Raw genomic sequence first — 254466 nt, forward strand, 5'->3', positions numbered from 1 at the left:
AGTCTCCTTATTTTCTTTTCTTTCTTTTTTTCTTTTTTTCTCATCCTATTGCGAGAAATAAAAATACCCTATTGAGAAACTTAAAAGTTCTTTTTTCATCCTATTGAGAGAAATAAATATGACCAAGTCCCCAGGCAAGAGAAAAGGAAACGGCCATGGAGTACACCGTCACCCATATCTTCAGGGAAAATGTTAAAGACACAACACAAACCCAATTCAGGACCAACTTCTCTCCTACGTGGCATTTTTCTTTTAAAAAATAAAAGTTTGAATTTTAAACCATACACATAGTCTATCTCTCACCTTTTAGATCCAAAAATCCTCTCTCAGTCTCTCGCTCCCCCTCCTGCACTCATCCTCTTCCTCCGGCGAGTTCTTCGGCCACCGGCGAAGCTGTCCATACGTCGCTCCTGTCTCTCTCACTCCAGCACAAGGTTCCGTCTCTATCTCTCTCACTCCGGCGACGTCTACGGCCATCGGCGAAACTCCTGTCTCTCTCACTTGAATTTACAATTTTGTTGCCAAGAAAAGATTACAATGATATCTTCTACTATCTCTATTGTTGCATTTACAGGCTTCTTGCACGTGAGGGAATAAATGCAGAGCAGCTTGCACGGGAAGAGGAAGAGCCCACCAACTAAACGGTGCGTTTCGATCCTATCTTAACTGTGGTCTTCATTCTTCTTATTCTTTGCGTACCCAGCAGCCATTATATTGGATGCGATTACTGTGGAATCTTTGTTCAATTACATGTAACACACGCGTTTGTTGATTCAGACAATCACATATTGCCTTCTTTTCATCTAGGCTTTTGTTCAATTCTTGCGAATTTTGTTTTTGTTTTTGTTTTTGATGCATACATATATTTACGCGCTGTCAAATATCTGATTAATTATATGTTATTTGATTTTGCTTTCCTCCATTTTTTTTGTCAATTTGATTTTTTGCTTTCATTTTTTTTTTTAAATCTGGGTATTGCTTATTTTTGTGCGTGTTTGTTCTTATTGGGTTTTGATGAATGATGGAGCTTTACATTTCTTGATTCATGTATTTCTAGATTTTCTATTGTTGCTTATGGGTATATTTGTTTCTTTGTATTGTTAATTTGTATATATTTGTGTGTTCTTGCTGGGTTTTGATTAGTGATGGAGCTTCTTGTTTCTTGATTCGTGTACTTCCGGATTTTTGATTGTTGCTTTTAGGGGTAAAATTGGTTCTTTCTATTGTCAAATATTGTTATGTGAAAAAATGAAAGATCTTTAGTTTTTAATTTTTTGATCCCTTTTGCTTTAATTTGCTTAGGAACCAATTGGAGGCACAATCTCAGTCAGATTCATGCTTTGTCTTTCATTTGGGAAAAATTGCATTTTTAGGGTAAAACTTTGCTGGTGGTGGTGGTTGTAGATTGCTACAGCTTGAAGCGATTTTGTTAGAAAAAATAGAAAAGAAATAAGAAAGAAAGGAAAATGCATCCTCCTTTAACACTACACAAGCACCCGATGTGCGCCGAAGTGAGTCCATCTTCATCTTCTAGCTTTTTTCATGATTTACTATCCACAATTTCTTTAGGCTTATAAATCTCTTCTTTTTATTTTGTGGAGGCTGACTTTAAATGGATAGCTTTGACAGGATATATCTATTAATTTTCTTGGTTCATATTATGAGATACATGGTCCTAGGATTTTGAGCCAAATCCGAGTAGTTGGGATATGTCTAGATTGAGTAGCAATAAGTAAGAGGAAAGGTGATTTTGGCATGGTAACCCTCCTATCATCTATGAGCAAGAGAAGTTGGAATAGTTTTATGGCAATCAATGTAAAGTGAACTGTGTTTTGCTTCACAAACTATAAATGTCCATGTCATAATTTTGATTCTTATGTCCAGTTCAGTGGAAGCATTTCATTCTTTTTTCTTTTTTTTTTTCTTCAAATCAAATGTTGGAAGATGGCGAATAAGTGGATAGATGTTGGTATGATTGTTCTATCTGATTTTGTGCAGATTATTGAGGAGTTCCAAAAGTGTCATATAGACCATCCCATTGGGAAATTCTTTGGTGAATGTACAGATCTCAAAATAAAGCTTGATCGTTGTTTCAGGGAGGAGGTGAGTTTTCATTATATGGGTCATGGTTTTTTCTCTGGTTGGGATCTTTATTTTATTATTCCCATAACAAGATCTTCAACTTTTTTTGACAGAAAGCTCTGAAGCGGAAAGCAAACTTTGAGCAGAGTAAGAAATTGAAGGAAAGACTACAAGCTTTTAGGAAGGAAACTGCTGAAGAGAACAACCTTGTTCAAAGTTAATGGGGAAGTGAGAGATCAACATCTTCATGGTAAACAGAAGTTTGATGATTACTCCAAGAGCACTCATCCATGAACTGTTGCTGGTGCAAATAACATAAAGAAACTGTTGTTCTAGGAAACATGACTTGATATTTTGTTGCACATGATGTTTTCATGGTGCTTATTTGTTCTGTTGAATTCGTGGGAATTAATCACATTTGTATTTCCTATTTAAGCTATTCACTTTTTAGTTGCTGGAGAGGGATATTTGATAATTATGCATGAAATGTTTTTTATCCACTTCTAGCTTTGCAACAAGATTGTCACCTAATCACATTTCATTGATAGATTCCTCGGTAAACATAAATAAATATATACATGTCTTAAAAGCTAAATCAATTTTGGAGACAAAGAGAATATGAGGTGATATTTAGCATAGCTAGGAAAAATGGTTATTGCCTTTTAACTTATTGCTACATCATGTTGAAAGGCATCTAAGCTTAAGTGGCCTGATTGTTTTTTGTTTTTTTTGGGTTTAATAATCAGCTAAGTATCGGTACGAATTGAAAAGTTGCAATTCAACATGAGATGTTGTCATCTTAACCACTTATTGCCTTTTGGTTAAAAGAACCAGTTTGCAGCATATCTGAACTTCTAATACGTCATACTGTCAAGTTATATTGCCTTTTTCTTTCATTGTACTTTCAATCTTAGTTTTTTTTTAACTTGAAGTTGGTTTTTGTTGGAAAAACATATAGAGGCGATCGCCTAGGACCTGCAAATGCGTCCATCTACATTTTCTTATAAAATACGCCATTTTCTTAGGTTGCAAATGCGTCCATCTACATTTTCTTATAAAATACGTCATTTTGTTACAACCTAATTCTCAAGGACATACACGCAGTTTTTTAGCAAGATAAAATTTAACTTAATACTTGAGACAACTCTAACCTTTCCCGCATATGCAAAACAAACATAAAATAGAGAACTAGAAATAATAGATACATTAGATGTCACATTAAGATACACATTAATTGTGAAGAGGAAAAAAATATAGACACTAAAACAACAATAACCCTACTAAAACCCACTGCCCCAAATTCACTATTTTTCCTAAAGCTACCATCATTTGCACGTTATAACTACAAATTAACAAACACTTTCACTATCTTTATTTCTTCAAATTTTTCATCTCCATCCAACTCTTCATCCGAACAAGTGATCCTTAAGACATTTGATTCTTCAACTTCTTCATCCACATCTATAAAAAAGGGATACAAAGTTAAAAGCCATCATGGTGTGTCAAAGCAAAATTATAACCCAAACAAAAGATGAAACATTGGCCATCATCCCAGAAATACCCAGAAATACATTACCGTTAAAACTATAAAACACTTATAAGGAGTTTTTATTATAGGTACAAACATACAATTAGAGAAGTTTAATTGTTTGATATCATATACAAAAACTTTTATATTTTGACAAAGTAGAGCAACCAAATTGCGCTAGTTTGTACCTATACTAAAACTAGGTTACTGTCTAGTAAAGAAGCATTAATGGTTAGTCTGCTACCAAGTTGCACTAGCTATTGTTCATACACTCATATGCCTCGGTAAGCAAATAGATGGTTTCTTAAGCTACTGTAGAATGAAAAACTAGAAATACTAATCCTTTCGACTACATTATCCCATTTTGCAACAACCATAAATTTCCAGAACAGAACACACAACAATCAAGTATGCACTTTCAACCATTCCTTTTCTTTTCGATGAATAAGCTGATTTTATATCAAACACTCAAACCATTACAAGACTCCAGAAAAAAAAAAACCGGTACACAATTGCACAGATCCAATGGCAGCAGATTTGGAACAGAAAATTGACAAATAAGAGGAAGAAATTGAAAAGAACACGAGTGAGAGAGAGAGAGAGAGAGAGAGAGCGATGAGAGTGGAGGGAGAGGAGAATTACCTCACTCTTCCTCTTCCTGCTGAGCGGCAGGCTGAATGATTTGCAGAGAACTTATAGCCAAATGAATTTTGTGTGAAAACTTAACCTAATTTTGGAGCTTTGAAGAATAAGATGCAGAGGGCTATTTTTTTGTCTGAGATGAAGCCATTAGAGCAACAATGGAGATGGTCTGTAGAGAAAGATACCATATGTATATTTATTAAAGGCTTAATGAGTAGTATCCAAGATACCATCATGATTGATAAGGTTTCAGTTTCTTATGCAGTAAATGATCAAGAGGAAGAACTGAAACAAGAAAAAGAAGATGCAAATTTGCAAACCTTGATCATAGAGGAGACCTATGTTACCCTTCTCAAAGGTTTTATGAAAGAATTTTTCATTGAATTATGTGATTATGATTTGGAGTGCCTGATAGGTCCATAAAGGGTTTTTCAGGGAAACAATTATACAGTGGAATGAGAACTTTGAAAGCAGCAAAATTGAAGCCCAGATCAGGGAAGAGATATATTCCTTTGTCTTTGGTGAGAGCATCAAAAGTATTGTTGACACCGCAAGTACTTCTGCATCAAGTCAAAGTCAAGAGTTCAAACTTCCAGATGATTTTCTCCATGACTTCCCAATTAGTAGGGAGTTTTTCCAAGTTGGAGAAGGTCTAGGAAGGGAGGATGCTTGTATGCTTTTACTTAGGGAGATGGTGAAGAAATTGAAGATGGACATAGATGCTCATAATATGGAGAATCTGATCAGGAAAGATATATATATGTTTGTCATTGTTGAGGCAGTCAAAGATGCCTTTATCTTGCTTAGAGAAGCTGAACCTGGAATCCAAGACAATATCATGGGAGACAAGTCATATAATGGTGATCAATCAAAGGACCAAACAGAAAACCTTAACCTTGTGGGCTTGAAGAGTGAAGAGATGGAAGAGCAGGAGATTCTTGAAGAGCAGAATATTGATGAGGAACATGCTTTCAGCTCAGTAAGTAACAAGCTAGAGAAGGCCTTGCACCAGCTGGTGAGGAGTAAGGTAATATTAGGGGAGTTTCGGGGTAGTTTAGGCATCACAGTTGGTGATTTAGAAAAGGTTCATGCACATGTTGGAGGCCATGAAGAGGGGGAATTAGATTAATCTGATTCTGTCTTTAAATAGACTATAATGAATAACATAAAAAATGATAAGATTTCAAATATTCAAATAAACCCTAATTCTACTAAACCTATTTCATCTTGATTTTATCCCTATTACTACATACCTATGATGGGTCATTACGAGACAAATAGTTCGAAGCAGGGACAGAACAAACACCCCTTTATAAAACTTTTCCTTAAAATATATAAATAATTTGGCCTCTCGTTCATGCTTTGATCCACCGATGAGAAATTTTGGTTTCGTCCCGGTTCAAAATTCATTATGCCATGCTTAAACCTTACTTGTGTTTCTTCTACTCCATTTCATACTGGTTTTCAAATCCATACCCAATAATATTCAAAAAACAGAAATCTAAACCCTAAAGACATATAAATCTAATACACTATTCTAGCACCCACTACACATAAATCAAAAAGCCCTAGATTTTGAATGTAGAGGAGAGAGAGGGATTACTTACCACCGGTGGAGGAGAGAGAGAGCCTTTGGCTTCGCCGGAGTGAGAGAGAGACAGGAGCTTTGCCGGTGGCTGTAGACGTCGCCGGAGTGAGAGAGACAGTGGACGGAACCTTTCGACGGACGGACAGTTTCGCCAGTGCCGAAGAACTTGCTGGGGGAGAGAGAGGGTGAGCGCGGGAGGGAGAGCGAGGGAGTGAGAGGATTTCTTGTGGCCGAAGAACTCGCCGGAGGAGAGAGAGGGTGAGCACGGGAGGGAGAGTGAGGGACTGAGAGGGGATTTCCGATGGCCGATGAACTCGCCGGAGGAGATAGAGAGGGTGAGCGCGAGGGAGTGAGAGAGGACTTTTAGATTTCTGAAAATTTGATTTTTAGAGAGCTTTGATTTGGTTTAAAAAAAAAAAAGAAAAAATTTAAATTAAATGACACGTAGGAGAGAAGTTGGCTTTGAGTTGGGTATATGTTGTGTCCCTATCAAACCTCTGCTGCGACTTCGACACATTTCGATCTAATTTCTTTTTCTTTTCTTTCTTTTTTTTATGATTATTTTTTTAATCTCAAGAATCGTAAGATCAACTCGAGATCTCCCACCTGCTCATTATATATTTCAAGTAAAGAATTTCTCGTTACTTTTAGAGATGGAAGAGGAAAATTATTTCGAGTCCGGCCAGTTTGAAGTTGGCGACTATAAATGGTGCATTATGAGGATCCCCTTCCTCTTTTCATAAACTGTTTTTTGGTTTTCTTTTGGGATAAAAGAAAATATCAGCACTCTCATTTCCATGTCTAGGAAATTAGTACTCTATCCAAATGGGAAAGTGAGGAGCCATGGGACCGCTTACATTTCTCTATACTTGGGAATAGCAGCTACCGAGGATCTTCCACCTGGGTGGGAGGTTAACGTGAACACAAGATTCTTTGTGTTTGATCAAATCCAAAACAAGTACCTTAGTATTCAAGGTACCTTCACCCAAAACTTGTTTTCTCTTGCAGTTTGTCCATTTGGATGTATCTCGCTAATATATTTATGTTGGGATTTGATATGTGATTTTACAATTGCTTGTGAACCTCAACAACTTAGATGTGAGTGGGAGAGTAAGACGCTTTCACAACTTGAAGACTGAATGGGGATTCAATCAGTTTCTTTCCTATGATACTCTCAATGATCCATTAAACAGTTATCTTGTTGACGACAGTTGTGTCTTTGGGGTGGAAGTTCTTATTATTAAATATACTGGTAACGAAGAGTGTTTGTCAATGATAAATGAACCTCAGAGTAACTATTTCACTTGGAGGATTGACAACCATACAGACATGAAAGATCAAATTTATTACTCTGAGCATTTCATTGTTGAAGGGTGAAGATGGTAATTGGCGTTTTACTCTATGTCAATCTCAAATAGCTTTGCTCATTCTGTTAGTTCACAACCTTTTATCTTTATATTTTGGATATAGGAAGTTGAGTGCTCTATCCGAAGGGAAATAGAACAGGAGCAGGCACATGCTTGTCTCTCTATCTCTGCTTAGGTGATTCAGAAACTCTTCCTCCCAACAAAAAATTGTGTGCAAAATACAAGCTGCGAGTAAAAGACCAAATCCATGGCAATCCCCATGAGAAGACAGGTATGTTCTCTTGATTTTCACAAAAATATGCTCCTGATAAGTTACATGAAAAACCAATCTAACAAAATCTAATAATATGACCAACTCTTACTTTACAGTTGAGCGCTGGTTCTCTAATCCTAGTATCGGTTATGGTATCCACGAGTTTTTTCCATTGAGAGATCTCCTGGACGCATCAAAGGGCTACTTGGTGCTTGATGGTTTGCACATTGAATGTATAATTGATGCCATATCCATTCTCTTTTAAGGATTTTTCCTCAAATTAACACTATGTTTAAAATTAGAGAAGCTTTGTCTCGTTGAATTGTAACAATAATAGATTGTCAATTCTGTCCTCTCCTTTTTCTTTTCTTCAAAAGGGTATGTAAAAACTTTTGGTTATATTTCATAAACACACTACACATGCGTGATCATAGGGTTATTTGTCTATATTATTTAATTAGGATTAATAAAGTAAGATCAAAGAAAAAGGTCCATAAATTTCGACCAAAAGAAACTGTTTCTAAAACTAAAAATTGTGATTGAAAGCTTTCATATCTTGCTTAGATTTGTGTTTTTTTTTTTTTTTTTTTTTTTTTTTTTCTTTATGATATGATATATGCAAAATTAACTTAGATTTAATATAGATTTTTTTTACAAAAGAAAATGCAAGAAAATGTTGTTTCATAGAAATACACTTGCTTAATTGAAATTTTCGACCAAGAAGGATTTTGTTTCTTAAAAAAAATTGATTTTCATAAACTAGATTTAAAGTTAAAAGCTTTCATATATTGGTTAGATTTGAATTTTTTATGAAATGATACATGCAAAATTAACTTAGATTTAATTTAACAAGAAAAGATTGTGTTTATAGAAATATCTGTGCATGAAATTTCCGACCAAGAAGGATTTTGTTTCTAAAAAAAATGCTTTTTATATGCTCGATTTAAAGTTAAACATGAGATTTACATGAGATTTACATGAACTTAATATATATTTAGTCTAAATAGTAGAAAGAAAGAATTAGTTTCTTTAGACATAAAGAGCATAGAATTTTGGGTTTCTTCTTTAGGTTTAATTAGGCCTGGGTATCGGTTAAAACGGTCTAATTTTGGCTCTTTTCGGTTATTAACCGATAATTTTCGGTTAAACGGTTTATTAATCGATACCTAACCAATAAGAATTTTAACCGAAATTATCGGTTATAACGGTTCGGTTAAACCGGTTAACCGATTTAACCGTGGCTTTATATTGATTTATTTTGTTGGGTCAAAAATGAGTTTTTTTTACTTTTGAGAGCCCAAATACTTTTTGTTGGGCTAAAATAACTAATTAAAAATGAGTTATTTTAGGGCCCAAATACTTTTTGTTGGGACCCAAATATTTATTTTTAAGGCTAAAAATTGAAGTTTTTTTATATTGATCCACTACAATTTTTTTTTATATTATAAAATACATTTTTCCAAAGCAAATGGACTAATTAACATAATGAATGCTAATTAGACTAACAAAACTAGTTAATGAAAAATGTTTTCACCAAAGGCAAAGAAATCACATCCAATGCCATCACTAAAAACAAATCAAACCTACCCAAACTAAAATTAAGATAAGATTACATAGGTATATATATAATCTCAAAACTATGTCGTTTTGGCATTCATACTTAACGGTTTATATCGGTTAAACGGTTAACCGATATAAAATTTCTAACCGAACCGAACCGAACTGATAAGCATATCGGTATAAAAAATTTAACCATAAGGATATCGGTATATCGATTACGGTTAATATCGGTTCGGTCGAAACCGGTACACGGCCGGTAATCGGTTAATCTGCCCACCCCTAGGTTTAATGCTAGTATTAAGAAATTCATAACCGAATAGGCCATAGGAAGCGTCCTTAGGGTTTTGGGACATAATTGGGTGGTTTTGGGCCTATTTGGAAGCTATTTGAATCAAAAAAATTCCTTTTTTTTTTTTTTAAAAAAAAAAAAAAAAATTATTACTTTATTATATAAATTTTGAGTGTTTTAGTAATTTTGATACAATTCTAATGAGAGTAAATATAGTATCACCAAACTAAGGGGTCTGTTTGAGTGTGCGTTTGAGGGGTCTAAAGCACGTTTAACACTAAAAAAGTCCATTTGAAGAAAAAAACACTTGTTTGGTAAAAAAAAATTGAAAGCACTTTTAAGGGTTTAAAAGGCCTAGAAATAGCCAAAAAAACACTTTTGACAAAAGCTTAAAAATGAAGCTTTTGTCAAAAAGTATTTTTTGACTTAAAACATCTATTTCTCAAACGAAATCCCAAATATGCTCTAAGAATGACAAAGTTTTTCTCCAAATTAAGTTGGATGAATTTCTTCAAACTCTATCTATAAAAATGACTTTTTTTAAAATATATATATATATATATATATATATATATATATAGCATGTGAAATGCATGTGATTTTTTAAAAAAATTTAAAAGACGTGTTTTTTATATGTTCAAGTGACATATGTCATTTTTATAGACTAAGTTTAAGGAAATTCCTCCAACTCAATTTAAAGGAATACTCTATCCAACTATGAAATAAGATTAGCTATTCTATTTCACATTTTATAATCTCAATAATAGCTATTCATTTTCCTAACATAATAATCATTCTGTTATTTTTTACTAAAGAACTCAATTTCTCAAATTTGAAATTACGCTGCAACAGTCTAATTCACAAGAATTTCAAAAATAACAAAAGTAAAAGAAATTCACATGGGCAATTATATATATATGGTATTTAATCAGCTTCTCAATTTAAAATTAAACTGCAATAGTAATCCTCAAGAATTTTCTAGTTCAACAAATTTACAAAAAGTAAAAGAAATTATCATGGGCAATTACCATCAAGCCCACACATTCACAAACACACACAAGAGCGAAAAAAAAAAGAAAGAAAAAAAAGGGTTTACCTTAGCCATTAAGCTTATTTTTCTTTATGACAAAGCCGAACGCACTTTAAAAGCAAATAGGTATCAATCGAACTCTACTTTTGGCTCCAATAAAGAGAAGTATGCTGTGAGGCTTTTGAGTTTCCTTAAAGCATCAGAAGCAGAAGCAGGTCTCCCTTACAATACATATATAGCCCATCCATCAGGAGAATCAAGAGTTCAAAAGAAAGACATGGAAGATAAAACTTGCCATCCTCACTCTGCTCACAATGATGAAACTGGTAAATCTCTCTCTATCTCTTATGCTCTCTCTGATTTAGTATCAATTGTCAAAAAGTATCGAAAGTAGTTTATTAATTAGTATTGGGTTTGGAAATTTTAGATAACTATTAACAAAAAAGTATCACAATGTATGTAATGTTATTGAAATTATTTTTATTTTTATTCTTAAAAATTTTAATTTAAATTATTTTTATTTTTATTCTTCTTTGACAAATTTTAATAATTTGGGAAGGTATTGATGCAAATTAAAGTGTGGGGAGATATAATGAGAATCCCTTCTAGTTTGAGAGACGTGATTTTTTTTGAAGAAAACAAAAAGATTCGCCTTAGCCGTCAAGAAAGCCAAACGCATGCACTTCAAAAGCAAAAAGCTTTGGGCTCCTCTAAACAGAGTTACGCTGTGAGTCTTTAGTTGAGGAAGGTGAAGACCGAGGCTTTCAGGATCGGAGATTTCATCCAATTTAATCGCCGTTAAAGCTGAGGTTAAAAAATAAATAAATTATTATTTCATTCTTTTTGTTTTTTTCTTGTGCCTTTTTTGTGTTGTGTTTTGTATGTAGAAATAAATCATAGGCGTCACAGGTCTTGAAAAAGTGATATATATAACTTTTTGTATTTCTTTAATTGACAAGTTAAAATAGAAAGCAAAAGCGGCATATCATCCAAAATGTTTCTCTAATTCTCCACCGACCTACCTCTGAAATATCTTTTATTGTCGGCTTAATTTCTCCTCTCCAAATCGTGTTATAAAGTGTTGTGGCTGGGGAAGAGTGTGTTTATGTTTATTTGAGGAGGGAGTTCATGTCTGGTTTAGCGTGAGAGGCGGTAGTGTCGGTGTGTGGTAAATGGCCGAAAAGCCTTTCGACTGGCTCTAGTTGTGAAATGAATGGCAAGAGAGTTACATCCATACGCCTCGTTTGGTTTGTTGAATTAGTATTTTATTAAGAAAATGAATAGGTATTATTAGGAATAGAAGATGCTAGAATTGAATAATTGTTCCAATTTTTTTGTTTGGTAGCAACACATATTTCATAATTGAAATTCAACCAAAATTATTGAAAAAATAGTCATATGATTTCTAATTTTTCGAAAACTCGAATTAAAAAAAAAAAAAAAAAAAAAAACTGTTGAATGTGTGAGGGTCTAGTGTGGGCGGATGACTTTTTTTTACATGAAAAGTTACACATATCATAGAATAGATTTGACAAATTTCTTTCAACCCAATTTGGAGGAAAACTCTGTCCATATTAGAACAGATGAATTAAACGGATTTTGTTCTTTGAGGTGACTCGTTGAGATTTTACCAAATTTTCCTATATCTAAGGATTGTGTGTTAGATTGAGTCTTTGATCATCTCATCTGAAAATTAATTGGCTTCCACTAAGAGAAGCCAAAGTTTTTTATGGCATTCGAAATCGCATATCACAAGGCATGTTCTAATTAAGAGCCTCCATGTGAGCAGAGCAACACCGTTGTACGTACATCAATAGTGTACTTCAATCATTTTCTTCTTTCCCTTCCTCTTGAGTTGTGTGGCTGAATCCCTTGAGAGCTATTCACTAAGTAACAAAGTCGTTTAGGAAAAAAAAAAAAAAAAATGTAACAGAAGTGACCATGCAGGAGAATGAAACGACCGTGGAGTAGCCCAGATATATTGAAACTCCTTCCTTAATGCATGCAGGGCCGTAGTTCTTTGAGCAATTCCTCAGAATATCAGAAGCAGGAGAAAGAAGAGTTCAAAAGAAAGACATGGAAGTGGTACACCCTCTTTCGGCTGACAATGATGGAACTGGTATACCTTCTCTCTCTGATTTTTGGTGACTTGCTTTATGTTCTTAGTGTATTTATGAAAAAGCTGCTTGGTCGATTCTTCCTTGCATCTCAAACATGTATTTGAGTTAAAGTTTAGTAATGTTGAAAAATAAACTTAAAACCAGCAAGATGGAGCAACTTAGTCAAGTACTCTCACTCTAAGCTGCATTTCAGTCATATCTATTATAAACTTTTATTTATTTCGTAGTATATTTTTGAAGAGGGTAACATTCAACTCCGGGCTAGCTATTCACAATCTACTTTAGGTCAATTATGTAAGGTAAATAGATATACTAAATTATGGGATTGAATACGCTATCCTAATACTTCTGTCAAAATTATTTCAAATACAATGGATAGAACCCAAAATTCCCCTCTTTAGAGGGAGAGAGCTACCAATTGGTTAAATAAATTAGGCAAATTAAGGTTTGATATAATAAATTTGGAAATTTAAGAACCACTCTACTGTCCAACCCAATGTCTTCTGATTGAATATATAACTATCAACAAAAAAAAGTTATCACAATAATTAGCTTCATATTTTTTTAATCTGATTATTTTTTTTCAAAATATATATATATATATATATATATATATATATATTTTGAACAGGAATCATACAATCAACTAGAGATCTTCCACCAGCTCATTATACATTTCAAATCAAGAATTTCCCAAAACTGTTAGGGATGGAGGAGGAAAAATGTAACTCGGGCGAGTTTGAAGTTGGCGGCTACCAATGGTGCATCTTGAGGACTCTCTTTCAAATTGGGACCCCTTGAAGTTAGGTTGTCCGAATTTCATTGAACTAAGCAACCTAAGGAACGGGACTATGGGGTCCACTTACCTTGGGTAGGTTGGCTGACACCTTAGGCTGACTAGAGTAGGTGGGGTTCGTAGTCTCCTTTCATAGGCTCAGAAATTCAGGCAGTCTAATTTCAGGAAATTCCCATTCCCCCCTTCTCCTTTCAGTTTATTTTTCTTTCTTTTTTTTGGGATAAAAAAATATGAGCATTTTCATTTCTATGTCTAGGAGATTGGTACTTTACCCAAATGGGAAAAAGAATAGCAATGTGAACGGTCATATCTCTCTATACTTGGCAATAGTAGCTACCAATGACCTTCCACTTGGGTGGGAGGTTAACGTGCACATAAGATTCTTTGTGTTTGATCAAATCCAAGACAAGTATATGAGTATTCAAGGTACCTTCGCCAAAAACTTAGTTTCATATTGTACTCAATCTTAGAGTACTTGAGCTTAAGTTTAATGCTTCGCTTGCAGTTTGTCCATCGCTAATATATTTATGTTGGGATTTGATATGTAACTTTACAATTGCCTGTTAACCTAACAACTTAGATGCGAGTGGGAAGGTAAGACGCTTCCATAAATTAAAGACCCAATGGGGATTCGATCAATTGCTTTCCCATGATACTCTCAATGATTCATCAAATGGTTATCTTGTTGACGACACTTGTGTCTTTGGGGTGGAAGTTTTTGTTATTAAATGTATGGGTAAAGGGGAGAGTTTGTCAATAATAAATGAACCTCAGAGTAACTATTTCACTTGGAGGATTGACAACTATACGGACATGAAAGCTGAAGTTCATTACTCTGAGCATTTCACTGTTGAAGGGCGAAGATGGTATGATTGGAGTTTTGCTCTTCTATATCAATCTTAAATAACTTTACTTATTATGTTTGTTCACAACCTTTTATCTTTATATTTTGTATACAGGAAGTTGAGACTCTATCCGAAAGGATCTGGAACAGGAGCAGGCACATACTTGTCACTTTATCTCGCCTTAGGTGATTCAGAAACTCTTCCTCCCAACAAAACATTGTGTGCAAAATACAAGCTGCGAATAAGGGACCAAATCCATGGCAATCACCATGAAAAGACAGGTTTGTTCTCTTGATTTTTAGAAAAATATGCTCTAAACCTTCATTTCTTTTCCACCTGAACAGAAGAAAATTCTCCTGAAAAGTTACACGAAAAACCAATCTAAGAAAATCTCATAATATAATCAACTTTTACCTTACAGTTGACCATTGGTTCTCTGATCCTCGCATCGGTCATGGTCTCCACGAGTTTTTGTCATTGAGAGATCTCAAGGACGCATCAAAGGGCTACTTGGTGCGTGATGGTTTGTTCATTGAATGTAAAATTTATGCCATATCCATTCCTTTTTAATTAAGGATTTCTCCTCAAATTAACACTATGTTTAAATTGGAGAAGCATTGTCTCATTGAATTGTAACAATAATAGATTGCCAATTCTGTCTTCTCGATCCTTTTTCTTTTCTTCAAAAGGGTATGTCAAACTTTTGGTTATATTTCATAAACACATGCGTCATCATATGGTTATTTGTCTATATTATTTAATTAGGATTAATAAAGTAAAATCAAAGAAAAAGGTCTATAAATTTTGACCAAAAGAAACTGTTTCTAAAACTAAAATTGTGATTGAAAGCTTTCATATCTTGATTAGATTTTTTTTTTTTTTTTTTTAATGATATGATTCATGCAAAATTAACTTAGATTTAATCTATAATTTTTTTAAAGAAAGCAAGAAAATAATGTTTTCGTATAAGTACATTTGCTTTGAAATTTGCTTTGAATTTTTGATGAAATGATACATGCAAAATCAACTTAAATTTAATTTAACAAGAAAAGATTGTTTTCATAGAAATATCTATGCATGAAATTTTCGACCAAGAATGATTTTGTTTCTAAAAAAATGATTTTTATATACTCGATTTAAAGTTAAACATGAGCTTTACATGAACTTAATAGTGATTTAATCTAAAAAGTAGAAAGAGTTAAGTTTTTTTAGACATAAAGAGCATATAATTTTGGGCCTAAATTTGGGTTTCCTCTTAGGAGTTTAAGCCTAGCGTTAAGAAATTCAAAACCTTCTCCCGTTATTATTCAATTAGGAAAAAAAAAAAAAAACTAAAAGGGCCATAGGAAGTGTCCTTAGGGTTTTGGGCCATAATTGGGGGGGAGGGTTTGGGCCTATTGAGAAGCTATTTGAATCCAAATTATTTATTAAAAAATTAATTATTACTTTATTATATATATTGTGAGTGTTTTAGTAATTTTGGTACAATTAATATGTTATCACCAAACTAGAAAATAAGATTAATTATTTTATTCCACATTTTCTCATCACAATAATAACTATTTATTTTTCTAATATAATAATTATTTCACGTAACAAAGGAGACATAAATGTTTTCGTTCTGAATTGCACCTTTAATTAATCAGGTGCAATATATGGGATTTAATTAGCTTCTCAATTTGAAATTACGCTGCAAAAGTCTAATTCATACGAATTTCAAAAATAACAAAAGTAAAAGAAATTCACATGGGCAATTACCATCGAGCCCACTTATTCACAAACACGATAAAGAAAAGGACATAATTTTTCTTAGCCCATTCATTCACGATGCTCTACTAAAAAAGCAAAAGAAAAATCGATCAGTGTGTTTGATGTTGCGATTTTGTTAAAAATAATAATAATAAATTGCAAAAAATAAGTTGTTTGAAATTATATTTTTACAAAATTATGATTTAAAAACGTAAAAAATCTGTATTTTTAAATTTTAGGTAAAATTATGCTTTATTTATTTTTATTTTTTTTAAATACATAATTTTAAAGAGGTTTGATACGGACACAACCCAAATCTAACTTATGGCCAACTTCTCTCTTACGTGTAACAAATATTTGAGTTTTAAACCAAACAAATTGTTTTTTTTCCCAAATTTTCAGAATCTCAAAATTCTCTCTATCAATTTTTTTGATTTAAAAATGACACGTAAGAGAAAAGTTGGCCATAAGTTAAATTTATGTTGTGACCTTAACATTTTTCAATTTTAAAAGATAAACTGTAATTTTAAAGGTCAAATTCTAATTTTGTCAAACGCTTAAAATAGTAATTTAGCTTAAAATCATAAAATCACAATGCCAAACCTTACTATTTTTCCTTGAGCCAAACGCGCTTCAAAAGCAAAAAAATATCTCACTCTCACTTCAAAAGAAAAGCGAGCAACGCTGTGAGCCTGTGAGGCTTAACCGGAAAAGGAACGTGAAGATTGAGGCTTTCAGGATCGGGGATCTAACCGGAGGTGGCACTCTGAAGTCTGAATGAACCCCCAGACTTGGCGTCCGTACTGATTAGCTTCATCCAATTTCATCGCCGTTAATGCTGAGGTAAATTTCTTTTTCTTTTTCTTGAAAAAGTGATATATATAACTTGTTGTATTTCTATGACAAGTTAAAATAGAAAGCAAAAGTCGATAAATAAAAAAATAATAATTCCAACGAAATTCGGCATATAATCCAAACTGTTTCTCTAATTCTCTACCCACCCCCATCTGAAATTCCTTTGATTCTTGGTTTAATTTCTCCTCTCCATTAATGCGAATCGTGTTGAAGTAAGGCCTCTAAAAGTGTTAGTCGAAGCGAGAATCAAAGGGGCTAGTAATTTTTGGGTGGTGATGTGATATACATCCCTAGAGAGCTATTAACTATTCTGTAATTTGTTTGGGATTGTAATTTCAAAGCAAACAATTTAAAAATAATAATTTTAAAACATGGGATTTTAAAAACATAATTAAGCGTTTAGTATAATCGCAGCTTACAAATTTTTTTACATCACGCTCATGCTTTTAGTATACGAAATCGCAATGCGAAACTCACTCGGAAGAAGTCGTTTAGTAAAAAAAAAAAAAAAATTAACGAAAGTGTCCATGCAGAAGGAAACGGCCATGGAGTACCCATGATATATTAAAACTCCTTTGTTAATGCATGCAGGGTTATAGCAGAAGCAGAAAGAAGAGTTCAAAAGAAAGACATGGAAGATAAAACTTGCTATCCTCTCCCTGCTGACAATGATGAAACTGGTATACTCTCTCTCTGTCTCTCTTCTTCGCTCTCTGATTTTTGGTGACTTTGTGTTATGTTATTTAGTATTAATTGTCAAAAAGTATCGAAATTAGTTGCATTTGCTCAATCTGCGTCAGATTCTGATGCTGCGACTTGGACACATTTGGAGTTGGCATTGGACTGAATCTGATCCACCAACAGATTTTCTTGCTTACATCTCAAACATGTATTTGAGTTAAAATTTAGTATTGTTGAAAAATGAACTTAAAAACCAGCTTGATGGAATACTTAGTGAAGTACTCCAAGCTGCAATTAATTCTGTCATATCTAATTTGAAGTTTTATTTATTTCATAGTATATTTTTGAAGAGGGTAACATTCAACTCTAGGCTAGCTATCAACAATCTACTCTAGGTCAATGTTGTACGGTAAATAGATGTAATAAATTATGGGATTGAATACGCTATCCTAATACTTTTGTCAAGACTCAAAACTATTTCAACTGTAATGAATTGAACCCAAAACTCCCCTCTGTAGAGGGGGAGAGCTACCAATTGGTTAAATAAATTAGTTAAAGGTTTGATATAACAGATTTGGAACTTTAAAAACCACTCTACTGTCCAACCCAATGACCTATGATTGAATATATAACTATTAACAAAAAAAGTATCACAATAATTAGCTTTATATTTATTGAATCTGGTTTTTTTCTTTATTTTTATCTCAGGAATCATACAATCAACTAGAGATCTCCCACCAGCTCATTATACATTTCAAGTCAAGAATTTCTCATTACTGTTAGGGATGGAGGAGGAAAAATGTCACTCTGGCCAGTTTGAAGTTGGCGGCTATCAATGGTGCATCTTCAGGACTCCCCTTCTCCTTACAGCTATTGGTTTCTTTTTCTTCTTTTAATAAAAAAATATGAGCATTTTTGTTTCCATCTTTAGGAGATTGGTACTCTACCCAAATGGGAAAAAAAATAGCAATGGGAACGGTCACATCTCGCTATACTTGGCAATAGCAGCTACCGATGACCTTCCACTTGGCTGGGAGGTTAATGCGAACATAAGATTCTTTGTGTTTGATCAAATCCGAGACAAGTACCTGAGTATTCAAGGTACCTTCACCCAAAATTTAGATTTTATAGTGTACTCTTTTAATGTGAGAATATTAGATTTGAGCTTAAGTTTAAAGCTTTGCTTGCCAATTTGGCCATCGGGATGTACCTCGATAAGATGTTTATTGGAATTTGATATGTGACTTTACAATTGCTTGTAAACCTCAACAACTCAGATGCAAATGGGAGAGTAAGACGCTTCCATAACTTGAAGACTGAATGGGGAATCGCCCAATTGCTTTCCCATGATACTCTCAATGATTCATCAAATGGTTATCTTCTTGATGATACTTGTGCCTTTGGGGTGGAAGTTTTTATTATTGAAGGTACTGGTAGAGGGGAAAGTTTGTCAATGATAAATCAACCTCAACATAATTATTTCACTTGGAGGATTGACAACTTTACTGACTTGAAAGATGAATTTTATATCTCTGAGCATTTCACCGTTGAAGGGCGAAGATGGTATGATTGGAGTTTTGCTATTCTATATCAGTCTCAAGTAGTTTACTTATCCTATTAGTTCACAACCTAAATCTTTATATTTTGGATATAGGAAGTTGAGGCTCGAGCTAGAAGAAAGTGAAAGTGAAACAGGACCAGACACATGCTTGTCTCTCTATCTCTGCTTAGGTGATTCAGAAACTCTTCCTTCCAACAGAAAATTGTATGCAAAATTCAAGCTGCGAATAAGGGACCAAATCCATAGCAATCACCTTGAAAAGACATGTATGCTCTCTTGATTTTCCCAAACTATGCTGCAAACTTTCATTTCTTTTCAACCTAAACAGAAGAAAATTTTCCAAAAAATTTACACAAAAAACCAATCTAAAAAAATCTAATAATGTGACCAACTCTTACCTTACAGTTGAGTACTGGTTTTCTGATCCCCACGACTCTTATGGTGTCCAAGAGCTTTTGTTAATGAGAGATCTCCAAGACGTATCAAAGGGCTACTTGGTACGTGATGGTTTGCTCATTGAATGCAAAATTGATGTCATATCCATAGTTAAGGATTTCTCCTCAAATTAACACTGTTTAAATTGGAGAAACATTGTCTCTGAAGTACTTGTGTTTGACAATATGTAGCATTCCTAACTTGATCGACTTTGTTAGTGTTCTGGCCTGTTTTAGCATCGTGCTAATGTTCAAAATAACGCTATGCCTGTTGGTGAACATTAAATTTTCTGCTATACCACTGAAGTGGCCAAGGAAATAGACCTATCTAATGGCTATGTATATAATGTTTTGTTGCCTTGAAAGTGAATTATTTCGTGGATATATATATTTTGTGTTGGAGAGGGGGGGTTTGTATAGCTCCGATGCCTTCCTAGAGCCTGAATATAATAGAAAGTGGTATTTTTATATTCCCCCAAGTACTCTCTCATTCACAAATCATGAGTGCTCTGGGATGTCTTCTAGACTAAGGGTGACAATTTGTGTTCTCGTGTTGAGTTTATGTCATGTTGATGCATGGGTATAAGACTATATAGGTTAACTTTAATTCGACTTGTTTAATTAAATAAGTCAAACACTTTAACTCACTAATTTCATGTTGGGTTCGTGGATTGTATTAAAAATTGTTAGCCCTATATTGTGTGTTGGGTCATGTTGAGTTATGCGTATAAGATTATATAGGTTAATTATAATTAGCCTATTTAATTAAACATGTTAGACATCTCAATTCTAATTTGTTAATTTCATATTAAATTCTTGTTGAATTCACCAGCAGTATAAAAAATTGTTTATAAGTGAGCTTTGTTGAGTGTTCCAAACGTACCCTTCTAAGAAGTTGGAGACCCATAGGCTGGTCATGCGCCTTATCTTTTATGAAGGGAAGACACTGCCTGCATCTAAGTGATTTTGTCGGTGGAGTTCGGCTGTTGTTTTCTGGGGCTTAGAGTGTTTTATCCAACCACGTAAGTCTATTTAAACTAAGAATTATGAGTAATTCTAAATGGCTTATTTGTGTCCTACTAAGAATAATGTGACTATTAAAATTACTCTTGAATCAAAATTTAATAATAATCAATTATAAGCTTAATGGTGATTTTAATAGCCACATCATTTTTAGTAGGACACAAATAGGCCTACTAGAATTACTCAAGAATTATCATTTATTTTAAATTATTTAAAAATTGATAACTATTTCCTCTAATAAGTAGATGGAGTTGGAAGAAAGAGGGTGAGAATGGGAGTGGCGGTGTGAGGAAAATAGGGGGAGATAGGTGCCAAAAAAAATTAAAAAACTTTTTTATTTTATTTTATTTTAAATGTGTAAATGATAATAATAATTTAAAAAGTATATTTCATTTCTCTTTTAATAATATCTAATGACCAACTTAATGATTTAATAATATTTGAGAGTTCCTTTAATTAGGAACTGAAAAGTTCGTATTTACATATAGTTGGTTTTTTGTTTTTTGTTTTTTGTTTTTTGTTTTTTGGTTTTTTAATGACAAGAGCTTCATGTATCTCTGTAGATAAGGGAAACTTTCTTTTAGATTTGGACACATAGGCAAAAATTTAGATTTAAACTTCTTACGGGTGCTGATTATTAGGAATTAATAGGGATAAATAAATAAATAATGCACAAAAGAGCAGCAACACAACAAAGGACAACAACTTCTAGGTAACTTTTGACGGTTCTTAAACAAGGGTTAGGATCGGATCTGGATTCTTAATAAATACGAGAGAAATCTTTCGTAAGGTTCATTCTCTAAGCATAAACGCGGATTGTTCAAGATCTGTTTGAACATATGAGTTTTATAAAAACTCTTTTATATTTGTTTTTCAAATTATTATAATCAAATTGTAGGGATCCCTCAGTCAAATATTTTTGGTGATTGTTTTAGCTTTGAAGTCCAAAATCTTTTTCCTTTGTTAATGAATTACACCTTATTTTTAAAGAATTATTTCACAAATTAAAAATCAAATATCAGAGCACTAATAGTAGAGCAATAGACTCCCTAAACCCCCCTTTCCCTACATGTATGAAAAATCTCCAAAAATTCACGAACGGAAGATTCCCTTGCCTCACTAAACAAAGAAAAATTTAATTACAGTATTATTCAAAAGAGAAAAATACATTTTACCCATTATCTATCCACCTATTTACACTTTGACCTTCAATGTTTAAAAAGTGACATTTGATCCCCCAAACTTCCAAATTGTTGCAATTCGACCATTCTGATTTTTTTTTTTTCCAAAATGCCTCCATCCCAAGTTAAAAAAATAAAAAATAAAAAATTAAGGGGTGTCCGGTCTACGGTGGCCGAAGCCACCCCTAGGCCCAACTGGGGTGGCCGGCCACCCCTTAATTTTTAAATTTTTTTTAAAATATTTTATTTTATTTTTAACTTGGGATTGGAGTATTTTGGGGGGAAAAAAAAAAGTTAGAATTGTCGAATTACAATAATTTGAAAGTTTGAGGGGTCAAGTGTCACTTTTTAAACATTGGAGGTCAAAGTGCAAATGAGTGGATAGTTCAAGGATAATTTCCCCTATCCAAAATTTAGGGAAACATTTTAACTGCCCTTATCCTTATTTTATCCAATCTTTTCTTCTTTTTTCTTAGCATTGATTTGAAATAATATTTAGATCATATAAAGAGATGAAGAGGGAAGCTATTATCAAGTATATTTGAATAAAAATTTGGTTCTCTATTTGTATTTTGAAAAATCTAAGAAATATGTTGCTAATGCTTTATCGTCTTGATTACCATAAACTCTAGATTGTTTTTCTATCAGTAATAAAATAATTATAATTAATTGTGTTTTCTTCTCTCATGAGTCTGATCTCTCTTCAACAGACTCAAATCAGACAAAAAGCAACGTGTCCCAAAACCAAGCCACTTCGTCTACATGCAACCCCTGCATGAAAACTTCCTAACACGTGCCACCCCTTTTTTAACACGCACCACCCAGCCTCCTTCTATATAAAACCCCCACCTCTCACAGCTACGCTCACGGCCTCACCAATATTATCATCAGCATCACACAATACGCTAAGTCCTGATCAACTCTGAGCCGTCCGATCTTCATAAAATGGCTGAGCACCCACGGCAATTGCAGGACCCGGCCCACCAACCCCGGTCCCACCAAGTTGTCAAGGCGGCCACCGCTGTCACCGCCGGTGGGTCCCTCCTGGTCCTCTCCGGTTTGATCCTAGCCGGCACGGTCATTGCGTTGACCGTAGCCACCCCGCTGTTTGTGATATTCAGTCCCGTTCTCGTCCCTGCGTTCATCACAGTATCGCTTATTATCATGGGGTTCTTGGCCTCCGGCGGGTTCGGCGTGGCGGCGGTGACCGTTTTGTCGTGGATCTACAGGTACGTGACGGGGAGGCACCCGCCTGGAGCGGATCAACTTGACCACGCGCGCATGAAGCTGGCGAGTAAGGCTCGGGAGATGAAGGACAGGGCTGAGCAGTTTGGTCAGCAGCATGTCACCGGTTCTCAGGGCTCTTAAGCTACCTCGATCCACTGCCATGTGTCCGATCATCTGTGTTTCTTTGTGATGGAAGCTGTACGTACGGGTTCATGGGTTGTCTGTGCTTCGTTATTCTCTGTTAGTGTTGTTTTTATGCTTTTATGGGGTATGTTATGGTCTTTGTAATGAATTGAACCCTACGTGGACTTAAATTTCTATTTTCGTTTTTTTTTTCTTTTCTTTTCTTTTCCTTTCCCAGTTTCCCTGCATGCATAATAATTGAGAAGCTTGATTTTCTTAAATGTACTTGCAAATTTTCTAAGCCATTTTGAGTTTTAGTACAAGGCAGGTTACTTAAAACGGTGCATGGATCAACTTCTTGCTTTTTTTCTCATGGATGCTTATTAGAAATTGAATTATAATTAATGGATTAGGTGAAATTAGCTGGTTATGATTCATGATTTTAATTTATTTAATTAAATAAATTGAATTACAATCAATCTCTTTAGTTTTATTTTTATATTTTGACACAGAAACATTGATTTTTTACTCTTTACTCCCTCCTCCATCTCGAGGAATGAGATGAGATAAATGGTCATCTCTAAAGAGAGAATAGGAGATATACAGGTTTATCAATTAGGAAAAAAAAATATAAGGTTAATTACTTTTTTTAATTTTTTCACCTATGTTTTAAATACTAGTTGCCATGGCCTCTGGAGGGTTTTAGGGTGATTTCGATCGGTCATTGGAAATGCTTTTGCCATCCCAAAGCCTTAGCCTTAGGAGTGGTTTGGCCGAAATCACCCCATAGCAGATAACTAATCAACCAAAAAATTATTGCTGGGATATTTTGAAAAACGTGAAACTCACGTTGACCTACACATATTAATTGTTGTTTGAAAATCCAACCATGCATCCAATAAAAGGGAACAAAAATAGGGCTCAAGAAAGTTCACAACCTAGCCCTCCGGTGAGAGGCTCATCCACAAAAACGATTATGAGTTCTCTCTCTCTGCGTTGCCGAGTTGCAACAAGGGAACGGGGGTGTGTCGAAGAGAGAAAAGGGAGTGGGGTTTCGCGGGGAGAGAAGAACGAACTAATTAAGCTTAAATACCTTTTACTTTACATCATTACGCTTGTTAGAATAATGGAGAGATATAGAAGCAGAAGAAAGAGAGAGAGAAGAGAGGGAGAGAGCGGAAGCATATAGGACTACATTGTATTGAGTCTTGTATGATAATGAATACAAAGGCCTCTATTTATAGAGAGGAGATTATGAATGAGCCTTCTATGTTAGCAATGTGGGACAAGAGGATGTGAGCCACCGCCTGACACGGTCTCCTCACTTGGGCAATGTGGGACAACCCACATATTATCTCTAACATCCCCCCTCAAACTCAATGTGTAAAATTGAGTTTGGATAAACGAAAAGGGAAAGAAAAAGGAATTCGCCGGAAAAGGTGCTTGTGCCGAAACAATTGCTGAAGTAACGCCATAAAAGTTGTTAGAGACCGGTGGATTCTGCCTGAATTTGAGCAATGCATTTAAGCTGGAGCTTGGTTGAAGAGGCTAATCATGCCTGAAACCCTTGGACCGTCTCGCCTTGTCGGCTGAGATAAGCAGGGCCGGTTGAAGAGGCTAATCATGCCTGAAACCCTTGGACCGTCTCGCCTTGTCGGCTGAACTAAAGTCTGACCCATCTAACTAGTAGATCGTCTCGCCTGATCGGCTGAGATAAGCAGGGCCGGTTGAAGAGGCTATTCAATGACCGGTGATGGCGGCATTTGACAAGGCAGTAGTGGGCCGGTTGAAAGGGGCTTCTTTGGCCCGAAAACCCATGGACCTAAGGAAAGATTGGTCTGACCCGAGAGTGCCATCCGCTAGAAGAATGAACCGGATTGAGATGCGCCAAAGAACAGGCTATAAAACCGAATTGAACAAGCATAAACCAACTTGAACCGCATAAAACAAACGCCTAAATTTGAAGAAGAGTCTTGTTTTCTGCCATCTAGAGATGCCAAAAGTAAAAATAGACCACAAATTTGAAATAAGGACGAAAAATTGGGTAGGAAACACCTGGTCAACTTTTTCAGTGGTCAAAGTCAACGGTCAAAGTCAACGGTCAACAGTCAAAGTCAACGCTGACGTGGCAGTGATGACGTGGCAAGGTCAGACTGATACTGATTACGTGGCACTGATGACGTGGCACTGATGACGTGGCACTGATGACGTGGTACTGATGGCGTGGCATGCTGACGTGGCACGTGGACTGACGTGGCACCACTGACGTGGCAAATTCGCTGGCGTGGCACTGGATGACACGGCTTAGGGTTGACATGGACTAGGGCTGACGTGGCAGTATGAGGGATTGACACGTGGCTGCCAAAGAAGGAAAATCATCTGGCGCGTGAGGTACACGCGTCTCACCGGTGGCCGCACTATGGCGCGTGAGGCCCACGCGCAGAGAATTCCTGCGGCGCGTGGGGGCGCGTGAAGATGCGTATGGAGGATCTGAGACCTGTTCTGGAATCCTGGGGAGCAGATCTATCCAACGGTGGCCTGAAGGAAGCAATCTGACCACCGTGCCAGGCGGTGGCTGGACGGCGGCGCGACCTGGCGCGTGGATCTCACGCGCGGAACTTCTGGTGGCGCGTGGAGGCGGGTGAAGGCTCGTATGGAGGATCTGAGACCTGTTCTGGAATCCTGGGGAGCAGATCTATCCAACGGTGGCCTGAGGGAAGCAATCAGACCACCGTGTCAGGCGGTCGCTGGACGTCGGCACGACCTGGCGCGTGGAACTCACGCGCGGAGCTTCTGGTTGCGCGTGGAGGCGCGTGAGGGCTCCGATATGGCTGTGTGCGGCGGCTCTGGGACGGTTGTCTTCCGGGCTTTCAAGCGTTATAGTGATACGCTGAAAACCTCGAGGAGAAGATAGAGAACCGTGAGGATCAGAGAGAAGGATTCGCCGGATAACACTGGCGGCGCCGGAGGAAGACGCGAAAAATTTTGAGGTGAGGTGATTCAGAACCTGTGCTCTGATACCATGTTAGAATAATGGAGAGATATAGAAGCAGAAGAAAGAGAGAGAGAAGAGAGGGAGAGAGCGGAAGCATATAGGACTACATTGTATTGAGTCTTGTATGATAATGAATACAAAGGCCTCTATTTATAGAGAGGAGATTATGAATGAGCCTTCTATGTTAGCAATGTGGGACAAGAGGATGTGAGCCACCGCCTGACACGGTCTCCTCACTTGGGCAATGTGGGACAACCCACATATTATCTCTAACAACGCTTTTGAGAAAATCGAAAGAAATAAATAAGCTAAGTACTTTTTTCTTTTTCTTTTTTTTTTTTCTTTTTTTTTATAATTTAGGATTGGGGGGCAGAATTTTTTTCAGGATTGGGGGCATTTACCCCTTGACAGAATAGTATCTTCTCTTTCAAGGGGGTGATTTTATTTCATAAATTTATCGGTCATATGTTGTTGTCATGTTATTTAAAAGTATTTTCTAAATTATTAGATGCAACAAGATAAGAACAGTAAACACCGTTCTACCAGATTCGAGCAAAGCGCTTCCTTTAAGAATTTCCTATAGGAATCAGGTTATAGCTAAATTTGAGTTTGTCATGGACATGACCCAAAAAAAAATTGTTTGCACCTAAGAGAATTTGCCTTCTACACTTGGGCTTTGCCTTTGGCGTCGTCTGCGGTATCATCTCCTTTATTGTTGTCGAATCCAAGTTCCATATAATTAAAAGTTCATAGAAAAGAATGGGTTCACTAATTAGTCAAAAAACTTGCTAAAATATGCTTTATTCAAGGTGATCATGAGGCCGAAACGACATGAACATTGCAGCATACTGTCTCAGCATATTCTCATCACCAGTTCCTCTATTTTGAACCAAAGGAACCAATGAACCCATAGTTCTCATCCGGTACCGCCGCCAAGCAAATTGTATAATGATGGCTCCCCATGTCCGCCAATTGGACGAGTAATATCTCATCGTCCGCTTAAGGCTATCACTGCCAAATCTATAACGGAAATTATCAGTAATATATCGGAGATGATATGCATCGAGCCCATACGCTTCAATGGACTCTACGCAAATAAACGTTGCAGGCGATGACGGAAGCCGATCTGTGCGTGGGCAGCGGAGGCACCATGACAGGAGCTCGTCGCCGAAAAACCCGCCAGGTTCGAGCGCGCTCGTGGCTATGAAGCCTTTGCTGAGGGCTTGGCTTCGTTTTACTCGTCCATGAACAATAAACACCATCCTCTGCACAGGGTCTCCTTCTCTGAAAATCTGGCTCGTGGGAACACCATGAAGTTAAAAACAAATTGATTTCTAATATTCTGTGAGTCTATATATGAATATGATGGTGGTGTAATTGTAAAGTTTCACACCTTTTCTCCCTTGGAGTAGATAAGGGGTTCGACCATATCACAGATGTTGTCAAGAATGAGGTCGTCCAACATGTGGAATAGAGGAACCTAAGAAATAGAAAACACAATATTCAACATAAATCAAGAAGATATATATCAGTTTCAAAATGGGATGTGTAGAGTATATATAAGCCATAATTAATTGAGAAATGAAAGCCCCATTCTCCTAACATCTTTTTTTTTTTTTTTTTTTTTCAAATAAATTCAAATCTACCATTAATCGATTTGTAAGTTTACATATAGGTCTTACATATTCAATAATAGATTTAATATATATATATATATATGTGGAGATAGTTGAGAGAATGAGGCATAACATTTCTCTAACTAATTATAGGAAAAATTCACTTCCCTTTCTAAATCATAAACAATTTTGTAATTACAACCTTGAATCATCAATTTTTGAAATGTTGGTATCCCAAATGTTAGCCTCTTTTAATTTTATCATATTGTTAGAGTTTAGGGTTAAATCAAACGGTAAACAAGTAAAATATTCCTTATGTTCTTGTAAAATTTATAAAAATACAAATTTACTCTAATTAAAAAATTATTTAAAAAAAAAAAAAAAAACACCTAAAATTTACCCCATTAGGCGAGGGAATTTTTAACCTTTTTTTTAAAAAATAATTTTTAAAATATGGATATTTTAGACATTTTGCCATCCTTCGTTAGGAAAGAAAATCATAACTAAGGGGCTAAATTAAAAAATGGCTAAAACTTAGAAATACCAGCATTGCAAAAATTGATAAATTGAGGTTATGATTAAAAATTGTTAATACTTCGGGGAATAAGTGAAATTTTCTCTCTACTGCTCATTGATCTTATTACCCTTTGATCCTAGTTGTTAACCAATATCAACTTATTTGTAAAACTAGCTATAAAGTGCACACATATAGTGTGTACTGTGTTGCTAGGTCATTTCTTATTTAACATGCCATCTATTATATAAAGGAAATGTTACACACTCTCGATGACTCTCATATTTTAAAGTGCACACTTTCTAATATATCATTAAAAATTATCATTAAATCTAAAATTTAATAGTTTAATAGTGATTAATCCAAAATTTAATGCTAGTTTTTAATGCCAATTCATAAAGTGTGTATTTAAGAATGTGAGAGTAAGAGTATGTAGCATTTCTCTATATATATAACAATGGCAGATGGTTCTGTTGTTACGTACCTTCTTGACAAGATCTATGCAAAGATAACGCTTAATATCCCTACGGAGGCCATCGGGCAAATCTCTGATAAGTTCCATCTCATCTTGTCCTCCCATGGCTGCCCATCTTTGGCGCTCAAAATGGCGAACTCTCCGTTTCAAATGAGATGGCAGCTGCCTTCGTTTCATCCACCACTCTATGTCTCGGTATCTCAGCTGCATACTTTTCTTCGTTCCCAGGACCGTATGCAAAAATATCTTCATCATCATTACAACCAGTGAAAATTCCCTTATCGTTAGCAAAATTAATTTCATTATTTAATTTATATTTTAAAAAGACACAATAACACTTCTCTTATGAGAAATACCTGGATATTGCCAACCAAAGTAACGAAGAGTGCCAAGCCCCCCAGCGTGATGCATATACAAAACGCCAACTCCAACGAGTTACTTGTAGGCTCAAGTACGTTCCCGAAAGTACTGTAAACATGATAATTAATTAAGCATGATATAAACAAATAAATACCAAATTAATATATTTTGCGCAAAATATATTAATTTGAATCTTTGGTTGATTACCTAAGGTTCAAAAATCCCCAGTATATTGGATAAAGGATTCCAACGGCTAGAGAGTTGCTAGAAACTACTTCAAGTGCTGGCGTATATATCCCATATTTGAAAGGTCCATCAGCGGCCAAGCACAGTGACTTTATTGCTGTCAAGTTAGCACCACCAGATGGATTGCAGCTACCCTCCGAGCAAAATAAAGAGAGATTACACTTGTTTCTTTTATCGCACTGTTGCTGGAGACATGATACTAGCCGTTGTATAGAAAGGGCATACCACCATCCACCTGCAACCTGTAGATACCATATTGATAAATTAAATTACAATCAGAAATTATAGCTAGCAATTTTTGACACGATTGACAAACTTTAGTAGATTAGAATTTTGTCTAATCAGGTTCGAGTCAATCCTAATTAACCAATACTTTAATTAACGGGTTGATCTTGGGTCAACTTGATTGCTTGACACATGGGTAACCAGCATTACCCATATAATTTATATTAGAATTTTTTTACAATTAAAAAACAAATTTTTGCCTCTAAAATTCTTATAAATTAACTTCAAAAAAAAAAAAAGTTAATATATGGGCCGAAATAGGGCAAACAGGTCATGCATATATGTTTTGGTTAACCTAAACACGACCTGTTTATTAAACGGGTTAACAAGTTGTGTCATATTACCCGCTAATTTAAATGGGTCATGTCAAGATTGAGGAGTTTGATCTGTTTAACTAAATGGATTGGATTGACCCATGTCAAATTGACCCGTGAGTTGACCTGATACGCCAACACAAATTGCCAGCGGCCTTTATAAAAAATTGGAGTAAAATAATGTATGTAACCTTAATTAATATAAATTTGGCGATAACTTGGCCGGCTTACATGAGAAGCAACATAGAAGGCAAAGAGGCTAAGGCTGAAACGGGACCAAACACCGCCAAAGATATAACCAGTGACCTTTTGCAGTTTTTTCAACAAGTAAACCGTATGGTAGAGCTTGGGAATGAACTGCAACAAGTAGGTTACTAGCAGTATCGTCATTATCAGCTTAACCCGTTCTTCTTTCAGCAATTTTGGAACAACCAGCCATGTTACCATCTGCCAAATTAAGGAGAAATTAATCTGAACCAAATTAAAATGGAATCGGTGCTCTTTTGTGTGAATTAACTCACTAATTAAAGCCATTAATGAAACAATAATTGAGGAAGATTAATAGCTTCCAAACCGGAAACAGATTTGGACTGGAGAGTATCCAGTTAAAAGCTAAGATTTCTTTTCAAAAATCTTAAAGCCACAAATGGGACACTTGTCCCACTACTAAAATAATAATAAATATTATTTATAATTTTAAAAATAAAATAATAATAATAATAATAATAATAATAATAAAAGAGGTGGCTAGCCCATCCCATTTTTGACCTACAGGATGGCCGGCCACCCCTGGAGTGGAAGCCACCCCAGGCCGGCCGGTCTGGGGTGGCCGAAATCACCCCATGGCTCTTGAGGGTGGTTCAGCCACACCGAAGGGCCAAAAAAAAAAAAAAAATTGATCTAGGGTGGCTGGCCATCCCCATGGCCCTTGGGGGTGGCCGAACCACCCCCAAGGGCCAAAAAAAAAAGTGGCCGGCCACCCCAAGTGCAAACCCATAATTTTTTTAATTTTTGTTGGCCCTTGGGGGTGGTTCATAGGGCAAAAATGGGGTGGCAGATTTTTTTATTATTTTGTTTTTTAATTTTTTTTTTTAACTATAAATAATATTTTATTATTATTTTAGTAGTGGGACAGGTGTCTCATTTGAGACTTTGGAATTTCTAGAAGGAAATCTTAGTCTTTAACGAGATACTCTTCACTCCATTTAGGACTGGAGAGGATCTGTTTCCTTCCAAACCCTCTTGAAGTTTGACATCAACAAGCTGCCTATTTTTTCCATCATTGATCAATTTTCTTAAAAGTATGACAAGATTTATTCTCAAGTCCTAGCCTAAGGACTGTTTTTATTTATTTATTTATTTATTTATTTTTGAGCAGGCAAAAAATAAATACTTACAATTAATTATTAAGACAAAAACATTAATGTAGGTTTCATTGCAAAGGAATGAGGATCCTCTCCATTTCATTGCGAAGATGGTTTGCACTTAAATTAATCCTGGAAGCTCTAACAGTAAGTATTAGAGAATTAATTGCATGAATAAATTTTGAATAATTTATGCCTGAAACAACAGATCATAATGGTCACCAACTTTAAATGGCTACTTAATTTCATAGAAGTTACTTCCAATATCTAGTTATAGCTTTCGACCATTCTTTTGTTTCATGCTTTTCATTTTTTTTTCCCTCGACTTTACCCAAAGAATCCAAGTTTTGAAACTCTTTCTGCATTTTATTTTTGTAACTTTGTTTTTTTATTTATCTTCTTCATTCTTTTGAGGGAGGTTATCTTGTAGTTTTTTTTTTTAATTGAGTTGGGAAATTGAACCGTTACAAGAAAAGATCCTTCCTATTCTAATTAATCCAAAAGAAAGAGAAATGAAGATCCTTAAAAAAAATACTTTATCTTATAGTTTACTCGTTTCATTATGTGAGTCGTTTCTTGTATGCATTATATATATAACACTGACAAAAAGTAACACGAGACAAAGCACAAAGAATATTTTGTTTATTTGTTGCATGTTTACTGTCCCAATAAATAAATTACTATTTACTCTAAAAATTTAAACTAATTATAAGAAAAAAAAATTATATATCTTTGATCCTAAAAATTTAATTAATATTTTAACAATAACATATTTGTAACAGTTGGAGTGTGTTAACTACATTTAGATGAAAATAGCTTGAAAAAAAAAGTGAGACGATATTAAATCTAGTTTTTCCCCTTAAAAAAAGAATGTTAATTAAAGAAGTACAAAAATTAGGAATATGGGCCCTGTTTGCCAATGGCCCTGGGCTAGTACTGTACCAGGGCCGGCCTCAATTCCCAAAAAATAAAAAAATTTCACCTCAAAATTAATCTCAACATCTCTACTTTTTATACTACATTAATTATTTTTTTTATTATTATTATTCAAATAAAAAAATCACTATAAAACAAATTTTTTACGTTTTTCTATATAAAATATATTTTTTTACTTTTCCCCACAAAATATTTTCACAAACACATATACCCACAAAAAAAAAAAAAAAAAAAAAAAACTACAGTACCAGCTCTGTACAGTCCCAGCCCAGGGCATGAAGACAAGTCTTACCTGGGGGACCGGAATTATAACGAAAGCATCCAACCAGAACGCCTTAAGGGATTGCAGGTTGTGAGCAGCAATCGCACGTGCATCCCACACGAGCTTTCCACACCCAACAACCAATGACTCGCTCGACACGTACGCCAACCTGAACTGAAGCAACAAGTGGCACAGATGCACCAAGTCCACACACGTGCGAACAACGGTGAGGATAGTCGCCAAAGCAACATTGACATAGAAACACGGAGCCCCGCTCCCACACAACGAGATCACGTTGTAGAAGAGAGGATCAACGGCCAAAGCCATGCCACGTGCCAGCAAGACCGCGCGGTTCCACCTCTTCACATACCTGCTGCGCGGGTCTAAAACGAGGCGGAATGGGCCGCAGGACCGCCGCGGGACCGGGACGAGTGTGGTTTTGCCGGACATGAAGTGTGGTCGGTCACAGCGGGTGGAATGGAAAACCGGTACACCCACCTGCTTGCAAGCGTAGCATTCGGTGAAGTTGGCAATAGGGTACTCATCGTCATCGCTGCTGCTACTCTTCTCAGGCTTACTTGAGAGGGAGGACATTGTTGGAAGTGAATTCGGTGATGAAACATGAAGAAAGAGAGAGATAGATGGAGAGGTTTTGGAGGGATTATAATGGAGGACTCAGGATTGTCTGTCAAATAGGCACGTAGCGCATGGATGAGTGTTATGGTTGTGAGAAACAGTGAAATAGTCTTACGTGGGAGGTGGTCGAAGGTGGTTTAAGTTTGGTGGGGTTTCGGGTTTCTATCCCAGTGAGCCTGGGTCCACGTCGGTCCAAACATTAACTTGCCTACCATGTCAGTAAATTTGTTTTTTTCTTTTCGTTCCTTCTTCTTGGATTTATATGTGCTGTTATATCATATATATTTGAGCTAGGATTTGTCTTGCAAAAGAAAGCTTAGACTTCTGTATTACAAATAGAAGCTTCTTTCTTTTGATTTACACGTACAATATATACACCAAATGTACATTAAAGGAAAAAATTAGAATAAAGGGTACTTAAGTTAAGGATTTAAAAATTGAATAGACACCAATTCTTTCATAGAATAGTTTCCTTTGTTGTCTGCATTGAATCACACCGTACTTGCTTTCCTTTTTCCACGTGTTTTAAATCTAGACAAGGCTTGCTCATACATGTGTCTTGAGATTCTGTCAGCTATACTTTCTTAACACAATTTATTCTCTTGGCTGTCATTGTTATTTCTTCGTACTTATCATCATGATTCACGGTTTTGGGAGAGTTGGAGTGCTGATAGATATGTCTCTACAAGCGGGGCGATTATGATTGCTCAATAATTGTTAATCGCTTATAATCACTAATTGCGTAACTGTTTTTATAGGTGGTTATAAAAAATGGCACTAATTGCTTACCTTTATATATATATATATATATATATATATATATATATATATATATATATATATATATATATATATTTAATGTTTTTTAAAAAATCAAAACTGCGTCATTTTATGTAAGTTTTTAGTTAAACCTTGCGGCTATAGCTTTGTCTATATATTCCAAGATTAAAAAAGAAAGAAAAAAAAAAATCTTCTTTCTTTCATAATATGATGATGTTTTAACAAGTGTGCATGTTTCAACCAAGCCTTTGAATTTAATGAAACAAAACATTATTTTAGATTTTTGTCATAGTGGAAACGTCCAAGAAACGCAAGAAAAGTCATTAATAAACACAACATAAATTTTGCAACCACCCACAAATACAATTGGCAAAGTCCAAATACTGGAATGAATTTATTATAACGGTGCATGAGACATATAGCCATATAGGAAGAAGTAGAATGTGGAAGTTTTATATACTTTTGGAAGCTAGACAAGATTCACATAATTGAGGAACTTTATTGGAACCCAATACATTTAAAACTAAAAGTTAACCAACTGCATGATGAGTTTGGATCCCAATGAACAGAAGTGGATCCAATTAGTTTTATTTAAAGAGTAAAATTGTCAAAAAAATATAAAAGGGCAATTTGCCTTTGTAAATATAACCAACTAAATCTTCTCCGGTTCATTTGAATTAGAGAGAATCATTGCCCTTGCATGATGACATATTCAAAACGATGGCCCAACCTCATGTGCATTCCAGACTTTCAAATTGGTAGTGACACCTAAAAAAGTTGTGAAGGATGCACGACTACAAGATTGACTGGATGCCTTATTGGTGAGAAAAAGTTGCAGAAAAATGGGATAAAGTCATGCTTCATGACTCGATCATTGTAGAAGAGTTTCCCTTATCAATATGCATGTCCTTAATACAAAAATAAGAAGTTGTGAGAATTAAAAAGCAATTATTGTCTTTACAAAATTTTTGAATGAACAAAAGGTTAGAGGAGGCAGCATAACAATGTAAAATATCACTAAGCAAAAAATTAGTTTTAAGAGTGATAAGAAGATATGAACCAATATTAGCTATTTGCAAGCCACTGCCAAATTCAATCATAACACTCTCATCGCCTTGGTAAGGTTGCTGCAAAGACAAGTTTTATGTTGTCACATGATTACTTGCTCTGCTATCAAGATACCAATGTTGATCTCCTTCAGTTGCAACTTGTGTGTAAGCAGCCATTGCAGGAAGTTGTGAGAATGGATGTCTTACTTGATAGGAGAAATTCATATGGTAAAAGCAATCTAGAGCCTAATGACTGGTCTTACCACAGGGCCTATATATGGTTTCTTGTAAGATTTAGGCTATTTCAACTCTCAGAATTGGAATCTTCAATCTTATCGTTATTAATCGCCTTAAGTTCTACTGATGCCTTGATAAGGCTGGGCAGCTTAAGCTATGACTTAGTCGATCTTAAGTAAGCACTTAGGGTTTTTACTGTTTAGACTCCTCCTATGCGGTTCCTATTAGGCAAGTGCTACTATGGTCATGATTATGTCAAATAGGTACAATTGATCTCTCATGCTTGCCTTTTTGAAGAGATAGAGAGAGAAAAAAAAAAAAAGAAAAGAAAAGAAAGTATGATGGTTCTATGCTTAGTTGCTAACCATGCTTGTTTGGGCTAGAAGCTATTATATTAGGGGTGTGCAAACGGTTATAATCGGCAGTTATTGGCTATAAGCGCTAACCACAACCGCCTTGGGCAGTTATCGATTTTTAATAACCGTAACCGCCTAGGCAGTTAGCGGTTATTCAATCCAATAACCGTTTTTTTTTTTTTTTTAATGGGCTTTTTAAGTGTTTTTGGCCTTTAATCAGCCTATTTTTTGGACTTATTTTAAGGGTTTAAAGCCAAAATGTTCCAAAAATGATGAAAAAAAACTTGATTTTTTTGGGCCAGCCAATGTTTTTGAATAATGCTTGGCCCAAAAAATCACATACCACATTATATATTTCAATGATTTGATATACATAGTCATAAATAGCCCAAATCCATTAATTCAAAATATTTAATATTATTATATATAAAGGTAAGAGGTTAGCGGTTATTAACCGCCTTACCCTACCACTAAAACCGCTAACCACAACCGCCCTAAGCGGTTAGCGGCTGACGGGTCAGTTATAATCACATCGTTTGCACACTCTATGTTATATAATTTGAATTGGACCCTTCATGGTTTGAATGTGGGTGTATTTCTTATTGGCCAAATTAAGGTTCCATTTACTTCGACGTAAAAGGGTTTCCGTCGGAAAATATTTTCAAGGAAACCATTTTTCCTGTTGAAAACATTTTAGGGCTTTTACTGCGCACACGGAAAATAATTTTTTTTAATATTTTTTTTTTATATATATTTTTTCCAATAAGGTCCCAACAGGGACCTGAATGGGACTTGTTCGGGACCCCGCAAGGACATGCCCGGGACCTCGCTGGGACTTGACCAGAACTTGTTCGGGACCTCGTCTGGACCTGCTTGGGACTTGATCGAGACTCGCCCAGGAATTGACCAGGACTTGATCAGGACCTAACCAGGACCAGCCCAGGACCCTGCCAGGACTTGACTAGGACCCACCCGGGACCCCACCAGACCTGCCTAGGACCCACCCGAGACCCCGCTCAGACCTGCTTGGGACTTGACTGGGACCCGCTTGGGACCTTGCTGCGACTTGACCAGGACCTGCTCGAGACTTGACCGAGACCCGCTGGGGACCTAGACGAGACTTGACTGGGACCCGACCGGGCAAGTCCCGAACAGGTTCGGTTAGGTCCCAAGCGGGTCCCGGTGGGGTCATGGGCAAGTCCCAAGCGGGTCCTAACGGGGTCCTAGGCAAGTCCCGGGCGGGTCCCGGGTAGGTCCTGGTTAGGTCTCGATCAAGTCCCGGTCAAGTTCAAGGCAAGTTCGGTCAAGTCCCTAGCGAGTCCTAGTCAGGTCCCGGGTGGGTCCCAGGCAAGTCTAGGTCAGGTCCCGGGCAAGTCCCGGTTAGGTCCCGGGCGGGTCTTGGTCAAGTTCCAGGCAAGTCCCGGGCAGGTCCCGGTCAAGTCCCAGCGGGGTCCCGGCGGTGTCTTTGGCAAGTCCCGAGCGGGTCCCTGTAAAGTCCCGATTAGGTCTCGGGTGGTCCCAGTCAGGTCCCAGGCGGGTTCTGGTCAAGTCTCAATGGGGGTCGCGGTTAAGTCTCAGGCAGGTCTCGGGCAAGTCACGGGCGAGTTCCAGTCACGTCCCGGGTGGGTCCTGGTCAGGTCTCGGGCGAGTCTCGTTCAAGTTCTGTCAGGTCCCAAGCAGGTCCTAACGCGGTCCCGAGCGGGTCCTGGGTGAGTCCTGGTCAAGTCTCGGTGAGGTTCTGGGCAGGTCTTGATAAGGTCCATCGATTTAAGAATGAGATGCTCACAGTCAAAAAATGGTTTACAGTTTTCAATTAAAGAATAATTTTCAGTCAAAAAGAAAATATTGTTTGTTGACCACTATTTTACGTCGAAGTAAATACCGTAAAATACAAAAATCATTTTCTGGAAACCATTTTATGTCGAACTAAATGTAAAAAAAAAAAAAAAAAAAATTAAAAAAAAGAGCCTACACAATTATTATTAGTATTATTATTATTATTTGATTTTTTATTTTCATAAAAAACCTCGAGTCGTACAATTGCCATGGGCCCAACACGTGCCAGCCCAATCTGCTTACCAAAGGTCAGACCTTACTTCAAATTCAGCCAACGCATTAATTATACCCTTTCTGATTGCTTCCTAAGCTAATCAAATGAATCACTTGTGAATTTTCGATTTCCGTCCGGTAACGCTATCTCTTTTGAATTTCCCAATCTCCGAGCCCCCTGAGAGTTATGGTGATATAAACGGCAAATTCTTGGTAGCAATTGCAGCGGCCATCGTGAGCATGTGTCGACAAGATTCCCGTGTACGTATGTCCGCCGAAGAGGAAATCGCCGCCGAAGAGAGCCTCTCCATTTACTGCAAGCCCGTCGAGCTCTACAACATTCTTCAGCGCCGTGCTATAAGAAACGTAGTTCCGCCTAATTCATTTCAATTTTCGCTGCTTTTTTGTCTCCATTTCCGTCTGTAAATTGCTAGCTGAACACATTTCTTTTCTCTCTTTTTGCTTCTGTAGCCATCTTTTCTTCAAAGATGTTTGCGCTACAAAATAGAGGCTAAGCATAAAAGGAGGTACTTCTTTTTCCAATCCGAAGTTCATTTTCTGTGCCTACTTGGATGCTAACGTTTTTCTTTCAGTAGCGCCTTTTATCTGATTGTTGTGGTTATTAAGCTTCTTTTCGGTTCTTGTTGGATCTTGGTTCTTCAAGATACTCGTCATAAAGACGTTCTAGTGTAGAAGTTGAATTGAGCTTCGGATTAGCGCCTGTTATATACAGAATTTGAATAGTAGTGTCTTGTAGGGCAAATTGAGTTATATTTCTGTGAAGTTTTTAACGTACAATGGTTGAAATTCACTTTGTATGAAGGTTTCGAGTATTTAAGGCGGGGAATTTTTTATTTATTTATTTTCTATTTTGGATGAACTTGATGTTGAATTCTGTTTCAGTTGGTGCATTTCTTGCTAAATTTATTGGGCTTGAGCAACTTTTGACGAGACTTTCCATTTGTGCTATTGTTGTAGTAAATTGAAATTGGGATCAGTTCCATTTACGTTTTGCTATTTGAGCATAATTGAATCTTTTTCTTCACATGGTTATTTGAATTCGTCAATTTTCATGACACTGATCTGATACTTACTTGGTTCCTGTTGGTTGGTAATGTAGAATACAAATGATGATTTCTCTACCAGGGACTGCGAATGAAGGTTTACAAACTCAGAATCTGTTTCCTTTGTGCATCTTTTTGGCGAGACTAGTTTCTGAAGTTGCAGTTGTCGAGGTAAGAATGAATATGCTTATTTCTTACCTAAAGTGATTAATCAATTTATATGTTGTATTGCACATTATTCTGACTTCGCTAGCATTTGTTGGCAATAATTTGCGGTTTATTCAACTTTCTAAATTGATTTGTTTTATTCATTTTCAACCCCACTACCAAACAACAAAAGTACTCAGCTGTGTACCGCTTTAGTCGAGCATGCATTTTCACCAATCCTACTGGAGTTGAGGGGAGTACTCAAATTCAAGCTAATATTATTCTTCCTGAGATTAATAAGCTAGCATTGGAGGCCAAATCTGGCTCACTTGCCATCTTGCTTGTCAGCTGGGGTATGCAAGAATAATGTCTAGTTTGAATTGTGATTCTCATTGCAACATTTGGTCACATTATTATTTTCTTGCAGCTGGAGCGGAAAATTCCTTGCTTGGAACTAATTTATCTAAAGATCCTTTGGATGCAACTCCTTTTCCATGTAAGATATGCTTTAGTTGATTGACCCTGTTGTGCATAAAGCACCTGAACATGTTTTATCTTAGCTATTCAACTGCTTTACAGTTTATGACTTATTGGCTCTTCTTTTTAATCAATTCTCTCACAAGTCAGACGTGTTTCTGTAATTTCAAATTGTTATATTTACTCTACTTATGCTAAATGTGTTTAAGATCGGCATGGGGTTGAATTATAATACTCCAATGTTAAACTTTTTAAATAGAAGTAAATACTGATCTCTGAAATTAGGCTTTGGATTGAGATAATTTCAGGGACAAACTTATAAATGTAACCTAGGATCATCTGAAGGTTGCTAAGAAAGTAAAGAGAACAATCTTTTGTTAAAGCTAACGTATAGCATGAAAATCCTAGATATGATACTTGTTCAATAGGTTAAGAATGTGTCATAAGATAAGGTAATAGATTGAGAGACTAAATTATTCTTTTTTCAAAAAAAAAAAAAAAAAAAAAAATGGTCTCTCAATCTATTGAAAATGCATTTTTCTGTCCCGATACATAAATGTATGGAACATTATTAGTTTCTCTTTAGTGTAAGGTTTCCTTTTTTCTGGATTGACTTCATTTTTAATTTTTCTTTTTTTACCCGACAGCAAATGGTCGAGGATACTGCTTATGGGGCAAGATACCATTGGAATCACTTTATGTGTCATGGGAGAATTCTCCAAACTTTAGTTTGGGACAGAGGGCTGAGATAATGTCAACAGTAAGCATGCATTCTTGCTTCTTGAAGGTATGGTATTATAGATGCACACTAATCATTTCTTTCTTCTTATTTCTTGCCTAGATGTACTAATTAGCTGCTTAACACCTTAGGAGATTGTCATGTCTAACAAGTTTACTTTCACTTTTACTCAGTTGAGTTGTTTGAATGAGGAAAAATGCATCGCAATTCAACTTCCCTATAATCCTGAAACTGTGGTATTTTTTCTGCCCTCTATGTTTACTTGTTCAGTTAAAGAAAGGAGTTAATTTCCTTTTTTTTTTTTTTGTTCTTTTTTTTTCCTCACATTGCTCTGCTAGGTCACTGTTATTGATAATATCTGCTACTTTTTTTATTGTTTTGGTTTCCAAAGAGTACATCGCAGCAAGTGCAAGTTACCATTTCTGCAGAAGAGATAGGGGCCAAGGAGAAATCTCCTTATAATTCATACATATGTAGTGATGTTCCTTCTTCATCGCTGTCCCATATTATTCGGTAATCTACATTCTCTCTTACATATATATATATCCAAATGCTTCACACACAGACACGCGAAACACATAGAAATTGATAAGTAATACAACACAGCCACACATATATTGGATTGTCTATGATCGGCATTGTCCTATTAAGATTAACAGTCTTTCCTATTTTCACATACCATGTCTGAATCATATGGACTGTATGTGGATCCCTATCGTTCAAATTAACCTACAAACCATAAAGGTGGAAACTTTCCAGATTTTGATTGAATTGTGGAGCACATCAATTTATACATTTCTTATATTATAACATCAAAATTTGTTGGTATTAATGAGTCAAATATTTCTCAATTTCTTTTTTCTTTCGTTCTTTCTTTTTTTTTGGGAAGAAAGAGCCACTTCATACATACTTTCACCTTTTATCTCTAATATGGAGGATCTTAATCTGTTGAATGACTTCAAATTTTAATAAGGCAAATTGCCCCAAAGTCCTTGAGTCTTGACATTGTGATTAATTTTGATAGTTAAATATCTGAGTTATGGCCAAGTAACAAATAGGTTCTTCTACTATGGTTTTTGTCCAATTTTTAACAAAAGAAGGGACAGCTGGTATTTTTCCACGTAAGTCAAATAAGAATTTGCCACACGTATGAACAGCATTGTCACCATGTTACATATGCACACCAAAAAAGTTTTAAAAAAGACACGAAACGAGAAAGAATAATAATAATAAATAAATGAACAAAAGGGTAATAGAGGTGGAGCCACTCCCCGCAGGGTTAAGTTTAAGTTTTATGTGCAACTTGTATATTATTAAATTTAATTCTTGTACACCTTCACCGAAGATGTGTATTGCTGTTTATTAGGAAGATTAGAATCTGCGCATTTGGCATGCTTATCATTTAGTATCTTCCACTCCAACGTTGGACCAACATATTGTTTGTTTTTCCACAAGGATGCATATAAAATAAAATTTCTGGCTGTGTTATCCAGGTTAAGGGCAGGAAATGTCATTTTTAATTATCGATACTACAACAATAAGTTGCAGAGGACAGAAGGTGATATAGATTTCTTCTTTCTTTTTATTCTGGTTAATCTGTGCAAGTATTCAAGTACGCACCCCTAGTGAGTCTTGAACTCACAATCTCTTGCTCCATTTCGTTTTTATTGGAGGAGGTGGCATTTGAGTTAGTGCTCATTGGCTGTCCTCTTCTCATCTTCCTGAACCTTTATTGATGCATTGCTGATTTGTTATTACTTTGGCAACACGCATTAAAAAAAAAAAAATTAGTGAGCATGAATGTAAAAAAAATATTTTGTTAGTTTTTTTCTCTAGAATTAGGGATGCCCAACTTACTTATTTGTAGAATCACAAATTTTACCGTTTTAAGTGCCTATATACTCGACAGATCTAGCTTAATGCATTAATTCTTGTAGGGCCATTCGATAAAGAATAGTAAGAGTGTAGCCACTTCGGATTGATTTGATCCTAGTCCTCCAAAATTTGGAAGTGGTATCAATTTGTATCTTATCTTTGCTAATGAACATGTCATGTATAATTGCCTACGAAAGCTATTCGTATTGTTGGTTTATCTAGTTATTTGAAAAGCTTAAGCTATTAGAAAGTGAGCCAATGATGTTAAAAAACTAAGCACACATTTACATCTCCGTTTTGACTTGATAAAATGGATATAGATGTATATGGGGGATTCCCTTTCATGCTTTTCTACCATGTTTTCAAAACATCTCAAAATCTGAAGCTAATAGGAAACAAAACAAAATTTTTTATCGAGCTCACACCAACTCATATAAACTAATTGGTTATGGGTGTCGTTCTTGTATATGGTCTTTTACATGTACTTCTCTGAATTTAATTTTTTTAATTATCGATAAATCAACATATCTTAAGTTTTTATTTAGAAGTGTAAAATTTTCCTCTTATATGCCGTGTAGAACTCTAAAATACCAAAAGGGGGTCTTTCATGCTTAAACTTAACACATAAGTGCATAAAGACACACTCGCATAGGAACGTCAACATAAAGGTATATTACATGCATGTTTGTGGTTTTATAAACAATTTGTTATTTAGAGCAAGGATATCTCCACAGAATCTTTGTGGCTTTCATAGCCATCTTGAAGAGCTTACTGGACATATTTGAGCTATCATTCGCAGGAAGCACTCAAAGCAACTCTCCAGTAACTGCTATTTTCCATTATATTTTATTAATGGGAAAAAAAACCTGTTGGCGAAATTCTGGGATCATATTAAATGGAGGAAAAGATAAGTTGTTGGAGGTGGAATGTGGTGTTGGAGCTAAAAATAGTGCAGGCAAAATTTCTTTTCAAATGCAAGATTTGTCCAAGATCAACTATCTCATCAGAAGGGAAATTTCTGATTCTACTTGCTTAAGTACAATATTACATATACAAGAAAAATACTGTGATGATAGAAGTGTTGATTTCAGGGTCAGGAATATATTAGCTTCTAATGCGTTAGGGTTGGCCACTTGGGCCACTGGAAAACGTCCTTCCTCTTTCTCCATATTCAGCTAATTTGCTAGACCTAGTTAGTATCTTGATAAGGTGGAGTGTGGATATAAAATTTGGTGACATCAAAGTTCTAGATGAAATATTGGAGGAAAGGGAGAGGAAGAACCGGCTGTGTGGTCTAGATGAGCATGCATAATTAATTTTTCTGTAGGCAACTAAGAAACAAAAGGGAGTTTTCCTCTTAGTTGTTAATTTATTGAATTTTTTTTTTTTTTTTGATAAATAAGTAATTCATTGAACAACGCAAAGGGGGCGCAATCCTAGTACACATGATGTATATAAAGAAAGGCCCCACTAAAGGCGAAAAGAAGAACAAAAAGCCATAAATTGAAGCATAGTAGAAAATTGAAAAACATTAAATGCTCCCGCCCAATGGAAAAGGGTCTTGAGAAACATCTTTTTGAGCTCATCCAACATCTTTTCTTGGTCTTCAAAACATCATGCATTACGCTCTCCAAACAATCCACATTAGACACGATGGAGCTATGTTCCACACCTCCTTTACTGAACGATTACCTCTTTGACCTTGCCATCATGCTAACAAATTTGCCACCCGTCTATTCATGACCCATGTTAATTTATTGAAATATGAAGTAAGAAGTTTTTCTAATTGCAAATGTATCCAGGTAATAGCAAGCTAAGTCCCTGCTAGCAGATGGAGAATTGATAACATAACAATTGGACATTCCTGCAAAGATGGAGAAGTGGGTTTGCACTTGTTCAACCCTTAGGGCTGTTATATGGTAGAACATAGAAATGTATGTGTCATTTTTCAAAGTGGTGTATTCATGTCATCTGAAAAGAATTTTTTTTTTTTTTTTTTTTGGCAATGTGAAGAAAAAATAAAGAAAGAAAGAAAATGTAAAAGTGTAAATCAAGGCACTCTTTGGTGCTTCAGAAACACCCATGAAGTTTATGGTTCCCCTTGATTGCTGTCAACTTTATATGTGTGGTTCATCTTCCTGTCAATTTCTGGGGTTTTTGATTTGTACCAGTCAGGGCACTTGTTTGGTGATTCTTGGAGACTTCAATATAATATTTTGGTTTTGGTGAAGATTACCAGTTTAACCTATATAAAAATAAAAAAGGCATTCTTGTGTTGTATTTCCATTTACTTGTTGGATATGATAGATGTTGGTCCCTATGATTGATGATGGCTGACTGGCTCTTGGAAATTCCTTTTCTTCCTTTCTTTCTTTCTCTCCTCTTTTTTTTTTTTTTTTTTTTTTTTTTTTTTTTTTTCACCCTTCCTAATAGTTTTGTATAATGTATGCTTTTTTTTCCGTATCTTGTTCTAATGCATGTGTTGGCCATCTATGAGATATAACCTGGTTAATTCTTTGACTTGCAGTAACTGAAGACTTTTCCTGCCCATTCTGCTTGGTAAAATGTGCTAGCTTTAAGGTGAAATATTTTCTAACTTGTTATCTTTTTATAGTGTATTTCATATGAAAACAAACAGATAGGAAGTATGGCTCTTCACATTGATGCTTATAAATTTTGAACCTTTTCTGTAGGGTTTAAGATTTCACTTATCTTCATCACATGATCTCTTCAACTTTGAGTTTTGGGTTGGTAATCTTCAGAAATCTTGTGCCATTTTGATGATTAAGCTTTGGTGAAGAATAACTACTAAAGCATGGATGTATTGTAGGTGACCGAAGAGTATCAAGCTGTAAATGTGTCTGTGAAAACTGATACGTGGAGATCTGAGGTGACGATAATTTCACCTTAAAAGTTACTTTGGGGTGATCATTGGTTATACTTTGTTAATTGATAACAATCTAGTTTGATTGGGTTGTATATATGTATGTGCATGTGCATACATACAATATTCATTTGTGCACATGTCTGGTGCTTAAATCCAGTTGTATGTATGTATGTTTATATCATTGCTGTTACCATCAATACCATCTCACCACCATTGCTGTTGTGCCATCTGCAACTACTACTATTACCATCAATACCTCTCCAACTACTCGCCAAACTGTATCATCTCTGCCACTTCTGTCATGGCTGCTATAACCATTTCTAGTGCTCATACTGCAATGCCCACAGTTATGGCTTCTGTGATCATCATCAACTCACCATTATCATTGGACCTTCTGTGCTGAATACAATTAAGATTGGAAGTGTTCAAACGTTGTGTTAATTAATGATTTATCATCTAGTTAAGGAATAAATTCTACAATGTGTATACTGACCTCAATGAGTTTTAGACTGATCACCTCCTGTTTCAAATGAGAGAGACTAAATTGGGCAGGGGGGGGGGGGAGGGGCGGGGGGAGAGGAATTCAGTGTTTTTGAGGAGGGACATTCTTAGATGCTACCATTATTTTTAGCTTTGAATATGAGTTGGAATGTAAAGAGGAGTTTGGATGCTATAGATGGCAGGTACCCTGTTTTCTTCTTTTAATACATTGGCTAATATATATGCTGTCAATTTTGAGAATTTAAAATATGTTTGTTCGGCAAGATGTAAGCAAATTTTTAAAATTTTAGATGTGAAATATGAAATTCTTCATATTTATTCCTGTTTGGAATTTATATCCAGATTTGTTTTCTTCAGGTTGTTGCAGATGGTGTTGATCCTAAGCAGCAAACATTCTTCTTTTGGTAAGTCATCTAAACTTTTTCCATAGTATGAGCTAACAAATTTCTTTGGTTTTGTGCCATTTAAGTTAATAGACATCAATGCCTTTAAAAGTGGGTACTCATTTGTGCATGCAGCACAAAGCCACTTAAACGGAGAAGACCGAAGAGCCTAGTTCAAAATGCAAAGCATGTACATCCACTGGCCTTAGAGTCAGATTTGCCATCTGGGGCTTGTGAGCTTCTAGACAAGGCTGATGGTATGTGTTCTTTTATTGTTTCTATATCAACAGCTTGAATTGGCCTTCTAATCAGTTCTTTTGAATGGGTTTCCTGCATAGCTTCTTCTTCTTCCCTTATTTTTAATGGGTAAACAAAAGACCATTGATGGGTTCATGCATTGTTTGTAGCATGACATTTCTTAGTGTTTTAGGTTTAAATTATATCTCCCTATAAAACAGAAGGTAGTGCGATTGTACAGTACTATGTGCCAAGGAATCAAAAATAGAAACAAAAGGAATCGGTCTTTTAGCTAAAAATAATCATCTATGACTTATTACAGGACATACCTCCAGAGTCTGCCTAAAAAGTACTAGTACGAAAGTCTTCAAAAGTTGTTTCATTTCCTTCTTTCAGTCTCTACAGGATGGCAGATAGAGCAGGATTTCAAAGCTTCTATTTGTTGGGGCTGGAAAAGTAGGACAAACCTAGGCGTTCACCTGAAAAACAAGTGACAGCTAACTACAGAGAAAAATAATATCATTGTGCTGAAGCAAATTAGCAACGGATATAGTGATGGTCTACCAATTCATTAGGGTTAGTGCATGACATGTCTCTAACAAATCACCAGTCTTCTATGATAAAATGGGTGACCTGAGTGTGGAGCTGCAATGAGAGGGGTTACATCGGTTTATTAGTAAACCTTGAGAGTGAGAGCATCTTTAGAGGGCCCAAACACCTAATTTGAATTGGGTATGGCCTTAATTGTGGTTTTGGGATTTATGAAACCAATATGGTGGGATCTCTGAAAAATGCTGTGGCTGGTCAAGAGGAGTGGAAGGTAGAAGAAGGGGAGGGATGGGTTTTCCACTACATACATGGGATGCAGGTGGTGATGAGAACGTGACCTCTAGTTAAAACCTGAAGCAGGTTTGGGGTGGAGATGGGGAATGAGTACCCTGTAGCAAACCACCACCTCCCCAAGCAGAAAAGAAAAACTTAACCTAGATGCTGTAAGAAATAAAGAAATATGTTTCCCTTGGTAAGTAATAGTTTTGTTAGAATAAAAGAAAAGAAAAGAAAGGGTTTAACTTAAGGAAAGTATACGAAAGGAGCCCCCAACTAGTTACTGCCCAAGTTTGAATGTGAATTTTTATTATCATGTGCTATCTATGCATGTAAATTCCCCTTTTCCTTGGAAGATTATTTGGAAAGTTAAGGTTCTTTTGAGAGTGGGATTCTTTGTGTGGATGACTTGAATAATATATATATTTTTTTGATTAATTGAAATATCATTGAAAAGTAAAGGCGCAACCAGGTGCACAAGAAGTATAAAAGAGAGAACGTCTAGCCAGAAGGAGAAAAAAAGAATAAGAAAATGAGGAAGAGAAACGTAATTGTGGTGGATTGATGATGTATGTGTAAGAAAAATAGGGAATCTATTGATCACTTCCTTCTTCATTGTGCAATTGCAAGAGGATTATGGAGTTCCACTTTCTAGTTGTTTGGGTTATGCCTAGAAGGGTGAAAAAGATGTTGGGGAGTTGGAGAGAACAAATGGGAAATCGAAATGCCCTTGAAGCTTGGAGGTTGGCTTCTTTGTGTCTAATGTGGTGTATTTGGAGAGAGCAGAATGCAATGAGCTTTGAAGATTGAGAGGCTTTGATGTTAGAGTTGAGAAATATGTTGCTCCAATCACTCTACACATGGATAACATCGTTCAATAGTTTGCCCATTGCCAGTTTTTATGAGTTCTTGGATTTTTGTTCCTCTTTCCCTCTATAGTAGGAGATTTCTTTTGTATACTTCATATATACTAGGGTTGCGCCCCTATGCGATTTTAATGAAATTGAATTACTTATTAAAAAAAAAAGATTGGTGCAGAGAAATGGCTCTCAAGTATTCATTCGTAGAACTTTATTCAATAGCTCTTGACAAAGAGGCCTTGGTGTCAGATTACTTGGAATCTGAGTTTCATCAAGGCAGTCCAGGATTGGGAGCTAGAATCTCAACTCTTTCTTCAATCTACTATACTACTCGAATACCTATCAAGGGGAGGCAGATAGAATGTTGTGGACCCCAACTAGCAATCACGGCTTTGAATTGAAGAGCTATTATAACACTTTTTAGTTTGGAGAGCCTTGTGAGTTGCCCTGGAGAAGTGTTTGGAAGGATGAGGCCCCGCCCCGAATAGCTTTATTCACATGGATGACAACTTTGGGTAGAATCCTCACATTTGATAATCTTAGAAAACAAGGTTTTACTCTTGTAAATCACCTTCTCATCCATTGTGAGTATGCTAGTGATCTTTGGCACTTGGTTCTTAACTTATTCGGAGTTTCGTGGGCTATGCCTAGCAATATCCAAGAGTTGATTTGAAGACTCAACAGCAGGGGCATTCCAAAGAGGCTATTTGGAAAGTTATTTTGGCGTTTTTAACGTGGAGCATTTGGAGAGAAAGAAACCGGTGCCTCTTTGAGGACTAGGAGTCCATCGTGCTCTATTTAAAATTCTCTTTTTTTGAGATATCTCTTAGACTGGGTTGTAGTTTTTGTTCCTAATTTCTAAATCTTCTAGATTTTGTGAACTTTTTAAATTTAAGATGCCTTTAGGGTGTATGTCTCTCTTGTATACTTTTAATGTACGAGGGCTTTGGCTTTGTCTTTTATCTATGCTACAAGGAACAATTGGGGAACACATTTCTAATGCAGGGTCCCAATCATTAAAGTGCTGAAAACAAGTAGTCCCAACCATCAATATACTTGATCCATGAGTGCCCATGACCATAGAATTCCATTCACTCATGAGTGCCTATGACCATAGAACTGCATTCACCCCCAACATTGCTGCCTAGGGAGGGAGGGATGAAGAATGTTCTGCAGCATGTAAGCTGCAGATTGCATTTTTGTGAAATGATCTCGTAGATTCTATTCGAAACTTGTGAAATGACCTCCGTCAGTTGCCCTACCACACTTTGTCATGATAATCATCTCAAAATAGGACTGAATTGTTGATAAATTATCTATCCTTGTGTCACACTTGTTGAGTCTGGACATATGTGGAAAAGGTGGGGCAAACCTATTGTTTCAGGCTTTCTAAGACATTATATTTTGAAATAAGCCTATGGGATATCTCCACCGGACACTTTAATCTTAGATATCTGCTAATACTGAAGGATTCTTGGAGTGGAGTATTTATTTTAAGCAGACTCTTCTATACCTTTTTCCTCACATACTCGTATGGATTTTGTCAAATGGACAATGAACTTTTTTTTCAGATGCTCATTCTAGCAAAGGTGATAAGGCTCGTTTCTCAGGTGTGAATGATTTTCAGAATGATATAGTTGGTGCTGAATAGCGTGTAAAGTTTTGTTCATCCGGATTTAATGTTACAGGGGTTTCAAGTGCCACACCACAATCATATGCTGATGGCGATTGCATTCAATCAATACCCGGGAACAATCTTGCACCCACTACCATGCTACAGTTTGCAAAGACCAGAAAGTTATCTATTGAACGTTCTGATCCTAGAAAGTATGTCTGCTACTCTCTCTCTCTCTCATTGTAGCATATTATTATTTATTTTAAAAGATCTTGAATTCCTTTTTCCACGAAGATATCATACGATTAATTCTGATAGAGCTTGTTCAGTGGAGTGAAAAGTATCAGCCAACGGTCTATATCTGCATTAGGCTCTATGTTGTTTGCAGTAACTAGTTATTAAAGATCCATAATTGTTACTTCGCATATGGGTTTTAGTACTGTTTTTTATAAAATAATAATAATAATAAGTAACTATTCAAAGGCGAAGGCCCCTCTGTTCCACACGCCTCTGCCCTCCCGCCTTCCTTACTCCTATCATCAACAATGACTTCACCCCCACAACTCTTAGCTACCACCACCTAACCAGCCTCTCGAGACTCAACCAAACCTGAACACCAGAATCCAATATTTGAAGGATCATCATCGTCCCAAACATGCAGCCCACCAGTATACCTTTGTTCCTGCACTTGACCCAATCCCCCACTAGCCTGACCGTCAACCTGGAACACTTCACCACCATACCATGGTACCAAATCACTGCCCTCTCACACTGTACCTGGCATCACCGGCATCTTCTGGTGGGGACACTGTTTCGCACCAGAAGATGCCTTATTAGGTAAGGCTGGTCATTATAAATGGCATCAGAACTACTTAGTAACACCATTTAGTGGGTGAATCATGAAAGTGTTCATGGGTATTAAGTCTCACATTGATTCCTTATTAGGTAAGGCTGGACTTTATAATTGATTATAAGGAGTTCAAATTGTAACTTTACTTGTCCTTTTGGAATAATAATACAAATGTGACCAGCTCTTTTCCTAGACTGTTAAACGGTTGTGAACTATCGGTCTGTAAAGCTTAGGTTGATGGGAGTTAGGCCAACAACTTATATAAAGTTTGACACATAATCAATGGCATATAGATGATTGCCTTTCATGTTCTCTTAAAGCAAGTATAATTGTCTGAAATGCAATATCATTTATTTACCTAATTACCATGTTAGCTTCTCTAATTTTATCTACGCGCATAATTATTTGCTAGAAATATAAGAAGATATGGATGTAGATGGCTTTTATCCCTTAGCCATTTGCCACACTATTCCTTGCTTTGAGGCCCATTGACTTGCCTAGTTTTACAACCTTGGAACTTCCCAAATTATCACACTGTGCTAGTCGCATGTCTTGTCATTGGCTCAAGCAAGTAAATCTGTCTTCAAAAGGAGAAACATTAGAACGCTAGAGAAATACGTTGAAAGTAATAAGTAGGGGTGGCAAAATTTAGTTCCAAGTGGTAGAACCCCTTTGGATAACATATTTTAGCTTAACCATAAACAACTCGGGCTTGGGTTTTTGATAGTTGGTTTATCTGCATTGGGTTCGATAGTAATTTGGGTTCGATAATATAAATTACTTTATTAGTCAAAGTATACATTTGATCATCTAACATGCTGTAAAATGTGTATACATATTGATTACATAGAAAATCCAAATGATTATAATATTCTTTTGTAACCATTTCAGCTGTGCCCTCCTGCGGAAGCGACAGTTCTTTCACTCACATAGAGCTCAGGTGACAAGTGCATACCATATATGCTAGATGAATTTTTGTCCTCATTTGTTTTTTTTTTTTTTTTTTTCCTTTGGAATTATTGGATATATCCTTTATGTTTTGCAATTATTTGTCATATTAGCTTTTATTCAAATTGATAGGCGCTTGAGTTTGCAAGTTTCCTTGCCGAAATGTATGACCTAGATAAATTTGCTGTCTTTTGAACTTTTATTTTCTTAGAACTTGTCCTAGTTTTAGTACATAGTTACAATTTCAGGATGTCATTTCTTGAAGCATTCTAGTATCTGTATTTGATGAGATTATTTTTTAACTTTATTCTGGAGAGTGGATAAATCTTCAATTTGGTGTGATAGCACTGCCCATGGCATTTCTAAAGATCATAATGTAATTGAAATTCAATTCATAGTTAAGGTCTTGAGATTGGAGATGTTTTTATAACCAAGGAGAATTAGTGCCTCTTAAAAGGTACTGAGTTAGAATGGCATGAAATTATCAAAGGCATGGTGTAGATGCACAAGTTATGATTGAAGGCAACTTTATTGAAAGTGATAAATAATTCTGTTCTTGGCTTTTGATGCTATATCCCTGAAAGATGGTAACCTCATGGGTGAATCGTTTTAAGGATAAAGGTATTTTGTATTATTTTGAATGGGGACAGTAGTTTCCTGATGTGGAGTGTGAGATTGTTACTTGCTTTGGGGGTTTTAGCATAGAGAAGGAAGGTGCACCTAGAAAAGTTGAATGGAATTTTTTAGAGACATGGCTTGAGGATGAAGGGAGGTACTCCCATAGAGAACATGATGTAGGTATTTCATGCTTTCTATGAAGTGTGGTTCTTTTAATAAAAGTTTAAATGCATCCTCCTTGTTCTTATTCTGTTTAAATGGTGAGCATATCTCAGGGACTTAAAAACCTATCCATTTGGCGGTAGTGTCTATGAGCTATTAGCCAAGGTCTTGACCAATGGGCTGAAGATAGTGCTTGTTGGGATGTCTATTTCTGACAGGAGACAGAACTTGGGTTTAGTCCATATAGCACGAGATTTTGGAGAGGAGATTGAACTAGGTGTTTTGAGAATGTTATGCAAGCTGGATTTTAAGAGTGCTTGTTAGTTAGTCGTTTCCCTTGTATACTTCCTGTGTACTAGGGTTGCGCCCCTTTGCGCTTTTGATATAAAATATTACTTATCAAAAAAAAAAAAAAAAAAAAAGCGCTTGTGCTCATGCTTATTGGTTTTGAAGTATATATCGAAATTCTGGGGGTTTGGGGTAGAATGAAGAAGTTGGATTTGAGGAGCTTCTCTATTCTTTGTCAAGGGATGATTAATTCTCCTTTTCTTCAGCGGTTCTGGAGAATGAAGATCTCCTATCCAATTTTCTCCTTGTACTGCTTATTAGCTGTCTAGAAGGATGGCTATGAGAGCTACAGAGGGAGGTTTGCGGTCAAGCTTTAATGTTGGTGACATGGTGCAGAAGTGATCATGATCTGACTCCTGTTTCCCGATGACACCTTAATTTGCTCTAGGCTAGAACCCGGATCAGTTTGACACCCAGAGTTTCTTCTTCTTTGCCTCAAGACAGTTTCTGGTTTGAGAGTCAACTTGAGCAGGAGCGAAATGGTGTTTCCAGAAGGTGCATAGAGAGGATGGATGAACTGCTGGTTTTACTAGGTCTTAAGGCGGGCATTGCATTTGAAATTGTCTCTTGGTTTCTCAATTAATGCTAGGGTGGTTTGGGATTGTTTGACAGTGTGGACGAAGAAAACTTAGTGAAGATAGTAGTCTGGTCTTAAGGTGACAAATGAATTATATGGATATGATTTTTGGTTGGGAATCAATAAGCATTATTATGTTATTAAAAAAAACTTATAAATCTATTTCTAGAATTTAGTTAGGACAACAAATTTATCATTGATATTAAGATGGCAGCTGAAATTATTTTTGAAAGGTCAGGAAAGCAATGAATTCTCAAGAGAATACAAATTTAATAGAAATTCCTAATTTTCTATTTTCATTCAGTTTGGAATGCTATTTCTAGTCATTTTAAACATTACATGTTTATGATCTTTTCAATTTTGCAGAGTGTTATATTTGTTCAGAGTTGCTGGCAAACTATGTCAACTATTTTTTATTTATAGTTATGAGAGGCCCTACATCATGAATTCAATATCCTATATGCTGCTCTTGCATGGTTTCTGCCAAGAGCTATTGTGGCTTCTATTGGGACATAACTAACCTCTTCTTATTTGACAACATCCTCTTCTGTTTTTGATGTTTTTACTCAAAATATATGCATCAAAACATCTGAAAATAGATTATCTTGTGCTTGAAGCCTATGGCACTGGAGCAAGTATTAGCAGATCGGGATAGTGAGGATGAAGTTGATGATGATGTTGCAGATTTTGAAGATCGAAGGGTATGCTTAATAACACTAATTTGATTGCTATTATTATTTTTTTTTTTTTTTTTTTTCCGCAATTGCTTCTTTTGTTTGAACAGCAAAGTTCTGTTGACCTAACAAAAAGATAATGGCTAGCTGAGTCATTGAAGATTAACTTTTTAGGATACAAAATAGTTAATAGCTGGCTGAGACATTGAAAAGTAATTTTAGGTAACCTTCAAAAAACATCAATTGCAACGACTATAATTAGGACAACAATAAAATTGGAATCGATATAATCTTCTCTATGTTGCAGGGATTTTGTTTTGTGGAATAGTTCAGGATAGTTTATAAAAAAGTCATTTTGGGGGTGACCATGTATTTATTATCAAGAACGTTGTAAAACTAAACCAAATGGCAAATTTTAGCACTTTCCTGGTTGTGGGTTGAATGGTTCAGTTGATTGGTCTGATTTTAGGAGTTGGAATGCACAAAATCAGTGAGTTGAAATCAAAGAAAAGAAAACAGTATGAAAAGCAAATAAAATGAAAATTGTAAAGATTCAGGCATATATTTTTTTGTAAAAAACATATTTGCAATATTTTTGCAACATCTTTGCAATTTTTTTTTAATAATAAAATAAAAAAAAAAATTTAAAAATGAAGAAGGTATTTTGGGCATTTTGAAAAAAATTAATGGAAAATCCTAACAAAATAGGGTAATTAAGAGAAATTGAAAGTTCGATACCTTTAATTGAGAGTTTTTAAACTTTGAAGGCATAGTGTCAAAGCGAGTGGAAGTTAAAGGGAGTTTTTTTAAGTTTCTTCTTTAAAGTATCTTACAGTGTCATTTTTAAGGCTCAGTACTTAAAAAAATATTTTGGCTTATACGTGAAATCTATGTTAGAGCAATTGAAAAGTCCCACCATGTTGCACACTTCAGATGTCTCAACCATGTGGTATGATCTGGGTTTCAGAAGTTGATTTTTAGTGGTTGTAATAATTGGGTATTGCTGGCTTTTTAAATATATGTGTACACGTGTGCACATCTTTGCTTTTATTAGTGGTTCTTCCTTCTATGTGGTCATTAATGAGATTAAAATGATACAACAAATGCTTGGTCCCGTCTTTTTTGAGTCAATGGTCTGTTTTCTGAACATAGTTGGGCCTTGTGTTGGGTAATATGGGTAAGCTCCTTCAATTTAATAAGCACCCCTGTCCATCTTTTACTAGGAGACATTTTTTTAGTGTCCTTGTTAGTGGTTCAGAAGATGAGATGGCATTGATAAACTCTACCATGTTGCAGATGCTTGATGATTTTGTTGATGTAACCAAGGATGAGAAGCTAATGATGCATATGTGGAACTCCTTTGTGAGGAAGCAACGGTAATCTTCTCCCTCCATCTTGCTTTGAATTCTTATTTTGTTGCTTCACATGGGACTTTCTCTCATTTGATGCCCATTGTCAGAAGACAGTCTAAACTGCCTCATAGGGTAATATTTTTCTGCAGTGGTCCCTAGTTGTTTGAAAAGACCAAACTGAATGAAGCCATCAGTGCCATTAGGGAGTGTTTGGATAATTATGAATCTGGTTCAGTTTGTTTCTGAATCAATGATTGCTGACATAAGTTCAACTTTTGAGCTAGTTTTGATTTATGGGCATCTCGCCTAAACCATGCATTAATCACATGTAAATTTTTATGGAAACATTTATGCACTAATATTGAATTTAAAATTGATAAATTAAGAACCAATTCCATATTCTGTAAAATTTGAGTAACATAAAAATCTAAAACTGATTGTGCTGTTTAGAGCTAGCCTGCTTTTATGGTTTGTCAAACACCTGTTAAATATTGTTCTATAATTTAGCTCTCCAGGGCAATATCCTTGGCAATCATATATTTCCTAGCTGCCTCACAGGTGCTCATTTTGGCCTTCCTCTTGTCTATTTGGCATGTTACCACCCCTTCAAATTGGTGTCCAGTGCAAGTCTGAATCACAACCTATTTTCAAGACTTCCATTTTGTGGAAGAGTTGCTTAAAAGTCATTGTCACTATGATACAAACTAGAACTGGATGTATGCTAGAATGCCTGTCTTCAATATTGGTGTTATTCATTTGAGGTTTTTGCTTGAAATATCCTATATTTTGGTAATGTCAGGGTTCTAGCAGATGGTCATATTCCTTGGGCATGTGAGGCCTTTTCGAGATTGCATGGACCTGACCTTGTCTGTAACCCTTCCCTTGTCTGGTAAGCTTTTTTCATTTGATTTTGAACGTGGTTATGCACATTTTAATTCGTCACTGAGAGTTTTATTTTCCCCACTTCTGCTGGACTCTGCCCTTTTCCATATTAATAAGCTGGCACATTACTTTGATGAAACATAAAATGTAGTCAACACTTTTGGCACGTCAAATCTTGAAAATATGGGAAAGGACATGGTAAGGATATATGTGTGGAGGGTGTGGATATGTGTACTTATGCTGTACGTACTTAATATACATTTAATATCGTGCTTTTTAACTTCATCTTTGTTTTCTTTTTGATCAATAAGATTTGACCCAATTGATAAAAATGATTTGTGTCCCTTGAAGATGTGAGAAGCACGTGCATTTTAAATAGCAGGGACATAGTTGAAAGAAATTTACTAAAAAAGCATATGTGACTTGACTATAATCAGATTCTATTTTTATGGTTTCTAAGTGATAAATTGAAATATCACATTTATGAACTTTTATATGTACCCTTATTTCAGTCTTTCAGAGAGACTCAACTATAATCAGATTCTATTTTTATGATTTCTGAGTTGATAAATTGAAATATCACATTTAGGATGGAAATTTGAGGTCTAAATATGCTTATGGTTTGGCAGGTGTTGGAGATTATTTATGATCAAGCTGTGGAATCATGGTCTCCTTGATGCACGCACCATGAACAATTGTAATGTTATTCTTGAACAATGCCAGGATTCATATCCTAAAAGCTAAGGAGATGATGTATTTTGAGCCAGCAAAGGATTACAGGCAAAAATGAATTACTTCCTTCCTTATGTACTAATCTTGATCTCTACTTGTAGCAAAGGATTAGGCCTACCCTTCTGTGAGTTAGCATACCTTCATTAACTTTGTGTAATTCAACGAAAGAAAAAAAAAATGTAACAATGTAACTTTGTTCTCACTTTCTTGGGTTTTTGCCCAAGATGCAAAGAAGGATCAGGCCATTTTTTTGGCCCATTTCCTAATTCTTATTTGTATTATTTTCAAGCATTATATTTCTGTTTGGGCCTCTTGTTGGGAGCCCATCCCTCCTGAATTTTTTTTCCTTGTAACCCGCTTACCATATTGCTTGGAGAAACAAAAACAAAAGAAAAATATAAGTTTTGTTCCATTATGTTAGATTGTGACTGGCCTATAGTGCCATGGGACACGGTCCTTTTAAGATTGATGTCTTAGCAAGATATTTGAAATCATATAAGTTCCTTTATATGAGAAATAACCAAGTGATGGTAAGAAATAAACGTTTCTTTTTCTTCAAAGAAAATACCTCACTTCTTAGGAAACAAAGAAATTTTTTTTCATTAAAAGTCAAGTGTAATTTGTTAGATTTTTGCTTTTTTAATCCATAAATTCCCAAAAGTTTTGATGTGTGGAGCACATAAAAGTTTGAAAATACCTATTACTCAGGAGTTTCAGAGTTCCCTTATTGGTCAAAACTCTTCTGTTTAACATTTTCTTTTTTTTCTTTTTTTGAACAAGAAACCATCTTGAATATCATATAGAAACAGAGTTTTAAAAACTCTTATGAGACAAGAGCAAGTTGCTCTAAAGATACAATAGAAAAAATACAATCTGGGCTCTCCTCCAGCCATATCCTATCATTTACATTAAGAAGAGATTGCTTCGCCAATAAATGAGCAGCCATGTTAGCTTCTCTCTTCACGTGACTCGCCACCCAACTCCTCCGTGTGAATAAGACACTACGTATATCTTCAACAATCTGTCCATAGGAGCTCCTTCTGTTTAACATTTTCACTAACGCCTATTCGTCAATATTTGTCAATATCTGGTAGATTCAATAAACAATTTGAGTTCCAACAAAACTATAGGGCATGAATATTTCCCCTTTTTCCCCTGAAGAGTTGGTCATGAGGCACTCGTGAGGATAGTTGAAACAATAATCAAAGCTAACGTAAGTATAATTGGCGCAATTGAATTTGTCGGGGTCTACTTCTATGTTGCTGTAGACATGTATAGAATAGACCACAATCAAAGGCCGAGAAGGAAGCCAAGAAACCTACCCTAGCCGTAAAAGCGCCTTGTCCTTCATGACTGACCGCTTTCGCTTTCCAATCATCAACAAACACTAGTAGTAAGATTAAGGGTCTGTTTGGTTTAGCAATTTTAAAACGTGCGGTTTTAAAAGTTAGCGTTTTCAAAATGCAATAATTTTTAGTAAAATTTTGGTTTGGCCTGTAAAATTAGAGTTTGACATTTAAAATCTTACGTTTTTAAAATACAAAGTGATTTAAAAATGTAATTTTTTTTCCACCTTTTCAAATTGCTATATATATTAAAAAAATGGCACTTTATGCGATTTTGTTTAAAACACTTGAAAAAGTTGAAATCGTAAGGTCAAACGGACTCAAGTACAAGAGAGTAGGCAGAGAAACGACCTAGATAAATACTGTAGAATTCTTACATAACAACAGTAGGACAGAAATTTCATTAAAAAGATTTAGCACTAATTACTGAACTAATCCCGTTACATATATAGTATATATAGGTCTTCATTTCACATAGATCCACGGAAAATTACATAAATACACCAGGTGGTTCTTTTCTTTAATTTGGAGAAACAAAAAGTGATTAATATTTGTAATTAAGTGATATTTCCTCTCCTTTTAAGAGGAGATCTGATTGATTTTGCCCCACAAGTGAGATGAGAAAGAAGGACACCAATATATAGATAGCTTATTAATTGCTACAAAATGAAATTTAAATACATATATGAAACCGTACAAAATATTATAGAAGGCAACATAGAACAATAATAATCATTACATAAAACGCAAGAAATTAATTAATTAAGCATATTTACTCCAAACATGGCCTCCTCTCACATGCATTTACTGCACCAACTCCGAAATCCAATCGATATGAGGCAAATCTGAATCCAATAACCCCCAATTACTAGAACTCCTCTCCCCCTCTTCAACATCCCTTATCTTCAAGGCGCTCAAACTCTTCCAAAACTCCGAAACCCCATCAAAACAATTACTCTGCTCATTCTTCTTCTTCTTCGTTGTCAGCTCCGGCACCGGCGACGACGACGACGACGACGCGGATTCCTCCCCGCCATTCCCACGTGGCCTGTACGCGGAATGACACTTGTTTTTGGTCTCCGACCGCAGCTGCTCCGGCGTGTGAGCGAAAAAACACACCTTACGCTGGCAATAGCGCCCAGCATTGCACGCGCGCGTGCGGTACCTCGCCGGGTGCAGCCAATACTCAAACACCCCGTGCGCAAACTCGCAGGCGTCCCCCTTGTGGCATTTGCCGTGCATGCGGAAGGCCGGGCAGGCGACCGCCGAGTAGCTGAATTTGCGGGGGTCGCGGCGCTGCGCCTTTTCGCCGCGGTGGGCGTAGGGGCACTCCGTCCAGTCGTGGCTGCGCATTCTCGGGCACCGCTTGATCTTATAGGCGTACATGCGGAACTCGTCGGCGCAGAAGATAGCTTCGTCGATACTGTAATCGGCCGGAGTGAAAACAATATTGGAAAATTGGCGCTCGGATAAAAAACCCGGATTCACGCCTTTCAACATGTTGGGTTTCAGGGGAAGAAAAAAAAAAGGAAAGAAAGTGCACAAATTTTTTATATATGTGAAAGCTATATGATATTTGTATATATATATATAGATATACAAGTCACAAATTTAAGATGGAATGGAGGAAAGAGCGGGAGGATAATAATCTGCTAATTAAGCTTTAGTCTCTTCATAATACCTCGGATTATGTGTTGTTCTGGTTGCAATGTGGCTGAAGAAATAAGGAAATGGGATGAAGAAGGAAAAGAGATAGAGAGAGAGAGAGAGGGATCCATTAGAGGGAGCATTGAATTGAAGGAAGGTGAGGGAAAGGGAGCATTAATTTATAGTGATCAGAGGAACTGAACTGTGCTTGGTTGAGTTAAAATCTAACCATTATGCGGTTACTTTTGAGATCCTGCACGTACGTATGAATGGACCTTTGATATAACGGTAACGGACGTCGTCGGCTGGGGTTCCCGGTGATGGGCGCATGCTCGCTTGGTTTGCCACTGGGAAGACGTTGGTTAACAGAGTCTGCCAGTTGTGAGGCGGTGGAGAGGTAGGTTGGCCATGTCATGCATGTTTGGCCATTGCTGCAATTACTGTTAAAGTCTTCATCATCGCTGCTTAACCTTTCACTAAACTTGGACTCTTTCAACACTTTCAACATTCATCTGATCAGGATCTCACCCTGCTTTCTTGAAACATCAACGCTATAAAAGATAACAGTCTCTCTCCACAATCCATGCATGAATTCCCCCCTATTTTTTAAGAAAATCTTATTTATTTGTCATAATACTAATATATATATATACTTACTCTTTATTATACATATTTTATAGTATAATACTTAACGTGACATGTTTTAAGTAATTTTTTTATGTCAATTATTTAAAAGGAAAAAAAAATGGAAAATCATTGGGAATAACGGAAAATGAAATGGAATAATTGTTCATATTCCTTAGTTTGGTAACAATAGATATGATCCAACTGGAATTAAATCAAAATTACAAAAACCTTACACTATTTTTTTTTTCAACTCATATTTAAAAAATAATAATAAAAAAAAAAGCCTAAAAAATAAATTGGGTGGCCGAGACCAGCCCCAAAGCCCTCGAGGGTGGCTACGACCACCCTAGAGGAGCTCTGGCGGTGGCCTTGGCTACCCTAGAGGCTAGAGGAGCTCCTCAAAATGCCACAAGGGTGGTGCGACCACCTGCCTCTTTTGTGGGTGGCCGACCAACCACTTTATTTTTCAAGTTATTTTATTTTTGTTTTTTGTTTTTGAGTTTAAAATAAAATAAAAAATAATATGGGTTTTTATTGGAAGATGCATTCTATTTCTTAAGGAATTATTCCTCTCATTTTTTAGAGGTATAAATATTCATCTTCATAATGAAGATGGAATTGTTATTTTCATGGGAATAACCATTCATAGGAATAGGTCCTTACCAAACAAAGGAATGATTAATCCGGCCATAAGAATAATCATTCAATAGTAGGAGTTTATTCCGCGAATCAAATAGAACCTTAAAATATACTATGTTAATGAATGTGACATGGGTCCTAGGTGAATATATGACTACTAATTACTAAACCACGGTCACTGGTGATAATTAGGTGACAATTAGATTAAAAGAAAATAAAAAATGTTAGGTATTTTTTTTTATGTTCTCCTGATCTTAAGTAAATATTATTTTTTTAAATCAAGTAATAAAAATAAGGGTTTTCTTTTTTTTTAAGAAAATAATATTTACCTAAAATTAAGAAACAGAATAACACCTAGCATTATAAAAATATATATATATATATATATATATATGTGTGTGTGTGTGTGTGTGTGTGTGTGGGGGTGTGGTCCATAAGCAATTATATTATATATATGATGATTCTAAAGGTGCCCAACAACAGTCGGACAGTAATAAGCAGTTATAAAGAGTCCAAAGAGGAAGAAAGAAATGTACGTAGGCAGAGAAGGCCAGGTGACCTCACAGTTTCAAAACTTTAACGGACGTTTCCGACGACGGTGTAAGAAGCAAAACGACAGCGTCGACTCCCCACAGAAAAAAACAAAGTTTGATAAATATGGCAAACGCAAGGCGATGCACACGTGTAAATGATAAGTGACCTGACCTATATTTACGACAAATATATTAAAAGATTCTCACATGCACGTGTCGGAGGATCAAATACAGAACCTGGAACAGTTTTAGGTGTCCTTCGATTTCGCAGGCGTTTCTTTTGTGGTTCGGTAACAAAAGAACAAAAGCACATAAACCTTTTAACAAAATCGAGGTTGTTTAATTAATTAAACGTTGATTATGATCAGTTAATTGTATAATGCAAATAGGGTTGATCATTGCGTTTTGCTGTATTTGTATTATAATATTTTATGGTATGCCAAAATACCGAAGGGCCCTTGAGGCCCGCCTACCCAAAGGCCTCTAAGTCCACTTACCGAAGTACTCGTCACCGAAGGGGACCCGGGGGCTCACTCACCTAAATTTTCATGGATCGACTTGTGATCAAGTCGTTCAAGAAAATTGGGGGGCTATTAGTATGCCAATATGCCGATATGGGCCCTTGAAGTGCGGCTACCAAAGGGCATTGGAGCCTACCCACCAAAGAACATCAAGACCAATGGGCTGAGAATAAATCTGTCGACCTAACCCAATGAACAACTTGGTTCCTGGACTCAAGTGCACCGATTTTATGATTGGGCAGTCCACACTCAACTCCCGTTTCTTGCACATCACATAACCGCATGCCAATGCCAAATGAATTTCAAGTGAAAACAATGAGAGTTGGGTCTCCTCACCGGGTACACATATTTTCCCTCTACTTATACTCTCAATTTAGATTCTCTCTCAAAGAGCCATCTCTGTGTACTTAAGTATGAGAGGCTCTCATGGTCCAGTAGAACCGGCAGTTTTCATTTACCTTTTGTCTTTATTTTTGCAAGAGTCGAACAGAAAAAAAAAAAAAAAAAAAAAAAAAAAGAAGAAGAAGAAGAAGAAGAAGAGGAAGAATGAATTATAGGCTAGGAAATGAAATGGTGATTTGTTTTTCTTTAATTTGATACTAGAAGGCTTTTATTAACAAAAAAAAAAATCATGGTCATTGATAGTAGAGTGCTTTAACTTTAATTGTGTTAATTAGTAAAATTATTTTTATCTTGGATGAAATTCCAATCTACTCCACCTCAATTAATTCCACCATATTATTTTATTATTTACAACTAGGATTCTTTTTTTGAAACTGTGTTATATATACAAATATAAATATAGTTGCATATAAATTAAGTATACATTAATTGTACTCTCAATGCTAACCATGTATGGGAGGATTCTGTTCCCCTCTGTATCAGGGAGATAATTGTACTTGCCCAAAGACCACTTTGAGATTTAATATATCTGAGTCTCATATATATATATACACACACATTAATTGTAACTGAATAGACTTAACTCTCCCTCAAATCGGATAGTGAAAAAGTAAAATTTTCAACCACTCTAAAAATTAAAGGAAAAACAAGATTAATTTGCTTAATTAGTACTCAGGACTTTCAAAAAAATTAGTACTCAGGAGAAACGGGTCGGATTACTCGATCACCTTCTGCCCAGCCGGGTCGCCATTATTCTTACTAGAGCTGCATCATAATCCCACAAAACAAGCTCCACAACAAGAGCCCCTCTACTTACACACTTGACCCTAATTCAACGGCGCCCTACAAAGCATCACTTTCTTTTACCTTCTAAATCCAACGGATCAGATAGCTTTTATAAGCTCACCAATGATCAACAGTCAACACCATCATACCACATGCAAGTATAAAATAAAATAAAATAATAATAATAATAATAAAATCCAATCTTTGAAAGGAGATATCGAATCTTCCAAAAGTAGTAACAATGGCATGCATAAAGAAAACTGGCCGGAAGATCCAAATCCGGCAAGGAAATAAGGTTTTTCCAGGAAAACCAAATATTTCGAGAAAACCCTATCCTAGATTCGGAATTCAAGAACTCCCAAATCGCCCTATATATATATATATATAAATTTTGCTGAAGTTCCGAGACATTACACCGCCACAGAGCTTTTTTGTTTATGGTTAGATGAAGAATTAGATTGTCTTAATTTAATTACTTCTTCTTTGTCTTGTCTTTACAAAGAAAGAAGTAGTTTTTAGAGAAAACCATGGAGAGAAAACTAAGAAAGTGTTCGCAGTGCGGGCGCACCGGACACAACTACAGGACGTGTAATAATGTTGCCAATGATGATCAGAGTGACCGAGTGAAGCTCTTCGGTGTGTATTTGACAAACGAAGGAGATGCCGGGGGAAACCATAGCTTAAACGAGGCTGCTCATGTACAATTAAAAGGTGTATGTCAGATTTTTTTATTTTTTTATTTTTTTTTTAAAGATTAGGGTTTGGATATGCATGTGTATTTGTTTCTTGGGTCCTTACAATTTTTACTACTTTCAGCGTTTAATTAACTAATTAATTTGTTTTTCATAATTCTTGTTAATTGACCAAGGTGCCATGTATTTATTCCTTTGATTATATATATATATATATATATATATATATATATATATATATATATAGAGAGAGAGAGAGAGAGAGAGAGAAATCTGAGCTTAAAATAGTTACAAGCGAATGCTTTCAATATTGATGATTTGTGGAGACTAAAATTGATTAGAATTTATTAATTATTTTGATTATCAATAACCAACGACCTCATGATTAATGTTCAACATGGCTCTTTCCTTCATTCCTTGAATATATCTGTGTTTGTTTCCTAAAAGATTTTGAAAAAATTCTTATATTTTTGAAGAACTTGAAACATTTGTGTCAGTTTTGTGTTTGATTGATAGGCATTGACATACATACTAATAGTGATCTGTAATATTGTAATATTCCCATATATATATATATATAGGGGGGCCGTGGAGTGAGGAAGAGCACAGACAATTTCTAGTTGGTGTGAAGGAGCTCGGGAAAAGTGATTGGAAAGGAATTTCAAAGAAGTTTGTGAGCACTAGGACCTCCACCCAGGTTGCTAGTCATGCACAAAAATATTTTCTCAGACAGGCTGCCGATGATAAGAAGAAACTCAAACCAAGCATATTTGATATTTCTCTTCAACAACTTGTAATCTCTCTCTCTCTCTCTCTCTCTAGATCTCTCTTTCCCTTTTATATGTGCTGTTAAAAATGTAGTGCGTTTTATTTACAGGAACAAAGTAGTACTCTTGAAGATTCCCTAGTTTCACCTACAGATCAGAAAACTGTGTATGAATCTTCATCAAATGTAAGTTTATCCATCCTTCAATGAATATGTTCGATTGTTATATAACTGAGATGATGTAATAAAAAAAATCAGTCTTTGATTATTTTTTTTTACCGGTGCCAATCAAATAAGTGATTTTTACTTATTCGTTAGCCTTAATGGCTTTGTGTAATGTTATAGGCTACAACCCCAGATGATGAGAATGTGAATCAATTTCCTCACGTCTGCTTGGATATTCCACCGCTTGCTCAAATGTCGCCCCCAACATATGCTGCTCCAAACTACTGTGGTACTATTCCACATATGGTAAGATTCAAAAGTAATAAAATTATTCATTGTACTTTCTGACATTTTAAAATCAATCATTTTGTCTATTTTCATTAGTGAGTCATTTGCCACGTGTTAAAAAAAACAAAAAAGCCAATTAGCCGAATTACGTTTCGCCATGTATACTATCTTCACATAATCATTGCATGGCAATCATCAAATACTGTTAAATCAGTTCTTCATTTGATCCCTCACTCCATGTCAGCCTCACCACATCACTAGAAACAAAATCGCACTTAGCCTATCATCAAATCATGAATTTTCTTCCCCTTTTCCCCGTATTGAATTGGAAAAAAAAAAATATATCATGGGTTTTCTTATATGCCTACCTTATTGCCGTTGCCTTTTCAACGCTATTTTTCACTTATAACCAAAAATTTCCCAAGAACAAATTGCTCATTAACTGAAGTAGAGAGAATGATTTATTTTACATTGTTAGAAAACACAATGACTAATTTTAGAGGAAAATAGTGGGTTCCATGTTTTTCTTAAATACTTTTTAGATACAGGGTATAAGGGACATTTCACCTATGCTTTGTCTGATTTAACCCCAAACCCTAACAGTATGGCTGATATTGCAAACTTTATAAAGTTGAATACACTAAATGAAGAGTTTGTAAGGTTTAGGGGAATGATTGCAAAAACCCTTAAAACTCAAGAAATTAAGTGAAGTTTCCCCCTAATTTTATCACTTTTGAAAATTCAACAATTTATTTGATACAAAAAAAAAAAAAAAAACACTTTAACCCCTTCTATTATTTGTTGCTTTTCGCTGACCACCAAATGTGAACCTTAGGATATGCCACGAATATTTCCTTCAATTACTTCTTATTTTCCCATTCTTTTTTCTTATTTTTATTTTCATTTAAATCTTTATAGCACCTATCCAAGATGTTAAACCACTTATTGTAATTTGCTTATGTCTTTACAGGCGGGAATGCATAGCAATGTGCCGTTCATCCCAGTGCCAAATTTTGGTGGCCCAAGCCATCCCTATCGACGTGGAACTCCGCTAAACTTTGCTGCCTGTGCTCTTGTTATCATTCATCCATCCACCTGACTTTCCTTCACCACCGTCTCTATTATCTCATTGAAGGTGCAAAAAGGCTTCATCAATTTAGATTGGACGGCCTCGATCGGACATCCCGATGGATATATCATCTTCAAGATTATCGGCCATTACAGTGAGATGAAAAAGTTTTGACTGAATTAATGTAGCTCATTAATTTAATCTTTCTGATTAAAGACTAGAAATAGAAGAATATTGAGTCGCTTGAGCTGCGGGTTGTGGTTAGGGGCATTAAATATCAAAAGATTATGGCAATATCTTTAGTAATTAATTACAGCTATCAAATATGGATCGAAATCTTTTAAAAAATTTAAGGAACTTATTTGGCTGAGTTTTTTAAATTCTTGTCTCTTTTATAATAAAAGGTCAAGATTTTCCCAAGCCATCCATCCACTAACATAACCCTAAAACAATGGCCCAAAAAACACACACAAACGTTAACCTAACGTTGTTATTTGGGTAAATTGTCAAGCTCTTTAGGCAACTAAATGAAGAGAAAAAAATAAAGTCAAATTAATAAGCCAAATCAGTAAACATTATGACTGTAAAGGAGAACAAAAGAAGTGTTTGCCTTGCAGCTTTCAGACAAGAACAGCTAAAAAAAATGAACAGATATTGCTGCTGAGCATCACATCATTTGTACAGACAACTTAGAAACTGGAAAGAATTGAATGGCAGAACATGTAACAAAGCAAACTGACGTGCACATAAAATCATACAGAACTTGAGGGGGGGGGGGGGGGGGGGGGGGGGGGGGAGGGTTTGTTCAATGGTCCACTTGATTCAAATACAAACGACTGGTCTTATATGCATACATGCAATGGATCAGTATCAGAACGAACCAACTAAGAAGAGCAGCAGCCAGACTTCTGGTTCACGGGTTGTCCTCGTATCTGCACTGTTGGCGGCCCCCTTACATTGCTCATTGGCTGACTTGCCATCCTGCAAAGAAATGAAACGATGAGAGAAGGCATTTGCACACATAAATAGCACTTAGACAACTATAACAAAACTGAAGCTAAATTTATTTCTTAAATGGCATGGTATACACTCTTCTCTAACAAATTATTACAGTAAACATGCATATAAGAAGTACCTATTCTTGATGTCAGCAGCCATGGCCATAAAAGCCTGCTCCACATTAGTAGCATTCTTCGCACTCGTCTCCATAAATGGAATGCCAATTTCATCCGCAAACGCCTTAATAAACAAGTCAGATCAAGTCCACGGTGTCATCTCAGCTCTCAATAGTTCAGCAATAGAAAAAAAAAAACAGCCATAGGGAGGGACTCAGGGAGCATAGTCTTTACCTTGGCTGTTTCGGAAGACACAACTTTGTTAGCAGTGAGGTCACACTTGTTTCCAACCAGAAGCTTGTTTACATTCTCACTAGCATATCGGTCAATTTCGTTCAACCATTGCTTGACATTGTTAAAGCTCTCTTGATCTGTCACGTCATAAACTATCTGCCACATATGCCAAGGACATTCATTAGGAAACAAATTCAAAACACAGCCTTAGCGTACAAACCATGAGAAAAAGGCAAAAATTTACTATAATGCCGTGTGCTCCACGGTAATAGCTGCTTGTAATTGTCCTGAAACGCTCTTGTCCAGCAGTGTCCCACTGCACATACCAGAAAAAAAAAAAAAAAAAAAAAAAAAGCTTCAACATCTAGATTGAAACAATAGCGACATTCGTAGAATGCTGCATTAGATAACCATTGTGGATATGCACCAACATCAAAATTATTATATCATGCTTCTTATCATATCTGAATACAACTCAGGCATCCATGCATGGTTAAACCCATGACCTCACCCTCCACTTATTTTAGAGGGAGAAGGTATCATTTAGTGCAAAGACCCTTGGCTTACTTATGGTTCAAGACAAGGCAACTAAAAGGGAAAAGTAAGCACAAAAAGGATTAATCAGGATGTGAACAATATTCCCTTGCAATTGCCAATTAGCTGGTAAATAAATGCCCAGAAACTAGTGCAATTCCACCAAAATAAAAATAAATAAAAGGGGAGAAAAAGTCTTACGATTTGAAGTTTTATGGTCTTCCCATCTTGCTCCACAGTGCGTATTTTCTAATAATAGGTGGAAAAATAAAATTAGGATTATATTGCTTAAATTAAAATCACATCTATTAAAACCCACAGGTGATACTTACAAAGTCAACTCCAATTGTGCTAATGTAACTGTCCAGGTACGAATCATCCTATATCAACGAGACAAAAGAGAATACTTATATAAAAGTATTAAAAGAAAAATAAAATAAAAAGAGGCAAAAGAAATTAACACATCTAGGAATTCTGCTTAAAGTTCAATAAAGAGCTTCAGTACGCTCGAACCAGAAAACTTTTCAACAATGACACAAGCATCTTTTCCATTATCTTTACACCAAATGATTCTTTTAGATATAACATAAGATAGCATGCCAAGATTCACACACAAAACAATAAATTTGACGATAGGCACAACTTAAATAGACAAAATGTAAAACAAGCATTTTCATTTCAGTCACCTAAGGAGATCTAAAAAAAATAACAATAAATTTCTTTCTCTTAAGGGATAAAACAAAAGCAATTTTATGAAGTAAAAAGTAATTTTAGTAGCTTTCTTAAATCTTTAAATTTTTACCATTTCATACGTTTTATTTCCGTCTTTGTCAAACTTGAGAGAGAAAGAATCAATACTAGTAATACTACAGTGAACATGTCTACATATGAGATAAGAAGTTGACAGTTAAAAATTTAGGACTAAACAATGGATAAACATCCCAACCATCAAAAGTCTAGAATCCACAAAATATGTGGTTCAACAAGTAGAATCCCATACTTTCACTTTAATACAAAAAGTTAAAATCATAATTTTATTTGATAAAACATTACTATCAGTAAAAAATAAGTTTCAATCAGATAACTAGATAAATTAAAAGCAACCTTTCAACAGAAAGTACTATTTAATAATGAAACCAAAATTTCCATGGAAAAAATCGTAAGACTATGAAAGTAATCAATGCAAGAACACACTGTGAAATGTGTTCTCAAAAACATTTTTCACAGAATTATTCTTGAGAATATCCTATCTCAGATGCCATACAGAAATATGTTTCCTAGGGCTCTTTATTGTTTTCAGTTTCATAAAAACAAAACTGTTAACAACATCATGTTTGTAAGTTTTCTTTTTGTTCAATGAAACAGCTTTTAAAAACTGTTTTTATTAAGGCAAACTAAACAGGCCCTTTATGACTTCTGTTCTTGGAAAGTCGTGACATACTTAGGGTCCATTTGGCAAACCCTTTTCCGTAAAATATTGTAGCTGACGTGAATTGATATGGTATAAAGTTTTGATTTTTTTGTATTGAAAGAAAAAGTTTTGTTTTGTTGTAATTTTTTTATTTGAATAGTAATAAAAGTGAATGATGTGATATAAAAAGTGAACAAAAATAATAATAATGTTGTTTTGATGTTGATTTTTTTGGAGAAAAGTGGTGTGAATAGTAAAAAAGAAGGGGGGGGGGGGGGGGGGAATTGTTTGCCAAACAGACCCTTAAAGTCCCCATTTCGTTAAACAAATGTTTATCTTTGGAGAAACAATATGACAACATACATAATCGAGGAATCAAAACTCCATTCAATAAGTCTTCAATGTGATAAGAACACCACAATGCAACTCCAACAGAATCAGGAAAACTACTGTTAGTCAAAATCAATGCTAACACAAAAAAGTTCAAGTCATCTTTTCAGCAGTATGTTCATAACAACTTTATGGGTTGAACCATGAGGTGCAGTAGCCCATTATTATTTTCATCCTTTACATGCTAATCAGTGTGCCACAATTTCTTCTTGGTTAAAGAATTAGCAACGAAAAACAGGGGAAGCAAAGTAAAAATCACCTTAGATAGGCTGTAACAAGTAACATAACTATATCAGCTTTAATAGAATTCATAGTAAACTATCACTTTGATTCACAAAATTCAAAGTTTGTCAAATTATGTATGACCACTAATTTAAGATAAGCATCCTCTTTTTTGTTTTTTTGGACACAAGATAAGCATCCTCTTGCAACTTGATAAAAGGTCTCAAATTTTCCTCTTTTCTAAGTAACGAAGCAAAGGATAAAAATTTATACACAAAGAAAGGAAAGATTAAGAAAAAAAAACTAAGCTGATGAATTGATAGAATATCCAGAGAGGTCTATAAGCATTAGGTAAAGCAAATTCAAATATATGAGCAAGAAAAATATTAATAAACACTTTTGATAAAGGCTGGCATTTCAACGGCTTACCGCAAATCTCAGAAGAAGACATGATTTGCCAACTCCAGAGTCTCCAATCAGCAAAAGCTTGAATAAATAGTCACTGCAGAAGAGAACATGAATCAATAAATCTTTTGCTGCAGTTTCAACTTATCGCAAACTTGTAAACTTTTTTTCTTTTTATAAAGCAAAAATATGGATCTCTATATTTAGAACAAAATAATTCATTGGGCTAAAGACAAACATTAGTGGGGCCTTATCAAAGAAATTCATTAATATCTTCAATTAAACGCTTAGGCGTGATCTTCTGCTGTGAGGCACATGATATGGCACAGCAGCAAATGGTATTCATGTAGCCTAATTCAATATATACTTAACTTGAGAGATAGATATAATTTAGAAAATAGATTGCAAGAGAATAGAGGAAACATGTCAGCAGTCTTTCAAGGTGAACATCAATCTGATAATCACAATCTTTCACAAAAAAAGGAATCTCTTAATTGAACCACACACAACCGCATGCAGAGATAGACAAATAGAGTTATGCAATCAAACTAAACATTCAGATCTGAAACCTAAACACAGTTAACTCATGGAGGTTGAAAATCACGCTCCAAACAATGAACGATTCTATCACAAAAGAAAAATTTACTAACAAACTATCAAAAGCTCATCGAAAACTGAAAAAATCCCCATTTCAGATCTAAACTGATAAGAGAATTGATGCTTCCTATAAGTTTCCGACAAATGATTAGAAAACAAACAGTATGATAATTGAATATACGCAACAACGAATTATCAATGAAAAAAATCATTACTAAACTTATCAAAAAAAAAAATCATTACTAAAACCACTTTTCCCCCCTTCTTTCTGTCGGCAACCAAACAGGAAGGCAAACTTAATTTCCTAAAGACCAAAAAAGAAAGTTAATTTACAAATTCACAAAGCACAAAACCATTAGAGATCTACCGTTTAGTAGCGGAAAGCACAAAAAAAAAAAAAAAAAAAAAAAAAAAAAAAAAAAAGAAGTGAATTTACAAATCCACCGCTGTGAAAAAGCACAAAACCACCAGAGATCTAAGAGATTGTCAAATTCACAACCGTTTAGTAGCAGAAAGCACAAACAAACAAAAAAATGGAAAAGAATTTTGCATTTCCAACGGATTTAAATTTTTTTTTTTTCTATTCCTTTTCATTTTTTGGGCGACCAAACAGGGGTTAAAGCTGTAATAATCGAGAAAAGGAGATTGAGAGAGGAGAGGCTTACTATTCAGGATTCATGACTGCGATGCTGCTGGTGGCGGTGGTGGTCGATCAGTGAAGAGCTCGACCGGAATTAGACCGGTCAGACGGGAACGGTAGACCGGGTAATGGCGAATGAAAACGGAGAGAGAGAAGAGTTCTTAGGAATACGTGAAAGTGAAACTGAAGGGGAAAGAGGTGTCAGAGATGAGAAATGAAGAAAGTGGACGCTGACGAAACCGAAAAGGTCGGGTTTGCACGGATCTGGATATGGACCCCTCGAGAATAAATGTACGTTATCTTATAAGCATGATTTTCATTTCGAGCAATTTACACTCAATTTTGTTGTTCTTAAAAAGGTTTTTAAATTATTTTTGAATTAAAATTCAAAGATTTATCACTAATTTACTGATATTGTAAAAATCACCTGAAAACTTTTAAAAGTTAATTCATTTTATAAAACTTTTTAAATTTTAAAATAATATTTATTAAAGTATTAATTAAATTATTAAATTTACTTCTTACTACCTTAGCTATTAAGACAAATGATAATTTAACAATACTTATGCTCGGAACATGGAAAAAAATAATTGATTTTAAATCCATCGATTTACACATGAATTCCGAAGTAGAACACTTCTTCACACGTGTTGATTCACTCAGGATATTAGGAACCGATGCATTAATAATTGGTTGATTCAATGGAAATGCTCAATACTTTTTTTTTTCTTTTTTTTTTTGACATGTCCACACAAGGGAAAGGGGAGGATGGATTCGAACTAATAACATCCGTTTCATGAGGCGTAGTTCACAACCGATTGAGCTACCCATTGGGGACATGATTTTAAAACACTATGACAATCAAAAAATCAATGTCTCAAAAAATTAATGTCTAAAGAATGCCTATATATATATATATATGATTTTAAATAGGCGGAGCCATTTTGATCTGAAAACACGAGAGGACAAAAATAACTCTTATAACAAGCCAAAATATTAATTTTCTAAGATTTATTCATTTATATTTTTATTAAGATGGATATGTGTTGCTATTTTATTGGCACTGACGTTGCATCTAACGAAATCCATCAAATGTTTTAACAGAATTTGACTTCAAAAACTAAATTATTTTTTTTGACATACTTTAGAGACCTTTGATTTTATTTTGATACGACATGGAGCGATTTGTAATTTAGGCCAACCACTTTGCATTTATCCCAAAAAAATCTGAATGTTGTTTTAGAATTGGGATCAATATTAATTACTTGCTTAATTGACCGCTATTGTCCAAGAGCTATGTGGAACTCAGGGAACAGAAATTAGTTACAAACTGATTTCTTATAAAGTGACATTTGTTTCTAACATTAATCTAATAAAGTGTTTTGTGTTTTTAAAGTATGTGAGAAGCATATACTTTCTTATTAATGTTATTAAAAAAATATAAGAAGCACATGTTATTAAGGATAATAACATGTGTTTCCAGGGACGGAGCCAGAAAATTTTATGGGAGGGGGCCAACCAAATTTTTTTTATCAAAAAAAAATTATTTTGGTTGTTTTTTATGAAATAAAGACTACTGTAAAGGCCAAAAAAAGTGGACATTTGAAAGTAAGGGCTAAAAATAAAAAAACTTAGTGGGTATGGGCCAACAAAATTAAAAATAGGGCCAATTTTTTTTTTTTTTTTTAGGGGGCCAAATAACTAAAATTAAAACTTTAACTTTACTTTTTTTAATTTTTTTTAATTTTTTTATTTTTTTTTTTACTTTTAATATTTTTTTTCCTTATTTTGGGGGGGACCATGGCCCACACCGGTCCCCCCCTCCCTCCGTCTCTGTGTGTTTCTCACATATTAAGGGGCACATATCACTTTATTAAAGTAATTTGTATGAATTAATAATAAACTAGTTTGTAGCTAATTTTTGTCCGAGTCCAAATACCTTAAACGCGAGAAAAAAGATAGGGGGCGGGTAAAAGCTTTGTCCATCACTCTCTATTTAGACAGCTGTGAAGGTGAGATTTTACAAATTCACAAACTTTAAATCTGCCTTTTTTGTGATTCTCTTCGTCAATCTCCTCTTAAAAAAAAAAAAAAAAAGTTACTGTGGGAAATTTATTATGGTGTAAAAAAAGGCGGGTTGTTCCATTCTTGTTGAGAAAAATTGTGGGTTTTGAAGGTATCTTAAAGCCCGTTTAGGAGTGCGTTTTTAAACTAAATCGCAATTTTAGAGTGTTTAAGATTGCGATTTAAAAAACGCAAATTTTAAAATTGTAAAAAAATTATGTACGATTTTAACATATTTTATCAAACGTCTGTGCGGTTTTAAAAAGTGACAATTTAAAAAACTCAATTTTTAAAATCGCACTCCCCAACAAGTTCTTAGTGTACAACACAAGCTGTCATTCTATTTTCTCATTAAAATTGTGCCTTAATTCCCCGCCGGGAGCAATGCGACACTGATTGCACAATCGATTCATCAGAAGAAGAAGCTTTTCCGAATTATTTAACCATATAAGAAGATGAGAAAAACATATGGGAAATAAAATATCACATAACAAATTTGAAGTAAAAATCGTCTAAAGCTATGTGCTACAAATTTGAATATAGGTTCCAAAAGAAAATAAAAAAGAAAAAGAAAAAAAGCAAACCACCAATCTTTTCTTTTTCTGGACAAGATGATGCAGGTAGCACATAGCTAGTAGTGTACGTCATTAATTACCCAGTGAAAATGGAAATTAATTAAGGCTTCATTTGAATCTCTTGGCGGATTTGTTTGAAACTTGGTGATCGTCCCATAAGTCTATTAAGGGTAAAACTCCAGTTTGAGTACCATCACTATCATTGTCGAATTCTCCATCAAGTGTCAATCCCTCGATTCTTGCCATATCCGCTTTAAATCCCACATCTACATCTGCATGACAAACAAACATGCTTCAATTAATAAAAGAAGAAAAAAAAAATGCTATATGTATAAAGTTTGGATTTACCAAATCCAAACTTATCCAAAAATTTTAATTGTGGTGGCTAATTATGGGCAGCAAAGATAAGCCGAATTCTCAATTAATTAAGTCTTAGGGCATGTTTGAAATTGCGTTTGAGGGGCTTAAAAGTACTTTTAACGCTCAAAAAGTCTGTTTGAATAAAAAAAAGTACACGTTTAGTAAAAAAATTAAAAGCACTTTTAATGATCCAAAAAGCTAAAAATTGCCAAAAAGCACTTTTAGCAAAAGCTTAAAAATGAAGCTTTTGCCTTTTGTCCAAAAGCTCTTCTTGACTTAAAAGTTATATTTCTCAAAGACAACCCAAAACAGACTCTTACTTTGCCACAAAAAAAAACTCCTGGAGATGATTCATAATAAATCCTGTTTCACTACAAAAACTTTGGTTACTAGGGACAAACCAAAAGTCATCACTAATAATAGATTATCAGTAACATGTTTAATAGTCGTTGCAGATAATTAGTGCAACGACCCAAATGTGGTCATTAATGCTAGCTACAAAAATATTTTGCCTTTTGTTCAAAAGCTCTTCTTGACTTAAAAGTTATATTTCTCAAAGGCAACCCAAAACAGACTCTTACTTTGCCAAAAAAAAAAACTCCTGGAGATGATTCATAATAAATCCTGTTTCACTACAAAAACTTTGGTTACTAGGGACAAACCAAAAGTCATCACTAATAATAGATTATCAGTAACATGTTTAATAGTCGTTGCAGATAATTAGTGCAACGACCCAAATGTGGTCGTTAATGCTAGCTACAAAAATATTTTGCCTTTTGTTCAAAAGCTCTTCTTGACTTAAAAGTTATATTTCTCAAAGGCAACCCAAAACAGACTCTTACTTTGCCAAAAAAAAAAAAAAAAAAAAAAACTCCTGGAGATGATTCATAATAAATCCTGTTTCACTACAAAAACTTTGGTTACTAGGGACAAACCAAAAGTCATCACTAATAATAGATTATCAGTAACATGTTTAATAGTCGTTGCAGATAATTAGTGCAACGACCCAAATGTGATCGTTAATGCTAGCAACAAAAATATATCCCATTCGCGATGACAGGAAGATCGTCGATCTCTGCTAATATCAAAGCGGAAATTTTTTATGCAAGAGAAATGTCAAGAGAAGCCGGCAAGCATCTCCAACATATATGCTCTAAATGACCATTAATTAATTTATAGTTAAACCCAGTTACTATGAGTTATTTTTCTCTTCCAGCATACACTTCAAAATAAAAGGTTTTGTTACAATAAACTTAAACTTTGTAATTGTTTTATTTATTTTTTATTTATCTCATTTCTCTCTCCCTCTTTCTATCTCTCCTTCAAAGTAAGGATAAAAAAAACCAATAAAAACAATATTTAAAAAAATTAGAGACTTAAATATATGTTTTCTGTTGGAGACTAATAAATTAGAGACAACGTGGTAACTATTGGCCAGATGACAAATGCATCATGCATGCCATCCATCGCTATTATGAACCCTAAAATAAGTTTTATAATTAATATGACATGCATGCATATCCGCCACGTGAGCTCTAATCTGGATTAGGCTGTTCAAGCGGTGACGTTTTGTCGTTGCTGATGATAGATTTTCTTGGTAGCGTTTGAAGAAATTAATATCACACCAACTTCTTCACCATCCAACTGATTTTATTAATTATTACAAAAATGGCTAAATCACAAAACAGAACCGCTCTTTTGACAGACATGATCTCATTATTTCATGATCCAATCACCAAAACATGTCTTAATTAAAACAAACATTAATGTTACAAATCTAAATAAACTGAACAAATTATATATAGGATTTTCCTATTTTGTTTGATTTCTATATATAATAGAATATAAAAATAATTGAAAAGAAGACAAAAAAGACCAAAAGAAAATAGAACGAAATTACATATTATTTTCTTGGATCTAAAAGCTTAAGAGAGAAAATTGGGATTCGGGCACCATAATATTATTTACCTGGATTAGAGAAGAACCAGAGAGTAATGGCGCAGAGGAAGAGGACAAGTGGAATAAGATGCACGGCATTCTCAGCAAACTTGACACGTGCCCTCTCCTTCTTAGCCAACTCGGCGATAGGGTCGTACAGAGGCAGCTCGTTGTTTTCAGAGGAAGGTGTCCGTCTCAGGCCGCTCTGCGGCTCATTAGGCGACGGTGACGACCCATGCATAAAGTACTGATCCTCCGAGACGCGGCTCCAGCTCGCCGATCTATACATCCTTTTCTTTTCCTTCGATCCTCGGCAAAAACAACAAAAACAAAAACACCAAAAAAAAAAAAAAAACACAAAATATGGAAGAATGAAAAGTAATGGACGTTATAGGTACGTGTCTATCTAAAAGAATATGAATGCTGTTTGTGGGTGATGCATGTACGTGTTTCTTGTTTGCTTTGACTCCCGGCCCCTTTTTTTGTGTGATTGTGTGGCATAATATATATACATTGACTGGATCTACCATTTGTACTCTTTCTTTCTGCGTGGAGTAATTCTATTAAGTTTTTTTTTTTTTTTTTTTTTTGTGTGTTTTTTAAAAATTATGTAATTGTTATTTAATTAAAATTTAATAATGATTCATTATAAATTTAATAGTAATTTTAAAAGCCACATCATTTATAAAGTGACATAAAATAAAAAATAAAAAATAAAAAAAACCCTTCTAACATTACTCTTTTACCTTTGTACGCAGTTAGGGCAAAACAACTTCTTTTTTGGTGCGATAAAGTTTGGAATTTGTCCAAATTTAGATATTCCCCTAAATAGGGTTGAAGCTTCAACAAACCCAAATGCATTGATTCATATCTCTAATTCCTATATTTAGCTCGATTCGATTATTAAATGAGGTGTATGTTTCGTGAACATAAAAAGTGGTTTGAATATTAAACGAAGTAAGCTCGATTCGATTCGGTTAGGCTCGTAATCAGCTCGTATAAGGATCAAATTGGTTGTTGTTCACATAATTACTCATATTCATATTAAAAATTAATTATTATTTTTTTCTAATAGCATCCCTTTATTATAAAATGATGCATATCCTCTCTCTTCGAAACCAAGTGCTTTGCTGAATTGACTCAAGCTTTATACTTAGCTAACCAGGCTAAGCAAATACTCATATGCAAGCTGGCTTCTTGAGCTACTTAAGAGTACTTGAAGTTTAAATTTATAATAAAAATAAATTAATTAATTAAAAAAATTAAATTAAATTAAATATAAGAACCAGCTCTCAGTTCAACTCGACTTATTATGAGCTCGAGCCCGGGTTCAATTTTTTGGCTCGTCTTTGAACTTGGCTCGAGTTCGAGTAAAATTTAAATGAGTCGAGCCCAAATAAGGAAAGTTCGCTCAAGCTCGACTTGTTTACACCCCTGGGAGTGGCTCACTTCTAATTTAAAATTTTATATTTTTTCTCATTTTTATACAAATAAAAAATATTAGTTAAAAATAAATCTAAGAGTATGAGCTCAATTTTATTACTTGATATGGAGGCGCAATAGCTTAAGTAAAGCTTGCTTGAAAGTGATAATGATCATCAATATGTTACACTGAATGTTCCTTGGTTAATTGGCGGAAGGGTACGTACGCGGCCACACATCGCTACAAAAAACCGCACAAATTGTGGCCATAAATTATTAGATTGTAGTAAGAGAAAGTTTAACCATGAGTATTTATATCGATATGTTTAAAAGAAGTACTAGATTTGCTTTGAAGTGATTTTTACGAGAAATGTCTTGGACAACTTGAACTTATATCCTTATACAAATGTGTGTTTTATTTTTTTTTGACATGTTCACATAAGGGAAGAAAAAGGGAGATTCGAATTAATGACCTACACTTTATTAGGTGTGATTCACAGTCGATTGAGCTACCCTTTAGAGTGCATGTTGAGATGTCACGATTGTACCTTCAAGTGGTTAAGTATATTTATATGTTTTTTATTGAGCGTGATCCCATAATATAAGACTTCGCACAAATTGAGGAAAACAGAGGAGGAAGAAAAAATACAAAAACATTCATTCTTAATCTTCAGGGTATTAATGAAACTCTTTCCCTCTCCAATGTCATTCGCGGAGAGAAAATTCAGAAAATCTCTGAGGCTACTTTTTTTATACCTCTTTGCATGGGTGTTCTTCATCCACAAGCTCTTCGGCAGTAGTCTCCATAATCTCATCCATGCCAAGGCTGTGCAGGCTAGCTAGCAATGGAGATTCTAGTCTCTTCTCAGAGTTGAGTGTGGCCCCACACTCTTGTTCAAGCCATTGCTGAGCACCTCATCAAGATGGTCACCCACATGCACTTGCAGTGCACCATGGAGCACCGGAACAGTTCTCCATGCTCCGTCCTCTGTGTCAATGATTTCAAGGCCCGGCAAGCTCTGGAGCAGTATGGTTAAGCAGCGCAGGAGTTGGAATGTGGCGGCAGCCCTAGGCTCTGTCAGCTCTGATCAGTGATTGCTCCCATTATTTCTAAGCCTAATTTCCTCACCTCCGCACAATAATTTCCCATCTTTTCCCTGAGAATTAATGACACTCTTCTTTTACCCAAAGATCATCAGAGCATGGCACATCCATATATATATATATATATATATATATATGCCCGAGGGGGGCACAAAATTAATTTTGAAGGAAATATTTCCTAAAAAGACCATAAACTTTAGGTTTAATTTTAAACTTCGGGAAACTCTTAACAAATCCTCCAAAGCCATAGGAATACATTTTGGGCTGTGTTAAAAATAGAAAGATAATCAGATTCTTTTTATTTCAAATAAAATTGAGAATATCTGAACCCTTACTTTTAGAGGAATAAAATTGTCATTTTACTTCCTTTTTAAAACAATTTTATCCCTCCACCGGATATCATCTCTATTTCCATTTCAAATGAATAAAGAAGAGTTGTTCCCTAACTTTTAGAGGAAAACTCTTAACAAATCCCCCAAGTAAGAAGAATACAATTTAGGGAGAAAGAGAATTGGATTTCCATTTTCCAGTGCGAATGAAATGAAGAGTAGGTAGTTTTATAAGGATAAAATTGCCATTTGCTTTTTAAAACAATTTTATCCCTTTTAAATAAATAAAGGACCAAATTTTCTCCATTTCATTTTCTCTCATAAAAAGAAAAAACAAAATGAGACATTACTACAATTTAACCGACAAGTCAGAGGAATACATTTTAGCTGACATCATGCGAGTATGCGACTAAAGGCGGAGTTTTGGTATGGTATCTCCTACAAAGATCCGGTAGAAATTATTTTTAAAATTTTGAAATTCAGAGATAAAACAATATATATATATATATATATATATATATATATATATATATATATATATATCGGAAAAGTCCCTTTAACCTCGACCTACCACCTAATTGGCCATATCTCCTCAAACTATCAAAATTATCAATTTTATTAATAACAGAAATACACTTAATAAAATAAAAGGAAAAAAATTCACTTTACCCCTTAAAGTTTCAAGGGTTTTTCAATTCGAATCCTATTGTTTAAAAATTGGCAATATACCCCCTTAATGTTTCAAAAATTTTCAATTTAGACTTTTCGTTACTAATTTCCGTCTAATTTGATGAAAATCATCCCACATACGTCTTACGTGGGATTTTGACGCCCTCTATTCTAATTTTGCCCTCATTAAAAATCTATAAAATTACATAATTACCCTTATTAAAACCTATGAAATTGAAGGTAATTACGTAATTTCATAGGTTTTAATGAATGCAAAATTGGAATAGATGACATCAAAATTCCACGCGAGACACACGTGGGATGATTTCCTTCCAATTAGATGAAAATTAGTAATGGATGGTATAAATTACAAAATTTTGAAATATTATAGAGCACATTATCAATTTTTAAACATTGAGATTTGAATTGAAAAACTCCTGAAACTTTAAGGGTAAAGTGAATTTAACCCTAAAATAAAAATAAAAATATATATAGCAGTAGGGTGAGTGAGAGGAAGTACATTGGTGGATTAGTAGGCCATGAACGAATCCAGTCCTCCAAGGGATGAGCATAATGTTTAAGAAAGACCCTCCAAAACTGGACCTTGTCAATCCCATCCTTGAGGCTCGTCCCATACCTCACTGGCTTATGAACGTCGTTAGACATCAACTTCCTCTTCTATTCGGCTGGCAACTTTAAAAAATCGAATGCCGAAGAAAGAGCCTCATCCAGCGTCGATTGCCAAATCCCATGATTCATTATCTGAAAAAAAAAAAAAAAAAAAAAAAAAAAAAAAAACCTTCTAACATTACTCTATTACATTTGTACGCAGTTAGGGCAAAACAATTTCTTTTTTGGTGCGATAAAGCTCGGAATTTGTCCAAATTTAGATATTCCCCTAAATAGGGTTGAAGCTTCAACAAATTAACCCAAATGCATTGATTCATATCTCTAATTCCTATATTTAGCTCGATTCGATTATTAAATGAGGTGTTTCGTGAACATAAATAGTGGTTTGAATATTAAACGAAGTAAGCTCGATTCGATTCGGTTAGGCTCATGATCAGCTCGTATAAGGATCAAATTGGTTGTTGTTCACATAATTACTCATATTAATATTAAAAATTAATTATTATTTTTTTCTAATAGCATCCCTTTATTATAAAATGGTGCATATCCTCTCTCTTCGAAACCAAGTGCTTTGCTACATTGACTTAGGCTTTATACTTGGCTAACCATGCTAAGCAAATACTCATATGCAAGTTGACTTCTTGAGCTACTTAGGAGTACTTGAAGTTTAAATTTATAATAAAAATAAATTAATTAATTACAAAAATTAAATTAAATTAAATATAAGAACCAGCTCTCAGTTCAACTCGACTTATTATGAGCTCGAACCCGGGTTCAATTTTTTGGCTCGTCTTTGAACTTGACTCGAGCTTGAATAAAATTTAAATGAGTCGATCCCAAATAAGGAAAGTTCGCTCAAGCTCGACTTGTTTACACCCCTAGGAGTGGCTCACTTCCAATTTAAAATTTTATATTTTCTCTCATTTTTATACAAATAAAAAATATTAGTTAAAAATAAATCTAAGAGTATGAGCTCAATTTTATTACTTGATATGGAGGCGCAATAGCTTAAGTAAAGCTTGCTTGAAAGTGATAATGATCATCACTATGTTACACTGAATGTTCCTGGTTAATTGGCGGAAGGGTACGTACGCGGCCACACATTGCTACAAAAAACCGCACAAATTGTGGCCATAAATTATTAGATTGTAGTAAGAGAAAGTTTAACCATGAGTATTTATATCGATATGTTTAAAAGAAGTACTAGATTTGCTTTGAAGTGATTTTTACTAGGGGTGCAAAGGCGGGCGGTTTTTAACCGCCCGCTAACCGCTAACCGCTATAACCGCCAACCGCCTAACCGCCTAACCGTTTAACCGCATTAACCGCTAACCGCCTAACCGCCATAACCGCCTAGCGGTTAGCGGTTAGCGGTTATTGGGTCTACTAACCGTAACCACTAACCGCTAACCACCTTTTTATATAATATATTTTTATAATTATACATATAACATAATCACTTGATCATTAAATCACAATTTTTTTAAAAAATAATTAAATCACAATTTGAGTATTAATATATTATCACTATAATTTATATGATTATATCATATAATCACTTGATCATTAAATCACAATTTTTTTAAAAAAATAATTAAATCACAATTTGAGTATTAATATATTATCACTATAATTTATATGATTATATCACATGAGATTGATTATTAAATCATTTGATTATATAATAACAAATTATACATATATAATATGACATAACTCATAAGTATACTAATTCATACTAATACAACAATTAAATATCTAGAGACTTATTTCCAATGTATGTTATAAACCTATAAGTCTATATAAGTCTACATATGTATATGAATAATATAAATGTATAATATCAATAGTTAATCATATGATTCAATGACAATTCAAATACTTTATTCAAGACTTCAAGTGAATCATATTATTAATGTACAATGATGATATGATTCGTATAATATCAAATTAAGTAATTGACATTGGATTAAACAATGACCAATGTGTTACTTATAAACATAATTTAAGTATTAATGTTTTATCATTATAATTTTAGTAATTTATATATTATCACTATAATTGATATGATTATATCACATGATGACTTGATCATTAAATCATATGATTATATAATAATAAATAATACATATATAATATGACATAACTCATAAGTCATAAGTCTACAAGTTAATCATATGATTCATGTACAATGATAATCACAATTGATTCAATTGAATTAAACAATATGTTACTTATAACTACAAGTCTACAATTTAATTAAAGCATTATTAGATACTTTAGGAATTTAGGATTTAGGAGTTTGAACATTACCATTTACCATTAGATATTAAGTTCAATTCAAAGAAAAAAGATTATAAGTAAATATGATAAGAATTTAAATAATTAATCATATGAATCATATGATATAATTTAATGAGACTATATGATTATATAATATCAAATTAAGTAATTGACATTAGATTCAACAATGTGTTACTTATAATCACAATTGAAGTATTAATGTATTTTTTGAACATTTTTTAGAAAAAGAAATTTAACCATTTTTTGAAAGAAAAAAAAAAGAAGAAAATTAACAATTTTGAACAATTTTGAATTATATATATATATATATATATATATATAAAATTGCTTATAGTTATATTATATGCATATTGAATAATATAAATGTATAATAAGATAAATATTTAACTATATGATCCAATTACAATTCCAATACTTAATCAATTATTCATGTACAATGACAATGACAATGTGATTCATATAATATCAAATTAAGTAATTGACATTGGATTAAACAATGTGTTACTTATAACTACAATTGAAGTATTTTTGTTTGTTTGTAAGTTTATAAGATCAACACTTAATCATATGATCCAATGACAATTCAAATATTTATAGCAATTGGGCCCAAGAAGATATTAAAAATACAAGAAAAAAAAATGAGGGTAAAAAAAAGCCCAAAAAAAAAGCTCAATTTTAAAAAAGCGGTTAGCGGGCGGTTATCTATTTCACTAACCGCTAACCGGCCACTAACCGCTAACCGTTAACCGCTAGGCGGTTAGCGGTTGCGGTTAGTGAAATTTACTAACCGCTAGGGCGGTTACGGTTAGCGGTTATTGCCACTAACCGCTAACCGTAACCGCATTTGCACCCCTAATTTTTACGAGAAATATCTTGGACAAATTGAACTTATATCCTTATACAAGTGATTTTTTTTTTTTTTTTTTGATATGTCCATCACTACAAAAATTTTGTTGGTTAGTAACGTGTTAACTATTCATTATTTTTTGGCACGTTACAAATTAGTAACGTGTCAAAGAGTGACACGTTACTAATTATTTTAGTAACGTGTGAAATTATACACGTTACAAATTTGTAACGTGTCAGTTTGACACGTTACAAATTAGTAACGTGTTAGTTTGACACGTTACAAATTTGTAACGTGCCAAAATGACACGTTACAAATTAGTAACGTGCCAAACTGACACGTTACAAATTTGTAACGTGCCAGTTTGACACGTTACAAATTTGTAACGTGTCAGTTTGGCACGTTACTAATTTGTAACGTGTCATTTTGGCGCGTTACTAATTGTTTGTCAAATTAATTAACCCCATATATTATTTGGTTACATATTTGTTATTTTAAAAAATATATATATATATATATATATATATATATATATATATATATATATATATATATATATATTTAGAAAAATACTAGCAACTCTGTATATAGTCTAGAATATTATTTCTAAAAATCACAATTGAATACTTTAATTATCATTACAATATGATAAATATATCAAATGGAAAGCTTTATCTATATACTAGTACAGTAATATGAATAATTTAATTTGTACTTGAGCAACAATTGGATCTCTTCGTAGCTACTTTAATATATGTTATTATAAAATATAACAAAATTATTATGAAAACTAAATAAATCATTTTAGTATATGCATGTTGTCAATTTATTTAAAAATTTGACAACAAAAAAAACAAATCTTGAAACTAGCTAACACTCACTTTTTAATATCTCTCAAATTAAATATTGCATTAATATCTACTCAAACTACAAAAAAAGTTTGTAAGGTAACCCTCTTTGAACTAAAATGATAAAAATACCTCTATAAAAAATGTAGGGAAAAATACATAAAATCAAGAAAGACATTATTTAAAAATTGGTAACCCATTTCAGCGAGTAATGGGTTAGCATAATTATATGACCATGGGCGGACTCACATATACCATTGGGGGGCCCCAAAAGTTTTAAAATTCTTCTTATAATATGTAAAAGACAAATTATATATTTCTATGTGATTATGTATTTATTTAAGTTCATTTCCTCAAGTCGAAATAATATAGTTTTAGTCTTTGTATATGACAATTTTATACATCCAGATGGAAGAAGTTTTTCCGACACAATTTTTTTACAGAATAAAATCTTAGTCCAACAAGCGTTTTTCCGACACTATATATATAGATATATTTAAAAAAAAAAAAAAAAAATTCAAAATAATTATTTTTAGCAACCACGTGGCACGTTACCAATTAGTAACGTGCCACACGTGGCACGTTACTAAGTTGCTAAAAATAATTATTTTGAGCCAATCAGGTGCACGAGTACTTTCCCCCAAATTTCTCCTCTGTTTTCCCTCTTCTTTTTCTTCTTCCTTTTCTTTCCCTCCAGTCCAGCGCTAGCACCGTGTATATCACCCCAAATAGTAATTTTTTTTCTCTCTTCCTCCTCCGGCCGTTTGGTTCTCCTCCGGCGTTGCTGCATTTCTGCTCGTAGCTCCTCCCACGCGTGCGCCCTGCCTCCTCTCTCCCCCGCTTATTTCCTCTCTTCTACGGTTGCCGGCGTTGTCTCCCTCCCGGCGGCTTCTGTCACTCCGGTGGCGTCGAACCCAGGTGACTCTCCGACACTCTCTCCCTCTCCAATACTATACTGCAGGTAGATACTCAAATTTCTCAAATTTGATGTTTGAGAAATTTGATATAGGAGTGAAAAAAAACCCATTTTAATTTCTCAAATTTGTTTAGCTTTTGTTTGATTTCCTGCAACCATTATCGTTTGGGGGTTTTGGTTGATTTATTGATATTATTGTTTGAATGACATATTAGGAGTCTTGGGGTTTTTGCTTGATTTATTGATATTATTGTTTGAATGGCATATTAGGAGTCTTGGGGGTTTTGCTTGATTTCCTAATATTATTGTTTGAATGGCATATTAGGAGTCTTGGGGGTTTTGGTTGATTTCTTGATAGGGTCGTTTGAATGGCATATTATTTGTTAATTTTTAGGCCTTTGTTTGATTTATTGATATTATTGTTTGAATGGCATATTAGGAGTCTTGCTGGTTTTGCTTGATTTCCTAATATTATTGTTTGAATGTTATATATATTAGGAGTTATTTTTAGGCTTTTGTTTGATTTCTTGATATTATTGTTTGAATGGCATATATATTAGGAGTTATTTTTTAGGCTTTTGTTTGATTTCTTGATATTATTGTTTGAATGGCATATTAGGAGTCTTGGGGGTTTTGGTTGATTTCTTGATATTATTGTTTGAATGGCATATTAGAACTTGATGATTCCTGATTGATTGTTCAAGTGTTTGTTTGCTGACTAATTGTTTCTCAATTCATTTGCAGTGAGTGCGGAGAAGTTGACCCGTTATGATGGTGTTCACCAGATTTTTTGTTGGGGTGTTTATACGTAATGTACTCGAGAATCACTTAAGTTGTATGTTTAAGGTTTTGTTAATGTATATGTATATAGTTATAATTATTTGTGGACAATGACGTATATATATCAATTTTTGTGGACATGAAATGGGTATATGTTGTGGACAATGTGATATGACTTGAGAAATGGATGTATGTTGATAGCAACTGATGATGTATGTTGACAATCAGGTGTATAAATAAATAAATTTTGGAGAAAATAATTTTTTTTTTTTTTTAAAAAAAATTTATGCAATACTTAGTAACGTGTCAAAAACTGACACGTTACACGTTACTAAACGGGATTTAGCAACAATCAAATTCGTAACACGCCAGACACGTTACTATATACATGTTACTAAAATTTAGTAACGTGTTAACCCTAGTGACACGTTACTAAACCACTGTTACTAACCAACATAATTTTTGTAGTGATACAAAGGAAATGAGAGAAGAGAGTTCGAATCAATGACCTATACTTCATTAGGCGTAATCCACAACCAATTAAGCTACGGATTGAGCTACCCCTTAGAGTGTTGAGATGTCACGATTGTGCCTTCAAGTGATTAAGTATATTTATATGTTTTTTTATTAAGTGTGATCCCATAAAATAAGACCTCGCACAAATTGAGGAAAACAGAGAAGGAAGAAAAAATAAGTAGGAGACCAAAACATTAATTCTTAATCTTCAGGGTATTAATGAAACTCTTTCCCTCTCCAATGTCATTCGCGGAGAGAAAATTCAGAAAATCTCTGAGGCTACTTTTTTTATACCTCTTTGCATGGGTGTTCTTCATCCACAAGCTCTTCGGCAGTAGTCTCCATAATCTCATACATGCCAAGGCTGTGCAGGCTAGCTAGCAATGGAGATTCTAGTCTCTTCTCAGAGTTGAGTGTGGCCCCACACTCTTGTTCAAGCCATTGCTGAGCACCTCATCAAGATGGTCACCCACATGCACTTGCAGTGCACCATGGAGCACCGGAACAGTTCTCCATGCTCCGTCCTCTATGTCAATGATTTCAAGGCCCGGCGAGCTCTGGAGCAGTATGGTTAAGCAGCGCAGGAGTTGGAATGTGGCGGCAGCCCTAGGCTCTGTCAGCTCTGATCAGTGATTGCTCCCATTATTTCTAAGCCTAATTTCCTGATCACCTCCGCACAATAATTTCCCATCTTTTCCCTGAGAATTAATGACACTCTTCTTTTACCCAAAGATCATATCCATATATCTATACACACACACAATATATATATGCCCGAGGGGAGCACAAAATTAATTTTGAAGGAAATATTTCATAAAAATAGTAAAATACCATAAACTTTAGGGGTAATTTTAAACAATTACCCCTAACAAATCGTCCAATGTCTTAGGAATACATTTTGGGCTGTGTTAAAAATAGAAAGATAATCAGATTCTTTTTATTTCAAATAAAATTAAAATTGAGAGTATCCAACCCTTACTTTTAGAGGGATAAAGTTTTCATTTTACTTTCTTTTTTAAACAATTTTATCCCTCCACCGGATCATCTCTATTTCAATTTCAAATGAAATAAAGAAGAGTTGGTCCCTAACTTTTAGAGGGGTACAATTGTTATTTCACTTTGAAAAACTCTTAACAAATCCCCCAAGTAAGAAGAATACATTTTAGGGAGAAAGAGAATTGGATCATTTCCATTTTCCAGTGCGAATGAAGTTTTGGAAGGATGAAATTGACATTTGCTTTTTAAAACAATTTTATCCCTTTTAAATAAATAAATGACCAAATTTTCTCCATTTCATTTTCTCTCATAAAAAGAAAAAACAAAATGAGACATTACTACAATTTAACCGACAAGTCAGACCACCAAGGTGGTAGTTGAGTTGGTAGAAGAACTCCTTTCATCCTAGTGGTCGCGTGTTCGAATTCGCTTGAACCAGGTGCTACTATGAAGGGGCTCTACTGGCTCACACTTTGGTGGGGTTGTGGTGATGGGCTCGCCTTCCCAAGCAGTAGCTATGGCTCAAACCGGACATTCCACAGCGGATGGGAACCCCGATGGTCACGCCCAATGAGGGAAACTACACTGGTCGCCTTTTCCCATCCTTTTAATTAGAAAAAAAAAAAAAAAACCGACAAGTCAGAGGAATACATTTTAGCTGACATCATGCGACTAAAGGCGGAGTTTTTTTTTTTGAAAGAAAACTGAATACTCTTCATTCATAGATGAAAAAAGAATACAAGAGCAATAGTTCTATAAAGAAATAGCATTAAGCTCTAAAAGAACAATATTGGAAATACATATAAGAGTCTCTTCAATCCACAAATTATCCATTGTAACCCTCGATGCCTCCTTCGCCAAACCATGAGCCGCTTCATTAGCCTCTCACTTAATATGGCTAATCTCGTACAAAGATCCGGTAGAAATTATTTTTAAAATTCAAAGATAAAACAATGATATATATATACTCTTCAATCCACAAATTATCCATTGTAACTCTCGATGCCTCCTTCGCCAAACCATGAGCCGCTTCATTAGCCTCTCACTTAATATGGCTAATCTCGTACAAAGATCCGGTAGAAATTATTTTTAAAATTCAAAGATAAAACAATGATATATATATATATTGGAAAAGTCCATTTAACCTCGAACTACTACCTAATTGGCCATATCTCCTCAAGCTATAAAAAATTATCAATTTTATTAATAACAAAAATACACTTAATAAAATAAAGGGAAAAAATTCACTTTACCTCCTTAAAGTTTCATGGATTTTTCAATTTGAACCCTATTATTTAAAAATTGGCAATGTACCCCCTTAATATTTCAAAAATTTTCAATTCAGACTTTCCGTTACTAATTTCCGTCTAATTGGATGAAAATCATCCCACATGCGTCTCACGTAGGATTTTGAAGCCTTCTATTCTAATTTTGCCTTCATTAAAACCTATAAAATTACATAATTACCCTTATTAAAACCTATGAAATTGAGGGTAATTACGTAATTTTATAGGTTTTAATGAAGGCAAAATTGAAATAGAGAGCATCAAAATCCCACGCGAAATGCACGTGAGATGATTTCCTTCCAATTAGATGGAAATTAGTAATGGAGGGTATGAATTAAAAATATTATAGAGTACATTGCCAATTTTTAAACATTAGGATTTAAATTAAAAAACTTCTTAAACTTTAAGGGTAAAGTGAATTTAACCATAAAATAAAAATAAAAATATATATAGCAGCAGGGTGAGTGAGAGGAAGTAAGTTGGTGGATTAGTAGGCCATGAACGAATCCAGTCCTCCAAGGGATGAGCATAATGTTTAAGAAAGACCCTCCAAAACTGGACCTTGTCAATCCCATCCTTGAGGCTCGTCCCATAACTCACTGGCTTATGAATGTCGTTAGACATCAACTTCCTCTTCTATTCGGCTGGCAACTTTAAAAAATCGAATGCCGAAGAAAGAGCCTCATCCAGCGTCGATTGCCAAATCCCATGATTCATTATCTGAAAAAAACCCATCTGGTGGCAAACATTTCCAATGTCTTGGACAACAATGAACCGTCGTCCAGAACCTTCCTGTCTTAGGCTGGCCAAGTCAACCACAGGCACTTGGACCGTCTCCGGATGCATTTAATTATGAATAAACCTCCTATGGGGATGTGCTGCAAAGCACCACTTTTGCAGCCCCTAATAGGAGGTTGACACCTCACCAAAAGTACAAAAAATTTACAAAACTAACCTACAACTTAAAACACTAGATTTTAAGGGTTTCATCTTCTTCTTTTTCCTTACCCATATGCAGACAAGTTTCATTTCTTCTTCCTTATCCTCCATTTATTCTTCATTTAACATAGAAAGATAGAGAAAAGAGAGATGCTAGAGAGAGAGAGAGAGACCTAGCCATAGAGATGTTACTGTGACCTAGCCGTGGGTCACGGCCTGCCAGACCCAGCCACCCAGGTTTCCGTCTCCGGTGAGTCCCTTTAAGGTGATAAAATTCCTAAAGGGTTAACCTTCCCTTCTAAGATTTAGTTTTGAATCCAAAAATAAATTTTGAGGCATTAAAATCGATTTTTAAGGCATTAGAATTGATTTTTGAAGCATTAGAATCTAATTTTGAGACTGAGTTTTACAGAAAAATTGGTTGGAGATGGTGACCCAGCCGTGGGTCTGGCTGGGTTTGCCGTGACCCAGCTGAGTCACGCCAGGCCGGTGGTTTGGTTTTGTTGGCTGGTGCCAGTGGTTTGATTGTTGGTTTTGCTAGCACCAGGTCTGGTTTTTTGGGGTGGTTGTTATCTAATGTTTTGATCTTATTTTGTTAAAATGTATTTGTTGATGTGTCATCACATGAGTGGATGCTACAAAACACATTTTTTTATGCACCGACTGCGTAGAAGGGGCTCTCTTTAATTATGCCCTTAAAGTCTTAAACTAAAAAAAGAGTCTCTTAATTTTATAATTTTATTTTATTATGATGGGCCATGTCTTCTAATGTGTGGGTTAAATCATGTTTTCAGTTTAGCCTATAGAGGCATTCTATCTTTTCAGTTTAGCCTATAGAGGCATTCTAATGTGTCAATAATCCTTTAGTTATACTAGCCACAATTTACGGGCCATGTCTCGTGTGGTGCATGGGCTTACAATTCTCGGCCTACTCTATTATGAAATATGGACCAGTAGCCTTCTTCGTTGCTTCTTTCTTAAGCCACATGGATCAAACCGAACATTGTAAGTTACAACTCGTGTCATTTCCTCTTTGAATACGCAATAAGGATGGAGTTTTTGTGTACTCTTGAGTCTTGACATAAAAAAAAACAATTTGGAATGTCCAAAGACTGTAAGAAAATATTGATGCACGAAATTAGACACTAAATCTAATTAAAATAATTCTAATTTTTTTTAAATTAAGTTATTAACAATAATTATTTTGGATCTTGAAAGTACCATCTAGATTAGGTATTTCTACCATCTAAACATGTTCAACTACCCTTGGTTTTATCCACCTTCAACTTGCGCAAGTTCTTGTCTCCATCTGTTTTCTTGTACAACAAGGTATCGAAATTGATTTGATAAATCAATAAAGGATGTGGAGTTGGGAGGTGTTTAACTGTCTACCAACTTACCAAGTACCAACGACTTCAATTATAATATGGGTTAATTAATCTTCAATGGGGCTGCATCCCATCATGGCTGATGAAATCACCTGCACCCAACCCAGACCCTCCAAATTATAACTATGAAAGGAAGCTAGCCCCACGTTTTCAGTTTAGTCCTCCAAAAGTGGAAGGTCAATAAAAAATATTAGAACACCCATCTAATTAAAGGAAGCAATTATTTTAAATTCTGATCAATTAAAAATTAAGCAAGATGCCTTTTTCATAAAAGTTTTTAAGAAAACTACTTGTAGAAATTTTAGATTAAACAACAAGTTACATCATACATGGGATAATTAGGATTTTGTAGTCTCTTAAAATGGAAGAATTTTTTTTTTTTTTTTTTTTTTAATTTTTTTTTTTATGTCCACATAATGGAAGTGAGATAGGGAATTCGAACTAATGACCTCCGTTTCATGAGGCGTGCATGATCATAACCGATTGAGCTACTCCTTGAAGACGGGAAGAAATTCATTATTCATTATTCAAGATCAATACTTGAGGGATTACTACCCAATTCAAATAGAATTCAACGAAAATTTTTCCTTTTTTCTTTTTTATTTTTCTTTATAAATCGTATGCTTTGTAGACATACCTAATAAATTTCCCTCAACACCCCTCATATATGCCTAGAAACCACCAAAATACCATGCAGTATAGCAAAAAGCACTGTTGAAGTCAAAGGGTAGATATGCCATCTTGTCCCTTCTCTCAAACGTGTAATACTACACAATCACAAGTATTCTCAAATTTTCCAACGTTAGGTTATCCCTCTTCTTTAATTTTTCTTTGCCCGAAGTTAGGTTATCTAATACTCCGCAACTATTCACGTATATATTTCAGAGTAGTGTGCCCAAATATTTCATCCATTTTTTTTCATTCATGGCGATGCAGAGGCTTCAGGTTTATGTTCTTCTCATCCTTAGCTTGGCACTAACGTGCGCCGCTACCACTTACGTCGTGGGGGGAAATTCTGGCTGGGACATAAGCACTGATCTTGACACGTGGGCAACCGGAAAGACATTTTTCGTCGGCGATGTTCTAGGCAAGTATTAATTCTTTCCTTTTTTATTTATTTATTTATTTTTAATAACAAATGTAAACATTTTTTTTTTTAATAATTCGGAGTTTCATCCCAACTAGATCTCTAAATCACTGTGCAAAGCACCCGAGCTTTCACTCACGAGCATGGTCCCAAAAATACTTGCATTCATGGGGTCGAACCTTAAACCTAAAGCTTGATGAGCCAACCCTGGGTTAAATAAATTCTGGTGTATGAGCATGTATCATTAAAGTTTCAAATTTTACATGCGCCAGAAAGAACTTAATGGCCAAAAAAAAAAAATGCCAGCAAAAGACTACTACAGCACTTTCTCTTTCTTTTTTCTTTTTTTTTTTTTTTTGGTGAAATCCTTAATTTGTTCTTTCATGCTTGTGTATGAAATTTACTGAGACGATATTTTTGCTGCATTTTTTGTTTGTTTTTATGGGCAGTGTTCCAATTTTCTTCTTCCGAAGCTCTAGACGAAGTGACGAAAGAAAATTACGACAAATGCAACACGACCAACGTATTGAGATCCTATACAAACGGGAACACAACAATCACGTTGTCGAAACCTGGAACGATGTATTTTATATCTGGTAACAAGTTATATTGCCTTGGGGGGATGAAGCTGCAAGTAGATGTAGAAAACAATCAAGCATATTCTCCAGCCAATCCACCTCAGCCAGCATCTGGGGCTACTCTTCCAGTACAGCCTTCTACAAAGACCAACGTTCCTACTTCGAGCGGGGTTGTGCATGGGGGATGGCATAGTACTCTTATGTCAGTTTCTATAGGTTTTCTGGCTACCGTCTTATGGGTGCATGGTGCAGATATGAATATATATTTACGTTAAAAAAAACATATATACTTCTCAAATTCTCAAGGTTGCTTTTGGTTTTTTGAATATCTAATCAAATTTGTAGCTTCTGGCTGCTTAGATTGTAATAAGGGCACATTTGTCTTCTAATGATTATTTTTTATTTCGTACACTTATTTTATTTAATTTGTAGTTGGCCAACTTCATCCATGTTGAGTATATACTCACCCTCAACATGGATGAAGTTGGCCGACATGCACCTGAGATTCCTCAGGTGTCGAAAAATGGGTGGGTATAACCAATTGAGGTCCGTTTGAAATTGCGATTTTAATAAGTGAGATTTAAAAATTGCGTTTTTGAAATTATTACTTTTTAAAATTGTAAAAGCGTTAGTAAAACATATTAAAAAGTATTATTATTTTTTTTTTATCAAATATTTGTTTTACGAAATTTTAATTTTGGTTTAAATTCACTTCAAATAAGCACTCCGTAACAATGCTAAAAGCCTTACGTTTAACAATATCTTTTAAAAATGTGTGTAAGTTCAAGAGGTTAAGGGAAGTAAAATATCATTATTTGAAATTTAATCAACAAAACTTTAAGAACAAGTAAAAGATTGCATACCTTAGTGTGTTTGCAACTCCAAAAAATGATCTGGGTACGTTTCACACAATAATTATAGAGAAAATCCAATTTGTATTAATAGTCTCGTGTCATTTCTCCTATCAAACTATTACAAAAAGTAGCCATTAAATTTGTATAACCTATATGGGTGAAAAATACAAAATAACATTACTCATAATTATGAAGCCTAGGGAGTGGGCTCCTTGATTAGACTAATCCCTAGTACGCCTGTAGGCTAGAGAGTAGTGTGAGTCTGAGAAAACCGACGCTGTGTTTGGTTGGGAGAAAAGAGAAAGGAAATGAAAATAGTTTAAAGAGCTGACCTACTTCTTTTGTTTGGTTCATGGGAAAGTTGAGAGAAAAAGAAAGGTGGGAGAGCGCCTTTCCACGCCTTGGTTTTTCACCCATTAATTTACTTTAAAGGAAATTGTCCCAAACTTCCTGAGTTTTGGCCCAGTGTCAAATCAAAATTTAAGTTTCTAATTTTGATGATTCAAAAGAAGTAGATTTTGGCCGATTACCAAATAAGTCATTCCTGAGTAACGTTACAAGTCACTCATATATCTTTCTTATATTACTCAAAGAATGATGTGACTTTTGAAACTATCATTGACTTTATGATTGATAATTATTAAATTTTGATCAAATTGTGATTTTAAAAGTTACAAGAGAGACATAAGAGTGACTTCTAAAATTACTCGATCATTTTCTCCATTTTATCCATTTTCCAGGAAATAATGACTTCTAATTGCTAGGTGTCCATTTTAGACTAATATAAATACTACAAAAAAATTGCTATTTTCTGAAGTGGCAAAAAAATGCCGTGTCAGAATTTTCTGACGCGCCAAATCAGCACGTCAGAAATTTTTGACACTCCAATCTGGCGCATTAAAAAAAAAAAAAAAAAAAGTCCACCCTTTTTTTCTGAAATTTTTCTCTCTTCTTATTTTCCCTCAACTTTTTTCATCTTTTTATTCTTCCCTCCTCATTTATTTTCCCTACACTCTCTCTCTCTCTCTCCACGGCAGATTGAAGAAACAGAAGAGAAGAAGGAGAAGAAAAATAAAAGGAGAAGAGAAGCAGAAGAAGAAGAAGGGGAGAAGAAGAAGAAGAGAAGCAGAAGAAAAAGAAAAGGAGAAGAGAAGAAGAAAAAGAAAGGGAGAAGAGAAGTAGAAGAAAAAAAAATAAAATAAAAAAGGAGAAGAGAAGAGAAGAAGAAGAAGATGAGAAGATAAGAAGATTTTTTTATGTTTTTGAAGATTTGTTGGGTTTGACGTTTAGGTTTTTGATTTTTCGGATTGTTTTTTTTATTTGGGTTTTTGATTGTTTGAAAATTTTTGGGTGTGGGTTTGGGTTTTTGAAAATGGAAATCGAAAAGAAGTGAGAAAATGGAGAAAAGATTTAGGAGAAAATTTTTGCAGAAACGAGGCCTCCATTTTCGTTTCTCTACACCACTCAATAAATTACAAAAAAAAAATAATAATAATTAATTAATACATTTTTTAATTGAAAAAATAAAAATTCCATAAAAAATTAAAAAAAAAAAATTAATTAATTTTTTTAATTTTCCTACGTGTCAATTTTGACACGTCAGGAAATTTTTGATGTGCTACTGTTTAGCACGTCAGAAAATTTTCTGATGTGCTAAGCAGTAGCACGTCAGAAAATTCTGACGTTCTACACAATAACACTCCGTAAATTCACTTCAAATAAGCACTCCGTAACAATACTAAAAGCCTTACGTTTAACAATATCTTTTAAAAATGTGTGTACGTTCAAGAGGTTAAGGGAAGTAAAATATCATTATTTGAAATTTAATCAACAAAACTTTAAGAACAAGTAAAAGATTGCATACCTTAGTGTGTTTGCAACTCCAAAAAATGATCTGGGTACGTTTCACACAATAATTATAGAGAAAATCCAATTTGTATTCTCGTGTCATTTCTTCTATCAAACTTTTACAAAAATCAGCCATTAAATTTGTATAACCTATATGGGTGAAAAACACAAAATAACATTACTCATAATTATGAAGCCTAGGGAGTGGGCTCCTTGATTAGACTTATCCCTAGTACGCCTGTAGGCTAGAGAGTAGTGTGAGTCTGAGAAAACCGACGCTGTGTTTGGTTGGGAGAAAAGAGAAAGGAAATTAATGAAAATAGTTTAAAGAGCTGACCTACTTCTTTTGTTTGGTTCATGGGAAAGTTGAGAGAAAAAGAAAGGTGGGAGAGCGCCTTTCCACGCCTTGGTTTTTCACCCATTAATTTACTTTAAAGGAAATTGTCCCAAACTTCCTGAGTTTTGGCCCAGTGTCAAATCAAAATTTAAGTTTCTAATCTTGATGATTCAAAAGAAGTAGATTTTGGCCGATTACCAAATAAGTCATTCCTGAGTAACGTTACAAGTCACTCATATATCTTTCTTATGTTACTCAAAGAATGATGTGATTTTTGAAACTATCATTGACTTTATGATTGATAATTATTAAATTTTGATCAAATTGTGATTTTAAAAGTTACAAGAGAGACATTAGAGTGACTTCTAAAATTACTCGATCATTTTCTACATTTTATCCATTTTCCAGGAAATAATGACTTCTAATTGCTAGGTGTCCATTTTAGACTAATATATACACTACAAAAAAATTGCTATTTTCTGAAGTGGCAAAAAAATGCCGCGTCAGAATTTTCTGACACGCCAAATCAGCACGTCAGAAATTTCTGACACTCCAAACTGGCGCATTAAAAAAAAAAAAAAAAAAAAAAAAAGTCCACCCTTTTTTCTGAAATTTTTCTCCCTTCTTATTTTCCCTCAACTTTTTTCATCTTTTTATTCTTCCCTCCTCATTTATTTTCCCTACACTCTTTCTCATTCTCTCCACCGCAGATCAAAGAAACAGAAGAGAAGAAGGAGAAGAAAAATAAAAGGAGAAGAGAAGCAGAGGAAGAAGAAAGGGAGAAGAAGAAGAGAAGCAGAAGAACAAGAAAAGGATAAGAGAAGAAGAAAAAGAAAGGGAGAAGAGAAGAAGAAGAGAAGCAGAAGGAAAAAAAAAAAAAAAAAAAGAGAAGAGAAGAGAAGAAGAAGAAGATGAGAAGATAAGAAGAATTTTTTATGATTTTGAAGATTTGTTGGGTTTGACGTTTAGGTTTTTGATTTTTCGGATTGTTTTTTTGATTTGGGTTTTTGATTGTTTGAAGATTTTTGGGTGTGGTTTTGGGTTTTTGAAAATGGAAATCGAAAAGAAGTGAGAAAATGGAGAAAAGATTTAGGAGAATTTTTTTGCAGAAACGAGGCCTCCATTTTTGTTTCTATAATTCTATGCACCACTCAATAAATTACAAAAAAAAAAAATAATAATTAATTAATACATTTTTTAATTGAAAAAATAAAAATTCCAGAAAAAATTTAAAAAATATATATATATTTTTTAATTAATTTTTAAAATTTCTTGACGTGTCAAATTGACACGTCAGGAAATTTTTGATGTGCTACTGTTTAGCACGTCAGAAAATTCTGACGTGCTACACAGTAACACGTCAGGAAAAAAATTTTCCTGTCAGCTATGCCCCTGACAATCGACACACGACAGGAGAGTCACGTCAGAAAAATTTTATGACGTGTCAAACACCTTGACACGTCAGTAAACTCTAGTCACAAAAAAATTATTTTTTTGTAGTGATAGCACAATGTTTTTTTTTTTTTTTTAATCAAGAGTGGAAAGGGGGGTTATAACATAATAATTAAAGGAAAAATAGGCGGACAATCCAAACAATAGCCCCAAACTAACCAGAAAATGGCACCGTAAGTAAATAAAAAAATCATCAAAAATTGGTCAAATAAATAATCCAACTCCGCAAGTAAATAATAAAAAAATATCAAAAATTGGTCAAATGAATAATCCGACCATCCCGAGGATAAGAAATAAAATAGCAAGATATTGTGCATAGGAACTACCAGTCCACCATGCATGTTAAAGTTGCCACGCAAAGACACAAAAATACAAATAAAAAAAAAATTAAAAATTAAAAAAAAAAAAAAAGAAAAAGAAAAAAGGGAAGAAGTAAGAGGTGAATGGAGATCCAACCCCACGCCCCCTATACGGGGTTAGGGTGCGTTTGGGAGTGCGTTTTTTAAAAAATAATCTGTGATTTAAAATTAAATTGCAATTTTAGAGTGTTTGGGATTGCGATTTTAAAAACGCAAATTTTAAAATCGCAAAAAAATCTACGATTTTCATAAGTTGATTAGAGGGTGCTTATTTGAAAAAGTGCGAATTTAAAACAAAATCACGATTTTTATTAAAAAGATATTTGGCGCAATAGTTACCTTTTTTAGAACGGGAATGAAAAAAATACCAAGAATACCTACCTAAAATATATTAAAACCCTTCTTTTCTCTTCTTTTTTTTTTCTTCACCATCTGTCTTGTTCATCCTTATTGGTAATTTGGTTATGAAATCGCAATTATATGCTAATGTTATCTAAACACTCAATTGATAAAAAAAAGTACTTTTAAGTATGTTTTATCAAACGCCTGTGCGATTTTAAAAAGTAGCGATTTTAAAATCGCACTTATTAAAATCGCACTCCCAAACGGGCTCTTGATTGGGTAGAGTGGTTTGGGTAGGTGGATATTCACCCCACTACCATCCTATATGGGTTGGAGATCCGATCCCCTTCTCGAGGGTGGGCCTTCAGTCCCCTCCAATCCTACAAAAGAAGTAGACTTGGGATGGATCTACACTATTGTAAAAGGGGTGATTTATCGTGGCATTATTATTCTTTGTGGATGTTATTCTCCCTCCTTTCGGCCTACCGTGGCAATGGAGGTGGCTAGGTGGAACTTTACTTCCCTTTCTTTGCCTTTTGTTTTTTTTTGTTTTTTGTTTTTTGTTTTTGTTTTTTTCTCCTTTTAAATTTTTCTGAAAAAACCAATATTTAAAGTTTTCAAATTTAATGTAGCAGCTCTGCCATAGTAATCCTTATATGTGGCATCGTTTTTCTTTTATATAAGAAAAATATGACTAAAATATTAACAATCAATAGGAATGTTTAATCGGTTATATCTGTTGGTTATTGGCTATAATCGGTAACCGACTTGGTTAGTTATTGGTTTTTAATAACTGCAACCGCCTAGACGGTTATCAGTTATTCAATTCAATAACCGACCAGTTATAACTGTTTTTTTCTTTTTCTTTTTTTTTTGGCTTTTGAACTTTTTGAGTATTTTGGGCCTTTAATTGGCTATTTTTGAGCTTATTTTAATTATTTTGGGCCAAAATGTTTCTAAAAAAATGAAAAACAAGAGAATGAGGGCGTCGTGGAATGAGAGAATGAGGGATTGAGAGGTAGGGAGGGACTAGGAGAATAAGATTAAACCCTATCCTTATGGGTTTCATCTTAATCTCCCTCCAAAACGATGTCGTTTTGGTGTTTAATACCAAAATGTCGTTGTTTTGGATGTTTTATTTAATAGTTTATATATATAATCGGTTATTGGTTATAATCGCTTTATCTTATCTCTAAAATTACTAACCGGCACTAGTTGATTAATGGTTTTTAACAATGAACTACCAAATGATTAGCAGGATTATTAGTTTGGGGTTATAACGGTTGGCAGATCGGGTATCCGCTTGAACACCCCAGACAATCAAAATGTCAAAATGTTAACGTCGTTAACGATAATCATTTCTCGTGTAAAAAATGAAAACATGATAAACCTTGGGCAATGACGTTACATAGTCAAGTACGCAACAGACATAAAAGTCAAATCATTTTTACTGAAAATAATATCATTTAAAAACAGTTGTGGTAATAGATTCTGTGCATCAGTGCATGAGAATTTTATTAAAATTCTTTTCAATATATATCACGTGATATTTATCAGAAAAAAATATTACATCAACAACGTATGCAAACTTCAAAGGCCAAATGAAAAGTTTGAATACTAAAGTAATAAAATTTCAATTCTTTCTTTTTATTTTATTGGCCTCCCTTCTTATCCGTTCCCTTGGCTTTTTATTTTTTTATTTTTTATTTTCTCCTTCCATTCCCCTTTCTCTATCATACAACAAAGTAATAAAAAAATAAATAGAGTTTTCTTTTAAATTGAATTAGAAGAACTTTTTTCAATTCAATCTATAAAAGTGATATGTGTTTATTTTTTTAATAACATATGAGATGCACATGAATTTTTAATATTATTTATTTTAACTTTGTTGTTACTATTAAAAAATATGTGAATCTTACATATTTAAATGACACATATCATTTTTATAAATTAAATTTTAAAAAAATTCTCTAACTCAACTCAGTTCGAAGAAAAACTCTGTCCAATTCTTTCCTTCTTATATCCTTAATTTGCTCGTAATATTTTTTTTTTTTGACATGTCCACACAAGAGGGGGGAGGAAAATTCGAACTAGTGACCTCCACTTCATTGAGTGTGATCCCAACCGATTGAGCTACCTCTTTGGGACAATTTGCTCGTAATATTATTTTATAGCGGAGGATACCTTAAAAAGAAAATGTTCAATGTTCAACCTTATTTCCGATTAAATAGATTAAATGCACACTCCCCCGCATAAAGCTGAGCCTGAGAGGTTACTAAAAACTAAACGCAACACACGTCACCACCTACTACCACGATGCTCAAAACCTTAGCCTCGTCCACCCGCTTCATCACCACCGCCACCTCTACCACCACCACCAGCGCCACCGCCACCTCGTCATCTCTCGGCCTCTGCTGCTCCTCACTCCGCAAACCCTTCCTTAATCCTCTCTCCAAGTCCAGACACAGAACCCTCAAGCCTCTCTCCAAACCATTCGCAACCACCATGAACCTCTTGAACAAGCTCGGCTTCGGCTCCCCTAGGGCCGCACAATCCGCGGGGGATGCCTCAATTGCGCAGGGCCCGGACGACGACGTTCCAGCCCCGGGACTGCAGTTCGCGCAGTTCGGAGCGGGTTGCTTCTGGGGGGTCGAGCTGGCCTTCCAGAGAGTCCCTGGCGTGAAGAAGACCGAGGTCGGGTACACCCAGGGTTTCCTGCACAATCCCAGCTACGAGGACGTGTGCTCCGGCACCTCCAACCACTCTGAGGTCGTCAGGGTCCAGTTCGACCCCAAGGAGTGCAGCTTCGACGCTCTGCTCGAATGTTTCTGGTCAAGGCATGACCCGACCACGCTCAATCGGCAGGTGGGTTTGCTGGGTTTTTGCGTCTTGGTGTTAAATTTTGAAGAAATCTGATCTGGGTTTCGCTTGTTTGATGCGCTTTGATTGATTTGCCATGTATGTCTGGTCTAGTATCTGATGGATGTCTTGAATTTTTTGGTGGTTTGGTTAATTGGTTGCTAATATTTTGGGAATTGATGGGTGTCTAGTATGGTCTAGTATTTTGGGAATTGATATCTGGTCTATAACTTGATGGGTGTCTTGAATTTTTTGGTGGTTCGGTTGGTAATATTTTGGGAATTGATGATTGATTTGTCCCTGATTATACTGATAATTATTAGGTTTTGATTAAATTGTTCTAACACTGAAGATAAAATATTTTCTAGGTTCTGTTTTCCTTGCTGATATTTTCAAGTTCTGTTATGTGGTTAGTTTTTAACAATTTTTTAGACTAAGCTGGGACTTTGATTTTCATAGCTTTTAGTTGGTGAGCTCTGTAGATGCCTTGGTGTTTGTGGTTATTTTGTAATGTATTCTAGCTAGTGGTTATTATTATTATTATTATTATTATATCTGTATGCATCTGGCGATTTTTCAAGCAATGCTTATTTGGCATTTTCCTGGTTTTGGGCTTATTGATTTTTTTTTTTATTTTTTTATTTTTTTTATCTATCTGAAAGGAAATGAGTAACCAAGAAGTGCATTGGATCTGTGTATGTTGGTCAACTCGCTACTTGATCCCCCTATTTTTATATGCAGTTATTTTTTCTTTATTCTAAATTCTGTGGATGGATTGTTCAAGAGAAGAAACTTCAAAACCTTCTATTTTTTAAGATGGTATCTGGATTATTCTCTTAATTTATCACTATTCTGACCATATTGAAACAACCCATTTTGACTTCAGGTGGATGTTTCCCTTAGCTGTTATTATCAATTTAATAGGAGAATGTGTTTTTCCTGTTGTGCCCCTGTTGTTAGGCTGTCCAGTCTTCCAGTATTGTGTGGATGTTGAGTTATGAAATTTACTAGGAGAATTCTTGGAGATGGATATGAGTGTGTAGAAACTTTTAATGTGTGTGTGAAATTTTATATTTGCATACATATGGTGTTATATGGTTTGATTATATGCTTCTGGAAATAGGACTCTTGATGGGCCTACTTTTTCACATTTGGTTCACATGATATTCTTAAATTTCTTTAACGTTTTGGCTACTCATTGGCATTTTTCTGATACATGTAAGTGCACTTTGTTTTAAATTACAAAAAAGGTGACTGCTTTAAGTTTTTTATTACCCAATGGTCTTGATTCTGGGAGCACTTTTTGTGGATTCTTCCATTGTCATTTTCTGTTCCATCACATGGACATTTTAAATCAATATAGGCTTTAGTTGCTGTTTAATTCTTTCTTGTAAAGTTTTCATCTACACTGTTATCGGAGTGTTAGATTCTTCTAAGGACATGCTAATGGAAAAACCTCATTATTAGAAGCACATCCTAGGGGCTCCACAAACTCTTCTTTGAGTTCATGTATCTTCCTTGCAATGCAAAGAAAAATTCCTTGGGGTTTGGCTCTTGTAGTATCGGATGTGTGGTTTTCTCATCATTCATCCAACAATTTTAAATATTTGGTCAAAAGAGCGAGCCATTGACGGGGATGTAGAAAACATTTGATTTATGCATATCATTATGGGCAAGCACCAAAACCCTTATGTTGGTGCTGGGCTGATTCTGATAGCCGAAGCAATGGTGTCGCTTGACAGAATCCTGCCATCGACCTCAAACCAACCACCCCTTAAAGCCAAGCTGAACTGACCAGGGTCTGTCTGTTTTAGTTCACCTGATCTGTTGGGCCAGGCTTAGCTACAACCTACACCACCACTAGCCAAAATCATTGCTGCCATACATTGATCCACCCAAAATCATTGAAATCAGCTTGTTCTATCTGTGAAACAGCGTTGCATCTCAACGATGTTGGCAGTTGCTGTGGCTGCCATTGCTGGCTGTGCTGTGCCTTTTATTCTTTCCTCTTCTTTTTTTTTTGGGGGGGGGGAAAGTTTGAGAAAGATTGGTTGTATCTGTTGGGGGATTAGGCAGTTCAACTAAGAGTCAGTTTACTGGCACCTAAACCTAACACCCATTGGTAGGCCAATCTGCCTATCGACGCTGACCAGCAGATGTCAGTAACAGACCCAATGGGGTGCTTTGCATTGGGTTGAACATGTTCAGATGGGTCGGCTCATTTTTGCCCAGCCCTAAATTCCGTACTCTTATTGCTTGGATTCTTCATTCTTTCTAGCAATCAGTTCCTGAGGCCTACACTTGATAGCAGATGTGGCATCTGTTTATGTGGCCAAATATTAGACAGAGGAGCAAACATGAGAAAGTAAGGAAAGCTATTAATGAGCATGACAAGGGAATGACAAGTTTCTTTAACAATTAGCTTTTTAAGGACTATAAGATTGATTTGTACTTGAGGAGAGGGACATTGGATTAGATGGAGAAAGTGAAAGTCAAATTTAGTAATATTCTTTTAGTCATTATGTTCATTCTCAACAGAATTTGTAGTGTGGTTTGAGGTATCTGGAGGCATTTTGGAAATGAGATTGCACAATTACATTTCCTCATTTTTTTTAGGTTGCTACTGTAAGAAAATAGTGGATTGGATTAGAGGTGGTAGTTTTTACAGAAATATATTGCTGATAAAGTAATTCCTATTTGCCTTGTGTTAGAATATTAATAAATGATTAAATTCAGAATTTTCTATTAGTGTAAGCTATTGAAACAACTGATGATTTAACATGATATCAAAACAGAGATCTTGAGATTGAACATTGTTTCAGTTATTAATATCTCATTTCAATTAAATATTCTGTGTGTTGGGCTCATTTATTAAGTAGGAGTTTAAGACCACACGTGATGGGGATATTTTCCTATCAATTTAAGGTTTTAGAATAATTGATAGTTTAACAGTTTGCGAGTAATGCGTAGGTATTAACATCTGAGTTATAGGAATTATTTCCTTGGGAGACCGATAGTATCTGGCTGGACCAATATGATATCTCCTTAAGCCCATTGTTCATACTTGGGTTGTCCTCTCTAAAAAGGGTGAAATACATGTCTCATGACTGATAAGATAGTCTCCTGATCCTTGCAAGGATGCTAGAGGAAACCGAGATAATCCATTGTTCTTTGCTTTATCGTTGCGGCTTTTGTCCCTGTTGCATGTATTAGCAAAATACCATTGTTTCTTTCAAGGCTTTCTACAGTTTTGAAGATCCTGGGTTACAGTGTTTGGATAAGATGTGTGTGTTTTATATGGAAAAGGATGTTGAAAAATGTTCCCTATGTGGTCTGCATGGGGATAAAGATAAAGAAAATCTTTTATGGCAAGAAACGTGGTAACCCAGCACCCATGTCTCCTTGGATCTCAGGCATTGCTCTCCAACTAGAATAGCTTGCCGTCCCCCCATGAGATATGGGAAGCTTAACTAGAATGGGAAATTTGGCGTATATGGGTATCAAATATGCTATTTAAGGTCACAAGGGATATGGGCTTAAGTTCTACTACCGATATGGTCTACCACCTGGGTGATTCATCTTTTGTACTTTCTACTACCTAGTTCTTTACTTCCTGTATACTTCCTGTGTACTTAGGTTGTGTCCATCTGCGCTTTTCAATGATATTCTAGATTATTTATATATAAAAAAAAAAGGTACTCTTTAAGGCTAGAAAACAATAGCTTAATGCATTCTGGATGGACTGTGAAGGTATCATAGATCCAGTTCATACTTTGATTTGATGCAATCTGAAGTTGCATGGGTGAAAATTATTCAGAATTTGTCCCCTATCGTGGTGGTCCATGAATTTTTGGCCGCGTGTATTTCTGGCTCAGTTACATTACTCTGAATTATAACAACCATGCAGTCAAACTTGTTTGTTTTAAAATAAACATACAGTAGAAGTCTTGGGTTGAAGAGTGCAAGTGCACGGAGTTGGATCTTGAGAGCTGCCTATTCATACTAATTGAAGGTTAGGATCATATATATATGCCTCTTACCATTCCCGTTTTGGAAGGACCAGCATTGGATACTGATGTATATAGAGGAGAATGGAAAGATAAAAAGGTGAATTGAGCGTCCATGAAATGATATAAAATGGATTTTCTGTTGTCAATTTTCAGGGTATTTGTGGTAAATAGCTACCGAGTTATAAATTTCTTCCATGTTAAGTTCCTTATAGTTACCAAACATGTTATCCAATAATTGTTGCTTTGTCTACATGTGCAACCTAGCAAGTAGTATGAACTGGATTTCCATACGGTAGGATTAGCATTGATATGCAAGTCTGAAAAAGAGGCTTGGCTTGCCTATGGTATCTTGCTGTCATTTCTGTTGATGCATTATGTACTATTTCTTTCATCCTCCAACCCCTGCCTCGTCCTATCGGTTTCCCAAGAAAATGAAGGAATAAAAGCAAAGAACAAAGAGAGATGAATAAGAAAATAAAGAGGCCAACTTTTGTGGCCTCTCCTTTTTGCATGCCCATATGCTAAATCTGAAGGGTCAACCTACTTCAATATTACTGCTAGAGAAATCCTATTACATAACAAATCTGATGTCTTGTTCTCTTATCTGACCATGTTATACACACATTGTCTCACGCCCCTACCACCTCACAGATCCTAACAGCTTGAAAATCCCTGATAAGTGCAGGGTAATGATGTGGGAACACAGTACAGATCTGGTATATACTTCTACACACCTGAGCAAGAGAAGGCAGCAAGGGAGTCTCTGGAGCAACAGCAGAATCTCTTGAACAGGAAGATCGTAACCGAGATTCTGCCTGCCAAGAAATTCTACCGAGCAGAGGAATACCATCAGCAGTACCTCGAGAAAGGGGGCCGTTTTGGCTTTAAACAATCTGCTGGAAAAGGCTGCAATGATCCGATCCGATGCTATGGCTAAGTTGGGGTCTTAACTGGCGAGAGCGGCCAAAATGAAGATATTTCCTTGTTCTGAGTCCTGAGAATGTGGGTGTCTATGGGTTTGTGCACTTGTCTATTTTCATCTGCGTGAGCTCTTATGATACTATGCTGTAATAAGATCCCTCACATTACTGAACATGGATCTGTAATTATTGGCAGTGTTCTCTTAACCATCATCAACATATTGTATCTACAATGGTGGTGTGCTTGATCTCTTGTTCCAAGGTTCAGTCTGAGAGTTAGACTAGTTGGGTTATATGAATAGTATTGTTTTCTGTCCCAATACTATTTTTAGCTGTATGGAACTGTCATTATCATATTACCCTTCTTTATCTTTCTTTAACGATGCATACTAATTGAAATACTTAGAAGAAATTCGTTTTGGGCGCAAAAAAGTTTAAATTTCTTATGAGACGATGCATTGTAATTTGCTATTTAGGTTGTCTAAGATTTGTTCGGACAGATGGATTTTATGAGAATTCTCTCATATTTATCGGGATTTCTTTGTCTAATCCTGATTCGGGACGTATTATTAGATGACAGCCGGGATGGCTTTTGTGCAACATGCTAGGGTAATCAACTAACACGATCGTGATAGTGCCATAAAGATACTGCCATAAATCCAATAATGGAATCATTTTATATTGGAGCATGCCGGCGTGGTCAAGGTGGAGGAGCATAAACATTGCAAGCACGTTAAGAAATATTGCAATTAGCTTTCTTATTTTTTTTTCTTTGGAAAATTTAATATCTTATTAATATAAGAAGCTTCTTGTATTCTTCCTGGAGAGCACTTGAAATTGATAGGATATTAGATGTACATACGTAGGTATGGTTGGGCTTGTCTACAAGAAAGCAGGAAATACTGCAATAATTAGTTTGGTGGTTAACCAAAATTAACAAAAGCAGCTAACTCTTGATTACCCAAACCAGCAGCTGCCCATAATCAATCCGATACTTTAATCCTAACGATTGCCACCTAATTTTTTATATTTATATTTTTTTATGAAAATAGATTAAGAATTTGATTCAATTCTTTAGAAAGACATTGCTTGTATTTTTTTTTTTTTTTGTAGTATATTTTTGGGGATTTATATATATATATATATATTAGAGTAATGTTATTTAGTAAATTGTTATACGACTGACATACAACTTGATAATTTGATAATATAAATCATCCATTGAATCTGCACTTGTAATTTTTTTTTAAAAAAAAATAATAATAAAATCAAAATGATTGATTTTCAGTGTCATACATGTTTTATGACAGTCATATAACCACATCTACTATATAATATTAAAAAAAAATCTACTAAATAGTATTACTCTATATATTATTATAATGCCTACTTACAAAACTATTAAGGATATTTTTGCAGACCATGTTTTCACTAATTATGCAACCAAATTGTGGTGTAAGTTTATAAACAATCTTAACCGGAGAGGTTGCTTTATTATCACGGGTGGTGATTTGCAGCTTTGATAATTTGTTGTCTGTATTACTAACAATTTTGACAGTAAATTTGAATTCTTATAAGAATTACCTGCCCAAATAGGATGACAGATTCTTTGAAATCTGTTTTGACAGGTAAATCTCATAGAACAAAGTTTTCCTCCAAACCGGATTGGAGGAATTTCCTTCAACCTAATCTATAAAAGTGACATGTGTCCATTTTTTTAATAATATGTGAGATGCACTTGAGTTTTTAATAAAATTTATTCTAACTTAGCCCCTACTATTAAAAAAACATGTGCATCTTACATATTCATATATATATATATATATATATATATATATATATATATATATATAATTCCTTTCTTTTGAGTATTATCTAAAAAATAGCTTTCAAAAACCCACCAAACATGCTTTTTGGCAGCATTTTTTTTTTCCTATTGAAAAAATTATTCGTGTACTTACTGGGTCGAAGAGACTTTTGAAAATAGAAAAGGGTATACCATATTAAAATCTTTTTCTTTTTCTTTTTTTTAAAGAAAACTTTTATAAAGTTATTATTACAAGGAACAAGCAGTCACCCCAGCAAATGCTTAGATCAAAATCTGGACAAAATCACTCCGTATTAAAATGTTTTTTTAAGCAAACCATTTTAAATCTGTTATTACAAGGAACAAGCTGCCACAAATACTAGTTTATATTGGTCTAAGCAAATTTTAGACTCGGTATTTGAATCATCAACCGGAGAGTCGAGAGGAACTGGTCCTCTTTAAGTGAAATGTAAAATTGTCCAAAAAAAAAAAAAAAGTAAAAAGACAATTTTATCTTTCACTTAAAGAGGACCGGCTCCTCTTTAATTGATTTTAACTAGAGAAGATCTGTTTCCTTAGTCAAGCAACGAACTTGCTTGAGCAAATGAGTTAAAAAGACTCATATTTGATCCATAAAATTATTGAAAGACGTACACTAGACGTTATTGAGAAAAAAAAAAAAATCAAAGGCACATGGACATGTATGGTAATGGAATGGGTCATATTTTTATGAGTGAAAGCTGGCAATTGTGATGATTAAAATCCGTATCAACTGCCAAGAGCCAACCAATTCCTAAAGAAAATTTAACTTGGCAGCCTTACTTCTTCGAAAAGAAAAAAATTATTAAGGAGTGCTGTTAAGGCATTGTTTAATGGGAATAGGATCCTTGTCCCTCCCTCCCTCCATTATTGAATCTGCTTTTTTCACAGCATTTAATGCATTATTTCCAAAATAACGTTAAATCTTCTGAAAAACAATAAATCCATGATGAATTTTCGATTCAAATTATCTACAGTTTCTAGAGTTTTGAAAGTAGTAACCATTAATAATTTAATATTAAGTTACTAAAATTTTATCGCTATATATATATATATATGTGTGTGTGTGAAGAATCTCACTTAAATACAAAGATTATATTGATAATAACTGCACAATCTCCTTAAATGAGAGATACAAATCTCAAGAAATTAGTGACTCTGATATTCAAACATATTTGATTTTCCCTAAAAACACAATGTTCTAGGAATCAGCTACCGAAAACCCTATAAAAGGAATGCAACATATCAAGGAAAGGGGACAAAATTCTTCTCATAAACTCTTAGCTAATTGTTATATTTTTACTCCACATAAGAGTGCTAACTTAAGAATCGGATAGCATTGAAATTTTTTCGATTTTCGAATCAACAAATCCTTTGACACTCACTATTTTGCCTATCACCGGTCAGACTGTTCCAAAAACTGCTTCTACAAACTTAATAATACTTTATATATATTGTTCTAAGAGAAATTAATATTGCTTATACGTGGTTGTTAAGACGTAAGTACCTAACAAGGAAAAACTACTTAAAATTGCTTATACGTGTTTGTTAAGACGTAAGTACCTAACAAGGAAAAACTACTTAAAAAGGACTTTGAAAAATCAGGACAGGTGGTAATGGAGGGGATCTATGGCAGATCCAAGTGCTTTTTGGCACCATTTCCATTTTTCCGAAGGTGGACAAAATGTTTGGAAAAGTACAATTAATATTTCTAATTCATGATCCAGATCCAGGGCATTACCCATGTGATGCTGCTTTTGGGGTTGGATATTTGCTAGCTTGAATTCAAAATAATTTAATGATTATGTTTTTTTTTTTTTTTTCTTCTAAAGTATTTAATCATTAATTATGTTGAATTATCTTAATGATGTTCAATTTGTCAAGTACATGTTCTCTGACACGAAATTATATATAATATGTATAGTATTTGTTTTCGTGTGACAGTTCTACACTCAACATTTAGCCAATTCATGTGGGTGGCTGTCCACAACAACATATAATAAGACTGTTCTTTAGTGAAAGCCTTAATTTGTGCATCCTAATTTGAGATTTAAAAATAAGACAAATGAGACATTTGGAATGAGAACTTGATCTTGTTGCATGCCGCCATACTCGCTCTATTTCGTGCCTTAAAAAAAGATTGAGATCTCTAGCAATATGCTATAAGTTGAGCAACGTATCGTGAGAAATCTCATATAAAACTCACTTATTTAAATAGATTTTGAATTATTAAGTCAGTTATTCGGGCATGTAGATCTCATATGAGCTATCTCACATATGCTTTTTGGGTAAAAAATTGTTGGAAATTCTTATTCCGAAAGAAACACTTGTAATTATTCTAGTCGACACAAAATCGTATTTGACAATTTCAATATTTTTCTCCAATATATCACATAGTTTCTTATTTTAGAAGTCAAGTCATTACCACACTAACCTTCTCCAACTTTAGTGTCATTAGTAGCTTACCAATCTATTATTTAGGAAAAAATTTCTCATAATGAAAAAGAAAATAAAAAATGTCTATTGTCAAGCTATAAAGCATTTAATTAAAAAAAAAAAAAAAAACAATTACCCCAACTTAGGGTCGGTCCATTTTAGGTTTTTACAATTTAAAAACGCAATTAAACGTTAGGTAAAATCGTAATTTAACTTTTAAAATTATAAATTTTTTTAACATTTTCAAATCACAATAACATTTTAAAAATAAACTCTCAAATAATAGGTTTTTCGGTTTAAGTCAATATCCCATCCTAACTTTGTTTTAATTATGTGACAACCCCTTTTCTCCAACCCCACATGGCCACCCAATAAGAATGTTAAAAGGAAATGAATTACACCTTACTCAATATCGTTAACGTACGGCTGAGATCGCACTGATCAATGCCCGACTCCAACTTCTCTTCTGTAATCAATTGCTACATCCAGCTTGTACAAGCTCATATCTTCCGTTAATAGTATCTTCTTCTTCTCTCTCATATATCTTTTTTTTTTTAAATGCATAATTAAATTAATTTAAATTGACTCAGTTTCTCTTCAAGGATCGCATCCCCTCACAACTACCAATTTCCCAAATTGCTGCTTAAAAGATTTTAGAAAGTTTAGATACTTTTTTTAAAAAAATAACCCATATATATTATAATAATAATAATTTTTGACATAATTTACGAATCTATTTAATTAAATGGGTTGAATTAGAAGTGACACATGTTCTTTAACATATAAGAAGCATATATTTTACATGTGAGATACACATGTTTTTTTACTAGTAGAGACAGTTGGAATAAATTTTATTAAAAACTCACTCACATGTTATTAAAAAAAAAAAAAATACATGTTACTTTTATAGACTAGATTTAAGGAAATCCCTTCAATCCAGTTTGGAGGAAAATTTTGTCCTATTTTTTTTAAGCGTGTGCTTCTTTTTGGAGACGGGTTTGTAAGAATTACTTACAAACTGACTTGTAGAAAATTTGTGTTTGATTATAATTAATTTATATAATCTCATTATGCTCATATGAGACATAAGGGCTATTAATTTTTGACATCACCTGCAAAGCTAATATGAAGCCAACACAAAATTAGCCGAATGAAAGGTATGTCCGATCCACCCCTTGGTGGTGGTCCGGCCATGGGCCACCTTTAGGGATGGTTCAAAACTATCCATAATTTTTTTTTTAATTTTTAATTTTTAATTTTATTTATTTTGAATATTTTGAATATTTTGATTTTTTTGATATTTTAATAATTGACCTATATAACGAAGAAACCTAGAGACGCAGCTGGTTTTAGTAGTAGAGAATATAGTATAGTAATCCTGTAACGCACGTAATGCAGTACAAAAGGAATTGAAGTAAACGAGTTGTGTGGCATAACCATAAGACTTGGTGCAGTGGCTAAGAAATGACCAAATAACCAACCTCCACAGCGACACAACAGAAACTAAGGTGGTCGTCGGTCGACAACAATGGCAGAGCTTGAGAGCCCTGAGGTGATGTCCAAGGTCATAACCTTCCTGTCCTCTCTCCTCCAGCGCGTGGCAGAGTCCAACGACGTCACGTGCCAATTTGAGAAGCAGAAGATCTCCGTCTTCCACGGCCTCTCCAGGCCCACCATCTCCATCCAGGGCTACCTTGAGAGGATCTTCAAGTACGCCAATTGTAGCCCCTCTTGCTTCATCGTCGCCTACGTTTATCTCGACCGATTCACGCAGCGCCAGCCCTTGCTTCCCATCAATTCTTTCAATGTTCATCGCTTGCTCATTACTAGCGTTTTGGTCTCTGCAAAGTTCATGGATGACATGTAAGTTCTCTTCAAATTCTCCTCCCTTCTTTCTTCCCATATGATCTTTTACCTACTTTTGATTTCCATTGATTTTTTCTTTTCTTTTCTTTTCTTTTTGGGGGTTTTCCTGGTTGATCAAATGGGACTAATTAGCGTTACTGGTCTCTTGATTATCCTTAAAAAAAAAAAAAACAGTTTTAATAGTCTCTCTCTTCCTCTGTTTCTTCTTCATCTTCTTCTTCTATTTGCTTAAATTGGGATTCACCCATAAAAATGGAGTTCAAATTGGGTTTCTTTTTCTTTTCTCCGTTAAAATTTTATATTTGGTAAGATTGTCGCAAGTCATTTGCTGTTTCTGGGATTTCTAGCTAATGCTTTTTGATTTTTCTGCTCCAAATTCATGTAAACTTCCCTAGTAATTCCTTCGCTCCACCCCACCCCCACACGCGCACACAGAGTGAGAGAGATTGCGATCTCAGTAATTTAGTAATAATATCTTGATACAGAATACGTGTTCCATTACTTCACGGAATTGGTCTTTCTTTTTTTCCTTTTTTTTCTTTTTATTTTTCTTTTATTTTTTATTTTGGTTTTTACTTCCATAATATTTGTTTGGAAAAATGAATCTCATGCTGACGAAATACGGAGGAAAAATTCGAACAATAATCTCTAATTCGTGATATTTTAATAATATATAGTTAACTAACTTATTGAAAATTATAGGGACATAAATTTCTTGTGTTATATATTCCTTAACATATAAAAAATACATGCTTTTGTAATAGTTTGTACTCCATACATGCATTTTTAATAGTATATATATATCTTATGAATCTCAAAAGCCCATTGGTTTTTGGGCATGGCAATATGTACTAATAAGATTAAGATGAGCCAATTAGCCGCATGAGAATATTACACGAACTTTAAAGTTTACATATTTAATGTTTACTTATTTATTGACGTGAATTTTGGATGAGTTATATCGAGTTTTGAATCCGATAATAATAATAATAATCTTTTTTCTGTCTGATTAATGAGAAAGCTAGCATTTTACAAGCGTAAATTTGAGAGTTTACTTTAACATATTTCTCTGTGGAGCATTAATAGCACCACCGTTTGGAAACAACCACACACCAAGAGAAAGAAGACAGCCAAATGTGAAAACCTGTCTTTCACCAGACAGCCCACCTGAGACGTGGTCTTGCTGTCTCAGTGCATTAGGGACATACATCAGAATTCCAGAGTCTTGTTAAAATTGCAAGCAATGGGCATGACATTTAATAAAGAAGGCAATGACAGCCTATTCCAGGCCCATGCAATGCATTCTGTCGAAAAGCACACTGTCCTCTTTGGCTCTGTATGTGTATCATATTCATGTATGTATTTATGATACATAGCCATATAAAACAACTTACTTTTATTTCACTTCAAGTGAATATAAATCAGGAAAATATTCTAAACCCCTCTTTTGTTTAATTATAATTTGATTAATTAAGAACTAACTAAGTTTACAGAGACTTTAAATCTAAGACTTTTGTCCTTTTTTTCCTCAAATAAATAATAAAAAAACTTGATTCTCAATTATTTATTTCTCATATTGTTTTCTCTTTCTTTCTTTGTTCAGGTATTACAACAATGCTTACTATGGTAAAGTTGGAGGAATCAGCACCACAGAAATGAACCTTCTTGAGGTGGACTTCTTATTTGGTTTGGGCTTCCAATTAAACGTGACACCCACAACCTTTTACACATACTGTTCCTACCTCCAAAGAGAAATGCTGCTCAAATCCCCTCCACATTTCCCGGAACTTCCTCTAAATTTGGCAAGACCTCTAAACTTCCATTGCTGCCTAAATGAAGATGATTCCACCCATCAGAAGCAACTAGCTGTTTAGGCACTTTTGCCTCTGATTTTATGTCTCTTAAACCTATAGGATTTCAGTAATACTTCGAACATGGGGATTGTGAGAAGGTACATTTGTTTGAAAAGAAACGTTATTTAGTACACTGTTATACAATTAAGATGACGTGACAATGAAGATCGGCATTTTAATTGCCACATTATCTCAGTTTTATATAGCAGTCTACTAAATATCATTTTCAAGGAGTCAAACTTTCTCATTTGATTTCTCGGGCTCATTGGTACATGCTCTCATTGTATAGACTCAAGCTCGGTTTGCATGAGTTCCTACATATTCCCACTTGTACTTGATTATGTTTTAATAATATTGATTTGGATTTTCCGACTTGTTTAATTATTTGTTTATCAGAGATCAGAATGCTGGTCTTCCATAATTGACGGTATGTACAGGAAGATATTTTGCATTTACAGTCTGGCTAACATGATCGAGCCTTAGATTTTCTTGTGAATTTTCTGGTATATCGAACTGCACTGCTGGTGGCACTGCGACATCACTGGTGCCAACCAAGCAAAGGCTAGCTGTGGGCAATGGCGACAAACTGATCATAATTTATAAAGACAAAATAAATTTAAAAAAGTAAATGGATGACAACTGTTGTACGCATCAAAGGATTGACATAATAATCTCTTTTAAGGAAAATTAGAAGACAAGGAACTACCACATTCCACGTTGACAACTAATTCTCAAACGATTAAAACATTGATTTTTCACTTCAAGATTGAATCAAGATTTTAAGGTAGAAAAGAAATGATACTGTTTTTTTTTAGTGTTCTCCTCATCCTACGTGAATATTATTTTCTAAAATAAAAATAAAAAGAAAAAGAAAAAGAGAAGAAAAAAAAAGAAAAAAAACTTAACTCACAAGTCCCTCATATATTTTTAGAAAACAATATTCACATTGGATAAAAAAAACACCAACGTAACATTTCTCTTAAAAAAAATAAATGTTTACAAGATCTCCATAAACGTTCGTTATTTTTTTTTTATCTATTCAGAATTGGGAAAAGGAAAGGGCCAACAACAAATAAACCAAAATTACAAAGGAGGGTCATTTCCACTCGTAATCCTAGAAGAAAAAAGAAAAGGAGAATTATTGAGAATGTTTCTAAACACCGAGTGGAAAGCAGCCCATTTAGCAATTGAGTGTGCCTGAAAATTGGCACATCTAGAGACCTTTGAAGCGGTCCAAAAGAAAAACGATGAGAGCTGGAGATAGCAATCTTTAATGATAGGAGCACACAGCCAATCGATGAAGAGATGACCTTGATTGAGAGCCAAAATGGTAATGCGTTCATTACATAAATACAATTATTCTAGAAATTCTAGTTTTTTGAATAAACTAGTATTAATTTTTTTTAAAAAAAAAAAAAAGAAAAAAAAAGAAAAAAAGAAAAGAATATACAAAGAAGGAGACCATCAGCAAAGACCACAAGAAAGAAACACAACAAAAGCCAAACAGTAAAGTAGGCTTCTCTTTAGCTGTGAATGAGAATGACATTTCCATTCTGATGATGATATGTCAATTTAGGCTTCTCTTTCTTGCTTTGCCTTGTCAATTTAGATGTATTTATGCATATCAGTCGACATTGATTATCCTTATGTTTGAAGTGTTTTTTTCCGATGAAATTGCGATTCGTTGAATTTCAACTCGAAACATGTTATGGAGTGTTGTCTAGTTCCAATTAATTTCCTCGAGAATTTTCATAGTGTTTGTAAAATGTGTATACTGAACTAAGTTGGATTGCTTTGTGTTTATAAGTTTCCATGTCTTTCGTTTTTTGAGTTCGTCCTTTATATTATGTGAAATAAAAGTTGTAACATTTGATGTTGCAAATCAAATTTTTTATGATTTTTTTCAAATTTTTGAAGAAAAGCTAAATTTTAATAACTCAATTGGAATGCTCTAAGCTGATGATTTGGCAGAATGGAAGACTATCAATGATTTGCAACACATTCATCGACGGTCTAGATTTACTTGTTGGGGTCCCAAATCACCAAAACTTAACCATTGACTTATCTAATGGTCTTTAGACCTGCAGGTTTCACCACTCGGAACAAGATCTGAAGAGTCACGATCAAGATCTTGAGAAGATTATGTTGGTTTTGAAAAATAAATAGCAGATGCACCCCCGAAATTTGATGAGTTCCAAGTGGGTTGAGTTCATCAATTCGGGTCTTTCAGTGGGGTGGGACTAGTTAGAAACAATGTGGATTTGGCCAACTTGCAACCCAATCATAAATTCAGGAAAAAATAAATTGGGTTGAAAATCATTGGTACCCAAACATGCCATTAAAAAATTAAAAACTTGAAAGTTATAAAAGTATTGAACATTTTTAAAAAAATACGGTAGTATTCCCTCTTCAAATGATCTACCCATTGTCAACGTTATTTTTGGAGCTTCCTGCCACTTACACTCCAGACATCTTGGGATGACATGTATTTTCGTTGATTATATTGATGAAGGGACCATTTTTGTTTTTAATCCTAAGCGAGATGCTATTTACAATACGAATTGAAGTTGAGATGAGAAGTGGTGGAGCTTAAAATATTTTTGCTGGAGGGGGCTAGCTCCTTGAAAGTGAATTAATATGTTCAAGAAACAACTTTAACCTGAAACCCAACTCGTCTATTTTACCAATTTGGTAATATGCTTTGCAAAATGATGTGATCATTCAACTGATAATTAGAAGTGAATGATCACATCATAATTTTGAAGATCACCAACAGGTACGTACAGCAAATACAACACAAAAATACGTTCAAATGGTAAAATTAACTTAACTTAATATTAAATTATTGATGGTTACTACTTATATATATATATATATATATATATATATAGAGGTATTTGGACTGCTAAATTCTCTTTTACCAAATATTGATGGTATCCAAACAACTGTTTGTTTTTTTTTAAAATAAATAAATAAATTTCTTTTAGATTTTCTTTAAATATTTTTTTTAGGTTGTGATGGGCTCCTTATTTACATTCCTGCGGATGCCTAAATATTCGGATAGAGGTGTAGGATAAGACGAAATAAACCAGCTTATACACCTTGGGTAAAAGCAGTGGCGGAGCCATGTTAGCCTTTAGCAACCCCAAAGGTTTAAATATTTTTTATTATTTTTTTTTTTCAAAGGTTTAAAAAGAGAGCCGTGCAATCTTTGATAAATTTCTTTCCTAAAACATGTGTGGGATCTTTTAGACACTTACATCATCACTTGTTGTGGATAGCCTGCTTGTAGCATTTCATTATACAAAATATGATTTAGATTCGATACTTGATGATTTTGTACTTCTAAAAAACTATAAAGTGCAATTCTAGACATTTATTTATTTATTTATTTTGTATTTGGCTTTATGATATAGTACCGGTATGTTACATTTCTAATATATCAATTTAAGCACATATTTATGAACTTTTATAAATATTTTTCTGTGATGCATATATTGTGTGAATTACCAAATTTTTAGGATGGAGAAAATTTTTAGTATGCCAAAAAATATTTTTAGGACGCCAAAATTTTTTTTTGCGGCACCCCCAATATGAGTTGCTTGGCTCCGCCACTGGGTGAAAGTGACTGCAATTTTATACTAAACAAATGAGAAATTTACAAAAATCTTATTGAGATCTCGAAATCTTAGTTGTTTCTTATTTTTATTCTTTAACTTCAACACTCTCCAATTGCAATGATATGAACATAATCATTAATTTTTTTCTTTTAATTTATAGACCCACTATCAGCGCCCACTTTCGGTTGTGATTGGGTTGTGCAGGCTCATTTTAGTTTTTGTTTTCAAAAGCCCAATTAGCCATTGGAATTTTATTTCAAAATTCGAATGTGATTTGTTTAAGGCCTTTAGCAGGTTGAAGGAAGTTGTTGCCAAAAAGAGAGAGTTTGAGCAACAGATGGAGGGAGGTTCGGGCAGCACACAAATGTTGTTCACTCCGCGCTTATTACTATTCCAAGGATGAGAAGCTTTTGGTTTCCAACTACATGCCTGCTGGCAGCTTGTTTACACTGTTGCATGGTATACTTGTTAAATCCTATCATTTTATTACTCAGCATTTTTTTTTTTTTTTTTTTTTTTTTTTTGCATTTCTTTTCCACAAAATGTAATAATATTAGCTTTCTGTGAATATTATATGACCTCCTCCAACCAAGTGAAGTATAGCTACAAAATTCTGACACAAACTACAGAAACAACTTGTGAAAGTCAAAGAAATATCGTATTTCTTCCCATCATTTTCATAGTGAAATTGAATTAAACTAGTAGAGCAGCTTGGCTCAAGTGAGATTATCAATGCCCAACTACATTGGGATAGATCACCCAATTAGATATTGATATGCAGACCCTATGCTTGTTTTGTTGTTATCTGCGTAGACTTGCACTTGCAGCTTCCAATTACTTACTTGGTTGAACACATGAAACGTTCAGTCAAATGTATGCTTTGTCTATCATCATTGGTAAAGAATAAAGATACTATATATTTTTGTCACACTCTAATGTTTCCATACATAAAACAAGAAACAGGGGTGAAGGAAGGACTCCCGTGGATTGGGATTCAAGAGTTAAGATATTCCTGGAAAGCGCTAGGGGAATTGCCCACATCCATTCTGAGAGTGGTGGTAAATGTAGCCATGGCAACATTAAGTCCTGCAATGTCCTACTCACTCAAGACCTCGATGGTTGCATCTCTGATGTTGGCTTGACTCCTCTAATGAACTTCCCTGCTACCATGTCCCGAACCACAGGATACTGTGCGCCGGAGGTGGTCGAGACACGGAAGTTCACTCAGAAAGCTGATGTTTATAGCTTTGGTGTGCTCCTCCTCGAGATGCTGACAGGCAAAGTCCCATTCCAATATCCAGGACACCATGATGTGGTTGTTGATCTCCCAAGATGGGTCCGGTCTGTTGTCTGCGAGGAATGGACAACTGAGGTTTTTGATGTGGAGCTGTTGAGGCACCAACATGTTGAAAAGCAGATGGTGCAGATGCTTCAAATTTCACTTGCATGTGTGTCAAAGTCGCCTGACATGCGACCCAATATGGATGATGTTGCCAAGATGATAGAGGAAGTTCAGCAATCTGACGTGACCAACCGCCCATCTTCTGAATCCGAGTCTAATTTGCAAACCCCATGAAGGCTTCTAGTATTCTACTACATGGAGCTAAGACTGTTTTGGTACTGATTATCTAGAGCTATTTTCATCTAATTTGTAAGGCAATATGGATATATGTTGTGGTAAGGCTTTCTACATGTTGTGCATTCATGTATGCACATTTTACCGTGAAATACTGTCCACTTCTAGTCTTGTTTTAAGATTCTTAGTATTACTTCCATCAGAACAATTTCACAATTAATTTAATTCTCAAATCTGAAAAGCAAGCTAGTAATTTGTAGCTGTATGTGTAGGCAATTTGGATGCCAACATAAACAATATGTGTAGGCTTGGCTGCTGCATATCAAGCTGTTGCCTTGGGAGTTGGATCTGAATAGCTAGTTGTTTTCATGAGTTTCAAACATCTAGTCCACTTTGCTTGGGCTCGTTTGAACATTAACCAAATATTAGAATCAGGTCGATATGCTTAACAAAAGCCCATCTTTACTGCATTGATCTGCATACACACTATGCCTTCCAGCTCAATTCTTAAATTTGCAAGTTGCAATCCGGCCATTGTTGTTTAAATTATTTAGATTCCAATATGATGTCAATAGAGTAAAAAAAAAAAAAAAAAAAAAAACACAAACTGCTTCAAATTTGCCAATACCCCAATAAGAGGGAAAAAAAAAATTATAGCTTTATACCACAAGAAGTGACAGCCTTGAGCAGGAAGCCGAAGAGCAGAAATGGTGCGGAGAAGAAGGGGCTGTGATCACTATCCAAGACATAGATTTCAGATGGAGGCCATCTCTTGATCATCGCATCTTGTTGCTCCGGTTTGACCACTCGATCATGGGTGGTCTTAATGTAGATACGCCGCACCTTATCCACGTTATGATCGTCCACAAAACGGGCAGCCAGTAATGCTTTGATCGGTCCTGGCCTTAAAAGCATGCTAGCTAGTGTGGAATCCTAATTAATTGAAAAAACCCATGTTAGGAAATGAGAAAAAAAAAAAATGAAGCAAAATAAATGGGTGACAAAATGACCTCTCGAGGGCTCATATGGTAGATAATTTTGCGTTGGAATTCTTTCTTGATCAGGGCGCTTGTCGGAGCTTGATCAGGACCCGATCCGAATTGAAGCTCATATACATCGCCAAATTCAGATAAATCGGGTGCTCCCTGTTTGATATATAAAAAATAAAGGATTAATTACTTTTACTTTAAATTTCATGCTCCTTTTTTGAAATCAGTTTAATTAACTTTTGAATTTTGTCTCCTCTGAGTGACGAGCGAGCGGCTGACACCCATTCTCTGATTCTGCATTTCCACTAGGCTAGGGGCAGGCAATGAAAAGAATAAAAAAGCTTAAATTAAGATGTGGTGGTCATCATCTGACGACATGGCATGGGAATGATGGGATTGGGATCGCAGGCAATGCATTGGAAATTGCTCATAAAAAATGGCTGAAATCCTAGTCATTGAATATCATCAAATGCTCTATATATTGCCACATGTCCATTTAATTTAAAAAAAAAACTAAAATAATATTTAAGTTTTTTTAAAAAATATAAAACAAAATAATAAAAAAAAATAAAAAATTATATAAAAAAAAAAGTATGGGGTGGCCGGCCACCCCATCTGAGACTTGGGGGTGGCCGAAGCCACCCCCTAGTGCCGATTGGGGGTGGCCGGAGCCACCCCCATGGCCCTAGGGGGTGGCCGAACCACCCCCTGGGGCCTTAGGGGGTGGCTTCGGCCACCCCCAAGGATCTGTTGGGGGTGGCTAAACCACCTACTAAGGCCATGGGGGTGGCTCCGGCCACCCCCAACTGGTCCTTGGGGGTGGTGGAAGGGCCCTAGGGGGTGGTTCGGCCACCCCCTAGGGCCCAATCCCCTTTTTTTTTTGGGGGGGATTGGGCCCTAGGGGGTGGCCGAACCACCCCCTTTGGCCAAGGGGCCACCCCATACTTTTTTTATAATATTTTATTTTTTTATTATTTTATTTTATATTTTCTTTTAAAAACTTAAATAATATTTTAGTATTTTTTAATTAAAGGGACATGTGGCAAACTAGAGGCCATTTAATGAAATTCAATGGCTAGGGTTTCAGCCATTTTTTATGGGCAATTTCCCATGCATTGTCGGGGATCCCAATCCTATGGCATGAGATGAGGATCAGACATGCACAGTCTTAGCCATAATAATAATAATAATTGAAGAGAGGAATGTAATTAAGGCGGTCGAAACTCAAAGGAGAAAGAAAGCGGGTTTCATACTGACTGATTTTTCGTTAACAGTGACTACTATGTCTCGGTCGGCATAATGGAGATTTGAGTCATTGAAATGACAACTCCACTCCCTCCAACAACATACTTTGTACACACAATAATATTTTTTGTTGGGTGATGGATCTTCTTTCTTCAGGCTCAACGGGCCCTAAGCTTAAGATTTCGCAAATATACAAATCTGTTAAGCTTTCGGTCGGCTTAGCCTAAAGAGATCTCGGGCTCCTAGTTCGAGATGCAACTCACAGGCTAAGATAGTCAAAGGTCTAGAGGCAAATTGGTCATTCTACCATAGAGATATAGTCATATTATCCAACACTTAGATCACCCGGATCTATCAGTTGATCGAGGTGACCGAGTCCTACGCGGACGCCCTAACCTAGCATCGCACAAAAGCTATAACATTTATTCCTTGATCTTAGGCTACTAAGATCATGGAACAGCTAACAAACCTTATTCCTCTTTCAAATACTTGCACAGCAAATATCAAGGGATAAGGTCCCTAAACGTGTGGGAGATCAAACTCCTCTTATGCCTATAAATACAAGTCACTTATTAATGTAAAGGTAATTGCAACTCTTGCTATTACAGCTTTATTGTTGCTTACATCTTTTCTTCTCTCTCAAATCATTGACTTAGGCATCGAAGTATCCCCGCTGAAAGACAGGGGACTCTAATCCTATTGTTTGTTCTTGTGTGCAAGGCCGATGCATCCTCAGACATTGCTGTGCATCCCAGAGATTGTGCCACGTAACTCATCGAAAAATTGTGCACTAACAATTTGGCACCGTCTTTGGGAACGTTGAGATTTTCATTAGTTCCTAACAACAATCCGAGATGGTAACTACGCGTGCGTCACAACAGCCACCGGAAGGCCGAGCTGGGGTGCCTGGTGCAACTAGTACACCTCCTGACCTCGCCGAGTTCATGAAGCAGATGACTGCTTCCATGGACGCATTGAAGAAACAGAACGAAGAGTTTGCTACCAAGCTCACGGCTGCTAAGGGCCGGAATGATCGTAGGGAGCGTGAGCGAGAAGAAAGGCTTGAAAAGGAGAGACGAGAACTCATCCGCCAAGGCAAGCAGGTTGAAGGAAGTGCGAGTTTAGTTCATGGCAGCCATCACACTACGGCCCAGAATGAAGGTAACCACAAGAAATCCTGTGCTGAGAGCGAGGATAACCACGAGAAGTCCAATACTAACAGGTCTGAGATACCTTGTTGTGAGAGGTCTCATCGTGAGAGACGCCACGGAATATCTCATCGGGACCGATCTGATGATGAGAGATCCCACGCTCGCCATAATCAGACTGATGTAAGTAGGCCTGGGTATCGGTCAAAACGGTTCGGTTAAGGACCTTATCGGTTATTAACCGATAATTTTCGGTTAAACGGTTTATTAACCGATACCGAACCAATAAGAATTTTAACCGATAATTTTGGTTAAAACGGTACATGGTTAAACGGTCCGGTTAAACCGGTTAACCGATTTAACCGAGAGCTTTATATTGATTTATTTTGTTGGGCAAAAAACCAAAAATGAGTTTTTTTTACTTTTGAGAGCCCAAATACTTTTTGTTGGGCTAAAATAATTTATTAAAAATGAGTTGTTTTATGGACCAAATACTTTTTGTTGGGACCCAAATATTTGTTTTTTGGGCTAAAAATTGAAGCTTTTTTATATTGATCCACTTCAACTTTTTTTTTTTAAAAAAAAAAAATATTATAAAATACATTTTTCCAAAGCAAATGGACTAATTAACATAATGAATGCTAATTAGACTAGCAAAACTAGTTAATGAAAAATGCTTTTACCAAAGGCAAAGAAATCTCATCAAATGCCATCACTTAAAAAAAAAACATCAAACCTACCCAAACCCAAATTAAAATAAAATTCATTAATGAATAATAAACAAAGTATTAACTAATTAAAGTCACTTAGCAAAAGGAAAATAAGTCATGGGCAACACCATTACACAAATTCGGAAACCTGTGTCACTTGTGGGAATTTGGAAACCTCTCTAGAAGACTAAACGGCGCCGTTTTGGGACTAGGACTTAAAAAAAAAAAAAAAAAAAAAAAATTCCGGTTTCTTATCGGTTAACCGATAAGAACCGCTTAACCAGACCGGACCGGACCGGACCGAATTCCGGTATACTTTTTTTAACCGATAAGGATATCGGCATATCGGCTACGGTTTATATCGGTTCGGTCGAAGCCGATAGACGGCCGGTTAAACGGTAACGGTTAATTTGCCCACCCCTAGATGTAAGTGCTGAGCTGGGAGACATAAAGAGGAAGTATGCTAAGATGGCTGACAAGATAGCCAATGGGGAGAATGGGTTGATGGCAGAAGAACTCATAGAAAACACCAACCTACCCTTCACGAATAGGGTAATGAACTTCCCCTTGCCTGACAAGTTCAAAATACCTTATATAGATAAATATGATGGCAGTGGAGACCCTACTGAGCACATGGAAAGCCTTCGAGCACACTTTATCCTCCACGGTACCCCAGATGAAATCTCATACCGAACGTTTTCGCTAACTTTAGCAAGAGCAACTAAAGAGTGGTTCACAAGACTCCCAGCCAAGTCTGTGGATAACTTCAAGTCTCTGGGATGTCTCTTCCTCAGCCAATTTTTAGCTACTCAGAAGAGGAAGAAAAACCCAACTTACCTACTTTCTCTGGTTCAAGGGAAGGATGAGTCCTTAAAAAACTTCATGCTCAGATTCAATAAGGAGAAGTTATCGGTAGAAAATCTAAGTGAGCAGACAATACTCGATGCACTAATGCATAGGGTAAGAGCCGAGGGGCCACTGATGGCTGAGTTATCAAAGAAAACTGCGATCGTGACTCAATCAAGAGGAGACTGTAGCAGCTCTGATGAAGTCCCAAGAGAAGGAGACTTAGCGAGAGAGGAGTAGCGCGAGAGTAGCACCAATAAGCTCCGGGAAGAAACAGGAGAGAAACCCGAAGTGGCAAGACAAGTTAACTCCCAAGCTGAGGAATGACTCTTAACGAAAACTCAGCAAGTTCACTCCATTAAACACCAGCATGACCGAGGTGTTGATGGAGATTAGGAAGGACCCCAACTTCAAATGGCCAACAAGGATGAAAGGTCCCGCATCAAAGCGAGACCGTACCAAGTTTTGCCAGTATCATAATGAAGTTGGCCACTTGACCGAGGAGTGTGTATCTCTTCGCCAAAGAGATACTACGGTGGTTTGAGAAGATGAAAAGGAATCGGCGCCTTGAAACCCTAGACGATGCCTCGGAAATGCGCGCATTAAATGTCGCAGCAGACGCGTCCTATCGCCTGCTAATGATGACGCGTAGAAGCCGAAAGGACAACCATACCGAGGCCGACACGTGGACGCGTACTCAGCCATTCACATCGACGAGCAGATGAATCGACTGACCCTCGGGCATATCAAACGTCTCGGCAAAGAATTAGCGGGAAAAATCCCGCCAAAACCCGGGTCGGGAATTAGGGTTCCTCCTCGGAAGCCTTGGACATAAAGCAGTCCGGAGTCGGACATCGGAAGGTAGATCCATTCCTAAGGAGCATAAAATTTCCATAGTCATCCAGACCAGGAAGTTCGAGGCTAATTGTTGGATCATGGATCTTCTTCCTTCAAGCCCAACAGGCCCTAAGCCCAAGATTCCGCAAATATACAGATCTGCCAAGCCCTCGGCCGGCTTAGCCCAAAGAGGTCTCAGGTTCCCAATTCGAGATGCAACTCACGGGCCAAGATAGTCAAAGGCTGAGGAGCAAATTGGTCATTCTACCATGGAAATATAGTCATATTATCCAACACTTAGATCACCCTGATCTATCAGCTGATAGAGGTGACCGAGTCCTACTCGGACACCCTAACCTAGCATCGCACAAAAGCTATAACATTTATCCCTTAATCTTAGGCTACTAAGATCACAGAACAACTAACAAACCTTATCCCTCTTACCAATACTTGCACATCAGATATCAAGGGATAAGGTCCCTAAACGTGTGGGAGATTAAACTCCTCTCATGCCTATAAATACAAGTCACTTATCAATGTCAAGGTAATTGCAACTCTTCCTATCTCAGCTTTATTGTTGCTTACATCTTTTCTTCTCTCTCAAATCATTGACTTAGGCATCGGAGTATCCTTGCCGGGAGACCACCGGGGACTCTAATCCTATTGTTTGTTCTTGTGTGCAAGGCCGACGCATCCTCGGACATTGCTGTGCATCCCGGAGATTGTGCCACGTAACTCCTCGGAAAACTGTGCACTAACAATTTTAAGGCCTTATTACATGTTCAACACCACGGTTATGATCTTGACACGACTTATAAATTAGATACAAAATTAACGTAAAAATAATAAATTAAATGAATCAAATTAAAATTAACTCTATGGATGGATAGAAAGGGGTGAGGCAGGGGCGTTGGTATTTTGGAATCCCCTATATATGAGGTGCATGTGAGCCACGTGCCTATAGGAAAAGCATTCACATTTCACACCCTGGCTGCCTTATGGAGTTTTCCTAATTGGTAAAAGGTGGTTAAGGCAACACAACCACTCATTTTTGTTTTCTTGTTTGGGGGGGGGGGGGGGGGGGGGGGGGGGGTAACGGAAAGGATCCTCTCCATTTCAAAATCTCTCAATTTCTTTCATTTAGCGCATTTTGAAAGGTATTGCATTTAATGCACTACTATTATTAAAAATTTTAGATAATACTACCCTTCAAAATGTACTAAATGAAAAAAAATTAGAGGGATTTTGAAATAGAGAGGATCCTTTTCTGGTGGGTGACGACGTTACGCTTCTGGGGCAGATTAGGTGGATAACGATACAGTGTAACTGTGAATTCTGAATTGCCTCCACAACCACAACCAACTTGCTCTTAATTTGAAACTCTGCTCACCATCGCTACAACTCTTAAAGAGTAAATTAACCAAAGCCTGAAGGCCTTAATTATTAGCAGCTTCATCATTTAAGTAGATGATATATATATATATATATATATATATATATATATATATATATATATAGAAAAAGCCAAAGAGACAAAGATCGAGTGATATAATTAATGGGAAAGATAAAAGACTTTACATCCTTGACGTCTTCATCTGTCAAGCAACCCAATTTTAGCATCGTTGCTGCAACATACACTGCTAGCCGAATTTTGTTTGAAAACTTATGACTCGCCTGAGTTACACTCAGTCCTCCGGCACTATGCCCCACTAATATTACCTGACTTGTAAAACAATCAAAAACATCCATCAATATTAGAGATTGTGAATTAAAAAAAAAAAAAAAAAAAACGATCGAGAAAGACAAGCACCTGTTCATTGTCGGGCAAATTGGACATGAAGTCCATGAGCGGCTTATTGTAATCATCAAAAGAAACAAGGCAAGTGGGATCGGTTTGGTCAATTCCGGAGCCTTTGAGGTCAATACATGACACCCTGTAGCCGGAATTCTCCATGAGACACCGGATTTTGTACCAGCACCAACCTCCCCCACCTATACCATGCACCAGCACAAAGTGTGGCTTCACCATCTCCCTCTCCGTCATACCACCCTCATCATCACCCATGGCGTCCTCGACGGATCTTAATTTGCCCGCCCAATATCCTTCAATCTTACTCGTCTCTACAATTTCTTCTCGGTTGTTGACGTTTTATAATGAAGTTGGGGATACATAGTCATACGGAGCCAACATATATATATATATATATATATATGTGCTTTTTTTTTTCTTTTTTTTAAATCTTCTAATTAATCCATTTTTCCATTAGTTTTTCCGAGTTTTGTCAACATGGGCTCGGGTCCATCGTAAGAAATTTTTTAGTCTAATTTCATGATCGAGTTTCATAAGATGTACTGGCATGGTATCATGGTACCAGCTGGATTTTATCGAGTGGATGACGTGGCACGTAATTGCATCACCCGCTTTCCCACTCGTAGTATCTAAGACGTGTAGTATTGGTCTTTGACAAAAATATTTCTTCAAATTATGGTTAATTAATTGAATTTACCAAGTTGACTTTGATTTTTTAATAGAATTATTAAAATAATTATTTACTTTTTGTTGTAATATTTATTACAAACATTCATTCTTCAGTTCTTTAAAAATGCTTTATCATTCGATAAAATATTCACGAGTTTTTATGAGAAATAAAAATCATCTTTAATCATTTTGAATTATAACCGTTTGTATTTATGACTTGGTTTTTTTTTTTTTTTTTGAAACATATCATATTCATTCATTGATAAAAGTTGCGAGCCTAAAGCTCTTACAAACAAAGTAAAAAGCTCTGAAGTAAATCATAGCCGAATTTAAAGATACAGTCATCAACAACAGACCAAATCAATCAAAACACAGCATCGGCTAATTTATGACTATATATCAGGTTTAAAACTCAAATCTGCATCAAACAGATACCATCTAATGCATAGGTAGCGCTTATTCCTCGGCCTTGAGAGCAAAACCCCCAAGCCGATACTCATCCTCCTCGACTCGAAAGCCATGATAAAGTTCACATCCACAACCCAAGGGTTTGGACCAGTAATAACGGGCAGCAACCGGACGCAACAAAGTAGGAGGACAGAGCCTTATTACAAGCATAAATAAAACTATACAGGGAAATAAATGGAACAATAAAACTAATGCAGAAAAAGAAATTACAGCAAAGAAAATCAAATACAAGGGAACTCAAAGGAAATACAAAACGGAAAAACAACAATACAGGAAAATAAACGCGAAAAACACTCAAAGCGGGTCACGGGTCACGGCAGCTAGAGGAGGCCGATCGCAAGCTGGCCAGAAACCGCCGCGGAAGGTGGCACAAAAAGCTTGGCGTAGGAGGGGTGCGTGAAAAGACCCGACAGCGAGCGGTGAGCAGCGAAGCTGGAGCGGAGGAGATCGGCGGCACACACAAATAAACAGGGAGGGGGAGAGTTTGAGTGAAGACCCCCAAAAGCAGTATCCACTGAGAGAGAACACAAGCACAACATAACAGAAAATACCAAAGACAGAAACAAGCCTAAAACAAAATCCGAGAAGCAAAGAAGGGAAGAGGGATGCAGGCAACGGGCATCCCTCCTCCCCTGAGGCGGCGGAGCTCTGGAGGAGGGCTTAGGGTTTCACAAGGCTTAGGGTTTCTCTCGGTTATGAGATATAACTTTTATGACCGTTTGTATTTATTACTTGGTTATGAGTTATTAAATAAAAATTAGTTTTAATTGATTTTTACCGTTTTAACCGTTAGTCTTTAATAAGTTTTGTTGTAATTTGACCATTTAATCATTAACCCATTAATTTCCTTACCGTTTTATAACCATTTGGAGTTAATATATTTTATTGCATTTTATAACAAGTTTTATGCTTTGGAGTTTTTTAACGTTTTGACGGTTGAGTCATTAGACTTCCTTTATAACATACTTTCCGGCACTTGTATATATATATATATACTAATACATTGAAGGTAAGAAAATATATGAGAGATAGAAGAAAAAATCACTTATTTTCTATCTAAGGCTAAGGTCGTATAGTGTGTTGCAAAACACTTATTTCATGGCATATGCTATATTATTGGTTTTTCTACAAATATTATTCTGAAGTCCCTCATCAACTTTGACAATTGGGTTGTTCTATTACTCTTCGTTATTTGAAAATGCGTCCTTAACGAAGATAGATGTTATAGTCTAATCCTGGAAGGTTGCGTGTCAAAGGATCCGATCGTACCGAGTTATACACTCCGGGAGGCACGAATCAACTTTTAAGAACAACGCACTTACGTGATTCTATAGCATATTATGAGATCGTTATATACTCTACTTTTCATCTCTTTAATTTTATTTATTTTATTGTTAATTTCATATTGTAATTATTTTATATCAATAAGAATTTGTGCACCATCTAAATTATTTCCAACACTTTTAGCATGCTTAAGAATACACTTCACAACTTTATAAAGAATTCTCTAAATTTGGAAGATATTTATGTCCATAGGACCATAAGTAAGTTATTGAGCATCTTACGGAAGAGATCTTTAGAAATGTATTTCATTTTATCCTATAAACTAGTGGGACTTTAAAAAACATTTGTCCGGTATTGTACTGATCAATTATATTTCCTTATTTTAAGTGATTTTTTTTTTTTTTTTTTTATGTATTAATTTGTTTATTCACGTATGGGCCGGCCGGAGGCCAACAATAACAACATACTTTTTTTGTTTATTCTTGCAGGTTAATTATTTTTAATTTAATATATCGATTTGATGAACAAACGTAATGGTTTCCTTATCACTTCCTTGTCCCCGTTGGCCACAAAATGCCACTAAATACGTAATCTCCGCCCAACCAATGGGAAAAGAGACAAGGAGGAAAAAAAAAAAAAATCTAATAATATTCAACCCCTGACCAAATCAACACTAATTTTCAATCAATATCTTATCTTTTATTCCCCTATACATTCTCAAAGGATTGAAGCACAACAACTTGAAACCCACTACAATATGGTTTCAAGATTTCTTTAGAGAAGTTGATCTTCCACTATATATATACCCTATACATTCTCAAAGGATTGAAGCACAACAACTTGAAACCCACTACAATATGGTTTCAAGATTTCTTTAGAGAAGTTGATCTTCCACTATATATATACCCTGTACATTCTCAAAGGATTGAAGCACAACAACTTGAAACCCACTACAATATGGTTTCAAGATTTCTTTAGAGAAGTTGATCTTCCACTATATATATATATATATAGTGGAAGATCAACTTCTCTAAAGAAATCTTGAAACCATATTGTAGTGGGTTTCAAGTTGTTGTGCTTCAATCCTTTGAGAATGTATAGGGGAATATAAGATAAGATATTGATTGAAAATTTATGTTGCCATAAACTAAGGGGCTTTCATGTAGGCAGCACGAAGTCGAAGATTAACAAAGAGTTGAATGGAAGCCTCCATTGATTACAAGTCAAAGAAAAAAAAGCCAGTAGCCCCTAATTAGATAATCATTTAAGCGGCTGGCATTTGATATAAAAAGCAAACAGGAGCATCAGAAAAAAAGGAAGTCGTTATCATCATTAAAAGAATGGTCCCCCAACTGAGAAGTTGATTTAACTACCAAAAACCAAGAGCCTAAAACAGGGAGACAAGTGATCTGCTCTCCTTTTAGCCCTCAAATATTTCCTTAATCATCCATTAATAATTTAGTTCTGGTTCTGGAAATGCAACCTTATTGACAATTTCATGGTTCATAACATTTTGTACACCATTACCTGCTATAAAATTTAATCTAGACCATTACTTAATAAAAAAAAATATATAAAAAATTTCATTTTCCTCTGCTTACAACAAACAGAAACAGAGCATTCATCGTGTCAACTGTCAAACAATAAAAAAAAAAAAAAAAAAAAAAAAAAAAAAACAGAACATTCCCTAGAACCAAACAGAGCCTTCATCAATCAACCATGGCCAACCTTTCAAAAGAAATTCTCCAAGAAGAAATAGTCAATAGTCTAACCACTTATAGTGACTACAAACGTGCCAGAGAGGTCTGTAAACATTGGAGGTCCTCCCTTGAAAATATCCCACCTCGCCTCCTTCCACAGGGATGATGATTTTGACCTCACAGTTTCTAGAGTAACCACTAATATATATATATATATATTGTTCGAAGTGAAATTAAGGGAAAAAAAAAACCCACAAACTAACGGCTGTTTGCTATAGAACTCCATAATGTTCAAAATATATTAAAATAACCCATCAAACTATAAAAGTGTGTCAAAAAGGCAATATCTTTTTTTTTATATTTCTATAACACCCCCTATTTTTTTTTTTTTTTTTTAAAAAGGCAATTGGCGAATAAATATATATATTTTTAATGAATAAAAAATTAGTTACTATAATTGGCTTAAATTACAAATCGCTCGTGCGGTATAAAAAATATTGATAAATGCAAAATCAAACCCTTTTTTCAATTTTCATTTTTTTTTTATTTTGAAATTTTAATTTTTTAGCTTTATTTTATTAAATTTTTATTTTATTTTTTAAAAAAATGAGGGTATTATAGAAATATAAAAAAATGTGACTTTTTTTGATACACTTTGGTAGTTTGATGTGCTTCTTTAGTACCTTTTAAACATAGTAAAACTCTTTAAAAAACAACTATTAATTTAAGGGGCTTTTTTATATTTAACATAGTAAAAAACCATGCTTATACATGGTTTTAAGACGTACTCGGTACAGGTGGTAATGGAGGGGATCTATGGCAGATCCAAGTGCTTTTTGGCACCATTTCCATTTTTCCGAAGGTGGACAAAATGTTTGGAAGAGTACAATTAATATTTCTAATGCATGATTCAGATCCAAGTGATCCTCTTTTTCTCCTTTTAAAGGTGACTTTCAAAATTTTTATTGGATCAAAATTCAAGTATAATTCATTTAAAATTTAATGGTGATTTTAAAAGCCACATCAACTTTAGGAGGATAAAAAGATGGTTTCTACCATTACTCATTTATTATTATTTTTTTATTTAAATTTTTATAAAAAAGTTAGGGGTATAAACGTCATAATTGAATTTTTAAGATTTAAAATCTGATGGACGGGTTCAAATTGATTGCAATTAAAAGTTTATGGGTCCAAATTGAGAGATTTTGAAGTTTGGAGGAGTTTTTCAAATCATTTAGTAATTCAATGGTCTAAAATGAAGTACCAAAAAAAATAGGGAAAACTTCAGAAAACCCCCCTGAACTTCCAGCAAATTTGAAAAATCCCCCATGAATTTTCAAAACTCTCATTTAGGCCCCCTGAACTTTGGTTTTCTCTCACTTTAGACCCTTTTAATATTAAACTACGTCGTTTTGGGCTGGGTAGGTGTTGTAATTTTAGGACACAAAACGACGTAGTTTAATGTTAAAAGGGTCCAAAGTGAGAGAAAACCAAAGTTCAGAGGGCCTAAATGAGAGTTTTGGAAATTCATGGGAGAGTTTTCAAATTGGCTGAAAGTTCAATGGGACTTTCTGAAATTTCCCAAAAAAATAAATGTTTAAAAGATCTCCATCAACAATCGTTATATTTGATTTGATTTGACACCCATATCATATTTTATTGGACCCATAGCCCCAAAAGGAAATTCGGGTCGAATTTGTGCTTCAACCCATAAGTCATCTTCTCCATATGGGCTCAAGAGGCCCAAACATTTTTCTTTCAACAATCAGCCAACACTTGCAATACAAGACTCGTGACGGCCCAACTACAAAGACGCCATTATCCTTTGTTGAAGGGTTTTCTCATTATCTGTAAAAAGCTTTTACAAAATGCTCGGCCCGGTACTCTTGCTTTCAATGGATCAATATTCGGCCCGAATAATACAATTACTAATTAGGGCGGTACGAAGATTACTTACCCGTGCGGCCCGTATTCCCCACAAACCCTAATTCTACCCCCTATAAATTCAGAGTCTGTATCCTCTTGTCAACCACAAGCATTCGCACAATTCATCGTCGTCTAGGGTTTCCTTACGTTCCCATTTCTCTCATTGGGTTTTGTAAATTCTGCTTCTTGGTTTTTTGTTCTATGTTTTGTTGTGAATTCTTTTTGTGTGTGTTCTTGCCTTTTGGGTTTATGGAGCAGACGAGGAGAGAGATCGCGGTGATGACTCTAAGAAATTCAAGCTCAACAGACCGGAATGCAGGCTTCTCTTTCTAGAGAACTTTGCGTGTCGACAACCCCGCTGAACTGAGCGATCTCTCACTCACACTCTATAAATGGCCAATTTTTGTTTAATAATGGCGTCCTGCATTTTCTCGGCAACCAAACCGAGCATTTTGTGTCCTTTTGTTTTAAGTTTATGTTGTGGGAAATTTGAAGGTTACGATGACGATTCTTAGCTCCCTCTTCTGAATTTGAAGTTTGAAGAGAGATGGCTGGCAGAATCGAACCTATAACTTTAAAGCCACCACTGAGTAATCTATTTTCCCACTTCAAATATTCTTTGAGTTTGAGTTTATTAGGGTTTTGATTTTTATCTATTTACTAATTAATTGTAGATTGGGATGAAGCACAATAATATAATCCAACACTTGATCTGAGACATTGTCGAGTGATGCTAAAATATAATGCTTCTGAATCTGCTTATATATTTTTCTGGTTTTCGTTTCAATATCTTTGCTTTCTTCATTCAATTTCCGCTCTGCCTTATGCAGTTACAAGTGTTATGCATGCTAATTAATAAATCATGTGATAACTTCATACAAAGATTGGGCCTTTACCCAGCATCTGTGCATCTGTTGCACACACAAATTTGCACAAAGATAATACCCCACTTCATATCATTTGAATTAATTTGGATATTGATTGATCCTGATTGCTGCAAATGTTTGTTTATGTTGAAATCTCTGTCTAGTATTTGAATCATCATGTGATGAATTTGGAAAATCTTAGGACACCTTCCTACACAGCGTTCTTTAGCTGTGAATGAGAATGACATTTCCATTCTGATGATGTTATTACAATTTATGTAAAATCTAAGTTGGCTTGCTTTGCCTCATCTATTTAGATGTATTTAAGAATATTGGATGACATTGAAATGAATTGCTTGTATATATAAGTGAATATGTTTTGTGTGGATATATATTTGTGTTTCTTTTTCGTTGTGTGTAATATTGTTAATGTCGAGTAAGAAAATGTTTGGATGGTTCAGAATTTAGAAAACAAAAATGAAAAATATGTTTTGAAAAGTGAATTAAATTGAATATGATGCTCAGTTCATGCTGATACTCTGATAGTAAAGGCAGAGGCAGATCGGAAGACATTCTCATTATTTGCGACACCGTGATGACAACATCATAACACGCACGATCATGTCCATGAGAAGATCGTGTTGGTTTTGAAAACGATTTCTTCAGGAGATTGTGTTGGTTTTTTAAACAAAATGCAGGTGCACCCATGATGTTTGATGCGTTCACGCGGGTTGAATTCATCAATTCGGGTATTTCAATCGGGTTGGAGGATTTCGAAACAAAGTGGATTTGGCCAACATGCAACCCAAACATGAATTCAAAAAAAAAATTTGGGTTGAAAATCATTGGTATTTAGTAGTAGAGCACTGATTGGCAGCACGCGCGGGCGTGGCACGCCCAGTGCAAAAAAATTTTTTTTTTTTTTTTTTTTTAAGATCAACAGCACGGGCGTGCAATGCACGCCGCGTGCTGTTGATCTTTACCCTTAGTAGTATGCCCTCTTCATTCTCAAAACCAAAATCTAAAACTTATAAAACATTAAAAAAAGATATATAAAAAGGTAGTATGACCTCTTTAAAGAGTAATGCTCTAATTCTTCTTATCAAAATTCAATAATAATGATCTTAATTTTATTTGTGATTTTAAAGGTCATATTGAAGCTCATGAAAAATGTAAAACGTATAACTTTACTCTTCAAATTGTCACCCCATTTGTTAATGTGTTTTTGCAAACTATCAATTGAATTGTGCCTATTCTGAATTATCAAAAAAAATGTTAATGTCTTCCGAGCCAGCAGAAAGACAAATGACTTTAAAAAACTTTCAATAAAAAAAATTAATAAGTATCCTTATTATTTTGAAAGGAAAAAAAAAATTAAAACAATGAAAAACTTTTCTTTCATTCTTTTTTTAAAAAAATAAAATAAAAAAATTCCTTGGTTCTTCGTTTTTTTGTTTTTTATTTCTACGTGTCTTAGATTTGTTTAATTACAAAAACTAATTGTTTAATTAATTTTAAGAATTTTTTTTAATTTTATGAAGATATTTTTTGTCATTGGAGGTAAACATTGACATTTTTTACTAATTTAAGGAGGACATTAACACGATTGATAGTTTATGAGAGGACATTAACAATATGATAGTAGTTCAAGAGAAGTTAGAAGTATTTCCCAAAAAAAATTGTCCAAAAAAAAAGTGAAATGACCATTCTACTATTGTAAAATAATGGGTCGACTCTTTTCCATTTCCTTTGAAATGGAGAGGATTCGGGTCCATTTAACTTGGGTTGGTTTCGACCACCCTTTACAATTGGTTTGGGAGTGGTGGAGCTTCAACCACCCCCTTGGCTAAAATGATTGTGGCTGCCTCCTCATTTTCATCCAAAGTGGTGTCTTTCAAGTTTTTTTATTTTTAGTTTTTCTATGGTTTTTAATGAGACGTATTGTCAAATGGCAATTTTTTTTTTTTGTTAGTTTTATGGATGAAGGGACTATTTTTCTTTTTTAATCTTAAGCGAGGTACTATCAATAATCCGAAATGAAATTAACTCTAAGCTATTCATCTAGAGTAATTTCATTTATACCCTCCTATCTTTCAAAGTTGATGTGCCATGGTTCTCTCAATAAAAGAATCAATGTTCATGCATAAAATGTTATGAGGGACCACTCGCTTTGTGGGGCTCTAAGAGATCTACAATTTTCAATCATTAGAGAATACAATAATTCTTTTTCACTTGGGGTACGCTCTGAAAGTTTTTTGTAAAATACACAATTTAGACGTCAATGAATACTCGAATTTCAAGTCTTAGACTCACCTGATATACATTTATTATTATTATTATTATTATTATTATTATTTTATAACAGGAGTATCCGCGTCTTTGCCCCAACTATATTCATGGGACATTGTTGTGGTGCATCCACCACCGCATGGATTGGGTAAATCTCAAATTTTCAGTCATGGTTGTAACCCCATGAAATCATTTACACTTAAGGGAGGTCGAACCTTATACCAGACTTGATGCTTCGTCCCCATGACTAACAATTCGAGCCAACCCTTTGGGGTTACCTAATATGCATTCTTGTGGGTGAGATTGTGCATTTTTGTTCAAGGCCACATCTAATATACAGTTATGGTGGCTCTGAAAGTCACAAGGGAGGGGGCACAATTGGTTGGGTGTAGGGAGAGAGCTAAGGATGAGAGAGGAATGAGCTGAGGCCAGAGGTCAGGGCCCAGGCCCATTTTCCCCAAAAAAAAAAAAAAAAAAAATGCAGCCTGCAGCCCTCAATATTAAACAGACAACGCCCAACCCTTGATGTAAAGAGACAAAGGCCAACCTTTTTCCAGTATGCCAAGATTCATCGACTCTCTTTCTCACCATTATTTTAAATCTTTACTCCTTTTTTATTTTAGATTTACTGAGAAATTGAAGGGATAGATAAAGAATGAAACAATTGACAGACTTCATTAGGTTTTTTTGTGAAAAAACTAATAATTAATTAAAAATATTTCTGATTCTTTTTATATAAATAAAAACTTTAAACTTATTCTTTTATATAAATGCATCTACTGTTTAAGCCTGCATTATTCATCAATTGGGTCCAATCAGTCTGACTAGAAGAGCAGAAGTTTGAGATATTCAATACCGAAAGCAAAAGTAATTGATATTAGTGCACGTGGGTTAGGCCAGATATGTGATGGGATTGGGATCCAATTGAAGCGGGCCCAAAGTGGCTTGGACTATATTTATATTATATACATATTATGTGCACATGAGGTCTGAAAATGGATGAAACGCGGATTTGCCCATTCCCACCATGTGGAGCTGGGCCCAACATGCCCAGGCTTCGCCTACACATTGTGTCCTTGATTCCATACACCTCCAACGTGAAGGGCTACGCCCTTATCCTTTCGATTGCGTTGTGCAGATTAACGGTGCAATTTTTAATTAAATTGAATGAAATGTACTGATTGGGAGTGCGTTTTTAAAAAATTATAATTTTAAAAGGTAGAAGAATTTGTGTTTTCAAATCACAGGCAAATGGAGTAGGTTTTTAAACGACGCACTACAATTTTACCAAATGCCCGACTGCGTTTTTAAAAATCGTTTTTTCAAATCACGCGTTTTAAGATTGTTATTTTTAAATCATACTTTTTGAAATCACAATCCTAAACAGACTCGTCTAATTTTTTCCTAACTAGCTAGTTGAACTGAAGACACTACAAAAAAAATAGAGGTTTAGTGATGGTTTGGGGCTAAAAACCATCACTACTTTTTTGTAGTGACGGTTTTAAGCCCTTTTTTTTTTTTTTTTTTCTTCTATTGAAAATCAGAAATGTGAATCACAGGGAAAGAAAAAACAAAAAACAAAACTAAGAGGGATGGGGTGGATCTTTGTCACTACAAATGGGAAAAGAGAGAGAGTGGGAAAGATAAGTGGGAATGCAACTAAAATGAGCTCTAGCTGCCGTCCAATAAGCTATATAATGGGCACAGAGATTAGGTGAAATTAGAATTTTTTTTTGTTGGGGAACCTAGGTAAATATATATATATAAGCTAATAAGCCATATATATATATATACATGTTTACATAGCTTATATTGCAGTAACTAAAAGAATAATTCAATAATCTTTTATGCTTTCAAGGAATAGTTCAATCGGCTAGGATCCACGCATTATGAAGCGTAAGTTACTAATCGGAATTCTCCCCCATCTCCCTACCTTGTGCAAACATAATAATAATAATAACAATAATAATAATAATCATCCCTCCATAGGTCCTTATGGAATGCAAATTTTAGTGAAAAATAAGAACATTAAAAACAACTCAAAACACAAAACGTCACAAACTATTTTTACCTTTATTTTATATCACAACCAAAAAGTAAAACATACCCTCTAATTAAAAAGTTTTACCAAACGAACACTAATTTTATTAATGTGAAGTGAACCACAGAAACAAGTGAAAGACAATAGTGAGTAAAAAAATGTTTTCTAGAAAGGTAAATAAAATCATGGTCCTAGATAAAAGCTAATTAAGTGACATAAAATGATCCATATAATAGACTGATCATCCAGATAATCTACCGTATAATTAGTTGTGATTAAGGCCTATTGAGATGACCTAATTGAATTGAGTTTATGAAACTCTTATGAATGGATTTTATTTACCCAATAATGAAAACGGTGAAACAACGATGTCGCATACAACAAACAAGTATTGGATTTGTGGTCCGAATGGGTGCCCTGCCCCTCTTGGGTCCTTAGAAGTCAACTTTGATGTTATAATCAGACATTCGTTTGCTGTGGCGGCTGACACTCTTAGAGACCACAAAGGTGACTTTTCTTCTTGTTAATTTCCTCAAACTCCCTTCCATGGATGTTGATCTCGGTGAAGCTCATGCAGCTCTTTTGGCGTTTAGGCGGGCTGCATCGGCTGGATGCTCTCTGTTGATCATTGAAGGTGACTCCTTGGTTATGATCCTAGCCATCAACAACCATTATCTTTTTCTTTTTTTTTTTGATTGGGACATTGAACTGATTATTGCTGATATCCAACATCAATTGCTTTCCATTCCGGAATAAAAAGCTTTGAAAATTTATGAATGTACAAATTTTGATTCACATCAAGTAGTTAAATGGTGTTCTTTTTTTTAAGAGTGGCGACCACCTCCTTTGTAATTCTCTTTACTTTTATTATCTTATTTGAATAGAAAGAAAGAAAAAAAGAAAGAAAGAAAGAAAGAAAAAAAAAAAGAAAGTAATGGATTTGTGGTCCATTAAGTATGGCATGCAAGAAAATGTTGGATATTTTTGTGAGTGCAAACACATCCATTATCCATATGCACAAACTGATCTCTACTAGCAAGCACACTGAATTTCCCACTAGTAAATAAGATCACGAAAAGGCTGCACAACGTGTGAGGACCAGCCACCTCTTCTACCGATTCAGCTCCAATATCTACCGTGCTTTTATTTTGCCGACATCCGTTTAGATGGTCGCATCCGTTGCTTTCTAATTAATGCGTGTTCGAGAAGGGTTTTTGGTACCCGTGTTCTTTAACTTTGTTATAGAAATGAGAAGCGTTAAGGAGTCAAATAAATAAATTTAGAAATTTTTTTAAATTGATGTGACAAAAATTTTTAAATTAAAAAAAATTGCAATTCTCTCTCTCTCTTGTCTGTCACTTGTGGCCTGTCACATCAGTTTAAAAATTTTTCTAGATTAATTTATTTGGCTTCCTAACACTTTTCGTAAAAAATACATTGTGCCGATGCGGGATACATGATGTGTGGTTCTTCGAGAGGATAGAGTTATTTATGTCTTATTTCTTTTCTTTCTTGGTTGTATTTTTTGCTTTTAGGGATATAAATGCCGATGCCATTATTTTTAATATTTATAAATGTATCTATAAAATACGAGTAATGTTATAAGTTCTCCTAGAGTCATTGTAGGGTTCTCCCAAATGTAATGTGACTTTTAAAATTAACGTTGAATTTGAGATGTGATTTATTGAACTTTGATTTGTTGGTGATTTTAAAATCCACATCACATTTAAAATGACTCTAGGAGAACTTTATAAAGACTTATAGCATTACTCATAAAATACGGATATCACTTTTAGAAATCTGTATCTGCATCATGTTTTTATTATCTGCATTCATTTGGTTATTGTGGTTATTGAATGCATTTATTATCTGTTATCGGTATTTTAGGTAATATGCCTATTTTAGTCTCTTAGGCCTTCTTTAAGTCTATATTATATTTTAAATAATTTAGGCTAGTTTTTAGTGTTTTGAACTTGATTTTTTTTTAAAGCCCTAATGTTTTCAAAATATATTTGATCTCACATTACTTTTGCCTTTTTACAAAAGTGAATGAGTGAAATGCGTGGAGAAAAAAAAAAAAAAAGAAACCTTAAACAAGATAAACATAACATATATCTAATCCAAAACGATATTGTTTTAGTGAATTTATTAAATATATTTTATATAAAAAGTATGCAAATATGAATCCGCATATATGGATTGCGGCTTTTGTTAACCGCATTCGCATATGCGAATAATAATAGATATCCATTATGCGAATAATACATAGTCACTGATGGTGGATATAGGCTATTAACATTTGCCCGCATATATGCTCTTACTTGCTCTGTTATTTTCGTATTGAATTGTTGTGGGAAACCTACCCATTTTTCATGATTTTGTTCTCTTCTAATATATATATATATATTTTTAATTTTTTTTTTTTTTTTTTTTTTATGATTAGAAAGTAAGAGAGAGGAAAAAAAAAAAAACGTGTCAGGGCCCGGGCCCGGGCCCATCCGACCTAAGCATGTGGGAATCGAAGTTATTCTCCAGCGCCACAACAGCACAGCACAGCACAACTTCCAACTAAAAGCCCTCAGGATATATCATACCAATTACCATTACCATTACCAGCCGACAAAACAAACAAAAAACGGAAAGCAATTTTTCAGAAAGAGAGGTCATCATCCTATTTAGTTTGGGTGCTTACGTTGCCACGTGTCCTAGGTGGCATGGCACGGCCGGTGAAAGCCAGTACACCACTAAAAAGTTTGGATCCAACTTCCTAATAATAATAATGCATCTCATCGTCATCCACTACGATTCTATCCTGAGAAATGTTAAGGTATTAAATTTTTTATTAGTAGGATTTTATTAAATTTTTGTGTAATTTATTTATTAGTTATCATCATATTTAGGGTTAATAATTTTTTCGTACTTGAGTTTTGAGGTTTTTTAATTTTTCTCTCAAGGTTTTAAAATATGACAAAACTAATACTTCAAATTTTAAAAAAAAAACCAAATCATCACCTTCAATTTAAAAAATTCTATGGGGTGGCCGGCCAACCCAAGGGCCAAAAAGAGAGTGGCCGAAACCACCCCTATGGCCTTGGAGGTGGCTCGGCCACCCTCAGACCGGTCTTGGGGATCAAATTGGGGGTGGTTCCTATAAATTTTTTAAATTGGAGATGGTGATTCGGTTTTTTTCAAAGTTTGAGGTATTAGTTTTGTCGTGTTTTAAAACCTAAGGAAGAAAATTAAAAAATCTCAAAATCCAAGTACCAAAAAAGTTATTAACCCTTATATATATTTATCTTTATTAATTATTTTATTTTTTAATAAATGGGCTACGTATCAATTTAATAAGCATTTGTTAATAAAAAGTTTAATACACTCAAAACTGATATATTGTGCGTTTGTTTCCTTGTTTCTTTGATTTTTGTTTTTCAATGAACCAAGCGAAAAGAATTTTCTTGTTTTTTAAATGAACCAAATACTCTAATTAGTAGGTGGTGTCCTCTGCGTTTTTCAACAAAATAAAACAACTTATGATCCATATTATCGTCGAGTTTACTTTTGGCCAAGAGGGAATTAATAAATGATTGGTTCAAAAGAATACATGTTATATCTAAATCCGACATGTTGAACAAACGAAGCGGATTTAGATTAGCTTAATTTTACCAAGTCGAAGTACTGACACAGCACGGGAATGGATTTTTCACAAAATAGATAAAGAACAACAAAAAAATAAAGATAAATCTCGTGTTATTGGAAATAATGAAAAGGATAGGTTAAACCAAAGTCTCATTGGTCTTTTGGTAGAGTCTCACCACCAAAAAAGGAGAGGAATTGCCCCCAAGAAGACATATGTTTTTCATCAAATATAATCTGTCCCCATAAAAGTACAAAAGCACACTTAAATAGACTGATAAAACCTTGATGTGATTGAGTTTGGACCAAATCCATTATTGAATTACAATTAAAACTAATAATCTAAATAAAACTAAAAATTATTTATTTATTTTCCGTCTTGCATCAAGTAGTCTATTCAAAATATTTCATTTTATTGTTAAACTAATGATTAAATGATTAAATTTACCTCTTCCTATCAACTTAAGCTTTTAGGATAACTGATGATTTAACATGGTATCAGAGCCAAAGGTCTTAGGATCAAATATTGACTCTGTCAATTCACCTCCCATTTAAATTAAATATTCCATGTGTTGGGCCTCACCTATTAAAAAGGAGCTTAAAGTTTTAAGATAATCGGTAATTTAATGCATATTAAACTTTTACAATATGCATGTATTTTTTTTTTTTAAATAAAAAACGGTTGGAGGGGAGGACCAATTGTGGTTATTCTATCTGAGCGTGATTATAATAGTACCAATCCGCAGGGGATTGCTCAAGAGGGACCTAGTCGACGAAAATCGCAGGCACACCCTCAAGACCAGTCAAGCCATAATTTAATCGTCCGCCCCACCAGGGCATCAATGGAACCAAGGTGGTTTGTTTATACTAATCAGATATGAAAATTTTCTATTGCAGATATTCAAACCCACATCTTAGGACTTACCTAACCACTTGAGAATTTCCTTAGGCCATTGAACCACTACCCTTGATGGTTACAATATGCATGTATTGAATGAAGAGAAATATGGTTACAACTATGATGATGTGGCAGTGAATATCAGTCACTAATTTTTTCTTTTTACAAATTCTTGTTGATTCAAAGATTAATTATTACTGCCACATTATCATAATTATATAACAGTTATAAGAGTCTACTGAATGACATCACTTATTGAGCGAATTGATCCATTATCGCTTGTTCCTGATAAAGCCTCTCAATTCACCTGGATTTTACCACTTTGAACTTAGGCCATACAGCTCATTGTAGGTAATGAGCAGTCTAGGCCAAGTCGACCTAACGTAAAAATGACGTTCAGATTTCGTCATTATGATCAGCTATCATGGATTCATGGTCAAATATCTTATTGAATGAAACAAATAGTATATAACCTAGCTATTTGTCTTCTTCTTTTTTAAAGACAGTGTAAATCAAGTAATCAATTTTCATTGAGTTTAATTTTACATATGGATGAGGATTTGTAATATGGGTCAAAAAGATAAGAAACTAAATAAAGAGTGTATGTAGCTTTAGCTATGATTTGTTTCAGAGTTTTTATTCTGTTTGTAATAGCTTTTCGCTCGTAACCTTTTATCAATGAATGAATATGAAATATTTTTCTTTAAAACAAATAAATAAAGATGCATGAATTATTTATTATATTATGGGTTTTGAAGGGAGTAATTGATGTTATATTTAGTTGAGAGGCGGTGGTGCGGGTATGGCGTGTAGTATTTCTTGTGGGTAAAATCTAGCAAGCCGACATGTACACCATACAATAAAGTGATCACTCTCTCACGGGTGCCCATATCTCCATACAAAAACTAAAAGAGTCAAAAAAACCCATTATAAATACCACTTTCCCGCTAGTGCAACACACACCTCACCAAAAGTCACAACCCAACTTTCCCTGCAAAACTCACAAGCACAAAAGAAGGATGAAAATGCAGCCCAAGATTTCCCATTTCACTCTCTCCCTTCTCTTCTTGATCACTACTTCAACTTCCATAGCATACAACACTGGTGGTGGTGGTGGTGGAAGAAAGGTTCAATCTCCGGAAATGTCTTCTATGCCTAACGGTGGGACGGGGACCCCGACGGGTGCCACTGGCTCCGGCCATGGCCCCAACTGGGACTACCGATGGGGGTGGGGATCGAGTCCAGGAAGCGGATGGGGTTATGGTTCAGGGTATGCCCGGTCTCCCAACGGATTTGGAGGCGGCTTTGGCTTTGGTTCTGGTTCTGGTTCTGACTCAGGCTCAGGCTCGGGTTCTGGAGGTGGTGGTGCTCAAGATGGTGGGCATGGTTTTGGAACTGGTTATGGAAGCTCGGGAAATGGCGGTTCTGGTGGAGGAAATGGTGGCGACGGGAATCACTCGCCACCGGAGTCTAAGGACAAGAGGAACCATGGTTGAATGTGTTGCATGGCTTTTAGATATATGATGATTTTACATGGTGTGTAAGCTATATATATGAGTTTTGCTTTATAAGCCATAGTGGTATGACATATTATGTAGTTTCAATTGCAATTAAGCTCCCCTCTCTCTCTTGAATATAGTTTCCATGCTAGGGAATTAAGTACTCTTAATTAACTTGAGGGATATTGTTCTAGGGATTAAAGCTCAAAAGTTTATGCAAATTTATGAACAACATTTACCTCCTTAGCTAATTTTCAGTGGTACATAATAGTTTTGGTTGGTCAAAATTTGAATTTCTTTGCTGGGATATAATTATTCATTTACTGTCCAAGATTTCTAACAGCTAGCTTAGGAGCTGACCGAAAAAAAAAAGAAAGGTTAATCGAAATAAGAAGAAAACTCCGAGAGGATTGATTAAACGACCAAAGCTTGCGAAAGAAAAAAATTATAATATTGGGGATCATCCGATCATATCGACTTCATATAAATATAATATTTTGATAAGAGCCATGAACTGTATCTCTCTCCAAAGCTTGGGAGATATATAGATTGTATTAGTTAGGCTCATGAATATGAAAACCTGCACAAACAAAATGATTGGAACTTAAGCCGTGCTCGAAGCTTAGTATAGCCCGTAGCAAGTTTTTTCTTTTCTTTTTCTTTCCTTTTTTTTTTAGATAAAAAAATATAAATTTATTTGTTCTTGGACCCATACTCTAATAATTTCAGTAGCATCTAAATTCACCTAATATGGACTTCTGACTGCAGAGGAGTAATTTCACTAGTCGCTATATACCATTCTTTTATTCTCATTTTATTTTTCAAAAGTTAATGTAACTTATAAAATTATTATTGAATTTGTGATAGATCACTATTAAATTTTAATTCAATAATGATTTTAAAAATTACATCAATTTTATAAAGATAAAAAATAATATATAACATTACTTAATCGTAAGCCGAAAGAGCGTTGGGGAAGATATGAGCATGTTTTGATCACTACTTTTGACTGTTCTAATGCTAGCTTATTGCTTTGTAATTGTACCCTTCCCCCTTAATCGCCAATTTGATTTTCTCATGAATTTTCCCATCACTTGTCAAGCAAATTTTAGGTACCATCTTTCTATTTTTCTAAAATTCTCTTAAAATCCTCCTAAAGTTGATGTTGCTTTCAAAATCACCATTAAATTTTAGATGAATTATACTTGAATTTTGATCAAATTATAATTTTGAAAGTCACATCAGCTTTAGGAGAATTTTAAGAGGATAAAAAGATGGTACCTAGCATTACTCTTACGACCTCACCATATAAGATCCATAACCAAATGTGAATGTGGGATTTAAGGGTATTTTTTGGCTTTCCACATCCATATAAACAACACCCCCCTTTCCTTTTGTTTGCTTCATGATAGTTGTTTAAAACATCATTATTTTACTCTCAAAAAGTACTCTTCGCTTTTTCTCGCATGAAGATGGGGGCTAAATCATGAGGACTAAGAGTCAGCATCAGGCACTACAACATGTAAGGTTGGATTTTAACGGTAAAGACAATGTCACTTGCAATGAAATTTTTTTAAAACAATAATCAAAATTTCTAAATTCCCGTTTCATGGTCACTAGATCCATAAAATACTAATAAAAATCATACCATTAAAACTACATAGGACTAAAAGATATGTCGTCCCCAATGAGTAGTTCGCTCAATCTGCTGTGGTCCACACCACATTAAGCGAAGATCACTAATTCGAATCCTCTTTTCTCTTCCCTTATATGGACATGTCAAAAAATAAAAAAAATAAATTATCATTAAGTCCAAAACTTGGAAAATTGCAATTCCATATATTTACCATCTTTGACGTGATACAAGAATAAATTACTCATTAAGGATTCAAGCACGTCCACCAATAAATTACACAGCTCATTGGGCTGTGGACCGCGCTCTCTCTACATTTTCGTTTTTACAATCAAACAAAAATAATCTAGAGAAAATTTGAGGGTCTCTTTATCTGCCCTGCCATGCACGTTCTCGATGACTTCCTCTCAATACCACGTCCACAAAGTGACACAGCAACCCCCACTGATCACCAAAACGTTTTGGATAGAGGAATATATTTCCAGCGGAGAACACAAAACCATCAATTTGGCTGCTTCATCCAAAGAGATGAAAATTGAATATATCTTCCTTGCTATATACATGATCTATAAATGAGGGGAGAAGAATTGTCAAACCAAAATTCTCTCTTTCTTTTTGGCAAGTGACCAAAATTAACTCTTGAAAATATAATATAAGCACAGTATGAAGAAGATTACAAATACAAAGATTACTACTAACTTTGATGGCAGGTTGAGCAAACCATGAAATAGTTATTTAAGGGGTAATTTACCTTTTGCTCCCATGAACTATAGCGCCTCCGCACTTACCCCCATGAACTACCAATTATGACACCGGATCCCATCAGTCAAAGAGGTTAAAATTAACGGTCAACGATCATGTGCAAGGCATGTGCCATTTTTAATTTTTCTTTTACTTTTGCCCTCATTTTAAGTTATTTTCATGCGTTGGATTAGGGTTTAAGAAGGTATAAATGTCATTTTCTCGGTCTGAAGTGAGGGCAAAAGTTGAAAAAAAAAAATTAAATGACACATGACTTGTATATGACCATTGACCGACGGTCAATTTTAACCCTTTTGACTAATGGAATGAGGTTTTTTGTCATAAAATGGTAGTTTGATGGGATCAAGTGTCATAGTTGGTAATTCATAGAGAAAAAGTGACACGGCGCTGTAGTTCATGGGGACAAAAGGTAATTAATTACCCCAACATTTAATCAAAAGAAATAAACACATAGAAAACTGAAAAATGACATCTACCAAACTACAAACATGGACACTATAATGCAAACTAAAAAGAGCATAGTCACCAAGCTGACTTCCATCGACTCAAAGAAACTATATTTTCTTCATGGAAAGGCCTCAGATATGTGAGATAAATCATTATCTTAGAAAGATAATCATGCAATGTAGGCAAAATATTTCAAAATCATCACCGGCCTCAAATAAATAAAGGAGAAAACAAATATATAAAAGCCCCTAAGAATTTTCACTCTTCACACAGTATAAAAGCTTTAATCATTTCACCAATTATGGACTATCATATCAAGTTTGTAAGGGAATTGTAGTAAAAGTTCTAACACCCAAAGCATTATATATAACTGTTCATTGGGCTTCAAGAGATCTGCCAGAACAATTTAAGAACAGAACCACTAATTCTGGGATATTCTCACATTCTTAAAATATGCAATACCACCCGAAACTTCAACATCAATTCAACCAATATGCACCAACAACGCAAAAAGATAATATTAAATATAAAACAATTTGCAACTTCACTTATCAACAATAATTTCAAAATTGCAATTTTTGGGATAGAACCTAGAAAAAAATCAACGTTCAATGAGCTTCTTTGTACCAAATCCATTCAAACAGTGTTACAACCTCTGCTATAATCACTTACCTTGACATTGCAGATAATTTTTTGTGCAACTATTTTTATGTAATTTGATTCCAATTTCATGCTCAAATCTTGCGTTAAATAATGAGAATTAGGAAAATTCAAAAAATAAAGCACAGATTAACAAACAGGCACAAAAACTTATTCAATTTAACTGTCATAACCCATCTCTACACCACACAAAAACAAGCTAAAGAATTAGAGAAATTCAATATTTCTTAATTTGCTATACACACAAACATGAGAGAGGGACAATGGGGAAAGAGATTACTCAGTGGTGGCTTTAAGAGTTTTAGGTTCGATTCTGCCAGCGTACTTCCTCAACTTAAAATCTCAGAAGAGGGAGCTTTGTCATCCTCATTGCAATCTCTATTTCCCCCAATAACTACTTCAAATCAAATATAAACTCAAAAGCCCAAAATTTAACCCATAATAATAATAATTTTAAGAACAGCTAACGATTCGAGAATTTTGTTGCCTATGAATTTCTTGCAGTGAAAAATGATTTGGAAATGTAAAAACAGAGAAAGAAAAGGAAAGAGTGAGACCCGCAAAATTTTCTCGCAAGAGAAAATCCTGCATTCCGGTCTGTTGAGCTTGGATTTCACCAAGTCATCGCTGCGATCTTCTCTTTCATCACGATTAAACCTCAAACATATGCGTGGAGAGAGAGAGAGAGAGAGAGAGAGAGAGAGAGAGAGGCTGAACCTGAGGGGTTGCCCAGTTGAGATGGAAAAGCACCAAAGGTGGTGAATTTATAGGGATGACCGCTAGGGTTTTATCCGGGCTTTGCAAAGATAGGATATGCACGTGTTTTGTTTGCTGAAATCTCGGCTCCATCTTTGAAATATTTGCAATGGGGCGTCTGATTTGGAAAATTTAGGAAACTTCTTCAATTTTCAGAAGTATATGAGATTTTGCAATTTAAAAATTTGTAAGGTTAGTAAAAAATATTGTTAAAAGTAGTGTTGCTTTTTATACCCATTTATCATGCGGGACAAAATTGTAAAATTATTTCAAAATTAATAGTTATTAAATATTATTTTGTGTCTTGAGAATCTTTTAAAATTGAAAGTTTCTCTATTCTCTTTCATCCGGATCAAGAGTGAGAATGACTTTTCCTTGTAGTCCCTTTCTCCCCTTTTTAATTAGAAAAAATAAAAATAAGGCAATTACTATTAAGTAATTACAATTGATTTTGTGAGATTTGTTTAAAATTTGGCATGTCTATTGACTAAAGAACTTGCAAGGGATTTGGTGTGAAAAATATCAAAAGAGATGAGATGGGATTAAAGCCATTAGAGAATGATCACCATTAGTGAAAACTCAACTCAACACTTCAAATACTAAGATCTTGAGTTCAATGAGCTAAAGTACATTATATGTTGTGATTGCAAGCACTATAAGTTTTAGTTTTTAAACTAATTTGATATCCCAAAGTTAGGTTACTCAGAGCTTGGAATGTTACAATTGAGGCTGTCTATTTTGTACTTAATAAGCTTATAACATACTTATGTTGAATTGAATTAGTTACATAGCACTTTTGATAAGCCTATATATTTAAGTGTCAAATGTGGTGCCACCTTCTTAGACCAAGGGCGGAATCACCCTTTGGCTTGGGGTGTCCGGTCCCTCCAAGCCATATGGTGGTTCCCAAGAAAATATATATTTTTAAAAAATAGATCTTTAAAATTAATTTTTGCACTCCCAATAATTTTTTTTTAAAAAAAATTGACTTCTCAAACTAAAAACTAAAAGTTATAGTTCCGCCCCTTTGTGAGACTAAGATTTTCTCTTTGTTGCACTCATGACTCTAGGATATAGACACAAGACTAATCCATGTGTTGACTTAAAAGAACTACCCAAATAGAAGAAAACACGTGTGAGATATGTCTGACTTGTCAAATACGATAGCTAGTTCAAAGATTGTCCACCATGATATCTTCATTAGCTTTAACTTATTATTACTATATGAATGTTCAATCCTCAAGGCACCTTCATTTATGTATGAGTTTTTCTATTATAGTTAAATTGTGTTTTGATTTTGAAAATGACAGAGGATTGTAAAAGATTTTTCAAAATCAATATATTAGCATGAGATTATATATCTAATTTGTGGTATGAGATTGTTTTAAATTGAAGGTAGCATTGGAATAAAAGAGTTAAAGGTCCAACACACACAAAACTATTGTTTTAAAAGCAAGCAATGATTAAGTGTATGCTTTAGTTTTGCACAACCGCAAGTAGATCTAATGGTTGGATTTACTAGACCATTAGTAGAGTCTAACTGTAAGATAAAATTATGTTTGATCTAATGGTTGAGATTAGATGATCGTTACTAACAATTACGATATAACAATAATAATTAAATAACTGTTAATAATAATTCAATACAACAATCAAAAATGACGTGTCTGTTAATATTTAATGATCAGATTTTGATGACTGCTAAAATGGTAGTTAATTAATGTTAATTGTGAAATTACATGTTGAGCATGTTAGTGAACATACATTAAAACGGTTAGTTTAACACTATAAATAGTCCATTGTAGACCAACTTTAAATACATAAAATCTATCTTCTTTAGTCTCTCTACAAATCTTTTGTAGTCTTAAAAACTTGAGTCTCTTTCTTGATATAATAGAAAATTTGAGGATGTTGAGGTTTGATTTTATTTTGATACAAAATGCAATTAAACTATTTGAGATCCATTATAATATGTGGTGTGACTGTTTACCTACCAATTAACAGATAATGTCAACTGAAATAAAATTAGGGTCAAGATTGAGACTTTCTATAATGACTTGAAAAAGAATAGCTTTCTTGCAAGAAAATAAAATTAATTATAGATAGCATATTTATGTCTTACTGTTATATTAAAAATGATGTGACTATTAAAATCATTATTAGATTTATAATTGATCATTATTGAATTTTGATCGAAAGGTTTAATAGCCACATCATTCTTAGGGCCTGTTTGAGATTGCGTTTGAAGAACCTAAAAGTACTTTTAACATTCAAAAAGTTCGTTTGAGAAAAAAAAAAGTATTCGTTTGATAAAAACAATTAAAAGCGTTTTTAAAGGTTTAAAAAGTCTAAAAATGGTCAAAATGTACTTTTAACAAAAACTTAAAATTAAAACTTTTGCTAAATTTTTTTTTTTTAACTTAAAATCTCTATTTCTTAAAATCAATTCCAAACATGCTTTTAACTATCCACGAGTAGAATTACTCAGAAAATACGGCCAAAAAGAAAGAAAGAGAAAGAAAAAGACGTTCATGCGAATGGATTGGATTTTGTGTTGGATTCCAATAGGGACGACTTGCACCATTCGAAAAACCAAAATTCCAAATTCCATTTTCTCGTAAAAAAGGAATAAAAACAAAACCCCACCAACGCCCTTCTTCCACGTAGCAAACGCCGTCAACAACCGACTTTCCCACCAGATAAAAAAAAAAGTACTCCCAATATATCCACACCCGAAAAGATCCCTGTCATATATAACATCTTCAAATATACCCTCAGATCCACTCCCACTTGACTCTACAGTTGGCTCCATTACCAGAGGCTCGCCAACAAAAAATTGGATACACAGAGAGAGGGAGAGAGAGAGAGAGGGAGAGCGCCTTGGTTTCATCAGGCTTGAGAGGATGCTCTGTTCGGGTCGAGTATTGGCGGTCTCGTACCCGCCAAACCCGCCGCGTCCCAACAGTTGCCATTTCTGGAGCTCGAGAATTCGTCATGTAAACCCCAAGCTCAGCTCGAGATGGCGATCGAGGGCCTCCGACCCCGACTCCTCTTCTTCTTCTTCTTCTTTTGCTACCTCCATCGACTCCGATACTACCGACAAGAACGCCGCCGGGTGACTCTCTCTTTCTATCTCTGCTTGAGATGCATATTTTTGTTGTTGTTTGAAATGATTGAATCATCTGGTTACTGTTGGTGTGTTGCGGTTTTGGATTCAGGTTCTGTATAATAGAAGGGCCTGAGACAGTGCAAGACTTTGTCAAAATGGAATTGCAAGAGATTCAGGATAATATTCGGAGTCGTCGGAACAAAATTTTTTTGCATATGGAAGAGGTGAGTGGATTAAGTAGCGACTCTTTCTTTTTTTGAGAATCATTCGCTGTGCTTTTATGATTGCTATCAGGATTAATTTGGTTTGTCTGTGAGTAATATTCTCGTTTATAATTATAATACTCCTGAAAACAACCTCATAACATTACACAAAATAAAGAGTTTCAAACGAGATTCTTTATATATCAATATGGTGTTTTTTTTTTTTTGATAAATATCAATATGGTGTTACTATTGAAAAGGAGTATACAAACGTATATCTTGTAACCTTGGACATAAATATGTACAGAAAAATGGAAAACAGTTAATAAATTTCCTATAACAATGAGCCATTACTACCTCGTCTACTCTCATAACTGCTCCTCAAATGTATTCTTTATCAATTATTGGCTATGGAGTCCAACATACAATTCAAAATCTCTCTTCTTCCTTATTAGTTGCTCTATCCAAAAAATTATTCTTATTCTTCCTTTGATTGGTTTGCCAATTGGATTGATACTGGGAATGATCACTTGTGATTAACTGTCTCTAGCGGTTTTCAAATGCTGGAGACCAATTACCACCAGCCTGTTGGGGTAGGTCAGAAAGTAGAAAGAAGATTGACAAGTTGGAAGAAGATTACTTGGCTCGAGGTGGTCACCTAACCCTAATCAAGAGTACGTTATCCAGTTTAGCTATGTACTTCTTGTCTCTGTTTCCTTTATGAGCCCGATATAGCTAGAAGATTGGAGCGTCTTCAAAGGGACTTCCTTTGGAATAGTGTAGGTGGTGAGCATAAGTGTTATCTGGTGAATTGGACGATTGTTTGTTCCTCATTTCCTAGAAGAGGAATGGGTGTTAAAAAACTCCTCCAACATTCATATCCATTGGAATCCAAGTTTCATCGGGGCAGTCCAACATTGGGAGTTGGAGTCCCTTGACTTGTTCCTCAACCTATCATATTCTTCGAAAATCCATTTGAAGGACCCAAACATAATGTTGTGGACCCAAGCATGCAATCACAATTTTGAAGCAAAGAGCTACTATAATTCTTTAGTGCCTGGAGAGCCTTCTATGTTCCATGCTTAGGCCTTCATTTTAATTTTACATTTCTTTGATAGGTCTAACTTTATGCTTAGCTCCACTTGTCTAATTTTACATTTCTTTAACAGTTCTAACTATAAATAACATATAGTGCAGTATCTTATTTATCAAGCTTAATAAAGTTGAAATAATGGGCTGGAATAAATTGCCTGTTTTCTGCTTGCATTCCTCGCTACATTTTCTTTTTATTGACATTCTTCATTATGTGTAGGTTCGTAGGCTGAGAATACAGCAGAGGATTAAAAACGCAGAACTTGGAATTTTAAAGGATGAGCAAGAGAGTGAACTTCCTAATTTTCCATCATTCATTCCATTCTTGCCTCCTTTGGTGAGTGTTTTTTTTTTTTTTTTTTCATCGAGTAGTATTTTTATGGTGACTACATCTTTCAATAACTTTAAATTATTTTTTCTTTCTTCGACTCGACCTATGTTACCTGAATTTTTTCTTTATTGAATCATAGAAAATTAGAGCTATCTTCTCCTTCAAGATGTTGATCATGTGGTAGATAATCAATATATTGCCTGCAGAGTTCAGAAAACCTCAAGCTGTATTACGCCTCTTGTTTTTCTCTTATTGCTGGGATTATCATTTTTGGGGGCCTTCTAGCACCCACTGTAAGTTATTTCTTGGACTAATCTTATGTTCTACTAATGATTCATAGACGTTAATTTTTTGATGCTTTAAGTTTTACTTTGTGTGTGTGTGTGCGAGTGCATGTGTGTTTGTATTTTGTGTGTAAGGTTGGTTTGAAGGAATTATGTTCTAAGGCCATGTAATCTTGTTTCTTTTTATTGTACTGGTTTGAATTCTTGATTATGTTCCCTTTTGGTAGAGAGAAATGAACGTGGAAAATGTTACCTGATCAAAGTAAAGACTTAATTAAGAATTTCCTGCCACATTTTCCTCTTTATTGTTCAAAGGATATTTTTTTGTTAAATGCTTGGCTGGTATTTTCCAGCAAGTAGAAGATATTGATTGCGTTTAAATCCTGACTTAGGGCACTATATATGTATATCAAATGAGAGGAGAGGCATTGTGATATTCCATATTGTGAGTCATAAGCCATACAGCTAGACCACCAATGACTAATCTCACTAGTGGAAAGTATTTTGGATTTGCAAGTACACTAGTCTCAGAATTGTACCATGAAGAATGATTCCTCTAGTCTGGGAACACTTCCATCCTCACCTCTAATGCAGCAATACTAGCTAAAATGGCCCAATGGTTTCAGTGCAAATTAAGAATCCGTTATTTTGTTATGTTTGTTCGGGCATCCCTGTTAATTGAAAGAAATTCAGTTTTAAAACTAGAATGTATTTAAAGTGGACAGCTGCACTAGTAGTGATGTTTAGTTGGTGTATGCTAGTCAAATTGAAGTGGACAGCTGCACTGGGAATTCATCTCATGGCGTTCACTTTTTGGTGGTTACTTTAAACTAAGCTATAAACCACATGCAAAGGTGAATTAAGTAAACAAGATTCATATTATAATCAAAATAAGAACCATGACCCACAACTATGGCCTACATCTCGCAATTACATACATTACCAAATTACCCCTAACTCTAGAAACTTAAAGACAACTGTAAAATGAAATAAAACACTGATAATCTGATAGACTACCATGGATGCTCACTCTTGGACCAAAAAATTCTCTTTGATGTCATGGTTCCCATATCTTTATTTTTTTGGTTTCCATGTAGAATATGTTATATTTAATCATCCTTTGCCTTTACTTTAAGATGACCAAGTCAAAACACCTATGGTAAGATTTGCAAATTGCCATGGCATCAAAATAAAGAAAAGATGATCCGAATAATGTTCTAGATCAGTCCTTGCTGATGGAGGGCATAGGAGTTTAAGATCCATTGGGTTGGAGCACTGTAAGAGCACAAACAATGAGTGGCAGGTCAACAATCCTAAAGTTTTAGTAAAACTGGGAGTTTATTTAAAGTGACATGACAATAGTGTTTTGTGAAAAGATATGACTGTCTCGAATTCAACAGAAGATATTGATGTTGAGAAAGCTGAATGCTAAATTACAATTAATGTTGCTGGCCCGATATATCGACTACCTCCAGTTGTGTAGCTCATACCGATGGGTCTCCAATTGACCAAAAGAAAAAGGGAAAAGTCACTGTTAATGTTAAGCTTTTTAAAGTTTCCTCATTTAAGTTTTAGGATGGTCAATAAATTTAGAGCATATAATTAGGACCTAGGTGAACATGGGGACGCATATAAAATAACTCGTGATTTGTTGGGAAACATGCTCTTAGTTTCTAAATTCTATCTTTTCCTTATGCTTCCTCTATCATGCCTCAGTTGGAGCTTAAGTTGGGACTAGGAGGCACATCATATGAAGATTTCATCCGAAGTATGAATTTACCAATGCAATTGAGGTACAACTCATATCTAGGTCTCTTACCTCTCAATTTCTCAAGTTTTGGTTTGTTAGAGTTCGATTTTCACTTGCTTGTAGAAATGTGCAGAATTTTTCCATGAAAATGTTCATGATCCAAAAATTACTGTATCACTATCACTTACAAGTGGTTTAGAAACTAGACTCATCATCCCACAAATCAATTTCTATTCCTTTTGTATTTTTTCTTCCAACCAAATGTTGACACTACCTCTATTCCAGAATTTTTTTCCGCCTTCAAAAATCCAAATTTTTTTAAAGGGACATAATTTAATGCATTATCTTTAAAATAAAAAGTTACCCGTTTTCAAAATTACTCTCTTTGTCAAATAAAGTAAAATGAAAAAGAGTTATGGAGTTTTCAAATAAAATAAAGGGCAAGTTAGGAAAATTATTAAAATTGTATCTATTTACTTTTCAAAGTCACATAATATTTTGGAACATGTCAAAATGAAATAGCGGACAAACAATATGGGATGAAGGGAATAATATCTCTATGATCAATTTAATTATAAGCAGTTTCCTTGTTCAGAAGCTATAACTTCCAGCCAGCTCCTTTAAGTTTTTCTGGTGATGCTCTTCTGTATCTTTATCTTTAATTGCAAAATGACTGAAATTATGTCACTCCTGAAGGGGTATTTGGATGAAAAACAATTCTAATACTCTATTGTAACACAAATGTGTGATAAATAAATTATATTTGAATCTGTCTAACTTTAATGGGGGTGATAAAAACTTGAGATAAGCATACTAAGTGGTTTTCCGTTATCCTTTGTGCTGTGTTTGGTTAGGGAACAAGTATTACTTAGTATTGACAACAGTAGGGAGTTTTCTGTTATGATAACATCCTAAACTCATTTTGGCTCAAAATTCTAACCAGAAAAGGGGACTCTGACAAACATTTAAGTACAACTTGTTTGTGTGTGATGATGCAATGTGGTGCAACATCTTCCAGATATAGTATAGGTATTTAATTTTAAATTCTCCAAACACTGCCAAGAATGAGAACTTTTGTTGTCGAAAGATTTTGTAACATATTGTAAATGTTTACTAGAGAAAAGAAGAAGAAGATAACAATAGGGTGGGGTAAATGATGACTTATCACTCCATTCATAAGATCGTAGACCAATGCTTTAAAATATGTACTATGTAGTTGATCCGTTACCATCTTTTATCGCCATCAAATTTATTTGTGAACCCAAAAGCTTCAAACTTTAGAGAGGCACATTTCAGTAATGAGCTGCATTTAATCTACTTGATATGAATATTATAGATGATGCCAATATGCTGCTGTTTGTAGTTTTGTATATTAACCAGTTTTCCCGTCACAAACTGCAGTCAGGTTGATCCCATCGTGGCATCATTCTCCGGAGGAGCAGTTGGGGTGATCTCAGCATTGATGGTAGTTGAAATAAACAATGTAAAACAGCAGGAGCATAAAAGATGCAAATATTGTCTTGGAACTGGTACGAATGTTGGATTTTCTCCCATATTCGTATTACTACTCTCTACTTTTACACTTGTTTTTAACATCTATGTTTGAGATGGTTGTACTATATTATACTCAAGCATGGGCGGAGCCACATACATTTAAGTTGGGTATTTGCCTCATTTTAATTTTAAATAAGTTAGGGTTAATTTTTAGAAACTTTTTTGTGTGTTTATCTAATTGCAACCACTAAAATAAGGTATCAAGTTATGAATTTTTTTTTTTTTAATAAAAGATACCATTGTTATTAATTAAAAAGTCCTCATTTCCTTTTCACTTTTTCATAATTAATCAAACCATATAATCAATTGAATTGTTTGCCTAAAATTTGTAATTCAATTGAATCAATTGCTTTGTTTTTATATGCAACATGAGTGGTTCTGTAGTTTAGGGTTTACATTTCATGATTTTTTAATGGATTAAATTTTTTTTTTTTTTTTTGGTATGACAAAGGGGAATTGATTACTTAAAATACTTGATAGTTGCTGATATAGTGTTATAGTTAATTTAATTGCTTGGCTGAAAATATGCATTAGATCATAAATATCATATATTAGTTTAATTAAGTTTGAAACATTAGTCTGTCAGGCTTCCAAATATTTGAACTCATTAGGACAATTATAAAACATTATTTATTTTTGTCGACAATGATATATGCGAAACAATTTTTTATTTTATTTTTTTGCTGCCTTTTGTTTAATCTTATCTTATGAAAATTTGTTTATTGCCCCCACTCGCATAAGATCTTGGCTCCACTATTATACTCTAGTACTTCGAGTGGACCAAAATGGAACTTTCAGTTTCCAAAGAGAGGAAGTAAGCCCATTTTTAATGGGCTACATAGATTCATTCAGCTCAATCTAGGCCTGCATCTTCAGTCCCTTAGGCCATCATGTATTTTCTCATTTAATTGATCATATTCTGTTCATGTATTCAGCACAACCATGACGTAAGCCCATCTCTAATTCACTTTTTCCTTTCTTATCCCATTAAGGAAGTACTAAAATTCACCAACCATTTCTGTGGGATGTTTTCTTAGGAGTTGCGTCAATGGGTTGAATTCTTGTATTGAATTGGTCAGGTGAACTAGGTAGTGATGGGTTGAATATTTGTATGGCGAAGGTGGGTTGAACTAGGTAGTGATGGGTTAAATTTGGTTATTAGTGGCGGTGTATTTGAGATGAGACAGACCAATGAACTGGGATAGCTCAGTCAGGGTAGAATTTAGGCAAATCAGCGGCTGATGAGGTTGAGAAAGTCATAATATTGATGTTAATTTAAATATTCATTCCAAATGAATTTGGAAACATCCAAAATTATATATGGTGAATTTCTACTGGATCTGTCCTTGATTAATGGAGGGACAAAATGACACTTTGTTAAAGGACAGGGCTGACATTGATGCAATTGGAAGTGAAAAGGTGAGATTGAAACTTGGAGCAAACTCCGAGGAGGTAAAGCGTAAAATCCCATTTAATTAAAAATAAAAGGAAATTTGAAACCTTAAAACATGGCGTTGGAATGGTCTTTATGTAATTTATAAATTGATGCAATCAATGAAAATGGAATATTGAACCTTAGTCAAAGAACAAGAGGGGTGAAGCATAAGAAACCCATTAGAGTATAATAAAGGAAACTTTGCTTCTGCAGTTTACTCCAGTGCATGGAGTTATCCCATGAAATGATTTTGATCTTTCTCTGAAATTCATATTAAACATAAACCTCCAATTTAAGTTGATGTGATTTACCTTGTATGTATTGTATGCAATTTGGATGAATAAGTGAAAACAAGTACTTATGAGTTCGTACTTTGAGAATCTGATACCTGAGAAGAGGATGCATACTTGGTCTACGTGTATCCACTCTTATCTTCTATAATTGATTAAAATGCAGGATATCTCGCTTGTGCTCGCTGTTCAAGCACTGGAGCTTTAGTTCTTACTGAACCGGTATCAACGGTCAATGGTGGAGATCAGCCTCTATCTCCACCTAAAACAGAAAGATGTTCAAATTGTTCAGGATCTGGAAAGGTTGGACATCTAACAATTTGGTTTAATGTTCTTTTTCCTATATTGAATCAGGAATTTGATATATATGGAATCAAGTTTTGATTCTGATTCAACGGAATCAATTTGGTTTTAACGTTCTATATCCAATCACTAATGAATGGAATCAAAACAAAAACATCTTCAGCCATTATTCTGATTCTTATGAAACTGTAAACAAAATTGCACCAACTAATTTCACTAACTTTTTTTTTTTTTTTTTGCTTTTAATTATTATTATTTTTCAGTTTTAACACCTGTTTTGAATTTGGCAGGTTATGTGCCCAACATGCCTTTGTACTGGAATGGCGATGGCTAGTGAACATGACCCTCGGATTGATCCCTTTGACTAGAGTTGCATGCATCATCATGAGCTGCTCTCTTGTACTATTTGAATGTACAATTTTATGCCACAATTGTCTTCCGGACACACAAAGTAATTTCTGTATAGACCAAAAGCTTAAGAAAATTATGGACATCTATATGCCAATAAATTGTATTCTACGGCCAAGGTTCAGAAGAGGAGCCACACGTGTATTTCGTGACAACAAAGTAATTTTTGTATATACAAATAGCTCAAAGAAATTATGGACATCTTCATCTTGGGCGCCAGCTGCCATGCTTGTTCTGTGTCACCTAATTACCCCCATGGGATTTGTCTACTACATGCAAACATAGCACAAAGAGATTTACGAAGACAAGTTCACACATCAGTGATATGGCACTGCCATGTCAGTATGCCACATCAGCAAAAAAGAAGAGGTTGTCGAAAGATGCATGCTGTACATCATTTGCTCACCCATCTTTCAATTAGTTATACTCATTCACTATACGGTTGAGAGAATAATTTTTATTATTTCTCTTGTTGAAGTACTTGCTCAAAATGTTTAACTGATTCCCTCTTCATGTGGTCGTGTTTTAGAGCTGACATATCTCTCTACTTTTGGGGCATGAGCAAAATGGAGAGGAGGGGGAGAACCAAAAAGGAGAGAAGGGAAAAACAAAAGCTTACAAACTATCGTTTGTAAGGTTTTCATGCTTAATATCGTTTCCATATTCAAACCTACAAAAAAAAGCTTTGAAAACCTTCTTCCTCTGCTGTTTCAACCCTTCTTTAACAAAATCTTTCTAGCAAAGCGGAGGGTCTTCAACAGCACACAACTTCATAACATTTCTCCAAATTCTACCGCTATAGCTACAAGCCTACAACTAAAGAAGAAGTGATACAACTGTTTTTCTTTTTCGAAGGATTAGTACATTGTTAGAAATTAATCAATGTAAAACAACAGGTCTTCAGGAATCAATAACAATAATAATAATAACAACAGTTCTTTGACTAGAAAAAGCCAGTTGAACTACACGATGAACAGTAACAACTTTTTACATTTCAGTCTGATCCTTTGCCTATCCATCTTCCATCATCCAATTGATGATGTGGTAATAACAAAATGTCAGTCATCAAATACACTACCACACGTAAAATTCTTCAGCAAATACACACTATAATTATGAGGCTTAATTATTCATCTTGAAATTTACATATTTTATATGTTTTGTTACCAATCTTGCACTCAATACCATTGAATTTACTGGTAGAAATGCATTTCTGTGCTGAGCCCCCTACATTAGATCTCTTCATTTCTTCTTCAACCATTCTCTGTAGGGAATCGCTGATGTCACCCAATGCCCACGCTAAGGATATATGGGGTCGTGGATCCTGTGATAAAGAAATCCGGCATAGTAAACTAATCTCTCAAGCATAATAACTTGCTGTAAAAGAATCTTTGCAATTTTCTCTTTGCCGTATATTCAAGAAAAGTGCCAACTACGATAAACAAATAACTTAATAAACAAGACTGATGATGATAAACTAACCTTATAGAACTCGGGAAGCATGTGAAGCCTATAAACCTCGTTAACAGCATGAATTTGCCTTTTTATCTGAAATAAACTGAAGCCAAATAAATCTCACAGATATATATACACACTAGCAAAGGATATCTAGAGAAAGATTTGCTACACATAGAAATATATGTAACAAGCATGCTTCTTAAAAAGCAATGTTTCTAAACTATTCTAAAACAAGTAGAGCATGCCCTTGCGTGCAGCTAAACATAAAAAAAAGTTAGAACAAAACTTAACAGGGGGAGATAAAGGGACTTTATGCAGTCAGGGCCGGCTCAGGCCCTAGGCGAGTTAGGCCCTCGCCTAGGGCCCCCAATTTAATAAGGCCTAAAAAAAATTTTTTGAGTTAAAAAAAATTAAAATAAAAAATTTTTATTTTTGACCAAAAAAAAAATTGAAGGCCCAAATGTTATTTAATAGGGCTTAAAAATTTTTTTTAGGGTTAAATACTCCAAACCCCCCTAGAATTTGGTAACTTTATTTTTTCCCCTCTGGGGTTTCATTTTTATCACAGGAGGTCCCTGTGGTTTTGATAAGTGACCAAGTTAGTCCATCCGTTAGTTGACCGTTAGGATTGACACGTGGACCAATCAGACGTCGACATGTGGCACATATATTAAATTTTTTTTTAATTAAAAAAAAATATATATTTTTTTTAAATTAAAAAAAATGTATTTAAAAAAAAAAAAAAAGAAACGGAAAACATTGGGGGTGGCCGAGCCACCCCCTTGGCCATTTGGGGGTGACTCGGCCACCCCCTTTGGCCATGGGGGTGGCTCGGCCACCCCCAAATGGCCGAGCCACCCCCAATTGTTTTTCTTTTCTTTTTTTTTTTTTTTTTGTTTTTAAAAAAAAAACATTTTTTTTAATTAAAAAAAAATTAAAAAAATTAAATTGGTGCCACGTGTCAACATCTGATTGGTCCACGTGTCAGTCCTAACGGTCAACTAACGGATTGACTAACTTGGTCTTTTATCAAAACCCATGGAGGTCCTGTGATAAAAATGAAACCCCAGAGGGGTAAAAATAAAGTTACCAAACCCCAGGGGGTATTTGGTATTTAACCATTTTTTTTATCCAAATTTAATGCCTCAATTTAATAAGACCCCAATTAATAAGCTCACTATAAATTTTAAAAATAATTCAAAAAATAAATTAAAAAAGGATAAAGTATTAAAGCCTTACACATCATTACGCCAATTTCCTAAAGCTCATGACGGTACAGTACACGCCTACATCATTCATTCATCCTCTTGCCCTCTTTATTGAAATTTTTTGTTTTTGATGAGAAAATATAAACGTTAGAAATAAAATATTACCATTTATTTTCTATTTATTATTTAGCCATCTAGGGAAAGTCAAGAGCCAAAAATATAAACTGCTGTCAACCATGGGCATTTTAAATATCAGTCTCTATATTTTTCACTTTACCTCTCATCTTTGCTTGCTCTTTTCTGAGTTTTTCTTCTCTGCCTATCTCATCATTTTCTCTTCCTCTCCGACTCCGAGTGACTAAGTCTCTTGTCCTATCTCCAATAACTGCTTCATAATTCCTTTGCCAAATCATGTTTTATTGTTCTATTTTTGTCATTTATTTTATTATAGTCATAATTTTTTTTTGATAAATCGTGTTTGTTTAATTTGTTAGTATTTTTAATTAAACATGTCTACTAGAAAATATGCATCTGGATATGAAAAACTTAAAACAAAAAAGAAAAGAAAAGACAAATTGATTGAATCTCAAAAATGAGCTCTAAATAAATTTGTTATTAGCAATAAACAAAATATTGAGGATAATTTAGGTGAAAAACTCATAAATGAACAAGAAAGAAGATAATAAAAATGTTATTGATGTATCTAAATCTATTGCTATACATATATATATATATATATATATATATATATATATATGTGTGTTACTTTAAAAAAAAAAAAAAATTTGTTACTTAAAAAAAAAAAAAAAAAATTTAAGCCAAATTTCAAAGTTTTGCTTAAGGCCCCAAAATATGTTGAGCCGGCCCTGTATGCAGTAACCATTAATTAGCTAATTATACCTATTCCTCGGTGAAACAAATAGACATTCAATTTCCATGGAAAAGCAACCGAAACGCTTCACTGTTCATGTCTCATGTAAGGTTATAACTTCTAGATGAGTTTGCTATGTTCTTTATGAGTTTACTTTGTTTCAAAAGGCGTAATGTTCCTGTTACATATGACATGAATGTTTATAAACAGTCTGTAGAGACTAATGGCGATATCTCTATCAATTTGGATATGCAACAAGGACTATTTTACAACAGGGCAAAAATATACTCACTGTTTCCAACTAGTCATCAATAATGCATATAACTCTACCAGTTCCATACAAAATGACAAAAATAAGAAGGAAAAATGCCAAAAAAAAAAAAAAAAAAAAAATTGTGGTGCCAATGACAAACTTGACACTTGGAAATTCTACCTTAACAAGTACAAAAGAGAAGAAAACATGAAAAGAAAGGAGAACAGAAAACGAATTCTGGTATAAAAAGCCAGAAATTGATTTCATTTGATAAATTGATTTTATCTTTTATTTTTTTATTTTTTTTATATTTCAGTTTTCTAACCATTCAAATAACAGTTCCAATACTTTCTTAGTTTCCTTGGAAGTAGTTGATGACTGATGAATAATCCTTATTATTGCTGGTTCTATCTCCCCAAAATTTGACATCATTGGTAATCAACGCCTACAAATTGTTAGTTACTATTGTTCTAGATACTTGGAAGGTAAGATGTTGATATGTTCTTAGTCCACATTACATATTGTAGAGTTCAGGACTTTTGATGGTGGATGTTTAGATAAATTAAAACTAAAGTAACGCATTAAATACAAGTTGACAGGGCTTCTATGTCTGCCTCTCTCCTTTCACCTTTTGCTTTTGGTTGTGTGTGAAATAATTTGCATCTTGCACTTGTGACTAGTAACTGAACACACTTTTTATAACACTAATATCTGATAAACAGTCCACTGGACAGCCTCCAAAACTATCTTTACTGCATTTTCAACAATTAGAATTTTCATTTTTACTTACATTGACCTTTGGAAAGTTGTATTAACATTTTGGCCTGCATATGCAATATTAGAGCAAAAAGTACGTAGCTTGTAATAAAAATTTCCACAAATTGTTAAAAATGGCGCTAAAAAGTGAACACTATAAATGGTTAATAAACATTAGACATGCATGTATTTTTCTTGAGAAGGAAAATGATCAATAGAACCGAAACATAGTCATGAGGCATGATTTACTCAGTCTTGATCCACTGTGGTTCCCGAGGTGTTACAACTTGCTAATTACAGCTTGATTCCATTTGTTACCATTTCCATGTGGGAGGAATAAATTCTCTGACCAGGGAATGCATGTCTATATATGTTCTTCGATATGAGATGTCATAAGAGCGTGTAGCATATCTATATACTTTAGTATATAGAGTAATGCTACACACATTCCTACTCTCACACTCTTATTCTCACACTCCATGACGTGACTTTTAAAATCATTATTAAATTTAGGATGGATAACTATTATATTTCGATACGATAGTTTAATCTCATTTATACTTATCAAAAAAAAAAAAAAAAAGATTTTGATATGATAGTGATTTTAAAAGCCACGTCAGGAAGTGCAAAAATAGGAGTGTGGGAGTGAGAGTGTATGTAGCATTAATCTTACATATATAATGTACATAGTACATACATGAGACAACAATGAGAGTCTTAGATTTCTCAAAATTTGGGACTAGGGCTTTATATAACGACTAAATAGTGTTTTTTTGATCAGTTAAAAGATGTTATCACTGATAATTCTTTTGGATCTAAGGTTATTTAGTTCTGCCTTATTCTCTTTATATCTTATTTTTATTTAATTTGCTCTTTCTTTCCTAGTTGGTTGCTTAATTTCTGGATAATTTGGCCCATTATACACAGATAACTATTAAAGAATGTCACAATGAGGATTCACAGTGTGCATATGTTGTTGACAAGATCTTGGAAACTGCTTCTAATAGTTATGGTGCGAGCTACTCCTATGGCAACATTGCAATTCTTTACCGGAGGCAGGTGAAACTTACCTCCCACAGTATAAATTTTCATGATACAAACATTAGACATCTGCTAATGAACAGCATTGTGGTCTAATCTTGTATGTTACAGGTATCAAGAAAAGTCTTCCAAATGGCTTTCTGTGAAAGGAAAGTACCTTTTAACATTCATGGTGTAACATTCTATCGGAAAAAGGTTGTTAACATTCTTTTATAGACATTAAGTTTGTAAATATCGATTGCACTTTTAATTTTCAAAGATGTGCCTTTTAGGCCGATAGAGGAATCAAGTCGTTACCGTATGTATTAGTTGCATATGACTAGTTTCTCTTGTTAACCATAAATTATTCATACCCAATATCGAAGATGATGCTCTTCTCTTGTGGTTCAAGATGAGAAATTATAGATAGGCTCCTTCTTGTTGTATCAACACTTATTATTGGGCAGTCTATTTCCACTTACTTTTTAGATCTTTTGGAAATTTTTCGGATGGAAAGATATATAAATATTTAAATACATGAGACATGTGTACAAGTACATATTGATTTAAACAAATGAATAATTTGACACTATGACTCTTTCTTATAGTTGTTCAACTGAAAGTATCGACTTGTGTTAAGTTTGCTTGCTTCAATTCGTGGTTTTAATGCTAGAGGGACATAGTTTTTTTTTTTTTTTTTGGGATAAATAAATAATTTCATTGAAAAGTGCAGAGGGGGCGCACTAAAGGTGAAAAGAAAAACAAAATTCCACAAATTGAGACAAAGTAAAAAATTGGGAAACATTAAAAGCCCCCACCCCAATTGAATAGGGTACGTCTTGACCAAAATGCTTCTAAGCTCGTCCTGCATCTTCTCATGATCTTCAAAACATTGTGCATTCCGCTCTCTCCATGTGTTAAAGTATTGATTAAATGATTAAATTTATCACTTCTTATAAGCTTAAGCTTTTAGGATAACCGATAAATGGTAATTTAACCTAGTATTAGAGTTAAAGGTCTTAAGTTCAAACCCTAATTCCGTCATTTACTCTAATTTCAATTAAATATTTCACATGTTTAATTGACCTCATCTATTTAAAAAATATTTTGAGCCAACACTCGAGGGTGAGCGTTAAAATGTTAATTAAATAATTAAATTTATCTTTTCCTATCAGTTTAAGCTTTTGGGATAAGTAATTATTTAACCATATGATCCACATTAAACAATGGGGCTATTCTCCACACATCCATAACTGAACGATTACCTCCCTGACCTCGCCAACACACTAACAAATCTAATACCCTTCCGGCATAACCCATGTGACCTAATTGTTGGCTTACATATATTTCTACTTGCAACATTCCCCCCTTTTACAATCGTTGTGGTTGTGGTTGTTCTAATATTCTATGCACAATTTCTTAGCTATTTGAAACTTTTATATGCCTGCGTCCTTATATTTTTCTTGTGAGTAGAAAGCGATGCTATTTTCTAGCTTATAAATGTGCTGAATCGCATAAAGTGCTACTGTTGTTATTTGGTTGTTGATTTAGCTCGTCTTATAATAGGTTGTCTGAGCCATTATTGCTATGATTAGAACAACATTGCCTGCTTGTGACGATGCCCCTTACCGTCAGGCCTTCAAGGCTTTACTTCCTTTTGAGAAAGAGGAAAAGAAGAGAGTATGTGCACAATGTGTTCTATTTTTCTTTCTTCTCTTCAAAGATATATTCACTCTGTGTGAGGCTCACAAAGAGTCCATCTCTCTTTCTTAGAGGTACTTTCAATAGGTACGTAGCTCATTGTGTGTGTATATATTCATGCTGGTACTTTCAATAGGTATAGCTCATTGTGTGAGCATATGTATTTATGAACGAACTATATGTTCGTATGAAGCTCGATCAAAGCATATTCAGAACAGTGAATTTTATCCCAACGCTGAGACAATAATCTATATTTGTATTTGTATGGCGGATAAATCGACTATATCAACTCGTGAATTGCCACCATTTGTACTAGTCCGTCAAAATTCACAACCTAAAATTGAGTGTTACCAAACAAAGGACTAACTATACACTAAACGAGGCCAAAGTGCTATTTTTCTTTATACTTTCTCAATATAGGCCTCACAACAACACCTAACATAACAATAATTTGCTTTATTTCAATATTCACATAATAGGCTTGAGTCCAATTATGTATATTAAGTGTTTTTTTTTTTACACTTTCTCAATATGGGACTCATAACAACACATAACATAACAATATTTAACTTTATTTCAATATTCACATATAAGGTAGGTAGGTGATGAAGAGGTCCTCTGCTTAGGCTGCTTGTAATCACCAAGGAAAAACTTTAAAATACCATGGTTCTTTGGGGGAATATTGAGTTGCATTTGTCTCATTAATCACCCAAAGGCAGTGAGTACCGCACGTGTTCTTGTCCCGATTATACTTGTAAAGCAGAAACTCGTAACGACGCTGAGGTACATTGTTAAGGCTGGTCCACGAAAAATCACATCTGAATTTTGTACTCTGCCCAATGTTGGGTCTGAAGCTGAAATTGTACATTTGATTCGTTTGGAGAAGATGGTCACCCAACTTGTCCGCCGATGAATGACAGGTAACTGTAAGATTAGGCGTTAGACCACTTTTTATTGTCACGAACACTCGGAATCTTTGGAAAAAGCCTGCTTCAACGCCACTCTTAAATGATCCACTCATAAACATAGCCCACATGATTATCAATATCAACATTACATTTCTACCGGATGACATGATCATCTTCGATCTATCTTTTCTTTCTTTTTGTTTAGCTTCGGTTTGACTTTCAATTGCTCTCCTCCATGCACGGTATATATAGTGGTGAAAACTATAGGCTACCGACGATAAAGTTTAAAAAAAGAAATGGAAGTCATCAACATATGCTATTTTAACCAAATTTTATCAAAAGGATTTGCTAATTTAATACATATATATCCAAATATCACATATGCTCTTTTCAGCATTTCTGTTGGTCCTAATATATCTATTAGTTTCTTTAGACGCCTTTAACTAACCATTTATCTATTTCTAATGTGGCTTTTTCTTTCCGCTCATATTTAATTCCACTATTAAGGGGAAGACCAAGTCAAGGAAAAATAGAGAGAAACAATATAGTCACCACTTTTTAATTTACACCACCAAACATAAAAAAGTGGCATTAATGGATACGTCAAACTACCAACTCATTTCAAATAGGTCGCTCTATCAACATTATTTAGACGTTAAAATAGATGGAAATTAAATTGTCACTTGCATCTGACTTTCATCCCTAACACCCTCATTCAGGTTGTGATGTGCTCTTTATAGACATCCGTGGGCTAACAATGGAATTACACGAGACCATGAGATTTTGAGAAATTTATAACATAACCAACACATTCATGAACTTGAATTTTGACGGACTAGTACAGATGGTGACAATTCATGAGTTGATATAGTCTCTTTATCCGCCATACAAATACAGATTATAGTCTCTGCGTTGGGTTAAAATTCACTGTTTTGAATATGCTTTGAGCATTGATATATATGTGGTACAAACGAACTTAATTAGCAGTGTAGTGACCGCAAAAGGATGTAGTAGTGTAGACAACTCTCTGCAAAACCAATTGAGAGAAATTAGAAAACGAATAGGTTAGGGTTTGCATTCCAAAACTCTTTATACACTGACAATTAGATTAATAAATAGTACCATTAAATTTGCAAAATGAATGGCATCAGGTAGAAAAGAGAAAAAAGTAATTCAAATATTTTTTAATGGAATAAAAAAAGTAAAGCATGCCCTTGCATGCGTGCAGCTAAACATAAAAAAAGTTCGAACAAAAAACTTAAAAGGGGGAGATAAAGGGACTTTTTGTAGTAACCATTAGCTAATTATACCTATACCTCGGTGAAACAAGTAGACATTCAATTTCCATGGACAAGCAACTCATGAAACGCTTCACTGTTCATGTCTCATGTAAGGTTATAACTTCTAGATGAGTTTGCTCTTGATAATGGCTCAAATTGTCAACAAGTGTGAAGATAATTGTTGGAAAATATCAATATTCAAGTTGGTGGGCTCAAGTCATATTTATCTATAAGAGGATAAGGTTAGTTTTAAAAGGAGTCCAAGAACAACTAGAATTTGATTTTTTGGAGAAAACGTGTGTGGATAAACATGTGGGTTGCAATGCTTATCTTCATCATGAAAAGACTTTGTATTCATGATGGTTTCGTTTTTCCAGTAGCAATTAGATTAGAATTGTTTCTCCTCTTTTTTCGTGATTAAGCCATTATAAAAGGACATGCTGTCCTTGGTTAAGTGGGGATCCGAAAATTAAAATTGGTGAGAGCACTTTGTGACATTTACAAAGTGTAGAGAGTTTTTCTTTACTGGGTATTTGAGAGGGACAGTTGAGTGGGGTGTACAAGGGGTTAAGGGCTTGGGTTTGAGATATTAAACTCGAGCTGTTCAGGCTTGTACCACTGTACTCAATATTTCTCAATAGTAAAGAAGGAGACCGGATCACGCCCCGTGGACGTAGGCATATTGCCGAACCACGTAAACTATTTGTGTACGTGTGTGATTGGTGTGTGTTCTCGTGTGTTTTCTTTCCAAACTTGTCTTTCACATAAAGGGCTGGTGGGAAATTGGTAACCAATTAATTATCAATTTTCCCAACATTTGCTATGTTCTCTAGCTATGAGTTTACCTTGTTTCAAAAGGTGTAATGTTCCTGTTACATATATATGACATGAATGTTTATGTTTATAAACAGTCCGTAAAGACTAATTAATGACGATATCTCTATCAATTTGGATATGCAACAAGGAATGTTTTACAACAGGGCAAAAATGTACTCACTGTTTCCAACTAGTCACCAATATATATAACTCTACCAGTTCCGTACAAAATGACAAAAATAAGAAGGAAAAAAAAAAGAAAATGTGGTGCCAATGACAAACTTGAAACTTGGAAGTTCTACCTTAACAAGGACCAAAAAGAAGAAAACATGAAAAGAAAAGAGAAGAGAATTCAAGCATACCTCAGCTAATCCTCCTGTAATAACTTCAATTGATAAAAAGGTTCGTGTACGATCATCATTGACAAAAACTTGCAACTTAGGCTCCGTTTACTTCGATGTAAAATGGTTTCCAGAAAATGATTTTCGTATTTTACGGTATTTACTTCGACGTAAAATAGTGGTCAACGGAAAATATTTTCCTTTTGACTGAAAATTCGTCTTTAATTTTCGGAAAATAGTTTACGATTTTGAAAACCGTAAATCATTTTCCGACTATGAGCATCTCATTCTTAAATCGATGAACTTTACCAAGACCCGCCCAGAACCTCACCGGGACTTGACCGGTACCTGCCCGGGACCCGCACAGGACTTGCCCGGGACCAGCACGGGACCTGATCGGGACCCTCCCGAGACTTGACCGGGACCCGCCCAGGACCAGCTTGGGACATGCCCGGGACCAGCTTGGGACTTGACCGGGACCTGCTCGGAACTTGACTGGGACCTGCTCGGGACCCGCCCAAGACTTGCCCGGGACCTCAGCGAGACCTGCCCGGGACCTAACCGGGACCCGCCTGGGACCTAACCGGGACCCACCCGGGACTTGACCGGGACCCGCCTGGGACCTACCCTGGACCCGCATTGGACCTGACAGGGACCTGCCCGGGATTTGACCGAGACCCGCCCATGACCTGCCCGGGACCAGCACGGGACCTGACCGGGACCCTCCCGGGACTTGACCAGGACTTGCCCGAGACCCGCCCAGGACCCGCCTGGGACCCGCACTGGACCTGACCGAGACCCGCCCGGGACTTGCCAGGGACCTAACCGGGACCCGCCCGGGTCCTGCTTGGGACCTAACCGGGACTTGACTGGGACCCGCCCGAGACTTAACTGGGACCCGCCCGGGACCTGACCGGGACCCGGTGAGGTCCCGAGCAAGTCCCAGCAAGGCCCCGGTCAAGTCCCGAGCAAGTCCCGGTCAGGTCTCGGTCAAGTCCCGGTCAAGTCCTGGGCGGGTCCTAGGCAAGTCCCGGGCGGGTCCCGCCGAGGTCCCGGGCAGGTCCCTGGCGGGTCCTAGTCAGGTCCAGGGCGGGTCCCAGGCAAGTCTCGGGCAGGTCTCGGTTGGGTCCCGGTCAAGTCCTAGGTAGGTCCCAGCGAGGTCCCGGACAAATACCGGTTAAGTTCCGGCGGGGTCCTGTGCAGGTCCCGACGGGGACCTTATTGGAAAAAATATATATATATATAAAAAGATATTAAAAAAAAAAAAAAAAATTATGTGTACAAGGTAAACGCCGTAAAATGTTTTCGACGGAAAATATTTTCAAGGAAAATGGCTTTCCTGAAAATATTTTACGAAGGAAACCATTTTACGTCGAAGTAAACGGAGCCTAAGTTTGGGAAGAACTATCCCAATCCGGGTGCACCAGATTGACTCAGTGGTAGCAATGCTTCGGCAGAAACTTCAGTTTCAGAAGGGGTCGGATTATTTTTGCTAGTGTATGAATTGTAGCCCAATTGTTAAGCTGATATTATGAATTTTCACATTAATGCATAGTTTTCTCCTGAAGCAGGTATTGGATTGATTTTAGTAAAATTCTCTTCCTAGGGCAAATTGTTCAAGCTTGAGATCATCTTTGCACAGAATGTTAAGTGGAACATCAACATCAACCACATGAAGACCGGGTATAAGAGATGAGATCGTTTTCAAAATCAAGGCCAGCTCCTTCTTGGGTATAGATGGTATGTAAACTGAAAGCACAAGATTAAACAAGGGTCTAAGTCCACAATCATTGCATTTGATAAGTAAACTTCAGAATTAGAATAATTAATACACACAAGCAAATTAACAGTTGAAGAAACGGAGGCAAGAAAACAAAGTCATGAACTAGAATAATGACTCTTTGGTTATGTGCCCCACATGCCTTTGTACTGGAATGGCGATGGCTAGTGAACATGACCCTCGGATTGATCCCTTTGACTAGAGTTACATGCATCATCATGAGCTGCTCTAGCTCTTGTACCGTTTGAATGTACAATTTTATGCCACAATTGTCTTCCGGACACACAAAGTAATTTCTGTATAGACAAAAAGCTTAAGAAAATTATGGATATCTATATGCCAATAAATTGTACTCTACGGCCAAGGTTCAGAAGAGGAGCCATACGTGTATTTCGTGACAACAAAGTAATTTTTGTATATACAAATAGCTCAAAGAAATTATGGACATCTTCATCTTGGGCGCCAGCTGCCATGCTTGTTCTGTGTCACCTAATTACCCCCATGGGATTTGTCTACTAAGAGCATTCTCAGCCTATGTATAGGAAATATGTCTAAAAAATTACAAAAATCCACCTACAACAGACTCCCTAAATGCTTCCTCAAACCTTCAACTGGGTTCTACTGTAGCGATCTATATGCTTATTAAATTGAAAAAAAAAAACTCTCTCCTCTCACATCTTTTCCTGCACGTCTCTCTCTCGCCTCTGTTTCTCTCTCTCTCGCACTTCACCAAACGGCTGACACAGAAACAACCCTGCAACCAAAAACAACCCTGCAAACCCAGATTTTCAATACTTCAATCGCTTTCTTAACCATTCCTGGCCGAGGCAAACCGCCTCATTAGATATGCGCTCGGCTAAACCCGAACGCATAACAACACCGGATTCTAGCAAAGCAAGCTCCAATTTGGGAACCCTCGAGTGGAATTTCTTTAAGATTCTATATACCTTTTCGACATCGGCGGCAAATTCGTCGTGGCTCTGTTTGTGGGTCTGATCGTCTGGGTGATTTTGAAGGCGAACTAGCCCAAACCCAGTTCTTTCAGCGTTTGATAGATGATTGCAGTTGCTCTGGCCGGTGGGTCTTCTACGGCTTGGATTGAATTGTGGTGGGGTGTGGGGAAGACCCATTTGAGAGTGAGGAATGGGATTGGGGAATTTCATGGTGTGTGGAGTGTGATGCCGCGTGAAGGAGGTTGAAGGGCTGATTTGATTTGGAGGAAAGGAGGAAGTGAGGGTGCTTATTGAAGAAAGTCACGGAAGAAAGTCATGGTTTTTTAAGATAATCTCTGCATTGTCGTTTGTGGGTTTGCAACTATAGCTCAGCTTGAAGACGAAGACGGAGACATGAGAGAGAGAGAAGAAAAGAGTTTCAAGAAAAAAAAAAAAGTAAAAAAGTAAAAAAATATTATTTTAATGATATAAGGAACGATTAAGGGAAGCTATTGTGGTGTATTTTGACATAGGGAAGCAAAAAGTAGTTTGGTTCCCTAAACTTAGGGAATATGACAGAGAAGCTGTTGGGAATGCTCTAAGAGATTTACGAAAACAAGCTCACGCATCAGTCATGTGGCACTGCCATGTCAGTATAGTATGCCACATCAGGGAAAAAAAAAGAAGAGGTTGTTGAAAGATCCGTGCTATACATCATTGCTTACTTATTTTTCATATATATATATATATATATTCTAATTTTAATAGATCTATCATTGAATTTGTGGACTTATGTATGTGTGTCGCAAAAATTCAATAGTAAATTTACCCATTTACCGTACAAAGATGGTTGAGAGAATAATTTTTATTATTTCTCTTGTTGAAGTACTTGCTCAAAATGTTCAACAGATTCCCACTTCATTTGTGCATGTGGTCGTGTTTCGAGCTGACATATCTGTTTACTTTTGGGGCTTGAGCAAAATGGAGAGGGGGAGAACAAGAAAGGAGAGAAACCATCTGTCTTTGAAGCTCAAATTTTTTGAAAGCCTCTTCTTCTCTTGTTGAAGCTCAAAATTTTCGACAACATCTCTCTCCTCTTTCTTTTTGTTCTATTGTTGCTCAACATGACAAATATTTTTGGTTTGCTGATGTGATAGACTGGCATATAGTCGTGGCGCATCATTGCCAAGTCAGCGTGTCTTGGTAAATCTCTTTGTAACCCTATGGGTTGATACCTAATGCTTTTGAGCTTTACAAAATGTTTCCAACAGCCTAAATCCCGGTATGGGTGAAATAAATTGCCCGACTACTGTTTTCTTTATTTTTTGGATGTATTAGTATCAATTTTATAAAAGTATCTATACCTCTGTACAATTATGCATTAAACCAGCAGAAAACAAGATCAGGATCTGGGGATTAATCCCCCAATTGTAGCAAATGTGTACATTATCCGTTGTCTTCCTAAATTCACCTTTGCCCATAATGCAGACTTTAACCTACCACTTTATTTTATGCAGTAGCTGGTCCTCAGTCAGGGGATGGTTTGCATGCTTAATAGCGTTTCCATATACAAGCCTACAAACAAAAGCTTTGAAAACCTTCTTGCTCCGCTGTTTCAACCCGTCTTCAATAATATCTTTCTAGCAAAGCGGAGGGTCTTCAACAGCACACAACTTCATAACATTTCTCCAAATTCTATCACTATAGCTACACCTAAAGAAGAAGTGATACAACTGTTTTTCTTTTTCGAAGGATTAGTACATTGTTAGAAATTAATCTATGTAAAACAACAGGTCTTCAGGAATCAATAACAACAATAATAATAACAACAGTTCTTTGACTAGAAAAAGCCAGTTGAACCACACGATGAACAGTAACAATAACTTTTTACATTTCAGTCTGATCCTTTGCCTATCCATCTTCCATCATCCAATCGATGATGCGGGAATAACAAAATATCAGTCATCAAATACACTACCACACGTAAAATTCTTCAGCAAAGACACTATAATAATGAGGCTTAATTATTCATCTTGAAATTTACATATTTTATATGTTTTGTTACCAATCTTGCACTCAATACCATTGAATTTACTGGTAAAAATGCATTTCTGTGCTGAGCCCCCTACATTAGATCTCTGCATTTCTTCTTCAGCCACTCTCTGTAGGGAATCGCTGATGTCACCCAATGCCCACGCTAAGGATATATGGGGTCGTGGATCCTGTGATAAAAAAATCCGGCATGGTAAACTAGTCTCTCAACCATAATAACTTGCTGTAAAAGAATCTTTGCAATTTTCTCTTTCGCGTATATTCAAGAAAAGTATCAACTAAGATAAATAAATAACTTAATAAACAAGACTGATGATAAACTAACCTTATAGAACTCGGGAAGCATGTGAAGCCTATAAACCTCGTTAACAGCATGAATTTGCCTTTTTATCTGAAATAAACTGAAGCCAAATAAATCTCGCAGATATATATAAACAATAGCAGAGGATATCTAGAGAAAGATTTGCTACAACATAGAAATATATGTAACAAGCATGCTTCTTAAAAAGCCATGTTTCTAAACTATTCTAAAACAAGTAGAGCATGCCCTTGCGTGCAGCTAAACATAAAAAAAGTTCGAACAAAAAACTTAAAAGGAAGAGATAAAGGGACTTTTTGCAGTAACCATTAGCTAATTATACCTATACGTCGGTGAAACAAATAGACATTCAATTTCCATGGACAAGCAACAGGGACTTTTTGCGGTAACCATTAGCTAATTATACCTATACCTCGGTGAAACAAATAGACATTCAATTTCCATGGACAAGCAACAGGGACTTTTTGCAGTAACCACTAGCTAATTATACCTATACCTCGGTGAAACAAATAGACATTCAATTTCCATGGACAAGTAACTGAAACGCTTCACTGTTCATGTCTCATGTAAGGTTATAACTTCTAGATGAGTTTGCTATGTTCTTTATGAGTTTACCTTGTTTCAAGAGGTGTAATGTTCCTGTTACATATGACATGAATGTTTATAAACAGTCCGTACAGACTAATGACGATATCTCTATCAATTTGGATATGCAACAAAGAATGTTTTACAACAGGGCAAAAATATACTCACCGTTTCCAACTAGTCACCAATAATGCATATAACTCTACCAGTTCCATACAAAATGACAAAAATGAGAAGGAAAAATGGAAAAAATAAAAATAAAAATGTGGTGCCAATGAAAACTTGAAACTTGGAAGTTCTACCTTAACAAGGACAAAAAAGAAGAAAACATGAAAAGAAAAGAGAAAAGAACGAATTCAAGCATACCTCAGCTAATCCTCCTGTAATAACTTCAATTGATAAAAAGGTTCGTGTACGATCATCATTGACAAAAACTTGCAACTTACTAAAATCAATCCAATACCTGCTTCCGGAGAAAACTATGCATTAATGTGAAAAATCATAATATCAGCTTAACAATTGAGCTAGAATTCATACAATAGCAAAAATAATCCGACCGCTTTTGAAACTGAAGTTTCTGCCGAAGCATTGCCACCACTGAGTCAATCTGGTGCACCCGGATTGGGACAGTTCTTCCCAAACTTATGTGAAATTCTCTTCCTAGGGCAACTTGTTCAAGCTTGAGATCATCTTTGCACAGAATGTTAAGTGGGACATCAATATCAACCACATGAAGACCGGGTACAAGAGATGAGATCCTTTTCAAAAACAAGGTCAGCTCCTTCTTTGGTATAGATGGTATGTAAACTGAAAGCACAAGATTAAACAAGGGTCTAAGTCCACAATCATTGCATTTGATAAGTAAACTTCAGAATTAGAATAATGAATACACTCAAGCAAATTAACAGTTGAAGAAACGTAGACAATAAAACAAATTCATGAACTAGAATAATGACTCTTTGGTATCGTGTGAATATGAATTAAGAATTGGAATCACCTGGGATGTACACATGCAGGGCATAGTTTCCATCTACATGGGGAAAGCTCCTGACTCTACTTGCCTGACCAGTTTGCAGGCGGTCCAGAGTCCCTTCTCACAATCAAAACATCAAACACTTAGTAAGCAAAATTTAGATAATCATTAAATCTTTTTCAGCTCTGCTTGGTTGCTGAGAAAAACGAAAGAGAATGAAAACAAATAAATGTTTTTGTTTTTTGAAAGATAGATTTTCAAATTGGATTGTTTCCAGGGAGTGCTTCACAGTAACCAAAATATGAAATTGAGAGAGAGAGTAGAGAAGATTGGTGGATAAGTTACCGAGGGGATTGGAAGTGGGAGGGTTGAGGAGGGAGAGAGGAGGTGGGGGCAAAGGCATTGGGGAGCGGCGGGAGCCCATATTGACTGGAGTTGGATCGTCGATGTCGGAGTCGGAGGATGCGTCTCCGTATGAAGCTTTCAGGGCATCCATTCTCTCACTCTCACCCTCTTGGCTTCAAGGATCGTGAAGAAAGCACCTTTTCCTTTTCCTTTTCCTTTTCCTTCCACCTTTTGTTAATTTGCTTCTTTTGATCTACCTACGCCATCATGGGGAGCAACTTTTCCGTAGCTACTTTAGAGCATTCCCAATAGAAATAGAAGCGGCAAATCTTACTTTTATCTAAAATAGCTCTTCAAATGTTTAAAAAATCTCTTAAGTTAAATTAGCCAAAAAAAAATGTAAAATAGATATTTGATTGAAAGAGCTAAAAAAAAAAATTAAACGTAGCAGCACTTTTTAAGGGAGCCATTTTATTTTTTATTATTTCTCACTTATTTTCTCTTTTTCTCAAATCTTTTCTTACTTTTTCTCTGCATGTTCTTTTTTTTCCAAAACTTTTCCTATTTTTTCTTTCACATATTCTCTTTTTTCCAAAATTTTTCTCACTTTTAATCAAATTTAAATTATATAGATAAAAATATAACTAATCGGATGTGGATGCATTTAAAAATTCATTAGCTAAATTAGATAAAAGTGAGTTTTGAGGAGCTATTTTGCATAAAAATTTGGCTCCTCCATTGAGAATGCTCTTAGTAATTAGTATTATCACAAAAACTTGTCATATAAGTTCATCTTTCAAAGGGACTATGGATAGTTTTACTTTGAAAAATATTTTTAACCAAAAATAAAAATTTGGAAAAAATGTAAAATTAGTCATTGTGGTTTACCTGATTTACAATTAACTCCCTATGGTATCAAACTGAACTCAAAGGTCCATGAGATATGCCAAAAATATAATTTAGTCTCTACAATCAAATTCCGTCCACTAATTTAACGAATTCTATTAGTATGACACTGACTTAAACATGACAAGTATCACAATTATATTGGCTCTAATATTTTACGCTATTAGATTAGAATTTGTTAAGTCAGTGAACGGAATTTAATTGTAATGACTAAATTATTTTTTTAGTATACTTCAAGGACCTTTGCGTTCATTTTGATACCATAAGGAGTTAAATACAAATCAAGTAAACCACAAGGACTAAATTTACATTTTTTCCTAAAAATTTAAATGAAAATATTTGTTGACATTTGGCTAGTAAGAAAATTGCAACAATTGGATGGCGGTGGTGGCCTAAAACTTTTGGCGACCTCCCATAGTAGTAAAGAATGAACTACAAGAAGGAAAAATTCAAATTCAAAAAATGATTTACAAAAATATAAAAAGATAAACCATTTTACACTGCTTAAACGAGATTTCTTTGGTTGATTAAGATTTTCAATTGTTTCAAATACTGAAAATAGGAAAATCTTTTCTAGAAAAGGTTTTATATCGAAACAAACGGAGTATGAGTAAATATACCACACTGATATTCCATCATTATCTTACTATGCTAACATAACATTGTCAATCCACTTTTATAATGACATGTTCTTCCCTAAGGCCCATCTACATTGTGAGCCAACAAATTATAGAATATGATTTAGAGCAGCTTAATTGTGGAACAATGTACAACCAAGTATATGAAGTTAGCAAGGTTCGCTCTGAATCTAATTTCTAACAAGAAGTCAATGGCGAAGAGGTTTTAGGATGATCTCCACCTACGAATAATAGGAAAAGGGGAGTTGGGAAGAAAGAAGATATCCTTTTCATTTTTCCGGCACGAGAGAGAGAGAAAGTTCTTTGAGCATGTTTGGAATTTTTTAGAAAATAGAGTTTTTAAAGCTAAAAATTGTGTTTTGGTCAGTAACATCCATTTTGACCCATTTTTGTGAGAAGATATGCAGAGCTTTATTTCACTAGAATCTATTAGACCATTTTTGTTTTGTTTTGTTTTGTTTTTTTTTTTTTTTTGACATGTCCACACAAGACAAGAGAGGAGGAGAGGGGATTCAAACTAGTGACATTCGCTTCATAAGGCGTGGTCTTCAGCCAATTAAGCTATTCATTAGAGACTATTAGACCATTTTTGTATGGTATAAAACAAAACCCACGGCCCATTTGCGCATAAAGCCCAATTATTTGAATTTAACGGGCAGGGGGGAAGAGAAACCGAACAGAAACTCAAAAAGCTGTGTCCTGTCTATTTGCTGCTCCACCTCCTCCTAGGGTTAAGCTTTTGAGCCACATTTTCCTCTTGAATGTCTAAGGAAAATGCGCATCCAATCGTGCCTCAAATTTCTAGAGGAGAAATCACAGAGGAACAAAAGGCTCGCATTTCTCTGAACTTCAGAGCCGCAAAGGCACTGCTCGCTCGCAAAAGGCCTAAGTAAGCTATCTTCTACATCGAACCCCTAATTTTCTTTTCATAATTCCTCTTTGTTTGTGGAAAATAGAGCTAGGCATCAGATGAGGTTCCAAACGTTTTTTTAAAAAACCTAATGCCCTGTTTGATTACTGACAAAGTTTTGGAAAGAAGTCAAAATTTAATTCTGCTTTTTACGCGGTTACTATAGTATTGGTAAGATGAGGTTGATTTTGCGCCAATTTTAATTATCGTCAACCAAACGAAGCCTAAGATTTTATCCGTTGCATGCTGCTTTCTTTCACCTTTCTTTTGTGCCCCTGTAAAAGCCACATCCTTTTCCATACTTTTTCTTGAGAACCTAACAGATAATTGAATAGGCTCGTGTTAATTTGTGAATTTTTATTATTTCATGTCTTCTCCTGTTTTATCAATTGTGGCAAAGATAAAATGATTAAATGCGATGAATTTCTGATGATACTGATCGTTTATTTATTTATTTTTTCCAGAATTGTGGATGAAAATGAAATTGCCACCCCAGTTCGGGTTGCTAGCATCAAGAGAGTTCCTCTTGCAGAATTACGGACAAACACGCCATCCCCATCTTTTTTGATGGGGGTCAAGTCAACAGGTTGTGAAAATAGCAGCAGCTCCTGTTCCAGGGGCTTAACTATCAATCGGATGGAATTAATTGATCATAGTTCTAGAGCAAGCAGGATTGGTGTTCCTTTAGAGAATGAACAGATGTTAGATTCTTTTAAAACTCCTCTGAAACAACCAGAACGTTCTACTTTAATTGACTCCGTTTCGATGATGCCTAGCATTCTAGATGATGATTTTGATGAGTCCATTTTGGAAGAAATAGATGCTTTCTGTGACTCTGCAGCAAAAACAGAGAGGCGGGTTCCAAGCGGTGAAGCTTTTGTGGATAATCAGCATACTAGTAATAGTAGTGGTGTACTTTGCCCCACTTTGGAGCCTGCCACTGGAGCAAATGGGTCGGGTACTTCTCAGACCATACAGACTGGGAACATGCCTGAGGAGTACCTGAAATATTTGCAGTCTCTGAATGACAGGCAAAGAGAAGCATCATGTTATGATATTTCAATTCCTTTGATGATTGTTGCTGGTCCAGGAAGTGGAAAGGTTCCTCCTTGCCTCCCTGTGTCTCTCTCATACACATACAGCAAAATGATTTTCTTGATTGTTTTAGTAGATTCTATTATATACTATAGTGTTTGTTGGAGCTAAATTTTCTGCTTTTAATGTCAGACTTCCACAATGGTTGGGCGTGTGTTTATGCTGCTTAATGAGGTATTGCCTCTTTTCTCATCTGAATCATTTTTTTCTTCCTCATTTGTTTTCTTAATTTAAATGCTTGTTAATTATTTTGTGTATTCCTCCTTCTTCTGATCTAGTATACTAACAGGCTTGATTATTCCTTTTTGTTTTTAATTCCTATCCATTAAAATGTGTTTAGGGTATTAGTCCATCAAACATTCTGGCAATGACTTTTACTACAGCAGCAGCTTCTGAGTTGAGAGATCGCATTGGAGCAGTGGCTGGAAAGTCAACTGCTAAGGAGCTCACAATCAGCACGTTCCATTCATTTTCCTTGCAACTTTGTCGTTCACATGCAGAGAAGTATGTGCACTCTGAGATTGTATGGAATTTATGCAAAATTGCAGATGATTTACATCTTTTGCTTTTGAATTTTGTTTCCCTCACCAAATTAATAAAATACCCATTAATAGTTTTCACTACTTGAAAGCTGCTCATCTACTCCCGTCAGGCCAGAATCATTGCCCGAAAAACTCCTCTACTCCTCTCGGCCAATCTTACACTCCTGCTAACCTCACACCGAAACTAAAAAAATAATTTTGCTTCCACGTAAAAGAATCCCAAATACCCCATATTGCGTCCCTTAAAGCAATTAGCAAATGGAATTCTGATGGTAAACCTCCCTGCCACTCCTCCGAAACTCAAATGTGCTGTCGATTGGGTGTGCGGGTAAGGAGGAGAAGCTCAAAGGGGTAGTAGTGGATATTACTAGGTATCGGTGGATCAATAAGGAGAGTGTGCCGAAAATGATGCATCAGTCTGTGATTTACGCTGAAGTGGAGGGTGCGTTTCCAATAACTTTGTTGTTGTGCTAGGACATGATATGGGGGGAACTTGTTTGGACGACGAGATAATGCACGTAGATGGTGCTGAGAGTGGATTAATTCCGATAGCAGCATATGGAGATATTCATTTTGCAGGCTTGGATATGGTGCCGTATAATGTTGAAGTAGTGATGGAGTTAAAGCCTCTATGTAACACCCCTACTTCAAGTGGTATGATATTGCCCACTTTAGGCCAAGCTCGCACGGTTTTATTATTGGGTTTACCCCCAAAAGGTCTCATAGCATTTAGAGGGAGTATATTTTATATAAACACATTATCTTTTTCATGCCCGGGCAATGTGGGACATCACAATCACCCCCTCTTAGGACCCAGCGCCCTCGCTGGCCACCCTCTTGGGCTTGTGCACCGCTCCCCCCATCTCAGGCTGGGCTATGGCTTTGATACCATTTGTAACACCCCTACTTAAAGTGGTATGATATTGTCCGCTTTGAGCCAAGCCTGCACGGTTTTATTATTGGGTTTACCCCCAAAATGCCTCATACCATTTAGAGAGAGTATATTCCATATAAACACATCATCTTTTTCATGCTCAGGCAATGTGGGAAATCACACTTTAGGAGTTCTAACGGCGGATATTCTGGACGGACCGGTCTTGATTGAGGCAATTTCCTGTGAGGAGTGAAAAATTTCTGCAATGTAGTGGGCTTGTCGTATGAGGGGTATGACGAGCAGATGTTGGCACTGTTTATAGCTATTGAAGCAAATCGGAAGGAGAATAACATGCCTAGTTCTTCAATTGCTTCTGTCAAGACAAATACTAAAGGTAGAAGAGAATTACAAAGATTGACATGCTCTATCAACTACGATGGCAAGAGAGGGACTACAAATGAAGATAACGGGGAAAGGGACTACAACTTTTGCTTGTTTGTAATTTTAGTTTACAGAGATTGACATGCTCTATCAACTACGATTGATTTTACCCCTTCACTTGATCATATTAGCTAATATAAAAATAGACCCATAACTCTAAAGCCCTTAACTTTATTGATTTGTATTATTTTTCAAACTTGAAACTATAACATATTAGTATTTATTTTGGAAAACTTGTACATCTATACATGTTTCTATCTAATTAGTGTGTTGTTTTAAACTAGCACGAAAAAGTTTATTTCTCAAGTTGTACTTTGAAGGTTACTTGAAATTTTAGATTAAAATAGTAAGAGGAACTGATATCCTGATATTAATTTTCACTATTATATCCTTTCTATGCAATATAATCGACTCTTTCGACCAACTATTTTAAGTGTACATTGTGCCCTTCCTCCAAGACAAATTTTGCATTCAACGCTCTGCAATTACCAAGGAAGATACCTGGAAGTTTAGTTTAGTTGTAAATTATTTATTTTTTTAGGTTTCTTTGGAAATTCTATTATGGCTATATGAAGTCTAATTTAGAGCTTACAACTTATTCATGGTTCATATGTGCCTCAAGTTGATAGGTTGCTAATACGTGCAATCAGTTTTGACAATGGTAGGTTGTTTTGCATAGTGGTTACTCCCCTCCCCCCTCTCCACTCCCCTCCTCCTTTTTTTTTTTTTTCTTTTCTTTCTTTCTTTCGAGTCTGTAATGTATGTATTCCACTCAATAGTCTTATAGATTATTCAAGTAACAGTGTCAAGATGTTTATTTATTTCAGCAGAAATTGACAATTAAATCTATATGCATTTTGAGTGTTATGTAGCAAAGATTTAATGTAGAAAAGATTTGTGTGAAAGATACATGGTACTTAGTGTCATTTTTTCTTATATGATCTCTGAAAGTATCTGAGTACTAAGACATTGCTTGTGTTACAGGTTAGGGCGCACATCTGAATTCCTAATATATGGTCATGGGCAACAGAGAAAAGCAACCATTGAGGCTGTGCGGTTATTAGAAAGTGAGGAAAGTATACAAAATCATAATGCCTGCATACTTGGTGAAGGGTCTAATGGTATAACGTCTCTGCAACATCTTAAGGATAAGTCGAGGAAATGGCTGAAGTTTGTGACGAAGGTTATATCTTACAATGTTACTTATAATGCGGTTCTGTATTTTGCAAGTTAAAAAACTTATATATCTGGTATAAAAAGCCAGAAATTGCTTTCATATTGATAAATTGGTTTTTATCTTTTATTTTTTTATATTTCAGTTTTCTAACCATTCAATTAACTAGTCAATTAATGCACTTAGTAGTTTCAATACTTTCTTAGTTTCCTTGGAAGTAGTTGATGACTTATGAATAATCCTTATTATTGCTGGTTCTATCTCCCCAAAATTTGACATCATTGGTAAGCAATGCCTACAAATTGTTAGTTATTATTGTTCTAGATACTTGGAAGGTAGGATGTTGATATGTTCTTAGTTCATATTCCATCCTGTAGAGTTCAGGACTTTTGATGGTGGATGTTTTAAAGATTTGACGATATAGTATATAGATAAATTAAAACTATAGTAACGCATTAAATACAAGTTGACAGGGCTTCTTTGTCTGTCTCTCTCCTTTCTCCTTTTGCTTTTGGTTGTGTGTGAAATAATTTGCATCTTGCACTTGTGACTAGTAACTGAACACACTTTTTATAACACTAATATCTGATAAACAGCCCACTAGACAGCTTCCAAAACTATCTTTACTGCATTTTCTACAATTTTCATTTTCAATTAGACTTTGTATTGGTATTAAGCAATTTATGTACTCCATTTTCAGGCTAAAGCTTCTGGAAGGACTCCTGAAGAATGCCGTAAGATGGGTGATGACATAGGAGTAAGCTGTTAAATTGCTGTTTCAGAAGTTTTTTTGGTACTTCTGCTTACATTTTTGTGATTCTAACCTATGGATCTGAATCAGGCTGTAGTTCTTGGGAACTACAATGACATTTTAAGGTCTTGTAATGCTCTGGATTACCATGACCTAATCAGCTATTCTGTAAAGCTGCTAACCGATTTTCCTGAAGGTTGATATTTTTTATATAAATTTAATTAGCGTATGTGCCTTCAGATGTTATTCATGTTTTGACTATGTTTGCCCTTTCTGTAGTATTCAAGGAGTGCCATGATTTATGGAAAGCCATTGTAATAGATGAGTTTCAAGACACAAGTTCCATGCAATACAATCTTCTGCGGATTCTTGCATCTCATAACCACATAACCATTGTTGGTGATGATGATCAGGTGTGCTCACTGCCTTCCACACCAGAATTTTTGGTTCTGGTTTACTTCAATTTTTGTTTGTTCATTAATTGAATTTCTTTTTAGATGTGTGTGTGTGTGCAATGTAAACTCATTCTGTTCAAGTTACTTAATTCTAAAGTCCACTATAACATGTTCTAATGCAGTCCATTTTTAGTTTTAATGGAGCTGACATTTCTGGATTTGATTCGTTTCGCAAAGATTTTCCGAACTACAAAGAGGTCCACCTTGCCTTTTGACTCATGCATATTCCTTTATTATATTTACTCATGTACGAAATTGTGTATGACTAGAATTGAGTTCTCGCAAAGGAGTCCACATGGTAGTGATTCATTTTGATTCTTTTAACTTTGCAATACATCCATGATTCAGATCAGACTTAATAAAAACTATCGATCCACACGCTGTATTGTTGAGGCTGCATCTTCTCTTATACAAAATAATATTAACCGATGCCAGTTAAAAGATGTTATCACTGATAATTCTTCTGGATCTAAGGTAATTTAGTTCTGCCTTATTCTTTACATCTTATTTTTATTCAATTTGCTATTTCTTTCCTAGTTGGTTGCTTAATTTCTGGATAATTTGGCCCACTGTACACAGATAACTATTAAAGAATGTCATAATGAGGATTCACAGTGTGCATTTGTTGTTGACAAGATCTTGGAAACTGCTTCTAATGGTTCTGCTGTGAGCTGCTCCTATGGCAACATTGCAATTCTTTACCGGAGGCAGGTGAAACGTACTTCCCATGGTATAATTTTTCATGATACAAACATTAGATATCTGCTGACGAATTGTGGTCTAATCTTGTGTGTTACAGGTATCAGGAAAAGTCTTCCAAATGGCCTTCCGTGAAAGGAAAGTACCTTTTAACATTCATGGTGTAGCATTCTATCGGAAAAAGGTTGCTAACATTCTTTTAGAGACATTAAGTTCGTAAATATCGATTGCATTTTTAATTTTCAAAGATGTGCCTTTTAGGCCGACAGAGGAATCAAGTGGTTACCTTATGTGTTAGTTGCATATGACTAGTTTCTCTTGCTAACCATAAATTATTCATAGCCAATATCGAAGATGATGCTCTCATGTGGTTCAAGATGAGAAATTATAGATAGGCTCCTTGTTGTATCAACACTTATTATTGGGCAGTCAGTCTATTTACACCTAGTTTTTAGATCTTTTGGAAATTTTTTGGATGGAGAGATATATAAATATTTAAATACATGAGACACGTGTACAAGTACATATTGATGTAAACAAATGAATAATTTGACACTATGACTCTTTCTTATAGTTGTTCAACTAAAATACAGCTTGTGTTATAGTGGAGACCTGTAACACAATCTACTTGCGTTCTTTCTTTCCGGAGAGAGGCCTATGGATTTGTCATTGTCAAGTTTACTTGCTTCGTGGTTTTGATGCTAGAGGGACCTAATTTTTTTTTGATAAATAAATAATTTCATTGAAAAACACAGAGGTGTGCAACAGGAAATTGAGACAAAGTAGAAAAATTAGGAAACATTAAAAGCCCCTGCCCAATTGAATAGGGTCTTGACCAAAATGCTTCTAAGCTCATCTTGCATCTTCTCATGATCTTCTAAATATTGTGCATTCCACTCTCTCCATACGTTAAAGTGTTAATTAAATGATTAAATTTATCTTTTACTATCAGCTTAAACTTTTGGGATAAGTGGTAATTTAACCTAATATTAGAGCCAAATGTACCGAGTTCTAATCTTGATTCCGTCATTTATTTTAATTTCAATTAAATATTTAACTTGTTGGGTTTCACCTATTGAAAAGAGAGATTGAGTCCACATGTGAGGGGGAGCATTAAAGTGTTGATTAAATAATTAAATTTAACCTTTCCTGTAAGCTTAACCGTTAGGGATAAGTGGTGATTTAACACCATATGGTCCACATTAAACACAATGGGACTATTCTCCACACATCCATAACTGAATGATTACTTCCCTGACCTCGCTAACAAATCTAATACCCTTCTAGGCATAACCCATGTGACCTAATTGTTGGCCTGCATATATTTCTACTTACAACATTCCCCCCTTTTACAATCTTCTAATATTCTATACACAATTTCTAAGCTATTTGAAACTTTTATATGCCTGTGTCCTTATATTTTTCTGATTTGTAGAAAGCAATGCTATTTTCTTATAAATGTGCTGAATCGCATAAAGTGCTACTGTTGTTATATGGTTGTTGATTTAGCTCGTCATATAATAGGTTGTCAGAGCCATTATTGCTATGCTTAGAACAACATTGCCTGCTTGTGATGATGCCCCATACCGTCAGATCTTCAAGGCTTTACTTCCTTTTGAGAAAGAGGAAAAGAAGAGGGTATGTGCACAATGTGTTCTATTTTTCTTTCTTTTCTTCAAAGATGTATTCATTCTGTGAGAGGCTCACAAAGAGTCTATCGCTCTTTCTTACAGGTAATTGACCACATTGACAAAATATCAACTATTAGAAAATGCAGCTTTGTATCAGCTGCTTCCGACATCTTTAGTGCAAAGATTTCTGGTACCTTCAAGAGGTTCTGTTTTCCAAGCTTATCTTAGTGTTCTTACATGCGATAGGTAGCTCATTGTGTGTGTGTGTATATGTATTTATGAATGCACTATATATTGGTATGAAGCTCAAAGCATATTCAAAACAGTGAATTTTAACAGAACGCAGAGCACATATTGTGGCTTATAATAATGAATAATTAGCCTCTGGTTTTTATTTGCCAATGTCTAGTTTGTGCATACCTTCAAGATCTTCTGTTTTCCAAGTTTATCTTAGTGTTCTTACATGTGATAGGTAGCTCAATGTGTGTGTGTATATGTATTTATGAATGCACTATATGTTGGTATGAAGCTCAAAGCATATTCAAAACAGTGAATTTTAACACAACTCAGTGCACAAATTGTGGCTTATAATAACGAATAATTAGCCTCTGGTTTTTATTTTCAAATGCCTAGTTTGTGCATATTTAGGATTTATGCACTTTGGCATTGGAAATAAAAGTGGGCAAGGCTGCCTCAAGGAAATTCAGAAATTGATAAGCATAGTTATTTTGTAGATAATTAAAACCCAAGAGAACAATTATTATATATATATTTTTTTGAGAAATGTGATGAAACATGAAAACTTAACTTTTCTGGAAAATATATTGACAAACTATTTAAAATGAATAGTTAGTGTACAGTGGCAGGTTAATGTGACCTGATTGAAACCTGCATAATCCTGACCCATTGCTAGCTCAATCAGATGTATAATATCGTTCCTTGATTCTGATGCTACTAGAATTATTAAATCTTCCAGGATTTAAACTTGCTACCATGCAGTTCTTGTAGCACTGCATTGTTACTATAACAATGTTCTGTTCTTCTATTGAGAAGCATGAAAGTTGATATGGATGTTGCCAAACTTTTGTTAAACTGCAAGATCTCTCTCTCTCTCTCTCTCTCTCTCTCTCTCTCTCTCTCTATATATATATATATATATATATATATATATATATTTATACATATTGTATACATTGATACATTTATTTTTATCAGCTTTTTGTGTTAGTGTTGTATGCATGTCTCTTAAAATTTACTGAAATATGAGCCCTGCAATTGATAATAGGAGTCAGCTCACCCAAGGACGCAAGGTGTTGTCAACACTTGAGATAGTATCAAAACTTGTTCACAGGGTAAATATGACCTCGTTTCATTCAGTGCAGAATCATTGACTTGATGTTTCTTATTGGTAATAACTTGTAAAATTGTTTTATCTCTATTGATAAAACGGAAAGTTTCTTCTATATGGTGGGAATCGATGAAATAAACTGAATTTTGTGGTTATTTGTCATTTGATCTTGGTTTGGCTGTCCAATTATTTGGTTCCATAGAATTTTAGCCGTATAAAAGAACTTCTTCATATTTTTCTAGCTTTTTTATTTTATTTTATTCTTCCTATCTAAATCATTTCCAAGTTGTTTGATGGTAGTCTGTGCTGGACCATGCATTGCTTTAGAGATAAGGTTCGATGCTTGCTTGCTTTCTTTTTTTCTATATGTTATAGTTTGTATGAACGTTTTAGACACAAAAGGCGGAGGCTATTATATTATTCAACTTATGTTAACCTAATACAAGCATCCTATTATATAGGATTAGGGAAATACCATAAAGACTAAAATACCCCCAAAACCCTAATGACTCAAACCCTAACTCTTCTAACACTCCCCCTCAAGCTGGAGCATATACATCATATGAATCCAGTTTGGAAGATACAAGCAAACGAAAAACAACTAGAAAACATATTCTAACACTCCCCCTCAAGCTGGAACTGCTTGGACCACACAAGTTAATTAAATAAAACTTCAACGCCGGTCGAAAACTCGTTGGTAACTTGAACAACCATTTGATCGGTTCTCGCCGAAAAATACCAAGGCCGGTCGGATGCAACGATCACTTGATCGGTTCTCGCCGGAGAATCCAAGGCTGGTCGGATACATCGATCTTGGGATTGGTTCTCGCCGTAAAACACCAAGGCCGGTCAAATGCATCGATCACTTGATCGGTTCTTGCCGGAGAATCCAAGGCCGGTCGGATACATCAATCACAAACAACAAACAAACAACAAATTTTCACATGATTAACCAACAAGATTCGCCGGAAAACAGATGCTGGAAAAACAAAAAACTTTGCCGGAGCTTGGCTGGAAATATGCCGGAACTTCGTCGGGGCTTCAAAACTGGCTGGAAACACACAGAACTGGCCAGCAGTACCTAAAAACAGAAGAAAAACACTGAAAAACAGAACAGAAACAGTCACTGGAGGCTCGCTGGACCTTTGCCGGAGACTCGCCGGAGCTCGACGGAACTTGCCGGAGAAGACAGAACACTCCGGCCACTTCAACAACAGCAACTACAGAATCAATAGAAGGCCACACAGTAACGTTTCAACACCAAAAACATCAAATTGTCCGAATTTTTTTTTTTTTTTTTTTTTCCCGATGGCCGCTGCAACTTTTCCGGCCACTTCAAACAAGACAGAAAACCACCGCAGAACCATCCGGCCAGCATCACAGAAGATCAAAAACAAACAAAATATATATATATTTTTTTCTCACCGGAAGGAGTTCCGGTCACCATAAAACAAGAGCAAAACAGCTCTACGGAGCTCTTTGAAGGTACTGCCCGTGTGGGTTAGCCCACACGGGCAGTGCTGCCACCAAGAAGAAAACTAAACTACCCAAGAATCGAAACAAGCTCTGATACCATGTTATAGTTTGTATGAACGTTTTAGACACAAAATGCGGAGGCTATTATATTATTCAACTTATGTTAACCTAATACAAGCATCCTATTATATAGGATTAGGGAAATACCATAAAGACTAAAATACCCCCAAAACCCTAATGACTCAAACCCTAACTCTTCTAACACTATAAAACAGGGTAATTTGGTCAGTAATTCACATACCTCTATTGCAGTCGTTTGCTTGTTTTTAAAGAAATTGACCTCACATAAAAATGCTTGCAGGAACAATCAATTTCAGCTGTCATAACCTCAGTAGCAAACATGGTACCTCAGGTTTGTCTTCTCTTTAGCCTTATCTTATGTTATTTTATTTCATGTTTATTTTTTTTATATGAAGTCAAAACTTAATAATTAAAATGGTTCAAGAGATTTATTGTTGTGCTTGATGCTGTTTTCTTATAAGCCAATGATATGAGTACATGTTTTTCATTCAAATGTTTGTTACTATTTTTCTGATTCAGTAGATTTACATAACTTTCACCAATCATTCATGCCTTAATTGTTTAGAAATACCTTCTTGAGCAACGGGCAATTGTTGATGCTGATGGAGGAAAATTGTTGAATGAAGACAATGACATCAGATCTGTAAGTATGGAGTTTTCATCTTGAAGTTCCAAATTACTTTTGCCCTCACCTGAATCTTGGTGCGCTCACATGGGTTGCAATCTGATCCCTTCTCCCCACAGGTTCTTCAGTACTTGCTGGATGACGTCTCTGAATTTTTATCAACTAAATTCCTTGCTGCAGAAAGGGCTAGTAAAACTGTAGCAGAAGAAAAAGGTTGTGTCAATGTGCTCAAGGCTTTTATTGACTTCATATCAGAGCGTGAGAGAGAAAATTTTCGCTCTAGGAGACATAATAATGAAAACTCTGTCACCTTGACTACCATTCATCAGGTATATTTCTGATTCCCACAGTTCCCTTTCTTTAATTTGTTGGGACTATTCTATTGCTGTTCTTCTGGAGCTTGGAAATATTGTTGGTTCAACTTTCTTTTAATCCCTCTTGTCTTCCTTGTGCAGTCAAAAGGCTTAGAATGGGATGTTGTTTTCATTGTTAAGGTACTTGACCACATTGATTTACTAGGTGTTGCTCAACGTGCTCTTTTAAACAAATGGCTGCACCAATAATGCATCATAATTGTCCTCTAAAATTGTTTATGTTGTGATTTTCAATTTATTCCCTTACACTTCATGTTCTTCAGTTCTTATAGTATTATTGAAGGCATTTTTCTTTGCATTAATGCTCTAGTCAATTACACAGGCAAATGAATCTGAAATTCCTTTGTTGCATGAATTTAATGGTATTGCAAAGGAAAATGGGACCTTAATTGAGGTAATTTTGTTCTTGCATGGACAATTTCTATCTTTCTTTCATTTAGATAAATCTTTTTAGTATTTTTGGCCGATCACTCTTTTCTTTGGTTCTTAGGAGGAAAGGCGCCTATTATATGTTGCAATGACTCGTGCTCGGAAAAGGCTTTTCATTCTCTATGTCATGATGGATTCCAATTGGCAGGTACTAGCCATAAAACATTTTTACAGTTGATTCTCTAATTATAGATACTAGCTTATAACCCGCGCTATGCGCGAGATTCTTCATTATAATTTAATTTTAAAATTTAAACACATCATTTTTCATTATAAGTTAAAAAGACGTATAAAAATATATCTCATCTCTCTAAATAAAAAATTAAATCTTTATTCCTATAAGTATATATGATTTAAAATGAATAGTATAAAGAAAAAAAATTAGTAAGAAGAATACATGGATTATAATATAGTTAACACAATTAATGATGCTAATTAATGACATGTGAATTATATTGAAATATAATTAACGCAAATAATGACGTCATATAGATATATTGATATAATTAACGCAATTATTGACGCTAATTAATGACCAGTTTTTAAAGAAAAATCGGTTATATATATATATATGACGTCTTTTTTTTTTTGAATCCTAAACATATTACTATACATATCAAATTGACTAAACGTATTAATACATAATAGTTTGATTTATATTATTTGTTTCCTTATTTGATTCAGACGTTAATAATACTTAATTTATTGAATAATTTATATATGAAAAACTCTTCAAATATAATTAACGCAATTAATGACACTAATTAATGACTGGTTTTTTAAGAAAAAATCAGTTCACTCTTAAAAAACCGGTTAAAAAATTATGCATTAAAAACCGGTTTAGTGTTTAAAAAAAATGGGTTCACACTATATGTCTCAATTTTAAGGCACTTCTCGGAAGGGTTTTGAGTTTTTTTTTTAATAAGTAATAATGCATTAAAGAGCGCAGAGGGGCGCAACCCAAGTACACAAGGAGTATACAAGAGAGCGACTAAGTAGGGGAGAAGGAAGAAGAGAACATAAAAAGAAAATCAGGAAAATTGATCTCTAAAGGAGCAAGCCAGCCTGTAGTCCATGTGAAAATTGCCTTAAAATTGCTTTTATATATAAGTGCCTTAAAATTGCGACATGTGGTGTGAACCTATTTTTTTTAAATACTAAACCGGTTTTTTAAGGCATAATTTTTTAACCGGTTTTTTAAGAGTGAACATTAATTAGCGTCATTAATTGTGTTAATTATATTTCAAGAGTTTTCCACATATAAATTATTCAATAAATTTAGTATTATTAATGTCTGAATCAAATAAGGAAACAAATAATATAAATCAAATTATTATGTATTAATATGTTTAGTCAATTTAATATGTATATTAATACGTTTAGGATTCTCAAAAAAAAAAAAGACGTCATATATATATAACCTGTTTTTTAAGAAAAAAACCTGTCATTATTTAGTGTCATTAATTGCATTAATTATATACTATTCATTAATGACATCATTAATTGCGTTAATTATATTTCCATATAACCCACATGTCATTAATTAGCGTCATTAATTGCATTAACTATATTATAATCTATGTATTATTCTTGCTATTTTTTTTTCTTTATATACTATTCATTCTAAATCATATATACTTATAGAAAAGAAGATTTAATTTTTTTTTTTTATTTAAAGAGGTGAGATATATTTTTATACGTCTTTTTAACTTATAATGAAAAATGATGTGTTTAAATTTTAAAATTAAATTATAATGAAGAATCCCGCGCATAGCGTGGGTTATAAGCTAGTGTCTAATAAATTTTAAAGAAAGTGACTCACATTCCACTTTAGACAATTACTAGTTCAATTAGTAATTAACCAGTAAAATTTGATGTATGGCTGATTTGGGGTTCTTTAGGATTGGATTCTTGGGAAATAATATATGAAAATGGTTGGAATTCGAAATAAAATTGCTAGACACTGAAAGAAAAAGAAAAAAGAAAAAAAAAGAGACAAACTTAGGCACAACACCTAGTTTTCCTATGTATCATCGTACTTAGGATAGGAGAAGGGTTGCATCACACTCTCCTCAATAGCAACTGTTGCTCGAAATTCTTCTTCATTTAACCATCATAGAAAATAAAAAAAGACATTACATCCATATTTGTAGGTGTCTAATGCCTAACCCTAATTGACTAACTTTTTCAGATTTAAACGGCCCAAAACCAAACAACTAATGAAACCCACAAATAAAAACACTACGCTCAAATTTCTACTTATACCTAAAATCTGAAATTATAAAAATATCCAAACTCCTAAAATGGAATCAAATTAGAATTAAACAAAAGCAAGTTATTGCTTCCTGCATCAGGTTGTGTCATCAAACTTGTCTATCTTGGTTTCGGTTTCTTTTTTTGAAGAAATGGATATCTTATTCCAAAAAGCGCTGTAAAAAACAATACAATCAAGGAGAAGTGACTTCCTCTCTCTTTACAATACCATAGATACATGGTGGAATTTTGTTCCTCCACGTTATGTCCATGACCTGAATAATGGCCTCCTTAGCCAACCTGTGCGCTGCGTAATTGCCATCCCGGGGTATATAGTTGAAGCTCGCATTACCGAAATCCTGTATCATCGTTTGGATGCCTTCCATGTAATATGCTTCATGACCGTTGGTCATGAAGGAGAAGAGGAGAGGCAATAGGGAAATAAGCTTAGGTGTGGCTTTAGAGGGAGTTTCTGGAAGGGCTACGTGGCAACTTGTGAACCAAGCATGTGGAGTAGTGTGGTACAGCTGTAAACAACTAAGGCTTGTAAGAATGGCTTGTAGGAGTGGGATGCACGTTTCTCTTGTGCAGTGGCTTGTAGGAATGGGACGCACGTTTCTGTTGTACAGAAAGCGTGCGTCACTTTAATGGGTTGTTACCGCAATTTTTGGGCCAGCTGGCTGGGTAGTTAGCTTTGGGCTTGGATTGTATAAATAGTCTGTTAGGAGTTTTAGACAGACATGAGAAAAAAGACTTGAGTTGTTTGTAATTTCTTTTGGAGACCTGGGTATCTCGAATAACCCATTATCAATCTACTTCATTACCTTCTTCGACTTCAGTTCCCAATCATTACTCATCATCTATTACATTTCATCTATTCCATAACAAATATCTTACAGAATTCATAACGAGAATACCAAATTCTTTACATTCCACTAGGTGACCGAAATAACTATTGCATGGCTCATGTGAATTCACCTCCTGTACGACCTGTTTAGCATCTCCCTCAAATATTATTTCGGTTGTCTCTAATTCGTGCCCAAGAAGGAGTCCTTGTAAAGCTGCAATTGATTCTGCTGTCGTTGGGTCTACATTTATTGACTTCGTAATGCTTCGAGCCATAATCACCCGACCCCAATAGTCCCTCGCGATTACACCTAGCCCGATTTTGCCGAGCATTTTTGCCATAGCGGCATCCCACTTTATTTGCCGGCCTGCGTCATTTGCTTTCCAAAATTCGTCCAAAGCCGTAATAGCTCCTTGTACCAGTTGGTTGGGATGGTGAAAAGAGTTTTTGTGAACCACTGAATTCCTCCTAAGCCAAATATGTCTGGCTATAACAGAAAAAAGGTCCATTTCCTTGCTATCACATTGAGAGTGCATGTCCACGAAAATTTGTTTGAATTCCAATCCCCTACTCTTTGCTTTTTGAAATTTCCGAATGCTCCCACCCTATACATCCCTTGCCTCTGTACAGTCCCATAAAGCATGGGCTACCGTCTCCTCCTCCAGACCACATATAGGGCACGAGCTCTCCTTTATCACCTTTCTTCTGTATAAATTGGATTTGGTCAGCAGAAGATTATTAAAAGCCTTCCATAGAAACATTTTGACCACATTGGGCACCTTTCGCTTCCACACGTTACTCCACAAAGTGTCTTCGTGGTTTAGCCCCGACCCACTGCTGCAAGAAACTGCTAATTGTTCCATCTCCAAATGGTAAGCACTCCTGACCGTGTATTCACCATTTTTAGTCCCTCGCCAGATTCTTCTATCTTTTGGTTTGAGTGGGCTCAAGGGAATGTTGAGAATGACTTGTGCCTCTGATTCCCAAAATATTTCCTTCACCAGTGAAACATTCCATTCCTTGGTGTCCGTATCTATGAGATCCTTCACCTTAGCATCTGCTGGCAATGTATTAATAGGAGATTGCACCGAGAACGTTGATGGCATGGGGATCCATTTGTCCCCCCACACCTGTACCTCCTCACCGTCTCCAATCCTCCACATTGTCCCATGTTCAATAACAGGCTTCGCCGATATGATACTTCGCCAAGCATAAGATGGCCGACGTCCTACACAAGCCTCCATAATTGTTCCATGAGGATAATATTTAGCCTTGAGAATTCTAGCAATCAAGGAATCTGGATATTTAAGTATTCTCCAGTTTTGTTTTGCCAAAAGTGCTTTGTTGAAAGTCACCAAATCCCGAAATCCCAGACCTCCATCATTCTTTGTCCGCGCCATCCGTTCCCAGCTCATCCAATGGATTCTAGATTGGTTCTCTTTGTGACCCCACCAAAATTTTTGCATCATTGGGCCTTTATGTGAGAGAGGGTGTTAAGGAATCCAACATTGATTAGGTGTATATATGGTTTAGAAGATATGTCCGTATCGTGTTGGATGCTCTAAAACTAGTTATCTCTTAAGATGGGTCACTCGTACATTATTTTCCCTCATGTCTTATCCCTGCTATTTCTAATGTGCTAATATAGAAGCAACATATTGCCCTGAATTATTTGCTGCTTATTTGAGTAATATACAAGAGAAATAAATGAAGTATGAGCCCATCCACTCATTTCCTTCTTCAAATTACCTGGAAAAAAAAAGAAAAATACAAGAGAACTAAATGAATGAACAAATACAAGTTAAACCGTCTCTAGCTTTGCAGGATGTTGGAAGCTTTACTAACATGAAATATTTTTTTTCTATACATGCATGTTCTCTTGAAAGGTGAGTTACACTTAAGAAAATGTCTAGACTTTTTTCGGCCTTTTCAGAAGATAGCTATGGTGAATCTAAAAGCTAAAGTGGGATCTAGGGTTGCCTTCCCAGGTCTTGACAATGTTGCCTAGAGTGCCCCTGAGGGGTTTCCAGTCTTTCCCTCTTAAGGAACTTTTGGTTAATAGAGAAATTTAATAATTGATGCTGAAAACATTTTCTGTTCACAACACTATGTTAATTTTTTGAGAATCAACAATACTATGTTTTTTTGCTCTTTGAGTAATAAGTGTTTTCCTTCAGATGCTTCAGCCATCAAGATTTCTCAAAGAAATTCCAGATCATCTTCGAGAGGTTCAGGTTTGTCATGCTTATCCTACTCTTTAAGTTGTTGCCATGTTAGTGACAATATAAATGCTTTCCACTTATAATACCATTATTGTATTGAGAATTTTATTGTTATGTCGTCTTCCACTGTTCTCTGAATGGCATTTCAAAGTGGATTGATCTAGGAACATGCATTTGAGTTGGCATGGATTGTTGGCTGTTAAACCTAATAAAGTAAATTAAGCAGAATTGTAAGAATTAATAGACCCTTTAATCTATTTAATTATTGAATTCTAGATATAGTTCACATCGGCTATTCATTATCTTATATGAATAAACGTCACTAGTTTTTATTTTGCATCTCTTCTCAGTTGATGTCTTGTTTATGTAGGCTGAAGTCAGTATACAAGATTTACAAACAAAGCAGGAACACATTCCAAATGAAACCTTGCAGTTTTCCATTGATCTGCCAAGAGAAAAAGAACTTTCTGAAGTAGATATGGTGCCAGATGATTTCCTGAAATCTTGTAATTATAAGGCTTCAAAAGAGTGGAAAGAACCAGTTGAGGCAAGCAATGGGAATGGATTCTTAAGAAGGTTGTCCTCCCATTTGTGATGGGTTGATCAACATTACCATCACTTTTAGTTGTAGTTTATTGCAACTGAACCTGATTCCTATCACTGTTTTACAGGTTCAGTGTCGAGGATAGATTGGTTATTTCCCATTTATTCCATAAATGGGCTAAGAAGCAAGCATTTCAAAATCCTAAGAGGTTGCTTGACAAGGTGATTTTTGTGTTATTTCAAACTTTGTCTTGTAAGTTCTGGATAGTGTAGCTAGGATTGAGCATCGTGTTGGCCCACCCTATGCTGTATAAGAGTATTGTGACTGCTTCACTGATAATCAATTATGAAAATTTTCAAGCAGACCTTGAGGAAGATATAGCAATTTAGTTATGAAAAGTTAGGAAGATTGGATGTGCATGGAGTCAAGTAGATCGGACTATGTTTAACACAACATTGAATGTGTGACATTGATGCTGAAGGTACATGATAATGATATTGTAGCTGCAGGCAGCAATGTTCTTGAGATTGAGATAACTTCGAAGCTTTTTGAGATTGAATTTTACTTTGAAATAGTATAGATGTGATCTTTCTTCTGCAAAACTATTTATGTTGATTGGGTGTCATACGTAATACTGATAAATGAACGAATTGTGGGCATAATTATTCACTCCTTTTTTTTTTTTTTTTCCTGTTCTAGATTTCATTCATGCGGTTGTTGATGTTTGCATTATGTAGATAGGCAACAAGCATTCACATAGGACTTTGAGATTCTTATTTTCAGTGAGTAATCTTTGAATTGGAAACAATATGAACATGTAACTACTGATTCACGTTACTTTGTTGTATTTACAGGTGGGCTTTGTGATTGATGAACGCCTTAGAGCGAAGAAAAACAAACACAAGGTCATACAGTTTTTTTAATTATATTTAAGTACAAGTTATATTTCTTTTCTACAATTTAATATAGCTATATGCTTTCTTTGCATACCTGAATGGCTGCACCAAGCTATGCTGACATATCTATTGTTAGATGGTATGATTGTCATAAATATAACTAGTGAGGGTAGGAGGTCGGATAGAGAGTTTCTATGCACATTTTATTTTTCCAACTCTTCCCTTTTTTTTTCCTTTTTTTTTTTTTCTTTTTTTTTTTTTTTTTTTCTTAAACCCTGATCTTTTCATTTATAAAATTAGTTTTTTGTCGTATAAGATGGAATACAATATCTAGAAAGCTTTGGTAGTTCATTTTCTGACTCTTGAAGGTGACTTAAGAAATATCTAAGTGATGAAACAATTCGAAGCATTTGCTATAGTGCATTTACTAATGAACAATTAGATAGTAGAGTGACTCTTGAGAGCCTATGTGTAGAGCATGTTTATACATAAACAATAAAAGGCTGACTTACAAAAAATAAAAAAATAAATAAAAGGCTGACTTCATAATGTGTAATAAGGTTGAGTTAGAGTATATGTTTTGTACTTGAAAAATTATTCAAATTTCAATCCGTCCCTTGAAAATTTGGCATGTCAAATCGGTCATTGTGTCTTCCAAAAAGTTTCATTTTGAATTTTGCATCTATACCATCCACTGGAGTGACCAAATTTGAATGAAATGACAGAATTTTAAATCTAAAAAAACCTAATAACCAACTAGTACGGGTCTGCAATGTGGCTCATTAATCACCTGTTCCCAAACATGTCTCCAGTTAATGATGTCTTTTCATCATGTTTTATGCGTCAGGATGTTTTGAGTGCGCTGAAGTCTTGCTTGAGCTGTGACGAAGCATTTCAATATGCAGAAAACGTAAGTATATTTGGTGGTTCTTCCAGAGTATGATTTAACTTATTATCTACGATAATAATTAATGTATTCAACATATAAGAGCAGTCCTTGCAGCCTCACCAAATCTATATTTTGGTTATTTTGGTGAGACAATTTAACCAAAATAGCTTAAATGTACACTTTTCAGCCTCACCACTTTAACAACAAAAAGTAGTGAGGTGAACAGTACTTACCGAACTTAAAATTTACTATTCACTCACCTATTCATTAAACAAATATATTTTCTCTCTCCTTTTTTCTGTTTCTTTTCCTTTTCTCTGTAGCCTATCTCCCTTCTCTTTTCTTCTCTCTCCCTCTTCAATGAAATAAAAGTATATATTATGCCATATAATTGCATTAAATATTATTACTGCTGAATGATAGTAAAAACGAAAAATCCCTGTTTTTTTTTTTTTATATTAAAAAAAAAAAAAAAAAGACTTTTCAGAATTGATATGGGAGTGGAAATAAACCGACGTTACTAACAATTCAAAATCAATCATGAAAAACATTAGCTTCTTCCAATAGAAATTAAAACTAAGAAAATGAAGGAAATATTACAAATTTTTAAAAATATTACCTTAGAATAAGACAAATATTCTTAAAATAGACCATTAACAAACATTCAAAAATATAATAGTTAGAGAAAGAATAAACAAATCTTTGAAAAATAATATTTAAATGAAATAGTTAAAGTTGATTGTTAAAGTAGTGAGACTGCAGTGGGTGCTCTAAAAATGTGAGTTATTAAACATAACTAAAAGTGTACTTTTGGTCATTTTGGTAAAGCTGTTAAGAATGCTCTAAGGGTATTCATTGTAACTCCTTACATTATCAATTTAAGAGTAATTTGATTGCCCTACTAGTTAAAGTTTTTATGCAGCGTCAATATGTGTATGCTATTTTTTGTTCAATACGATATTTCTTTTGTACTAGGTTTTGAGATGGGAGAAAATTCCAGCTGATCAACGTGCCCATTTGATGCGGGAAAAGCAGGTTTCATATTTCAGCTTATAAATTTCCATACTTTTTATTTTCCTTGGCTTCAATTGTTGGAGTGAATTTCTTTTATTTGTTTTTTCACCTATTAGAGCTATCTGATTTAGTCCATCAATCTAAAAGTCAATACGAATGTTATTTTATTTTTCAAATTAATAGTTTACAATAGCTTGGCTTCAAGTTCAAAAACTGGAGACTTTGTTCTATGGCAGCCTAGTACTTGGATAAGTTTTTCCTTTCTCCAATTTAGGTTGTCCAAATTTTAGAAAACAGAGAGTATAATGTGGGGGTAGATAAACATGCCCCTCTCTCTCTCTCTCATGTGTGTGCATCATATATGTTATGTCTGTAGCTATGTACGTGTGTTCATTACATTTTTCTAAGTTCTTGATGTTTCTCTTAAATAATTCCTTAGAAGCACAAATATAGTTTGCTTATATCATCTTGATGAGTTTGTTTGCATTAAGATTGTGAGTAGTAAGAGGGCCTAATGTGTATTTGTTTTTCTTATAATTATATGTATTCTTTTACTAAATTATGTTGAAGTAAGTTTTGATATCTCAATTTAAAATATGAGGATAGTTATATATATATTCTTTTACTAAATTAATATTGAAAAACGTTTTTAGATCTTAGTTTAAAATATGAGGGAGCATAAGATTGATGTCTCACATCTTGCATTATAAAACATTTTGTTTCAGCATTTGTGTTTAAAATGTAATATTTGCTTGTTTTTGACAATCCATGGAATACATTTTATTTTGTTTTTCCTTTTAGGAGCATTTCCAAAAACTAAGGATTGAGAATTCAATGGGTTCATCAGCAGCAACATGTAAACAGGTACCTAACATCCATTAATTAAATGAGTCAATTCTCTATCCTTTTTATTTTTTCATTATTATTATTATTTATATTTGTGAGCCTTAATTGAATTTTTTTCTAAAGTTATTTATTTATTATTATTGCTTAATTTCATAACGTGTGCCGTGTTATTTTCTATGGTGGGAAACGTACTTTTCATTTTGTTTAACGTTTTCAACAGCAGATCTCTTATTTGCAAAGTTTGGGATGCACTGTCACCCCTACATCGCGTCTCCATGCTTCACGTTTGATCGAGCAATATAAATCATTGTGATTATTCGCCATTACAATTCCTGCATGTTGGGAAAGGTCATATTTGTAAATGTCTCCAACGTTTTTGGTTAACGTTGTTTGATAAAATGATTGTCACTTATGAACTGTGGAGCCTAAAGAAAGGGGCCATGGCAAGAAACTCACAGTTGATATTGAAAGGCATTGCTTGCTGCCTCGACAGAAGAAAAGGTCAGCGAGTTTAGGTTGAGGCCTACGATGAACAGGATGTTAGAAAGTTTTCAAAATCAAATATAATTATATGTATAGTTTTACTTTCCTTTCTTTTATTGAACCTATTAATAATAATCTTGAATTCTCAAGGGGAAAAAGTGGAAAGAAAAAGATGTTTATTAATGTCTCTACTAACATACGTATATTTATTATTTTAAAGTGATTGAGTGTATGCACTAGCACTAGTACACGCTTGGTTGTGGGTTGTAAGGCATTGCTTTGATGGCGCACTTGGCATGAAAGATTGAAGCTATGGACAATTAGTTAATGCTTATAAGTATGATCTAGTTGTTTGATATAGATCGTAGGATACTTATAAGTACAATCCAACGATTGGATTTACTTGACTGTTATTAATATTAATTATAAGATTAAAATTTAGTGATTGTTGCTAACAATTGTGATTTAACAGTCAAGATGAATTGCCTGTAGGTAGAAAGTGCGATCAATCTGTTTGAATTTAATGACTCTTAAAATACAGTTATTTATGAAATTTGTTTGATAATTAATTGACAAAGAAAGCTGTTTAGGTGACTGTTCACATGGTAGGTTGATTGAAAAGGCACTTCTATGAATTGCACTCATTCGAGAAAATTATACAGATTAAATCCGATTCACGGCTAGCATTCAGAGCTTAATCTGTATGAATTTCTAAGCTTCCATATAAGATGTCTCACCCCCCTGGCAACGGGCCACACCATTGAAGGCAAAACTGATGTAAATATAGTTATGTAGAGCTTCAGCCGATTTGGTGCAATGGTAACCACTGCAATACCATACGTGACGAACATGGTGGCCGTGCTGATCTGAAGCTCGAAATGCATTGGAAAATTGGCGGTGAGGATCTTGATCATGAAAAGAGACACCGAAAACCCAACAGAGTTGAAAAGCATGAAAAATAGAAACGTAACTGGGCTATTATAACCCATTATTGCCTGCCCTCTTAGATCACCATCCACCCAAACGCCACCGGGGGGACTCAATCCCACTTGGTATGTTGCAGTTGCCACGAGAACAGAGATAACAAGCAAGGAGTCACGAGCATGGCTGGGAGAATCTCGACCCTTTTTGAACTTGAAATACTCCACCATACTCTTGGGCTGCATATGAGAGCTCCTTGTCCTTGATGCTGCCGTTCGGTTAAGAGAGGAGGCAGCGGGAGTGAGAAGATTGTGGCCATCTCTTGCGCTGATGGCTCCTGCAGCTCTAAGGATCTCTTGGATTTCTCTATCACCAGCTTCGCTTGGGAAAATCATTAGCAAGTCGAGGGCGGTTAGACCGCTATGGTTGATGGCGTTTACTTCCATGGCAAGGGAAGTTGTAGCTCCATTGCAGAGCAACAACTCTATCACCTGCATGCCGGGAAAATAATGTTGTATATTAAGGAGCCTATAAATATGGGACCATAATACAGATACATATATACATGCATAACTCATGTAGGACATGTAAATATATCTCTTCTTATTAGTTTAAGCTTTTGAGGCAACTGGTGATTTCACATGGTATCAAATCCAAAGGTCATATGATTGAACCTTGACTCCGTTAAATCACTCCCCATTTAAATTAAATATTCTACGTGTTGGGCATCACCTATTTAAATTAAATATTTCACGTATTGAGCATCACCTATTAAAAAAGAGTTTGAGCCCACGCATGAGGGAAATTGTTAAAATAATATGATTAAGTGATTAAGGGCCGGTTTGAGATTGTGTTTGAGGGGCTTAAAAGTACTTTTAACACTTAAAAAATCTGTTTGAAAAAAAAAAAAAAAAGTACTCATTTGGTAAAAAAAAATTAAAAGCTCTTTTAATGGTAAAAAAAGCCAAAAAATTACCAAAAATCACTTTTGACAAAGCTTAAAAATGAAGATTTTGCCTAAAAATTCTTTTTTACTTAAAAGCTTTATTTCCCAAACGCAATCTTAAACATGTTCTAAATATATCTCTTCTTATCAGCTTAAACTTTTAGGACAAGTGATTATAAATGAAACAAGACAATGAAATCATAGTTCTACCTAGCTAAACAAAAAGTCAAACCGGTTTATATGTTTCAGCTAATATCCTCTGATTAACTATGCTAAAAAGAAAGTGTCTTGCTGCATTTCTCTAGTCCTTGTCCAGATAGGTGGAAATCCTGATTTTTTATTTTTTTAAAGGTACAAAGTCTGGTCAAAGATAGTTGATTAGGATAGCTACAACTTTGATCATCTTGAAAGCCACGTAGCGCATAGTTTTTAGGTGGATGGTTGACCAAAAATAAAGCATGCTCAATGAGGAGGGCTTTCTGGATAGCTTCTATCTATTAAATGTTAAATAAAGCCAATTATATTGCTCAATAAGCAATCTGTTTTTAAAACATACCACCATGAAAATGACAAATTTGGGGTCAGTCGAAGATATTCCTAATTAAATAGATTAGGCCGGTAGAGAAATCTCATCAAGGTTGACTTTTTGCGGATAGTTATCCAACTTCATTATCTATTATATCATAAATTTACGAGCCAAGAGCTCATATACATATAATTAAGATTATACTTAAATCATGTGGAACACTTAAGATTATGACAAATTACCACGCTCCGTAGCCGATATTTACGTGGACCGACTCTATGGACTCTACTAACCCGATAACAACCATTTTTTTTTACGACTTTCACTCACCTATTAATATTTAATGGCATTGTTGGAGATCTCCTCCGGACGGTTGGATTAAGGCGAATTGGGATGTAAGTTTGGACTTGCGATAGGAGCGGATGGGAGTGGGGATAGTGGTGCGTGATCATGAGGGCAATGTCATTGCAGCAAAGAGTCATACAAGGTTGGGCTCACCTGACCCTAGCTCGGCTGAAGCATTGGGAGCCTACTATGCAGTGTGTTTTTGTCAGGAGTTGGGCATACAAAACATCATTCTAGAGGGAGACGCACAAGTAGTGATAAATGTGATTTGTTCGAAGGAAATTAATATGTCTTGGTATGGACATATAGTGACAGACACACAGAGAGTCCTACAATCCCTCAAAGGATGGCAGTGCATTTTTTTACGTCGAGATGCTAAGTGCTAATACAGCGGCCCATAGACTAGCCAATGTGGCCAAACAGATTTTCATGTATAAGGTTTGGATGGAGGACACTCCTGACTGTATCCATGATGTAATTTTGAATGAGCAACATGCTCTTTCTTTGATTTGATATATGATAACAAATTTTCTCAACAAAAATAAAAAAATAAAATTAATGGCTTAATATGATGCACATACATAGTACTAAGACATTTTAATCCAACTTATAGATCGCCTCCTCAGTGATTCGACCACAAAACCGCAACTCTCACCTAATCCCATACTTAATGTGATGACTAACTTTAGTACAAAATTATACAAATTTTGGGTAGAACTCACAATTGAAAACCGGCTTATAAGGAAATAGTGTCTAAAAACTACTATGTATATAAAATTAAGATTGTAGTTAAGCGTACTCACCTGGCGTTGCTTTTTCCATGCCGCTATGTGAAGAATTGTATTCCCTTGCTCATCCTTGAAATTCACAGTATTTTTCTTCATCTCTCCGACCCATTCTACCAAAACTTTGACTGCTTCAAATTGGCTGTGCTTCACAGCAAGGTGCAAAGCAGTCTCCCCATGCACAGAAACATCTTCAACACACTCTGGACAAGCCAAAAGCATTTCAGCTATCACGTCAACCCTTCCTTTAACAGCTGCATAATGAAGAGGAGTCTTCTTCTCCCTCCCCTCCAAACGACACAGATTTCCGTCAACTCTCAGCAGCTCTCTGACGATCTCCACGTGTCTGTTGGCTGACGCCATGTGCATGGGGCTAAGACCATCTTGATTCAATTCTCTGGCAAACTCTGGTTTCCACCGTAGGATCTCCTTGGCAAACTCAACATGGCCGCCGATGGAAGCAACGTGTAAGGGATTCTCGGCAGAAGCCAATGCAACAGAATGGAGGATATGGGGGCTATCTTTAAGCAATTGGTGCAAGTGTTGGACATTTCCTGTTTGAGCCGCCTCAAGCAGCCTTCTATCCATCCTTCTTGGTGGAAGATGTGAAGTTGTTTTCTCCTCAGATTTAGTGCTTATATTAAAAGCATATGGGAAATAATTAAACATTTTTGGATAATCTTCTACACTTAAGAAAAGATGCCACCTTAGAATGAGATAAAGAATTAATTCAATATCCATTGCGTTTGTCGACTACTGTAAAAAATTATAAATGTCACGTCTTTCAAAGATGAATTAGGTGAGGTTCTTTCTTGTGACCAAAAAAATATTCATACAAAATAACGTGACACAGCATGATCAAACAACTGTCTTCAATGGAATTATTAAGCATTGTATAACACAATCAACAATTCTTACATATCAGGAAGCCAAACCAGATGCTTAAGTTTATGTAATCGCGTTGCTTTTTATGCATTCGTAATAAGAAATTGATATGGAACTATTTTTTTTTTTCTTAATATAACTCATAGCAGAAGACTTCCATATTAACCTATTGACAAAAAGAAGAAAAAAAAAATCAGGGGGCAGTATCCACCCCCAACCCCACTCCCTCTCTAATCCTAACTTATAGTCCTGGTATGGATTCAAGATTGTACTTTTGAGAAGCGGAAGCTTCAGCTGGCTGAGTTTCAGGCAATTTTGGATCCTTTATGGCATCAAGAGCTTGTAAATATGCGCTGGAGGCATTACGATTTGATAAAGAGCCAGGATTGCTAATTCTGCTGGCAAGGAACCGGCGAATCAAGCCCCTGAGGAATGGAGCCATGGTGTCTGGTTCATACTCTAAATAGTACATGATTCCTCCCATACACATACAAAATAAAAACACCTGTCACAGTTGAAAAGTGTCAATTTTTGGCGTCTGGTGTAATATAAAATCTAAGGATTTGTTGAGACGGGATAGTTGTGGGATAAATATGTGGTATATAACATTTTTCATGAAAAAAGTGCTTTCAGAAGAATGAAAATAGGAAGGTAACAAAGTTGGCAATACCTCAGCATTCCTAATATCTGGAAGCAGCTGGCGGTTCACTAAGATATACCAAAGAGACTCTCCGGCCCGTGGAAGAACATATAAAGCAAGTTCCCTTCGTCTAGCTTTTTTCTCCAATAATACAGAAAGTGCAGATATACTGCCTGCGATCCAATATACAAGCTTGTGGTCTTTTGATGCAACTTTTCTATGCGTACATATCACTCCCTTGCATTGCCCAAGCATTAAAACTAAGTACATGATCATGCAGATTTAACCAAAGATTTGGATGTCAGATTAAGAGACAGCTACCTGAAAAATTCCAACAAAAGCCGACAGAAATGCTGTTGAGCGAACAGCCCCCTTGACAGCAAGCCAGCAGGTACGAGCAGGAGCATCCATGAACTGAAAAGGTATCATGTAACTAAAATTAATAACAACAATATTTCCAGAGACGTAGCATGTTATCCAAGGCTAGTCTAAATAAATAAAAATCCCTCACAATTTCAAGATAACACAGAAACAGCTGTTCATTGCATTAAAAAGAAGTTTGTTTTTGTCCTGGTTCCTAGTCATCAGTATATAGCACATCTCAACCATCACAAAAACACACCACGTAATACATGTATAAAATGAATTCGACATAAAGAACATGGAAGTTAATATTAGCAGGAATACCAGAATTGTTATGCCTTTATTAATAATAGAGCTGATATCCCGAAGAGACAGTCATTCTAAGTCTATTTGGACAACCAAATGTATGTGTACCAAGCCATACCTGGTGCATGATCTTGGGAAAAGAAATGCCAATTCTCACGCATAAGATGTATGGAATAACAGTAAATGCTCAGCAATATTTGCTTTCCTATCATTTGTTCATGGTTTGTTAAGCACAAATGCAAAGAAGGCACAGGAATTACACACCGCAAAAGTCATATAGATAAACCGCTTACCAAGAAAAATAGGAACAGGGAAGTTCTAAGGTCTTGAAAATAAGCCAAATGAAACCAACAACACAGGACTCCACTACTTGGACCAAAACCAGGGAAAAAAAAACACACACAGCAAAAGTTATCCTATAATTTCCTACTAGATTTCAAGAATTTATAATTAGAGATATTTGATGAAAGTAGACACTTTTTACCATTATATTTCCAATAATATCACTAAGTGTAACATTCTTTATGCGGCAGCAATGCACAAAGCGAGATTCTAAAACTCAGGAAAAATATCACTTACACTATTACGTACATGGAGTTACATTGCTGTATTTCAGTGGAGGTTCAGGAAGAACAAAACTAAAACATAAAAGCAATCTTTATCCACGTAGCATAAAAGTATCTTTATCACTATTAGTACAGCCAAAAAGAATGGAGGTAGTTGTGGTGCAGATGTCTGTTATTGACCAATAATGTCCATGAAGCCAAACATGAACAAAAACACATGGCTGCTATTGGTGAAGGTGGAGATGAAAATGGTGCTGTAAATTGAAGTATTTACATTAATCTGGTAACATCCACGTAGGTTGAGATGGCAATAATGGTAATGTCAATGAAAATTACGAGGTGAAATATGTGGTGATTGACTGATTGTGATATTAGAGATCAGGGTAGTGCCAAAAGAAACAACCTGAGTGAAGAAAGTACCTTTTGTAGGTGCAAAACAACATATGGTACGAAGGTCAAAGAGAAGTAAAGTGGAAATGTTTTCCTGAATGTAGCTGATGTTGCATTTGCATTGTGCACTAAACATGAATTTGTGTCTGGATGAACAACAGAACACGGAATAATGGATGGAAACTCTTCCAACTTTGCATAGTTCGAATTCCTTCTGTCAGATAAGTAAGCAGAGAGTGAGACCACATCCACAGGGTAACCTCTACAGCTGTCCCTTACAGCCTTGTATACAGGCTTCGCAACTGGGCCAGTCTTCTGGATGAAGTCTTCATATGATTTCGGCAAGCTCTCAGGACGCATTACAAAGGCATACATAACCTGAAATGAGTGCATCAACCAGTAAGATAAGAGAAGATATAAAATTAACTTACTAATGGATATTTTGACAGAACGCTGGTAAGCATAGAGTTAAGAAATTCCAATCAAATTCTGATAAGGTGTTAACATCTTAAAAGAAACACAATTTCAATATGTTTACATAGGTGAATGAGTCAATGATAGGGCAGTGCTAATATTAATGTGCCAGCTTAAAAGTAAGTAAATACAACAAAAGAAGCCAACTGAGCTTGCCAATGAGCCATAACTCAAAGGGCACCTCCTCTTCCACAAACAGGGTGGAGGATGAAGCAATGGGTTCGAACCCCACTAGGCATGTGTATGTAGCTAGCTTATCAATCAAGAAGGCATTTACTAGCTTGCATCACAAATAGGGGAAGAGACAGTCATTTCACCTCACATATTCTATACCAAGCAAAACAGCATTCAAGGAATCACAGACCTTATACTATAGTATTATCCAAAAAACACAAGTGCACACAGAGAGTCCTACTCTATCTTACACTTGCTACTTATCTGTCTGGCTTCAAATTTCCACAATTTTGAAATTTATTATAAGGCGCTCACATGCAATATCTGAGCAAGTCCTACTCTATCTTACACTTGTGTCACAAGCAAGCAGTTAACCGAGTGGAGCTTAGGATTATACCAGAGGAAAATAGGCTGAACAGATTAAGATTGGGGTCTTTGGCTTTAGAGTCAAAGGAATTTTTACATGCAGTTGGTGATAGTAATATCTTATCCTGCAATTCTATGATTCTAATATACAATTTGAGGACACTATCCATGGACCCCATCATGGTCTTGGATTCCTTAATTGCAGCCCAAAACTCTACATGCTTTATACCTTTTACAAACCCTAGCACCACATATATTCCCCTGCCCTTCACAAACATATAACCGTGGAAACCAACCTTCAAGAAAACACCTTAAGTTACTGTTTCCTGCACCATGTTTATATCCAATTCTTCAACTTCTTGTCTCTGAAGCTCACAAAAATCTAACAACATTTAAACCAGATGTCCTACACCCTTTTTCTGCATTTCCAAAACCTAAAATACATGCTTCCCAAACCATGCACGCCAGTTATGTAATAGTAAAATAGTTTTAATTCTATTTCACAGCACTATTATTAGGGCCTGTTTGGTAAAGCTTTTGGCAGCGAGACGGCTGCTTTCTAGAGCAAAAGCAGATGCTGATGTGTTCAGTAAAACCTTGCAGCAGATTTTGAGAAGCAGCCAGGAGGCTGTGATCCAGGGCCACTTTGCTAGCAGCAAGCCTCTAGTTTAATGAATTATTTTTGAATGATCAAATTTATTTGTATTATTATTTCCGAAATTCCCATGATAACCCTTTTGTTTTTCTTCAATCATTCCAAGGAATACATTTTGGTCATCTTATACATTCACAACACATTTACAACAATATTTACCAAAAACTAGGCAAAGCATTTGAGCTGCATATATCTGTTTATGCAACACATTTATCAGACAAGCTTTTAGCCACACAAAAAAAACAAAACGACAGCAGCTTCTTCACAGTAACTTTTGCAAAGTGACAGGATAAACAATCTGGCCCTTAGTTCTTTTCTTCTAGTATCCAGTTTAGATTGCAAATTATCAACTCGACTCATAAAAGTTCTTGTTCCACACTTGTTCACCAAGCATAAGCAGACACAAAATTGCTCACTAACTCCATCCATATCCTTTCTGAACAGTTGCCTTCTCTTTCCTTCGTTACACACAAAATCTTCATCAACTGTTTGATGCTCCCAACTTTAAATCTGCTTTCTTCAGCTTAGCACTCATTTATCTCAAGTCTCAACATTTAGATCCAACTTAAGCAGAAATCATGGACAGTTTTTTGCTAAATCACCCAACACTCAATTTCATAACAGCATGGCTGGTTGTATATTTGTCTATTAAATATCCCCTCCTATAGGATAGAGATAGGCTGGTCGCAAAGTATAAGTCCACTTCATCCATCACAAATAATTCCATGGGTAACATGAACTCTCTCCTGCTTAGGTATAATACTGTCAAAGGAACAACACTAGTCACTATTTGGCATGACTTGACCATCAATCATAAATACTTATGTTCTTCTAGTTAAAATCTATCCAACTAGCAATTGTATAGTGCATGCAGGTGGGCAGGCATAACAGATTTGAAATTTTTTCTCAAGTTAATAACAGCTTCACAAGTCAAAATGAACTTTATGGTACCTGAGCACATGCTAAAGCAAAGAGCAAAGAATCTCCATGCCTCCAATGGCTTCCCCAAAGGTGAAACTTGTTCTTAGACTTTGCAGAATTATAAGCACACTGATAGGATAAGAAAACAACCATTAGAGGTGTGCTTGCGCACAAGCACACACAAAAGACTCTGATTGCTTCAGAGGGCAAGTCAAAATCAATTAGATTGTAAGCAGTTCACGTACCTGGCCTAACCTGGCCAAAAGATATAGAGCAAGTGTGCGCCTCCGGTTAGAATCCTCTAGCGCTAAAATACACAATCCGGCTACTGAACCTGCTAAAATGCTGCTCCATCATCACCTTAAACAAAGTCATAAACGAGGAATATGCATTATCATGACTCAATAACTTCAAGGCGTTGCAAAGTAAACCAAAAGACATACCAAGAATGACTCAAAATTAAAATGAGCAAATTATATTCTCTGTGCATACTTACGCATTGAATGGCGTCTCTTTCTTTCTCAACTTTCTCAACAAACATCTAAGGGCATGATAAGACCCAGTGAAGCCACCAAAAAATAAACCGATTCGGCATGCTTCCTCTCTTACTATTAGATCTTTTTCTGAGACAAGTTGCTGCCAAAAAAAAAAAAAAAAAAGGCGTCCTCAGTCCTCACACATACAAATATACAATAACAATTGATGGATAATATTTATATTCTAGATTTCCCTTTTTCTTTTTCACAGCAATCAACAAGATCAGCATTGTTATTTCAAATTCGTAGCATTTCTTTCTAATTCCAAAACCCTAATTCCAATCAATTTCATCACCGATCACTCACAAGCCTATTCAATCCACAACAACAACAACAACAAGAAAAGGAAACAGATAATGCCGACCTTAAGATCGAGGAGGGAGGAGTAGGACTGGCGGCGGGCGAGCTTGAAAGCGCGGAGTAGGATGCCGACGCCGACGCGGACGCCGTAGGAGAGGAGGAAGCTCTGGCAGAGGTTTCCGATGGCGTTGGCCACGCACGACGTTTCAGCGCCGTGGTCGCATGGCGGGCAGTGCTGATGCTGCTGTTGGTTCTGGTGCGGCCCACGCGCGGCCCCGGCCTTGCGCTGCCGGCGTTGGAGCTCCTCGATGGCCTCGCGCAGCCTGTCCTCCGCCTCCCGTAGCCGCCGCTCGGCGTCCGCTTTGTCCTGGAGCGGCGGCGACGCTGGTGCCATTTCGGTCAGAGACACCGAGAAACAAAGATCGGAAGTTTCAGTTATTTTGGTAGCTGCCGCCTGCCAGCCTGCAAGAGAGGAGGTTTTATTGGTCCGTTGGAGGGAGAGTTTTTTTTTTCTTTTTTCTTTTTTCTTTTTCTCTAATCGAGAAAAATGAGTTTATGTCAAGGGAGTTATGTACTGCGACGGTGACATCGACAGCATTGTCATCCACGGCACGCTATTTTCGCACCAAAAATGCCTTCTTTTCACATGTGAACTCTAAGCAAAAGGATAGAGGCCAAGACCACTTGCTTTCTGTGTTGTGGTCTTATCGTTAGAAAATAATGATGTATACTATCGTATAATTTGGACGGCAAAAGTAAAAAATAAAATAAAAAAATTGGAAGGGTGCATATTCTAATTTTTTTTTAAAAAAATTAAAAGCATTTTTAAAAATTTTAAGAAAACATTAGGCTCCAAGGCCCTATGTAGTTCAATCCATGTATATTACACTACTATTTCATCACCACGTGTTACTAAGGTTCACGTGTAGAAAGGAATAGACGGTCCTGATTTGGAATTAAGAGTTGTTACCCATTATTCTCTTTAGGCATCTCTAATTCATTCTTGTTGTTGTAAATTTATTATTAGATTTGCATGAATCACATATGGATTGCACAATTAATTTTCCTATCTAAAGTATGGAAATGTATCCAAAAAAAAAAAAAAAGAGCAAGGGAATAATTTCTATAATTTTTCTTTTAGACGTTACATCAATATTGCTTCGGCCTATTCAAGTCAACCTAACCTAATATTATCAAAAAATAGAAAATCTAATTCTGCGGTTTCTCATACATACATCCCTTAGATGCCTCCGGGCGTGCATGAACAGTCATGCACGCCCGTGTGATTTAATATTTTAAAATATTAAAATATTATATTTTAATATTTTAATATTTTAATATTTTAATTATAATAGTCATGCACGCTCGTGTTTAATTTTGTTTTTTTTATTATAATTAAAATATTAAAATATAATATTTTAAAATATTAAATCACACGGGCGTGCATGAACACTGTTCATACACGCCCGTGTGATGTTTATCATCACTCGAACAAAATATATCCCGATTGTTCTGTTGACAACATCAACAATAAAAAGATTTTTGCAAAAAAGTGACTTGGGATGATGATACCATCCTAATAATTAGAGGTATTATCTAGAGAATAGTAGATAATGGTAAGAGTTATCAATAAGAGTCCTCATTACATGAGACAAGGAGTACTGATATTTTATTAGGATATATAGGAGTTTAGTGATAATATTCTATTCACTATAGACATCTATCACCTTAAGATTATTTATATTATATAATGGCATTTGCGAATGAATGAAAGGGAGTTGATTATTGATACCGTCTTTATAGTTTAGGAGTTCTCGGCTCACCCGAAGTAGACATTGGAGGTTACGGCTCCCTCCAATGAGTCTATCTATCATTTTTCTATGTTTTAAATTAATTAGTTCGCATCGGATGGCAAAAAATAAAAATAAAAATAAATTTAAAAAAAAAAAAAAAAAAAAAAAAAGGGTAATTTTGCATTTACCTTTTACTCTTTTATATTACTTTTTGACAACATCAAAACTGACATGGGATGGCAAAATATATATTAACTTTTACTCTTTTATATTACTTTTTTGCCATCTCACATCACTTTTTTCTAATGAATTCGGCAAAAAAAAAAAAAAAGTGATGCTTAAGAACATTACCCAACAACGCCAACAAAAATGGAGAATCACTAAAAAGTTTTAAAAAAATATCGGAGTAATGCTATAAGTTTTTTTAGAGTTCTCCTGGAGTCATCTCAAATATGATGAGAAAAGTCACGTCACATTTGAGAGGACCCTAAAATGACTTTAGGAGGACTTATAACATTATATAACATTTGTTGTTTTCAACCTATATCGTCCAAACAAAATGATCATACAATTTTCTTTTACATGCAAATCCAACGCATATTATAGTCCTAACTTTTCTAACAATCTATGCAAACTAATTTCTCTTCCCATTTTGCTCCAGAGCGCCGGTGCTTGCATTTTTGTCTTGCCACGATGCTTGCCATTGCTTGTCATAGAAGGTAGCCTCATCGGCAAGCCTTTCAGGGTCTGAAAATCTTGGGTTCGCTTGAAGAGTATCACAGAGATGATCGTCACGAAGAGTCCTGCCTTGCATAGGAGATTCCCAGTTTGGCCAACCACGTCAAGCCCGGTTAAATGCATCAACCAAGTATGCCATGAAGAATCCCACCATTGCAGCTCGACCTACAAGCGGATGCGATCATCAATTATTTCAAAAATTTAAGTTTTAAACTCCGGCTTAAACTCTTAAATATCTTGAATATTTGATTGAAATAGAAGGTTAAAATTACCATTTATCTAAAAAAATTAAGCTGATAAAAAAATATTTATTTAATTATTTAATTAATATTCTAACGAGCGTCTGCTAAAGGTTTTGGTTATAACCATTGAGCAGCTCGGCTTCAGGAAGATAGGATCTAACGAGCCATGCCCACCAAGGAATAATAGAACTCCTAAAAAGCACTGGTTCTTGGTTTGTTGCTGCTTCTGGGTACAATTCAAGAAACTTCCTTCTCCTAGCTTCTGCAAGACCAAAACATGTGAAATATACAAAGAAACTAATGTAGCTCTCAGTGCTGACAATGGTTGTGATGAAAAAGATAAAACCTTTTTTTTTTCTGAACATCACACACAGAGAGAGAGAGAGAGAGAGAGAGAGAGCCTTACCTGCAGTAATCACACCATCCCAATCCATTTTTCCATTCTTGACAAACATATTTAGATCCCACGTCCCATTCTTCCACCGCTCATCTGAAAATTTTGGAGCAGAAGGCTGTGTCTCCAAACCATTCTCGACTTCATCTATGGCATTCTTTGATTTATTAATGTCCAAAGTAGCCCTCTCATCGTGTTCTGCCATATTCAAACCCTTTTGGCCTTCGACATCCAGAGCAACATAGGTTGCCTGCTTGGACACCAGAGAGCGCGCAGGTCCTGGTTGGGGCTGCTGTTTCTTGGTGACATGATGTGTTCTGCATGCTATGTGCAATGAGGCAGTAATGGCAACGGAAGCCATGGCTGTTCTAAGAAAGCTAGCTCTTGTTTTGGCCTTTTTCTTCTTTTCTGGTATATTTTCTTTTTCATTTTACTGTTTTAAATGGCCTTATAGATAGGAAGTAGGGGAGAAGCCCATGCTTTGAAATAAAAAAGCTTATCTTTCCCTCCCCTGTTTTTTGTCAGTGAAGTTATGGGCAAACTGTTTTATTTGCATCTGCATTCAGCATTTTTGAACTTTATGGAGGTACCAAATTTCCATGGCCAGGCTGACTAGTTGTGAAGATAAAATTGATAATAAGTTGAGCTGGAATTCCCTTTACTCTGACAAACAATCTAATAGAAAGAAATATTATTCACCATTAAAATGTGGATGCTGATTACACTTTAGGGCAATGAAGGAACATAAGTAGAGCCTGAAGACCAAAACTTACATGCCCCTGTTGGTTTCAAATGGAACGTGAAAGATGGGAATTTCAGTCTCAAACAAAAACGAAAATAATGATGATTAACACATCTTCTAAACAACTTGGTGGTAAGAAATAATCTTGCTCAATAAAACAAATCCCCCTTGATGATTATGGAAATTTGAACAAATATAAGACTTTGCAGGAGGTAAGAATAACTTTCTTCTGCTGTGATTAGCGATAAGTTCGGAGATAAAAGATGGGGAAAATGGAAAATCAGAAGACTGAAAGGAAGCTATTTATGCTTCCCAACCCCTTAAAAGGGTGGCACGTGCAACCCTGTTAACCCCTAGTGTGAAGGCACCCATCCGAAGATTGCAATCATGTGACTTGCACATGTCCTTGACTTTGTGAAAAGCTCCAGTCATGTACCTCTTAAGTTCCGCATTTACCTTTTCTTCATCCCACATAAATCCTTGAATGTTCTGCAAAAAAAAAGAAAAAATTGCAACATGTAATTCTCCTTCAAATGTAATGAATCTACTTGAACATATATCAGAGATTCAATGGAGGGAATAGATCTCTTCTGTTACCTGAACCCACTCGAAATAGCTGACGGTCACCCCTCCGGCATTTGCATATATGTCGGGGAGTATTATAACTCCTTTCTTGGATAGAATCTGCACTAATATAATATCATGTATCAGAACCTAACTTTTCACAACATATGGGTCTGAAAAAATAGAAATGCAACCTTACCTCATCTGCTTCCGGATCGGTAGGATGGTTTGCTGCCTCAATTATGAATTTGGCCTTCACGTCTGCAGCATTTTCCCTACAAAGGAATTCAGGCAAAATGATTTGGGATCCAGTAAATCAGAAAATTTAGCTAAAAACCTATCTTTCTTTATTTATCCACACACAGATAGCAAAAGAGTTTTCACCCATAAACACTTTGAGTTATGTAACTATTTCCTAACGGAGGAGGCATAAGATATTTTTGATCAGGTACATAGATTTATTCATCTTCATTTTTTATTTCAAATAAAATAGCAAGAACAATGATACAATTACATAACAAATCTGAGTCTCAAGAAAAAGCTTTGGTGCTGTTCTTAAAAGTACATAGAATTCACGACTACAACTTGATTTTTTTATTTATAAAAATAACGATAAAAGACCCTTAATCCCACTATTCCCATACCCACAATGGGTTGAGCCCCAGGCAGAGAAATGTTGAGCCCCAGGCAGAGAAATACCACTAGACTAAAACTCAACTGAAGGATGCTAAATATTGTGAAGTAAAAGGAAATATGTAACTGCATTTCATATGTCTGTATGAGCACACACTCACAAACAGTTATTGGCAGAAAATTAGAGCAGGGGTTCTTTTTTTGTTTCATAAGAGGAATCCTCAAACTCTCAAATAACTATGGCATTGTGCATCTCAATTTGCATACAATAGGCAATCCCAACATTGTGGGAGTTATAGGGTCAGCATGCAGTACTGTAGAAAAATAAAAGGTGGGGAGGAAATTTCTTGACAAAATGTCCAAACCTGTTCAAAACTCCACCTAAAGCACATGGGATGAGAACGTCGCATTCGTGTACAAGCAGTTCATTAGGATCCATCGCATCTCCACCATTGAAATCTTTTAAACTGCCAGAGCTTTCTTTATGCTTAAGCAATTCTACTATATCAATTCCATTCGGGTTATGAACTGCACCAGTTATGTCACTCACTGCAATGATTTTACCACCTCTCTCATGAATTAGCCTAGCTGCCCAAGAACCAACGTTTCCAAATCCCTAGGCAATTCAATCACAATAGTACAACTTTAGAAGATGGTGAAGTATTTTGACTATCAAGGCATTTTTAAATATAATGAGGGTTGAAAATCAAAACAAAATGTCAAATCTACCTGAATAACAAATCTCAGACCCTTAATTGACTTTCCATACTCAGCAAGTAAAGCTTCTGTTGCATATACAACACCACGCCCAGTTGCAGCATCTCTACCCAGTGATCCACCAAGGTCCTAAAAAAAATCCAAAGTATGGCTATAGGTGAGAGACACAGAGAGAGAGAGAGAGAGAGAGATGTTTGGTTCCAATCTTCTTTGGTATCTATCCAATCTTCTTGAATTTTCAGTCTCAAGTACTTACTATGGGCTTTCCCGTCACAATAGCCGGTGAGTGACCATGAAATTTTGAGTACTCATCCAAAATCCACGCCATAGTCTGTACAAAGAGATTTTAGACATGTTATGGAGAAGAAAAATCAGCTCCATGAAATTGAGAATGTGTGAAAATTCTAGATTCATAAAAAACATTAAAACAGTCAGCAAGGCCAGAAAACCTGAGCATTAGTTCCCATGTCTGGAGCAGGAACGTCGGTATGAATTCCAATGAGATCATGTATTTTCTGAGTAAAGACGCGAGTGAGACGCTCCAACTCACTCATACTTAAATCCTTAGGGTTGCATCCAATCCCACCCTTTGCTCCTCCATAAGGAATGTCTACTACAGCAGTCTTCCAAGTCATTAGTTGAGCCAGTGCATTCACTTCATCAGGGTCAACCTTTTTAAAACAGACATATCATAAGTCCACAGAGAGAATTGTGAATTTCACATACTGATCCAATTTTACAGTTCACTTTTTCATCAAGATAGATCACAGGAAGAAAGTGAGTAATATGTAGAATGTTTGCTCAAAGCAGGGGAAAGACCGGGCATTTTTTCTCCTACAGGTAGTCATGCAAATCCAGAAGATTGGTGCATGCATTTATCCTTGAACATAAATTCCGAGAGAATTGAGGATGTATCTGGAAGTGATTTCCAGAAGAAAGACTCATATATTTATGGAGTGCCATTACAAGTAAATAATAACCAAGAGATTTCTTATACTTACAAACAACGGTTCCATAAATCTTTAGCCTTTTGTATAGGATTCTAAAATAACATTCTACTTTCTTGCCTTATTAATTTCTGATGGGAAACCACAAAATCAAATTCTTCCAAACCATCAACCTTCACGAAATGTACTTATAAGGGTGTGTTCAATGAAATTTTATCACTGTGATTAACACACTGGGTCAATTTAGTTTTCCACATCATCTTCCAAAAGACACTATACCAGTGTTAGATAAAAAATAAGGGTTCTGACGACTAAAATCCCCCCCAAAAAAAAACAAAGAAAGAAGAAGAAAACAGAACCCAAAAGCAATTTCAATGGGAAACAAACAAAAAATTTGAACAGAGACAAAACGACAAAACCCAGGCATCAACAGAAAGCAAAAAGGTGACCCCCACACCTCAGGATGATATCTGATCCCGCCCTTCATGGGCCCACGTGCATTGTCATGTTGTACTCTGAAGCCAACGAACGACACGAGACTCCCATCGTCCTTGGGAATCGTGCACTCCACCTAATCAAACAACAACAACAGCAAGACGGATCAAACTTTCTGGGAAAACAGATTCTCGCCAAATAAACAGAAACCCATGAACTGAAAACTCAAAAACTTCCAACCTTGATCTCCCTGAAAGGGATCAAGAGGCTCTTTTCAATCTTTGAGTCCAACCCAAGTAAACGTGCCGCGTGGCGGAAATTACGGTTCGTCGCGGCGAGAGCGTTCATTGTCGGAGTTAGAGAGTAGAGAAAGAGAGATTGGCTTAGAAAGAAAATCTCGGAGAAAGACTTAGCGATCGAGAGTGAAAGAAAGATTGGAGTGAACAAGAATGAATGAGCGGTGTGGTGTGGAGTGGTAGGATATATATATTGTCGGGAAAGATTTCAAAGAAATTAATAATATATTGGATTTGAATTGGTGAATGATGCGATGATGAACAAGAGTTTGACAGGGAGGATGTGAGTGGATCGGAATGCTTGATATGGCAAGCTCATTGATTAGATGTTTCCGTAAATTTCCATATTGGACATGCTCACCTTCCTCACATTACAATAATACCCTTTTCTTAATAACTTTTTTCTGAACTTTCAACTATAATCATAATTATATCTTCTCCTTTATCAAGGTTAAGAGTTTACTTAAAACACTTAATAAATAAGCATATTCATTGCATATAGACATTCTTCCACCTTTGATTTTCTTGTATTCATGTGTCCCTTCAATTTTCAATTTTATTTTATTGTGCTCTTATAATTCATAATTTTTTTTATAATTACTAACAAAAACATGTAAGATAATTAATTTCAAAACCAATGTCACTTGACATAGGAAGTGAAATGAAAGAGCATTTATTATTATTATTACTATTTTGAGAGAAAATCAATCTAATTTCATTAATAGTGATCAAGAGCATAAAAACTCTTACAATTACAAAACATACAGTTTTGCAAGATCATAGCCGAAACTAAAAAATTACACGTCAAAAAATCGAAAACATAACAGATCTTACAATGAAAAATCAATCTATGACGTCAAACATCCGCTATCCCAAGTCGATTTTCAAATTATAGAACATATCTATTAACACAAACTCCTTCTGGGAGCACAGGAAGCCATTTTTCATGTATGAGCAAAATACTCACATCCAAACTATTTCCCTCTCAACTCGAAAGCCAAAGCATTTATTATATTGCCCATGTTAGATTGTATGCTATGAATATATTTATAAATTTGACATATTTACAAGCAATTTTTTAACCCTATCTTAAAGCTAAATGGTGCGACTAATATATACAATTGGATCGGGACCCGTTAACATTGCCGGGATCCTGATCCAATACAATTAGAACTAAGATTGTGCATTACAAAATGGTCACAATTGAAATGATGCCTTTGGGTTTTATCCCATTTTAGAGGACATTCTATAGAATGAATTAGAATCCCTTCCATTTGTCTTTGAAATTGATAGAATTCAGCTCCAATCAATCTAGAAAATACATGAATCATGTGATATCATGGATGTCTTAAGAAACACATTGGAGTACGTTGCCAATGAGATTTGTCCAGACTAATGTTGTTATTCACACATGTTTTAAATGACAAACTTGAAAAAAAAAAAAAAAAAAAAAAAAAAAACTAATAAATATAAAGAAAGCATTATTTATTATCATATTAAAAATATGAAGTATTATTCTTCATGCTGTTATTATTGAATGAACTTTTTATAAATTGACTGACAAGAAAAAAAAAAAAACACAAAGTAGCAATTTTCAACCACAAAGCTGCGGAACATATGCTGAAGCCTGATTTTTTTATTCCATTCTCGGGGCTCAACACAACAGAACGTGGTTAACAGTGCGAGTCAAAGTACGACCATCCGTTGTGGACACGGCATTGATTCGATGGGACAGAAGTAGTGGGAAGATCTGGACCGCTCAGGAACAACGGGGATTATTGGATTAAATTAATTTGTTAGTTTTCCCACGTGGCTTGGCGGTGACGCGGCGCGCTGTCTACGAGCTCATCGCGTACTCGGGTTGCCGCGCTTGATGACGTGGACTAAGAGATGAGTCTGCCAAGTTAACTCTGACTAACAAAAAGTATTAATTTTTTGTTAAAAAAAAAAACGCAAATAAGAAACAGGTGGCATGGTGGCGCCTCGCCACGTCAGGCCTTACGATCTTATCCTGGCTCTTCGTTAAACTGAATCGTCGCCTACCTCCTTCCTAACTTTATTGGCCGCCCACCTACCAAACCTGTCCTTCTAAATTCGAATTAGGATATTAAGAGGGGGTATTTTTGTCCCTAAAAAAGTGAAAGAACTAAAATGTCTATCTAATATAAAAAATTAGATTTTTTTAATTCAAATAAACTAGAAGGATCCTCATAGTTCAGATGAAGCGAAGGTTACTAGTTCGAATCTCTCATCTCTATTTCATTACATGGACATGTCAAAATAAATAAATAAATTATAAGAGAAACCGGCTAGTTAAAAATTGAGCATCAAAATTTTAATTTTACATTCTTTTGGATAATTTAGCCCCTTAAAAGTAATAAACCGATTCCTCTCCATTTCAAATGAAATAGAGAGGATTCTTCTCCCCTAAATTTAGCTTTACACGCTCAAATTAAAGGTGACCCTTCTTTCATTTACTTCTTTTTAATGTTATATATTACATAAATATTTTATTAAGTAGATATATTTTATTTTTGTAATTTTTTTTTACAAGAGCGGATGGAATGATAGTCATTGTCACGTCACGTCAACACAGTATAATAACGGTAAAGATATTGGTGTAATACATACCATGAGAAGTGATACACTTCTTAATTTTTTTTTTTTTCTTTTTAAATGATGTGTCACAATTTTATAATATTTATTATTTTTTAAAATACGTTACCAACTCATAGAGTAGTGACATATAATTTAGGAAATAAAGAAAAAATTGGGAAAATATTTCTCATATAGCATTACTACTTGATCAAATTATCTCATTCTATGATCTAAATCAATTTTTTAAGGAAAAAAAAAAGTCTAAATTAGTTTTGAATGATGATATATATTCATCCCTTACGTAGCTTTGAATTATATATATATATTAGACTCATATTCACGTGGATAAATAGAGTTATTTGTAAAAAGGAGCATCATTATAATTTTTATAATAAATACCTCACCAGATATTGAAACCTATATATCCAGCTTCGTAGCCAACTTAAATTGACTCAATTTAATCACAAGAGAAAGGTTTACTCTTAAGTCTTACCGAAACCTTTGCAATAATAATTAATAAAACTACCAAATATCATAATTAAGTAATATTCTCCCAACTATGTACGGAACTTGAGCGGTGACAAATAATTTTTCATAGACCACAAGCCAATCACATGCCGCCAAATGGAAGGAAAATCACATGTAACCTTAATCCGCTTTGACCATCATCCTTCCCTTGTTTTCAAAACTTTCTTTGTCGGAGTGAATATAATGGAGGGAATAATCTTAACAAACTAGGGCATCTCGAACACACAGCGTTACAAACCATCCTATATCCGATTGTACGTGGCTTAAGACAACGAAATTACAATTATTAAACCCTTATTTGAATGAGTTATATCAAGCAAATACCTTGTCGGTGCCATGTTATGTTAACATCAAGAAAAATGATAGAAATTATTCCTTTGCCAATTAATCTCCTATACATCTTCGTACAATTTACAGGTAAGAGCATGATGGATAACAGCTCTCTATTGTCAAACAAGTGGCCAGAATCGATGTAGATGGATCACGGTTGAAAAGTCCAACTAGGAAAAGTTATTTACATTTGTTAGGAGTCTTCGAGTTAGGAGTAGAAATTAAAATTGTTTAATGACCATATCAAGAAAAGTTGCATTTTTGCTCACTTTCTCTTGAGTGCGACTCCTGATCTTGATGCATGCATGGACCATGGTAGTGGTAAGATCCCTTACTCTTCCTTGTTTTAGATTAGTGAGACTCTAATCTAGACAAGCTTAATTATGCAATAATTAACAACTAATTAGCTTCACGTGTCTTGCACCACTACACCTTTTCAAAAGGAACCATTTTATGTAAAATAAAAAATAATTATTAGAGAAACAATTGTATTTAAATGAAATGATAACAAATTAATTAATAAAAGGTATAATCTATTTTAAGAGGATCCTCGTGTCTAAACAAGCAGAATAAGGCAAAACGACGTAAAGGAAGTGTTGAAGACATGCTGGAAGCGTTAACTTATATATATATGTTAGTATTACGTAGTTGATAAGGATCCACAAGGTCATGATGACAATGAGGCAAGTGGCAATGCCAGTTTATCTAGCCATTTAGATAGAAATATAAATTAGGGCGCATAATTTTTTTTGTTGCACCATACGTGAATTTTATATAAATTTAATATAAAATTAGTGGATTAAGATTGATGTCTTACGTGTTTAATTAAATGGATTTGATAATGTTAACTTATATAATCTTATTTATGTATCAACACAATCCGAGCTTGACACGCAACATTAAAACTAACAATTTTTTACATAACCCGCAAACTCAACACGGAATTAACGGATTAAGATTAGAGTCTAATCTGTTTAGTTAAATGAGTCAGGTTAAACAAAATCATCCCTTACTTTGGAACAGAAAGAGTTATTAAGGGACCTTCTTTCTCAAGCAATTAAACGAATTAGAATTTAAATTGTCTTTAAAAAGAAATAGACTCGTATACAGTAAAATAAAAGTGCAAGTGCCAAGTGCTACAACTTCGAGATTTCCCTAACCATCTTTAACCTTTTGATGATGAGTAACCTCCCACCAGCCTCGCAGCTTTCTACACTTAAATTCATTCAAGAAACCTCCCAATATTTTAAGCTCTCAGCCGCATTACCTGGTTGTAGATATGGTCAATTTTTTGGTGTTTTTAACTCTAAGATTAACTACCACAAGTTATGCTCAAGCTTATATATATATATAACCTAAGAAACTATTAACAAGACAAAATGCCCAGAAAGCAATATATCCTCAAACATAGATTAGCTTACTACAGTAAATCTGGATGAAATTGTGGTAGGTTGGAAATTACAATGAGAAAGGTGGGTACTTTAAAATAGATTTCCCCTATATGAAAATTAAACTGCCATCTGACCACTGGAAGTTCCCTAGAGTGCTCGAGATTGTATGTATGGAGGTGTTGAATCTCAAAGATGGACTACTAAATTGTGGTTGTACCCAGAACTTGGTTGCAGAACTCCTAAAGGAGTTTGGGCAGTGTAATTCTGTGACACAAAGAATGTGCTTGGAGCAGAAAAACTTCCATGCAGATCATCATTCAAGAAGCATTAGAATGATCTAGTAAACGAGCCGATTAAGAATCATCAAAATGCTATATCTGTTACTACAAAGGGGCTTATCATAGTTTGAACATTTTTTAATAGAGATTTTTACATCAATTTTCTCTTCAGTTTCATGAAGTAGGAGGAGAAGGAAACGTTGATAACTATCTCAGCTGGTAGTTTCCCCCTTCTCTTTCTTTCATCATACAACAGAGTGCAAGTTATCCTTCTTTCCTGTAATGATCAATTAACTTATCAGAATATGTGCATTTGAACTGAAAAATATAATGAATATATAACGTTATCAACTGCCATACTGGACTAAAATTGCAGTGACATACTTTCTTTTTCTTCGATCAACCCCACTACTCCGGATATCATTTTTCCCAAGAGCAGATCCATGGGGAATAGCATACTGCATAGGAGAAAGGACTGGAGCAGGAGGTGCTGTAACAGCTATTGTAGATGGAACATGTGGCACAGGTTGTACAGGCAGCTGAGGAGGAGCAGACACAGGGGGTGCAGCAACGGGTTCAGGAAGGGGTCTTGGTAAAATATGTTTCAACCGATTGTTCCGATAATTCTTCCAGAAGTAGAATTGTTGCCGATGCGCCAATTCCTGAGAAGTTTCAAGAAATTTCAACTGATTTTGAATCTATCCAAAAGGTTATGTCAAAAAGAGTTATGTGTTACTGAAAAAGGAAAAGGGATAAACACAAAAGTCTCTCTTTCATGGACCATTAAGATATTTTATTTTACCTCTTGTTCAGCAAACTACTAAACAGTCGAATTATGCCCCCACACCCACCCAAAAACTATCCAAATAAAATGCAAATTAATTGGTTAGATCTATGTAGGTTTAAAATGCAACACGCAGACATTTGAAACATCTATCAAGTCACTCTTAACAGAACACTTGATTGAAAGAGAACATAGTAATGATAAATGATTTGATACATCTTTACCATCCTTTTCTCGGGGATATGCTGACACAGATGGTTTAATTATAACTATGGTCTATGAAATAATAACAGTATAGACCATGTCTTTTTCTTTTTTGGACAGTCTTGCATCATTTTATGAAAACTAGAAATTATAGGATATTACTAACATGCTCTAATAATACAAACAGATGAAAATATTACTAAAAAGAATTCAATCCATTAATGACTCTTTATCAGTAGACTCCAATTAAAATCAAACTTTGCAGCAGAATTGCAGCATTATGAAGTGGAAATGTTAACTGGAAGGTTCAAACCCCAAGGGAACCTTGAAATACTTTCTCAAGAGATCTAGAAAGAAATGAAGACAACATTCAACTTTTGAGAGGATTATGTTACCGATCTCAGATATATATATATCTGAAGCATCAAGGAAATTTCAAAGGAAAAATTAAATGATTTCCCTCGAGAAGAGAAATGTAAAGATAAACGATCTTAACCTTGTTGCCAGGATGTGCCATTGCACTGCGGAAGCTAGCATTTTGGAGAAGTTCAAGAAAATATAAGCAATGAGGATACCTGCATTATGTCAGGAATTGATATGTAGATCAACAAAATAAATTATAAAATTTGGTAGACCACTCAATCGTTAAGAAAAGCTAAACCAAATTCCCCCACCCCACCAATATAAGGCAAAGCCAAAAGTTTTAGGGTAGAATGATAGGGAGATTAGCTTACATTATAAATTTTACATACTCTGGCTGTTGCCAGTATTGAAGGTATTGAAGGTAGCCAATGAAAGCTTCATCTTCAAAATAGCGATTCTGGGCCAAATCTGCATTATAGATAATTAATCATTAGGGAGAAAACACACACAAACACACCAATAGGTGACACCATCCTTAATACCTTGCATCTCTAGACACTTCAAAGAAATTTAATGAAGAACATAAAGACAAATATATCTTAACTGTTGAAAATATGGTGTGTTAACACTACCTAGCAGGTTCTTGTGTGTGAAAATACTCTTTGCAGCCAAGAAAAAGAGAATTTGCGACTTTTAGTTTGTATTTCACAATATTGACTAATTCGAGGAAGCTGCCATAACTTCTAAGTGACGTGTACAAAAAACATGACTTCTCTTCCAATAACCCAATCTTTTCCATGACAATACCACTTGCAACCTCTAGGACACACTCAAAATATTACCCAACCTATTTATTCAGAAAAATATTGCAAAAAAAAGAACAAAAGAAAATTGTTTACGGGTGAAATCTAAAAGGGCCGTTGTTGGGGCTTGCCGCTTGCGGTTCAATTCATATCATGATATCATCAACTGAGAAAAAAACAGAGAAAAGAAGAAAAGATGTTTTAGGCATCCTAATAAAAAACCCATTTGAATTCCCAGCATATACAACATGAGTGCTAAAGAACTCCCCATATGCTAATATATTTTCCATAAAATAAATGCTTAGGCACCCAGTGCACAATCACCTAGGCTTGAGGTAAGTCAAGTCCGACCAATCAGAGCTTGAGCAATCACCCCCATTCAAGATTTTGCAAATTAACAAAGGGCAGGAATGAGTCGGTGAAATTTCCAATGTTTTCCCCTTATAAATCATTCTCACAAACAAAACCAAATCTAATTCTTAAGAGTTGTCGATATGTACTGTACCACTAAATTGAAGCATCCTGGATGAATTTATGAAAATCACTTAACTGTATGAACCTAAGAATCTACCAACAATTTCCCAGTCAGTAGTTCTCTTTTCAATTTGATTTTTCTTCAAACATCTAATGAGATACCCAAATAATGATATAGAAGGCTTTCCCAACCTAGTTGCTTTCATCATCACAAATGCTTCATTTAATTGACAAGAAGGAAACAGAAGTCTTGTATCGATTATGATTCTGGTTCACCCAAATAACACCCTAACTGTAAGACTCCAAATTCTTTTTCCCTGGCACTTCCAAAGTTCTATACAGGAAACGCTGTAGACGCAGATATTGCGTAAGGCACTCAACACAAAAGGCAAAGAGAAAGTTTTTCACAATTCTTGAAACATACAGTGGATGTAGGTGGGATTGGCTAAGCATTGGATAAATTCCAATTCAAGCAAAAACCGCTGCCTTCCATCATCCGGATCTTTATATACGCTCATTGGCCTGTAAAAAACAAAAAACAAAAAAAGAGAAGAAAAGAAAGAAAAAGTCGTTCAGCAAAGGAAAAGAGCCATGAACTATTGCAAATTAGCAGTCATTAAGACAAAGATAAAACCAATTACTTGATTAACACAAAAACTAACTACTGTCCGAATTCCCTCATAGGGCTTTATTTTTGCTTGCTGATAAAACTTAGAAATAGAAAACCAAAAGAAAAGGCCAGCACAATTTTGAGTGTCAGATTTTTATTATCTACCTGAGAACGCAAAACGGCCCACTACGCTAAAACCAACAAAACTATCAAGACTTGATTCAGCTGAACATTTCCTTACTTGCCCTTTTTCTTCTTTCTTCAAAAAAAAAAAAAAAGACTGACACTTTCCCTTTTTTCTTTCTTTCTTTTCCTCGACTTTCCCAGCAACCAAACAGAGGGATTATAAATAGAGTTATAATGGGTGGGGGTGAACCTTAAAAGAAAAAATTTAAACAACTAGTGAAAGAAACAAAGAATTAGATGCTTACGAGGATGAAGAACTGAGTGAATCATCTCCATCTTCTTTAATAGAGGCCATTGAAACCTCCTCCAATACAAAACAATTTCAATAAACAAATTTATTTACACAAACAGTTTATAACGAAAAAATGTGAGAGGAAGAGATCGCAAGCATTGCTGGAATTGCAGGAAAGGACAAATCGAGAGAGAGAGAGAGAGAGGAGCTTGTTTCTTAAAAGCTTGACCTAAGTACGGGAATAGGGCCGAGAAGGGTCAGGCCCAGACTCGGCCCATAAGGGTATGTCCTGAATATATATATATATATATATATATATATATATATATTGTTTATTGCAAGATAAAAACAAAATAGATATAAAGAATTTTTTTGGCTAGTCTATGGCAAAACCCGTAGAGAAATCTAAAGAGAACCTGATGAAGGGAATGCCTCGTTCCAATAGGCTTCCAAAGATTGAACCTAAAAGAAGAAGAAGCTGAGGATGGGACAAAAGAAGGCATGAGATTATGCTATAGAAAAGGGAAGCTCTTCCTTCTCAACCATGGTGCTTGTTCTTTGCAATCCAAATTAAAGATTCTATTTTTGAAGAACTTCTATACGTAATCAAAAGTCAAGGGACTAGGTCTAAATTTTGAGTTATGTTTGTTAGCGATTTTGTTTTCTGTCTTTTGTTATCTGTTATCAAGTCCAAAACATTAGTAAACAACTCAAAACACAAAATACTCTTTAAAATACAAAAAAATTACTTTTAATTTTATGTCACAAAAAAAACCGTTGGTATCTGATTTGAGAGAGGAAGAGAGATCAGGAGGAGAAAATAATATATATATATATATAAAATGCCTCTGCCTTACAATGAGGAGGGGGAGCCCGTTATATAGGCAAATTACAATCAGTAAAAACAAAATATAATCATGAACCAAATAGTAAAAAGTACGTTCAGCAGTACTGTGTAGTCCGCAGTCAAAAGTAAACAGTAGAAAGCACGTTCGGTGCCAATCTGGAACAGTAAAAGTCTTCAATTTGAAATAGTGCTGTCGGTAGACAAAACATGAACAGTGAGTGTTATATGATTACTTTAATAGAGTAAAAATACTTTAGAGAGTGAAATGTATGGTATTTTTGAAAAATGTTTAGTTAAAATAGAAAAAGTGAAATTTTAACTAAAATTTGATCAAACTAGTCCTCTAATGCTTGTGCCCTAATAGTCGTGTTTATTGCAACGAGGACAATTATGCGGCTGATTACAGCAGCAATAAGATAATATGTTTCTATTGCGTAGACATGGCCAAATCAGTCAATGAGGAATTTGTTGTGACTAGAAGCCTAATAGCAATTTTAAGACATTAGTTTTCAATTGTTCGTGCAGGGAAGGAAGGATTCGAACTAATTTAAGCATGGTCCACAGTCAATTGAGCTATCCTTTGGAGATGAAATACTTTTTTGTTTCTTAATGCTTTTACTTTTCCCAACGACATTACATTTCAACTCTTAATTGTAGTAAATTTAAAAAATAAAAAATTGAATTTGTAGTGAATATATGAAATATCAATCTGATACCATATTCTATACCATGATAACTCCTCCAATGGATGAATATACCATAATAAGTAAGGCAAGATTAATTTTCCATAATTCACAATTAAAGCTTGGAAGTCGAAGCAAATAGGTGGTTACTTTTAATTCTCAAATATCTGAGCTCATCCAAACAGAATGGAAAATTACAAATCTAGCGTAGGAGCAACTTATGGAGGCCTAAAGATAATTTTTCACTACAATAAATATTTGCCCTTTTATCCCTTCCATAGCAGGTAAAGGCATGAAATGACAAACATAACACTACAAGATCAAATTTTGGGGGAAAAATCACATTAACCATGTAAACCGTTATACAACATAAGATAATGGTTTTCTCAATTCGCGGAACCCAGTAAAGTAATGGATTCGGCATTAATATGGCCTGTACCGCATGGGTCGTCTGAACCTTGGAACCCTCCTGCACATTGGACAAATCAATCAATAATCAGATTGAGCAATATGAAACATATATTAAACACACACACACACACACATACATATATATATAGAGAGAGAGAGAGAGAGAGAGATTGCAATTTGCAGTGGCTTGACAAAGTTTTCACAACAACAAGATTCCATCTGTAAAGAAAAGAAAGAGGACCTAGATTCTTGGGATAAACATACTAAATAGTGGAAAAATGGAGACTGAAACACTTAAAAAGAAGGCACAGACCGATAAAACTGTGTCAAAGATATCTTAGCAATGAATCATATGTAACCAATAAGGTATCTAAAATTTTAAGACACAATCCCAATACAAGCTAAAAGAAAGCAAAGTTAGCAGAGACTCCATTTGATTTCAGAGAAAATCCAGGTATATTTATTTTCTTTCATTTCTAGCAATCAATCTGAGTAAAATTCTAGCGCTCACCCATAACCATATGAAGGATAGACAGGCATGAAGGGCCTTCGGGATGGAAAACCTAAATATGGGTTAGGTCGCCTTCCTCGATATTGTTTCATTCCAGGAATGTTTGTTCGCTTAGCAGAGACCTATAGAAAACCCAAACCCGCCAATAAAAGTAAGCAAGTAAATTCACAAAGTAACTAACAGCAAAATAATAATAATAATAATAATAATAATAAAGACCTTCAATTGACGACCATGCAATTCGGATTCATTTAACAGGAGAGCATTCTGAACAGCATCAACTTCGACAAATTCAACATAAGCAAATCCTTTTGGTTGTCCAAACTTGTCGGTCAAAATCGTCACTCTGTTTACTGTTCCACAAGATTGAAAGTGCTGCTGGACTTCTTCAGGAGTACATGCATAGTCAACCTGAAATTGATAATATGACATCATAATTAATGTTCCCCAAGTCTCATAATTGTCCAAGAGTATCACACATGAAGTATCATAAAATTCAGAAAGAATACTGGCTCACTTTCTAAATCATTTATTGGTCCAAACCAACCCTAAACAAATTTAACATGCACCAGATAAAGTATCCATGTAGATGTGACCAAGCCCTGACATTTGGTTTCTTTCAAATATACAAATGCAGGTTACCCAAAGTTTCACTTGAGAGGGTCTAAACCACTACTGATAACTATGGGAAGACAAAAAGGCATGCGTTATGCCAGAAGAGCATTCTATGCATGTAGTAATAACTAAAATTAGTAACATAAAATTCCCATAAACCCTTGAACTGTTGATTAACAGACCTTTCCTTGAGAGTTGTGTCATTGGTCAGGATTTTTGAGTTTTTCTGGTTTGTTTTTATTATGAACAGTTAGGATTAAATCAAATTAAAGGCTATGGTAAATAGTTATGAACAGAGCGAGAACAATGACAGTTAAAGGCCTTCAATTCCTTTTTCATTGGATGGTTACCTTCTTTAAGAACCTCCCAACAATATTGAAGGAAGGCCAAAGAAAAACCATCAGGGATTTATTGCCGTCAAGAGCTTTCACCACCTAAACACCTCGCTCTCCTCAGAGTCTCTTTCCAACAACATTAAAAGTAAGACCTTCCAGTTTAGGCAGCCAACTAATTAGTTCTGAATAAAGCAAAGTGTAAAACTGCAAAATATGCTCACTTTGCCCAATCTGATGAAACAAAGCCATCAACCACTAAGGAAACAATGGAGTTGTTCCTTCTATTCAAATTAGCCACTCAATGGAAAAACTTTGTATTCTTGTCTCCTTCCCTCAGCCAAAGGGCACTCGATTTCTATCTCCAAATCACTTCTTCCACAAGAATAATCCTCTCCATGTCACAAGATCTCATCCCTTCTAACCTTTTCCTTATCAAATAAAGATCTTTCTTCAGCAATAGCGTCAAGATCTTGGATTTCATCCAAAAGAGCCTTTTTCTACTTCTGGACATTGCCAAATACCTCCTAATTCCATTTTTTCAAGTCAAGCTTCAAGGCTTTCATTTTGCTAGCCAAAACAAAACTAGGGGAGCCTCGAAAACTATAGGATGACCACCATTGTTTCATCTTATCCATGAATCTCTCGAATTTTAGCCACATTCTCAAACATGAAATACCTTAAGTTCCTAACAATATCACCACAATCAAGCAATAACGGAAAGTGATCCAATAGAACTCTAGGAAGCCCCCTCAAAGAAGCATCGGGAAACTAGGCGTCCAAGTCAAATTAGAGAAGAAACCTATCAATTCTGGACCACAACAAAGGATCACGGTTAGACCACATGAAATTACTGCTACAAGAGGAATATTTATAAGGCTTGTTCAAAGATGAACTCGGAGAACTCCACCATAGACGAGTGGGATTCATTAGATCCCTCGCTTGGGAAGTGGATGATATTGAATCACCCTCAATACACCATGGAACATTCCATCAACTAATCAACCCAACCAATTCATCCCAAAGTACTCTTTGGTCACTATCAGCATTAGGACCATATACACCAGCAAAAGCCCACGCAAAGTTGTCATTGACATTTCTAAAGGAGCAAGCCACATAATTGCCCCCACACTACTCAATTTTTTCCACCACCCTCGTATCCCACATTACCATGATTCCTCTAGAAGCCCCTATCATAACCAATAACACCAATTCACATGAAGACATACCCATAAACTGCACACAACAGCCCTAGATACCAAAGCCCACGCAAAGTTGTCATCATCATTTCTAGAGGAGCAAGCCACATAATATGCCACCACACACTCAATTTTTTCCACCACCCTCCTATTCCACATGGAAATGATGCCTCCAAAAGCCCCTATCGTACCCAAAAACACTAATTCACATGAAGACAGCCCCATAAACTGCACACAACAGCCCTAGATACCAATTCCCATTTGGCTTCCTGTAAACAAACAATATTGGCCTTCCATCCTCTAAAAAGGTTCTTGATTCTCAAGCTTTTATCGCTCTCATTTAACCCTCTCACATTCCATGTCAAAATCTTTAAGCTTCACAAAGAGCACGCTGGACCCCCTTCCTTGCCTTTTCCTTTGCTAGGCTAACCTCTCTTAGGATCATAATTAGCATAACAAGCTAACCTATTTAATTCTTAGTGCCTTCTGTTCACTGACTTGGGAGGAGGACTATTGGGAGAAGCCGGCCCATTATGATCTCTACTCGCTCTAATGGCAGTGAGAAGCAGTGAGCTGCCCCATCAACTCATCCTCAAACCCCTCACAAGACAACCTCACAACATGCTGAAAACTTCTTATTTTCTGAACCACCAGATCTGAAGCCTCTGAAACAGGCAAACCTAGGTCTTCAATTACAACAAGGGGATGAACATTTAATGGCTCGCTGTCCCTATGCTCTTCCCTAGGATAAAGAACCAAATCCGAAGAAGGCACATTGACCCCACTGCAGATGGCCAGGATTAACCCCGCATCACTGCCTGCCAAAAGGGAAATCCCAATGAGCTCTTGCTCCTTTCCCATGCTTTCTCCCACAATCTTCCCAAAAGGAGGACAAAAGAACCCAGGATTTAAACCTAGAACCACAACTCTCCTCCCATCTCTAAAATCTAATGACCACTCCAAAACTGTTGGAAGGCCCGTTGCATCAGTACTGCCCAAAAAAGAAACGAGTCACATTGTCAACAGAGGAAAATCTCGAAGGTGTGCTCAAATCCAAAGGCCCATCATACTACAAACTCAAAACCTACAAACCCGACACTTGAGTCACCACCAGAACAATTTGAGGTAAAAGCATGAGCTCTGACAAACGGCAGCGTCAACATGTGGGAGATTGAGGGTACCACCCTTGACGATGAACCACCAGTCGAGGACTCAAAGGCTACCCCCTCAAGAAATATTGACTCTCCTTGTCTCCGCTAGGATGATCGACAGCGATTGCGGTAGATGATGGCAAGGCTCATGCATAAACAACAAGATGAACAAAAGAGACACCCATACACGCTCCCTCGACCGAACTTGAAAGAGAACCCACCTCGCCCATTCTAACTTTCCACTTGAGAGTGGAGTTGGGCCTTGATCGGCGTTGGCTTAAACACCAAGAGAGACCTCAAACTAAATCAAGTCTAGCCCCTTAGCACGCGCACTACCAAGTTGAGCTGCCAAATATAAGCTTGATTTAAGCACTCTTGAGCCCTCACTCGAAAGGGCACTCCAAAGACTCATGGAGCTTCTGATATAAAGGATTTTCGTCCGATTAGCCCTGTGGGAAGGACATATAAGATTATTGCCAACGTCTTAAGTAATAGAATGAAGAGAGTGATAAATAGGGTCATCTCTAAACCCCAGAATGCTTTTGTTAAAGGTAGGCAAATCTTGGACTCAGTTCTCATCGCCAATGAATGTTTGGATAGTCGAATCAGATCAGGGGAACCCGGCTTGCTATGCAAATTCGATATGGAAAAGGCCTATGATCATATGAATTGGAAGTTTCTACTCTACTTACTGAGAATGTGCAGTTTTGGAAAGAAATGGTGTTCCTGGATTGAACATTGCATCTTGTCAGTGCAATTCTCGGTTTTGATCAATGGATCTTCTTCTGGTTTCTTTGATAGCTCGCGTAGAGTGAGGCAAGGAGACCCTCTCTCTCCCTTCTTGTTTGTAATGGTCATGGAGGCATTTAGTAGGATGATCAATGCCTCGATAAACCGGGGACTCATCTCTGGTTTCTCAGTGGGAGTTAGAGAGTCGGATCGGGTTATTTTCTCTCACCTTCTCTTTGCTAATGACACTTTGGTTTTTTGTGGGGCAGATCCTAATCAGGTAAGAAATACTGGCGCCTTACTTGTTTGCTTCGAAGTTGTTTCTAGATTAAAGGTGAATCTGGCTAAATCTGTCTTGGTCCTTGTTGGTAATATGGATAATGCGGGCATGCTAGCTGGCATTCTGGGATGTGGAACAGCTTCTATGCCTTTGAAGTACTTGGGTCTCCCGTTGGGGGCCCCATTCAAGGTCAAGGCCATTTGGGAGGACATGTTGGAGAAATATGCTAGAAGGCTGGCCCCATGGAAACGTTTGTATTTGTCAAAGGGGGGGAGGATTACTCTCATAAAGAACACCTTATCCAATCTTCCCACTTATTTTTTGTCTATGTTTCCTATCCCTGCATCCGTGGCGAAACGTATTGAGAAGATTCAACGTGATTTCTTACGAGGTGAGATTAATGAAGAGTTCAAGTTCCATCTGGTCAGCTGGAACAAGGTCTGTTCTTCGATTTTTGAGGGAGGTTTAGGAATCTGGAATTTGCGTTTGATGAATCAAGCTTTGTTGGGAAAATGATTGTGGAGATTTGCTCATGAGAAAGAGGCTTAGTGGAAAAAGATCCTGGTGGCAAAGTATGGTGCGGTTTAGGGTGGTTGGTGTTCTAGGGAACCTAGTGGATCGCATGGGGTGGGGTTATGGAAGCACATTTGCAGGGGGTGGAGGTTGTTCCAATGCCACATTAGATTTGACCCTGGTCTTGGGTCCAATATCAGGTTTTGGAAGGATATCTGGTGCAGTGACATGTCTCTCAATGATGCTTTTCCTGGACTTTTCAATATCGCCACCAATAAGATGCATCTATTGCGGATAACAGGGAGTGTCTAAATGGTTCTGTACAGTGGAATGTTACCTTCATTCGTAGGGTTCATGATTGGGAAGTGGAGGTCTTGGCCTCTTTTTACACGCTCTTGTACTCGCATACGATGCGTGGGGAAGGGGAGGATAGGATGTGGTGGATCTCTTCATGTAAAGGAAATTCGAGGTAAGATCTTTTTACAGGATCCTTGCCTCTAAAGATCTCATCCCTTTCCCTTAGAAAAGTATTTGGCGCACTAAGGTTCCTTCGAGAGTGGCTTTTTTTGCCTTGACAGTCGCGCTTGGAAAGACTCTAACCTTGGATAATGTTCGGAAGAGAGGTATTGTTATGATAAACCGTTGTTGCATGTGTGAATCGGATGGAGAGTCAGTTGATCATCTCTTTCTTCATTGTGGGGTTGCACGTGTCTTGTGGAATGCCATCTTCACTCGGTTCGGCTTGTGTTGGGTTATGCCTGGTAGCATCAAGGAGTTGCATGCTACTTGGTGGGCGGGTGGCAAATCTCATAATGCTGTTGTGTGGAAGATGGTTCCTCTTTGCCTCATGTGGTGCATCTGGAATGAGAGAAATGCTAGATGTTTCAAGGACTCGTCTAAGAACATTGAGGACCTTATCCACTTCTTCTTGTACACCATTTTCACTTGGACTGCTGGCTGGCTAGCGCCCTTAGTGATCAACTTCCCTGATTTTCTATTTATGTTCTCTTCTTCTTAGTCGCTCTCTTGTATACTCCATGTGTACTAGGGTTGCGGCCCTCTGCGCTTTTGATTTATTCATCTTTACTTATCAAAAAAAAAAAAAAAAAAAGCAAAGGCCTTCAATTCCCGAGGAACACTGGGCTTACAGGAACTTGAGCCCAAATGAGCCTTTCCCTACCAAAACCTTTACCTATGACATCCTTCCAACAACCTTCATTGGGGCCTTACTCGCTAGCACGAATAAACCTCCACCCAAATTGATCGTCTAGAAGCCACCAAGAGGCTTTCAAAATGCACAACTTGCTCCCATAGCATTAAGACAACTCTAAGAAAGCTACCACCTTTTGCAACTCAATGGCATAACTTCTCCAACCCCTCCCTCTAGACCCTTCAGAATGGAAATGAAGCCTCTCCAACCACCACCCACGTATTATGCCAACACCAAATATTGGATATGAATGTTAGAACACCTATCAAAAATGAAACACTACCCACCCACGAGGATTTAACCAGTGCCTCCACTGTGGCCACCAGCCACACCACACTAACCTTACCAAGAAAACTACATGGGAGACCCCTCCACTCCTTTCGACAACACTTAAAAATTGAACGCCCCCCTTCCACCAATAGCTCGCAAAATTTAGCTTCAACGTAGAACCAGCTCGAAAATCCCATCATGAAACACCAAAAAGCGAGAACTGAGAAGACATTGTTACTGGAAGAACCAGCAAAAATGTGTTTGCTCAACTAGATTATTCAACTTCATCCAAATCACACTAAACTATTACCCAAGTAAAGGCCCATACCTTTACACACAACATAAAAGCTAAATTGGATATAAAATTTCTAATAGAAATATCAATTGATAAAATTAAGGAATAAATGCAAAATTGGTCCTTGTGGTTGGCCTAATTTACAAATCACTCCCTGTGGTTTAAAAAATAATTTACAGGTCCCTAGGGTAGGCCAAAATAACATTTAACTCCATGAATTCATTTTTCATTAAATGACTTAACGGAAACCGTTACATTGCCACATCACACCCAATAAAAATAAGACACGTGTTCTTTTTTATTTATGCTTGTAAAAAATGACATAAGTTTTTTCACGTCATTTTGAGGCTCCAACACACACTCCACGTCAAATTAAATAAAACCTTATCCCTCTATATTCCCTGTGCCACCGTTAGGCCTGGGTATCAGTCAAAACGGTCCGGTTTTGGCTCTTATCGGTTATTAATCGATAATTTTCGGTTAAACGGTTTATTAACCGATACCGAACCAATAAGAATTTTAACCGAAATTATCGGTTATAACAATACACGGTTAAACGGTTCAACCGAACCGTTTAACCGTGGGCTTTATATTGATTTATTTTGTTGGGCCAAAAATGAGTTTTTTTTACTTTTGAGAGCCTAAATACTTTTTGTTGGGACCTAATTATTTGTTTTTTGGGCTAAAAATTGAAGCTTTTTTATATTGATCCACCACAACTTTTTTTTTTATATTATAAAATGTACAAAGCAAATGGACTAATTAACATAATGAATGCTAATTAGACTAACAAAACTAGTTAATGAAAAATGCTTTCACCAAAGGTAAAGAAATCTCATCCAATGCCATCACTAAAAAAAAAATCAAACCTACCCAAACCCAAATTAAGATAAGGTTACATAAGTCTATATATAATTCCAAAACTACGTCGTTTTGACATCCCTACTTAACGGTTTATATCGAGTTAAACGGTTAACCGATATGAAATTTCTAACCGAACCGATAAGCATACCGGTATAAAAAATTTAACCAATAAGGATATCAGTATATCGGTTACGGTTAATATCGGTTCGGTCGAAACCGGTACACGGCCGGTAATCGGCAACCGGTTAATCTGCCCACCCCTAGCCACCGTTGTCTTCATCTTCCCCTACAATTCTTACCGTCGTCTTCATCTTCCCAAAAAGAAAATGACACAAAGAGAGAGGAATAGATTGTTTCCGATGCCTGGAAACAATCTTTGAAGATGCTTCAATGCCAAAAAACAAATCCAAATTTCCATAGAAAGACAGCCCAAAAATGCACTAATCCAAAAACGAAGATACCCAAAAATCCCAGAGTAACTCACAAATCGAAGATCACACCCATCGGAAGATGAAGATGACGGCAAGAATCGTTGGGGAAGATGAAGACGACGGTGGCACAAGGGATATAGAGAGATTAGGTTTATTTAATTTGACGTGAAGTGTGTGTTGGAGCTTCAAAATGGCGTGGAAAAGCTTATTTGTCATTTTTTAAAAGCATAAATAAAAATGAACACGTGTCTTATTTTTATTGGGTGTGATGTGGCAATGTAATGGTTTATGTTAAGTCATTTAACGGAAAATGAGTTCAGGGAGTAAAATATTATTTTGGCCTACCCTAGAGACCTATAAATTATTTTTTAAACCACGGAGAGTGATTTGTAAATTAGACCAACCACAAGGACCAATTTTGCATTTATCCCTAAAATTAAGCATCATTTACTAAAATAAATTAGTCTATTCATATAAATGCTTAATCAATTAATAATTAATTATATTCTCAATCAAAAATTCCTTTCAACTTGGTAGCAACACCAACAGAAAAATCCAATCGTCTATTCAAATTGATATTTTCCAGAATAAAAAGTACCCTATATAAATATCCAATAAATGGAGAGAAGAGCATGCAGAAATATATATATGATATTATGACTTGTATATGATATAATTTCAGAGAAAATAAATTGATATGGGGCAAGAAAGGGATTGTTAAAACCTCACATTACCAACATAAATGGATCGAGCATCCACCTCCTCCTTTTCAGCCAGAGTTGCAGAAGTGCCAGATGAATCTTCATATATATTCAAAAAGAGCATATTCATTAACTAAATATTATAAATATTCTTATTTAAAGAGTCAAGTCTTGCCATAAAAATTAAATTCAGCATCAAACAACATACATGCCATATGTGGTTCGAAATGATTTTTAATCTGGCCGCCTACTATATAATTATATGAAAATCAAAAAAGATGTACATCAATTCAAAGGTCTCTGTTAAAATACTAGCAATCAAGTTCTTAAGATTACTGTTAGATTGGACGGCCGCAACTGATTGCTTTGCTTTGGCTTCTCTAATTGACTACTAAGATTTACTGCATTTGGAGACTAGAATTGGTGTTTTAGTTTTTTTTTTTTTTTTTTTTTATGTTTCTCGTGTACACCTCAGGCACTAGGGTTGCTTCCTTTTTTTTTTTTTTGCGCTTATCAATGAACTAAAACCTTGTCCAAAAAAACGCAACAATTATAGATCATATATTATAGCACATCCTAGACACAATGAAAAGACTCCAACTATCAATTAAAAATTAATACTGCTGTTAAATTCCTAGCCCAGAACCAGGATTATGATCTTACTTCTTTCCCCCCATTGATTCTTTAGAAATATGCTTTTTTTTTAACAAGTAATTAGCCCCAATGGAATCCATAAAGCACGATCCTTTTCATGTAAGTGATAAATTTAATTAAAAGGGCACACTTAAAGTACACGGGGTCTATAAGAGAATCACACACACACACACACACACACACACAAAAAAAAAAAAAAAAAACCAACAACAACAACAAAAAGAATTATTACCAAAGTTTACAAAGGGCTAAGCTACTAAAAGTCGTCAAACACTAAAACAGCGACATCCGCAACAACATAGCTCTTAGATAGCAAGATAAAATAACCTGTTTCAAAGCCCAGCACTGAGGCTTTCAGCTTTACGCCTATCAAGAGGCACAAACAAATTAGGAAACCCTTTTGGTGTAGAGTTAGGCCTCCATAGTAGTTGTTTGAACCTTAATAATTCTTATTTTGATCATACTATTAACAAGCTTTCATATTTTGAAAATATATTTTGTATCTAAGGGTCAGAATCAGCTCTTGTTAGGATTTTATAATTTACCAAAGGCTTACAACTTTTTCTTTGTTCACTTGTGTAAGTGGTGTTTTCCAAGTTCCCTGAAGCTTTCTACCACTTCAAAATGAAACGGACCAGATCAACCATCTGACCATCACTTAAACCCACATTTTGTCAAGCTCATCAAACAAGCAATCCTAGCACCTGAGACTACAAAATTCAGCCTCTGTTAATTTATACAGCACTGTTCAACACATCCACAATTAATCTTTAATCGTTTTAGTTGGACCCCAAATCCATAGCCAAAGTCATTTCAAGCCATTTAACCGACCTATTAATTTCAAATCGGCCTTCAGTCATCAGCCAACAAGACCCAGAAAAATCCTGAACCTAGTTTTCATAATCACAACCCCCCCTTCTCTCTCCCACCCTAACACCTTTAAAACACTTTCACAAGCCCTTCACATAACTGACCACCTTCCTTCACAAAGACATCCTCTAAACTTTGAATTCCTGCATCAAAGACCCTAGCCATAGTAGCTGTTGGTTCAATTTACATATCTTATTTATCCTAAAATCAAAAATCAAAAATCAAAAATCAAAGTCTACGTGATATTCTCCCATGCCTGCTCCCAATAAACCTAGTAAATCAAACAGTATGGCTAAATCCTCAAAATATAAACTTGAGATTCCAATTTCTTTACTTTACCCACCTTTTTCGCCACAAACAATCAGAACATAAAGCAGACAACACCACCATATATATATATATATATATAGAGAGAGAGAGAGAGAGAGACACAGAGAGAGAGAGAGAGAGAGAGAGACCTTGAACAGCGCCCATCTCCTTCTCGACCTTGGCCTGCATTTCTCGAAGAGCGCCGGCTTCTTCTTCGATTTCCTTAAGCCTCTTCTTCATGTCCTCCAACTCCTATCCAAAAAGAAAGCACCATACAAACCAAATTACATATGTCCGCACACACACACACACACACGGATGTTGATTGAAAGGAAGGGTGAGGGAACCTTGGAGTTGGGGTCTTGAAGATCCTCTTCGTCGACCCTAGTAGACATCTCCACGTCGGCGTCCATCTCGCCCTCGTCGGGGATCTCTCCTCCGTAAACTTCGTGCTCTTGCTCTTCGTGTTGCTGCTCCATCTCTTTTAGTCTTTTTACTCTTCTTTTGTTTATCAGTGTGAGACCGCCACTCCAATCCTTCCTATTCCCTTGGCTATTGAGCTTGGGATCGGGTGGTCCGGGTACAGAGTGCACTTTTGGGGGAGAATCTTCAATTAGGGTTTTAATGGATCGACACTCGGCAGGGGTATTTTCGGATTCTTCCTCTGTATCCAATTCCTCGTAGTAAAAGACTTTGGCCATACTATGTGAAATTCATCTTTGCTTCACATCTAGGGATTACTATTTGATTTGTTAATTTTTCGTATGCATTTGAGTTTATTGATTAATTTATTTTTTCATATAAAATAAACATTATTAAAAAAATTTATATTTTGTAAATTGTATTAATTATTTTATAAACATCGCAATGATAGAATAATTATTCAAAAAAAAAAGAAGTAATATATGACATTTCTCTTCTAACTAAGGATATAATAGCTAGCCTTTGGTTGGTACCATAGATCACCTCTTCTTTCCTAAAAGGAATATAAATGTTCCTAAAAGATAAGGATATAATTGTTGTGCTCAAATTTACTTGTCAAGAAAATTAGGGAAGAAAAGTAATCTTAACATTAATGTTAGAAGGATGACTCGTGTCTTTCTTGTATTATCCTAAAATTGATAAATTGATCTGGCTTTTTAAACTACCAATGGATTTATTAATTTTAGGAGGATACAATCATACAAAAAAGACATGAGTCTTCTTTTTAGCATTATTTAGGGTGCGTTTAAGATTGTGATTTCGCAAAAATAATATGCATTTTTAAAAAATATCGCAAAACGTAAGACGTTTGGCATTACGATTTAAATTTTTAAAACACACTTAATTTAAAATAGGAAGAAAAAAAAATTGCGATTTCTATAAGCAAGCTAGGGAATGCTTATTTGAAAAAACGCGAATTTAAACCAAAATCAAGATTTTGCATAATAAATATTTGATAAAAAAAAATGTTTTTTAACATAGTTTACCAAACGCCTTGCGATTTTAAAAAGTAGCAATTTCAAAAACACAATTTAAAAAAATGCAATTTTTAAAAATGCACTTTTTAAATTGCATTTAACCGCAATTACAAACAGATCCTTAGGCTCGTTTGGCAACCTAAACAAGCCCTCAATCTTACCATAACATTCTTTTATCTTCGCTTTTTATGAGGGAGAAAAAAGTAAGAGAAAAAAATGTTGGGAGTACTACACCAAATTTTGACAGGACCACCATAACAATATTTTTGTAAGTGTCTCATTATGCCTTGACTCATTTGGTCATATTAGATTAAACATCTTTGATCCCTCTCGAGTTCAATAACTAAGAGTAATGCTTAACCTTTGAAGAAACATGGTATACCTACAGTTATGTTGCAACATCTAAGAAGCTACACAACCCGCCGACAATGAATACAAATACAATACAGATGTGTTCCCAAATAGTCTTTCATTCGCCCTAATGTTAATCGCTTTCCTACCAATGCACTTTTAGACCGCATCATACATAAACATAAAGAGCATGCTAAAGTAGCATACACTAAAACATCAACCTCGTGATGTAGTCAAATGTCAAAGAGGGCATAAATAAGGTCATTAACTATGGCCTATGGGACTCACATGGTGAGGAAGCATGGATCAATTCATGTACCTCCAATGTTGATCGAACAATAACATGTATTATGAAATATATGCTACAATGAAGTTCTCATTTCAAAAGAGTGCATGTCTAAGCTCAATACGCAGTATAGATTTTAGTCTAGACTTTATCGAAGCAGCTTAATCTAAGACCTCCATATGCTTGTTGTCTCAAGCGCCAAATTAAGGTATTGCATTTGACTAATTACATGCTACATGGATTGTGAGCTATCTATGCACGGTTTTAATAATAATAAATATATCATCTTAGTCCTAGCTAATGCGACATATGTATGTGTCAAACTAACTATGTATGCTACATAAACATTAAGGGACACAATGTTTCATCTTTGCTTACTACCTAATCGCCAGAGGCAATTGTTCGTGTGAGTGAGCCGATCCAAGCATGTTGACTACCTCTTTCTATCAGCTTAAGCTTTTATGATAAGTAGTAATTTAACATGATATAAGAGCAAAATATCTTGAGTTCAAACCTTAACTCCATCATTTACACACGCATTTCAACTAAATATTTCAAGTGTTAGCATTACCTATTAAAAGAGAGTTTGAGTCAACACGTGAAGAGGAGTATTAAAGTACTAATTATTAAATTTACCTCTCTATCGACTTATATTTTTGCGATAAATGGTGATATGGTAGTAAAGAAGAATGCCTGCCATGCCAAGAATTGTTATTATTTCAAAAATTATGATTAAAAAAAAAAAAAACCTTTTTCATATGAATGCTTGGTGTGGGCTTATAAGAAAAAGTCAGCTGGAACAACGCCTTTGTTTAGTGGGAAGGCATTGACATATTTCATATCAATTTGGTTGATGTTGCCACGAGAATCATGAGCCCCACAAAGTGAAGGATTGGAAAGGAGTAGACAAGTAAAAGGATTCATCTATAAAGCTTTGCAATTACTCACTCTTAACACTTTTGCTTCATTCCAGTCAAAAAAGTTCACTGCCCACCAACCCCCCACCCCCTTGGACTTGTTCATCCCAAAAAGCATAAAACAAAAAGGTCAAAGCTACTCTATTAGGAAACTATTTTGGGTTCTCAAAAGTCTTTCTCAAATATAAATTGGTTTGGTAAGGTTGTGAGAAGTGTTTTGGATTTTCAATTTTGAAATTTTGAATTTTTTTTTTTTTTAGAAAGGTAGAAATTGAGAATTGATTTGGTGGCCACATTTAAAAAAGTTTGGTATGTAGGTCCATAAAAAAATTACTATGTAAACTTTTTGAAAGGTGTTTGTAAAAAACCAAAAAATTGAGAAATATTTCTACATAATAATAAATTTTTTTTTTTTTTTAATGTTGCTAGTGGTGATCCGACGGCCACCGCATAGCTGCCGGACGACCTTGATGGCCACCGCATTGCTGCCAAAAAGCCTTGGTAACCACAACTTTTTTGCGACTATGTTGAGAAGTGAGTTTTTATATTTAGAAAGAGTTTTTAAACTTTTATCAAAAGTACGACTTGACATTTTTTAAGAAAAAAAGTCAAATAAGTATTTTTTGAGGTTTTTATTTTTATTTTTTATTCATCAAAATGACTCATTTATACTTTGCAAAGTTTTATATGTACTAAAACTATTTTTTAAGCTCTTCAACGCTATTCTAAACACGCTCGCGATGCAATTGCATATTTCAGTTTTAAGTTTCCTTTTCTGCACAGAATATGTTCCCATTATGGTAAGCTAATTGATGCAGTTGACAAATGGAAGATAAAATGCAGAACAAAGACAAGGACCAGGCAATTTGGCTAGAGGCTCCACGTGAAATTATGTAGAGGTCCCAATTCGATTCTTTCATATATATCCTATAAATAGACTCTCTCTAACTCGTAGTATTTGCAACATCAATCCCTTCTAGCCATGAAATATTGGAGATGAAGAGAGATCTAACATGAGAATAAGAGTCTTGTTTGGTAGCCAAGGATGACTTGCTTGCACTTTTTTAGAGGTTTCAAGCGTGTGATTATTCATTTATTTGAGCATAGAAAGAAACTCTTGAATGGCTCGTGGGCAAGCTTCCTGACTAATCTGATAGACTCTTTTTTCTCATGCTCGGTCTTCTCTTCTTCTAAGCAAGCTCTCAACATTTTTTTTTTATTTTTGTTAGTGTTGATTTGATGATTAATTTTTACTAACACGATATTCTGAAACATATCGTAGTAGCGGGGTCGAGCATGAGTTTAAGAGGAAGAAAGAAAAAATCAATGATGTTTGGTACCCAAGGATGGCCTACCTTCTCCTCCAAAGATGTTTAAGCGTATGGTTTAATCCCCATAACTCTTTTTTTTTTGGGTAATTAACTAGTTTTCAAAATTCAATTTCATATCCATGTAACTTTGCTCAAATTTTGGACTTTGAGAAAATAATTTCCTCTAAGATATTTGCTTGGCTACATGTTACCAAACCCTATCAATTGTGCCATGAGTCATTCCTTCTAGGGGTGTAAATCCAGTTTTGATTATCAGTTATTGGATAAAACCGTTAATTAGAATCGGGGTAGACAATTGGTCAATTTTAAAAACCGAAACTAGTAACCAGTTACCCAGTCGGTAGCCAGTTATCTGGACTAGTAACCGGGTCTTTAAAAAATTAGATATGTTAGGCCTATTTTGGATATTTGACATATTTTTTTAGCTTAATTTAGCCCATTTTTTTAAAAAACAATTAGGACTTTTTTGACCTAATAAGCTATGCTTTGTTGTGATTGTTCAAAAACAAAAAACCTGAAGTAAATGACATTGTTTGACATTTTAAAAAATAATATATATAATAGTGTCCAAAACAGGAAAATGTTCAACCCGACCCGCTTTTGAATAAAAAACTAATTTCACTTATTTGTTTCTCTTGAATGTAACCAAATTTTTAGTTGATTAGTCAAAAGCTATAAACTAAAAAGAAAATAAACAAGAAAAGTATTACTTTTTTTCTTTCTCAGGGAAGGGTTTGATCAGGCTCTTGCAATCCGACTCAACCCGACCCGACTAGATAATACACCTCCAAATTATCCGAAAAGTTACAACGGTCGAGTTTCCCTCGATAAAGAGCAGAAATCAATTTGCGCGGGAGATAACAGACCCAAAGCCCCTCCTCTATCCCTCCACTTTCTTCTTCTCCTTGAGAAGAATTCTTAAAGACCCAAAAAGAAAATCGAATCAAATTGTTAAAGCAACCTAAAATGTCGAAACTTCCATCAGATCGGTACTCTCCCACTCGCCTCATCACTAACCCCACCACACAATACGACTTTCCGGTACTCACAACCCCCCCTACCCATTTTTTTTTTTTTTCCTTCATTTTCTTCGTAATCAAGAACTTTCTTTTTTGCAATTTGGTTACTGATAGCTTTGTTCTTTTGGCATTTGGTATTTGTCAAGGGAGACCGGTTTATACCGAATAGGAGTTTGATGGATCTTGATCAAGCCCACAGCCTGTTGACAAGCCGGATCAAGAAAGCTTGCAATCCCACTAATTTTAATGTACGTTTGACCATTCTTGTTTTTTTTTCTTCCTTTTTTTTTCTTGTAAATCATTAATGGTTTATTCGCATTACTGGATATTCAGTTTTTGATTTAGATTCATGGGTTTTTGGTTTCTGTCCAAATAGATAAAAGGGTATTACCGTTCTTGCATTTTATTTGGTTATGTATGGTGTAAAGAATATCTTGAGAGCTTCAAATGAAATGGTAATGTTTTTTTTTTAAATTTTTTGATCTCTTATCTTTTCTTTGCGCAGGAGGTATACCGACAGAAAGTGGAGGAGAAGCTAAGCTTGGATTCAGAAGGTAGACCATTTAGAATGTTGGTTTTTAGGGGAAGCCCGAAATCAAGTAGAAGATCGATTCGTCTAATTGATGAGATGCGACGGGAGGAGTTGGAGGCATTGGATAATAGTACAAAGCAGTGTCAACTTCGGCATTTTCCCAAGGTACTCGTTGTATTCTTTTCTTAATTTCTACTAATTCCCTTGTAATTTTGCTTATTTAGATTTATGTTATTAGGATATACTGAGAATTATCCTGGAACTATGAAGGAGAAGAGATAACTGTAAATAGCAGTGCTTTTGGTCATGATACTGCTTTTAATTTTATGGCTTGATTTGGAGTTATAGGAAAATTGAAACCAGTTTGCAATAATCATGACTGTATTTACATTCTATTGCTTGTGTTGGAGCTTCAGACTTAATAGAGGACACTGCATTCTGCTGTGTATATCATTTTAGCTTATTTGAGATTGAAGTTGATTTTGGTATGCAGATTAATTTTTTCATGTTTGTGGGTTCAGAAATATTTGGAACTGGGAAAAGAAAAGATATGAAAACTGTATAATCTAATGAGAAGTTTTTCCTACATTAACAAATGAATTTGTAAAAGGGGTTGAAAATTTAGTCCATTCATTGTTTACACTGTTCATTTCTGAGATAGTTTATTTGTGTGTGTGTGTAGAAAGAAGCTAGGATTCTGGATGCTCCAAACATTGTGAATGACTTCTATATGAATATCATGGATTGGGGAAGAAACAACGTTCTTGCCGTTGCTTTGGGCTCAGAATTGTACCTGTGGAAGTCAGATAACGGGAACGTACAAAGGTTGTTGCAAGTTGGTGCCAATGACTACCCTTCAAGTGTTGCCTGGTCGGAGGATGCCAAAACACTGGCTGTTGGATATTTGCATTCCAACCTTCAACTCTGGGATGCCGAGACTTCTAAACTTGTCAGTGCTGTGTCTCTGTGTGTGACTCTGTTCTCTCATTTCTGATAGGAACATATGAATTTCATCATTAATTATGTTAAATCACCATTTGTTTCAAAAGCTTAATCGGATAGAAATTGATAAATTTAATCGTTTAATTTATATTCTAACATACTGACAGGTTAGAAGCCTAGAAGGTCATACAGGTAGAGTAGCAGCCACCGGATGGAATGGTCAAATTCTAACATCAGGAAGCCAGGACAAATCCATAATCAACCATGATGGTAATTCAATTATTCTATTTTAAGGATAATAATTAATTGACAGAATGAGATGATTCAATTACACATGCTTTGTTTGGCAGTTCGAGCAACAAATAATATGACCTCGCGGATACAAGTACACACTGAAGAAGTGTGTAGTTTGAAATGGTCAAGCAGAGGCAATATATTGGCAACTGGTGGTAACGAAAATCTGATATACATATGGGAATCTTCCAAAATGAGCTCATTCAATTTCTTGCATCGTTTCAATGAACATTCCGCTGCAGTCAAGTCCCTTGCTTGGTGCCCATATCAGTCTGATGTACTTGCCTCTGGAGGAGGCACAAAAGATGGCTGCATTAAGATATGGAATACACAAAAAGGCACCTGCATCAGCAGCTTAGATACCAAAGCTCAGGCAGGTTCCATGGTTTCTATGCTCTAATTTTTCATTTGAATTTCAAAATAAAAGATATCAGGACGAATAGCATAGATCATATCATTTTTAAGGTGCCAATGAAGGTGGATCTTGGTTGGAAGGGGAATAGGTTGTTAGATTTGTCGCCTTCAGTTCGATCTAAGGTCCGTTGCTTCGGCATCGGTATCGGAAACTCATAGTCAACAAATGCTATTGATATGCCTCTGTAGTCTCTCTTTTCTCATTATGTGCGGTGCCTTTGGCTTTATGTATCCAGGTATGTGGACTGGAGTGGAACAGGCATCACAAAGAGATCATGAGTGGCCATGGCTTCAGCGCAAGTGAGAATCGGAACCTGCTATGCTTATGGAGGTACCCATCCATGACTAAAGTAGGAGAATTCAGGCGCCATGCTTCCAGAATCCTCCACCTCTCTCAGGTTTGAGTCTGCAAGATTTTATCTAGAAATTTATTCCCATAGAATTTGGATGGTTCCATTTCTGCTTTATATCACACCCAATGAACAAAATTCATCATTAAAAAACAGGGCAGTTTGAAGAATGGCAGCCATCATTACAAATAGTTTACTGACAATTCAGTTTACTGATTTACTACAGAGCCCTGATGGTTTAACTGTGGCATCGGCTGGGGCGGATGAAACTCTTCGCTTTTGGGATGTTTTTGGACCACCGAGTACTGACAATTCAAGACTCTCAGAGCTGGAAGGCCTTTTGTCTCTTAAAACATCACCCCTAAGATGATGGGAACTGAAACAATCGGTTTTCTCAGTCTTGGTTCCTTCTTTTCTTGTTATCTATATGCTCAGTTTTTGCACAAAAGAGCACAGTGAATCATTTTAGTTCCTTTTCTAGGTCAAGAGACATATTGCATTGGGTCTTGGAAACAAGAACATGAAAGAAACACAAAGAATTGTGATGAAGAAAAATGTTGTTATATTCTAATTATTGTGCAAAAGATTGCTGACAAACCATTTTACCTAGTGTACCTGCTCAAGCTGACCTCTATATCACATTTAAATGAAAAATAAGAGAACCAACCAAAAGATATTTCTCAATTGACTGTCACAGCAAAACAAACTGAATTCATTCGGCCTCCGAATCATCAGTACCACTGTCCACATACATCTCAACAGCTTCTTTGTCTGCCTTTCTCTCCGCTTCATCTCTTTTCTTCCTTTCTTCCTCTTGCTCTCTTTCAGAAGCTCGAGCCTTTGCGATTTCAAGTCTAGAACTGACTGCTTCCCATGATACAAGCTTCTCCATGAAGATTGATATGTAATCAGGTCGACGGTTCTGTTAGCAGAAAACCAACACAATTGCCAGATTTTTACTTATATGAGTCTATTAGATTGAAGAAACAGATAATTTGTTGTCAAAAACTGTATTTCATGTTTCATAGCTGAGCCTCACCTGAAAGTCAAGGTAGTAAGCATGCTGTTGAGACAAATCACATTTAGAAGGAAAATCAGTTCTCAGGTAATAATAGTTGTTCCCAAACAGAAGCTTACGAGTAAACACGTTAAATTAGGAGCAAAGTGTAAAAATGATAAGTACCTCCCAAACATCAATGGTAAGGAGTGGCTGCAAGAAATCAACAAATATTAGCAGATGTAACAATGAAGGTGAATTAGGAAGATTATAGTCCATCAAAATACTTACAGAATAGTCCCAGACAAGTGGATTGACAGCATTGGGACTCTTCACTATCACAAGCTTTTTGTCCTCATCAGATGGACGAGGATTTACTGCATTTCCAACATCTAGTCTATTCGCTTTATCTAGAGAAATGAAAACAGCATGATTCATTACTCCCTAACAAATTTAGCTACAGAATACTACAGCTCAACTAAGGAAATTTGGAACAAAATGAAAAAATTGCCAGGCTAGGAGGCAAGAAGCTACTCACAAGCAAGCCAGGCCCAACCAGAACCAAACTGTGTAGCTGCAGCTGACTTGAACGCTTGCACAAATTTTTCATAAGACCCAAAGTCCCTTTCAATCAGTTCTAGAAGATCCCCAACTGGCTTTCCTCCACCGCCTGGTTTCATGGATTCCCAAAAGAAGTCATGGTTCCAAATCTGCAGATAGGTAAAACGTACTAGTTGGGAAACTTCAGCAAAGAAACCAATGTGTGTGTGTGTGAGAGAGAGAGAGAGAGAGAGGGGGGGGGGGGGGGGGGAGGGGGGGGAGTACTTAAGTAGTCTAACAATTATGCAAACATAAAAATTATACGTGATAGATTGATACTTCAACTAGTAACCATCTGACCTTTAGCTTAAACAATTATTATAAAAATTAATGAATTAATCAATACAATTATATAATTCAAAAGTAAAAAATATCTTCACATCAACCTCACAAGCTTTAAAACTCAAAATCTTTTTAAAATAATGACAAAATCATGCTTCTGCATAAGCACAGCATACCTGAGCTGCGTTGTTGAAAGCTGGAAGAATATCACCTTTATTGTATGATATAACTATGACATCTTCCAATGACATCCCGTCTAGCTCTGTTCCTACAATTTGTTTGTTTAAGTTCTCCACATAGCCCCTGTGGTGCTTCCCCCAATGATACTCCAGGGTCTCTTTGCTCATATGTGGCTCCAAAGCATTCTGCCAAGAGTGAAATAATTAAATAATTACCGTTGGCTCAAATTTGTCAAACAGTTTAGATAAGTATAGCATGAATACTTCACCAATATCTCTTACAGTTAAAGTTGCAAGAGATCATCAATATTTCTCTTTTCATGAAGTTTAATTGCTGTTGACAATGGACAAAGAAAATTGATATAAACAGTTTGTTTATCACACATTTGGCACTGGAAAGCAGTGAAATCATGAAGCAAGAGTAACCGACTGATAGGCCCGGCTTGATGACATAGAAAGATTTCTTGGATGCTAAATCTGATTCAAGATCATTTTTGAGCTGTATATATGGATACTAGAAATTGGGGCACACATAATGCATATCTTTCCAAAAAAAAGATCATGAATTTTGTTCAATGAAGTTTTATTCGTTAAGAGAAAATAGGGAGACAAGGGAGTTTGTGGCCACCATCTGAAGGTAGTCCTCGGGAGAAACAGGATAGGGGAGATTTAGGCGATTCTTCCGTTATATATCCCACTTAAAATTAAATTTAACTAATATTAGTAATGACATTTTTAATTAATTATCTCCTCAATAGCTGAATGAATAAGGTTTGTTTTAACTGTATAGATATTGGTTGAGGTTTTACTTGTCCCGCCTACAGAAAAAAACATGGTGGTTTGATGTACAAGAGCTTAGTGAGGTTAGGCTTGGCAGAAAACAAATTCTGGAAAGGAATTAAAGAGTCTTTTTATAGGTTTAATCAAACGGTTTCCAGTCCGGTTTGCTGCATTCAGATGCCTTTTCCAAATGAAATCAAGTCTGGTTTGCTGCAGAAATCTTGTTCAAGTCTACTCAACCACCAAAACAAAGCAAGATGCAGTAGAAGTTTCAATATAAGCCATAACTCAATTAAGCCTATACAAATAGTCGAGATAAGTTTCATGCAATTATAACAACATAAGCTCTAAACAAGGCCATCAAATATGACCCAGAAAAAAGATCTAATAAAGCCAGAGTGCACAGCAAAGATCTAGGTCAATTAAGCACATTCCAAAGAAAAATATACAAAGCCAATGTTGCATTATATTATGAAAGTGTCAAATGTTATATAGTAGGACTGTCAAGTCATGCCAAAGAAGGATCTTCTTGAGGCTCATGATCAAGCTGAAGGTGGGCTAAAGCTACACAAATCGAGACCACGTAATGCTAGTCTTGCATTAAAGTTGGAGAGAATTCAAGCTCATTGAAAGTAGAAACACGATTGAAGGTCCTCTCACTAAACTCTAGAACACAAAAGAACCCCAAAATTAATATATGGCATGGAACATATATTCCCATATAATACATTTGGCAAGCAGGTAAGTTAGTATTAAAGTGAAAGACATCCAAGGCCAGTGCGAGCAAAATTTACACTATAACCACTAAATTGAGCAAAATTTGGTATAATTATCTCTATTAAAATTGAGAATGATGATCATGATAAATTAAGCTGAGCTTGTGCCCAGCAAATTTTTTATAAGCCAAATGAAGCCTATACCCATAGAAATTTTCATAAAATATGAATTAAGATGATAGTCATGAAAAGCCCAAAAGGCATCCAATGTCACCTGCAGGAACAGGAAAGATCTAAGCTTTTCCAAAGCCCATAAATAATATATATTACAGCAGTATTTATAAAACTAGAATCATCAAATCTTACCAGTGGATATGGAGGAGGCTTGAGATCAAATTTTGCAGTAATTGCCGGCCCACTTTTCCTCTTACAACGTCGCTGTAGCTTACAAACATCAAAATGTTTCTTTTAACCAAGAAAGCAAGAAAAGAAAAAAAAAATGGCATCTCAAATATGTAACACAATTTTTATAGATATCCCATTTTTTTGCTAACATGAAACCATACTCTTCTGACTAAAAAACATAATGCTGAAGCTGAAAGCAGACCTCTTTGTTTGTCCATCGGATGGTACGAGGTGAACCCGGAATTCCATGAAGCCCTGTAAATTAAACTTAACAAATGTAAGAGAGACAGAGACAAAGACACAGACAGAATGCTGTATTAGGAATGTCGACGACCTTGGCGAGGAAGAAGGGCGCACGTTGGCCAGGTAGAGGCAGAGGATGCTACTACCATTCCTTGTGTTATCCTTTTCCTTTTCTTTTTCTTCTTGTTGTTTTCAACCGGCGCCAGAAATCTCCGAGTTTGAAGAAGAAAAAGAATTGAGATTTGAGAGGGAAGTACAGTTGTGGTAGTAGTTGTACTTCTTGCGCCCAAGAGTGGAGGTGTAGTAGTACTTCCGTCCTTCACTTCGAAGTTGGGCTGGGCTGGGCTTCAAGATTGAGTTCAGTCGCCGACATAATCTCCAACGCTACAAGTTTGTACTCCGAGTACTGGGGCTGACGGCGGAATTGGGTCCTTTCCACGTAGCGGTCTCCATGTAACGTTATTATTTACCCAAAAAAAAATATATATCTTTTATACCCGTTTTACAATCCCGAATTAATAACCGACACATAAGCGAAAACATAAAAAGTGCATAAAAATAAGTTAGACTAAAATATACTAAATTTTAGGGTGATAAAATCTTTAAAGGGTTAACCTTTCACCTCTAGGTTTTAGTTTTGAATCTAAAGACGATTTTGAGGCATTAGAAACGGGTTTTGAGACGGGTCACTACTGTTGGGGTTTGAGGAGTTCACCGCCGGCCAGACCTGTGGGTCCAGCGAGACCCATGGCGTGGGTCCGTGAGTCTGCCAGACTCGCGTCCGTCTCGCCAAACCCACGCCATGGGTCTAGCTTGGGTCTTGTTGGCTACGGGTTTTTTTTTTTTTTTCCTGATTTGGTGTGATTGTTCTCACTTTTATTTTTTTTTACATTTTTTTAAAAATTGATGATGTGTCACATAGTAATTAGAGCCTGCAAAAATGATGTTATCAAGATGAACACGATAGTAGGGGCTTTAAAAATTTTTTTAAAAAAATCCTCACAGTAAAGATTACTAATTAAGTATAAAATTGTTGTCTGTATATTTTTTTTTAAACCACAACCTTATTACCTCGAATCATAATGCACAGGAACATTTAAAAGAACTTTACATTATTATACGGTAATAATATTACTTACATTAGATTTTTATACCAGCTTTACATTCGTTGATGTGCCGTGGTTTTTTTTTTAAGTAATTGATACTTTTATTTTTTTTTAAGTGACTAATATGAGAATTGCCACATCAACTATAAAGCTCGTGTTAAAATCTAGCGTAAAAATAGCATTGCTCTCAAAACCTGCTACAAGTTGTAAACTGAAAAACTAAACTGACTACAGTAAGAGCTTGTTTGGGATTGCGTTTGAAAAATAGAGCTTTTAAGCTAAAAAAAGCTTTTGACAAAAGCTTCATTTTTAAGCTTTTGTCAAAAGTGCGTTTTGACAATTTTTAGGCTTTTTAGACCCTTAATAGCGCTTTTAATTTTTTTATCAAACATGTACTTTTTTCTTCAAACGAACTTTTTGAGTGTTAAAAACACTTTTAAATTTCTCAAACGCAATCTAAGTCAATTCTTCCAAAAAGTGGAGGCATCCTATTGGCCTCATGAACAGAAATTCATACACGCATATGGTCCATATCATCTTTCTCCTCCACGCATTTGTAAAATTACTACATTTTTACAAATAAATGTGACTCCGTGGCTCAAAAAACATAAGTATTAAGACTATTTTATGACTTGAGCCCTCTTTTTATCTTTGAAAAATCCCTTTAACTAGTGTTTATTAAACAATTATTAGTTACACATGGTTTTTATAAAAGAGCTTAGGGTTAAAATTACTTTACCCCATTAAGTTTCAAGGATTTTTCAATTTGACGCTTAATGTTTAAAAATTGGCTATGTACCCCTTAATGTTTTAAAAAATTTCAATTTAAACCCTCTATTATTAATTTCCGTCTAATTGGATAGAAATTAAAACAACAAAGGGTAAGTACGTAATTTCATAGATTTCCATCTAATTTGACGGAAATTAGTAACAAAATGTTTGAATTAATTTTTTTTAAAACATTAGGGTTCGAATTTAAAAATTCCTGAAACTTTAGAGAGGTAAAGTGAATTTAACCTAAGAGCTTATTAAACGTTGTAGCTGTTCCGCAAACCACATATAAGAGAGGTGAATACATATTTACTAAAAATTCATATTTGTTTTTTTTTTTTCACATTTTCTTTACCATGTATATAACTCCACATC

At 35.4% G+C, this 254466-nt stretch overlaps 25 protein-coding genes, 1 long non-coding RNA gene, 7 other non-coding genes and 6 pseudogenes across 38 annotated transcripts; 19 read left to right on the top strand and 20 right to left on the bottom strand.

Annotated features, from left to right (window-relative positions):
- The first annotated feature begins 625 nt into the window (after nucleotides 1-625).
- On the top strand, nucleotides 626-2525 carry LOC148583891 (uncharacterized). Its single transcript, XM_088510648.1, has 4 exons — nucleotides 626-644; nucleotides 1405-1511; nucleotides 1999-2103; nucleotides 2196-2525. Exons 2-4 carry the CDS (start codon nucleotides 1467-1469, stop codon nucleotides 2301-2303), a joined length of 258 nt encoding a protein of 85 aa, XP_088366774.1. The 5' UTR covers nucleotides 626-644; nucleotides 1405-1466; the 3' UTR covers nucleotides 2304-2525.
- A 3623-nt stretch (nucleotides 2526-6148) lies between these two features.
- On the top strand, nucleotides 6149-7744 carry LOC132191002 (uncharacterized; annotated as a pseudogene).
- Nucleotides 7745-10497: 2753 nt separating this feature from the next.
- On the top strand, nucleotides 10498-14693 carry LOC132190999 (uncharacterized; annotated as a pseudogene). The gene is made up of 6 exons (XR_015909141.1): nucleotides 10498-10665; nucleotides 13091-13220; nucleotides 13512-13681; nucleotides 13836-14121; nucleotides 14215-14381; nucleotides 14522-14693. The product of XR_015909141.1 is annotated as an uncharacterized LOC132190999 (transcript).
- A 1804-nt stretch (nucleotides 14694-16497) lies between these two features.
- Nucleotides 16498-19762, top strand: LOC132189549 (MATH domain and coiled-coil domain-containing protein At3g58250). Its single transcript, XM_088510561.1, has 7 exons — nucleotides 16498-16692; nucleotides 17296-17384; nucleotides 18094-18223; nucleotides 18317-18486; nucleotides 18663-18948; nucleotides 19040-19212; nucleotides 19352-19762. The coding sequence occupies exons 1-7, from the start codon at nucleotides 16685-16687 to the stop codon at nucleotides 19513-19515; spliced, it is 1020 nt and encodes a 339-aa protein (XP_088366687.1). The 5' UTR covers nucleotides 16498-16684; the 3' UTR covers nucleotides 19516-19762.
- Nucleotides 19763-22457: 2695 nt separating this feature from the next.
- LOC132190318 (oleosin Cor a 13) lies at nucleotides 22458-23137 on the top strand. Its single transcript, NM_001427886.1, is given in 1 exon segment — nucleotides 22458-23137. A coding segment is annotated over 1 exon segment (423 nt). The 5' UTR covers nucleotides 22458-22529; the 3' UTR covers nucleotides 22953-23137.
- Nucleotides 23138-26576: 3439 nt separating this feature from the next.
- On the bottom strand, nucleotides 26577-32973 carry LOC132190515 (cyclic nucleotide-gated ion channel 2-like). 2 transcript variants are annotated; one of them, XM_059605526.2, is made up of 7 exons: nucleotides 32332-32973; nucleotides 29971-30186; nucleotides 29102-29382; nucleotides 28891-29002; nucleotides 28544-28780; nucleotides 27323-27409; nucleotides 26577-27221 (listed from the first exon to the last, which is right to left on the bottom strand). In XM_059605526.2, exons 1-7 carry the CDS (start codon nucleotides 32893-32895, stop codon nucleotides 26730-26732), a joined length of 1989 nt encoding a protein of 662 aa, XP_059461509.2. In that variant the 5' UTR covers nucleotides 32896-32973; the 3' UTR covers nucleotides 26577-26729. The 2 variants fall into 2 exon arrangements, with proteins under 2 accessions (XP_059461509.2, XP_059461510.2); XM_059605527.2 differs by lacking the exon at nucleotides 29971-30186.
- A 4518-nt stretch (nucleotides 32974-37491) lies between these two features.
- On the top strand, nucleotides 37492-56494 carry EMF2 (VEFS-Box of polycomb protein). Of its 3 annotated transcripts, none has more exons than XM_059603635.2 (21): nucleotides 37492-37774; nucleotides 37880-37935; nucleotides 38529-38643; nucleotides 38813-38972; nucleotides 39047-39115; nucleotides 39744-39883; nucleotides 40009-40071; nucleotides 40227-40348; nucleotides 41329-41393; nucleotides 44238-44290; nucleotides 44404-44457; nucleotides 44541-44600; nucleotides 45456-45502; nucleotides 45617-45738; nucleotides 48975-49013; nucleotides 49092-49230; nucleotides 50760-50808; nucleotides 53139-53222; nucleotides 54492-54571; nucleotides 55347-55436; nucleotides 56059-56494. In XM_059603635.2, exons 1-21 carry the CDS (start codon nucleotides 37649-37651, stop codon nucleotides 56171-56173), a joined length of 1848 nt encoding a protein of 615 aa, XP_059459618.1. In that variant the 5' UTR covers nucleotides 37492-37648; the 3' UTR covers nucleotides 56174-56494. The 3 variants fall into 3 exon arrangements, with proteins under 3 accessions (XP_059459618.1, XP_059459619.1, XP_059459620.1); XM_059603636.2 differs by having other exon boundaries at nucleotides 48975-48992; XM_059603637.2 differs by lacking the exon at nucleotides 48975-49013.
- Nucleotides 56495-58260: 1766 nt separating this feature from the next.
- PEI1 (Zinc finger C-x8-C-x5-C-x3-H type family protein) lies at nucleotides 58261-59026 on the bottom strand. The gene has a single exon (XM_059605601.2). The coding sequence runs from the start codon at nucleotides 59005-59007 to the stop codon at nucleotides 58312-58314; it is 696 nt and encodes a 231-aa protein (XP_059461584.2). The 5' UTR covers nucleotides 59008-59026; the 3' UTR covers nucleotides 58261-58311.
- A 4163-nt stretch (nucleotides 59027-63189) lies between these two features.
- Nucleotides 63190-65672, top strand: LOC148583892 (putative transcription factor At5g61620). The gene is made up of 5 exons (XM_088510810.1): nucleotides 63190-63373; nucleotides 63936-64147; nucleotides 64232-64306; nucleotides 64466-64591; nucleotides 65544-65672. Exons 1-5 carry the CDS (start codon nucleotides 63190-63192, stop codon nucleotides 65670-65672), a joined length of 726 nt encoding a protein of 241 aa, XP_088366936.1.
- A 512-nt stretch (nucleotides 65673-66184) lies between these two features.
- On the bottom strand, nucleotides 66185-71464 carry LOC132189987 (GTP-binding protein YPTM2). The gene is made up of 8 exons (XM_059604851.2): nucleotides 71216-71464; nucleotides 69978-70050; nucleotides 67858-67905; nucleotides 67727-67774; nucleotides 67236-67307; nucleotides 66992-67147; nucleotides 66778-66881; nucleotides 66185-66623 (listed from the first exon to the last, which is right to left on the bottom strand). The coding sequence occupies exons 1-8, from the start codon at nucleotides 71227-71229 to the stop codon at nucleotides 66527-66529; spliced, it is 612 nt and encodes a 203-aa protein (XP_059460834.1). The 5' UTR covers nucleotides 71230-71464; the 3' UTR covers nucleotides 66185-66526.
- A 2364-nt stretch (nucleotides 71465-73828) lies between these two features.
- On the bottom strand, nucleotides 73829-76416 carry LOC132190684 (uncharacterized). The gene is made up of 2 exons (XM_059605726.2): nucleotides 76158-76416; nucleotides 73829-74101 (listed from the first exon to the last, which is right to left on the bottom strand). The coding sequence occupies exons 1-2, from the start codon at nucleotides 76414-76416 to the stop codon at nucleotides 73938-73940; spliced, it is 423 nt and encodes a 140-aa protein (XP_059461709.1). The 3' UTR covers nucleotides 73829-73937.
- Nucleotides 76417-78085: 1669 nt separating this feature from the next.
- LOC132189086 (2-oxoglutarate-dependent dioxygenase 21, chloroplastic pseudogene) lies at nucleotides 78086-80416 on the bottom strand (annotated as a pseudogene).
- Nucleotides 80417-86686: 6270 nt separating this feature from the next.
- Nucleotides 86687-89509, bottom strand: LOC132189082 (2-oxoglutarate-dependent dioxygenase 21, chloroplastic-like; annotated as a pseudogene).
- A 2516-nt stretch (nucleotides 89510-92025) lies between these two features.
- On the top strand, nucleotides 92026-93131 carry LOC132190637 (Cupredoxin superfamily protein). The gene is made up of 2 exons (XM_059605678.2): nucleotides 92026-92188; nucleotides 92638-93131. The coding sequence occupies exons 1-2, from the start codon at nucleotides 92026-92028 to the stop codon at nucleotides 93039-93041; spliced, it is 567 nt and encodes a 188-aa protein (XP_059461661.1). The 3' UTR covers nucleotides 93042-93131.
- A 7051-nt stretch (nucleotides 93132-100182) lies between these two features.
- Nucleotides 100183-106148, top strand: LOC132189561 (peptide methionine sulfoxide reductase A1). Its single transcript, XM_059604303.2, has 2 exons — nucleotides 100183-100823; nucleotides 105513-106148. Exons 1-2 carry the CDS (start codon nucleotides 100275-100277, stop codon nucleotides 105762-105764), a joined length of 801 nt encoding a protein of 266 aa, XP_059460286.2. The 5' UTR covers nucleotides 100183-100274; the 3' UTR covers nucleotides 105765-106148.
- A 5244-nt stretch (nucleotides 106149-111392) lies between these two features.
- LOC132190091 (cyclin-U4-1) lies at nucleotides 111393-114129 on the top strand. The gene is made up of 2 exons (XM_059604974.2): nucleotides 111393-111892; nucleotides 113499-114129. Exons 1-2 carry the CDS (start codon nucleotides 111558-111560, stop codon nucleotides 113767-113769), a joined length of 606 nt encoding a protein of 201 aa, XP_059460957.2. The 5' UTR covers nucleotides 111393-111557; the 3' UTR covers nucleotides 113770-114129.
- Nucleotides 114130-118518: 4389 nt separating this feature from the next.
- LOC132191009 (putative leucine-rich repeat receptor-like protein kinase At5g05160 pseudogene) lies at nucleotides 118519-118944 on the top strand (annotated as a pseudogene).
- A 651-nt stretch (nucleotides 118945-119595) lies between these two features.
- LOC132190545 (methylesterase 17-like) lies at nucleotides 119596-126784 on the bottom strand. The gene is made up of 4 exons (XM_059605568.2): nucleotides 126530-126784; nucleotides 126298-126438; nucleotides 119955-120089; nucleotides 119596-119877 (listed from the first exon to the last, which is right to left on the bottom strand). The coding sequence occupies exons 1-4, from the start codon at nucleotides 126782-126784 to the stop codon at nucleotides 119596-119598; spliced, it is 813 nt and encodes a 270-aa protein (XP_059461551.2).
- A 6061-nt stretch (nucleotides 126785-132845) lies between these two features.
- Nucleotides 132846-132949, top strand: LOC132191169 (small nucleolar RNA Z107/R87). Its single transcript, XR_009441200.1, has one exon. It is a non-coding gene; the product is annotated as a small nucleolar RNA Z107/R87 (small nucleolar RNA).
- Nucleotides 132950-133067: 118 nt separating this feature from the next.
- On the top strand, nucleotides 133068-133170 carry LOC132191195 (small nucleolar RNA R30/Z108). The gene has a single exon (XR_009441224.2). It is a non-coding gene; the product is annotated as a small nucleolar RNA R30/Z108 (small nucleolar RNA).
- Nucleotides 133171-133247: 77 nt separating this feature from the next.
- LOC132191179 (small nucleolar RNA snoR31) lies at nucleotides 133248-133335 on the top strand. The gene has a single exon (XR_009441209.2). It is a non-coding gene; the product is annotated as a small nucleolar RNA snoR31 (small nucleolar RNA).
- A 278-nt stretch (nucleotides 133336-133613) lies between these two features.
- Nucleotides 133614-133708, top strand: LOC132191168 (small nucleolar RNA snoR31/Z110/Z27). The gene has a single exon (XR_009441199.1). It is a non-coding gene; the product is annotated as a small nucleolar RNA snoR31/Z110/Z27 (small nucleolar RNA).
- Nucleotides 133709-143225: 9517 nt separating this feature from the next.
- Nucleotides 143226-144048, top strand: LOC132190291 (uncharacterized). Its single transcript, XM_059605236.2, has one exon. The coding sequence runs from the start codon at nucleotides 143323-143325 to the stop codon at nucleotides 143797-143799; it is 477 nt and encodes a 158-aa protein (XP_059461219.2). The 5' UTR covers nucleotides 143226-143322; the 3' UTR covers nucleotides 143800-144048.
- Nucleotides 144049-145608: 1560 nt separating this feature from the next.
- Nucleotides 145609-148015, bottom strand: LOC132189947 (uncharacterized). The gene is made up of 2 exons (XR_009441076.2): nucleotides 147585-148015; nucleotides 145609-146001 (listed from the first exon to the last, which is right to left on the bottom strand). It is a non-coding gene; the product is annotated as an uncharacterized LOC132189947 (long non-coding RNA).
- On the bottom strand, nucleotides 146769-146857 carry LOC132191155 (small nucleolar RNA SNORD34). Its single transcript, XR_009441187.1, has one exon. It is a non-coding gene; the product is annotated as a small nucleolar RNA SNORD34 (small nucleolar RNA).
- On the bottom strand, nucleotides 147581-147684 carry LOC132191194 (small nucleolar RNA R30/Z108). Its single transcript, XR_009441223.1, has one exon. It is a non-coding gene; the product is annotated as a small nucleolar RNA R30/Z108 (small nucleolar RNA).
- On the bottom strand, nucleotides 147859-147939 carry LOC132191170 (small nucleolar RNA Z107/R87). Its single transcript, XR_009441201.1, has one exon. It is a non-coding gene; the product is annotated as a small nucleolar RNA Z107/R87 (small nucleolar RNA).
- A 2813-nt stretch (nucleotides 148016-150828) lies between the features above and the next one.
- On the top strand, nucleotides 150829-159020 carry LOC132190139 (orange protein). Its single transcript, XM_059605037.2, has 8 exons — nucleotides 150829-151175; nucleotides 151279-151393; nucleotides 152685-152801; nucleotides 153002-153088; nucleotides 154796-154872; nucleotides 156231-156358; nucleotides 158275-158411; nucleotides 158702-159020. Exons 1-8 carry the CDS (start codon nucleotides 150964-150966, stop codon nucleotides 158777-158779), a joined length of 951 nt encoding a protein of 316 aa, XP_059461020.2. The 5' UTR covers nucleotides 150829-150963; the 3' UTR covers nucleotides 158780-159020.
- A 925-nt stretch (nucleotides 159021-159945) lies between these two features.
- LOC132191010 (uncharacterized) lies at nucleotides 159946-172341 on the bottom strand. The gene is made up of 6 exons (XM_088510811.1): nucleotides 172159-172341; nucleotides 171420-171507; nucleotides 171023-171180; nucleotides 169453-169533; nucleotides 160302-160367; nucleotides 159946-160143 (listed from the first exon to the last, which is right to left on the bottom strand). Exons 1-6 carry the CDS (start codon nucleotides 172339-172341, stop codon nucleotides 159946-159948), a joined length of 774 nt encoding a protein of 257 aa, XP_088366937.1.
- A 1581-nt stretch (nucleotides 172342-173922) lies between these two features.
- Nucleotides 173923-176660, bottom strand: LOC132190043 (uncharacterized). Its single transcript, XM_059604923.2, has 6 exons — nucleotides 176418-176660; nucleotides 176097-176189; nucleotides 175657-175906; nucleotides 175466-175562; nucleotides 174521-174586; nucleotides 173923-174365 (listed from the first exon to the last, which is right to left on the bottom strand). The coding sequence occupies exons 1-6, from the start codon at nucleotides 176566-176568 to the stop codon at nucleotides 174168-174170; spliced, it is 855 nt and encodes a 284-aa protein (XP_059460906.2). The 5' UTR covers nucleotides 176569-176660; the 3' UTR covers nucleotides 173923-174167.
- A 1993-nt stretch (nucleotides 176661-178653) lies between these two features.
- On the top strand, nucleotides 178654-201093 carry SRS2 (P-loop containing nucleoside triphosphate hydrolases superfamily protein). Of its 2 annotated transcripts, XM_059604531.2 has the most exons (29): nucleotides 178654-178850; nucleotides 179336-179972; nucleotides 180099-180140; nucleotides 180307-180470; nucleotides 182808-183006; nucleotides 183698-183754; nucleotides 183839-183944; nucleotides 184028-184161; nucleotides 184326-184400; nucleotides 184552-184677; nucleotides 184783-184914; nucleotides 185003-185086; nucleotides 186427-186540; nucleotides 186636-186736; nucleotides 187819-187885; nucleotides 189719-189769; nucleotides 190004-190081; nucleotides 190183-190392; nucleotides 190519-190557; nucleotides 190760-190831; nucleotides 190928-191014; nucleotides 196144-196200; nucleotides 196559-196764; nucleotides 196860-196953; nucleotides 197587-197637; nucleotides 198476-198538; nucleotides 199493-199552; nucleotides 200333-200395; nucleotides 200601-201093. In XM_059604531.2, exons 1-29 carry the CDS (start codon nucleotides 178723-178725, stop codon nucleotides 200688-200690), a joined length of 3387 nt encoding a protein of 1128 aa, XP_059460514.2. In that variant the 5' UTR covers nucleotides 178654-178722; the 3' UTR covers nucleotides 200691-201093. The 2 variants fall into 2 exon arrangements, with proteins under 2 accessions (XP_059460514.2, XP_059460516.2); XM_059604533.2 differs by lacking the exons at nucleotides 197587-197637; nucleotides 198476-198538; nucleotides 199493-199552; nucleotides 200333-200395; nucleotides 200601-201093 and adding an exon at nucleotides 197096-197260.
- Nucleotides 201094-201440: 347 nt separating this feature from the next.
- LOC132189449 (Ankyrin repeat family protein) lies at nucleotides 201441-205017 on the bottom strand. Its single transcript, XM_059604187.2, has 2 exons — nucleotides 204402-205017; nucleotides 201441-202272 (listed from the first exon to the last, which is right to left on the bottom strand). The coding sequence occupies exons 1-2, from the start codon at nucleotides 204969-204971 to the stop codon at nucleotides 201541-201543; spliced, it is 1302 nt and encodes a 433-aa protein (XP_059460170.2). The 5' UTR covers nucleotides 204972-205017; the 3' UTR covers nucleotides 201441-201540.
- Nucleotides 205018-205241: 224 nt separating this feature from the next.
- Nucleotides 205242-211493, bottom strand: LOC132189448 (Mitochondrial import inner membrane translocase subunit Tim17/Tim22/Tim23 family protein). The gene is made up of 8 exons (XM_059604186.2): nucleotides 211024-211493; nucleotides 210620-210759; nucleotides 210369-210468; nucleotides 210154-210252; nucleotides 207564-207911; nucleotides 206230-206322; nucleotides 205939-206145; nucleotides 205242-205773 (listed from the first exon to the last, which is right to left on the bottom strand). Exons 1-8 carry the CDS (start codon nucleotides 211351-211353, stop codon nucleotides 205510-205512), a joined length of 1581 nt encoding a protein of 526 aa, XP_059460169.2. The 5' UTR covers nucleotides 211354-211493; the 3' UTR covers nucleotides 205242-205509.
- A 1893-nt stretch (nucleotides 211494-213386) lies between these two features.
- Nucleotides 213387-214487, bottom strand: LOC132191011 (light-harvesting complex-like protein 3 isotype 1, chloroplastic pseudogene; annotated as a pseudogene).
- Nucleotides 214488-214802: 315 nt separating this feature from the next.
- LOC132189428 (glutamate dehydrogenase 2) lies at nucleotides 214803-218819 on the bottom strand. Its single transcript, XM_059604169.2, has 9 exons — nucleotides 218405-218819; nucleotides 218187-218300; nucleotides 217232-217453; nucleotides 217039-217113; nucleotides 216795-216911; nucleotides 216431-216681; nucleotides 215632-215707; nucleotides 215466-215552; nucleotides 214803-215357 (listed from the first exon to the last, which is right to left on the bottom strand). The coding sequence occupies exons 1-9, from the start codon at nucleotides 218510-218512 to the stop codon at nucleotides 215172-215174; spliced, it is 1236 nt and encodes a 411-aa protein (XP_059460152.1). The 5' UTR covers nucleotides 218513-218819; the 3' UTR covers nucleotides 214803-215171.
- A 4772-nt stretch (nucleotides 218820-223591) lies between these two features.
- MED31 (SOH1 family protein) lies at nucleotides 223592-227422 on the bottom strand. The gene is made up of 6 exons (XM_059604392.1): nucleotides 227255-227422; nucleotides 226638-226735; nucleotides 225308-225404; nucleotides 225070-225148; nucleotides 223970-224247; nucleotides 223592-223862 (listed from the first exon to the last, which is right to left on the bottom strand). The coding sequence occupies exons 1-6, from the start codon at nucleotides 227302-227304 to the stop codon at nucleotides 223850-223852; spliced, it is 615 nt and encodes a 204-aa protein (XP_059460375.1). The 5' UTR covers nucleotides 227305-227422; the 3' UTR covers nucleotides 223592-223849.
- A 1471-nt stretch (nucleotides 227423-228893) lies between these two features.
- On the bottom strand, nucleotides 228894-240779 carry PABN1 (polyadenylate-binding protein 1). Its single transcript, XM_059605581.2, has 6 exons — nucleotides 240464-240779; nucleotides 240266-240368; nucleotides 238312-238382; nucleotides 229913-230104; nucleotides 229694-229815; nucleotides 228894-229240 (listed from the first exon to the last, which is right to left on the bottom strand). Exons 1-6 carry the CDS (start codon nucleotides 240593-240595, stop codon nucleotides 229195-229197), a joined length of 666 nt encoding a protein of 221 aa, XP_059461564.1. The 5' UTR covers nucleotides 240596-240779; the 3' UTR covers nucleotides 228894-229194.
- Nucleotides 240780-245427: 4648 nt separating this feature from the next.
- LOC132189753 (cell division cycle 20.2, cofactor of APC complex-like) lies at nucleotides 245428-248429 on the top strand. The gene is made up of 8 exons (XM_059604537.2): nucleotides 245428-245502; nucleotides 245627-245728; nucleotides 245986-246177; nucleotides 246695-246961; nucleotides 247122-247224; nucleotides 247305-247621; nucleotides 247899-248060; nucleotides 248239-248429. The coding sequence occupies exons 1-8, from the start codon at nucleotides 245428-245430 to the stop codon at nucleotides 248380-248382; spliced, it is 1362 nt and encodes a 453-aa protein (XP_059460520.2). The 3' UTR covers nucleotides 248383-248429.
- Nucleotides 248430-248573: 144 nt separating this feature from the next.
- Nucleotides 248574-252658, bottom strand: LOC132191012 (superoxide dismutase [Fe], chloroplastic). The gene is made up of 9 exons (XM_088510364.1): nucleotides 252306-252658; nucleotides 252174-252226; nucleotides 251933-252004; nucleotides 250068-250256; nucleotides 249548-249719; nucleotides 249301-249419; nucleotides 249196-249222; nucleotides 249052-249075; nucleotides 248574-248934 (listed from the first exon to the last, which is right to left on the bottom strand). The coding sequence occupies exons 1-9, from the start codon at nucleotides 252361-252363 to the stop codon at nucleotides 248725-248727; spliced, it is 924 nt and encodes a 307-aa protein (XP_088366490.1). The 5' UTR covers nucleotides 252364-252658; the 3' UTR covers nucleotides 248574-248724.
- Nucleotides 252659-254466: the final 1808 nt, after the last annotated feature.

This window comes from Corylus avellana, chromosome 9, assembly GCF_965113065.1.
Source record: "Corylus avellana chromosome 9, dhCorAvel1.hap1.2, whole genome shotgun sequence".
In the NCBI taxonomy this organism is placed as follows: Eukaryota; Viridiplantae; Streptophyta; class Magnoliopsida; order Fagales; family Betulaceae; genus Corylus; species Corylus avellana.

What these genes read in the sequence shown, in the direction of transcription:
- LOC148583891 (XM_088510648.1), top strand. Translation starts at nt 1,467, where the DNA reads ATGCATCCTCCTTTAACACTACACAAGCACCCGATGTGCGCCGAA. An exon ending in AGCACCCGATGTGCGCCGAA is followed by an intron (nt 1,512 to 1,998) that starts GTGAGTCCATCT and finishes GATTTTGTGCAG; the next exon opens with ATTATTGAGGAGTTCCAAAA. An exon ending in ATCGTTGTTTCAGGGAGGAG is followed by an intron (nt 2,104 to 2,195) that starts GTGAGTTTTCAT and finishes TTTTTTTGACAG; the next exon opens with AAAGCTCTGAAGCGGAAAGC.
- LOC132189549 (XM_088510561.1), top strand. An exon ending in ACCGTTGAAGGGCGAAGATG is followed by an intron (nt 18,949 to 19,039) that starts GTATGATTGGAG and finishes TTTTGGATATAG; the next exon opens with GAAGTTGAGGCTCGAGCTAG. An exon ending in CAATCACCTTGAAAAGACAT is followed by an intron (nt 19,213 to 19,351) that starts GTATGCTCTCTT and finishes CTTACCTTACAG; the next exon opens with TTGAGTACTGGTTTTCTGAT.
- LOC132190515 (XM_059605526.2), bottom strand. Translation starts at nt 32,895, where the DNA reads ATGTCCTCCCTCTCAAGTAAGCCTGAGAAGAGTAGCAGCAGCGATGAC. An exon ending in TTATAATTCCGGTCCCCCAG is followed by an intron (nt 30,187 to 32,331) that starts GTAAGACTTGTC and finishes TTAATTTGGCAG; the next exon opens with ATGGTAACATGGCTGGTTGT. An exon ending in CTTTGGTTGGCAATATCCAG is followed by an intron (nt 28,781 to 28,890) that starts GTATTTCTCATA and finishes ATGATGATGAAG; the next exon opens with ATATTTTTGCATACGGTCCT.
- EMF2 (XM_059603635.2), top strand. Translation starts at nt 37,649, where the DNA reads ATGTGTCGACAAGATTCCCGTGTACGTATGTCCGCCGAAGAGGAAATC. An exon ending in TGATAAGGCTCGTTTCTCAG is followed by an intron (nt 49,014 to 49,091) that starts GTGTGAATGATT and finishes TTAATGTTACAG; the next exon opens with GGGTTTCAAGTGCCACACCA. An exon ending in CAGATTTTGAAGATCGAAGG is followed by an intron (nt 53,223 to 54,491) that starts GTATGCTTAATA and finishes ACCATGTTGCAG; the next exon opens with ATGCTTGATGATTTTGTTGA.
- PEI1 (XM_059605601.2), bottom strand. Translation starts at nt 59,007, where the DNA reads ATGTTGAAAGGCGTGAATCCGGGTTTTTTATCCGAGCGCCAATTTTCC.
- LOC148583892 (XM_088510810.1), top strand. Translation starts at nt 63,190, where the DNA reads ATGGAGAGAAAACTAAGAAAGTGTTCGCAGTGCGGGCGCACCGGACAC. An exon ending in TGTATGAATCTTCATCAAAT is followed by an intron (nt 64,307 to 64,465) that starts GTAAGTTTATCC and finishes GTAATGTTATAG; the next exon opens with GCTACAACCCCAGATGATGA. An exon ending in GTGGTACTATTCCACATATG is followed by an intron (nt 64,592 to 65,543) that starts GTAAGATTCAAA and finishes ATGTCTTTACAG; the next exon opens with GCGGGAATGCATAGCAATGT.
- LOC132189987 (XM_059604851.2), bottom strand. An exon ending in GCACAATTGGAGTTGACTTT is followed by an intron (nt 67,775 to 67,857) that starts GTAAGTATCACC and finishes ACCTATTATTAG; the next exon opens with AAAATACGCACTGTGGAGCA. An exon ending in AGACCATAAAACTTCAAATC is followed by an intron (nt 67,308 to 67,726) that starts GTAAGACTTTTT and finishes TGGTATGTGCAG; the next exon opens with TGGGACACTGCTGGACAAGA.
- LOC132190684 (XM_059605726.2), bottom strand. Translation starts at nt 76,416, where the DNA reads ATGTATAGATCGGCGAGCTGGAGCCGCGTCTCGGAGGATCAGTACTTT. An exon ending in CTGGTTCTTCTCTAATCCAG is followed by an intron (nt 74,102 to 76,157) that starts GTAAATAATATT and finishes TTTGTCATGCAG; the next exon opens with ATGTAGATGTGGGATTTAAA.
- LOC132190637 (XM_059605678.2), top strand. Translation starts at nt 92,026, where the DNA reads ATGGCGATGCAGAGGCTTCAGGTTTATGTTCTTCTCATCCTTAGCTTG. An exon ending in TTTCGTCGGCGATGTTCTAG is followed by an intron (nt 92,189 to 92,637) that starts GCAAGTATTAAT and finishes TTTTATGGGCAG; the next exon opens with TGTTCCAATTTTCTTCTTCC.
- LOC132189561 (XM_059604303.2), top strand. Translation starts at nt 100,275, where the DNA reads ATGCTCAAAACCTTAGCCTCGTCCACCCGCTTCATCACCACCGCCACC. An exon ending in CGACCACGCTCAATCGGCAG is followed by an intron (nt 100,824 to 105,512) that starts GTGGGTTTGCTG and finishes TGATAAGTGCAG; the next exon opens with GGTAATGATGTGGGAACACA.
- LOC132190091 (XM_059604974.2), top strand. Translation starts at nt 111,558, where the DNA reads ATGGCAGAGCTTGAGAGCCCTGAGGTGATGTCCAAGGTCATAACCTTC. An exon ending in GCAAAGTTCATGGATGACAT is followed by an intron (nt 111,893 to 113,498) that starts GTAAGTTCTCTT and finishes TTCTTTGTTCAG; the next exon opens with GTATTACAACAATGCTTACT.
- LOC132190545 (XM_059605568.2), bottom strand. Translation starts at nt 126,784, where the DNA reads ATGGGTGATGATGAGGGTGGTATGACGGAGAGGGAGATGGTGAAGCCA. An exon ending in ATTTGCCCGACAATGAACAG is followed by an intron (nt 126,439 to 126,529) that starts GTGCTTGTCTTT and finishes TTTACAAGTCAG; the next exon opens with GTAATATTAGTGGGGCATAG. An exon ending in ACCATATGAGCCCTCGAGAG is followed by an intron (nt 119,878 to 119,954) that starts GTCATTTTGTCA and finishes TCAATTAATTAG; the next exon opens with GATTCCACACTAGCTAGCAT.
- LOC132190291 (XM_059605236.2), top strand. Translation starts at nt 143,323, where the DNA reads ATGAAAATGCAGCCCAAGATTTCCCATTTCACTCTCTCCCTTCTCTTC.
- LOC132190139 (XM_059605037.2), top strand. Translation starts at nt 150,964, where the DNA reads ATGCTCTGTTCGGGTCGAGTATTGGCGGTCTCGTACCCGCCAAACCCG. An exon ending in ACCGACAAGAACGCCGCCGG is followed by an intron (nt 151,176 to 151,278) that starts GTGACTCTCTCT and finishes TTTTGGATTCAG; the next exon opens with GTTCTGTATAATAGAAGGGC. An exon ending in TTTTTTTGCATATGGAAGAG is followed by an intron (nt 151,394 to 152,684) that starts GTGAGTGGATTA and finishes CATTATGTGTAG; the next exon opens with GTTCGTAGGCTGAGAATACA.
- LOC132191010 (XM_088510811.1), bottom strand. Translation starts at nt 172,341, where the DNA reads ATGGGTCTTCCCCACACCCCACCACAATTCAATCCAAGCCGTAGAAGA. An exon ending in TTGCCCTAGGAAGAGAATTT is followed by an intron (nt 169,534 to 171,022) that starts TACTAAAATCAA and finishes AAGTAAACGGAG; the next exon opens with CCTAAGTTGCAAGTTTTTGT. An exon ending in TTACAGGAGGATTAGCTGAG is followed by an intron (nt 160,368 to 169,452) that starts GTATGCTTGAAT and finishes AGTTTATTTCAG; the next exon opens with ATAAAAAGGCAAATTCATGC.
- LOC132190043 (XM_059604923.2), bottom strand. Translation starts at nt 176,568, where the DNA reads ATGGATGCCCTGAAAGCTTCATACGGAGACGCATCCTCCGACTCCGAC. An exon ending in CCTGCATGTGTACATCCCAG is followed by an intron (nt 175,907 to 176,096) that starts GTGATTCCAATT and finishes TTGTGCTTTCAG; the next exon opens with TTTACATACCATCTATACCA. An exon ending in TGCTTCCCGAGTTCTATAAG is followed by an intron (nt 174,366 to 174,520) that starts GTTAGTTTATCA and finishes TTTTTATCACAG; the next exon opens with GATCCACGACCCCATATATC.
- SRS2 (XM_059604531.2), top strand. Translation starts at nt 178,723, where the DNA reads ATGTCTAAGGAAAATGCGCATCCAATCGTGCCTCAAATTTCTAGAGGA. An exon ending in ATTTTCCGAACTACAAAGAG is followed by an intron (nt 184,401 to 184,551) that starts GTCCACCTTGCC and finishes TCCATGATTCAG; the next exon opens with ATCAGACTTAATAAAAACTA. An exon ending in CATTTCAATATGCAGAAAAC is followed by an intron (nt 198,539 to 199,492) that starts GTAAGTATATTT and finishes CTTTTGTACTAG; the next exon opens with GTTTTGAGATGGGAGAAAAT.
- LOC132189449 (XM_059604187.2), bottom strand. Translation starts at nt 204,971, where the DNA reads ATGGATAGAAGGCTGCTTGAGGCGGCTCAAACAGGAAATGTCCAACAC. An exon ending in CATGGAAAAAGCAACGCCAG is followed by an intron (nt 202,273 to 204,401) that starts GTGAGTACGCTT and finishes CCCGGCATGCAG; the next exon opens with GTGATAGAGTTGTTGCTCTG.
- LOC132189448 (XM_059604186.2), bottom strand. Translation starts at nt 211,353, where the DNA reads ATGGCACCAGCGTCGCCGCCGCTCCAGGACAAAGCGGACGCCGAGCGG. An exon ending in CCTCCCTCCTCGATCTTAAG is followed by an intron (nt 210,760 to 211,023) that starts GTCGGCATTATC and finishes TTTTTTTGGCAG; the next exon opens with CAACTTGTCTCAGAAAAAGA. An exon ending in TTGTTTTGCACCTACAAAAG is followed by an intron (nt 206,323 to 207,563) that starts GTACTTTCTTCA and finishes ATACCTTTTCAG; the next exon opens with TTCATGGATGCTCCTGCTCG.
- LOC132189428 (XM_059604169.2), bottom strand. Translation starts at nt 218,512, where the DNA reads ATGAACGCTCTCGCCGCGACGAACCGTAATTTCCGCCACGCGGCACGT. An exon ending in ACATGGGAACTAATGCTCAG is followed by an intron (nt 217,114 to 217,231) that starts GTTTTCTGGCCT and finishes CTCTTTGTACAG; the next exon opens with ACTATGGCGTGGATTTTGGA. An exon ending in GTCTGAGATTTGTTATTCAG is followed by an intron (nt 216,682 to 216,794) that starts GTAGATTTGACA and finishes TGAATTGCCTAG; the next exon opens with GGATTTGGAAACGTTGGTTC.
- MED31 (XM_059604392.1), bottom strand. Translation starts at nt 227,304, where the DNA reads ATGGCCTCTATTAAAGAAGATGGAGATGATTCACTCAGTTCTTCATCC. An exon ending in CAATCCCACCTACATCCACT is followed by an intron (nt 225,405 to 226,637) that starts GTATGTTTCAAG and finishes TCTATAATGCAG; the next exon opens with ATTTGGCCCAGAATCGCTAT. An exon ending in TGGCACATCCTGGCAACAAG is followed by an intron (nt 224,248 to 225,069) that starts GTTAAGATCGTT and finishes GAAACTTCTCAG; the next exon opens with GAATTGGCGCATCGGCAACA.
- PABN1 (XM_059605581.2), bottom strand. Translation starts at nt 240,595, where the DNA reads ATGGAGCAGCAACACGAAGAGCAAGAGCACGAAGTTTACGGAGGAGAG. An exon ending in TTCAAGACCCCAACTCCAAG is followed by an intron (nt 240,369 to 240,463) that starts GTTCCCTCACCC and finishes CTTTTTGGATAG; the next exon opens with GAGTTGGAGGACATGAAGAA. An exon ending in TATCCTTCATATGGTTATGG is followed by an intron (nt 229,241 to 229,693) that starts GTGAGCGCTAGA and finishes TCCAATGTGCAG; the next exon opens with GAGGGTTCCAAGGTTCAGAC.
- LOC132189753 (XM_059604537.2), top strand. Translation starts at nt 245,428, where the DNA reads ATGTCGAAACTTCCATCAGATCGGTACTCTCCCACTCGCCTCATCACT. An exon ending in GCAATCCCACTAATTTTAAT is followed by an intron (nt 245,729 to 245,985) that starts GTACGTTTGACC and finishes TTCTTTGCGCAG; the next exon opens with GAGGTATACCGACAGAAAGT. An exon ending in GAATCCTCCACCTCTCTCAG is followed by an intron (nt 248,061 to 248,238) that starts GTTTGAGTCTGC and finishes GATTTACTACAG; the next exon opens with AGCCCTGATGGTTTAACTGT.
- LOC132191012 (XM_088510364.1), bottom strand. Translation starts at nt 252,363, where the DNA reads ATGGTAGTAGCATCCTCTGCCTCTACCTGGCCAACGTGCGCCCTTCTT. An exon ending in CGCCCTTCTTCCTCGCCAAG is followed by an intron (nt 252,227 to 252,305) that starts GTCGTCGACATT and finishes TTTAATTTACAG; the next exon opens with GGCTTCATGGAATTCCGGGT. An exon ending in AGCCTCCTCCATATCCACTG is followed by an intron (nt 250,257 to 251,932) that starts GTAAGATTTGAT and finishes CACTCTTGGCAG; the next exon opens with AATGCTTTGGAGCCACATAT.